Source organism: Vanacampus margaritifer, chromosome 8 (genome assembly GCF_051991255.1).
Source record: "Vanacampus margaritifer isolate UIUO_Vmar chromosome 8, RoL_Vmar_1.0, whole genome shotgun sequence".
NCBI classification, from domain to species: domain Eukaryota; kingdom Metazoa; phylum Chordata; class Actinopteri; order Syngnathiformes; family Syngnathidae; genus Vanacampus; species Vanacampus margaritifer.
Window position 1 is genome coordinate 17,405,582 of NC_135439.1, and position 288,358 is coordinate 17,693,939.

At 38.8% G+C, this 288,358-nt stretch overlaps 2 protein-coding genes across 8 annotated transcripts; both read left to right on the forward strand.

The window, feature by feature from the left end:
• The first annotated feature begins 2,333 nt into the window (after positions 1–2,333).
• On the forward strand, positions 2,334–11,197 carry eif4e3 (eukaryotic translation initiation factor 4E family member 3). Its single transcript, XM_077574075.1, has 7 exons — positions 2,334–2,671; positions 3,720–3,792; positions 4,364–4,458; positions 4,970–5,030; positions 6,232–6,298; positions 6,434–6,589; positions 9,019–11,197. The coding sequence occupies exons 1-7, from the start codon at positions 2,484–2,486 to the stop codon at positions 9,063–9,065; spliced, it is 687 nt and encodes a 228-aa protein (XP_077430201.1). The 5' UTR covers positions 2,334–2,483; the 3' UTR covers positions 9,066–11,197.
• A 4,116-nt stretch (positions 11,198–15,313) lies between these two features.
• foxp1b (forkhead box P1b) lies at positions 15,314–205,434 on the forward strand. Of its 7 annotated transcripts, none has more exons than XM_077574037.1 (20): positions 15,319–15,554; positions 18,383–18,433; positions 28,125–28,210; positions 67,086–67,157; positions 98,004–98,163; positions 135,939–136,037; positions 155,431–155,568; positions 157,780–157,866; positions 161,326–161,488; positions 171,122–171,308; positions 179,180–179,287; positions 185,388–185,475; positions 186,510–186,593; positions 191,341–191,548; positions 191,668–191,744; positions 192,887–192,988; positions 194,658–194,827; positions 195,145–195,214; positions 195,407–195,573; positions 201,874–205,434. In XM_077574037.1, the coding sequence occupies exons 5-20, from the start codon at positions 98,014–98,016 to the stop codon at positions 202,016–202,018; spliced, it is 2,043 nt and encodes a 680-aa protein (XP_077430163.1). In that variant the 5' UTR covers positions 15,319–15,554; positions 18,383–18,433; positions 28,125–28,210; positions 67,086–67,157; positions 98,004–98,013; the 3' UTR covers positions 202,019–205,434. The 7 variants fall into 7 exon arrangements, with proteins under 7 accessions (XP_077430165.1, XP_077430163.1, XP_077430159.1 ...); XM_077574033.1 differs by having other exon boundaries at positions 15,320–15,554; positions 157,777–157,866; XM_077574040.1 differs by lacking the exon at positions 194,658–194,827 and adding an exon at positions 194,229–194,350 and having other exon boundaries at positions 15,324–15,554.
• The last annotated feature ends 82,924 nt before the right edge of the window (positions 205,435–288,358 follow it).

Genomic DNA, 288,358 nt, shown 5'->3' on the forward strand with positions numbered 1-288,358 from the left:
TTTTCCGTCAAAAAATATTCTGAAAAACCGGCTGAAAAAAAAAATTCTGAAAAACAGGAGGAAAAATTAATTAGAATAAAAAGGGGAAATTATTCAGAAAAACAGGGAAAATTATTGAAAAAAAAAAGGAAAAAAAGATTTTAAAAAAATATATATATTTTTTTATTATATATTAAAAAAAACTCAGAAAAACAACACCAGCTCTGTTTTGGGGAGTTTTTTTTTTTAAATTTTTTTACCCCTGAACTCCAAGTGACTTGTTGCAGACTTGCTAATAGCGGAAGCGGACACTTTCCCGCATACCTTCATATGCAATAAGATGGTCATGTTTACTTACTGGCTCTCAATAAAGGAATGAATGTGTATACTGTATTGTGGTTTGTTTTTTAATCTCTGAGGGAAAACCCCTTTGAAAAAAATATTCAGGAAAAACAGGGGGGGAAATATTCAGAAAAACAGAAAAATAATTATTTTATGAACAGGGAAACATTACTCAGAAAAACATATTCAGGAAAAACAGAGGAAATATATATATATATTTTAAAACAGGAAAAAAAACTCAAAAAACAGGGAAAAAACATTCAATAAAACAGAAAAAAAAATAAAAAAATAAAGCTCCCCCCAAAAATTTGTCAGAAAAAAATGACTTTTTGTTTCAATGAATGCAATACGCTTCCGTACTTCCGTAATCTGATGACATTGTTTTTAAAAAATAAATCAAACTTTATGTTCAAGCAGTTACTCAGAACTTGAGCATTCTTTTCAACAAATACTTGTTTTACTTGTGCTTGAGTGATTTTTTAAATAACTACTTTTTACTTTTACTTGAGTAATATTATTTTAAAGTAACGCTACTCTTACTTGAGTAAATTTTTTGGCTACTCTACCCACCTCTGCCCCTATGGCACATAAGAATTGTGCCACTTGAGAGCCAAATATGGAATTGTGCTGCCTGAACCAACTGAAAATAAGCATAGATTCAAAATGTGTAATGCATTTTTTGACTTAGTTAAATCAAACATTAAAAGTCATTTCATTGCGGAGGGTGTCATTGAGCACATTCATTATTGGACCTTAAGTAGGCATTGGGTGTGTGATGTGTCTTCCTCGGTGTCTCTTTTGCCAGGCAACAACACCCCTAACGAATGGAGTAGATGCCACGGACTTCTGACTTTTACACATCAGCGCTGTTTCTTGCCAACACTCGCACCCCCACCTCTGCACCCCCCAACCGCACGCTCCTGCTCATCGGTGGGAGGGCGTCTCGGCTATCTGAAATGCTTCAGACACAGAGACAGACACTACACACTCGCAGCCTCGCACCCGTCGACAGGAATGCGCAACCAAGGGGCACAAAGGCTGAAACGCAAGTACTGAGACGTGGCCCACACGTCGCAAACCGGAAACAAAGTTGATGGGCGAAAACACAGAAGTCGGAAGTCCCGCCTCCTCCGTGGCATAAAGTCCATATCATGTAGCACAGGGGTGGCCAAGTTCTGTCCTCGAGAGCCACTATCCAGCCTGTTTTCCATGTTTCTCTCCACTATCACACCTGATTCATGATCGGATCGTTATCATGCTTCTGCAAAGCGTCTTGATGAGCTGATCATTAGATTCAGCTGGGCTGAAGAAGGGAGACATGGAAAACAGGCTGGACAGTGGCTCTCGAGGACCGAACTTGGCCACCCCTGATGTAGCAGGTGCCTAAACAATGAAAAAGGTCAACGTGATCATGTAGTACATCTTCCCGATCCGCTCCTCCATCTTAAACTCATAGAGGGCCAGCAGCCGCAACATAATTATTCACCCGTTGTTTTAGGTTATATCGTAAAATAACAGGTGAATCCTATTACGCTCTAAAATTTAGAACTTGTCAGCATGTAACCAACTGTTTTCGCAGTTCAAAAGTACAGTTACAAATAATGTACATTTGACAACTTCGGGATTTGTTTCTGCGAATTCCTTCAAACGGAAAGCTGGTCCCAGACGTCTCTAGTATGCTTCAGCGTATCATGAGCTTCTGACTTGTTGCGGCTTGTAAAGAAGGCTGTTAAAAAAAAAAAACCCAAAAGTGGCTATCCAGAGGTAACCAAAGATTAATGTACAAGAAGATGCTCAACTCAAGAGAAATAAAATGGAATTGCATTTCAACTCTGTGTATGATACGTGACTTGTTAGTACCGGAAACCTGCACAGTTCTTATGACGTCACAGAATCATACATGCACTTTATCCTCCAAGTGATAGCGCATTTGTCCATACACGCAGTTTCAGCAGACAAGAATCTATCAGAGTAAAGCGTCGTCTTCCTTAGTCGTGCTCTCTTCAACCGACCAACAAGCGTCTGGCCAGTGACGCACTGACGTCATCGTCGGTGTGCGGAAAGAGCGTTTCTCTCGCAGCAGACAAAACCAAACCGGGTGGTTTTTAATAAAACGATTCATACACGAGACAAAATACATTTTTCTCACTTGACCTGCTCTCATGGCGGTTTCTGCGGGCAATGCGGACCTCCAAATGGACAGAGGAGCCCTGAGCGCCGCGAGCGTTTCGTCCGAAAACAGCATCGATATCGACGAGAAAGAGTTGGACAATATCACAAAGAAACACCGAGCAGGAGAAGACAACTCCACGCTGCCGTTGCACTCACCCTGGACGTTTTGGTTGGACAGGTAGTGAATTTATCGCCGTCTTCCGCGTTGTCACTAAAAGTTTAGGCCCCGGGAAGAACACGGATGAAATGTGTAAGGCTACAAGCTATCGAGCAGGCCTGCGGGGCTGGGAGCAAATGTTGCGGGATGTTATGTGAGTTGACCTTGTCCTATTTTCTCTGTAACGGTAGACTAGACAAGCAGACGCGTTCCCGGTCTTCGAGGTGGCCTCCAAAGCGAAAGTACGGCGTCAAGAGTTTTCATCGTCTATAATAAAGTTTGCATGTTAATTTAATACCATCTCCAGTGTCGTAAGTCGAATGACATCACATGAAATTTCGTTGTGATGCCAACTTTATTTAAGATTTCCACTGGAGCCAAAATGGATATTTTACCATGACCGGCAACTCGCCACCTATTATGCCGTGAATCGCGAGAGAACTACAAATACAGATTTTACACCAGTGAATGTGTACCATCTCATAATGGATAAGGTGGTCACCCCAAAAATGTCAGGTCACAGGTTCGAATCCAGCTCTGTATATTTTTTTCAGCCAGGAATATACTGTGTGGTCCAGAAAGCAGTTTCAAGCACAGTATTTGGACAAACTTATCTTCATTTGTGAAAAGGTCGACTCCTACAAATGAGTGGAGCTGAATAATGCAGTTGCAGAAGTATCACATTTCCTCATATTTGGGTACTTATCCTCTGTAAATTCCATAACTGACCCCGACCCCAGGACTTAAGCTCTATGCCATTTTCAGTTTATACTAAGTGTCAAAATCATCGTCGAGTCCAGATGACGTTAGGAGAGAAAGTGTTGCAATTTTTCCCCAGTCAGTATCGTCCCATCAAGGGTAGCAACTGACTCCAATGAAGCAAATGGTATTTTAGTTCTTTCACCTTTCTCTTTCCCAGCTCTCGGGGAAGACAGACACTCAATGTATCCCTTTTTGGGAATAGCAGACTTGCAGGGAAGACAAATGCACTCCAAAAATGAGAGTGTGGGGGAAAATCTTTAATTTTGCATTCAGCTATGTTTAATTGTTGTTTAATTTGTTGCTGTAGGTCATTGCCAGGCACAACTGCAGCTGAATGTGAATCCAATCTAAAGAAGATCTACACTGTGCAAAGTGTTCAGGTAAGCATTAGGGTCAGCTTTCAACACACACGCACGCACGCACGCACGCACAAGTTCACATTTGTCTTAATATAAAATCTTTGACATTATTTAGTCTAAATAAAGGATAACACATTTCACCACATTACCACTTGAAATGGCTTTGTTTTGGTGGGGCAGATTAGCAACAGATAATAATAATTAAAAAAAACAATTTATTTTGGCAGTCTGTTTCCACAGCAGTGTTTTGGAGCCTGTAAATGCAAACATTTGAAATCAGGTCAAGTTGGCACCTTTGGAAATGGCAAAGTAACTTTCTGTTTAAATCTGACAACAAGTGGGCTTGCATGTTATGTCTGGATTTGCACAAGAATGTCACCACCAACTTAGTGTTGGTTAGGGAACATAGATTCACCAGCAAAGTGTACTTTGTACCTTTAAAATCTATTTCCTGTGAAGCACACAAAAATAAACAAACCACCCCCTGCACACACACAAAAAGCCATACACGTTCTACATTTCGCACGTGCACAATATTCACATTATAATAAAGAAAGAGTTTTCAAAGGTTGCTTTATTTTGTTGTCTGCAGCTCTTCTGGAGCGTGTACAATAACATCCCACCAGTCACAGCCCTTCCTTTGAGATGTAGCTATCACCTCATGCGTGGAGAACGGAGACCACTCTGGTATGTCTGTCCAACTGTCCAATTTCTTTTCTTGACGTCTTGTTTATATTTATAGCAGCACACTCTCGGTTAAGCTTCACGTCACATATTGGAAGGAGCGGCTATTACATGAGACTACATAATCTGTAGTCCCAAAACTCATTGGACGATTTATTAGGTACACCTGCACTGCATATCTAAGACCCTGTGAACGTGTTTGTTTGTTTGTTTGTTTTTTTCACTCCCATGCATAAATGTTCAGTGTTGAAAGACATTGCCAAAAATGTTTGTGGTTGTAAACGACACTGAATACTCAGAAAAAAGATTTTGTTGATGTTATAGGGTAACAATAGTACAACAGATGAATTGACAAAGCTCATTAGATACAAGTATCGATAGTACACTGTTGTGGTAGCTGAGTGTATATTAGTATCAAGCTTGAATAGACCAGTGTTCTACAACCAACTTTTTATTTATTTCAATATTAAATGTACCTGCTATCATTTTATTTTTGTCTTTTCCCCTCCAACAGGGAAGAGGAGAGCAATGCAAAAGGAGGTGTATGGAAGATGAAAGTACCCAAAGAAAGCACTGTGGGTGTTGCCGCAAGAGTCGCTTGATCTTTGTTGTCGTAACGCATTATACACGTAGTCCTCAACTTACGAACACAATGGGCACCGAGAGGCTCTTTGTAAGTCTAATTGTTTGTACATATTAAATTTGGTTTTAAAATGACATTTTATTCAATTAAAAAAAATTAATAATGTAAATTAGGGGCGTTAGAAAAAATCAATTCCGCAATATATCGCGATATTACAGCGCGCAATTCTCAAATCAATTCGATATGCTGCCGAATCGATTGTTAAACATCAATTATTTATGGGAATATTCAACAAAATGTCTTTCTTAGGGTTATGATTTACACATTAAGCATGGAAGAATGTTATATTAATGGAACATTAAGCCTTAATATTTTTATTTCAGTGCTGTTGAAACATGAAACAGACGGCAACCTGTTTGTTAAATGCAGTGGCTCAGTTATAAGCCTGAAGTTTCAGATAAATGAATAGATTTTCATACAAATCTTATAGTTTGCATGTACAAGTTTACTGATTAGTATTTTCTAAATTTGAGGGGGGAAAAAAATCGCAATAATCAATTTATAGATTTGTATCTGGATTAATCGGTATCGAATCGTGATTTATGAATCGTGATACAAATTCAATGGCCAGGTACTAGGCAATTCACACCCCTAATGTAAATATATATATTTTTTATTTAATAATCTCTATCTCTCTATCTATTTATCTATCTATCTATCTATCTATCTATCTATCTATCTATCTATATATATATATATATATATTTATTTATAGAGAGAAACATTAAATATATATTTTTTTTTTTAAACAAATAAATATAATTAAATTATATATAGTTCATACTATATAGTCACATAGTGTCTATACATAAGCATAAAAGAATGCAAATTAAAAAAAATGTAAACAATGTGGGACAATATTATTGCGGTCTTTAATCTCTGGAAAAAAACACGAAATAGTGAGTTACAACCATAGATAAACCCCATAATGTATGAATTTTGTCCCCAAATACAAATCCACGATATAGTGAATCAGCGATAAGCACTGTTACTGCATTGTAGTCCAATAGAAGTTGGGCTGCATTTACAATTACTGTATGTAGTGTCCGCATTTTATTTGTTAGATCAGTGGCTTTGTATCCATTTGAGATATTGACAAGAAAAATATTTGTATACTCTGCCTCTTGTTTCAGTCTGCAGTTTGGAAAGAATTGTTACTTGCTACAGTTGGGGAGCAGTTTGCAGATTACTGTGCCTCAGGTACCGTACACTACTTTTTCCATCTTATAATGCTGAAGTCGGTTCTTATTTACTTACTGGCGCAATGGCTCACTTGTCTGTCTGCATTTTCTCTCTCTCTCTCTCTCTCTCTCTTTTTTTTTTTTAAAACTGTAGATGACGAGGTTGTTGGCGTCAGTGTAAGTGTTAGAGATCGGGAGGACGTTGTACAAGTTTGGAATAAAGATGCATCTCTTGCTAATGAAGCGAGTATCTTGGGAAAAATCAACGAGCTTCTCCCAAGCATATCTTTTAAAGCAGTTTTTTATAAATGTAAGTATGCCATTTATTTATTTATTTTTTTTCCCGAATTTTTATTTCGAACATGCATAAAAAAAAAATAAAAAATAATAATGAAATAAAAATTGTGAAGCCAAAACTTGTAAACAGAAAAAAACAATAAGAAAAAAACAAACAATAGAAGCAAATAAAAAACTTAACTTTTAAAAACAAAATATTAAAGTTGCATTGTGCTGTTTAAAAAAGGTAATGTTAAATTTACTACATCATACATGCTAAACCAGAGGTGGGCATCGAGGGCCGGAGTCCTGCAGGTTTTGCATGTTGCCCTTCTTCAACACAGCTGATATATGATCAGCTCATCAGCAAGCTCTGCATAAGCCTGATAACGATCCTGCTGATTGGAATCAGCTTGTGTTGGAAGTGAGAAACCTCTAAAACCTGCAGGACTCCGGCCCTCGAGGACCGAGATTGCCCACCTCTGTGCTAAACCAATGCCCAGATGAGTCCTGACTGTTTTACTCTGACTGCACGTATCAGCTTTTATCTTCACTTTATAGTAGAGTGTGCGGACCCTCACACTCCACAGTTTCTTTGGGGAGGGGAGGGGCAGAGTTTTTCTTCCCTCATTTGAAGTCATGTCTTAGTTTGTCAACTGTGGCTGTCGCTTTAAGATCGTGCCTGACACAGATGCTGCAGTTACGCTTTGGGCCAGAGGTGGCAGTTGCGAGTAAAAAAAGTGACAAACTGCACAAAGATCCTTTCAAGTAGCACTAAGGAACTTCTCAACCGTAATACAATATTTTCATAACTCTTCTGATGAAACATTGACTTAAAACTATTTGAATGGTACCTTTGCCATGGCCTGAGGGGGTCTGTATTATTTTTACTGGCACTTAGCAACTTTGAGGAGGATGGTAGGAACACTGCCACACAAAAAACCTACAAATTTGCTGGCTGCTTTCTGGCATACGTCACTTCCCTCTTTCCTCATTCGTTACAAAGACGGAAGTCAATTTGAATGTTGACACACGAGCACTGCTTTCATGGCAGAAGCTGCAGAACAGCTGAAAAGTATTGTCTGTGGAGACAAAAAAGGAAAAGGGAAGTTACCCGAATAAAAGGACAGTCAAGGATCAACATTAGCCTGAATTTTACTCCCTGGCGTGAGCTAAAAAAAAAACAACGAAATGTGGTACCGCTTTTGTCTTTTTGGCGTTTAAGATAAAACTATAAATGTTAAGTTTATGTCAAAACTAATTTAGAATCAGTACACATGATTGTTGTTTGAACACTTTGCACAGGAATTCTTTTTGAATAAATGAAACCTTTAAATAAATATTTGTTGGGTTTATTAGATTAAAATCGTGATCGTCCTGAATGTCTGTAAAAATCAAGATTTTATTTTTTGGCCATATCGTCCAGGTTAAGCCATTAAGGTCTGAAGCGCCCGGCAGAACACGCCTCTGCAAAAAAATGACGGCTGATTTTGAGAATCACCCCCGGAAACCCGAAGTTTTCCTGGAAATTCAACATGCCTATTAAATAATTGCTATCTCACCCCCTAAAACATTTGAGAGCTTACACCTGTGGCTTTAACGCAAACCTTTTTATTTGATTACTTATTTTATATTTTTCCAGATCAACAAACTGCACACAAAGAAATCCAATAAAACAAACAAAATAATGTGGGAATAATGCACTTTCCACACATCATTTTTTGTTGGAATTATGTTTTTTTTTGGTTGTTGTTGTATTTCCTTGTGTGAAGTTTTACGATTAAAAAAACAAACAAAACAATTATCATGTGTGAGAGCCATACTGATAAATCTTCATACTGATAAAAATGATAAATCAAGTTTTCACCTCTTGCATAGTCACATAAAACCACTGACATTTTTGTCCTAGCCGGAGTGTGTTTGCGCGGTTCAAGGCAAATATTGCTTTCAATAACGAGCACCGTCCAGAGTTCTTCAGTAACAAAAGTGTCGCATCTGTAGGTATATTTACATTCAACATTGGGATGCCGTCGTCATAACACCGGGGAATCGAGTGATAATTATTCATCCATTCTCTTTCAAACATCGTCATTGTCCACAAACATATGTCTTAACAATATATCACTTTCGACTGGTTCGAAGTCCTCCAGCACTGTCGTCCATCATTGTCATTTACTGTATTTCATAACTCTTGCAAATCTGTGTCAGCCACGAATGCTTAAAAAAAATACAATAAAAATCCAGGAAATGCTACGAGGCCCACGTCACCCTCACGTGTATATTATGAGGTATTTCATCGGCCAAGAATTGGTAAAATAAAAAAAAATTGGGGGTGTGCACTGTGCAGCTTATATACTGGTATGCTGAGTAGATTGTGCTTTAAAGTACATGTACAGATCAAATTTGAAGGTCTTGCATTTTTACTGCAATGTTATTCACCTTGAATCATTTTTCATTTTACAGCTCACATGGAACATCATGCCTTTGAAGGAGGACGTTCAAGACATTAGATAGTGCACTTTTCTTTTTCTTCCCTATCTGAACTGCACCTGCCTTGACTAATTGACGCTGTCCACAAGAGAATCAAGGGTATTTTCTAGGGATGCACCGAAATGACATTTTTGGGCCGAATCCGAAAATGAGAAATGCTTGGCTGAAAACCGAAATGCAATGATAATAACTTTTTATTATCATTGCATTTATTATAATTAATTAAAATTATAATATTATTATCAAATATTTAGGCCTATTTAGCACAGGCATTTTAACAAAGCACAATCTAAATTGAAATGCGTCCACACCGCAGACATCAGAGACATGTTGGCGAATGGTACATTAAACACCAAACGCGGTGTGAGCAACTAAGCATGGTCTGGCGGTGCAATTGCACTTCATAGTCAATGTACAGTACTTCGTACCGGCGGACACAGAAGCGTGTGGTGCGGATGACGCATGTGCAGGCTATTTGGAGCGGGACACGGCGCGGCGCACTTAAAATCGGCACCAGCCAATCGGCTTTGGGAACGCACTGCAAACTCACACACGGCCTCCTGTACAGATCTGTCGTCACCCGGACATAGCGGTAAGTGTTCACTTGTTTAAAACTGTTGATAGCAATAGTGCTAACATTAGCTAAAGTATTTAGCACGGCCATCAGAATGCAAGTGAAAAAGTGGAAGCGCTTGAGGGGCTCTCATCAAAGAAAAAAAGGAAGGAGCTGCAGGAGAAAGAGTGGCTCACCTGTAGTGCCCTCTCCTTCTCCGGTGTGCACAATCAAAATTTTTGCTTGCGTCACCACAACATCCTCTTTCGGCCATATTCTTTCAGCTTAAATTTGATTTCGGCTAAATGGCAAAATGCACATTTTTGCAATTTTCGGTGGCCGAATATTCGGTGCATCACTAGTATTGTCAATATATTTTTATAACTGGTTAAAAAAAATCATCTTGTCTACAAATCTATATTGTCCTGTGTTTTTTCTTTTTTAAGACAAAAAAAGGTTGTGCTTTACCTTGACTAGTTTCGGCAACGACTGCCGCTTTCCTCAGAAGCTGTCAAACTGACAGTTATGGTGACGCCCAGGAACATCAGCTGATAAGTACCGATCACAATTTTCTGGCCAATCTCCGACCTCTTAAAAAGTCAATCCCGATTTTTCCGATCTTGATTTTTTTTTTCATAACAAGCAGCATATACACCTTCAGAGTTCCAATCTTATTTGATTGGAAAACATTGAACAATATCCGTGAAATAATACAAACGGGTTGTTTTAACTGCAAATTAAGTAGTTCTCTGAAATAAAAATGAAAAGCCTATTAGTCATATCAGCAGAAGAGGACAGTGACGGACTTTTTCAGACCTCTGAGGAGGGAGATGAGGTCGGTGGAAAAGATCGGTTTATATTTAAGGAATTGGCCAATTACCGATCACCCAAAACTAGGGAAATCGGGGGCCGATCGATCGGTGCACCCCCACTGATCAGTCGCATCACAACTGTCAGTCGTCGCCAAAACTAGTCAAAGTAAAGATAACTATCAAATGACTGATGCCGTGTTTTACTTGGACTGTTGAAAGAATGTACATCTTTACATTCAGCGTTGACTGATTTCCAGCGATTTTTGTCATTTCACTGTCCCACAGACCACAGCTCACACAGTTGTTTCCTTGTATAATGTTAGCTGCTATGTTATTTTATATAAACGTTCGCTTTTATCCACTCATGAAATGTTTTTATTCAATAGGATTTTTACCAAAGCAGTTTAGGAAGTTTGTCGTCGCAATTGATAGAAATGTTAAAATGTCAAGGTGTGAAATGAATGTCACAATGTGTTTCTTGCATCTTCGTCAATGGTGTGTACGTAATCAGGGTAACACTTGGATGAGAATCAGCCCACTCGCAGTGTCCCACTCTTACAAAGCCATATGCAGCAGTAAAATCGATATTCCCCAGTGGAACGTCTGTTGGAATGTTCCGGCCGCAGCACATTTGACATTTGTTTTAATGCTAAGTGGTAAAAGTAGAACTCCATTTTCACAAATGGAGTCATAGATCATTTGATATATTAAAGTGAACAGAAATTGCACATTTTCTGGCATTGATTTGTACTTGTCTTTCCTGTACCAATAAATCTTTCAACTTGTACAGCTGTGTAGTATTTCTTGAGTAGCACTTCTTTAAAACGATGCACTCTTGTTGAAGTGACAACAGCTTTCTAAATTTAAATGTCAATCACATTTTAGCAAGAACATATTTTGTTCAAGATCAAAGGGCATTTCATTGCCGTGAGTCGACATCACTACTTGACAAACTCAACATACTATTACATTGCAGTGTTAACTCCTTGACAACCAGCCATTTTGACTGAAGCAACCCCCTTTGCTCCCAGCTGTTTTACTAGATTTTGAATGATTTTGCAAGGCCCACAGAATATTGTGTTCTTATTGCTATAAAAACAGCCTATAACCTAACAAAAGAAAGATTGGAGTCTCTTCTTTCATCAGGATAAAAAAAAAAAGTCTACTTCGACCAGCTTCCGTTTTGCAGCAATAAGCATTAGAATATAGCTAAGTTTCATCATCATTCACAAACCTGTTAAAAACACTAGCAAAATGAGTGTGTTGCACCATGGTTGATCTCTTATACTCTGCTGCCACCTGCTGGCTGTTTTTTGTCATATCTACCGTTGCTTTAAGCGATCTCTTCAGGTCAGAGGCTGCATCAAAGCCTTCTGTATGCTCTAGCACAGGGGTGGTCGAGTTCGATCCTCGAGAGCCACTAACCAGTCTGTTTTCCATGTTTCTCTCCACTAACACACCTGGATCGTTATCAGGCTTCTGCAAAGCTTGCTGACTATCTGATTATCAGATTCAGCTGCACTGAAGGAGGGAGACATGGAAAACAGGCTGGATAGTGGCTCTTGAGGACCGAACTTGGCCACCCCTGCTCTGGCATAAAAAAAAAAACAACAACCCATAAAAAACATAAATACGTTTTTGGGACCATGGCAATTTTTAAAATAGAACGTTTTTATACGTTTTTGGGAACAAATGAGTTAATATTTCTGGTGTATTTTCATAGTTCATCTTTGGCTAGCCTGTTTATGCATTTCACACTAAACTAAATTCATGGACTTCAAAGTATATAGGCTATATAAAACTATGAATGTCACCACTAGCCTTTTTTCTTTTATGTATCCTTTTCATAGCATTTTGACATGCAGTATAATCCAGTAAAGTTGGACAGGTACATTTATCATGATTTCTTAAAATTAAGAAGATTATGTATTTCAGCCTTTGGAAGATTTTTTTTTTTTTTTTAATTTAAGGAAAAAAATGTTTAGAAAGAGTTTTGAACTCATTGTGATTACAATAGCTGGAGGATCTTCCCATACATTAGTGTTTGACAAATACAAGATGAATATTAGACAAATGTAAAACATTTTTAGCTTCTTCTTCCAGGTAGGTGGATCCAGAGCTGGACTGGCCATTTGGCATAGAGGGGCAAATGCCCATTGGGCTGATGCGATGCTATTTATTAGTTACCTCTGTTTCTCCCCAAATGACCGAACCACAACAACAACAAAGAAAATTGCATTACATAATAAATGAAATCCAGTAAAACGATGCTGTTTTACTTCGACCTTGTCAACCTTGTCTTTTGAATGCTTCTGTCTACAGTGAGAGGAAAGCCCTGGATGCAAAAGCCATTCAGACCCTTTCAGAAATCATACCAGCTCCTATTCATTAGCTTAATTACCTAATTAACAGAACGCTAATTACTTGTTGTCTGCATGCTTGTGGTAGAGAGGCTATCACATAACAGATAGCGATCCTCAATTAATTTACAACTCCACCCAATCAAGTCGTGCCCTTAATCCACACAACACAGCTGCATGGTGACACAGAGGAACATGCTAATAAATTGAGACCAACACGTGCTTGTTGGCTCCACTGAGCTGAATGATCCCATATTGACATGCAGATCAGGCCACGGAAGTATTCCAGATTACGTGCAAGATTGACTTCATACAATAGCGCACACGCATCCAAGTACATCAAAGTTGTTTTAATTACGCCAGACAATCATGTTTGTAACGTATGACAAGAAACCCCAGAAATAAAACACTGAGTTTATTATTCAAACACAGCTACTCATATGTGGCATACTTAAGTAGAAGAACACATACTTTTTGTTTAAAAATAATAATAAAATTACAAGTACATTTTCAACTCCTGAACTATATCAAATAAAAATAAATAAATTAATAAATAATTACATCTTGACTTGTACTAAAGTACAAAAGTAACAATGAATTTTAGTGTCAATTGTATACAATGCCCATTTTGGTAACTTGGTACAATAAGGGGAACGCACACAAAATAGTGTTTATTTTTTATTAACTTGAAAAGTTTTTGCATTGAGAAGAAAAAGAAAAAACATATTTAAAATGTTAAAAAGATGTTTTTTTTTCTTTAATAAAGAGCCTGCTTGCATTGGCTTGACTTTTATGCTATCAAAATCTGTTCCTTTACATTAAGACTGTTAAAATGACAAAAATAATACAATTACATAACATATATATTAAATAACAACCCAAAAAATAACCTTACTTATTATTATATATATTTTTTTATTTTAGATTAGAAGGTGAATTATTGAATGCCAGAAGATGGTACAAGACTGGCACAAGAATTCATGACCTAAAACATTTTGTAAATATTAATATGTTGTAAAAGTCCTTTACTGATAATTTAAGAACAGGGCGGCGTGGCCCACTGACGCTGCTGTTGTTGGTTCGATTCCAGGCCATTGTGACTGTCAAAATATCCATGAGCAAGATATTAAACCCCCAGTTGCTCCTCATGTTGCATCATCAGTAGGGGAATGAGTAGTTGTACATTGAATCCCAGTTAAGAGTTAGAAGCAGTTACCTTTTATTATATATTTAATACCAATAAAAGTCACATTTATGTATTGTTTATTGTACATTAACGTTGTTGACTCCATTTATCATCATCATGTTCCAGTAGATATCATATAACGATCAAATCAGGGAGGATTTTTTTTGTGGCGATCCATTACATGGTAATTTTAGCATTACTCAGACAACAAACCTAATGACGACTTTTGCACAGATCTGGACTTTCTGATTTAATCTAATTTATGTTAAAAAAATAAATAAATTATAAGCCAAGGTGGCAAACATTTCATCTGAGGTTTATATCCAAGGTTTTAATAGTGCAGAATTTAAAGATTGTATTTATTATTTTACAAAACTACAAGTTTATTCAATTCTAGGTAAACAGTCCGTTTCGTATGAAACAGGTAAACATATTATTCCAACTGGGCTATTACCGCCCACAATCAAAGGGTGGCGCTGTCTACTAAGAAACACACAGCGAGGGTTCTGCAGCGGCAGCGTGGTCTCAGCTGCAGCCCCGAGGGGGGGGGGGGGGGGGGGCAGTACAGTACTGTATGTAATGTCTTTCATAATGAAAAGGGCTGTGCTTCTCAGACCTTGATCAAGGACAAAAAATAACTTCAAGTAGTTTCTCGTGAAATCAAATCAATGTTGCTTTACAATTAGTGTTGACTGGACTGTTAAACTGGCCTAGTAATTTCTTTATGAGGCAAGCAAAATACATTTTCATCACTGTAACATCAGTCATGGCAAAATATGGTTAGCAGTAAGCAAAATCTTTCAACCAATTATTTGCAACAACTAGCCTTTTTCGATCATTTTATAAATGAGGCAAATATTGGACATTCACCAAAGAAAATACTGTATGCATCTGAGCCATGTAGTCAGAAGTAATGTGAAATTATTTAATACTTAAACTCCTCCCAACTCATTTGGTAATTATGTCAAAGTCTATTATAAAAAGTTGTGGCATTTCTGAAATATATGTTATTCATTGGCTCCCCGTTGTAATTAGTTTAGGTTGTAGTATTTCCTGACAACCTCCCTTGTCGCACTTTCCGCTAAAACTAATGCATATCATTATATTCCCCCATAGAAAAAAAACCTACTTAGTGCTTCTTAGTGCTCTTTTCATCTGAATAGCACTTGTGATTGCGACCGCTGCAATGCAATGAACGTTGTTTACGCAGCAGGTGGATATGACGTCACAGACCTGGAAGATCAAAACAACAACATCCAAATCGGCGCTTCTTCCCCTTTTTCTTCCTCTTTTGTTTGCCTTTTTATACCTTTAAACAATACTGAGGAAGGAACACGTCTATTTTTCAACGACAACGACCTGGACGACAAAGTATTTGCTTCCCCCCTCCCGACACACGCTAAGTTAGGTGTCAAGTTAGTTAGTGCCCCTCGCCACCGTAACCAAAAAGGATGGCGGAGTAATCTTGTTGGTGTTTACTGTGTGATTTGTGTCGCACGCGGTCTCCGTACACAAGCTGGCGCGCAGCCCTTTATCTCAGCCTAGCAAGTTGTGTTCATCCGCGTGCGTCTAGCTGCTCTTTAGCGACTCGCATCATGGTAAGTTTACGTTATAGCTAATAACGTTCTCATGTATATTTGTTGTGTCCTATTGAGACGCCAGTTGCTACGGCGCGCACACGTGCATGCGCGCACACAAATATTCTTTTGTACATGGCTGTCGCTTAGAAGTTTGCACGGCGAACACACGCGCACACAAACACGCACACACCTGTATGCTCATACTAGCGCATAAATGCAAATGGCATAAATAGATATGTCGGTGTGATGTGTGATCAGTCACCTTGCAACTTTACCAACGTTGTGCTCTTGCTGTGTTGTGAAAAAGTTCTGGCAAACTTCTTAAGCCGCGGTAAATGCAGCAATCAACAACGCATTACGGTGTTTTTACAACCAAGGTAAACCGCATGCAGTTAGTTACGACATTAAGACATCCAATTGAAAGTGGAAGCACCCTCTTCGGATAAATTGGCACCTTTCATCGCATGCCACACAGTAGGTTTGCAGTGATTTATTTGGAGGAAGAGCAAAGTAGCAGCAGCAGCCTTTGTCCACGTGTTTACTGTCTCTCAAACTCAAGACGCAACTGGCAAACATAGAAAGTTTTTTTGGGGGTTAAATAAGCATTTAAATAATTCTTGGTATACTATACTATGCAGAGTTTCCTTTTATTCGATATTTATTATATCTTAAAACTGTTTCTGTATTTACATATCTATGATAACATGTTAAATAGGTTTAATTAGCACAAGTAATTGTTGGTGTGTTTTGCATGAACCTCTTTAAACACGTGTACTGAGCTGTTTTTTTAATTTTTTTTTTATTGTTTTAAAATGGCAAATGCATAAGTTGCTGACCACTAATAATAAGGCACTTGTTATAATTTTATCCCACTTCTCGGGGAATTCGTAATCGCCTGATAATTTGTCAATGCCACTGTTATTAATGTCACTTCCTGAGTTTCAAACCAAGTAGCTCACTAAATACATTATTTACTTTCAAATCTCTTTTGTAGCAAGCGCATTACAAACTGACACTAAACTTGGATTTTACTTTTCAGTGATTTCAGCCATGTAAGTTTTTTTTTTTAATGTAATGAATCTACACAGGAGAATGAAAGATTACCATTGCATTCTTTTGTTGTTGTAAAAATACACTTCTCTGTGTGCTAAAGAGAAACTGCCGCTTTAAGACGGTTTGCTGGCAGTGCTGCCTCCTCCTTCGTCTTTGGATTAGTCATTGTCTCAGAGTGGGGGGAAAACACTTTTTGGTAGAAGAAGGAAAGTAAATATACTCCAAACCTTGGCAACCCAGATTAAGGAAAACATCAGATATCAAATAGTGTCGCTGCTGGGCTGTTGTCATGATCTTCCTGAGGGCGGGAGTGAGGGAGGGGCTGTACACTATTTGAACAGCCACTGGGGTCAGTATGCTTGCTCACTTATGCAGAAATGGACCTTTACAAATTCAGACCCCCTTTTTATGCTACAGTACATGGACTTTTTTACGCAACTTTTTCAGCCTTTGTGTTTGGACATTTGGGTTTGGTGGATGTCTTGCTTTTTTTTTTTAATCCATTTTTTTGTCTGCACACAGTCCATGACGTCTTCTTCATGGGTCATTTATTCTGTCTAAATTATTATGAGGGTGCCACCCAGTGTTCAGATTGAGTCACCGCAGTTGAAATAAACGTTTGCCTACATGACAAATTTGTGCTGCTGGCTAAACAGTAGTGGTTAAATCATATTTTCATAAATGTTAATTGAAGCACTTTTGTATTCAGTTTGATTCTTTTCACGTGACTGTATTCCTTGAAAAGTTGTTGAACAACCACATATTTTGATTGAGAAGTTTTCTGTGTATCATTATGTATTTATTTAAATTGATTTTATTGCGTGTTCTATACAAAATTTGTTTTTTTTAACCAATGAAAAAAAAAAGAGCTGAGTACTGGTATTGGTCTGAAAAAAAAAAGGTTTAAAATACACAAATGAAGCAAGAGGATGTTTTCATTATGACAGGAATCAGTGTATCAAGAATGAGTGTTCTTACAAATGCTATTATGTTAGCCACGGTGGGTAACAGTCAGTTAAACCAAAGGCTTGAATGTGTGGAACGATGGGTAAAGGGTTCACATATTTGAATCCACTCTTGTGGGGCTCAACCATATGCTTGAAGCTGTGCACTGCTTTCAAGCGCAACCTTAGCACCTGTCTCCATCAGCTGTCCAGTCTGGATTTCAATTATGCATGTGTAAAATGGATGTGTGATGTGGGAAAAGTCCATCACAAATGATGTGTTGTTGTTGCAACTATATCATTTGTTTTGTCAGATATTCTATATTATAAACGTCTTTTGTTAAAAAACACATTTTTATTCCATACTATGAGGGCGGACGTGATATATTGGGGCTGATTCAAGTTTAACATTAAAACCTTCTTGAAAGTGCCACCGTGAGCCAAGTTGTCATGGCCCTGTCAGAGTGCGAGTGTTGGAAACAACGCTGATGTGTAAAACCCGGAAGTCGGAAGTCCGTGGCATCTATTCCATACTTTACACTAACCTCACTAAAATCAAGACATTGCAATTGCACTTTAGCAGCAGTTTTTATGTGAAGATATATTGTGAAGTGCTGGCATTATAGAAACAAAAACAAATGATTTGAAAATATCACTCATTAGCTTTGGCATATGCCATATTCTTCAGTAATGATGAATACAGTTCTTGTCGGCGCAAAATCTTCATTTTCAAAACTAGCCTACTACATCAAATCTTGTGTACTCCTCTTGTTTGTATGCAACCCCCTTGTGTGGTTTTCATCTTTTAATTTCTAATTCATGTTTTCTCCGTGTCACTCTACTGTTTAGGGCAGCAAGGATATGAAGTGAAGTATGCTGCTTTGGGACCAGTTTGAGGCTGTAAGTGAATTATATTAAATTGCAGAAGCCTTTGTATCACTGCCTTTTACTTTTCATGCATGTCAAAACTCCAACTCAGATGTCATGAAACAAACCCAACTGGAAGTACACAATGGTTTGGAAAACGTGTCCATTGACTGAGGCCTCTGTGTAGTAGATCAGAAATAGTATTAGGCTGACTTACAAATGATGCTTTTGTGAAAAGATAAGTGGAATCATGACTCACTTACTATAGATTTCCCCTATATGAAAAAACTAGATTTGTGCAGAAATGAGTGGTAATTTGGTAAGTTCTTCAAGTGGGCGTGGCGAGTTAATAATGAAATCATAATTTGCAGACTTGGATCAAATGGTGTGACGTCACCGGAACAGACATTTTGTTTACATGCGGTAATTGTTTAGTGCGAGTGCACAGTTACGGACTTAAACCATGTGGAAACACAACTTGATGCAATTTACATACACATGAAATCATACCCGATGCTCTTTTGACAATGCTCTGAATCTTTTTATGGCACGCCTGCAAATCTCCAGTGATTTGAGGTACAGCAAACACTAATGCGCATGTTGATCGCATGGCTTTTTTATTATTTCAAAAACGGCAACAAGTTGCCAAGCTGCGTGAGACGTTTTGAAGTGCTACGCGATCATTTCGAAAAAGGAAGCAAATTACGGATATTGGTGTTAAAGCCCCGATTATAAAATAACACGTGGCTGCTTTGTAACATAGTTGCATGTCTGACGTTTGTAACAAACCAATCTGTGTCAAAATCGCTAAAGAATTCAATGAGTTGTAATGAACTTATTGGAACCAAATATCTGGCTTGCTAGTGTACCAATTAGCATGCAGGCTAACCCATATAGCATTCAGGATGTTTCCCGCGAGCTTTTTTTTTTTTTTTTACAATGGTTATACAACTAACTGCCTTAGCAACAGAAATATTTGGCTAATTTATTGTCTCGTTTTTGGACTCTCACACCGTCCTAGCAACGGAGTTTGCAAATGTGTATGCTGGCTGGGACGAGGCTACAGACTAGTATAGGGTGACCATATTTTCATTTCCACAAAAAAGAAGACGTTCGACCTTGAGATATTTAAATGATACGCAAAGTTTATTCAAAGATGTCATACATTAGAATTATTTTAACATATGCCTCCTCTGTATAGGTACAAAATACAACAAAAAAACATAACTCTCTTTTGAAGTCTTACTTCATAAATGAATAAATAATGACACACCGTTGTAAGCCCAAACGTTTTTCATGGTGCGACTTGAGCGAAAGTTCTGGGCCGCCGTCATAGCTCAAGACAGTATTTGAACGCGAAGGAAGTGAGGCACGTAAAATGCTGACCTACTTTTTTCTTTTAAAAAGATAAAATACTTACAAAAAATATATAACAATGAGAACACACAAATCCCGTCTTTCTTTTCCCCCTGCTAGAGATGGGTACCTTTCACATTTGAACCGGTTTTGTTTCAATTTTCGGTAACTGGGAATCGATACTGGTACTTAACGGTACCAAAACGGTTCTTTTATACTCTCTCTCTAATTTTTTAAATGTTATTTAATCATTTGGGTGGTAATTAATATCCATCATTGTTTATTTAACAGTAAAATCTTTTGTTTAAAAAAATCGATTTAACAATTACTTTTCAATAAATAAAACTAGGGCTGACAGTTTAACGCGTTAATTAGATTAATTTATTACGATGCAAATTAGTGCGTAAAAACCCCGCAATGGATCGTGAGTGGCAGGTCAATGTGCAAGCATTTGAAATTTGGCCCACTGAGGGACCCATAGATTGCTGTTGCGCGCCGCTATGAGCAGAGTGACAACAGCTCACGATGAGTTTATGGACAGCTGTCCGCTCTTGTTCGCAAAAACCTCGCTACTCCTGCGCTAGTGTTGTGTGATTCGGACAAAATCTAGTCTCTCGGATGTATAAATCATTCATAAATCAGTTGCAAAGTAGAGAGCCTTGCAAAGTACTAATTCCTCGTTACCATAGACATCACTGAAGCCTCATGAAATGAAATGGCAGCACCTTTTAAAGTATCTCGTCCTTGACTTCTTGTCTGCCTACCGAGTCGGCAGTGCCAGGCTTATGAGAAGCATAACATGGCAGGGCCATTCCGTTGCCATCGCCGGTTGGAAAGTTGGATTTCTTTGATCACGTCTTGTGGACGCATCACTCTGGCTAAGCCTGCTACTCGCTGTGTGATAAACCATCAGCGTACTCAAATTTGAGCCGGCAACTCCGTGGCTGGAGGAGGGATGAGCGAAGCAATGCTAATTTTGTTGACAGGCTGCTACTGCTGTTTTTTTTTTGTGTGCGTTACTCTTCCCTTGTCTTTGAAGATCAAACCAGGGAGTGTAAGTGTGCCTCAATCACATATTTGAGATGTATTCTAAACTACAACAGTTAGAAGTTCACGGTGGAGTTGTGTGATTACTGTTAGTGCCCCAATCACTACATAAAACATCAATGTGAACCCCCGTTATGAAAGGGAGCTGCTAATTGACTGGTTGTTGCTTGTTTATTTGATATATTTACCAGCTGGGCAGTAATTGGAAGGTAGTAATTACCCAAGATGCAATGCTGTGCAACGCTGCCACACTCATGAGACCGGAGCACAGATAAAAGTTTGCAGGTTCTTATTATAATCTAGCATGCTGCTTGATAGCGGAAGGGAAGGTTGCTAATTGGCCCATTGTCCCTCATGCAATGTCATTGTTTACTATTATGGTGTCGAATATGAGGATCAAACACAGGCTACTTTTATTGTTGCACTTTTAACGGCGTTGCTCGGAACTGAGCTGAATCATTAAAATGACAATTGAACGCATTTAGGTGGTTGTTACTCCTTCATTGGAAATGACCTAAACTTTGAAACCTTGACGCCGAGGTGCTAGAATAATAAATAAATAGTGGGGTTGCCCTCTTGGGTTTACTACTGTGAAGTCATACTTGTTGTGGTTGTGTGAGCTATTCATGGAAGATGACGGTATCATCCTGACCTTTAATGATTCAGTTGACCTGAGACTGGGAAGATAGTGGTGCCATCTGATTTATTTTGTCTCTTAGTTTCATGTTCAAACAAACTGTCTGTTTTCCAAGAGACACCGTCTCCTGCCTTCCAATCCCGTCTCTCCAAAAGAGCTATACTGTGTACCGTGTTTATGCTCTGACTGTTGTTATTTGGTAGCTTGCTGTCCCAGTAGAGCTTCCGACATTGTTTGCCTCGAACGCCAGATCTCCTTAGAGGGAGTTTGTTTTTGCTCTCTGGGTTGTAAATGGGGCGTGGTGCCGTTCCCAAACAGCTATGGTCAGAGTTAATTTTGTTTTAAATGTTTCGGTTCGTTGAGCATATGCAGTTGCATTACATAAATGCACATTTTGTAAATGGTGTAAATACAAATCATGTACATACGAATATGTATATGTGTCAGACAGAAACCTTGCAACAACTGAGATAGCATGGTTGCAGATGTGCACCCCCCTTATAAATGGGGGTATGTGTGTGTGGGTTCAGAATAAAGCTGAATAAAGCAATCACATTCAAATTGCTATTTACATAGGGATGTGATTTATTTCCACTATAGTAAAAAAAAAAAAAGAAGCCATACAGTGGAAGATGAAGGAACATTAACCCCTAATTTGACCAAAATGTGCCAAGTATTTTGTCCACAATTACAATGATTATATCTTCATATCATAAAAATCAATATACAAACATGCCTTATATATGAATTATTTCAAAACATATGCATACATACAGTATTGGAAACAATTTTGTAAACAGATACCAGAATAATAAACTTGAGGTTGCCAAAACATCTGCAACATAAAATAAACATGTTGTCAAGACCAGTTATTCTTATAAATAGCTATATCAAATCAGCATATGAAAAAATATAACTTTAACAAAAACACATTGGAACCATTTAAATTTCCAAAATATTGCCAAAATCGTAACATGACCCTCCCTCTCTTAACAACTCTTGAACTGTTGCACAAGTTTTATGTATTTATTTAATTAAACAGGTTGCAATCCGTTTCATGTTTGAACAGCACTGAAATAAAATATTAAGGCTTAATGTTCCATTAATATAACATTCTTATATGCTTAATGTGTGAACCCCTAGTGGACAGCCTCTCCCCCCGCTAAATGTCTCCAAAACAAGCATTTCTATGTTTGCTCCAAGGTAAGACTATAATGGGCCACGCTAATGCTAACTAGCAACCGAACGAGCTAAAAGATGTCAGTTGTCAAAATCACTTTAGTTCTAGAGGTAAGATCATCCACAAAACTGGGCATCATATAGCATATACTTACGATGATTTAATATTGTATATTATCAGGAAATCATTCACCACACGGTTTATCTTAATCATTGTTATTTAATAATAGTCGGGGAACTTTATTTTACACAAAGTAAACATAGCATCGTAACAAGTAGGGGTGTGAATTGCCTAGTACCTGGCGATACGATTCGTATCACGATTCAAAGGTCACGATTCGATTCAATACCGATACAAATCTATAAATTGATTATTGCGATTTTAACTCAAATTTAGAAAATACTAATCAGTAAACTTGTACATGTACACTGTAAGATTTGTATGAAAATGTATGTATTTATCTGAAAATTCAAGTTGCATTCTGTTTCATGTTTGAACAGCACTGAAATACAAATATTAAGGCTTAATGTTCCATTAATATAACATTCTTCCATGCTTAATGTGTAAATCCTAACCCTTAGTAAGACGTTTTGTTGAATTTGAAAATCGATTCGGCCGCATATTGAATCGATTCGAGAATTGCGCGCTGTAATATCGCGATATATTGCCGAATCGATTTTTTCTAACACTCCTAGTAAGAAGCACTTTGAACTTATTTTTTTCATCTTTCAAGTAGCATTTTGTGTTACCTTAGCGTAAACAATTGTTACAAAGGGGGGGGGGGAAGCACGCAGTTTACAGCTAGGTCCTACATTTATTCAAAATGGGAATTATTTTGTGTGATTACAATTTCCTCAATTTGAGAGAGAAATTGTACTTTTCTTGAGACCTGTATGTTTTAGCTTTGATAGTTGTCTGCTTTTCTGCACATTTTAATATTATGAATATATCCTTCCACTGCATACTGTAGACCCTTTTGCTTCAAAGCGGCCGTGGCTCAGGATTTAGAGACGGTCGTTCAGTAACCAGAAGGTCGTTTGATCCCCGCGCTCACCAAGTCATGTGTCGTTGTATCCTTGGGCAAGGCACTTCACACACTTTGCCTCCAGTGCTACTCACACTGGTGTATGGAAGCTGCGAATGTTTGGTGGTGGTCGGAGGGGCCGTAGGTGCACACTGGCAGCCACGCTTCCGTCAGCCTGCCACAGGGCGTCTTTGAGTATCTGATTAGATAGAAAAGCGCTACATAAATCCAATGCATTATTATTATTATTATTAAGGGAGGGGCGGGGCTTTTGCGAAAACTCCATTCTCCTATTAACTTCTCCCTCCTCTAGATACAAAGACAGCAACACACCATGAAAAGAAAAGATATACACCCTAAAGCCTCTGTAGCTAGCAGAAGTCAGTGTTTCACTTCTCTCTTCACTGATATGCCATAGAATTAATATGAGAATTTTGAAACCAAAGTACCTCAATATTTACAATACCGTTGCACCCCTAATATATAGGCTATAGAATTTTTTGATTTTTCAATGTTCATTCATTTTAAAAACCCAATAATAATTTCAATAATAGCCACAAAGTATTTTCTATTATACAAATAAACATTTAAAAAAATCTGAGCTGTAGTAATCGCTAATTATATTACATAGGTTGCGCTTACAGGAGGCTGACATCTTTTTTGCTACACACTGTCTCTTTAAACTTTAATGAAGATTGAGGAGGAATTAACTGACTTTGTAATGCACAAAATAAATGATCTTTTCAGAAAAAATACTTCAATTGCTATGCAGTTTATGTAAATTGGAACTAAATGTTTTCATTGATAATCAGTAAAGCAATATATTATATGCGTTCATAGCAACTATACTAGGAGCACATTTTGTGACTTCCAAATTTTATTTGCAGTATTTATGCCTGTTACACATCTATTTATTCCCTCCTTTTGCATACTCATCCCGCACACAAAACTCAAATGTTTTATGAAATAAAATAAGCTCAAAGCCCCCCCCTGTGATAGCCTACCAATTGCAGATGTTAACGTTAGGAAGAGGGAGCAAAATAAGAACATTTGTAAGTTGTTTTTGTATTTTGTTGCTGCTGTTTGTGTTTACATTTTGCTACCAGTAGTTCATACAAAAGGAGGGTTAGGATTCAGGTTGAAAATTGAAGTTGATCAGCTCATAACGCTGTTTGGCTTTTTTTCCCCCTGTCACCTTGTAATCGTTTCTGTGTCATCACTATAGCTGCAAAATGGAAATGCTTTGAGTCATCTATTTGGAGGATGGCTCTCTATCACGCTCTCACATTCTTTTAAAAGGGAAAAGGAAGATGAATTTTGCCCATAAAGGCTGTATCACAAGGGCTTTTTATCCTAAATGGCTTGGGGAATTGTTATCTGTGGGAAGTGTGTCCTGCCTCTATCGTGTTCAATCAAGTGTCCACTTAGCTGTGACTAGGAGTAATTGTTCCCAAGTGGGCCACACACTGACCTGTTAATGTCTGCTTTGACCCTCTAACCTTGTCAGCACGTCTTGGGGAGGAGTTTAAATCATGTGGATTTCTGTGGCGTCTTTACCCCACCGGGTCAAGTGGGCATCGGCCCTGAAAGACCACTCTCTTGTAATTGTTCCCAGCACCGCGGGTCAGCTCAGGGTGTTCCCAAAGATCAACACTTATTAGATGTGTTACTGACGGCGGCGTTACTTAACAGGTCACGCCATTGATCCGGTGCAACACCAGTGTCCTTCAATTCAGTCACATCAACTGATGATTTTTGAGGATAACTTTTTTGCCTCCCACTTATCGAAGTATGACACTGAAAGGGGAGGCTTGGATATACTCAGTGGCTACACAGATAAAGTATGTGAATATTTATCTTTTTATTTTTTATTTTTCTCTGGAGAGCTCAGTATTGTTCATTCGGTAATTTTACCGATTTGACATGTCATCATCATTGCTCTCTCTTTTTTCTTTATTTTATTTTATTTTATAATTAAAAAAATATATATTTTTATTTTGTATGTGTATGTGTATGTGTATGTATATGTGCATGTGCGTGTGTGTGTGTGCGTGCGTGTGAGTGTGTATTCATTAGTTCACCTAAAACCTATTAAGAAATCCCATACCGTTCACCTAAACCGAACACAATATTTATCTTTTAATGTCAGTCTAATGTGAGTAAGGCTGTCATCGCTCATGATTGATCACAAATTTCATATCTGTTTTAAATGTACAATAAAATGTACAATAAAATACAAATATGACTGCATCTTTTTGTGGTACAGTAATTTCATAATAATTCAAAAAATATTGTTATTAAAAAGATGTACTGTACTATAAAAACAAGTGTGATATTGATTTGTGTTGAGATCCTTTTTCTGCCACTAGATGGCATAATTGCATTTGTAAGACGTTGGTGACAACATTGTGCATTTTTCTTTTCATATTAAGAGCTATCTAATCTTTACCATGAAGTAACTTGTGATATTCTGCACATTTTTAAAACTGTAAAATACAACTTGACCCCGGTCTCCAGAAGCTCCACAAATATATGCATTATTATTACATTTATTACTGTTAAATTTTGACATGGACGTGTCTGCTACTGGCTTTCCAACTAAGGGACGGTCATTAATCACGCATTAAAAATATTTGTGGCGTTAAAGGAACTTTAAAATAACTCAAAATGAACGCACTAATTTTGACACCCCTAGTTTGTAGCAAAAATAAAGGAAACGGAATCCCGTTTACAATACTTTTGGAGCGAATGTATCACAAACTGGAGTTGTACTACACATAGCATCTATTCCGATTTTTTTTTTTCAATCTTTGTGTTTTTTTTTCCTCTTACCCAATCCCCCCTATTTTCATGGAAAACTTCTAGGCAGGACAAACCTTACTGCAATATGATTGGCTGCTGCATCCAGGCAATCATAGTAAGCATGAGGTATGCCTTGCCCTTTATTTTGACCTCAAGTGTCCAGGGTGCACACACAGAGTGAGCAGCATCATGAGCATGTGACAAAAACTTTGAAATTCTCTTAAATTCTATTTAATTATGTCATTACTGGGGTGGCGAGGCTCAGTGGTAGAGTGGTCTTCTCTCAACCCAGAGGTTGTGGGTTTGATCGCATGCCATTGTGATTGCATTGTCCTTGAGCAAGATACTGAACCCCAAGTTGCTTCTGATGCTGCGTTATCAGTAGATGAATGAGTAATGCCATTACTGTATTATTATTATATATACAGGTATATATTTTTTACAATATTAGAGTGCTATTTTCCTATTAAAAACACATTGCATTTTTTTTTGTTGCTGTTTTTTGGGAGCCTTGAAGGGATTAATGGCATTTCCATTTGTTTCAATGAGCAGCAATTGGCAAGCTTTCACTTATTTGCTAGTTTTAAATGTACTGTAATTGCTCTCTGACAGATGTTGCAGGGAGCCCACTTTGCTATTGATCCAAGGTGACGGGACCTCGCTAACGAAGGGCATGCTAATGGGCTGATGTGATGGACATGTGAATACAGTCGTGTAGCCATAAATCCACGGGGATGGCCGGGATCAACATATTTTTGGAAATCATGACAAGCATGCAGCCGAGTGTTATCTTGGGCCAATAGCAAGCCCAAGAACGTTGGCAGGCTGTCGAAAACACAGCTACAAGTGGGGATGCTTGAATTCTTCTCTGGTGAATTATGATGAGTTGGGACATTGGACTTTGCTTTGTTGTTTGTTTGATTGAAGACCGCTACCTGTTAAAACGAAGACGTGTTTGCTACAGAACATGCCAATTAAATTGTGATGTTTTGAGACACAAGTGGCACAACTAGCTGGCCACTATAGACTGTCCTGATAACTTTTTAAATAATTAGTAAAAGAAAAAAATCCAACTTGTCCCCTTTTTGTGGTACATTAAATCAATAATAGTCTAATATTACGCAGGTAAGTGAATTGTTGGAGCACATAATTCATAGTCCTCACTTATATTTTGATATATATGTATATATTTTTTTTTACATGTAATATGATCAAAGCAAATGTATTTTCAATTATCTTCAATGGTTACGTATATTGCCAATCTGAAAAAGCATGACACTGTCAAGTGACATTTGACTCAACATTTGATCACACAGCTGCATGCAAAGCAGTGTGTAGTCTAAATAATTGGTATGAGTCACTTTGTGGCATTCCATTGTGTTAAGGTGAGGAATGAATCAGTTTTTGTGATTAAAAACACAACCCTTGTGGCTAAAATTGACTCGATATGTTGGTTTCCGATATGACACAAAAATTATGCATATAGGCCAGGAATTGATGTGTCATAATTGTAGTTACAAAAATCATACATTTGCCCTTTTTTATGTAATTTCTAGGCTCACTTGATACTGTTTCCCCCACCTTTTTTTTTTTATTTCCTGTTTGTAATTGTTGTCGCTTCCTTCCCTCCCTTCTCTTCTCTCTCTCTCTCTCTCTCTCTCTCTCTCTCTCTCTCTAGACATGGCAATGTTCTTGCACTCAGACAGCAAAGTAAATTCTGATTGGAGGAATGGAGTGCCTGGAAATTTAGAACGCGTGAGTTGGGTATGTAAGATCTAGCCCACTCTTTCTTCTTTACATATCATTTGACTGATTATTGATGTTTTTATGTTAACCAGGTATCTACCCCCCCCCCTTATTTTCCATAAACCTCTAACTTTATACCTATGGCTCATATTTTTATTTCTATTATACATTTTTGGCCATTTACGTGAAACTGGACATTAAAAATCTGGTTAAGCTTAGCAACCCTTCCCACAGCAAGCGAGCAGGAGTCATTTGCTCTGTGGGGCTGTGTTTGATAGGTGTGTGCGAAATATTAAAATTTTCACGATATTGTCGTTGTCATGTTACATTAAAAGCAGCACATCTGTTAAAAAGGCCAGGTTGTTTTCCATTTGTGCAGGTCCAGCACCCTCTGGTGGTGAGTTTATTACTGCAGCCTGATTTTAATTAGGCATGTTTTGGCTACCAACATTTCAGACCCACGCTAATTGCCAGATGCCACAGATGGACTTGATTCATAATGTGTGTGTGCATTATAGCAAGTGTCTCAATATTTAGTGTTATTAGTCATTGTAGGTTGTTTAAGTATATTGAGGTTAATGTTACCTGTGCTATTTGAAATAGATGTAATTGTGATCTCAGCTAATTAGCATTGTATAGGCAAGACATTTACATGCATTTGCGCACGTTTTTTTTTTATTTGTATATTTTTTTTTATTCTACAGAAAACACCCTCCCCACGCCCACACACGCAAATTAAACAGTCCAAAGAAAAAACGTGGTCTGATACAAAATTATGTTGGAACCGGACATACTGCAGCGTTTATCACTCCAATAAATCAGTTATACCAGCAAATATTTTTTCAACATCTCCAACAAAAAACATGAAATTTCGCCTGCTTCTGCCGAACACAGCATTGTGAACTACGTAGACCATGATACTTTATGAATTTCTTTGTCACTACTGTTATGTTGAAAAATACAATATTGTTTTTTACATTACTGTGAGTTTTATAAAGTATCATGAGCTTTTTTTTTACAATAGCTAACCGCCCCACACTATCGTGATAATTATTGTATTGTGACATTTGCATATTGTTACATCCCTAGTGTGAAAGTTGTATTTTTTTCAAACTTGGAGGCATTACACAGTAGTGACCAAGACTAGCCATTCTCACGCATCTCCCCTAGTTACCATGAGTGCCACATTCAGCAGTTAGTCACTAGTCGGTGCATTGCCCAGAATTGCCGCCATGCACATTTGTACTCTGCTGCGAAGAAATAAAGACATTTTGACCACAAGAAGTAGAACTTTCAGTCAAGATTGTAGACATATTTTCTTTTGACATAATGCATTAATTAAGACCCATATACGGTCCCAGTGGACATGACATATTTGTGTGTCTAAACCAATAAAATGCATAATTTGGATGATGTCAACACTTTTGGTTCATGATTGGATCTTAACTAACCAATCACAATCGCAAGTTGAAAAAAAAAAGTTACATATAAGCTTGGCAAGTTTACATACTATATTACCTTAACTAAAAACATGAAATAACCCCAAAACAAAATTTCCATGTTGTTCTTACAGTATGTGGGAAGAGTCAACATCAGCAAAAAATAAATAAGTTTTGCCCAGCAGAAAAAATGCGGGTCTGAAAGGGTTAAGCATTGAAAAATGATTTGGGTCACCGCTACACTGCATTCAGTTTGTAGCAATTTTATTTAGCATGGATGGGAATAACAACATTTACACAAATACTGTGGCTCCAAATTGTTCGGGTTTGACAGACATTTTCATTCCCCCGAGTGGCTTTCCAGTTTCGAATAAGATGTGGGGAATATTTTCCTCTTGTTACCTCCATATGACCCGTGAACACGTTCTGCATCTGGCTGCTTGCCAGTTTGTGCTGTAGTGCTGATCAGAAGAGAATGTGACATTTGTGCAAAGTAATGGAATCTGCAATTAAATATGTGACTGTGAAGATGAATCTATCTGCTCCCTTCCCGCCCGTGCACGACCTCCCCATCGGCAGGGGTGCATGTTGGCTGGACGATAAATCCGGCACAGCAGGGCTTTCACTGTGCTCAATGTCCCGCCCGGTCCCCATTGTCAGGGTGTTTTTGTTTTGTACTTATGCTTCACTAAACTAGACTTGTATCTGGCCTTTACAGAAAACGTCTCACAAATCTCTCCATAAAACGAACGTTCATGTATTTATTTGCAATTAGAGGTTACAACTTTGAGAGGCAGTCTAAGTGAGAAAGCGGCATCGTGCAGATTCATGCATGGATGAGAAGAGGGTCGTATCTTTCTGCTCCTTTTGCACGGCTGCCCCACCATGACACTTAACGCCTCATTTGTGGGCTCTGTGGTCAATGGCTTGAGTCTGTGATCTGTTACCATAAAAGGCAGCTTTTCTCTCTCTGCTGATGGGGCACTTATTTGTGGGTACTACCACCCCCCACCCCACCCCGCCTGTATGGAGTACCTATATGCTGTAGGACGACTTGCATCTAATGGATAGTTCGAGATCATAAACACAAAAAGCCCTTGTGGCTATGTGCTTGGTAGAGGTAGTTGAAAAGGACATCTAGAGTGTGAAAGCACTTCCCTTGAACTTGGGTAGGAGTGTTTCTTGTCAACACTGGGTGGACAGAGATGCAGGATATCCAGGTCAAGGTTTGGGCATGTCTCGTTTCTTCCCACTTCGTTCACACCCTATGTGTGTCTGCAGCACCACTTCTGAGTCCTTGACAGTCAAGCCGATGTTGACTTAGCTCTAGTGTTAATTTCGTCAACCAAAATTAAAGTAAAAATCATTTCGTCAACGCACGTTTTTCACTGGGCTAAAACTAGACTAGACTAGATTAAAACCCTTATTAACTGGGCTTAGTATACATTTTCGTCGATGAATGAAAATGAGACGAAAATGTACTTCACTTGATAAAAACTGGACTAAGCTCTATCGACATTTTAGTTCATGAACAAAAACGAGATGAAAATTATATGAGTTTGTAAAATCTTGTCTCTGCTAATCTGTCATGTGACACACTCCCTTTCAAATCTGTGTGTGAACGTGACGTTGTTTTTCATCAAAAAGATGAGAGCAAATTGAATGTGAAATAGTTTTATATCCGAAATGTTCAACATAATCTGATGCCCCAAAAATATACAGGGGTAAAATGATTGTCCTGATTTAAAACTAGACTAAAACGTTGACAGTTAAAAAAACAACTCTTGTGTTCTTGGACTAAAATAAAGACTAAAATGCTAAATTTAAAGTCAACTAAAAATGGACTAAATAAAAACGGGATGCGGTTGACTAAAGCAAGCGTGATTGAAACTGGAATAAAACTGAGACAAAATGTAAAAATGGCGGATAAAATTAACATTACTTGGCTCCACATGCTTTAGTTTACAATCACTAAAACATATTATTATATTGTTCCATATTGTTGTGGAATTCTGCGCCAGTGGTTCAGAATTGTTGCAGTGTTTTCTACAATAAGCTTCATTAGTATTTTGTCATGATGAAACATTGATGCTAAATGGCTACTTGGAGTTGTCTTGTTTATTTTGAACAAGCACCCAAATGACTTCCTTGCTCCGCCACACCTCATAAAGAAAACGGCAGAGTCTTACCAACATCCTGCTAAACCAACCTACTGTCATTCTATTCCTCTTGGCTCTCTTTGTTTTCCACTGATGCAGATGGTTTGCCGTCATTGTGTCATAAAGGGGAAAAATACTTTGCTCGAGGAAGGATAGAGAAAGAGGCTTACTCCATTAGTGTCATTTGAATGGCTTATTAGATCAGTCTGACTGATAGATGCGGAAAATTGTTTTAATTGTATAATTTCTGCGGTTAACCGCTTGTGCGTAAACGAGCTGTGATGTGGGCGAAGCATTTGGTCTGTGTATTCTAATGTCGCCTTTGCACAGGAAAAGAACAACAATCGGGGGTCTTTTGGATCAAGCGTAAACACACCCACAGTCACAGGGACTCACACCCCCCTTGGGCAGGTTCAGATGAGCTCAGTGAGATGCTGCCCTTTAAGTAATGTGTCTGACCAGCGAGATTCCTCAGGCAAAGAGAACAGCGCCTTTTACTGTTTGATCAAGATGGCACAACTTTGCACACGTTTAACAGCCTTGGAGGGCACGGCTCAGTAAGCAGCGCAACCACAAGAGATGGAGACGCAATATAGTCAGTCCATGTCCAATTTCTTATAAATACGGTACACAATCCAATACAATAAACAAATGGCATCAAACCCTTTTTATACTAAAATGTCGGTGCAAATCATACATATCGTCTGTAATATTGCAGACTTGACATTTTTTATTGTTACTGCATGGGCGTTCCGAGACAATTTTTGAGATGCTCTACTAACCTAATTTGAATCCGAGCCCCCACTAAAATTTAAAAGATTTGTTTTGTTTTCAATGTGTCCTTTTGAAACAAACTAGAAATTTGTATTAGAATACAGTACTTTGTTGAAAGGTAATATTTTACCAACAAAATTACAGCAATGCGCCCTCGCCTCAAAAATGTTTTGTCTGCCCAAGACCCCTCACCTCTCCCTGACTGAATATAACAATGAATATGGTAACGTTCAATGATATACTTACAGTAAAGTCGTGTTAAATAATAGGGGTGTGCCCAAAAAATCTATTCTCGTAAGAATCACAATTCTTATTTAGTACGATTCAGAATCGATTTTAAATGTCCCAAATTACATTTTATTTGAATTATTTTATACTATCTTGCCTTTGTCTATGTGTGCCTTTATTTGGAGCGCTGCTCATGTTGTACCCGGTTTGACCACTGAGGGGCAGTGTGGTTGCACACGGTCGAATACACTGCTAAGCTGTAGCCACATTTGAGAGTAGAAGGAAAAAGTCACGGTCAAGTTATTTCAATAAAAGTGTGTTTTTTTTTCAGCGTGGAGCCGTTCTTTTGAGTGATAAAAGTGCCGCGAGTAGCACGCTAATTAGCATTAGCGAGTCAGACTGGAGTAGATCATTACAATTCCTTGCACATCTATAGATTGAAGCAAAAATCATTGTCGCAGACCCAAAAATCTAAATCGAATCAAATCGTGAGACATTCAAAGATTCCCACCCTTAGTAAATAATACCTGGCTTATACTTGGCTTGTGTGGAACATTTCTTAACTTTTACCACTCAGTACCTTACCAATATTCTACTATCATTACCAGTCCTCATTGTTGCTGATATTTAATTTTAGCTCACTGTTTATATTACTAGGTTGGACTTAGTTCAACATTTTTCTTCTAGCTAGGAAAAGTTTCAGGTGGTCTTGAATTGGAATGGGAGAAGCTAGCTGCCAAGATGCTACTGACAAAATAACTTTTAATGCCCATGAACAAAGGTGTTGTGCTTCTCTTTCATATAAGTGGGAATGAAATTGCTTTTAAATTAGGCGTGCGCGGTAGAGACGGTATATTCAATACAAGGAATGAATTTGGCCACAGGTAGAGATTTGGACCCTACCGTCCAACTGCGCTAATGAATGTTTGCGTTGATGTCTTTATATCCCTACAATGTGCGCTGGTCAGTGTTACAGAAATGCCATAAATGTATGGCCAGCCCCAAGAGAAGTGGGAAAAGCCCTCCGTGAAAAAGTACGTTGAAGTCGTTCTGCCCGTCCATCGTCTCGCTTTGTTTTGGGGAATGTTTGTTGTTGCGCACTCGATGCTGCGGAGCCTTGCTCAGCTAACCTACGAGCTGCGGCTGCAAAGCTAACGTGGCTAACACGATGCAGAGGCACAAGTTCACAATGCATCAGGTGTCTACATTAGTCACTTAAAGGGAGCGAAAAAGCTTCACTTCTGTGAGTATCATAATAACGAAGGGAGGGCGAGTGGGAAAGAAAGTCAAAACTATGCTAATTGCTAAGCCCCCAAATAAGTGCTTGTGTGATACCGTACACTTGTCACATTAGTCTGGCTGGAATCGTGTTGAAGTGGAGAGTAAGCAACTTTGAACAGCAATGTATCAGGCAACTTAATAAGTAACTGAAGTGAAAATAAGCGTAATGAATGTGTGAACGAATTAATATGCAGCCACCGGAAACAGGAAATAAAGTCGGAACGCCACCGCATACGTAAGCTGAGAGAAGGAGTATATTGCAGTAATATAATCAATATTTAAATTAATAAGAACCTTTATTACAGGTCAAACCTCTGAGAAATTACTTTCATTGTTTCAGAAGCAATATTGGATACAAGGAAAAAAAAAAGATGTGTTAATTTTGATCTGATTAATCCAATTGAATAGACCTGCTTTATGGGGTAGATGCCACGGACTTCAGATTTCCAACACTCGCACCCGCAACTCTCTGAAATGCTGTGGACAACTGAGACATACACACTAACACTGTAGACGGGAACGCGCAAACCGAGGGGCACAAAGGCGGAAGTGCAAGAACTGGGACGCGGCCCACACGTCGCTAACAGGAAACGGAAACATAGCAGATGTGTGGAAGTCGGAAGTCCCGCCTCCTCCGCGGCATATACCCCATAAAGGCTAATTAACCCATGTACATAGTTTTCCATAATTAATCCAAATATCTCAAATGAAAGCCCGTTGTAGTGTTTTCTTTTAAAATACTGTATACCCATGCATTTTTTTGATTGCACTGTTTTGCACCATGGAGTGCAAACTTTTAATTTTGACTTGAGAATTGCATAATAAATGCTATCTTAATCAATATTTGTTTGATCATTATTATTCATTTTATGAATTTAGCTTAAATAGTGGACTATATAATTAAGAACTATCCAGAAATGAATAATTTATGAAATTATTCTGATTTAAAAATATTTTTGATCTTAATTTTATATCATGATATATACTGTTACCAGATCCAATTGATACCGTGATATGAATTTTGGGCTATATCGCCCAGTCCTAGTTTAAATGTACAGTGTTTCAAATGAACTTGCTTGGCAGAGAGATCAGCATCCTCTAAACCTCCCTAGAATTGCCCCTGATGAAAATCATGGAACGTATTAAAAGGTGGTGTATTGTAATATGGATAGATGTGGTTTGTCAGATCACTTGTAGGACTTTTCAAGTTTAGTGGTTAAAGCCAAGCCCGGACCAAAACCTGACGTGCTGTAGAGAACGATGCTATAATCAAAGTTGAAATGAAAGAGGTAGGAAGGTTGTGGAATTAATTCTGGGCGAGAACCCGTCCGTAGCTGTGTTCTTCTTTGCTAAACTGTGTTGAAGTAAATTAAAAAACCTCCAACTGCCACCTCCTTTGCCTTTCTGCGTTTTCCTGTTTGGACTTGAGGTGATTCAGAGGCATGGCGGTGACAGTTAACGGAAGCTACGCAGAGGAGAGAGTATTTATTTACAGTGGGGCGCAGTGATGCTTGTTCAGGATGCGGTTTTACGCAGGATGCGCCCCCCCCCCCCCATAAAAAAACAAAACAAAACAAACATCCAAGCCCAAAGCTCATCTTATCTTTCTAATCTCCACCCTTACACTACAAACTCCAGGTTTGATTATGAATGTGAATTGTGTTAGTGGGGAGAGGAGGAGGGGTTTGCCCGCCGTATTGTGTAACAGTCCAAGGTCTGGACACGGCCAGGAGAGGGCTCACTCAAATGACCTTCCTGCTTGGCCCAACAAGTGGTGCCAATGTCACCACAGGTCACAGGAACAAATTCAAGTGCGAAACATGAAGAAACATTGTTTTTTTGGGGTATGCTGAGAAACTGTAGGATTTTGTATATGCATGAAAGTGTATGCTAGTAAAGTAACGATAACAAGTAAGAGTCACAATAAAAACTGCAGTCTCATGAAATTCTTGTTAGGATGAGAGTTCCTTTTAATAGTGTGACCATTATGTCACACTGTCATAAGAAAAAATGTTTTTAACATTTTTGATATTTTTAAACAGATGTAGTGCAAATCAAAAATCTCTATTATTGAATAATACATGCCAATTGGTAGAGGTGTGAATTGCCTAATACCTGGTGATTCGATTCGTATCACGATTTATAGGTCGCGATTCGATTCGATACCGATTAATCCCGATACGAATCTGTAAATTGATTATTGCCATTTTTTTTAACTCAAATTTAGAAAATACTAATTAGTAAACTTCTACGTGTGATACTGTAAGATTTGAAAATGTATTTATTTATGTGAAAATTCAGGCTTATAACCGATCCACTGCATTTAACAAACAGGTTGCAGTCTGCACTGAAATAAAATATTAAGTCTTAATGTTCCATTAATATAACATTCTTCCATGCTTAAAGTGTGAATCCTAACCCTAAGTAAGACGCTTTTGTTGAATATTCCAATAAAAAATTGATGTTTAAAAATTGATTCGGCCGCTTATCGAATCGATTCGAGAATTGCGCTGTAATATCGCGATATATTGCCGAATCTATTTTTTCTAACACCCCTACCTATTGGCAAAAAACAAACTATGCTGAGCTTTTCTCCCTTTCTGTCATGTTGACCATCTTTTCCATGTTTCAACGGCAGCTTTTATGATCTGCCTTACGGCCTCATCTATGTGGACGGGGCCATTTAAACTCCGGAGAACCTGCCACATAAAAAGCACATCTGTTTAAGCCCAAATCGTAAAACAGCCCCACAAGTCTGTCAAGGCATCCTTGAGTTAACAATGCACTTAGCAGCACAGGTCAATATGATTTTTAGTTCTGAATGTTTTCAACTTTCAAAAAACACTGGCATTGCAGCAGGAGAATTAAACAGTTTTGACTTCAACCTAACAGGAACGTTTGGATTTGTGACTCAGTTAAACTATACTTTAAACTAGAAGTTAACACCATACAGTAATTATAATGTGGTATTGCTCCATTCATTGAATTAAGTGTCATTTGGTCTTTATGTTGTTGATGTATTATCTCCCCTAATGTGTACAGCCCACCTCAGAAATAGCTATGTTTCACAATTTACGTATTTTTTTTTCCCAGGACAAATATTTGATCTCTGATTAAAGGCAACTTGATCACCCAAAATGTAGCTTTGAGTTTTAAAGTAATATTGATGCATCGGCCTTTAATATAGATGAATATAGTGTATAACTTATCAGGTTGTGTGAATATTGGAATTATTTTGCAGCTCTTTTATAATATACTGCAAAGTAAATTGTGCTTTGGTGGACGGCTTAAATAGTTATCAGTGATTTCTTTTTAGAGACCACATGCACTGTCGGCCTATGATTTTCTAGTTACTTATAGGGTTAATGTTGTTGCGCATGCACACACATGATTACAAAAGAATCCACTTTGAACAATATTTTAGTGAGATAGCACCACCCGCTTATGTTGAGTGTAATTTGTAAAAGCACATGATGTACTCATACACAAAGACAATCTTGCTTGTCATTTTGCATAGACAGATAATGTGGAGGCCTGTTTCCTGTGGTTTGTTGTGGAGAACTTTAGTGTTTCTGCATGATGCAGTCTAAACGTACACATAAAATACAATATGAATTTACGGAATGTTGTGAACTTACATATTGTCATTGTATTTGTAAAATCGGCTATGTATTTATTAGGTTTATTATACAAATCATATTTGAAGCTGTGTTTAAAACAATATTTAAAATTAACCCCTGGGCGTTATTTGTCCATTTTCTGGCTTTTTTACGCTTTTCCATTTTTCATCAGAGAAAAAGCATTTGCAAAAAATACACTAGGGACCTGACATTTTACCAGGATTGTTTAAAAATGTAGAAGTTCAAATTGGCGCCATGCTGTAATTTATAATTATTACATAACAGGAGGGAGAGATTCACACGAAGTTGTTGTAATAATGCCCGATTTTGGCTCATTGACTCCCATTATAAATTACAGTTTTTGATATGCTGTAAACCTGATGTGTTATAATGCATTTTACGTGATTACTGATGCAATCGCTTCTTTGACGAGTCATAAACATGAAAATAGAGGAATTTGTGTGTTTAGAGTGTTAACACAAAGATCCACTAGGTGGCGCCAAAGGCTAATAAATGAATAAAAATGCATGCATAAAAAAATTATATTGTTATGACTTATGGACTTGTTTGAGCCTCTAACTATGTCATATGAAATATTCAAATTATTATTTTATTTTATATATATATATATATACAGCATAGTTAGACTTGCTATTAGCATAATACTGCTATTGTTGTCCATAGGGGGCATTAAAAAATAAATAAAAGTAAAAACTATATATGTGTAGATAGGTCTGATGCCACTGAACATTTTGAGCGGTTGAAAGTGAAAAAAATATTCATAAATGACTAAGTTATCTCACTTCAAAGGAAATGCCTGATTTTGGCAAAAATACAAGAGTTTTGTTTTATTCAGAAAACTGCCATTGTGTGAAAACTGGGCATGCATAAAAAAATCTATTGTTATGACTTATGGACTTATTCAAGCCTCTAAATATGTCATATGAAATATTCAAATTAGAACTTTATTTTACATATATATATATATATATATATATATATATATATATATATATATATATACAGCATAGTTCATTTTGCTGTTAGCATAATACTGCTATTATTGTGCATAGAGGGCATTACAAAAAACTTTTTTTTTAAAACTATACTTCTTTTGAGTGATAAAAGTGCCGCGAGTAGCGTGCTAATTAGCATTAGCGAGTCAGACTGAAGTAGATCATAACAATTCCTTGCACATCTATAGATTGACGAAAAAATCATTGTCAATCAAATCATTTTGAATCATCTCCAAACTTGTGTTTGCTAGGTGACCTAACAACAACTGACTTACCACATAAACAATTTCAATCTACACTTGTAGCCCTTACTATCGCAAAAAAAAACAATTCTTGTTAACTGGAAAAATAAACAAACTCTGAATATCGACCAATGGTCTAACCTCCTCATAAATCACATTTTAATGGAAAAAATATCTACCTTAAATAAAAACCAAATATCAAAATTTATAGAAACATGGTCTACGTATATAGAATATTTTAACCTAATTCTGGTTACTTAATTCTGCCTGTTAGCGAGAGCCACCACATCGTGATAACTTACATTGATGTTTCTGCATTTGGCAATTTATTATTATATTATATTATTAGAATGGGATTTTTTTAAATAGGTTTTAGGTGAACTGATGAATACACACACGCTCGCTCGCACGCACGCACGCACGCACGCACGCACGCACACACACACGCACATACACATACTCACCCACATACAAAAAAAAAAAAAATTATATATATATATATATATATATATATATATATATATATATATATAATTTTTTTTAATAAAAAATAAAAAATAAAAAAGGAGAGCAATGATGACATGTCAAATCGAATGAACAATACTGAGCTCTCCATAAAAGAAACAAAAATAAAAAATAATTTTGAATAAAAAATCGTTCCTAATCGAAAATCGGTTCTGAATCGAATCGCAGACCCAAAAATCGGAATCGAATCGAAACATGAGACATTCAAAGATTTCCACCTCTAATATACAGTACATTACAAAAATTGCATTGTACAAATGGTGTTGTTGTTGTTTTTTTAATGGTGATGAATGCTTTTGCAGTAAGAGGATATATGACCTCTGTCAGTTCCTCTTCTCTTAAATGTCAGAAAATGCTTAGAAACTTTGAGGGGTGCTCCCAATGTTGCATTGCAGATGTCACCTGCAAGAATATTCCTGCTACATATTTTGATGACATTTTGTATTTCACTTTTGTCTTGCCTCATTTTCTTTGCAGTGAAATTACGTTGTGGTAATAGAGCCTTATCTGTGTTTGAGGTCTTCACTTTAATGGGCTTTATTGATCTAAACAACATCAGGGGTTGTGGTCATGTTCTTCAGGCTGAGATAACTTGTGTGTAATTCCACTTCAACAATGTATTAGCCTTTTATCGGTCTAAATAACGTTGCCTTTTAGATTGCAATGCAGCAGTAAGTCACTGTAGCTCTTCATGTCGGCAGGATCTTAATAAAGCATATCCTGTGGACATCTTCCTGTGGAGAGAGTGAAAAACCAAAAGGTTAAAAGGCATGCTGGGGAGCTTCCACACCATCACTGTGAATCATCTCCTTTGAATTTTTTAATTCATGCAACAACTGTAGAAGAAAAATCCTAACTGTAAAAGATCTGGGTGCTTGATAAATCAGATCAATTACGATTGAACATGCATATTTTTTTCCACAAAGATGAATTAGAGACATTATATATACAAAAAATGGTGACATTTGTTATTGATTAAAAATACTGTACATGTTTCGTCAGTGTATTTGAAATCATGAAAAACATTCTAATGAAATGACATTGGGTGTTAACTGTCTGTGCAGGAAGCAAACACTGCCCAATTTCAATATTTTCATTTGCTTTTATTTTCTTTTTGATGCTGGAATATGTGAGAAAACCACATGATTTAATTTACAGTCAACTTTACACAATCAGGATTTTGGGGGCTGATCACCGATCAACACGTTTTTTTGGGGACTCTTGACGGATTATCAACAACAATATTCTCAAGCATTTTTGCCTATGATTAATAATCTTTGCCACTACTGTAAATACTTTTGTTGGAACATTTTAAAAATGATTTCAATTATTTTTTATGAGCTTAAGCTGCTCAGCAATATGAAGTGAAATGGGAAGTTGACTTAACAGATCATTTACACAGCTTTAAATAGTTTTAATTGAGGACAATGTTGTTCACTTTCTAAAATGTGTGTCTCTGTTGTGCATAGTCTTACAGTATTTTTTTTCCCAACTGCCTTTAATTACCTTTCGTTAATGATTTTAGGCCCAGTGTTGCCGCCAATTATTGATTAACATTGGATGGAATCGGTGTAATGTTGATATTTGACTAAGGAGGGATTTTGCTTTCATGTAAACTGTTTTAAGAGGTCTTCAATAGTGATATTTAACATTGATTGAACAAAAAAATCTGCATATTTCTGGAGTTCTGGAGTTTTATTAAAATCTTGCACCCTTTCCTTTCTTTTCTTTGGTCCTTCCTCGGGTCTCCTGACGGCCTCACGACTCACGGTTTAGGTGAACGGTATGGGATTTTTTAATAGGTTTTAGGTGAACTAATGAATACACACACACACTCGCACGCACGCACACACGCACATACACATACTCACCCACATACACACAAAAAAAAAAGAGAGCAATGATGACGACATGTCAAATCGGTAAAATTACCAAATGAACAATACTGAGCTCCAGGAAAAATAATAATAATAATAATCTCGCACCCAATAAATCCAATGTATAAAACAACAACCTAAATCTAATACTGAAACTAATAAAAAATTAACTAAAACAAAATGTTTTCCTACCAAAAAACTAATAAAATCGAACAAACCCACTCTAAAAATTTGCAAAACCAAAGTCAAAACAAAATAAAGAGTAACTATAATAAACAATTTAAAACTATTATAATCCTGCTTTTGTGCTGACAAAGAAATGAGTTAACTGCAACCCCCCCCCCACCCCCCAGCAAAAGACAGAAGTGAAATTATTGAGTTTGGTAATGATTTATTCTTGTGCATGCTGGGAGTAATCAGTTCCTTAAAGGCTCCTTCAAGTCAAGTGCATTTTGCCTCTCTTTCCCTCTCCTTTAATAATTGACTACAGATTAAGATGTACAGTTTGTGCAACATTTTAAATCATCCCTAAAAATGTGTCGAGCAATCTTTGAATATTTACTTTTTTCAACCTTGGAGCATGCCTTCACATTGTCTCATAATATTGACAAATGTACAAGGAGTACATGTGACCAACTCTTCAGCGTAAAATCCTCGATACTCAAAAATTACTTTTTCTTCTTATAAATTAGCGTTAGTTTATTTTCTAAATGCTAAATAAGAGAGACACATCACTTCTACATTTTTTCATTTCAAGGACAAATGGTGTTGGAGAAGGCAGAGCTAGTGCGGTGTCCCCGAGCTCCGGTTGAGCAGGAGATCCCTTTTCGGTGCCAGCTGTTCTCTCAGATCCACCAGGCTGTGCTGAAATTCTCTTAATATAATTCAGCGGGCTCAAGAGAATAGTCCAAAACAAGCGTGCCAGTGAGGAGAATGTTGAATTTTTTATCAGTGAGCCTCAACTTTGCTGAGCTCGTGGGCAGCTCTCTCATTCATGAGCAGATGTTCGGTGCAGTTACACTCTGCAGCTAATGTGAACTTACTGGCCTCTCCGCCATTGGCTGCAAGGACGTTGGCAGTGACCTGGCATCTGAGAATTGTTCCCAGTAAAAGGCACAGGTTTGAAATCGTAGCCCCCACCTTTTTTTTTAGCCGCATCTTAGCCCAGAAGCTGTGTCCTGGACAGCCTATCTGTCTTCCGTTTGACAGTGATTAAACACTCACTTCTGTTTACTAGAGCGTAGCAAGCACATTGTACAGATTTTCTTTTCATTTCTAATTACAAGTAGGAACCAAAAAACTTCATCATCAGGACATCAAATTAACTCTTTGACTGCCAGACGTTTTCAGAAACAGGATGTCGCCAGTGCCAGACGATTTAAGCATTTTGAGTGATCTTTCAAGGTCCACAGAAAATGTTGTGTTTGGACTATGGAAACACACATACTACCAAATGAAAGATTGAACTCTCATCTTTCATCAGAAAAAAAAGTTTGTTTCTACCTTATTCCGTTCTTCAGTAATCAACAATAGAAAATGGTTAGTTTCAGCGACATGCTCTGTTTTGAAACAAAAAAACGGAGAAAAAGAGCTTTTTGTGAAACGATGTTATTTCATGCACTCTAGTGAATTCTACACTTCGTTTTGTCCATGAATGATGCCACAAACACCTAAATAGTGCTTTACTTCTGTAAAACGCTATCACCAACAATGAAAAAGTGTTTTTTGGTTGCAAAATACGTTTATTTCCATTCAACAGTGTAACAATTTGACAAAACAATTTCGCTAACTATTTACAAATGTGTGCAACTGTGGTACTATTTACAATTATGTTTCAAATACAGTTTTTCTTTTTGTAACGCTCCCATGAGTGCAAGGAGACGCAGCAGGATTTGCACAACAGATTAGTTTCACTTGCGATGGCTCCTTTCGCGTGCAGACGTTACACTTTCTTGACGGCCTTTTTGACGGGAATAGCAAGTAGCAGACTGTACCCACTCCTCCGATGAATATGCATTGGACTCGGGGCACTCTTCGTCGTCCGATTGAACGTCCGCCTGAGCGTGCTCGGTTGTGCTCCGCGTTTTCCGGTGTTAGCATCGCTAGCCGGTTAACCTTTATGACGTCGTCATAGCCGCCGCATCAGCGCTTCCAACTTCGGCGTCAACCTCGGAGTCACCATCATCATCATCGATGATGATCATCGTCGTCATCAATGTGCTCTTTAGCGTTGGTCGATGCTTTTCATCTTTGAAAAAAACTGCTCAAGCGTGAGCCGCTTGCAACCGGTCACCATGTTCTCTTCCCTTCCCCAGCCATTGTCCCCTCTAGCTCCGCCTCACGTCTTCTACTGACGCCTACCCAATCTTGTCCAAAGAGAGTCATCGCTGCCCTCTAGGGGCCAAAAATAGTCATTAGGCTCAATAGACCTGCTTGAAACTTTCACCACAGCTGGGCAAGGCTTTATTTACTCCACCCGTTTAAAAAAAAAAAATAAAAATGGGTGGACGTCTTTGGCGCTCCTCCGTAGGTTTTTGCAGAACGTCATTTAACGTCTTTGGCAGTAAAAGAGTTAAGAATAAAATACATTTTATGGACTACATCGTGCTTTATGACAATATTTGTCAAGAGGGCAGTTACAGGTTAAGCCAACATACAGAAAGTTTGCTTGTTTTATGTTTTTCCTTTTCCACTTCATTATTGAGGTTTTAGTTTTCGGTGTTGGTGGTGCTGTTAGTCATACTGAGAGCTTCTCAGAAGATTTTGTCTCGCATGTAGATTAAAGGGATACTCGACTCATTTAGCCATTTTTAGTAATAAAAAGTTCATATTTTGTCTAGAATTAATTTGATACCATCATAATTTTGCACGTACAGCTTTAAAAACACATTTTACCACTTGCTGTCGACTGAAAATTGACATCACTGGTGCTTAGAACTCAGCTCAGGTAATGACCAATCTCGGATCGCCTGTTTTCTGGGTTCGGTCATGTGACGTTCGCAAACTGAGCCATGATTGGTCGTTACTTGAGCTCTGAGTACACGTGATGGCATCTTCCGTTGAGAGACAGAGGCAAAATGTGTTTTTAAAGGTAGACATGAAAAGTAATGACGTTTTCAAAAATAATTATACAAAGTAGACGGCATGTTAACTTCTTACTGCTGAAAATGGCTTAATGAGTCAAATTTCCTTTTAAGGAGGTAATGCATTTTTAACTCATTTACTCCCAGCCATTTTCACTGAAGCAACCCCCTTTGCCCTGGCTGTTTTACTGGATTTTGAATAATTTTGCAAGGCCCACAGAAAGTTGTGTTCTATTGCTATAAAAACATGGAATCTACCAAAAGAAAGTAAAAAAAAAAGTACATTTGTATCTGTTTCCATTTTGCAGCAATTAGCATTAGAATATAGCTAAGTTTCATCATCATTCACATTTCTGGTGAAAACACTGACAAAAAGAGCTTGTTGCAACATGGCCCTGGCTAATCTCTTATACTCTGCTGCCACCTGCTGCATCAAAGCCTTCTGTATGCTCTTTCATTAACAAACACAAAAAAACATGTAAATACGTTTTTGGAAGCGAAGGACAAAGTATTAAATAATGGCTTTACACGTTTTTGGGTTCGAATGAATTACAGGCCAAATTTGGATAAATCTTTTGTATTTGTTTTCATTACATTTTTCAAGTGGTCATAAGCAGGGTTGCACACAACAATGTTGGTGTCATTCTCAAATGAGCACAAGATGTTGTAGTTTGGTTCTCATTTTTTTCCCCAATCCACCGACCTCATGAAGGAACTCAAAAACTTACAAAGTAGGCCTTTGGGCAACATCCAGCCTGTCCAAAGTCTCTGACCGACGCCTTTATGAAATCAAAATAAAACATCAAGTATGCACTGCTTTTATCTTGAAGTGCATGCGTGTCAGCAGTGCAAGTGAACAAGAGCAGCAACTTGCCTTCAGTGTTGCCATCTTAAAGATATTGTCACTGTATTTAGTAGCAATGTGATAAGGAGCCGCCATCTTTGTCGAATTTTGTAAAAAAAGAATCAGCACTTCAAATGCCTTTAAATTCCTCCATGATGGATACATTCATAAGAAAACAAATGATGACTTTAGTACAAAGCCTAAACTGCTCTTCTTGTGTCTTGTGTATAATTTGAACTGTTTGAGTTGAGTTTTTTGGGCAAGTAGCACATTTTGAAAAGTCACTGTAAATTTAAGGAGTCCACTTGGATAACACCTCGAAATTTCAGCCCTTAGGAGCACATTTGCGGATATTTTTAGATGAAACTTGTCCGGTACTTGAAGAAGGGGTTCTGAAGTAGTGGACACAAAATGGTGCCTTTCTTGGTGAGTACTGACAACAACATAATACATAGATAAACAAACAACATCTTATTCTTCGGATTAAATCCAAAGAATCCGACTGTCCTGACTTGCAATGCGAGACTGTATGATCAGCTAGCTGGTTTAGCGCGGCTCTCGAGGGCAGCCGTCTGTTCCCTAACTTTTTTTGAACCACGGACCATCAAAGTCGCGATGCAACAAGACCGAGATGGCTGTCTCGTCAGTGGCCTTCTGTGTTTGGCCACGACTGTGGCAGTTGTGGGGGAGCCAGCCAATTAAATCAAGCCACCTCAACGGTTAGCCGTGCTATGCAACGCATCTCAGTGCCAACTTGAATATAAAAGTCTTACAAGTAATAATGTACATGGACATCATTGCCTTTATAGGATTTTATTTTCAAGTTGGTGCTTAAAAGCAGGGCCGACTGATTAATCGATTATAATCGGTCGATTTTTGCCCTTCAAAACAATCAGCCAAATGGGCCAAATGGCCGATTAACGTTGTAATCAAAGAAAACCAAAATTTCCGACACTGAAAGTTTTGCTTGCGTAGCATTAGCAACGAACAAGTGTGCAGCTTATGTTATTCTAGTTAAGCATCCTTTAAGCTGTTTAATGACATCCCAGTTGGAGTTAACTGTAAAACTAAACACACGACAATAAGAATAACATCCACTGTATATTTAAATGCAAAACATGCTTCGTTTTTAAAACATCGCTAGCCTAGCGCTAATCCTAAAAGCGAAGGGAGGATCCTATTCAAATGCTAACCGGAAGTTAGCATCGACTTGGGAGTGTTTACACATACGAATATTCACACAAATGCTGTGGGAACACATACCCACGGGTAAGATAACACTACACAAAGGCACAAATTCTTCCCAATGTGTGAAAAATTAGTTATTTTAATATCATAACATTCTTCTGTACTCACTTTAAGTGTGTACACCATGGATGCACAGCACCACACTGCCCCCAAGAGGCCAAAAATCACAGGAATAATCAGTATTTTTCTTCTTCTGTTACTTGAAAGTGATCGTTTTGGCTTGAGTTTTGACTTTTTGACTGGAGGCTGATTGAGCTGAAATATGCTTACAGTGTGAATCTGGTGCACTTTGAATATTTTCAGCTAACATGCGCACCTGCGCAACACTTATGTGCCCCCATTGGTCATAGTGTTTTAGCAGGTCAATATCTTCACTTTTTTTTTGGGATTAAATAACAACCAAGCACATCTATGGTATATGTAGTGGGGCAAGCAACATGATCTCAGTCGTTTTCAAGTGCAAATTTTGTAACATCTAGTTTTGTTTAAATCAGCTTAAATCAACTTCTTGTTGGTTCGAGGCATTTAGTTGGATGGTTGTTAATTTCCTCTTCTTGTTTACTGCAGTTGGCATCTTAACATATTGGCACAGGCATACCCTGCCTCTGTTAGCTGTTGGCAGTTTTCACTTGTGTCTTGTTTAGGAAATTGTAAGTCGTAGTCGGGAGTAGTGAAATTCACTCCTAACACAGTCTCTCTCGTTGTTGATGTGACTTTGCAAGGCACGCAGTAGAATTACAGCCGAACGAGGGCATTTGTATAAATAAAGCACCTGTGAAAGGCAAGCTGCTTGGCTCTGGTTGGTCTTTAGCCAAAACCAGCTGGTGCTGCGGTCAGCCTGGTGGACGGCTTCCTCTCTCTAGACTGGCGCTTGTGAAATCTGCATGGACAAGCTGCGCAGCCTGGCTTTGATGTGGCCATATAGATCTATAACTGTTTCCTTTTAACTAAGTACTCGGCTATTTGATGCGTAGCGCCATTAACAAATTGGTTTGTATGTGACATTGAATATAGTAGGCAGCCTGCCAGTCACTTTCTGTGTGAGCGTATGAGCGAAAGTCATCACGCAGTAAAGTTGTACATAAGGGACTTGAAGATGGGAAATGACAAGCTCTTGTTTCGTCTGCATGTCTCATTTTCACTTTCCAATTGGTCGGTTTTCAGGTTGGCTTTTTGAGAGCAAAACTAATTAGCGTTACTAAATCCAGCAGAAAAAATCGCTCTCTGCTTGATTGTTCTGGTTTCCTCTCCTGTGTCAGGCACTCAACAATAAAATGTGACTGTAATAGTTTTCCAATTGCCCGTACTTCAACATCCCCGAGCTGAATGGAACTCTTGACATTTTGTTTGGCAAGATCAGGGAACAGTGGTTGCCCTCTTGCCTTGTGTCTTTGTGACTCATAGGAAGGTTCTTTTTTTTTTGCTGGTGGGACAAAACAATGTGCTGTGTTTTAGAGGGGGCATTCTCTGCTTTGATTAGACGTGTCCTGCTGACAAGAGCAGCCAAACAAGTTTACAGTAGCTGTGACATTACTGTTACCTTTATTCAAAGCGCTCCAGCTGCAGCGAGCCCTCAGGAAGCACATCATGGGCGTCCGGCGGCCACAAAGAGGAATACGAGCCGTGTTTGAGTTGGCACGCGCTCTTCTCTCAGGGAAGTTTTGCTGTCTGTGCAGAAAGTCCAGTGGCGGCGGCTCTTGTGGGGTGGCGCTGATTCGAGGGGCAGGATGGGCCTTTTCCACCTCTCCCCTCTTTCAGGAAACACATCTTGCCGTTTTTCCATCCCTGTTTGAAAGTGAGGGACGGCAACGGGGCATGAGTCAGTCGTGCTGGCTTCCTGGTAAATTGGTGCATCTCAAGCGTAACATTAGAGCTGTGATTTATTAGTTTCTTTTAGACCTGGGATGGGCAATTTAAATGCTACAGGGGGCCACGATTTTTTTTCAGTACTTCTGGAGGGGCCACATGCACTTCCTAACCAGATGCATAGCAAAAATGCTTTTTTAAATATGGACATAATACATGCAAATTACATGCTCTTAAAATACTCACTTTTTCATAATACCAGTACATGTTTCATAACATGTACATGTACATGTACACAAGATCGACTATCCCAACCCAACAACAAAGCAAGCAAACAACAAAATAACTGCATAGTGTATTTTTTTTCTCCCAGTGCAAAGGGCTCTCTCACCATTCAAGGACAGCCCAAAACTGCTGAAGATGAAACCAAAATTAAATGCACAAACTCATTTTGTTCACATTGTAGGATAGGGCCATGGTTTGCCATCTACTGGTGGTTGGTGATATTGCAACTTAAAACTACAGTCTCCCTGCAAATTTGCTATTTCAGTGGCTTTCCCCCCTTTAAAAAAACAACCCAAATATATATATATATAGTTTTTGATTTTTCCCGGTTTTCTTTTCCAAAGTTTGTAGTGAGTATATGCGTTTTTGAAGAACCTTTGGCAGTTGGTTAAATAAATAAATAAATGAATTCCCTGGAAAAAAAAGTCGTTTCTTGTTGTTTTGCTTTAAAAATGATTCAAGGGGCCACTCAGAGTGTGGTCGCAGGCCCCATGCGCCAGATGCCCAACTTGCCCATCACTGTTTTAGACAGAACATGCCTGTCCTTAAGGCTCTACATTGGCTCCCAGTCAGCTGTAGAATAGATTTCAAAATTCTGCTACTGGTCTATGAATCACTGAATGGTTTGGGTCTTGAATATATTCAAGAAATGCTGATTGAATACAAACCCAGTAGGGCTCTGAGATCTACAGACTTGGACACACTTGTGGAACCCAGAGTTCGAAGTAAACACGGTGAAGCTGCATTTAGCTGTTATGCTGCACACAAATTGAATAAGTCAGCCCCGAGTGTATATGCTTTTAAATCCAGGTTAAAAACTTTGTTTTTTCACATACCTTTAATTAAGGTATTTTAAAGATTTTTAAATCATGTGCTTTTTCCCCTTTTAATTATTATTATTATTATTGTTTTTAAACTTCCTTACGCTAAATGTTTTTAAAGTTTGCTGTCAATGTATGTTCTTTTAGGACATTTTTTAACCTACTTTTGTTTTCTTCTTTGCTTCTGAATGCTACTGTGTTTGTTGTGTAAAGCACATTGATTTGCCTTGTGTATGAAATGTGCTATACAAATAAACTTGCCTTGCCTTGTACATTCTTGTCTTATTCACACAGCCAATGTGGCTTTGTACAAGGAGGTAATTAGATGTGTGGCAGCATTGGCATGACAATAACAATTGCCAACGTCTTGAAGCCTGACACGCTTGTGGCATTCAGCTACTTCTCTTTTTACCGTCTTCTGAGGTAGTATCAGAGGCATAATCGGATAATCTCCCTCTAAATTTGCAGGTCAATTTTTGCGCCCCCATCTTGCATTGATGCCTTGCACACAGTACAGTGAGCTGGTTAAAAAAGATGGAAAAAAGCTGGCTGAGATGACCAGTGTGTTAAAACGGGGCGATTAGGATGGAATGACCCACCTTCGGTGTGAAAGGTTCACACCGAGCGTGTCATTTTTATGTCAGTTTAAACTCTTGGGGCAATTGAACTAGACCGTCGTAACCATTTTGTATTCATTTTATCAGTCCCCGCACCAACAACACAACAACTCTATTGGGAACTTGTCCTCAGAAACCCATAATTAAGAAGTGCTTGATCCAAGGTTAGCGAGGAGCGGTGTTTAAATGCAATTAGAGCAAAGCGCAAATTAATTTGGACTCGTTTACAGTTTTTGGAATGTGTCATTATTTGTTTAATCAAGGGAGGTCAAATTGCCGGGTGTTTCTGCACATACTAGACTGGGGGGTGGGGTTGTGTTGGTGGTAATGGGGACATCTATTTATTAATTCATCTTTAATGAATTGTAATTTGAAAGTGACCTGTTTTGTATCCCCACGTTATTACTGTAGTATTTCTCTCTGAAGAGCACAACCGATGTACACACATACATACACACACACACGTCTGCACCGTCTCCTGGCAGTGGGGATGCTCTTGAAAGCTTACTGCACAAAAATAAATTAGCTACAGGTTTCCTTCAGTAAATTGTATGAATGGCTTATTTCGATGTGTGAGCATAGTAATAATATATCACAACATTCACAACAATTTTCTAAAGGAACAATGAAATAAAACGCAAGGTGAGACAAGCATTCTAAGCGTAATTATTTTCACACTTTTTCTTGCACTGAATTGCGGCACAATTGTTGTATTGTAACACATTTCCAAAATATTTGTTGGCAAGAAGGTCAAAGGCTAGCTCATTAAAGGGACAGTGTGAAGACATCTTTGATTTTTCAATGTCCATTCATTTTAAAAAGCCACTATTAATTTCAATAATATACAAATAAATATGTTCACATCAAGGTAACTCTTTTTTATATAACCGCAGGTCTATTAACTAATTCACTCCCAGCCATTTTCACTGAAGCAACCCCCTTCGCTCTTGGCTGTTTTACTGGATTTTGACTGATTTTGCAAGGCCCACAGAATTTTGTATTCTATTGCTATAAAAACATGGAACCTACCAAAAGAAAGATTAGAATCTCTTCTTTCATCAGGTAAAAAAGTATATTTGTATTTGTTTCCGTTTTGCAGCAATTAGCATTTGAATATAGCTAAGTTTCATCATTATTCACAAACCTGTTGAAAACATTGGGAAAGAGTGCAACATGGCCCTGGCTGGATCTCTTATACTCTACTGCCACATACTGACTTTTTTTTTTTTTTTTTTTTAAATAACTACCATTGCTTTAAGCGACCTCTTCAGGTCAGAATATGCATCAAAGCCTTCTATATGCTCTAGCATAAAAAAACAACAACTTAAAAACCATAAATACAAAATACAAATACGTTTTTAAGAGTGAAGGACAAAGTATTTAAAAACATATTTATATATATATATATATTTTATAATAAGGCCGTAAAGTCAATATTTCAGGACAAAAAACCCCTGAGATCTCCTTAGGTATTATACCAAATCAAATGATTGTCAAATGTGTAAACGCTCTGTTGCTCTTATATAGAAATTCCGTGCAGGGATTCCACATATCAAATAGTGAATATTCATATTAATGTTACAGTATACCCATGTGAGCGCTGAGCCACGGGGACTTGAGGGCGATGCGAAGCCATACTTTTAATAAAGCTCAGCTGCTGTATGATCAAATAGTGTCCCTAATTAAGACCTAAGTGTACACCCATGTAACATTCTCTGTGGAATGCTAACAACCTGTGATATTTCCAGAGGAATTGGCTGTGCATGTCTCAGAAAGAAGCGGCGTGAATTGAGTGTTTGGATTCGGGGGGGGGGGGGGGGGGGAGCTCATGTTCATGTGGCAAGATAACATGTTGTTCACATCCATGTCAGATTGAGGCTAATGAAGGCCAGAACGATCCTTGGATGCAAGGCTTAAGCAAATGATCCCTATTTTGAATATATTAGAGCCCCATAGCGGCAATGTGCCTCCCTGCCGTGCCGGTGCTGCTGCATGTTGACTTGTGGTCTTCCGAGGCCGGTCAAAATGGCAGTCACGGTGTTCACTCATCTTGTAAACCATCCTACCTTTTTTTTCCCCAGTTTATTTTATTACAAACACGACATAATATGTAACTGCAGACACTGATCCATCAAAGGTCACTTGGTTACTTACAACAAGCGTTGATAATACATGGAACATATTTGAAAATGCAAATGAAATATGTTTAGGTTCAGTTTGCTTGATTCAGTTTACAGTAATTCTTATTCCATAAACTCAATACTAATCAGAGTATTGTGTTTTGACTGGTGTGGCACATACAATGTATTCTCGCTTTAAAATATGGGGATGAGTTCTCCTTTAACTCATTTGCTCCAAAAATTGTATAAAAACGTTCTATGTTAAATATTGCCATGGTCCCCAAAAAATATTTGTTTTTTTTTGTTGTTTTTTTATGCTCGAGCATAGCAAAGGATTTGATACAGCCTCTGACCTGAAGAGGTCGTCGCAGTCATTCTACAAGGACTGTTTCCTTTTTTTTTTTTTTTGAGAGCTCAGTATTGTTCATTCGACAGTCTTACCGATTCAACATGTCATCATCATTGCTCTCTTTGTGTATGTGTGTGTGTGTGTGCGTGTGTTCATGCGTGTGGTTTGTGCTCTTTAATTCACCTGAAACCTATTAAAAATCCCATACCCTTCACTTTAACCGGATACTTCAAAGTCCCTCCAGAGTCGTGAAGTTGTGAGGAGACCAGAGGAAGGATCAAAGATGAAACAAAGTGAAATCCAGCACCAACCAGACACCACCTACCACCCGCAGGGTTACAAAACCAGAATCTTTCACCAACCCCAGAATCCTCTAAATTCCAACAGATTAGGGAGACCTCAAGAGACCAGAGGAAAAACTAAATAAAGATAGGAAGATAGATGAGAGTGAGATCCACAGACACCAGCCTCCACTGACTCAGCGACCAGTGGGAGAAGCATATTCTATTTGAATTTCAGTAGATGCTGGTGTGGTGGATCTGGCATGCATGAGAACCCCCACCAAAGAGCGGAGCCGTCGACCTCGGCCAGACAGGGCAAGCACAGCCCTCCAGGGCCCCCCAGGCCGTGGCAGCGCTAGGGTACAGCCCTGAAAAAAAGAGACTCTAATCTTTCTTTTGGTAGGTTCCATGTTTTTATAGCAATAAAACACAATATTCTCTAGGCCTGGCAAAATCAGTCAAAATCCATTAAAACAGCCGGGAGCGAAGGGGGTTGCTTCAGTGAAAATGGCTGGGAGTGACTGAGTTAATGATAGATTGTATTTTTTACATAACGAAGCAACGGCAGCTGCTGAACTGGACAGTCTTCCACGCTGGCCCGTTTGTAAACGCATTGATGATTGTATACACAGATCGAGCACGATGAAGAGCATTTGCCAAGGTTGCGCTCAGCCAGAGCACACAAAAACACAACAAATATGACAAGCAACAGATGTGTCACACAGGCTGAAATCCAAACAGCGTCCGGCATGGAGTCGTGCACACTATCAGACATTGTTGCTATGATGAGGCGAGGAGGCAGCAAATGCTGCCTGCAGATGAGACAAGGCAGCCTCTTCGCTGCTTCAAGCTTCCTGTCTGGAAAAGGACAAGTCTGCTTTTGTATGCTGCTTTGACACTTCAAGTCACTTTGTCAACTGGAGCGCTTTATTTTTTAGCTCTGATCGCATGCACACACACTGTTTTCAGAGAGCGCCATATCAACCATGTGACAGGTAGGTTTCTAATGAGACAATGCCAAAGGCAATGTCCATTTCAGTAAACTGTGAGTGCAAACGTGTTCTGCACTTATACAAGAAAACTTCATTTGACATTATCTAGCCCGTTATTGACAGTAGGTAATTTGTTTTCTGTTATAGAAGCAAGTTTGTGCCGTCTCCGGTACCCTGCATTTGGTAGGCCTGCAAAAAGACTTGCAATGAAGCTACTGTCAAGCTACTTTTGAAATGAAAAACTTTATTGTTTTCAGCAAATAATTATTAAATTAAAATTTTATGGCTGAAACATTTTCAATGAGAGACAGGTCTGGACTGCAGGCAGGCCATTCTAGCACCCGCACTTACACTTACTACGAAGCCACACAAAATGTGGTTTGGATTGTCTTGCTGAAATAAGCAGGGTTGTCCATAAAAAAAAACATTGCTTAAATGATAGCAAATGTTTCTCCAAAACCTCTTGTGCCAATGGCATGTTACCAATGCAAACAGTCCATACCATCACAGATGCTGGCTTTTGAACTTTGCATCCCGAACAGTCCGGATGGTTCTTTTCCTCTTTGGCCTGGAAGACACACAAGGTCCACAATTTCCAAAATCAATTAAAATGTGGACTCGTCAGACCACAGGCCACTTTTCCTCTTTGTATCAGCCCAGAGAAGTCTGCGGCGTTTTTGGGTGTTGCTGATAAAAAGCTTTTGCTTTGCATAGTAGAATTTTAAGTTACACTTACGAATGTAACCCCAAACTGTATTTACTGACATTGGTTTCTGGAGTGTTCCTGAACCCATGTTTTGATATCCTTTACACATTGATGTGGGTTTTTGATGCAGTGCCACCTGAGGGATCGAAGGTTACGGGCATTCAATGTTGGTTTTCCTTTGATGATATTTTGGACCATAGATGATGAAAACCCTAAATTCTTTGCAATTGTACGTTGAGGATCATTTTTCTTAAACCGTTTGACTATTTTGTCACATACTTGTCCACAGAGGTGAACCCTGTCCCATCTTTGCTTGTGAACGATTGAGAAATTCAGGGAAGTTCCTATTATAACAAATCATTGGACCCACCTGTTCCCAATTAGCCTATTCACCTGTGAGATGTTCCAAACAGGTGTTTGATGAACACTCCGTTCTAAGCTGTTTTTGCCACCTTTCCCAGCTTTTTTGGAACACGTTGTAGTCCTAAAATTCTAAGTGAATGATTATTTGCTAAAAACATTCAAGTTTATCAGTGTGAACATTATGTATCTGGTCTTTGTAGTGTATTCAATTAAACATGGGTTGAACATGACTTGAAAATCATTGTATTCTGTTTTTAAAACGCGTCCTAACTTGTGTCCATTTTAAAGAATGCAGTCTCTCACTGAGTTAAAATACTTCTTCCTCAAACTGTTACTTGTTAATTTCGGTGCATATATGTATGTGGCACAACTTTCAAGACAGAACCCCGCCCCCAACACACACACAAACACATATTTTCCAGAGGCAGCCCACAAAATATTTTTTTTGATTATGTAATTTCACACTTGATGGGTGGGCAGGCACTCCAGAGACTCAACTATTTGTGTACAAGCAAAAAGTCAATTTTCCATAATAAGCCTTGTTGATAGCGCAGGCAAATCCAATTTGTTGATCAAATCAGATCTCACTGTCCGCACGTCATTTGCAAGTGGCCTATCCGCATTGGTTGCTCGGTACCAGAAATTCAACTTTAAATGGAACACTGTACCACAAAAGGCAATTTCTTTTAATCTCTTAATGCAGGTGGGCAGTACAAAATGAGCTGAGTTGAGTGAGTGGAATCAACGAAAGAGTCATTGGTACATCATGCACGCTTCCACACATTAATACTGTCCCATTTGCCGAAGATAGATTCAAATGTTGCATATTTCCATGCTCCTTCCTCTTTTGTCACCTTAGCTTTGAATTTGAATGGATCGCTTTTGAGTCTCTGCAACAATATCCTATTCATGAAGAGTCATATTACTGGATTTTTTGTGGCAAAGCCCTCTCACTTTGGCCGACTACAAATTGCATGACCTGATTATTATTATTATTTTTTAACCCATATGACACTTTTTCAGCCATACGCGAGTTCATCCTTTGTAGTCCTGTTGCTATGCAGGAACTCTTTTTTTGAATGAACACGAATCATTGACTGTTACCCTACATATACACTATTGACCACTTCGATAGTGAGACATTAGTGTTGATCTCCGTGGGTGTAATTGAACTATTATCCCGAGGCTTGCTGTTCTCAAAAATAACTTTCCATTAAAGCATGGATGAAGTTTTACAGATGATAATAATGCTAAGCAACACTTGTAAATGTAAATTTGGCTTCTCCGCTGTGTCATTTTTGAAGTAGCATGCATGTGGGTGATAACATATTTAGCCAAGCCACAAAGTGTCCCAGCGTGTGTGTATGCTGCAACATTTTCATGTGGAAAACAAAACGGTCTACATTTATTGTATTACATAGATGGAAATTTAAATGGTAATGTCGAGATCTGAAACACACAATTTGAATATTCAAATGTCCACACAAGTAATGTAATGCATTACGGCTTTTAGTATTTGCATACAGGTCCGTTTGTTGCTCTGAGCTCGGGAAGCAAAAACAAAAAAGCAAGCAACAATGATACTGTCAATGTGTATGAGATCAGAATATGAACGTAACAGCAAGTAGGCCTCTGCCACTTCAAATGTCCAAAAATGGTGCCACTTTTATAGTGCTTACCAAAATTGGCATGTAACAACTGCTCCGGCTGTTGTACAATAAACAGCTACCACGTTACTTACATGTCAGTGTTGTGACCTAAAACACACTGAACAAAAACAGATGATGATATTTGTTCATGTTTATTCATGAACATGACTTTTAAACATTTTACACACAATTATTACCATTTGTCACCTTTCTTGTCTCCATAAGATGTTAAGGACTTTCAAGATCAATTTTCCAGTGTTTCCAGTTTTTCCAGTACTCTTCAAAAGGCAAAAAACAGAGTGTGGGGCAATTTTAAAATTGTTTACCTTTAATAAAAAAATATCTGTTATCAGCTGGACCAAAGCCTACTGCTAAAATATTTAGGCTACAGACTTCTGTTTTTAAATGCATGTCTCTCTTTTTAGTTTCTTTTTTTAATGGTTTTAATTCCACCTACATGTTACCAATGAAACTAAAATCAGACTACTAAACATGTATATATATATATAAATATATATAAAAAAATATATATAAATGTTAACTTCTTTTCTTTACGTAGTCATTCACAACCTTGCAACGGTAGGCTAGCCATGGCACTTGTTTACTTGTGGTGTGATGGTACGCTCACGTCACATTTTGCTTCGGTATATAAACAAAAAGATTTTTAAAACTTTATTGTGAAAAGGTGACAAGTAAACAAAACATTTCTAGACAAATAAATATACTGTATAAGTGACCCATTTTGGTGATTTTCTAATAAATTACACTATAATAAATACACTAACAATAATAAAAAAAACTTCTTAATTCTGTAAGCAATTAAGGCACCAAAATCATTGAACACTCAGCAGCGACAACTCACGACACATCTAAATATTTAAATTTAAGCACTTAAGGTTTATACACTGGTAAAACATATAATGTATATATATATATTCCCTTCATTAACAATATGTCCAGTTTTTTTTTTTTACTCATCTTCGTTTATCATTCCCATGCTTAATTATTAATATAGATAATAAATTATTTAAAAACGATAATTTCTGTACAGATTAATATTACATCCTTGTCAAATATTGATGATTAATTTTTAAAGCCAAGAATTAACAGAACTACTTCTAAACTATATTCAAAAACAGAAATGAATCTGTTACTCTGTTATGAGACATGAAATTATATAGACATGGACGACTTCCAATTTAAACTGTGATAGTCAGGGAGAAGCAAAGCATTTCAAATATTTGATACAAAAATGATTTTCAAATGAACAGAGACATGAGTCGAGCAGAGGCGAGCAGTTCCCCTGGTGATCATCCGGGTTCCTTTGTTTCCTTGGTGTGTCTCCAGCTCATTAATGTTCTAAGCATGTGAGAAAGCCAGACCGTACTCCATAACCCATAAATTGGTGGCATGGCATGCCCAACACACACAAGCACGTACACTCGCACACATACCCAACAATCCCTCAGCCGTTTTAAGTCCTCTGGCTCTTTTAGGAAGTGATGGCCACTGAGCTGCCCTGATTAAAATGACAATAGTCTAATTAACTCGACCTCGGTGTCAGTGCACTAAAATGGCTGATGGCCTGTCAGTTCCTGTTTGAAAACCTTTTGTCTCCTCATTGTCCAAAAATAAGATTTTTTTCCCCCCAGAAAAATGCCTCAACCTTACTTGATGGGATTTGCTAATGGCAATTATTTCTCAAAAGCTAATTAAATCTTGACATTTGTTTCAAATGTTTTTTTTTCCCGTGTTAAAGTCTCTTGTGCTGTCATTTGAAGGTATTGAGTAACAGTAAAAAAAAAAAAACTGTAAATACCTAAAGGCAGAAGTACGACGGCGTATTAGGGCCACGTATATTTTTTAGAGGGGGTAGAGTTATTATTAAAAAAAATGTATATATTATTAAATCAAAATTATAATAAAAAACACTCTTTATAAAGTCTCAAATTTGCAAGAATTTTTTTTTGAAACCTACGACAAATACATGCAGCGTAGCTATAGTCTAATGCGAGGATTCGTTGGTGGTTAATGGGACACTATTTATAAAATGAAAAGGCTGGTTTGAGACGGATTCATTTTTAATTTAAACTTTACTCGTCATACACGGCAGCTAGAGCGACAACACTTCCTGTTCCCCTATCAGCTGACGAACACTAACCAATCAGAAGCTAGCGTACTTTAGGTAAATGCAAGTGAATGACGGAGAGCAGCAGGTTTGATACATCAACTTAGCTACTTGTAGGCAAGTGTATTGTTGAAAAATGTTTTCCCCTGCGATTGTTTAGGCAGTGGTTATTTTTAGTAACCGGCAACCCTCCTGTGAGTGTTATTTTGCCGTGAATGTCTCTGATTGGTCAATAAGAGGAGCGAGAAAATCCAGTGATTGCTTGTAGACATTAATAGCGGGTATGAATAACGCAAATGTGCATGTTTATGCCGCTGCGCAACAGCAACGCGCACGCCGTCTTGTCAAGAACATGTTAGCTTAGCGGCTGGTTAGCATCACAAAGTCACGTAAACTATGAGGCGAGTTACCGGTCACGGTAAAATAACCACCGCGGATTGTTTATCTTGGCCAAACAGTACGCGACCGCTTGAGTATTCTCCTACCACCGTCTGTTTTTTTTTTTTTCAAAACGAGTGCGTCTAATCAAGAGTGCTCCAATGAACTTTTGTTCACGCCAAACAACACGAGCTGCTTCGCATGTTCGATTCGCCAATATACCGCGATATTACAACGCGCAATTCTCGAATCGATTCAATATGCGGCAGAATCGATTTTTTATGGGAATATTCAACAAAACGTCTTACCTAGGGTTAGGATTCACACATTAAGCATGGAAAAAATTTATAGTAATGGAACATTAAGCCTTAATATTTCATTTCAGTGCTGTTCAAACATGAAACAGACTGCAACCTGTTTGCTACATGCAGTGGCTCAGTTATAAGCCTGAATTTTCAGATAAATACATTTTCATACAAATCTTACAGTGTACGTTTACAACTTTACTGATTAGTATTTTCTAAATTTGAGTAAAAAAGAAAATCGCAATAATCAATTTATAGATTCATATCGGGATTAATCGGTATCGAATCTAATCGTGACCTATGAATCGTGATACAAATCGAATCGCCAGGTACTAGGCAATTCACACCCCTAACGTATGATGTTACGCATTACATCATCACGTCAATTTCGCAATATTTCACATTTTTATCACCCCCCAAAAATACACCGGTTATATTGTAGAAGGTATGATATGGAACACTGCTACTGGAAACACAAATGTACAAATAAATATACATTTTAACAAATTAACTTAAATGCTTGATCCTCAGAGTGTGGAAAGCGTACCCAACGCTTCAAAGAACATCGTATGGTTAATCTCTGCTAAAGAAATGACTATCTCCTTATTTGAAAACCTGAAGGAAAAGTATTAGCACAAACATCCGAATACTGTAGTACGCTACATGTATTTCTTAAGTTTCTGACGTTTTTTCTCGCAAATATGCCACGTTATAAAGTCACAAATTTGTGACTTTATAAAGTGGCAAATTTACGAGTTTTTTTTGTCGGAATATTGTCCCCAGCCTCTAAATATATATATATATATATATACTGTATATATACATATACATATATATATATTTGTACGTGGCCCTAATACGCCGTTGTATAAAAGAGTCCATGCTCTGTACACAACCTTTTACTCTCTGCCACTGAAACTGACTGTGCTTGCACCCCCATACATTCTTACATTATTTGATGAACTCATCTTAACAATGTTTGAGGCAGAAAAAGAACAAAAAAGCTTTAATGACTGAAGTAGAAATATTTCCCCCCCTCCCCGATACTCCTATTGGTGATTAAGGCCTATAGGGAGATAATTATGCTTTAGACTGAAGTTAATGAAATGAAAACCTTTCTTTTCTTTTGGAAGGGAGCATATCTTTTATCGTAGTATCTGCAGACGTCTCTCCCACTTGACAAGACATAGAGAATTTATTTTGTTTTGGCTTAAAACCACCTCTTCTGCCTGTCAGTCTCGAGGTCTGCCTCCCTTTGCATCTTCCTGTCTGTGATGCCCTCGTGAAAAACTCAGTTGAATTGATGTGGCACAAGTATGGATTTGGAAAATAAAATGAATTCCAGGACAAACTTCAATGGCACTCAATTTAGCGCGTACCTGCCAAGGGCTAACAAACACCATTAAATCTATCAATGAACCATTCTTCATTACTTAATCATCATTCTACATCACTGACTCTGTGACAGCAAACCATTATGGTGACCAATAACGAAAAACCACAAACAATTGTAGATTTATTCAAGTTTTTCAAGAGTAGGGGTGTCAAAATCAGTGCGTTAATTTTGAGTGAATGTAAAGTTCCTTTAACGGCACGATTTTTTTTTTTTTAACGTGCGATTAATGACCGCCCCTTACTGGGGGAATTCCAGTCACAATGCAGCAGACTCGTCCACGTCCAAATTTTGCAGTAATAAATTTAATAGTAATGCATATATTTGTGGAGACTGGGGTCAAGTGTTATTTTGCTATTTTAAAAGTTACTTCATGTTAAAGATTAGATAGCTCTTAATATGAAAATAAAAATGCACTGAGCTGTCACCACCGTCTTACAAAGGCAATTATGCCATCTAGTGGCAGAAAAATGCCCTCAAATCAATATCACACTCGTTTTTTTACAGTACAGTACATCTTTTTACTTTTTACTCAATTTTATGATTTATTATAAAATTACTGTATCAAAGACTGAAAGATGCAGCCATATTTCTATTAGTTTTTTTTTTTTTTCCATTTCTATGTTTACAAGAGTATGAAAACTTTCAAAAAATATATTTTATTGTACATTTCATTGTACATTTAGGACAGATATAACATTTGCGATTAATCGTGAGTTAACTTTTGAAGTCATGCGATTAATTATGATAAAAAAATGTAATCGCCTGACACCCCTATTCAAGAGTAAACAAAAGTTACTAGAATGGAGGATTCAACAAAAAAAATATCCTCACAGTAATATGTTGTATGCGCAGCCCCACTAGTCTAAACACGACATTCTGATTAATATTGCATTGGTGGAATATGAATTAAGCAGTCCATATGTTTTTTATGCATCTCAGGGGGCGGCCATTTTGCTACTTTTTGTCAACTGAAAATGACATCACAGCTGCTCAGGGCTCAGGTAACGACCCATCACGGCTCACTTGTTTTCTGACTTTGTGTGCCATTTGCAAGCTTAGCTGTGATTGGTTGTTAGCTAAGCCCTGAGCAACTGTGGTCATTTTCAGTCGAAAGCTAGTGGCAAAATAGAAATAGAAAAATGAATGGATTTTGCTGTTTAACTCATATTCCGCAGACACGATATGAATCAGAATACTGTCTTAAGACGAGTTGGGCTGCAATTCTGCATAGAACATAATATTTTAAACACAATTTTGGGGTTGACTTCCTCTTTAACTATTGTAGACAATAAATTACACTTGTAGCAACAAATAAAGTACACACACAACTCAAATGTAAGGAGCTTGTTTGACTTGTACATATGTACTGTATGCCTTCATTCTTGCAGTGACCACTGACAGACACCATCTTTATGAACACAAATTGAGGCGCTAGCCATGCCATTGTCTGACACAAAAGCTGTGCGGCACAAGTGGCGGCCATAGAGCAGTGCATATATTAAACTGTCCTTGTGCAAATTCACATCTGGTGTGTGTACATGTGTGTGCGTGTGTGTTTTGTGCAACAACCCCCACTCTCACATTTCATCATCTGCGCTTCTGCACAAGTTGGCTTCTCTGGTTCCATCTGTTGTTATTATTTTCCATTGATAATTGGCTTCAACAATGGAATGCATGTTTCCCCCCTTTGAAACCAAATACCAGGTTTGTTTTCCAGAGGTCTCACTTGTACTCTCTGTTGTCTGGTACTCCCTCTGACCCCGCAATTTGTCACTCACGGTCTCCTCACCTAATGTGTCTCCACCCATAGCTCCTCCTACCTCCATTTGGCATGTTTAAAGGGATACTTAATTCATTTAGTCATTTTCAGCAATACAAAGATATTTTTAGATATTTTGCCTAGAATTAATTTGATAACTTAATAGGGCTGGGTATCGATTCTAATTTCCTCAATCGATTCGATTTCGATTCACAAGAGTCTATTTCGATTCGATTATTATTTTTCCCGATTGGCTTCACTTCAATCTGATATCAATTATGGAACAACAATTCTTCTTAAATGTCATGGACATGATAAAAACTCCACAAATATTCAATTTCAAAGTACATTTTAACACGTGTTAAAATCACTTAAGTGTTTCACCATCATTGAAATCAAGGATGAGATGGAAATATTTTCATAATTCTAATTTAATCATTGTAAATATAAATTAAAAATATTCTGAGTTGTCTAAAAGTGCAATAAGTTAGGTTTTTCATAAATGTAAGAAAAATACTTTTCAATTCATGTGAACAGTAAATTTCAAGAAAACAAAGATTTTAAAAATTTGGCCTTTAAAATTTTATTTTCATAATAATTTTTGGAAAAACAGTTAAATTAAAAGAATAATGGATTCATGGTTTTATGAAAAGGAAAATTGATTCAATTATTCTATTTTTTTTTAAACCCAGTCCTAGCAATTAATACCTTAAAAACACATTTTGCCACTTGCTGTTGACTGAAAATGACACTACAGGAGCTCAGGAAATAGGTAGCGTCCAATTATGACTCACCTGTTTTGGGGGTTTGGTCATGTGACATTAGCAAATTGAGCCATGATTGGTCGTTACCTGAGCCCTGAGTGTGCGTGATGTCAATTCCAGTCGACAGCAAGTGGCAAACTGCATATATAAAATAATGAAGTTATCAAATTAATTCTAGCCAAAATATCATCTTCTTATTGCTGAAAATTGCTAAATGGGTCAAGCTAAGAGGTTCAGATCAGCAGGAAAAAAAATATTGGCACTGTTCACATCACTTCTCATTGCTGTTTAAAGTTTCAGAAGGTTCTATGTTCCGTGCATTTAGCTGGACTTTGAATCTGATGACTTGATTCTTTTATATGGAAGCATTCAACTGCCAATGTGGATTCGACTGGGCTACGTCGTTCAAACGTACCGTAAAAATGTTCAAACATTTTGGTGAAGTCCAAATGTACTGCAAAATCCTTCGAACGTAAAAGTCATTCAGCCGTACAGTACTGTAGAAACATATTGGTAAGGTCAATTTAACATATTGATAACGTTGTTCAAACATACTGTAAAGTGGTTCTAATGTATTAACATATGGATAAAGTTGTTTGAACATGTTGGCTGAGTGCTAAAAACATTACATTTTTCCCATAATGCCACGCAGTATTGAGTTGCACATGCAAAATTGTGCTAAACCGCCACTTCACAGGTGGACAGGATGAAGTTAACCAAAAGTGAAAATGACTAAGTAAACATCCTCTATAGAAAATATGGTTTAAGGTATCAGCAGTTTCGAACCAGTTGGCAGTATGGGATTTTTTTTTTATTAAACTTATCAAGAAGTTCAAATGACTTAAAAATATCAACACGTTCGAAAGACGTAGCCCATTCAAAACTGCTTACTCTTAAAAAAATAGAAAAATAAAAAAAAAAGGAGAGAGAGCAATGATGATGACATGTCAAATCGGTAAAATTACCGAATGAACAATACTGAGCTCTCCGGAAAAAAGAAAACAAAAAAAAACTGCTTACTCCACATTGACATTTCAACACTTCTTTATTTTGATGGAAAAATCGATAGGATAATCGATTCAAAACCAACTTGATAGTGACAGCCCTAGATCAGCGTTACTTTGATTTTAACGCAATGTTCATAGATAAGCTTAACGTTGCTTTACAAATGCAGTTTAGAATTGGTGGACATCTGAACATCATAGTGTGTGTTTTCGGACATTCATACAACTCCACCTGACATTTATGTATGCAGTAACCATTAACAAAATGCCGCCCGTGTCCATGACTGTTACCGTCTTCTCTGCTGTTGCAGTTGTCCTATTTATATTCCGATCATTTCTTGACTGTTCATACAGAACAGCGAGGTGTATCACGGAGCGGCCCACTTCTGGAGCGAAATGGCCGTAAAAGGGGCTATTGATTTTAGCATGAATTAATATGATGGCGATGTGTGAAGTTCATTAACGAGCCACTGCAGACAGTATCAAGAGTGCTTAGAGAAATTAATGGAATATCTTACTTAATGTAAATATTCATGAGCTCTCATCTTTTTTTATCTCCACAGTGTGAAACGTGATGAGAGCTTGTCCATTAGAGGACCTTGAGCCCATTGTTGGGGTTGGGCACATTTCTATGGAGGGGTATCAATACATGCGAGCATATAACCTTACAACAAAGCCTTTCTCATTGATTATAAATCTGGGATGAGAGAGAGTGTACTGTATTGTGGGAGGAAAGTCCTCCACACATTTGTGGGTTTAATGGATGTGTGTGCACCTGCTGTAGTTGTGACATGGTTAACAACACATTTAGTTTCTCTTAAAAAAAAAAAGTGGCAACATAACACAAAACCACAACGGTTTAGCTCTATTATGTGAAAAATAAGCAAAACAACCTTTTGCACACACAAGTTGTATTTTATATTTTACATTTTTAATGTGCCTTAACAACATCTTAATGTGTTCCTTTGATTGATATTAGTAATGTATTTGTCTAACAGAGCATTGAGCTAAACCACCTGGGAGGATAATTATCTCAACAATAATTTGTTCCATTGCCTCCATTTTTTTGTGTCGGATCGAGCGATGTCCTGACGCCACATCCACTTGTTTATCCTCACCCCGTGCTACCTGCTCCCCTACCGATCTCAATGGTAACATTACAGCCTCTTACCGTTTGAAATGGAGGCAATTATCTTTTTGTCTTATTAGGTTTGACGCTGTTGTCGTTACAGCACAAAGAGAACAGGCTTGCCAATCAGGATCCAGTTGTTGCTCATTTGTTTGAAGCAAATACCAATTTGCTTTCAGCACAATGATGGAACACGTTTCTAAATTTATATTATGTTATTATGTAAATGCATTTAGCTCACAGGGCTCTTTCAGGTGATGGGAATTAATGGCGTTTAGTAGTTGGAAGCTTGAAATGAACTCATTTCATTTGTCACCACTTGCCATTGATTTACGATTGAGCTGATTATGTGCTAATTGAAGTATAATTCATCACAATAATAGCGGGTTTGAGTTGGAATGATCCAGGTTTTGTTATTGTTCAATCTGTCTGATGTGCTCCCATCCAACCTGTTTTGGAATTTGTGTAATAGATGCTTTGTTGGTGTGTTTTTTTTCTCAAAACGTCTATTTTAGATAAATAACACATTCTCGGTAGCAGTTTTGAATGCCAAATGGATGACAAAATGGGGAGGGCGCATGATTGTGAGTTTCTTTTCCCCATCCCTCCATATTTGGTTACGCTTTAATGCTTTTATTCAAATGCACCCGATATCTTAACCCACAGTGACTTTTAAGTTTTCCATAAAAATACAATTTTGTTTCCGTCAGTATCCCCCCCCTCTTGGGTTGAGTGCTCAGTTGGGAAAGTCTTGTGCATGCATTACCCACTACTAAGGATTGGGTATTTCTAGGAGAAATATGATGTTTGTTTATCAGATTACCAACAGTTTTTAATTTGTCAGCATCAATGCTTGCAATTGTAGTTTGGTTGAAATGCAAGGATTTTGTACAAGGTGTTGTTTTGGTTTACAGGAGGTTAAACATAAGTCAGGTTTCCATCCAGTGCGCAAAACGGACATGCGACTTATGCCCCGTTTCCATCTGTTCTTCTTTTGCGAATATTGAGAGGGGGACTCAGTGATTTAAAAGAAGAAGAAGACCAGGAAGCGACTGCGCCGTGCGATGACATTGTATGAGTTTGCTTTTGTTTTGACAACACGTTGAGAGGAACCAGTTGAGGTGGCTCGGGCATCTGGTTCGGATGCCTCCCTGGGCATGTCCTACCGGCTGTCCTGGGAACACCTTGGGGTCCCGTCGGAGGAGCTGGCTGAAGTGGCTGGGGAGAGGGAAGTCTGGGCTTCCCTGCTAAAGCTGCTGCCCCCACGACCCGACCGCGGATAAGCGGAAGAAGACGGACGGACGGAGTTTGCTTTTGTAATTCTTAATAAACTGTTTTTCCATCTAAAATTGCATTAATATTCGCTTCTTTAATTAATTCCAAAAAGATTTCTGTTTCGTCGTTCCCCCAAACATACCTTAATTTATTGTCCGACATTGCTTTGGGACTACAAACGTACGTGTGACGTGCATCCGGTCTCGCCAGCGGTTATTCGCAAAACCTGTTTCCTGTTTTGGGCCCTTTTTCGAATTTCTAGCAGTTTTATTTTCGCATTTCTTTAAAATTTGAATAAAAATGGGTGGATGGAAACCCAACTATAATGAACTAAAAAAAAAGGTGACCAATGTGACCAATCATAAATAAAGAAAACAAGTTGTTGGTTGTGTTGAAAATGATTTCTTACCTTATGTTTCCATCTTTTTAGTGGAGGGTGCGTTCAGTGTTTCGCCAACTCCGGAAGAGAACATTGCTTTGAATGAGCAAGATCTTCAATAAGGTAAGAAATGTTCTTCAATTCATTCTAAGGCAATAGTGCGCTTCTCAATTATTTTTTTTGTTACACGAAAGTAAAAAAAATCCCCGCCAAAAACTCCCCGCCGTGTCTATAAATAATTGTCTGTACAATTGTCAGAGGCCCGAGTACAACTTGCGCACTCTCTAGCAATGGGAGCGCCACTAGGTGGGCTTCCATCCATCTATTTTTATTAGAATTTTCAAGAAATGTGAAAATAACACTGAATGGAAGCGCTGGAAATTCGAAAGAGGGCCCACAATTCGCCCAAAAAGTTTTTACGCTTGAGTGGGGTGGATTTTGAAGCGTATTGAAAAAAGGGAAATGCAAGTTTGAGTTATGGTTTTGCGAATAAACGCTGGCAAGACCGGATACGCGTCGCACGTTTTGACCGGATATTACGTCACACGTACGCTTGTAGTCACAAAGCAATCTTATTCTCCCACTGGCAAGTCATTATTGGTGGAATCAGCTCTGTTATAAAAAGCTGCCTGCTCTTCTAAAACTGCTCTGTGCCAGAACCTCAACAAGTGAAGGAGAGAGGATGGGTCTAATCGTCCAGATGGGTTCCAACACTTCCTTCTTTTCTTCCTTCTCTTGGTTTGGGGCTCTTTATTCTTGCCTCATCTGCTCTCTTATAGCAGGCAACTCTGTAGTTAGCTTGCTGTACATTTGGGAGAGGCAGCTGTTCAAAGTCTACTTTTGACTTTAAGTCCAGGACCGCCACCGACCATTTTTTTTGTGTGAATCTCTCCATCTCCTGTTGAGGCTCATCTGTGACCAGCCAGTCTGCACCAAACTGCCTTAAAGCAGTGTGGAGTTTAGGATTCTGCTCCAGCTTCTTCATGGGATTCACCTTGCCTTTGCCTTGAAAAGCGCTTGCACAGTCCTTCCCAGTAAAGACGTAAAATCTCAACAGGGTGCTACAATATAGTCAGGACCAAATGATTCAGACAGTTCTGTCACATTTAGGAGTATGCAATGTTTTCCAGAGCAAATTTCAATTTGTTTCTGAATATAGACACTTAAAGGATAACAAAAAAATAGGTGGCATCAAAAAAGCCTTGGGTTGCACGTAGACCCCCGATTCCATCTAGACTTAATGTTTTTTTTTCTCATATTTTCTTTTTACCTCAATTCTTCTGTTTTAAGATGAAATACTGAGAACAAAATATTGTAAAACAATCAAAGGTTATCTTTAATTTATATATTTGTTGTAAGCTCCGGAAAAAAGTTATTGTTGTAGTACTTATTATTATTATTATTTTTTAGAATTAATCGGCCGATTAATCGGTAATCGTTTTTTCCCCCGCCAAATATTGGTATCGGCATTGGTCACAAAAAAATCCATATCGGTCGGGCCCTAATAAAAATTAGGCATGAAGTGCAAGTACAAGTGCTATAAAGAGACCACAAATCCTGGGCAGCATCTTAGTGTCTTTGCTGGTGAACGTACGCGTCCATCAGCAACACATCCGTGCGGAAACACGAAAGGTTGGTTGTGGGTGCCACAAAATATATATTTTTAAATTATTAAAATAATTTCGAGCCATGCATTTTTGTGTCAACCAAATTTTTGTGTCAACCAAATTTTTGTGTTCAAGACAACAGAGTTGGTGGACTTTTTCCCAACCCAAAAATTTGCAATGCAAGATATAGGACCAAGGTGGGGCGTGACAATACAATACCTTAATTCTGTAAGTGAGACCTCCTGAGAATTGTTTCTATGAAAAAAATATAAGAAAGATGCCAATAAAGCTATCCGTTTTAATTGTTTTGTTCATCTTATTTACAGTGTCCATTGGCCCAATACCTTGTTTTGTCTTTGCATGTCAACTCAATTCTCAACAAAATGATGCATGTATATTCCATAAAAATATGTAAACTGCAATCCAAGTTATTGCTTTTATCATGCAGTCAGTGTATACAATGCACACAACATTTAAAAAATGCTTGGTGGATTTACAGCGTTCTGATTACATTGCTAAAAAAAAATCAGTTGTTTAAAAATAAACAACATGAGTGTTGAAGCCATTCAAAGATTGTGGGCACGTTTAAGACCTCCGTTTAATTTACTTTGTTGCGTTTACTGCCTGCTTTGAAATGTAATTTCTTTATATCAGCATCAAACTGAAATTGCCATGTATTAGTATTTGGCTTGGTAAGCTTCTAATTCAGCGGCATTTACAGCCGTCTGTTTTTCAATGCATTTATAACACTTTGATTCGACAAAGCTCTTTAATCGTTTATGCCTAGGTTGGAACATAATAAACAACTGTAGCAAAAGTGCCTCGTGGGGGTGATTCTGGCAAGAAAGTGAAACGCTTCTGTCACTTGCAGTGTTGTTGCTGCACTTTAAGTACCTTAATCTATTCTCTCAGCATGGCTGCCATTGTGTAAAACCCTAACAGGCATAGCAAATGCGTGACACTTTGGAAGCTGTATGGAGTGAAAACTAAAGCAACAACTTGCTTCGGTCCTTGATTGAGACCACAAAATGTGGAAAAGCTTTTCAAACAACTCACCTAATTACTGGCCGCATTCCTTATCTGATGCTTTGTGGTGAAGGTTTGGTGTGCAAATGTTTTTTTCGTCGCGGTTCCTTCAAGGTTGCGAGAGGTCGCAAACACATTTTGAACCTGTTCAAAATGTGATGGCCAAGAAAATGTGCACACAGCAAAATCGCCAGTGTTAGATTAACACTGAAAGTGTTAAATCTAACACTGGGAAAGTGTTTATGTGTCCACACCAATTAGTGTAAATCTGACACTTTGAAAAAAATTCACGCACGACCAGTGTTACTCCAACACTTTATAGTGTTAAAAATCTTCACTGCTAAACACTGAGTAGTGTTGAAAGTACTCTACACTACTGTCAGTGTTACACTAATATTCTGCCAAACTACACTTAACTCTGGTGTTCAAACACTTATGAGTGTATAGCAAATGCGTGACACTTTGGAAGCTGTATGGAGTGAAAACTAAAGCAACAACTTGCTTCGGTCCTTGATTGAGACCACAAGATGTGGAGTAGCTTTTCAAACAACTCACCTGGCTGCATTCCTTATCAGTGTTGAAGATTTAAACTCAAACAACACTTTACTCTGGTTCTTCATTTATATAACGTTTTTCTTTCTTACAAGGCCCTTGAAGCGCTTTAGATTTGGACTACTTTTTTTTTTTTCTGGAGAGCTCAGTATTGTTCATTCGGTAATTTTACCGATTTGACATGTCATCATCATTGCTCTCTTTTAATTTAATTTTATTTTATTTTTTTATTTTTGGATGTGGGTGAGTATGTGCACGTGCGTGTGAGTGTGTGTGTATTTATCAGTTCACCTAAAACCTATTTAAAAATCCCATACCGTTCACCTAAACCGAACACTTCCAGCCAGAGTCGTGAGGTTGTCAGGAGACCCGAGGAAGGACCAAAGAAAAGAAAGGAAAGTGAAATCCAGCACCGACCAGACACCACCCACCAGGCCACCAACCCCAGAAACATCTAAATTCCAACAAATCAGGGAGACCTCAAGAGATCAAAGGAGAGACTGAGGAAAGGAAGGAAGGACAGACGAAGCAGAGTGAGATCCACAGACACCAGCCTCTACCGATTCAACGACCAGAGGAAGAAGCAGATTGTGTTTGAGTTTCGATAGATGCTGGTGTGGTGGATCTGGCCTGCATGAAAATCTCCACCAAAGAGGGGAGCCGTCGACCCCTGCCAGGACAGATTTTGACTACTCATGACACGGCATCAGGAGCAACCGGGGGTTCAGTATCTTGCTCAAGGATACTTTGACATAGTCAGACTGGCCTGGGATCAAACCCACACTCTCAGTGTCGAGAGATGACCACTCTACCAATGATCAACACCAGCCCGACAGCAATACCTGGATGTATTGCTATTGAAATGTCAACAGAGCACTGGAAAAGTTTCTCCCTTACTGGCAATGAGGGTGTGGTCAATTTAACACGCAAGGTAGTAACTTTTTTATCATAACAGTGTTAAAATAACACTGCTTACTGCATATTTGATCAAACACTGGAAATTTAACACTGATTGATTTGCTGAAATATCACCAATGTGAAATCATTGCCATGACATAGTTTAGCCAAAGATCAAAATAAACAAAATGTCAGTTAGGTATACAAATAAATATTCTGAGTTTATTAGTGACCTCAAATTATTGACTGCATTAAAATAGATTATATACGGCACATTATGATTCGGACCTTGGCGTTATTCCATCTTATCTCAATATCATATCATTAGAAGACATCGAAACTCAGACACAATCTTCCTCAGGTCTTTGAATCGGTGGAGGCTGGTGTCTGTGGATCTCACTCTGCTTCGTCTGTCCTTCCTTCCTATCCTCAGTGTCTCCTTTGGTCTCTTGAGGTCTCCCTGATTTGTTGGAATTTAGATGTTTCTGGGGTTGGTGAAGGACTCTGGTTGGTGGCCCGGTGGGTGGTGGGTGGTGTCTGGTCGGTGCTGGATTTCACTTTCCTTTCTTTGGTCCTTCCTCGGGTCTCCTGACGGCCTCACGATTCTGGCTGGAAGTGTTCGGTTTAGGTGAACGGTATGGGATTTTTTAATAGGTTTTAGGTGAACTAATGAATACACACTCATTCGCATGCACACACGCACATACACATACTCACCCACATAAAACAAACAAATAAATAAATAAATAAAAAAGAGAGAGAGAGAGCAATGATGATGACATGTCAAATCGGTAAAATTACCGAATGAACAATACTGAGCTCTCCTCGAAAAAATAAAATAAAATCATTAGAAGTACAAACACTATTAAATAAGGAAAAAGATGACTCAGGTGGTGGCCAGTGGAATTTTGAGGTCAGCTACGGTTAGTGTGCATATACTGTATTTACTGCTGCGTCTGTTTCAAATGTTCACGAAATGTACAAAGTGAAGTCTAATATGAAACTTTTGATTAATTGACATTTGTAAATTTGACTCACATAATGATGTAAAGTTGGAAATAGGCACACCATCCTACAGTGTAAATCAAGCCAAACGCAGCGCCGCTCAATACTGTGGCGGTGCAGGGTCTGCTGAACTTGCGTCATCATTAGCAGCGCAAAATAATGGCTACCCTGTTGTCTGCAATTGTTGGCTGTGCTGTCCTTGTCCTTGCCGAACCTTAACCCCCAACTGCATGTATTTTCCGTTTTTTTTTGTTTTTTGCTATTTTGTTTTTATTTTGAAACAAAGAATGATCAAATGTTGAATTGTTTCGACCTTAAAAATACATTGATGAAAATACATTTTAAGAGGAAAAAAATGTTGGTGCATAAGCATCATCTACTTTGTTTTTGTTGTTGTTGTTTTTTTTTGGTTTGCATTTTCAGTTGAACATGGTTTGTCAACACCTTATTATTTTCTCCCGCATTACTTGGCGCTCCTATATCTATTTAAAGGTTGAATCAATTGCATTTTTGTTGTATAGATGGTCATCTTGAAGAATATTTCCTTTTGGGAAGGAAAATGCATTTGGTGTGGATCAATTTATTTTCTTATCAGTATCATGAAGACCACTTTCACTTGTAGTGTCACACCTGTATTGACTCAGACATGGATAATATCAACTGGCTAGCAGCAGCTGAACATATTTGTATGAGATAGATTCAATCAGTGGAACATAGCAATGCTGCAGATCCTGTACATTGTCTTACCTGCTAAATAATGACTGATAAGAATGATTATAATGCAATAATACTAATAGTATCCTTAAAGCCACAGTATGTAATCTTTATCGCCATCTAGTGGTAAACTAATAAATTCAATTTAAAAAAACACTATTGATTTCAATAATATGCAAAAAAAACAACAACTTACCATATATATATATATATACAAGAGGCTGACATGTTTAGCCACCATCTTCCTGCTACGAATGCCCAAAGGACAACTTTACAAACATAGTTAGCCCTTGTGGTGTTTGCATCGAATGCGGACCCAATGGGTGGACCGCCGCTTACCTTCCACAGCAGGGGTCTGCAGGTGGTCGTCAGAGTCAAATCAAACCTGAGCTGGCGTGTGAAACAGAAAAGTTCCGACAAGACATAGTCAGACTTACCTCCACACACAGCTTGGGTTCTGGTACAGTCTGGGTCTGGGTTCTTTTCCACTCTGGAGTTGCCCACTGGTGTGAGGCGCAGAGCAGGTGTGAGCAGACTTATTGCCCCCCGGCTTGGCGCCTGTACGTTGGGGTTCACCCCGGTGGACGAGACGGTAGCGTCCCGCCGCCTTCGGGTCGGGGGATGGGTCCTGACTGTTGTTTGTACCTACGCACCAAACAGCAGCTCAGAGTACCCACCCTTTTTGGAGTCCTTGAAGGGTGTGTTGGAGAGCGTTCCCCCTGGGGACTCGCTACGCTCACGTGGGCAGTGACAGTGAGACCTAGAGGGGCGGGAATGGGAGGAAATGCCCCCCCGATCAAAACCCAAGTGGTGTTCTGTTACTGGACTTATGTGCTCGTCACGGATTGTCCATAACAAAAAACATGTTCAAACATAAGGGTGACCATATGTGCACCTGGCACCAGGACACTCTGGGCTACAGTTTGATGATCAACTTTGTAGTTGTGTCATTGGATTTGCGGCTGCATGTCTTGGACAAAGAAAGGGGCGTCAACTGATCACCACCTGGTGATGTGTTGGCTCCGATGGTGGGGGAAGATGCCGGTCTGACCTGGCAGACCCGAATGTATTGTGAGGGTTTACTGGGAACAACTGGCAGAATCCCCTGTCAGAAAGAGTTTCAACAACCACTTTCGGCAGAACTTCTCCATGGGAGGCAAGGGGACATTGAGTCCGAGTGGACCATGTCTCGCACCGCCATTGTTGAGGTGGCTGATCGAAGCTGTGGCCCTAAGGCGGTCTGTGCCTGCCGTGGCAGAAATCTCAAGACACGTTTGTGGACACCATCAGGAAGGGATGCCGTCAAACTGAAGAAGTCTTTTTGGCCTATGGGACTTCGGAGGCAGCTGACAGGTACCGGTTGGCCAAGCGGAATATAGCTTCGGCGGTCGCTGAGACAAAAACTTGGGTGCGGGAGGAATTCGGTGAGGCCATGGAAATCGACTTCCAGATGGCTTCGAGGAAATTCTGGTCCCCATCCGACGTCTCAGGACGAGGGAAAGCAGTGCACCATTAACAGTGTATAGTTGAGATGGGGCGCTGCTGACCTCAACTCGGGACATCATCAGTTGGAGAGAATACTTCGAAAACCTACACGCCTTCCTTTGAGGAAGCATAGTCTGGGGACTCTGAGGAGGCTCTCCTATCTCTGGAGTTGAAATCACTGAGGTGGTTAAAAAGCTCCTCTGTGGAAAAGCGCCGGGGGGATGAGATCCGGATGTTGTTGTGGGGCTGTCGGGGTTGACACGCTTCTACAACATTGCATGGACATAGGGGAGGGACAATGCCTCTGGATTGGCAGACCGGGGTGGTGGTCCCCCTCTTTAAGAAGTGGGACCAGAGGATAGGTAGTGTTGTCACGATACCAACATTTTTACTTTGATGCTATACCTGCATAAAATACCTCGATAACAGCACTGAATTGGTATCTCAACAACATTTTAATCAGCAAAAGCAGCAAAATTTTAATTGGCAAAAGAGTTCATATTATTTGTATTTTTTATTAATTCAAAATATTAGGATGTATACATGTTAATGAATTTACAATTGTACATGCTATATGTACATATACTGTATGAGCTTTCACATTGCTTGCTATGTTATTGAAGTACTATATTTGACTGCATTTGATGTCATCCGTAGATATTTACAATACAGTGGCACTCCAATGACTCAACGTAACGTTGCTTGTGTGTGCCTGCCTGTCTGCTCTTCTCTATTCCGCACCCAACTGGTTAAATGCGTAATCAAATACTACAAACTCGGAACAAACTAATTCACACTCGACTTATTTTTTTAAGGAAAGTGTCAAAAATGCATCTCAACCTATCGCTCTGTCAGTCGTCTGACCTTTTTCTATGCATACCTGATACAGTATACGTGCCTGTTAAATGAACACACCTCAAATCCACTGCAGAACGCAAGTGATTGTTGCTTTTTCTTCTGCTTCTCCACGATAAACATTTTTCTCATTACACATTTCAGGGACATTTTTCCTTCAACCCCAGACAAGGAGGTAGATGTATAGCCCTTTTTTCCTCGTTAGTGTAATGGATAGTATCTCCTCGTGTCTTGGGGATGACCAGTTTGATTACCCGACGGGGAGGTGGTGTTTGTGAAATTAACCTTTTGGCTGCTCAGTTTTCATTGCAAATACAAAGAAAATGCTTTCAGCCGGTCTCGAGCCGGGGATCTTTCGCGGTTCAAGCGAACATGATAACCACTACACTATGGAAACAGACTCTTTCCTTCAACCTGTTTGCAGGGCTGAATCAGCGTAACTTCCTCTGGTCGTTGAATCGGTGAAGGCTGGTGTCTGTGGATCTCACTCTGCTTCGTCTGTCCTTCCTTCCTTTCCTCAGTCTCTCCTTTGATCTCTTGAGGTCTCCCTAATTTGTTGGAATTTACATTTTTCTGGGGTTGGTGAAAGACTCTGGTTGGTGACCCGGTGGGTAGTAGGTAATGTCTGGTTGGTGCTGGATTTCACTTTCCTCTATTTTCTTTGATCCTTCCTCAGGTCTCCTGACAAACTCACGACTCTAGCTGGATTCTGACGTATTCGGTTTAGGTGAACGGTATGGGATTTTTAATAGGTTTTAGGTGAACTAATGAGTACACACTCACACACACGCACACATGCACACACACACACACACACACATAAATGAAGCATCTGGCTTGTCAATTCTGATCAAAAACTATCAAATGCTATCCTAAAAGTTTGGTCTCAGTCAACCAAGTCTGCTTCAAGCGCACAAAAGAGGCGGGACTACTGCTTGACCCCCCCATCACGAAAGACGTGGTTGCCGAGCACGTGGCTTCCTTCTTTGAGCCCCACCAACAAGCCCAGGATCCTTGAGTTCTGGTTAAAGGAAGTTCTTGGTTGTAAAAGTTCCGCAGGGAATTTATAATTTGTGTTTCCACGGCGTCTTAGAGTTTCAAATGAGTTTGATGACGTATGAGTTTGATGAGCGCAGCCGATGTAAATTACCTTTTTATCTTAGTTCGTTGGGTTGTAGGATGCATGTTTTCTTTTTATCTTTGATTCACATTTTAATTCTGTTTCATTAATAGGTTAGGCTGTGTGTGATTTATGTGTGTGTTTACTAAATAAATGTGTTGTCTAGAGATTCCATTTCTGCCGAATCATTTGTGTTTTCTGAGTGGATTAGTAATTCTCTTATTAAAGCACAGAACTCCATAATTAACTAAAATAGCAACTTCAGATTATGAATACTTGATAATAGGATTTTTATCATTTATTTTGCCCCTACAAACAAGCAAAGTCAACGTGGTGCCCCCAGAGGTTGCTGAGGAAATTACAACTCCCCTCAGTACTGTCTAAATTTCTCGTTCCAAATAATCGCTACACCCGTGTTAGGCGAACGTGATAACCACTACACTATGGAAACGGGCTGTTGACTTTAACCTGTCAGCCGGGTCGGCAATCCGCGTAGCTGGATAAGCGGCAGATAATGGATGCATGGATGGATTGGGCTGGAAGAGGCACCAGTTTGGGAAGACACTTACTTTTGCTTTTATCCTAAGGTTGTTTGGTATTGTAATATATTTGGCGTCAATGATCAAAAAACATCTCAGTTTTTGTTTTCTTTATTTTTTATTTTTATTATTATTATTTTTTACTTTGAACCAAAACAATGAAATACAGAATGTAGTTTGCATGTACCTCATGGGGAAATGTAATGTGAATTATTAAACACAGAAGTATGTGGCAATTTTCTCATGTTTATTTAGAAAACAGTCTCTGTGGCTGGCTAGAAAAACACAGAGCTGATGGTGCAATGAAACCTGGATTGACAAACACCATTAGCTGAAAAATTTCCATTCTTTTGCAACAATGTTATTGTTTACCTTACCATAAATATCCTAATATGGTTATCCCCTTATCAAATGTTGGCCACAGCAGAGCTGAGGGGCCCTCGAGAAGCTTTCAGCTGCCACTTAGACAATAAGAAACAAATGCCACTGCTCGGCAAAATAGCCTGACTTTGATAGTCTTACAGTACTCGGCCTTCCTTTTGTGTTTGACTGTGGCTCTGCTGTGTAACCTTTCTCTATTGTCAAATGTCCACTTCTGTGTTCCTCTTTTCTTTCTTGCCTTTTTTTTCTGTTTTTATTTGTCTGTATCTCTGTTTTGATCTACGTCTGTGGCCTGGTGTTAGCTATGTGTGGATTGACTGATGGGCCTCCGTTTGCTGTGTTATTTAGTAAAAGGGTGGTTTGCTGTGGTGTTGAAGTTGCTGTTTCTCTCACCCCACTATGAAGGCACAGCTCAGTTACAAGTCCTATAGAAAGCTGATGCTGTTCATCATGGTAGTGCTTACAGTGTGGAAATGAAGCTTCGTGTAGAAATAGAAATGTCACACTCGATTTTTTATTTTTATTTTTTTTGCTTCAGTTACATACAGATAAGAGCTTCATGAAACTCCCGTTTGTTCTGTTTTAAACATTCAGCAAGTGTTTTGCATTGTCAGTGTTAAAGATGAATCCTGATAAAATATGACCAATCATGTCCATTTGTTATCTGTCTTTAGCTGTGCAATCCATTGAGAATACTATTACTGGGTTTTTGGCAAAGAGGTCAGCAACCTTTATCTGGCAGAGAAATCGGGGTTTATCAGATGCATAGTCTTTCTTTTCCCCAGCTGGTGGAGGTAGATGGCAACCTCACTTAAATCCTAAAATCCTCACGTTTATGATATTTGCCCAGCATTATCTGTGCCTGTGGATGAATCGGAGCGCAGAACATGCGGAATGTAGAAGGTCATACAGCATGATTTACACAGTGTAGAGCCAAAGAATCGCTGGGAAAATACTTGGGCTTGGATCAAACAGACACCATGCAAGATTTTCATGACGATAACTGTATTTTTTGTCATCAGCCTTGGTTTTTAGAGTGAATCTGGCTTAACTGTCATGAGAAATGTCTGTCATCTAATAAAATAAAGCTTCCACTAAAATGGCTTGAAGCTTGTCAAAATAAAATTCGGGCCAAAAATGTTTGTGTAAAAATATGTCTTAAATGTTGCATGATATTTTGATAGCCAAAATGCCACAATGCTTAACTAAAACGTGCATCAGATGATAAACTTACTGTAAATTGTACACTAAGGCAAGTGTGTGGTTGGTTCAATGTACTGTATCAGTGTTGTCTTAATTGTTTTAGGTAAATTGCATGGGTTCCTGGTTGCATGAAAATTATTTTTGGTTGCTGCTGTTTACAATTTCTAATATGCAAAAAGTGTGCAAGGTTGCTGATTTAAAATTTTGGGTGAAAAATGTTGCAGTAGTTTTTATTATTACTGCAGTTTTTTATGTCATGAAAATACTGATAATTTGGGTTAATATAATTATGGTATGAAATTGTTTCTGTCATCATAATTTATTTTTATTTTTTTAATTCCTGGGAAAGACTGAACATGTCAAAGTATTGACCATACTCTAAACTTGAGTATCATCCTAATTGGAATACGGATTAATCACAATTGATATTGTGGGTTATTTTTGATTGTCTAATTAAGGGTATTATCGCTTTTCTTTTCTTTTCTAAAGGAAAAGGGTAAACATGGAATATGCTTATACATCCACTTGTTTGCTTAAAACTGAAAGACTAAAAATAGAGTAAGTAAGAGTTTGTTGTTACGCATGCTGTATGTGATAGGCGGGTGGCACGGACCTTTATTTGATGTTAGTGAACTTTGTGGAAGGCCTCTCGAGGTCACTTTCTGAGAAAAGCAGCTCACTCTAGTAAACATATTTTTAGCCAAAGATTTGTAAACACTGTAACGACATAGATAGATATGAAGTCCATCCAATGCTAGCAATTCGCTTTCCCTCATTTCCCTAGCTATGAAACATTGTGCTGGGTTTTAATTGGGCAAATCACACTATGCACATCTACAAATTAGTTACATAAAGCTTTGTGTCATGCCTACTGATAATATAAATGTAGGAGAGAATGAGGGCTGAAAATAAATGCAGCACAAGTGTATTTTTTGTTTAAAAAAAATGAAATAATGAAATGCTGCTTTAGCACATTTCCAGGTATATATATATATATATATATATATATATATATATATATATATATATATATATATATATATATATATATATATATATACAGTATAAAAAGAGCCCACTGTTAGCTGTGGAGGTGCATCTGAACTTCAAATCCTTTTAATTAGAAGTGAGATATTAGCATTTGGTCGGGCTTTATGTGGGGTGAGGGGATCGGCCAGCGACTGTGCCTTCATTAGCCAGCTTCTCTGTGTAATGAGTGCCGTCATTAGCTGATGGAGGGGATTTGCTCGAGCTTTACCTTGAAAGGCACATCTTTTAAATACTTGCAAGGAATAAGGCATTTTAATGGATTTCTTAATGAATAGAATAAAGATGCTATATCTTGAAAATTTGAGTGTGTGTCTGATCATGTGTATCAGCTGCTTTTTAGTTGTAGTTTATTATTATTATTATTATTTTTACCAAAGAAGGAAGACAAAATTTGGAAAAGCAATTGGGGGAAGAAAAAATAAGACACTGATAATTAATCAGTAAAGATAACATTTTAGATAACAGTTAAGTTGAGTTTTTTTGTGCAATTTGTGTGTTATTTACAATGCAGGAAGTGGTATCTAAGCTTTAGTGCTCGAATTGAAAACGCTCCACATTTATCAAAGAACCCTCACAGGATAAACCTGACGGCACAAATGTCGACACTGAAGCGCATGTGCACTTTCTGCAGTCATGACAGTTGGAGCTGTAAGAGTTTTTTTTTTTTATGCTATGGAAGTCACTCTAAGCCTTTAACGGTGACTCCATTCTCAAAATCATGCATGAAGTGATTTGTATTTTATTGATGAGTTTTTGAAGTGGCAAGTGTGGGAAATTGGATCTTTGATCTCCTAGAGTTTGGGAAATATATTCTGAGTGTGTTGAGCTCTCCAGGTAAAATACCCGCATCCAACCATACGCTCTCACAAGCGCATAGACTGAGGCAGACCTGTCATTTCGGAGGGATATTAACGCACCCCCTCCCTTTTTTTTCTTCTTCAAAACACATACAGGTATTTGTTTTGGATGTTTTCACTGAGTGTACATGGTAATTACTGCTGTTCATTAACAAAACTGGGTATTTGTTTTCAACTTCAACCGATCACTTTGATATGCTAATTACAATGTAATTTAATTTGAGCCCTGTAATGATGATGCTGTTATTATGGACATAAATGATGCAGTTAAGCTGAGAGTAATCTCATTTGCATACTGTACATGCCAGTAAATTAAGCCCTTTCCTGTGTTGCTTCAGCTTTAATTTTCCACTCCTTTTCACACAGCATCCCTCAGCCCCTGTGCCTAATAGCGGGCTAGCTTGTTTGATGTCGACAGCTGCTTACTGCACTAAATCTAGTCACAATATGTAGTCCATAAAGCCTCCTAAGTGCTCTTTTAAGAAGTTCCTATTAATAAGCTAGTAAGCTATTCATACTTTGTGCTAAAGAGAAAAGCAGGCTTCGTCGTCACCGTCTTTCATCCACAGTTGATACGATCATGTCCAGAAAATCAATAGGTTACATTGATGTGACTGTGTTATATACTTGTTACTTATGTACTGTGCACAAGAGGGAAGCAAGTACCATTTTGTATTTTTCTTTTTCTTTTTTTCTCAATAATAATTAATCTATGACACTTCGGCAAAAAGCAGGGTTAGGCATTGACCTTGATTGTAGCATTCCACTTCAGTTCACATTAAAAAAAAACATAACGAAAAAGTTCCGTTCCGTTCCGTCTTCAATTCCGCTTATCCGGGGTCGGTCGCGGGGGCAGCAGCTTTAGCAGGGAAGCCCAGACTTTCCTCTCCCCAGCCACTTCACCCAGCTCCTCCGACGGGATCCCAAGGCGTTCCCAGGCCAGCTGAGAGACGTAGTCGCTCCAGCGTTTCCTGTGTCGTCCCCGGGGCCTCCTGCCGGTAGGACATGCCCGGAACACATCCCCAGGGAGGCGTCCAGGAGGCATCCGAACCAGATGCCTGAGCCACCTCAAAAAAAAAAAAAAACGAAAAAGTGACAGATTGGATTTCATTTTAAAACGAAAAAGACTTCCCATGGGCTCACCACCTGTAGAGAGCTAGGTCGCGCTTTAAGGCGTTTGGAACCTTGGCGGTCTGGTCCCAGGCTACAGAAGCTTGGTCTAGGAACGGGGAAGGTCAGCTCTCTGGCGAGCCTTAGCTTGCGTTGGTCGAACATTCCCGACTAGACATGGTTGAACTCACCTCTGGTACTGGTACTCTTGAAAGGGGTTGGACTCTATCTCACTCTTAGTCTTCATATTGCCCTCTGGCAAGGTGCCTGTACATTGGGGTTCACCCCAGTGGATCCGTGTATCCGGAGATTGAGATTAGTTTATTTGAAAGGGGACAAAACACATGGTGAATGAAACATGGTTTAAAAAGGTTTAAAAAGCCCAAATTAGCCAGAAAGCTATTTTTCATCTGTAGTAGGGATAGATCGATTATCCTAAAAAAATCTGGGAACTAATTATTACAATTTTCATTGATGCTTCTGACCCTGGGAACTCTCTGCACCTTCTGTCTTTGTTTGAAATTAAAACTAGATAAGTTAAGTTTTAAAAGGATATTTGATATATATTTTGCCATTTTCAGCAGCAAAAAGTTAATATTTTGTCCAATATTTTGTAACTTCATTATTTTTCATAAACAATTTATAGTTTTAAAAACAAATATTTCCACTTGCTGTCGACTGAAAGATGACATCACATGTGCTGAAAAAGTGGGTAACGACCAATCAAGGTTCAGTTTGCTGACCAAACCCAGAAAACAGGTGAGCCATGACTGGTCGTTACCTACTAAAAAGAAAAAAGTTTTTAAAGTTGTTAATTGTACAAGCAAAAATAATGACGTTATCAAACTCACTCTGGACAAAATACTAACTTTTTACTGCTGAAAATGGCTCAGTGAGTCAAGTATCCCTTTAATACTTCAGATATTTTGAAATATAAATGATAATAATAATAATAAACTTTATTTATTGTAGCAAACAAAACTGCCCCCTGGAAGATTCTGAAACTTTTTGCTAGATTTGTAAAACAAAGATGATTGACTAAGATTTCTTTTTTTTTTTACTCCAATAGTTTACAAACCCTAAACGTTGCTCAATAAACATATGCTCAAAATATAAAAATAATAATAAGGGCTGGAGTTTGTATTTTTAAAACGTGCACTTGACAACAGGACTATGCCAAGTGCCACTGTGTGTTTTGTGGTCTTAAAGAATGAGTACTCCCCTGTGGAGTTCTGGTCTTTGGGAGTATGGGGTACTAAACCCCCCGGGGGTCCCTGTTTGGTCCCTGTACAACCATTGCTAGAAAAACAACAACATGCCAGCAGTCAAACATGGTAGTGGTAGTGTGGTTGTAGGATTACTTTGCTTATCCAGGACCTGATCAATTTGTTGTGATTAATTGAACAATGTATTCTTCTTTCTACCTGAAAATCTTGCTGGCAAACGATTAGCCATCAGTTTGTGCCATCAAGTTGAAATGATTTTGGGTTATGCAGCAGGACAACTACTTAAACATGTCAGCAAGTCTACCTCTCAATGGCAAAAGCAAATAATAAAAAAACAAAATGAAGGTTTTGGAGTGACCAAATCAAAGTCCGTATTTTCTGATTTCCGAGGTTCTGCGGTATGACCTTAAACAGGCTAAAAAAAACCCTCTAACATGACTGACTTAAATACATAAAAAAGAAAAGAAAAGAGTGAGACAGTAGGTCTTAAAAAGTTAAAGTAGCACTGATTGTCACACCCAACTAAACAGCAGTGTGAAAGATTCATAACCAGTTATCACAAACACGCAATTTCAGTTATTGCTGCTGAGAGAGGCACAACCAGTTATTAGGCGCCAATTTTGTTTCCACATAGGGCCAAATTATTCAATAATTTTACACAATTAATAAAATAATAATTTAGAAGAAAATAAGCTTGATGATCTGAAATATTTAAGTGTGCATAAAAAAAAAATCACTGTCTGATGGTTTATGGACTTTTACACTGGTATCACATTTGCCGTCCACTGACAACCCTCCCACGTATTTATATCATAAAGAATATTATTTTTTTGCAAGACAATTTTCTGTTAGTGTCTAATTGGCCACATAAATCTAGTCAGTTGAGGGTGAGAAATGTTTCAGTGTCACACAGTGTAATCTTCACCCTTATTTACCAATTCATTAAGATTCATTGATGCAGGCTCGGTGAGAGGAAATGACAACATAAATCAGGCCTCCAACATAATGACCCTAATCAGTTGGGAATTGCAGAAAATGTCATGATGAACTATGTCCTTGTGTTGGTGCCACTGTATATTGTCGTTTTGCTGCTTTATGAGTGGGACGCATCCTCCTGACAAGGGCTGTATTTAAACGAAAACATAAAATAAGAAAAAAGAGACAAAGTTATTAAAAACTGACACCATTAAAAGGCAGAAATCTATGTCAGGTCTTTTCATCTTTTGTCCTTCACCCTACATCTGCCCTGACTTTCTTCCATTTGTCCATTCCCTGGGAAGTTGTGGCTTTTAAAATAATAACATGCTTTATAGGCTTAAATGAGCCTGGTGTATTGTTGAAGATGATTTGTGATTTCAGAAGCCAGTGGAGGTGTCAGGGAGTATTAACTGCTCTCACACCAATGAAGTGAGCACAATTAGATGTCTAATTGAAAGTTATTGTGCTACAATGGTCTTACTACACTGTCAGTTGTCCAATCATTCTCATAAGAGAGGTATTCCCATAACCAGTTTTGTGCCTGGACATTTATGTCCAGCAAATCAATATTACTGAATGATTGTGTATTTAAGTATTTATTCTCACTTATATATTCAGAGATGCCAAGATATTGTTGTTATGAGGAAGTCGACAATGTTCCAGTAATTTACGAGATGCTCTGTCGGTTAACTTGTCAGTTTGCCAGAAAGCGAGCGAGTGGCTACCGTGGCTTGTGATTGGCTGACACAAGATTTGGAATCTACCAACTACCAATTGCAATAACGTTTGTTGATGTCATCACATCTTCTCTCATGTACAAAAGTAGCTTCAAGCCCATCTTACTAAGATACGGGAAACTCTGCGAGCGTGGTGGCTAGAGTCGCTAATAGTCGTGAATAATAGGGATGCAACGATAATGGCAATATTGTGATATTGCGTTATTAAAACTGCCACAATATATCGTCGTCATGTCACGATATTAAAAGCAGCACATCTGTTAAAAAAAAAGTCAGATTGATTTACATTTGTGCAGTTCTAGCACCCTCTGGTGGCTAGTTTTTTAGTGCAGTTCAATTTTCAAAAGGCATGTTTTGGCCCTTATATGCTTAAAATTCACGCTAATGGTCAGATGAAGGGGAACTTAATATGCTTGTGAACCGAGTCAATATGTGGAGTAACTCAACGTGTGCGCGCATTAAAGTGCCTCGATATTAAGTGTTTTAGGTTGTTTATATGCATTGCTGTTATGTACAAAAGCACAATATTGTGTTTTTTTTTAGTATGAGCAAAAACATTTTTTTTTTTACAATATTGTGACCTTTTTCTTCTTCGCCAACCTCCCCACAATGTTGTGATAATTATCATATCGTGATGTTTGGATATCGTGACATCCCTAGCGAATAAGATACAATTTGTGACAATTTCATTAATACGAAAGGAGGATCAGTAATAATTAACTAATTAACAATAGAAGACTGCTAAGCTAATGTTAAATGCAATCATGAAACACCGGAATAAATATCGATGCTACAGTACAATTTTCACGTGTCTCGCTTGAGAGTAATCGACTGCTAGTTATTAAAGTGTAACGAGAATAACAGGATAGTCCGAAACTGGAAAATAATTAATACATTACATTGCTTAATTAGCAATCGTATTTGCATGTATGCATAGTAGTGTTGTTTTGATTTTTACTTTTGAGATCTACACCATAAATGTTTACAAATTTACATTGACTTTTTCTTCTTATTATTTTTGCTTATTTTGAACATATATAAAATAACAGGAACAACATTTATTTTAAAGGGACAGTGTGTAGAATGTTTTTTTTTTTTTTAATGTTCATTGATTTTAAAAAAACACTATTCATTTCAATAATATGCAAAAAATATGTTCTATAAATAGTAATCGCTAATCATAATACACAGGTCGTGCCGCATTTTACACAGGCTGACATGTTGTTGTTGCCATCTTTCTTTCTGCTTTTGCATTTTATTAGTTCACCACTAGATGGTACTAAATTCACCACTGTCACTTTAAGTACACTTGATTGATTGATTGATTTATTGATTAAAACATCCATCCATCCCTTTTCTGAACCTCTTGTCCTCACAAGGGTCGCGGTGATTAAAACATTCAACAACAACAAACAAGAATTGCGATAAAAGAATGAAAAAACAACAACAATTCAAACAAACACTCAAACAAAACATTATTATTATTATTATTATTGGTAGTTGTAGTTGTAGTGGTAGTAGTAATTGTTATTATCATTATCTTAATTAATCAATAAATTTTAATCAATTCAACTTTGCTAAGTGCTACTGGAATAACAGCGTTGCACATCTTCAGAAGACAAAAAAGAAAAAGAAAAAAAAGAGGAGGTTACTCATTGTCAGCTCACACAGAGGACATTTGTCCCAAAAGACAACAATTCTAATAATATTGTCCCTCCTTACATGGGGACACAATATTAATTAGACAAGTTCATTAAAGCTAACCTTGGTTTTCCCAAGAAAATGTATTTGACATATTTCATCTCCACAAGTTTGCGTTCCCGCACCCTTGGGAAGACTCCTTACATGACTTCATGGAAAGATGATTAGAACTACGACACAGTTTAAGTAATGTTAAAACAATAAGTCGCTTCACACATCCCAAAGGATTGCGATGGGCTGAAGGTATGTTTTTTTTTTCTTCTTTGCTAATTGTGCTTTCAATGTCTAATTGATTCAATCAGCTTGAGGGAAGACGTTGTGCATCCGGCCTTTTGGTCAGAAAGCAGATCCTCAATTTCATGATGTCTGTCCTCTTGTTGCAGTGTTAATGGACATGAGCCATGTGCAAAGCAGGAGTGTGAAAGTCAAATGAAGGAGAGTTGCTGAGAAAACGTGTGGGGAACGTCTCCTAAAAGAGGCTCCAAATCCCAGAATTGCCATTCCATTCATGTACAACCAGATACAAACTCATTAGACTTTTCTATTTGCTTACTCTCTATCCGCCCTAGTTGTACTAAAAATACCATGGCCTGCCTTACTTTGCTACATTCTGTCATCGTCTGGGCACAGAAGGCCTTTTATGCTGAGTGGTTTGTGGGCTTCTTATCGAGACTATGCATTATGAAACCATTCTGGTTAATTTCTGATCTTGCATTAAGCTTATGTATATGATGATTGATATTCCGTCAAAACCAGGGAACTCATCTCTACCCTCTTAGTCTACTCACACCAAGATAAGTCAAGAAAATAAATCCACCATTAATGTGACATATAATTCAATTGAAAAATAACATATTTTGAGAGGGTAAGTAACAATAAGCAATTGAGATAAGTAATACAAGTGTGCACTCCCTCTTATGGGGATGTGGCAGTCACATTCAAACTCATGTTAAATGTGACCCTGCGCACACCTGCCACAATTAAAAGTGCCTCAAAATAAAGTTCCTGACTTTTTGTAGTCACATCTGACAGTACAAAGTCAGAGTCCACTGAGAGCTTGCACGGCATCAGAAGGATCTCATTGTTCAAAGGCATCAGTCAGGAAAGTATAAAGAGTACAAAAAGAATTTCCAAGGCATTAAGCAGACCGTGGAACGCAGTACAGAAAGTCATTATTAACTCTTTGACTGCCAAAAACGTTAAATGACGTTTAGTAAAAACCTACGGAGGGCCGCCAAAGACGTTAAAAGACGTTCTCCATTTTTTTTTTTTTTTTGGGGGAAACGGGTGGAGGAAAGCCTTGGCCAGCTGTGGTGAAAGTTTCAAGCAGATCTAGTTAGCCTAATGACTATTTTTGGCCCCTAGATGGCAGCAATGACTCTCTTTTGACAAGATTGGGTAGGCGTCAGTAGAAGACGTGAGGCGGAGCTAGATGGGACAATGGCTGGGGAAAGGAAGAGAACATGGCGACCGGTTGCAAGCAGCTCGCGCTCGAGCAGTTTTTTTCAAAGACGAAAAGCATCGACCAACGCTAAAGAGCACATTGATGACGACGATGATCATCATCGATGATGATGATGGTGACTCCGTGGTTGACGCCGAAGTTGGAAGCGCTGACGCGGCGGCTATGACGACGTCATAAAGGTTCATGGGCTAGCGATGCTAACACCGGAAAACGCGAAGCACAACCGAGCACGCTCAGGCGGACGCTCAGGCGGACGCTCATGCGGACGTTCAATCGGACGACGAAGAGTGCCCCAAGTCCAATGCATATTCCTCGGAGGAGTGTGTACAGTCTGCTACTTGCTATTCCCCGGAAAAAAAGGCCGTCAAGAAAGTGTAACGTCTGCGAAACAGACAATTGAAGTGAAACGTATCTGTTGTGCAAATCCTGCTCCGTCTCGAGACCTTGCACGCAGGGCAGTTACAAAAAGAAAAACTGTATTTGAAACATCCACATAATTGTAAATAGTACCACAGTTGCACACATTTGTAAATAGTTTGTGAAATTGTTTTGTCAAATTGTTACACTGTTGAATGGAAATAAACGTATTTTGCAAACTAAAAACACTTTTTCATTGTTGGTGGTGGTGTATTACAGAAGTAAAGCACTATTTAGGTGTTTGTGGCATCATTCATGGACAAAAAGAAGTGTACAATTCAGTAGAGTGCATGAAATAACATTGTTTCACAAAAAGCTCTTTTTCTCCGCTTTTTGTTTCAAAACAGAGCATTTCGGTGAAACTAACCATTTTCTATTGTTGATTACTGAAGAACGGAATAAGGTAGAAACAAACTTTTTTTTTCTGATGAAAGATGAGAGTTCAATCTTTCATTTGGTAGTATGTGTGTTTCCATAGTCCAAACACAACATTTTCTGTAGACCTTGAAAGATCAGTCAAAATGCTTAAATCGGCTGGCACTGGCGACATCCCATTTCTGAAAACGTCTGGCAGTCAAAGAGTTAAGTAGAAAAAAAAAATATGGCACAGTGACATTACCAAGAACTGGACATCCCTCCAAAAGTGATGAAAAGATGAGGAGAAAACTGGTCAGGGATGCTGCCAATAGGCCGACAGCAACTTTGGGCCTATTTGGCTGGGTTGCTACAATAACAATGTCGGCAATACACACAAAGACTCAAGTTGTTGCTGTTTTGAATCAGTACGTGTTAACTTGCCAAAATCTTTGCACTGCGGCATCTCTGTCTTCATGATGTCAGTGTCATGTGAATTGTGTTTTGCCGCAAGTCATGTGGGCTGGATCTGTCTGTACATTTAAAATGACACATATGACAAAATTGGACTTGGGACTTACAGTGCGAATAAGACTGAAAATGTTTGTTACTAAATTTCATGATTACGAAATGAGTCTCTTGTTAAAGTCTTTGTCTCCTTCGGGTATCTGTCAGCCTCCTGTAAGGCGCAACACGACCTATCTAATATACTTAAAACATATACGATGATGTGATAGAACATAGTTTTTTTGTGCATATTATTGAAATTAACTGTTTAAAAAAAAAAAATGAATGAAAATTTTAAACAAAGCACTAATGGGACCCGTGCTAAGGATGTAACAATATCCAAATGTCAGGGTACGATATTATCACGACATATACCTCGCCATATGATCATATCACAATACTGTGGGGAGGTTTGCGATACTATATAAATATATAATACTATATTAAAACTCACAATATTGTAAAAATAAAAAGCTTGGATTCCGAAACAAGCACAATATTTTGCAATAACAAAAAAATAGAAATGGCCATAGAGCTGTCAAAGTTAATTGATTAATCGACAAGTAATCGATTATCAAATTAATCAACAACTATTTTAATAATCGAGTAATCGTTTGGAGCCATTTTTGTATTTAAAATGGTCCAAATCCTCTGATTTCAGCTTATCAACAGTAAATTTTCACTGGTTTATGTAGTCCTTCATGAAAGAAGACAGATTTTCTTCTGTGTTTAATCAAAATAAGACATCATAAAACATCTGTTTTTACTTTGGAAAACAATGACCAAACCGATAATATAGTACAACATCAATCCCCCCTTTTATTTAATCCCTATACAAATACAAAGCACAAAATAAACACCAATCACTGGTTAATAAACAGTAATCAGGGAAAGAAATGCTTTTGTAATACACGTTAATGCAAAATTAAAAATAATTCGATTAGTGGATTAATCAATTGAATAATTCATGGATTAATCGAATGTTTTAATTAAATATTCAAAAGTGACAGCATTATTTGGCCAGTTATATTTTGCATTTAGCGAATATCAGCGCAAGGTACCATGGTCTATGTAGTTCACAATGCTGTGTTCAGCTGAAGTGGCAAAATGTTTTTTTGAGAAAAATATTTGCTGGTATGATGATTTGTGGAAGTGATAATTTTGTCCATATGAGCAATAATCAGACCAGCTTTCCTTTTTGGACTGTTTAATTTGCTTGTGTGGGTGTGTGTGAGTGGCTTATGTAGAACAAAAATATAAATATAAATGGGATAAACTTGAGCAATTGCACGTAAATGTTCAAATAGTACAGCTAACATTAACATCAATGTACATAAATGACCTACAATCATTAATAACACTTAAAATGCTTACTTGCTAATGTACATATACATTGTGAATTAAGTCAATTTGTGGACAATCTCAGACGTGTTGCGTTACCATATAGCCATTAAATGTAGGTGGCCAAAACATGCCAAATTAAAATTAAACTGCTCTAATAAACTAACCACCAGAGGGTGCTGGAACTGCACAAATGAAGTACAACATGGAGTACAACTTGGCCTTTGTTAATGTGCTGTTTTTAATATGTGACTTGACAATATGGCAATTTTAATATCGCAATATCACAATATTGCCGTTATCGTTAACATCCCTAACCCTTAAATTACATAAACTTGCCTTTGTGTTAAAGTTACTTGTTATTGCAATACTAGTGTGGCTTATACCAGCAGTTGTCAGGCTCTTGTGTGCATGACATATTTGTTTTCTCGGTAACTTGCAACTTGAAGGTCTTTTACAACTACTTTTATGCATTATGAACGTTGTAGGTTAATGCTGCAATATATGTTTTATTTGTGTGTGTGTTTTTTTTTTTTTTTTTTACTCAGTCATGTGATGTTGTAATCAGTATAAACTCTGGAGTATTTTGACATCCAGGATTAGTTGCTTCCTTGAACCTACTGTAGTTACTGAATAATTAAACAAAGTAAATGTTTAACATGTTTTTGCAAGTTCCTGCTGTTATGTTGGGAGGAGTCACTATAGACTCCGTCTGGCAGAAACACTTGCTTACTTTGCTTTGACAATGGTATGCTTCCATAGGAGAACACACGGTTGACTGCACACCCCACCATCTCATGGCTTTTTTTTTTTGCTAAGCAGGTGCCACACAAAAGAATCACCTTTTGTTTATCTTGACTTCTGCCCGGCTGTTTATTCTAACCAAAGCTGCATCTGCATCAACAATGATTCCCTAAAGATACGCCCCCGCATATCTGGACCTGTTTACACTCTGCCTGCCCCCAAAGCTGATCATTCTACCTGGTTAATATTAAACGATGCTTGCAAGGAGAGATGTTTGTTCATAAACACAAAACCTGATTCTCCTGTTTACTGTAGCCATAACAGCAATCACTTATTAAACACACCACTGCTTTGTGAGTGCGATTGGTCTCCTCATCCCCCTTTTCCTTCTCCTCATTTGGTCCATTGAAATGAGCTACTAGCTGAAGTCAAGTCAGTGTTCTTTTGACACAGTCGTCTTGACTTATTATTTGTGTTGGAATGGCTGGCAGGTGTAAATTTGTCGTTTGGGAAGACAAGTTGAGTTATCTTTGGGAGAATATCTTCCCGCAATGTTTGTCTTAGCAGAGAACATCCAAGGATTGGGGCCAGTGACGGATCTTTTGCAACATGACACACAGTAAATAATGTAGATGTAAATTTGACTCTAAACATAGTCTATGTAGTCCCACTCTAAACAGAGTTAAATTTACACTTGGAAGAGTAAAATATTACACAAAAACAAAAAACTCAAGGCAGTAACAAATCCACAACCTTTTGGATATAAGCGAACAGTAGGAGTGGCATAGCTCAGGTGATAGAGTTAAAGTACCTCTGATTGTCACACCCACCTAAGTGGGGCGAAATTCGTTCTACGCATTTGACCCATCCTCTCAGGGAACCCACAACCTCCCAGTCTCAGGGCAAATACTCAACCACTAGTCCACTGATCTGGAGTGCCGGTCTCCCAAGCTGAAGGTGGTGAATTTGTTCCTCAACCCTTATGTAACTTTTATTTTAATAAACTAGTAAAATTCAGTCAAAATCTCTCCATGCAAAATGTACTTAGAATTTCGGAGTGAAAAATATGTAATAGTTTTTTTTTTTCATGGAATTGACAAATTCACTCGTACACACTAAAAATACTTTCAGTAAAATTTACTCTGAATATTTTACTATCTTCCAAGTGTAAAGTTTACTCTGTTTAGAGAGGGGCCATACAGACTGTTAAGAATAAAATTTACTTTGTGTAGCCAAATCATAAAAGTACAGCTTCATTGGTCATTTCTCAAATCACAACATTTCTTAGCACAGTTTCTCATAGTGTGAGTTGTCCATAATATGTTTTGTGTAGGTCCTGTGACTTTTCCCAAGAATCTGGAGCCAAAATACAGCAAAACATAAACTTCTTCAAAAGCCTTGAGAAAGATTCTGTTGTTGCACCTTTAGTACAGTTTGTTATGTTGTCTAGACTTGCAACCAAGCTGAACCCAAAGAACTCTAAAGTGAACGACTCCCCTTTGTCCCCTCCTTTGTGTGTCCTTATCTCACTCAAGAATTGTGCTCTTGTTGTGTGCTTGTGTAAACAAGGATTGTGTGAGAACTGGCTGAATTGTAGCAGATGGCTGCCGGGGCTTGACTGTCATGAGCATTAAGGAAAAACACAACACGGAGAAGGGTCAAAGCACAGCTGTGCAAGCCAACCTTACCTTGAGTGGACTGCGGTCTTGTTTGAGCGGTAGAATTTTGAGCAGCCACAACCAGGATTAGATTTCTAGAAAAATGTTTTTGGAAAAGAAGAAGAAGAGGAAGAAGAGGAAGTAGCAGCAAGGTGAATGAGCTCTGGACACTTTCTCTTAACCTTCAGCCTGTCGTCTTAGCTGGGAGACAGGTGACACATTTGTTTGTATGATACTCATCTTAAGTGAGGTTGTAGAAAATGTGAGAGTGCCAGATCTTCATATGTGGGTTGGACCGAGCTTGCAAAAATCATTACATTTGAGTTTTCTCAGACTTGATAAAATCAGAATATATATTGGACAGACTGTGTAAACAAGGGTTTGGTACCAGATTTAAGGAATTATATAAGACTCTTCTTAAAGTCTTGTGAATGTGTTTGTCACTCCCATTTATATATATATTTTTTATGATAGACTTTATAAATCAGCAAAGAGATCAGAGGTGGCAAATCCAAGTCCAGAAAGTAAAAACCCTGCCACAATTGGACTTTAGCTCCAAGTGCTAGCGAGCAAGCTTCCTAGCTAGCTCCTCCCGGGTGCACATTTATCTGCTAGGGAGATAGCTAGCTAGCTAGCACAGGGGGCTAAAGCCAAACTGTGGCAGGGTTTTTACTCTCTGAACCTGGATTTGCCACCTCTGGATATAATTTTATCTATTCTAATCCCTCACATTGTATTAACGACTCATTGATTTAGTCATTGTTGCTCTGTCTCAATTCATCCAGTCATTTGGAAAACATAAATGCTTGACACTAAATATTATGCTTCATATGCCACATTCCACCGACCCCAGAATTGTTACTCATGAACTGGAAATTAGATCATGACACATGACATCTGCATATCGTTCCTATTGGCTGCGTGAATCAGTGATCAAACGTCATATTCAGAAGCAAGTCTTCCCTTTATGCTCTGATGCAACATTTTGACAGTGACAATACTGCTGAAGAACACAGCACAGATTTGACATTGAAATATCAATAGGAACACCTGAGCAAACTTGTGATTAGTATTTCTTTAATAGAAGCAATGTCGTTTTTTATTTGTATTTTTTTTTTACGAAAAGCTCAATGTATAAACATTGTTCACCATAATTTCAACCTTGCAAGTCTGATTTTATGATTGTTCTTCATTGTTCTGTATATACATTGTTTCTTTTTGGAGTAGGAACTCCCATGTTCTTTACCTCAGTAACTGCACAATATATTTTCTGGACACCTGACCTATAATTACAGCTGCAAAGCAATGCTTACATGCATACAAGTTTAATGGGAACATCTGAAAAGCACATAAAACATCATGGACCGTGGATGTCCCTTGAGATAAATACAGTATATAATATAAAGAAAAATACAGGGCCAATATATGACTGAGTTACTGGAGCTCCAGGAGGTGGCATCACTTTCTTTGCGTTTCTCACATTAACATCAGTGCAGCTCTCATATCAACTTGATCATTTTGACGGATGAAGTCGTTTTTCCATGTTATATTTATTTTTCTTTTTTTAGTCTTGTTATATCAACTTTTAATTATTCTTTAATAAATTAATGAAAGAGAAGATTTTTGTTTTTTTGTGTCAATTAAAATAAATACATTTTTAGCCATCCCTTCCCCCAAATATGTTGTAGCCTTTTCTCACCTTTATTAAAAATGTCCCATGGATCATTCTCTTGATTACTGTGGGAAACGCTACAGTATGCATTTGTAAACATGCCTATTATAATTAAATAACATTTGACAATTTACGTAGATGACATTGCTGTACTGCCGTGTACTGTAACCCATAAAAGATTTCCTTTCATTCATTGTGTTAATTTTGTACTCAAAAACACTTACGCATTTCCCCGTTTGTCATATGGTGGGGAAAATACCAATTTCTCAAACTAAGTGAGGCTGATTGAAGTCATCACATAGTTTTTGTCTCAAATGGCATTTAATTTGATGAGAATCCCTGATTTTATGTAACACCTCAGGAGGAGAAAAAGTGTGCAATGGCCTGTAGATGGAGTTGTTAATCGATGTGTCCCATGCCACAGTCTTCCTTTTGCTCAGTGCCTGTTTAGAAAATCCCATTATGGAAAGAGTCAATGCCAGACTGGAAAGGTTAGCTGGGTCAACATCTGTCTCGAGAGGGAGTAGTCTCAGCCCAGAGAACAGGGCCTGTAGGTTGGGCTTGGGCTTTTCTGACAGGCCTCTAAGTGTGGGGGGTGGTGTGACACGCCACTGAACCGGCACAGGCCACAGTGTCAGATGACTCTCGGCGAGGTTGGGCTTTGTAGTAGATTGAACCATACTGTACTTAATTCGTGTTGGGTTGTAAGTTCATTGTGGCTCACGATGACCGCTGAAGATACTTCCTGAAAATCATGACCTAAATAGAAACATGCTGTTTAGTTTTCTTTAAGTAATGCGACATTGAGATGACTATCTCACCTATGCTTTTCACATATTCTCTTTGACAAGTTGTCAAGCCCAATTTCCTGTCTGTCAGCCTGAGTGTCAAAGGATGTCTGTATCTTGTTTGGATCAGCATCTCTAGAGACGCTCTGTCCAAGCCACTGAGTAGGCATTAACATACGTTGGCCCTCCCATTACACGCCTTAAAAGCAACCCCATAAATCTGTATTTAGTTCCATTTTCCCTGACTTTCATGATGAGGCCCTGTGTTTTAAAGGCAATTATGCAGTTTCAAATAAATAATTAATCAGGCAAGTAAATTTGCTTCTGCCTGACTTGGTCAGCTTCATTAAACTGCAATTGGGAGGCTTGCTGAGTTGCACCAGTATGGCTTGCACCCAATGCACATTGGATGTAAACCATGTTTTTTCAGACCGATACTAATATGAGTACTCAACTTGCATGATGATACTGATGCCAAGTAGTAGGTATATGCAAGTACCGATACCAGCCTTGTAAGGTATCAGTACTCGTGAAATACAATTAGGAAGTAGAAATGAGAAATTGGAATAGAAAATTGCCATTGATTTCATTCAATTTTATGAAAAAATGTTTTGATGGGAAACATATGTGTTTCTTTGAAAATATCTGTCTTTTTTTTATGTTATGTATCAAAAGAGTTGAGTACTCGTACTGGTATTGGTCTGAATAAAAGTGGTATTGAACATCCATTAGTACTTTTGATACATAAAATTTCAGAAAAGAAATCATAAAATTTTACGAAAAAAAAAACCCCATTAAATTAATTTAACAATTTTCTATTCTTCTAATTTCTCATTTTGACTTCCTGATTGTAAAACGGCTACAAGAGGGCAGCAAATACTGGTATCGGCCATTGTTGTAAGTACCGATACCTTGAAATAAGGCTCAGTATCGGCTAATAACGATTCCTGGTATTGGTACTCATCCATTCCTAGCTGTAAATCCTTCTACTGATATAAAACATAGAGGTGAGCATCTCTGAGAAGGACCGCCTGTACTGACTAGTAGTGCAACGGATCGTCATTGATCGGATCAAGCCCCACGGTTAGCATTGTGCACAATCCGCGGATTGGTTGGAGGAAAAAACAAAACAAAGTGCGCATTCATATTCAATATCATTCTGACATGTCAAGGAAGCTGAAACATACTCGCTAAGTAAGCCCAACTTCAAAACAAAGTTGACCAAATACAATAATACAGTGACGGCAATGCAAATAGCCTTTGTACACTTTTACCTTAAAGTTGGCCCACGTCGTGGCCTGATGACTAGTTTGACTTCCCTTTTAGACGTTTCTTTATCGATTGATTTTGGAGTTGCGACCAACATCAACACAACACTATCCCGAACTCATATTCAATCGCTAATTTAGAATGCTAAGAAACGCTAATTAATTACGCCGTCATTGTATAATAAGGCAGAAGTCTCTGACGTAAGTGGCTAGCTGCTAACTGTTAGCATTACCAACGAGTGTCTGGCTGGTATCTGTAAATGAGTTTGACAGCTGGTACCTGGCTTTAATTATTTTTCAATATTATGGACCATGGCTACTTTGTAGTTAATTCTCTTTGTTTAAAGGAAGGGAATATGCCATAAATTGCACGCTGAGGCCTTTTCATAAAAAAAAAAAAAGTAAAATAGAACTTTGTCTTCATTTATTTTATAAAACACTTGCCCATTAAAAAAGAAAGACATTCAACTCAAAATGTCAAACTTAACTGTTTAGATTACAGGAACACAACTTTAAGCCATTAATACCTTGTTATTTTACACAAGGGCCATGTAAAAATTTGAATGTTTCTGCCTCATATTGCACTTGAAGTTGTGTTCCTAAATCCTAAACGGCTATATTAGACATTTTGAATAGATTTTTTTTATTTAATGGAAAAAGCATTTTACAAAATAAATGTTCTTTTTTCTTTTTGCCGATTTGAAAAACGACCCATTCAGTGACTCAAATCTGACTTTTGTTATTCGTTGGACCACTAGTATTGAACCGGATCAACAGACAAAAACCTCCTTTAGTGGTGCTCAGTCCGTGTATTTGTTTGAGGCTTTGCGTCATAAATCACTCACTGAAAATGTGGGCATCCGTCAATGATGGGAAGAGCTGGGAGAAGGAAATGCTCTCCTCTGTAAATATAGAAGCGCCGATACAGACCAGTGTCACAAAGGCTTTTCCCTTTAGAGAAATGAGTGCATCATCAATGTGACTTTTACAGTATTTATGCAGAAACAGAACATTACAGCTAAAATGTTGGCAGATAGCTGTGTATTCATTCTTTGTTTCTGATTTTTACACACGAAACAAAACATATTTGTTGGTCTTTCTTTTCAGTTGAATTTTGAACAACAACATTCTTCCCCAGCATCCCACTGTGATTATTTATATCCAAAACTGCATTTTGGTGTTAATTGAACAGCTCTGGAGAATTGCACTGTTTTCACTCAACCTTGCGCTGGATGTTTCTCATCGAGCTCTTTTGGCACGCTTCACATAGTGGCCCTGGTTCCCATTAAAAGGCCATTGAGCAGCGGTTCTTCTGGGAGCCATGCAAGTAAATATATCCATTTCCATAGAAAGTGTTTTGTTTTGGAGGGCTTGTGTTTTCTTGGGCTCCTCTGCATTAACTCAGTGCAGGCTGGGTTCCTCTCCGATATGTCCTGTACCCCAGCCCCCTCAGAGCAACCTTATTTATACTTCATGATGGAGAACACAAACAAAACCCGAGTTTGACTCCATATTTTCCATACCAGTGCAAAAAGAACAAACAAAGAGCAACAAGAAGATATGCAATAAAAGTGCAATTCTAAAGGAAGGATATGACAGATGTTTATATTTTGTCCCGGAGTTGTAACACAACCTGATTGCTGTGTTTTAACAGCTGTTTGACCTTGTCTCTCTTGCTCTCGCCCCCCCCGCCCCTGTTTTCTCTCTGCAAGTTTTTAAGTCATGATGCAAGAATCTGGGACAGCGACAACAAGTAATGGAGCGTTTCATCAAAATGGAGGCGCGAGCAGAGCGAACGATTCCAAGGAAGGACAACGCAAGAGCGCGACGCCGTCAGTGGAAGTGACTGCAGCTGATCTCCAACAGCAGCAGGTAGCGCTCGTCCCCCTTTCGCACCTGTCTTCATTTTATTAAGACATGTCATCAGCAGGCCCACACCACCTCTTTAAGTGCCAATTAATATTTCATTCATCTTCAAAGTACATCTAGTACATAAACACATTACTATTATTATTTATGTATATTGAGGCGCTTTTTGAATATTTAAATAAGGGGAAGTGCTCTCTCTGTGTGATTGTGTTTGCTTGCAAATGTGTTTACCGTAGCATGCGGCATCTGAATTTGTAAAATATTTATAGTGATGTTCGGACATATTTTAAGTGTGTAGGTGCAACAAGATTTTGTTGACAGTTGGAAAAAAAATATTACATTCAATGGAATGACAGCATTTTCTTTGGATCATTGTAAACAAACCTTGCACTCAAGGGAAATGCCACGCTCTGATGTGTTAACCAATGAGGTGCAGAGTGGCGCATCAGTGTGCTTGTCACCCAAGCCCAAAACATTTTCTCCCATCTCGCTTTGGAGGCGGAAAGACAGGCTCTTTCTGTTGGTGTCAGTGTTATGTGTGGCATACGACAGCGTGTTTAAGGAAACAACATTGAAAAGATCAGCGTGTCTTCTGCTATCTTGGTCTCGCCGACAGGGCAACTGAGGCTGTTGTCAGGAGCTGTTTGGTGATGATGCGCAGGCTCTGTGCAGCTGACTGTTGTCACAGCACATCCGTCAACTTTTGCTCCCGGAGCGCAACAATACTGGAGATCAAGAACTGAGAATAATTCAGCGTTATAATGTGATAATCTGTCGGCACAATCAATCTGACGCCAACGTGAAGGTGCTTTACGATTCCGCTTCTGAAAGTCACTTGCTAATACATTTGTCATACTTACATAAGTCTCACTATTACTTGTTTGTAATGCATCAATTCTAGAGGAATGAAATGCTGTAGTATTGAGAAATATACGAATATGGGGCGGCATGGTAGAGTGGTCGTCTCCTATTCGTGAGGTTGTGGGTTCGATCCTCACCCCTGGTGACCAGGTCGAAGTGTCCTTGAGCAAGATGTGGCCGCACCCTTCACGGCAGCAGCCGACACTGTGTGTGAATGGGTGAATGTGAGGCTTTGTGATGTCAAATGACGGTGAGGCATGTTTTGCCAAATGTTTTAATGCAAAATGTTTTAAGATTAATAGTAGGCATAGGCGAGTATGGATGCCAGGTATCGGTATCATCCCAATACCCGGCCTTATTTGAAGATATTGGTACTTGTGAGCGTGGCCAACACCAGTAACGGCCGCCCTCTTGGCGCTGTTTTATGATCAGGACATCGGAAACTTGCCATTCAATTCATGCAATTTTAAGGAATATTGCTACTATAGAATAAATAGATCTGACATTGTTGTTTTGGGGATGGTGAGATTTTATGTATCAAAGACAGTACTGGTGTATCAGTATTTGTTATCAGTATCGGTGACTGCTCAAGAGTTGAGTACTGTAATTGTAGTGGTATCGAACATATCTAAATAATAGTATCATATTGGGAAGAAATGTTATAAAAGGTTTGAGTTGGTCACAATAGAATGTGTGTCTAAAAGTGGTTAAGTCTTCAGTCTTTGGGCCACTTGAGAATGCTCCGTCTCCCCATTCTGTCAGCTCGACATCTCTGCCCTTTTTCCGTCGCAGGAGCAGTATGTCGTCAGTGAGAAATTCATAGCCATACTGAATTCATTACTGCAGTAGTCACAGACAACCATGGATGAAATTTCAATAACTGCAAGCCACAGTTGAGTAAACAGTTGCGCTGAAACCCAATTCCTGTTGACTTTTCCATCATTCTTTACCAGAGGCATTTACTTTGATTCACTGTGCAAAGACAACAGGGTTGCATGTGAGGTGGTATAGAAGAATGAGGAATTGTGTTCTTAACAATTAGGTGTTGAGAGTAAATATCCACAAAGGAGAGCACAACAAAAATTACAATCTTTATACAATTATGTCATACTTTCTGACATATTGTACTTCTTTTCTGATGTTTATTCAGTTTCACTTTTTTCCTCACCGTCTATCAAATTACCTCGCAAAAACATCCATGTTGTTTAACCTAGATTTAAAAAAGAGAAAGGTCAATCTAAAATCTTTTCCACACTCAAATACAGTTGTCATCGACTTCCTCAACTGGGTAGGCATAACAAACCTGGCAGTGACATATCATTTATTCTTATTAGGCAATATAACAATGAAAGACAGTCCTCATTAATAAAAACGGGGGGTGAAATAATTGTAATCTGTTTGATCATCTTGATTTTGACAGGGGAATTCATCTTGTCGACTAGTCAGATTTGGGGGAAGTGGACCATAAGCTTAACTCAAGCATGTCTATTAATGATATTAGATTCAAATGCAGCTTGATAAGAGTGAAAGTCGGGAAAATGGATGGCACAGTTATCTTTGAAGAAATTGAATTAAAACTTGCACACTGAGCAACATTGAACTGGGCAATCGACAACAACAAAAAATACAGTCAGCAACTTACACACCAAGGTGAGTGACCCACGCAACAACTCGCTGCAATGTTTTAAGGTGTCACATACCATGAACATTGCATGCAATTGTCAAGAAAGAATTATATTGCCCTGGCCACTTGACTGCAGTACCATGACAAGGTATTTGACTCCTTCTAAGAAAAAAAAACTTATCTCCAGAGGCTCTCCACGATATATATAAATATTTATAGTACAATTTTGATGCATTATTCTGTGTGCAGCAGGTCCTATGTTGAACTTTTTTTTTTTTAACTTCTGCTCCAATTGGGTGTGCTGCATGCTTTCACAAGATTTACTCCCTCAAAATCTGCAAAAGTTGTTTTTGCAGAAGCTGTGGTTTAGTTACTGTATACGCTCATGAGGAAGTGAAGATACTCTTGTTGACAACACAAAAACACTTTGCTAATACAGTAGTCTGTTTTGTGATTAAACAAATTTGCAACTGCAAACAGTGTTTTGAGAAGCCTGCTCTTTAAACCAGTAGAATTTTTGGGACAACAATGCTGTTGGGAAGAAAACCTTATCCAACCCAAAAATAAGACTAAAATTGTCAACCAGAGGGATTATGTCTCTATGGTCTTTTTTTTTTTTTTTTTTAACTGCTCTTAAATGCTACACGCAAACAAATTAAAACCTCAATCAGTCAGTATATTTTCTTCTGCCTCCAATTGACTGTCCAAGATGGTCATAATATTGCGTGTGTAGAGAATACAGAATGACACGCATAACAGACTGCAGAAAGTGCTGAGTGGCATAGATTTCCAGCTTGCATAATGCAAGTCATACATGATTCCCTGTGGAGGCTTGAGAAGGTGGAAATGCACTTTTCAGCCCCACTGTCATCGACTGCTTTCCTGCTGAGCTTTAGAGGACCAGATGATAAACCTTGCCGTAAGAGTATACTCTGACACGTACACACACACACACATAGTGGGGGAAACCCGTTGCAAATGTGCATGGTCTATTGTTTCTGCATTCCAGTCCAGATTATTAGAAATTACCTCTCGTAAAACCCTCTGTGGAAAATTTAGAAATGTAGCCAGATAGCACTTGTGCATTTACATACCATGTCACCTGCCACATACTGTATACTGTGGTGAACTCTTGCTATTCATGGGAGTTAGGAACAAAAGAATAATAATGTTTGTATTATAATATTAATAGTTTAAACCACATGTGGCAAACTCATTTAAATTTAGGGGCCACTTTCACCCAAATTTGATGTTGAGGGCCAGACTAGTAAATCTGTAGCCTAATCAGCTGTAAACAACACATGAAAAATATTTCCTTTTTTTTGTTGCAAATGATTACATGTGCATTCTGAAAATATTCCCAATTATTTTTTAATTTATTAGAGAGTAATCAGAAACTTCTTAACAAAAATGAGCGTACAATAGTTGCATCAAATCCTGAGTAAGAGCCAAATTTCAGAATGTCATTTAAGTGGTCGTCTGTGCGACCTCCGGTGGACAAAATTAGCAACAACACTTAATTTTAGCGAAAACTCAAGTTTGTGTTCTGTCTTCACGGGCCAGATTGGACTCCCTGACGGGTCAGCTCTAGCCCACGGGCCGTATGTTGACACCCATGGTTTAAACCCTAGCTATATATGTAAAAAAACTATGATCCAAAACGTGTTAATATCATTTCAAACATATTTTACAATATGACCCCTAAAAATAAAAAAGCTTTTGCCTTCCATATGGAATCGCTGACATGGTTTCCTTCACTTGTGGATGACGTTGCCATCCAAAAAGAGATCTTCTTCCTGCAGTTCGTAAGCCAAGACAGACTCCATCTTGAAGATGTGCTCATCTCGTACAATTGCAACTGTCTTCCTTACAGCCATTTTGTTATTGTTTATGTATCATACGGACGGTTATTGGCCATCTCTTCACTTTAGACCAAATTTTGGACATGTGCGATGAGTGCTTTTTTGGGGAAGCTGTATTTTGATTATCTCTCATTATTATCTGACACAGACATGATCACTCTGAATAATTTGTCTCCAATCTGGTTGTGAATCATTTGGGATTCTCAGGTATCTCCACCTGTTCTGTTCATATTGTTACAATATCACATGAGGCCCAGCATAGCTTCTGCATCCAGCTTATTGGAAAATCAGTGAAAGAGGATAACATCAGTGTTATGACACTGCATATTGCCTTAAATTGCTTTATTGGTAAAATGATAGTGCTCGTCCAATTTGAATAATTTCATGGAATCCCTCACAGAACAGATTAATTATGTTATCACACAACTGGCAACATCTGTCTTTATACCACAGCACATGACAGTTTTATTACAGGCTAAATTTCTTTGCTGGTTCTGGCAATTGATGTGTGATCTGATTATTAATCACAGATGCACAGCTATGGTGAAAAAGGGATGAGAATTATTTGAAAAACAAGGACATTATTATTGCAGTGGAACCTCCAAATTCAAACACTTTAAACAATGAATCATTTTGGAGCGGACCAAAATTTTCTGGAAAGTTGCACGAATAGGAGTGTTAGATGCCAGTTTATCTGGCTTTGCTTTTCGGAATTTTTTTGATTTGTGATGTCACAATCACTCCAAAATCTTAATGGCTTGCTTACAGACACATTTTCAGAAATAGGCAGCTCACAACAAAATTACTTGCTTGTGTAATTTCATACTTGATTGTTGGGCAGGCACTTCAGAGACCCACATTTTTGTATTCAAGCAAATTAAAAAGTCATTTTTCCATGATACAGTATATCCCAATGAAGGCAGGTTACCATTTTTGCCTTGTTTACCCAATGACCTGTAAGAAGTTGAAGCCAGCTTACTTTTTTTCTTTCTTCTTTTTTTTTCTTCTCCTCTTGTGTTCGCAGGACAATGCCAACAGTTAACTCTTTTTAATGGCACAGCCAAGCATCATCTACATATAACGGCTGAGAGCCGAAACTAAGATGTTGCTACATGTACTATGCAAATTTTTTTGCTTTGTTATAATCACCCATTTGACGGCAATTATTTTTGAAGCACTAAGGCAGTAAATATTGTGACACGTAGAGTACATTTACATACAGGTTCAGGTAAAAATTCCGGTTCTCTAAAACATTTGGGATAATCCGTTTTCATCTGTAAGCAGAGAGAGATACTCCCGTATATATATTCCCGTTCTAAACCATGACCTAGGAGTTAAAATGGACTCTCAGATCACATTTGACACACACATCAAACACTTCTGCAAAACCTCATCTTACCATCTCAGAAACATGGCGAAACTCCGTCGTACACTGTCCCAGGCAGATGCAGAGAAGCTTGTCCACGCCTTTATCTCCTCCAAGCTAGACTATTGCAATGCACTCCTCATCCGGATTCCTGGCAAGAACATCCAGAAACTGCAATAAATTCAGAACTGTGCTGCCAGGATCCTGAAGGGGGTGCACAAATTTGACCACATCACCCCCACCCTGAAATCACTGCATTGGCACTCGGTGTCCCTCAGAATAGAATACAAGGTTTCCCTCCTCACCCATCATTCACGGTTATGCCCCACAATACCTCAAATAACTCCTCACACCAAAGACCTCCTCACGAACCCTCCGTTCTACATCCTCAAACCTCCTTCAAGCCCCCAAAACCAAGCTCCGCACTATAGGCGATCGGGCCTTCTGGGTGGCTCTGAGGCGGTGGAATGCTCTTCCTGACCGCCTAAAAGTTTTAACTCTGGAGTCAAAGATTTAGTTAAAAGCTTTAACTTTGACAACACTAATATAAATCACTCTAGCCTAAACAGGAACTAACGTGAAAACGTCACAGAGAAATCAATGTATTTGTTAGGCTAGTTTACAAGTGGCAACGTCAAATGGCCGCCGCGCATACAAGTAGGTCGTGTACTCAAACGGCCAAGATTCCTTGTGAATAGAGCATGCGCAGAACACGAACCAAAGTTCATTCAAAGGAGATACCTAATCGGCGTCAGCTTGCTTATGCAATTCAGCCATACGGTCAGGAATTTGGTACACACATGCACTGTCTAGGCTGGTCTTAGTATGAGTCAACAATTATTCTAAAAAATGAAAATATTAATACAATATTAATAGAAGAAGAATGTTTGTTGAAGGGAGAGCACATGTTATTCTTCACACTATACATTTATGTTACTGTTGTCACATTATTTTCCAACATCTTTTATTCATTGGAGCTGTGATCAACTGTGTTCAGAAGAATAAAGCATTTGTTTGAGAGGCAAGCCAAGCCAGTCGGCTTTTGGACACATTCCACGATAGTAGCCTATGAACTGATGCTCTTTGTTGAGTCGACCATCAGTCTACAGTGAGAGGGAGAAAGTGAGGGAGTGATGAAGGGAGATAAAGGTAGACAGGGAAACAGAGACATTAGGCCATTGTTTCGTCAGGTCAATATTATTTATATAGCCCTTAATCACACAAGAGTCTCAAAGGGATTCACGTGCCCACAGTCGAACCACAAGAGGGCAAGGAAAAACTCAAAAAACACCATCAGGCGAAACATGAGAAACCTTGAGAAGGGACCGCAAATGTGGTAATCCCACTCCAGGATGATCAGGCTGCAATGGATGCAGACTTTGTGATACTTAACATTATTAACTAGAATAGTGTGAAAGTCCATTGAAGAAGTTGAAGCACAGCAAGAAGACGTAGTCAGGGAAGTGGGTCCTCAAAATCCAGCCCGGTTGGTCGGAGCAGCTATCTCCATGTCGGCAACTTCAAGATGATGGTCCTCCCCTGATCGTATCCCGGTCAACCAGCACAGAACCTGTAAAGCAGCATCCGAATCGGTCATTAACACCTAACTCCCTCTCCAAGCCGTGGAGAACGGAGGAAAAGAAAGCACCGGGAGTCACCAGTTACACATCATTTAGCCAAATGTAAGACTATAAAAATGCTTCTTAAGACGCGATTTAAACGTTTCTACAGAGGAAGCGTCTCGATCTTCGAGGGTAGGGCATTCCAGAGCACTGGAGCCCGAATCGAAAACGCTCTTGAACCTGCGGACTTCTTTTTGGCTCTTGGAATCACCAAAAGACCAGCGTGTTACGGCCTATAACTACAGAGACATATAATTGATAATAATAATTTAAAATGTCTTCCACCGAAAGCTCAAATTCTCCACCGGCCTTTCGCACAAGTTTCTCTATGATTTAGCCGCTGTGTGTGTGCATGTTTCTCTCGTGCTCCCTCCCTCAGATGTTTATCATTGGCTGGTTTCAAGTGTCAATTCTCAGCAAACATGAAATGAGAATTTTGGTTGGCTGGCCTTATTTGCACGTTTAAGGGAAAGTGTAGAATTGCTGTTTGCAACTGTCAGAGCTGTACATGCAGGCCATTTTTTTTTCTTATTGTTGAGTTTGTGACCTTAAAATTGTTCAATCTTAATATCTAGATATACATGCAATAATACTTCAGATCTACTTAGGTATACAGACGCTCCCCACCTTACGAACGAGTTACGTTCCGGACGATCGTTCGTAAGGTGAATTTGTTCGTAAGTTGCTTCAGTGCTATATTTTGTATTATAATTTATGTTTAAAGCCTATATAAGTATATTGAAGGTTTATATAAGTATGTTTAAGGCTTGTACAAGTAACCTGCATTGGTTTGTACTGAAAAAAAATTAATAAAATGGAGAGAATACGTACAGTACGGTACTGTACTACGTTTGTTAGAAAGAGAGCGAGACACACACACACAGTATGTACATGTACGTAATAAGATAAATAAAATGAAGTTTAACTTACTTTTGGAAGATGTACTCGATGCTTAAGGAGATGATGGAGGAGGAGGAAGAGGAGGATTTTATATCATGAGAGATTCTTCGTCGTCGCTGGAATCGGCTTCAAAAGTTATTTCCTGCTTCATGGGGACCGGCGTTTCTTCCTCCTCCTCCTCGCCACGTTGCTCAGCCTCCAATGAGCTCTCACAGCGCCAATCGTCGGTATTAGTGGCGGAAAAAAGCCCTACGCGCAATACAAAATCTAACTTACAGCATTTCTTTCCGAACATTTTTCGACATACTGTACGCGCAGAAATGTTCGTATGTACCGTTGTTCGCAACTCGAATGTTCGTAAGTAGGGGAGCGTCTGTACTCACTAGAACAAATTTTTTTTCAGTATTTTATTCAAGAAATGCTTGACTTCACCATGCACCATATCAAGACTCACACAGAATAATATTGCACTGTCTACAGTTGGAAATATTGCCATGGTTGGCAAAATACACAAATGCATGACTTTAACTCATTTGCTCCCAAAAATGTATAAACACGTTATTTTATTTTTTTTGTTTTTGTTTTTTTAATGCTAGAGAATACAGAAGGCTTTGATGTAGCCTCTGACCTGAAAAGGTCACTTAAAGGAACGGTAGTTATTATAAAACACGACCAGCAGGTGGCAGCAGAGTATAAGAGATTAGCCAGGGCCATGTTGCAACAAGCTCGTGTTCCCAGTCTTTTCAACAGGTTTGTGAATATTGATGAAACTTAGCTATATTCTAATGCTTATTGCTGCAAAGTGGAAAAATATACAAATACACTCTAATCTTTCTTTTAGTAGGTTTCATGTTTTTATAGCAATAGAACACAAGGATTGTGTGCACTGTGTGCCTTGCAAAATCAGTCCAAATCCAGTAAAACAGCCGGGAAATGGCTTGGAATGAATGAATTAATTGTCAAAACACTGTATAAACAAAACCTGTTTTTCCCCCCAGTTGTAAAGTTTACATTTAGTTGAGTAACAATACCATTTTTGGGGAGGTCATTCTTTAAAGAGTGCCACTTGAGAGACTAAAGAAAGCGCAGTTGCTCCTGAGAAAACAGAGGCGCAAGGCCTATTCATTTTTAATGAGAGCACTACTTTGAAAACTTCATAGAATTAATATGTATCAGTGAAGTATTTCCTATGCATAGAACTTGAGGGTAATTAATATTCATAGGCTGTGCTTGTTAACATCCCAATGCCAATGCAATGTAGATCCAATTAACATAGAATGGACCCAAAGGAATTGCCCAGATACTGTAAGCCACTGAAATTGATAGCGGGGGCTGTCTTCTTTTAAAACAGTTATTTGTTTCATTAGGCTCTAATCCTTGTCTGATTAAGGCAAAAAGCCCAAAGTGTTCTGTGTGCATGTGTGTGTGTACATGCGTGCGTATGCACGTATGTTAAGGTGGCAGTATTGTGGGAGGCTGTCGACGTATGCATAGAGGGAATCACCTTCACTGCCAGACTAATGTGAAATTCCTGTAGTAAATTGAGTTTTTTATATCTTATTCATAATCTCTTGGCACAGTGTGGATAACAGAGTTTTTCTTTTTTTGCTTTTTTATGCTTCTTTGTGTTAAACCACAAGTGTTGGAGGTCCAAGTGGAGCGAAGTGAAGAGAGAAGGGATGCCACACTCCCAATTGTTTGCACACGGCTTGCAGGTTTTGCGCCTCAACACACACGGAGGGGCCCCCACTCAGGGTGGGAATCTCTTGCTGCATCACAATTCAATGTGATTACAATTACCATCAAAGGACTTCGATTCAGCTGCCGATTTACATCGTTTTTGCATCTTGGCAATAACGGGTTTCCTTTGTATAGCGTTTTGCTACCATCAATAAAAACAAACCACGTTCAGAAATACGCTCTGAGCGCACACACAGTAGATTTTGTAGAGTACATTTTAATCCAAAAAAAAAAGACTATATTCTGTCCCAGTCTAAACAGAGTAAACTATATATTATACATATATAAAATATCACTCAAGGGTTGAGGAACAATCCCATAACCTTCAGCATGGGAGACTGCCACTCTACCACTTGAGCTATGCCACTCCTAATGCTTGTTAACATATTGCTGATGTGTCGAAAAGGAGACCAGAAATGGAGGTACGAGGATTCCACCCGACACCAGCGATATACTGACACCCATAAGAAGCAGCATGGCTCAGCGGGTAGTTTGGCTCCCAACCTGAAGGTTCTAGAATTGCTCCTCAACCCTTGAGTATGTTTTTATATATTAATATTATTTAACTTATTTTCAAGTGTAAAGTTTACTTTGTTTTGACTGGGACAAAAAAATTTACTCTAGAAAATTTACTGTCCGCTGCTTCACTCCGACTTTTCAGAAACTGAGAGTGTTGTTAAAATGTGCCATTTGGTGATTCATAGTACCCCAAAAAAAGAGTGTTGGAGCTCAGTACAAGGAATGGAAAAAAAGTTTAAGATGCTGATTACTTTATAACATAGTTCGGAAATTAATGGGATGGGAGCGCGCTCGGCCTCTCCGAACACACACACTCTCTATGGTGTTAGGACTAGAGATAGACTGATATGTTTTGTCAGGGCTGATACCAATACCGATTATTAGTAGTCAAGGACTTGATAACCAATACTTGGCGCCGGTATTTATTTTCACAAAAAGGGACACTATTGGCATCAAAATTTGAAAGCATACAAACTCCAGCTCTTAATTGTTTTGAATTTTTAAGCATATGTTTATTGATAAAATGTTAGGGTTTGTAAAATATTGGAGTAAAAAAAAAAGGTCAACAGACATCTTTGTTTTAAAAAGCTAACATACACCCCCCCGTCCCCCACCCCCCAGCGGTAGTAGCATGTTTTCAAAAGTTGAATATACGGTACACTTATAAATAGATAAATAGCTCCCTATTGTTTTGTACAGCAAATAAAGTTTTCCAAAATTTCTAGATATCTGAAGTATCAAAATATACTTATCTTAGTTTTAATTTCAAACAAAAAACGAATTTGCAGAGCATTCCCAGGTTCAGCAGCATCTCGAAAAATGTAAATAATTAGTTCCCTGAAGTTAACACTTTTTCAAATGGATCTATTATCAGCCGTATGATTCTTCAAAATGGCCGATGCCAATAATTTTCAAAATGCTGAATATCGGCGCCAAAAATCGGCCCAACCGATAATGGATCTATCTCTAGTTGGGGCATCAGAGTGAATTTCTGAACCCTACCCACACTGACGGCAGCAAACAAATTCGGGTTGCATTCAAAACTTTTACTTCTAACTACAGAAAAATATATTTTTTCTCTTAAATGGTTTACCTTAACTACTGTACAATCCCGCATCACATTTTGGCCAAAGGTTATCCTGATAGGTTATTGCTCGTTTTAATGCTGTAAATTGTAAAACCTTGTTGTGCATGGTGGATGCAGCAGCGCCAGCAGTTACATCACACATTAGTTATTAGTTGCCATGACACAATTCTTCATCGTCTTCCAATTCGTCTTCTTCTTCCATTTATTCTACTCTCATATATGGCAGTTAGCAAATATGTTTTGCACTTTACCGCCGGTGGGAAGAAGATTAGGGAAAGGGGATTTTGTGTGCCAGTCTGACCTCTAGCTTTAATGTATACAGTACAGTACAAGTCGCACATGAGTATTATTAGTCGTAGGACCACCCAATCTATGACTTACTGTATGGCCAAAAAATATGGTAATTTAAATACACTTTTTACTCTTCTATGACAAAAATAAATAGATCAATAAATATGATGAACAGTAACTGATACAGATGGTCAAAGGAGGCTTCGTTGAAGTAAATATGCATGGGCAGCCAAAATGTGAATGTCTCAAGGTATATGTGCTAGTTTGTCATTCAACCATCACAGAATGTGTAAGTGATGAATCGCATCTGCCTTGCATGTTCATCAGTGATACGCCTCTTGTTTGAGAGAGGGATGGCGCAGGTTAGTGTTTGCTGGTAAATAGCTGCCTTCCGTGTGGAGCGTGATATACCATGATGAGATAGATGCCTCATGATAAATAACATTGATGTTGCCACTGTATCATCTGAATGACAGGTGCCATAAATACCTTGCCAGAATGGAGACAATATATATCCTACTGCAACCTTACAGTATTTCTTTGTACATGAAACAAGTATGTTTTAAATGGACAAAGAGAACATCATTTTGACTCAATTTGGCAGCATAAGAAAAGGACAATGTGCGTGTGTCCTTTGCAGTGATGGCTGTTGTTATTTACTTGTTTACGAGTTTTGACATGATGTAATGGGATGGCTGGGTGAAAGTACTAGCTGGTAAATGACACAGAAAATAAGACCTTTATGTCTTTCCCCCTCCCACCCCATCTTTTTCTCCTGAGAGGAGCAGGGTATGGTCTGCGTTTAAGTGAAGAAACATGAGCCTTGAACATAAGTAACTGTTTTTTACATTAGGTGCTCCCTGGAGGTTTGAGGAAAATATCAGGGCACTGTGTGAAATGTGAATGTGAAATCTTGCAGAAAGAAATATGTATGACCATTTTCTGCTTGATTAGAGTTGGATGACAGGCCTTGGAAGCCGTTGAGTGGACAGTTTTGCTTCTGGGCTAACATTAAAGAAAGAATAGCATCAGGAAGACATAATGTCATTTTTTTGGTTGATTGCGCCATTCCTATGTTAAGGCAAAGCTATTGTTTACAGACTGGTAAATTAGGCAACACATTTGAGTTATGTATTTGTTATTAAACTAAATACAGTATAGTATGTATTTGTCCTTAAAGTCAGCAAAACATCACCACGTTACAAATCTGTAGCATTTTCCTCTTGTGTTGGCATGCTTTTCAACCTAGTAAATGTGATTGTGGAAAGACAGATGTCACAATTATCATTAATAGGATTTAAATTTAAGTAAGTACGAATGTGTGCCCTTGAGTAGTGTTATATGTGGGTGTGTGTTTCCACAGCATTTGTGTGTGAATATTTGTTATTTGAAGGAAAATAGCTCCTGAAGTCGATGCTAATTTCCTATTAGCATTTGAATGGGATCCTCTGTTCACTTTAGCATTAGCGGTAGGCCTGCGATGTTTTAAAAATGAAACATGTTTTGTATTTAAATATAAAGTGGATGCAATTATTTTTGCCTTGTGTTTAGTTTTACAGTTAACTCCAAATGGGATGTCATTAAATAGCTTTAGGATGAATAGCTAAGGATGCTTACGGACAGCAGAATCACATTGAATCGCTCCGGGCTTGCTACAAGCAACATGAGCCGCGTTTCCACCGCGGGACGTTCGGGTATGGGGAGGGACTTTCGCCCGCTTGTGGCTGGGTCTCCACTGCAGAGTACGACCCATTTCGCGACGTCACGAGTTTCGGTCGATACGCCGTAAATCACAGTTCCAGTTCTGAAACTGGAACTGTGATTTAAATAAAAAAAATGTCTGCTCCATCACAAAAGTAATTATTTTTGGACCCTAGCCATGATATCTAAAAAAAAAAAAAGCTGTCTGAATAAGCAAAAAATACTCAGCAAAGGGTTCCATTTTCACACGTCAGTTTCATCTGTTGGGAAACAACAACAAAAAAAGCCAGATTTTTATTATATAATTTTCAGTAAATACGAGGTGGCTCGGGCATATGGTTCGGATGCCTCCTGGACGCCTCCCTGGGGAGGTGTTCCGGGCATATCCTACCGGCGGGAGGCCCCGGGGACGATCCAGGACACGCTGGAGAGACTTTGTCTCTCGGCTGTCCTGGGAACGCCTTGGGGGCCCGTCGGAGGAGCTGGCTGAAGTGGCTGGGGAGAAGGAAGTCTGGGCTTCCCAGCTAAAGCTGCTGCCCCCGCTACCCGACCCCGGAAAAGCGGGAGAAGACGGACGGACATTTTCAGTAAATGTTTATTTAGCATTACTTTTGGAAGTTTCAAGCTATTTCAGTGATTATTGTGGACCTCTCTTCCTTTTATAGAGGAGTACTAACAAGTTAGCCTTCATATGTACAAACAGTGCATTCACCTAACGCAAAGTGTTGCTGAAGGTTCTATAATGTCAAGACTGGACTGAAATTTGAAGCTTCCAATGTGGACAAGACAAATGCTTTCAGGACAAACATGTTGTGGTTGGGCAACACAAATATCGAAATATTTGGCTGCACTGACAACAAGTCTTGTGCCAAAGCTGTTTTGCTGCCGTTGGTACTGATGCACAGCACGAAGTAGGTAGAACAATGACGAAAGAGAACTACCGCTAGACGGCTGAAGCGATGAAACAATTGGGAATTCCAAAATAATTTAAAACACACACATGGTTTTGGAATGGATAAAACAGGCTAACATTAAGCTTAGGGGAAGGCCTTCCAAAGCCCCGACTTTAACTGCATTGAACATTTGTGGACTATGCGGGGTGTACAGGCTGACCACGGGGTGGGAGGTTGCAGTCTTAGTAGCAGAGCACAGCACCGGTTGGCCTTAGAGCTTTCTAAAGCCTCATGCTGGTTTCACACTGGCTGGGAGTTGTTAGGGGGCGCTACATTGATGATGCTTCTTAAAAACAGGTGCCCTATAGAAATGTATTTTCAATTTGCGGTATTGACATGGAGGGGCCCAATTGAGGTTTTATTCACAGTACACAACTCTCCATCTAAATAGTTGATGACATGCAGTTGCCTGCAGAATGAATTTTTAATTGATGTGTTGCTCGTTACACATCCTACTTTTCCAAGTCGATACATGGCTAACCTGCTTAAATTTTAGGCATGCAAAGGTGGCATTCTTTCTTTGATCTGCTATGCATGATTTATTTTGATCACACACCTACACTTAAATGAACACTAATGCAGGGTAGGTGTCGATTCTGGTCTTATTGGATCGGCATCGTTTGATACAGTTGATTATAAGATAATGTTGAACACGCTGGATGAGTGAGTAGATTTAAATGGTACCTTCCTAAAATGGTGCATGTCCTGCTTGGACGTTATTTTGATTGAAAGTTTCGAATCTGATCGAATGGCCAAGACGTGGGGTCCCTCAAGTGACCCTCCTTGGACTCCTTTTTTTCCTTTTGTACAAATGCTTTCGAACGGCAATGTTGGTCATCATGCAGAAGACACGCTGCTATATTTATGAATTTCCCCCAAATGTTCTCTAAATAATTTCCGCAAAACACATTTTTGTTTATTTCCTTTGATTTTAAATGTGTCTATTGTTCGCAAAAGTGCTTAAATGTTGTCAATGTAAGTTATTTAATTATTTTTGAAAAGGTACATTTAATCTTTGCTTTGCATTTGAATGTCTTTAGCTGTTCCGTTTGCGAATGCTTTTAGGTGTTGTGCTTTTGTTTGTGTGGAGCACATTGAGTTGCCTTGTATATAAAATGTGCAATGTGCTAAGTCGCCTTGCCTGTTGACATTTTTCAAGAGCAATCCACCCGAATGACGGCATTTAGATGGAGAATGACAGGAAAGAACCCTTAACTCTGAAAGACATTTCCAATGGATCTCACAAGTGCAAAATGGAGAATATGATTAATTTTTCAATTTCTCTCTGTGGATATCTAATGATTGTGCCCATGGATAGCCACAGGCTCCAATTAAACATTAACATGCAAAAGAAAAGTTCGAACCAGAAAGATGGTATTTTGGATTGAATAGTGTAAAATATCTGGAGGGCAATATGGAAAGAATCAAACTAGTCCAAGTTTATTCTTCAAATTATTTCCACCACTGAAATACCTACTCTTAATTACTAAGCTGTTATCTGTGCACTCAGTGTAACTCTTAATATTCTTAATACTCTAATATTTAGTTCAACTCACTGAAAAGTAGGTTTTGTTAAACCTTTTAATGCTATGTCGTTTGTCAAAATGTTTTTTAATTGTTGGTTTGAGGGTTAGTTTAAAAAAAATAAAAAATAAAATAAATAAATAAATATATATATATATATATATATATATATATAGGGATAGACCTGAGACAGATTTGGCACTAATATAGGCATCGGTCTTTTCACAAAGCTGAAGGCTGATAAGGCTGGTATCTCACTGAGTGGTGAATGCTTGTGAACGTAGCAAATTTAAGGTTTTCATCAGGATTTGTAAGATGTTCACAGACAGTTTTTACTTGTCGCAAAGTCACTTCGAAAATTTTCTGAAAATTTTTGACTGTCTGCAAATATGTTTACGAACCCTGACGAAAACCCCACATTAGCTACGTTCACATGCATTTGTCGCTAAGTGAGATACAGGGAAGTTTTCATTTATGGATCTATTTAAATTTCCACTTCATAAAAAATGATGCTGACACTGGGAACTCAATACTTAATATTGACTTGAAACATCGGTTATCGGCCTCCTTGGCTACTAATAATCAGTATTGGTATCGGCCTTGAAAAAACCTTATCGGTCTATCACTAGTTTTTTTGTTTATTGTAGATTTCACTAGATGTCACTGTAGATTTCACTTGTAGATTATATTTATGTTTAAGGCCTCTTCAATAACATTGGATTGACCTATTTGATTAAACCTGCATGTCACCAGACAAGAAAACATGCTCAGTATATTCCCACCACTAACGCCAGTGCCACAATCTATGACCTGACACATCAACAATTTACTGCTCGCTGTGAAAGTGAATTCAGGTGCATAAAACACCAGTTTTTTTGTTTTGGTTGGATTTGGTCTGTAGCTGGCATCACATCTCCAGACACTGCTTTGACACAGTGATCTTTTGATAATCTTCTCTTCAAAAATAAAACTGGCATTGAGGAGTGATTGAATTAGTGATTTGTGGCAAATTTATCTCAATCCACAAGTAATTTGGTGCTCACTGTCTTAACACTCATGCTCAATGAAAACAATAAATTGTGTCCTTATCTTCAGGAGAGGAATCAAGATAGGAGCTTGAGGCTGTGGATTAAATGGGATTGATTTGGTGAGGAAGTTGACACAGGAAATTGATGTCTACCTCACATTGCATCTGGAGAGGAAAGAGAGAAAACGTTTTCTTTGTAATCATCAGAAAGCTTTGCCTCAAAAGTGTCACGGACGCATCTTTGCCCTGCAATGAGTGAGACCTGGTTATGTCCAGTTTTAAATTGAAAAAAGAGCTGTTGGGATTTGGAAGTCATGACACAAGAGAGGTAGTGCTCACAGAAACTTGATCAATTATCACAGTTTCCAGAGCTCTTGAGGCCTCTCTTCAAACTGCCCCACTACACAACAAGAAAGCCACAAGGAAACACACAGGCACTATCATGAGTGGATTTAGAAGGTGTCGAAATGAGACAGTCATCCAATAAATACCATATAGGTCGTTTTGAAAAGGTGCCAACTTACGACCAAGTGTTACATATTTTAATTTAGCGACCTTTATCGGCCATGTTAAATAGCGCAAAAATCCAAAAGTGAGCCTCAAACCCGGTCTGTCTGGTCGGTAGACAAGTGTTTATCTGACTGAGCTATTTGGCCAGTGATTGTGGTAGTGTTGACTACATGTATTCTTAGTGTTGACTACATGTTTTAGTGTGCATGTTTTCGGTCTACAACCTCACTGTGCCTTTTACTAACCTCAACCATTCGTAGCCCATATAAAGACGTAATGTGTACTGTACAACCTCACTGAAAACTTCATCCAACGGCGAATTGACATGCATGTCAACACTAAAAATGAACACCAAGATCATTACTGGATTGTTAGCACAGTAAGATAGACATTACTCTTTTGACAAGATGATCCGGGTTCGAGTTTCAGTTTTGTATTTTTTCGCTATTTAACATGGCCGATAGAGGTCGCTAAACTACAACATGCAACACTTCGTCGTATTTTGGCGCATGGTAACAAGACTATTATGGTCGTTATTGTTGGAGGACTTGTTGGTCGAAATTGTTAAAGTACCAAAATTCACGTATGACATGTGTATCTCCTGATACCTTGTTGATGGGTCAACTTTAAAGCTTACACTTCAGCCACATGTCCTGGGGTTTACGCAAAACATGTATAGCTTGGAAAGAAAAGTTCTTTCTAGCAGGTGCATCCTTTTTGCTGATTTCCGACCACACTATTCTATTTGTGTGTGTTTTGGTGACGACTATTTTAAACATCTGACCAGGAGCCGGGAGGAAAGTGTGTTATTTTCAACATCTGTTCGAGGAAGGAAAGAAAACACTCAAAATCAAAATAATTGCACTGTGTTGTGTGAATGTTTACAAAGCATTAATGTGAGGTGGATTTTGTGTGACACAAGATAGACTGCTTTTAAAATGATTTATTTCCCCTTAAAACGCCGACTGATTCACTATAAACACCTTTCAACATCTCTGTTCAGGAGCAGCTGTTAATTGTCCTGTAGTTCTGCATTTGAACCACTGCAGCCAAGACGTATGTATTGTGCACAGGCACTCGTCTTTATTCACATTTTATTTGCTTTTGCATTTTCTATTCACCTGAAGCCAATTCATTTATTAATTAATTGAGCAAGTCATGCTGAAATTGACAGTGTGTAGACTGAATGTCTAATAGAATCCCTCATTTACCTTCAGGGGAGTTTGTTTTTGGAGGGCATTAGCTTTGCTGCAATGTGGTCTGTCAGACATTTTCTCTAAGGAATCTGCGTTTAATTTGAATAATTACACAAAATGTGTTCTTTTGGTTTGCAGGGACATCAGTGCCCCAGATGAATAAAGAAGTAAATTACTATAAAGGGGGAAAAAAACAGGTAATTATGGTGAACTAGTAAATGAATGACCCATTGACGCCCAGTGTTAATTGATTTTGTAGATGAAAATCATTCTATATCCCATTTTGATGTGTTTTTGTCTACTGTGTAGGAGGCTTTTAGATATCATAACCGTTTATTTTAACGTTAAAAAACTATAGGTTTGCTTCCATTGGCGGAAACCAAAGGGCTAGTGTTGATCATCGGTCCTCCACAGAATACATATTTATTTACTTCTTTACGTCAGAGCTTAGAACCTCATGATGGACCAAACTAAAAAACAAAAAAAACAATCTGACATTTGTTTTCTTATAGGTGTCAATGAAAAGTCAGTTTGAAACTTTAATTTACAATTACAAATACAATTTAAACTGTTTATGCTCTGTTGTTGTTTTTTTGTATCAACACCATTCAGTGTATTTGTTCTGTGTAGTATTTGTGCATTTGAGGCCATCCTTACCTTTTACTTAAAAGGAACCCTGACTATAATGACAAGTTTGCTCTATATGATTTATTTGGTTATTACTAACATAACTATGATATTCATTTTTCAAAAATCATTTCCAGTTCAATACATTTTGTAGAAACTTTATTTGTACGTACACCGCCATTGTTATTTACGTCGCAAGGCATTCGGTGCGTAAAGACAGGCATAAAGCAAGCGAGGTAAGCCTAAAGAAACAACATGCGATCGGAAGAGTCACCCTCGTCCACGCCGTGCTCTTGTCATTCACCAGACGCATTCAAGAGTTTTGATCGTCCCTTTAGTTAGGCCACGGAGGCCTACCTCGCTTCCTTTATACTCTATTCGCATTGCTCGGCAGAGAGCCAGCCGCCATTCAAACAACAATGGCGGCGTACGTCCAAATGAAATTTCTACAAAATGTATTAAACTGGAAATGATTTTTGAAAAACAAATCTCATCAATATGTTAGTAACAACCAAATAAATCATATAGAGCAAACTTGTCATTACAGTCAAGGTTTTTTTTTTTAACATACACAGTGAGCGTTACCTGGAATAGCAGGGAACTCATTTTATACCACCAAAGTGTTATATAACTTATGTTATCTACTATAAAAAATAAATACAAATGCAGATCTTTTATACAGTATATTTGACAGTTTTGTGGAATAAATATGCATTGCAAATGAGTATATGAGAGAGCACTTTTCAGCAAAGTCTGTGGCTGTGCTGGGTGAACATACAGTATTAGTGAAGTTAAAGTGTGCATTTTCTTGGTGATGACATGTGCCACTTAGCATGTAAATTCTTTAGTGATTCACCTCAAAGTGAACCCACCGAGAGCGATTCCGGTACGAGCTTAAAGACAGGGGTATGTTTTTTATGGCCAGGCGAGGCATGTCCTTACCAAGGCCCTCGAGCACCGTATCCCGCTACCCTCCCCTTTAATCACTGTATCAACTCCTCTCGTAAACTCCATGAGCTGTGTATTTGAGTGTGTGTCCACACACGCACACACACATTTGTATGGCCCTGTTCTAAGGTGCTCCTTCCTCGTTCGCCATTTTTAAACGTAATCAGCAAAAATAAAGCTGTTGTAAGCTACCTCATATTAAATAGGTGATTATTGGTAATAAATACTTTTTTATACATACTTATTATAGAGGCCGTTTTCTTCCTGTGCTTAATGAGAGTAATTTGATGTGCTTGAGAGATTACAGTCCTCGAATTAATGCGGCAATCCCCATTCCAAGATAGAGCGAGATCTAAGATTCTTCACAGGTCGTGTGCTGCTGGATGCGCCCCTCTCACACAGCAGCTAATGGAGTTGAACAGCAGTCTGTCATCCGCCCTCCCACCACACAAGCATCTCTATAGCCCACATGTCCTTGGTATCTGCAATGTTTGTTGTTGGGACAACTTCTGCCCACCTGTATTTTATTTAAAGCTGACATCTTTAGTCTTGCTACTAAGAACCTCGTACTAGAAAATGGTTAGAATTTTATTGTACAATGAGGTACAATCGCCACACATGTCATTTTAATTTTAACAGTTGACAAAAAAAAATATTTTGATTTTTTTCAATTATGTACAGAAAACATTTTCAGGGGAAAAAACACATAAAAAAATATATATCCACTGAAAATTACTGTAAAGTAGGTCGGAGCAATTATTCTGTTATATCGATTAATTTGAGTTTTGGGGTAAAGATACTTCTTTTTTACCCTTAAAATTGTATTTATTTACTCATTGATTTATTTATATTTATTGTCTTCTATGCTTAAAGTGTGTCCCTCCCCGATGACTTGACTGCTTACACTGAACTATTTAAAAGCATGTGCTTGGTTTAAGGGGCAGTTACTGCTTTTATGTTAGTACAGACGCTCCCCAACTTACGAACGAGTTACGTTCCGAGCGAGCGTTCGTAAGGTGAATTTGTTCGTAAGTTGCTTCAGTGCTATATTTTGTATTATAATTTATGTTTAAAGAGAATAAGTACAGTACTGTACTACGTATGTTAGAGAGAGAGAGCGAGAGACACACACAGTATGCACATGTACGTAATAAGATAAATAAAATGAAGTTTAACTTACTTTTGGAAGATGTACTCGATGCTTAAGGATTTGATGGAGGAGGAGGAAGAGGAGGATTTTATATCATGAGAGGTTCTTCGTCGTCGCTGGAATGGGCTTCAAAAGTTACTTCCTCCTCCGTAACTTCAATGTAGGAAGAAGTTGAGGGTCGCGGAGAAGAAGATGAGGGTTGATGAGTATCTTCCTTGGAGGATTTACTAGAAACTGGCCGAAAGAAGGGATCTAACTACGATTGCACAGTTTTCTTCTTTTTTCATCATAAATGATGCGGTAGCACTGTATGGCATCATTCAATTGGTTTGCAACCTTTGTGCAACGTTCAATATTTGGGTCTTGCTGCTCGAAGAGTGCGATGGCTTTATCTATGAGCGACAGGCGTTTCTTCTTCTTCCTCCTCCTCGACACGTTGCTGAGCCTCCAATGCTGGGTGAGCTCTCACAGCGCCAAGTGTCGGTATTAGCGGCGGAAAGAAGCACTACAGTACTCGGAAAAAGGTGCGCAATAAAAAATCTAACTTACAGCATCTCTTTCCGAACATTTTTTGACATGCGCGCATGCGCGCAGACATGTTCGTATGTACCGTTGTTCGTAACTCAAATGTTCGTAAGTAGGGGAGCGTCTGTAGTTTGTTGCTTCCTTATTTGTTGTCCCATATAGAACAGCTTTTTAAACTGATTTAAGCTTTATTCTTTGAGTTTATCAGCTGGTAATGTTTGACAATAAAAGATACATAGATGAAGACTGCTACATTAGCTTCTCATTCTAGCTAGCTTCAAACTAGTTAGCTACCGAATGCCCGTCACTTAATTGTGATCAAGAGGTATTGTATTGTTTGTTTAATAAGTGTTATTTATTTCAAGAGGAAGTGTTTTGAAAGCTAACCAAAGTCAATTTTGCGGATATTCACCTTGTTTTCTAAACTTAGCAGAAAAATGTCTACTGTATTGAATTCAGGTGAGTGAATATATTTATGAGTCCATATTCTTAGACCACCATTTAGAGATTCTGACCTCTTTTTCTTAAAACAAACACACACGCGCACACTCACACACACACTGTTGTAATTGGCAACCATGTCTTTTCCATACAGGTACATCAACTTGCTCATTTCTGATTCAAAAAGTCAATTAATAACGATAAACCAAAATGAGTTAAAACTTTGGGCCACCACCACAAGTCCTATCATCTGCTTGTGAGACTATAATACATTACACTTGTGCGACGATTGATATGTCTAGACTCAGTAGAAGATTGCTTCTCTATGTGGCTGAAGCAATCAGATTTCCCCCCTCCTTTTCGCTTTCTTTTATTCCTTTCGGCACAGGATCACATTTCCCATCTTGGAATGGCTTCAACAGAGACACCGCTATTCCCAGGGAGCTGCTGCCTCTGACTGCTTGCAACTCAATCCATAGCCAATTGGACGTGGCTGTGATTCATACACGGTCCTCTGCGTCTGTTCCGTAGACACGGTGGGAATTCTTACTGGCAGCTCATGATGTGTAAGGCCTCTCATCGGGAGAAGTTAAGACACTGAACATCAGATGGCGATGGGGATCAAACAGTTATTTTGCATTATATCTCAAATGTTCTTTATCTCGTAAGTTGAGTGTACGGGCACAATTATGAGCAACCTGTTTGATCGATATTTGAATAATCTACAAAGGTATCATGATTTATTGGAGGTCTCTGTGATACTGTGTATCCAAACATAATAATTGGCAATCCATGAAATACACTTGATGGTACTTTAAATCTGCATTATTTATTGTGACAGTTTGGTCACAGGTCACAATCAAGCACTTTGACGTATTGTGATTGAGCCTATTGTCTGCTTAGCCTTCCCTCTCTATGCAAACAAGCCTTCTGGTTGGACATTCTGTTTGGTTCCTCTGGCTTCACGTTGACTACATTCATTTATATTCACCACAAGTCAATTGGAAGATTTCTGGATTTTACCATTCATATCCCTCAACTCTCAAATGTATTGTAATGTTGAGTCTGCTACCGACGAGGCAACGTTAGTCTCCCATTTTAAACAATACCATTCATGCCATGCATGATAAAATCCACTCGTAGGGTCTCACGCTGGGTTTTTGGAAGTGCCCATTTTCCCAAGCACAACACTCCCCGCTATAAAGTGATGCAAGACTTCCAACAAAGATGCAATCCTGAGAAGTGCATGTTTTCTGACAGTTCAGCACAGTTGGCATCTATCGTCTTTCTCACTCACTTAAACTACTTGATTTGTATTTTTGTGTCTGCTGTGAGGTCAAGGAAAAGGTTGTAGCCCTCATCATTGATTCCATATCATCTAATAGCCTCTATTTTTGGTTTCTTATGTATTATACTGTTTTAATTTGCTTGACCAAAATATATTTTAATTGCTCAACCAGGCTAGCAGCTCATTCTCACACAGCCAGGCAAGAGACTGATGGAGCAACAGTACGATAACCACAAGCTAAGTGTCAGAGCTTGAGGGGGTTTGATGCCTTGCTTAAGGGCAACTTGACATGGCAACACAGAAGTGTCTATATGTATTTTTGCTGCAGTGGGATTTAAATCTTGGACTTCGGGTTCTGTGGTTGTTGGGTTTTTGTTTGTTTTTGGGGTGTTCTTGTTGTCTTGTCTGTGGTTACTGTTTTTGTTGTGTTCCTTGTGAACCTTCCCTTGTCTCGTCAAGCTTTATCATGTCCACCTGTGTTTGTCTGCCCTCCTTCGTGTGTCAACCAATCAGTGCAGCTTAGCCTCTTGTGTTTTGCCCAGATTTGTTTTGTTATCTCAATTAGGGTTGGTGTATTTAGTAGGGGTGTTAGAAAAAATCGATTTGGCAATATATCGCAATATTACAGCGCGCGATTCTTGAATCGATTTGATATGCGGCCGAAACAATTTTTAAACATACATTTTTTTATAGGAATATTCAACAAAACGTCTTATTTAGGATTAGGATTTACACATTAAGCATGGAAGAATGTTATATTCATGGAACATTAAGCCTTAATATTTTATTTCAGTGCTGTTCAAACATGAAACAGACTGCAACCTGTTTGTTAAATGCAGTGGCTCAGTTATAAGCCTGAATTTTCAGATAAATAAATACATTTTCATACAAATCTTACAGTGTACATGTACAAGTTTACTGATGAGTATTTTCTAAATTTAAGTTGAAAAAAATCACAATAATCAATTTATAGATTCGTATCAGGATTCATCGGTATCAAATCGAATTGTGACCTATGAATCGTGATATGAATCGAATCGCCAGGTATTAAGCAATTCACACCCCTAGTATTTAGGGAATGTACTATTGCTATCCAATCCGCTATGTCGTCACTTTGAGCCGCCGCAGCTGCGTGTGGTTGTGACGTAACAGACGCAACAATAGCGAGCGAGCATTTAGCAAAACACACAATTGTTCCAATTTCTTTCAAAGTATAAAACATTCGATAAAACCACTGTCATTACTATGACATTCAATAAATATTAACATACTTACATTTATTTGTCTCCTGCTATTTGTTATTTCCTGGTGTCGCCGTTACATCCACTTTAGTTGCCGACTGGGCGTGACTGTAGTAGGAGAGAACCAAGGAAGGTCGGCGTCTATCTTCGTGAAAAGAGACCTTCAGCCCTTGTCTGTAAACCTACCCGCACAGTTTACAAAGAATTGGGAAACTCCTTTGTCGTCTTGAACGCGCATTCCGAGGGCCGAGTGGCAAGACGAGCGGTAAGGGCCGTTATTGGGATTGAGTCTTAGTCTGCTGTCTTTGTTCAGGCCGTGTGGGTGCATTTTTGTTTGCATTATGAGTTGTATGTTGTGTGACATGTCTTGAAGACAAGCCAAGCCAAGCAAAAGTCAAGTCAAATCATGCCACAGACAGCCAAGACACTTCTGTTCAAGTCGAGTCCTGTCGAGTCAAGTCACATCTAGTCCACTCAAGTCCGGTTCTGTCACTCCATGTCTAGTCCAGTCATGCCATCTCACGTTTGCTTGCTCACCTTCTTGGCTTAGTTAACTAAAGTCACTGTGTTTACTCATTACCTCTGTCTGACCAATGTGCCTCCTCGCATTTGGGTCCAATATCCCTCAGACGGCCACAAAACCATGACATTTGGTCCTTTTGGACTGAGGTACTGGCCGATATACCCCATGCCTATAATCATATATTACTCTAGTAGGATCCCCTTTGGTCTTTACCTGAAATAAGTTATGTTTCTTTAAATATGATCTAAATCCCCAAATATCTGGAAATTGGAGTTGTGCTGATAAAATCACATGAATGAAAAGTGGGGCCGATCATCAGGTGAAATGTATCAGGTGAAAAAAAAGATTTTTTCCCCTTAGTTTTTAAATGTCACAAAGTGACAAATCCGTTTGTCAGCTATGCGCCGTTGTGGGAGAGAACACAGCTAACTCCCAGCCAATCGAAGGAGCTCCCCTCATTCCCTTTAAATTCAGTACAGAGAGAACTGTGTCTACATGGCATGGAAATGCAGGAACTGCAAAAACACCTCCACTTGTGCATGACGTTAAAGTTGGCCACTCTTGGAGACCAACTAGCACTCCCAATCGTGCGGCCATGTGTTTTGCACTGCAACACTTCAAAGCTTGCCCATCGTTTGTGAGTGCATTGACACTTTGATACAGCATTTGTCCCTTTCTGGTCATTCGCCTGCTGTCACCATATACCAAAATTGCACAGCTGTCTGATTTTTCTGTGTGACCTCACTCCCTAACTATAGTCATTCACAGCCAAATCTCGAGCTAAAATTTAAATACAGTACTTGGCTCAAGGTGGATAGACATAAGAGACACGCGACCGAGCACTGATAGACTTTCCACTGGAGTGGATTAAATCAGCATCAAGAGCCTATAAGCTCTACTGGAGCCAATAAGAAAATGCGGTATCTTAATGGTACATATTTTCATGAGGCAGCCCAGTTGCCTAATATGTCTATTCTTATGAGTCATTTACTTCTTTAATTACCTTTAGCAGCAGATGCACAATGGTGTATTAATGTGAATGATTTTTACTGCCACTTTATCATACTGAGCCTCTGAAGTTGAAAGGCGTAATTGAGGCGGAAGAGCGACTCACAAGAGAAACAATATATAGTTGCTGGTTGCTCATGTACTCCGGGAGCGTGTTTATGGGTTTACGCCGCACTGACGTTGTAATAAACACAGGGTCTATTTAATAATGGCGACGAAAAGAAGGAAATGCTTTTAGCGAGATCTGCGCCGTTATTGAATCATCCTCATTGTTTGGCATAATCAGACAACACCATCCGTGTGTTCACTCCCATGTGTCTCTTCAAGTGTCTCATCGCAGTTTGGCATGCTTCTTTTTGATGGCAACAAAAAGTTACTGATGAAGCATGGAAAAGCTTATTTACTCTTCCCATATTTGCTGCCTGTGCAACTCCCAACAATCCATGTCATTTGCATATGCTGGCTTTTGGTGTGTCTGTGTGTTTTGTCTGCAGCTTGTGTACTTTCCTTGGTGTGATTTTCGCATGCAGGCCATTCTGAATGGAGGCCTTCTTTAGCCATCTGTTGTTAAGCTGCTGGCTAAGCAAGGCTGGGGAATCCAAACAAATGCAGAATACACAGCAAACGGAAGCTGTCAGGCCCGCGTAACTGGGCTGACCTCGCCGGGTAAGCGAGGTGTGCAAGAACAAGGGTGACCTCGCAAGTACCAGGCTCCACCCGCCTGAACTGCCTCGTTTGGACACTGCTTTCCCCTCCCCTCGTCGCTACTTTCATCTGCGTCCGTGCTCGAATGACAGTTTTGTGATATAAGACTATTTACGTGACCTTTAACCTGTACAACTCAATTAAACATAAATAAATGTTTGAGTCTTTTAGAGAGGGCAAAAAACAAACAACCGAAATAATATGGTGACACTTTCTGGAGATGCAGCTGTTTTCAGAATTAGCCAATCACATTTAAACTGGTGTTAAATGGGATTTAACAATCAGCCATTACCATTAAAAATCCCTCTGATTAACCAAACCAAAAGTTCTGATGTTCTAGTAGGCCCTCCCCTGAGATTTGTTTTCTTTGTAGCAAAAGCCTGAAGGTTTTGTACAGTAAAACAGCACATTTAAATGCACATTTTACATAATGAAACTTTTAGTAGCCCTACACTACACACAGTCAAATGTGATAATAAAAAAAAAAAATGCTAATTTATTCTTACTTTGATCTAATGTTAATTCATTTGAACTGAAATAGCAATTCAGATGATGAATGGATGGAAGTAGAGAACATTGCAACTCGCAATAAGCGATTGCCAATAATGAAATCTCATTTACTGGATAGCTTGTGTTTTTAATTAAGCTCATGATAAAGAAAGAATATACTCAAGCGGCCACGACACTCACTCACTTTCTACCAACAACAAGCTAATCTTTGCTCCTCCCCCAAATATTGGCATTTTTGAAGCGCAAAGTTTAGCTGACTCCAATTTAATATGAGTTTAAATGTTATTTGATAATTTTGAACACATTAACATCCCGTTTGAAGAGGGTGTGCACATGTTTCCGAGTTTTTACTTCCTCTCTCAAGTTTGTTTACAATTTAGTTGTACACGTTAGAGGTTACGTATACATAAATGGTGGAACAAAGTTTTGAAATTATTTATCTTGGTGTATTAAAAAAAAAAAGCTTTAGAACAGGGGTTTGTAGACTTTTCATTTCCACTGTATATGATATTAAAGTTGTAAGTACAACAAAGTAGACAGCTATTTTACATATGTTTGGAAATATAATGCCTAGATATAGACCGATTATTGGCCCTATCCGTTTATCGGCCTGGCCGATATTATTAACGGTGCATTCAGATTCGTAAAAAAAAGCCAATGCCGATATTTGTCAAATTGCCAAATATCGGCATTGGCTTTTTTACTAATCTGAATGCCGATAAAGCTGGCATCTCACTGAGCGGTGAATGCTTGAGAACATAGCACATATAGGGTTTTCATCAGGATTTGTAAGATGTTCACAGACAGTTTTTACTTGTCGCAAAGACATTTCGAACATATTTAGACAGATAGTCTGTGAAGATCTTCTGAAACCTTTTACAAACCCTGAGTAAAACCCCAAATTGGCTACATTTGCATGCATTTATCGCTCAGTGAGATACAGGGACTTTTTTATTTATGGGTTTATTCAAACTTCCCCTTCAGAAAAATGATGCTGACACAACTCCTTACACTTTTTATTTTGAAAAATTAAAAATATTATAATAAACTAAAAAATTATGCTGAAATTTTAGAAAACTTTATTTACCGTAGAAAAATGTAGGGAACTATTTATTTGATTAGTTTTTGATTTAGCTTAACACTTGCGGATGACTCTGGAAGATCCCTGCACTTTTTATAATTATAAACAAAGCTGTCAATTATTTAAATGTTTAAAATAAAAAATCATTTTAAAATGTTTAAGTTTTGATGGTAATATTTTCCCTTTTACTGTAAATGAATATCGGCTTGAAATATCGGTTATCGGTCTCCTTGACTACTAATTATCGTTATCGTATCGGCCTTGAAAAACCCATATCGGTCTATCACTAATAATGCCTGTCTGTGAGTGATGTGGCAAGTGCTCCATGATGCAAATGCTTCTACCAAGTGACTTATTCTCCATGTGGAGTGCCAGGTTTAATTGTTATTAACTACACAGTGCTTCAGGCGAACTTTATGTTCTGCTTTACCTTGAAGACAAATATTGTGTATTTGGAAGTGTTCATCATTTTAATGCGTTTTTATTAATAGTGACTACAAATGAATCACTTAAGCATATTATTGAACAAATTTTGATGGTGAAATGTACTGTTTTATTTTGTTATATACTTGTAACACACTAAAATATGGGGGCAAAAAAAAGTACGTAAATAATAGGCACTCATTTTTTTTGTTTTAATTGACTGCTTGCCATCTTTCATAATAGCCTAACGTGAGCAAATATCTGAGCTTGTTCAATTCGGGCTGGACATTGTGATTTAAAGTACGAATGAGGAGCAAAGTGTCTTGTCTTTGAAGGAAATAGCAGCAGTGAAGAATGGCAGGTGAGTGTAGAATCAGGATCAGTGGGAAAGTCAAACACATAACCTTGACATTTAGGCCCATGCTGCCGAAAACCCCGCCGAGGCCACAGACGGAAGCCAGAGGGCCTGATATCTTGTGAGACGGACTACATTAAGGGCTAACCTATTACTCGTGTTGTTGCTGGCTGTCTCTGAGCTGCCATCCCCTGCCTAATAATGTCTTCTGATACGTGTCTGTTAAGTAAATACGCCACCCATCTCCACACGAGTACGGAAACACGTGCACATCTCATTCCATCTCCTCCTTTCTCTGTGGCCGCAGGGATCCAGTTACACCTGCTTGCACATCGTCTAGCAATTAGGAGCAATCTGCTTCAAATCATTTCACGTTCAAGGTCTCTACCACCTGTAGCGACAGAAGACAGACATTTGTAGAACTTTAGAGATCTCTTCAATGACGCTTGAGAAAAACAAAGATGGCACAATTCTGTTTGACACCCTTAACATACACCCAACTAACTGTTTTCCCTCTACTTTTATTCATCCACACTCTTTAATCATTTTTCTGCTTGGTATTCAACAAGTGTGTGTACAGTATATCACAGTTAAATTTAAAGTGATAATGCGTAATGCATGCTATCCATGCCTGTCGGCTGTTTAGCGTTTTTGTTTGTTGGTGTTTGTGCGCAGAAGAGCTGGTTTTGTTGTGGGGTGGGATGCGGGGGGCGGGGGTGGGGGTTGATTTGTGATGTGTTGAATCCAGCTGAGAACTAACATGACTGTGTGGCAATGCTCTGAGCTGGGATTTGTAAGACACCCAGAGCTGGCTTTAGCAGCAGGAAACCCCAAAGCCTGTAAATAATCCACATGTGCAGAAAGCACATAAAGACATCCAGTACTTAGCAGTTCTCTTATCACAGCTTGATGGCTCCAGGGACAAAAGAGATGCTCCTCCCTTTAATCACTAATATAATGTGAAAAGTAGATGCGGATAATATTTTAGCATATATGAAATCGATAAAATAAAAGAGTGTGTTGCTGATAAAGCTTGTCATGTGCTGCAGGTTGTTTTCTAATGAAAAACCCCTGCAGGATTCAATCCCTAAGTTTTGTGTAAATTCATAGTTGTTTTTTTCACAATGTGTGTATTAGGGTTACAGATATTGTTTTGAATGTTAAACAGTAACACGCACACATTCCAAACAATAGCCACTCACAGGCCCGGACTGGGCCATCTGGTAGAACGGGACACATCCCGGTGGGCCAGCCCTAAATTTTGGGCCGCGAATCGGCAGGCAGGAGCTCACGCATTTGTTTCAAAATCACGCAGCCCACACATTCGTTTTGAAATCAGTCCGTAAATAAAGAATATACATCTTATGTTGACTGTCTCATTGCCAATCAACTGTAACTCTCAATGACAGGACATTAATAGCACTGTCTGCCTGCCTTTGTTACTAAGGGTGTCACCAAGCTACAATAATTTATCATCAAAAATAGCAAAACTTTAATCAATGAATAGAAACAATAAACTATATAACTAGATTAAACTTGTCTGTACAAGAAAAAACACATAAAAGAGGCAAAGCACAATCACAAAGTATAATGGGAAAGCCTCCTATGATTACCGTTACAGTAGTGTGTACCAGAAGTGGTAAGAACTTCTACTATTCCTTTCGGCTTTTCCCTTCAGGGGTCGCCACAGCGAATCATTTGCCTCCATCTAACCCTGTCCTCTGCAACCTGTGCTCTCATACCAACTACCTTCATGTCCCCTTTAACTACATTCATGAATCTCCTCTTTGGTCTTCCTCTAGACCACCTGCCTGGCATTTGGAAACTCAGCATCCTTCTGCAGATATACTGACTATCTCTCCTCTGGACATGTCCAAACCATCTCAGTCTGGCCTCTCTGACTTTATATCCAAATCCTGTAACATGTGCTGTCCCTCTGATGTACTCATTCCTGATTCTATCCATCCTGGTCACTCCCAAAGAGAACCTCAGCATCTTCATCTCTGCCACCTCCAGCTCTGCCTCCTGTCTTTTTCTCAGTGGCACTGTCTCCAGACCAAACGTCGCTGGTCTCACCACAGTTTTATAAACCTTTCTTTCACGAAACTCTTCTATCACACCTGACACTTTTCTCCACCCGTGCCAGCCTGCCTGCACACGCTTCTTCACTTCTTTTCCACACCCTCCATTGCTCTGGACTTTTAACCCTAAATACTTTAACTCCTCCACCTTCTTGGTCTCTTCTCCCCGTAACCTCACTCTCCCACTTGGGTCCTTCCCATTCACACACAGATACTCCGTCTTGCTACGGCTAACCTTCATTCCCCGCCTTTCCAGGGCAAACCTCCACGCCTCTAGCTTCTCCTCCACCGGTTCCCTGCTCTCACTACAGATCACAATGTCATCAGCAAACATCATAGTCCATGGAGATTCCTGTCTAACCTCTTCTGTCATCATGTCCATTACTGTAGCGAACAAGAAGGTGTTCAGAGCTTATCCCTGATGTAGTCCCACTTCCACTTTGAAATCTTCCGTCACACCTACAGCACACCTCACCGCTGTTTTACAGTCCTCATACATGTCCTGCACCACTTGAACATACTTCTCTGCCACTCCAGACTTTCATACAAAACCACTGTTCCTCTCTGGGTACCCTGTGATAAGCTTTCTCCAGATCTACAAAGACACAATTCAGCTCCTTCTGACCTTCTCTGTACTTCTCTATCAACATCCTCAAAGCAAATACTGCATCTGCGGTACTCTTTTTTGGGCATGAAACCATACTGCTGCTCACATATCTTCACCTCTGCCCTCAGTCTAGCTTCAGCTGCTCTTTCCCATAGCTTCATTGTGTGGCTCATCAGCTTTATTCCTCTGTAGTTGCCACGTCTCCCTTGTTCTTAAAAATGGGCACCAGCACACTTCTCCATTCCTCAGGCATCTTCTCACTATCTAAGATCCTGTTGAACAACCCAGTCAGAAATGTTACTGCTACCTCTCCGAGACACTTCCATACCTCCACAGGTATATCATCAGAACTGAGTACCATATCCACTCTTCATCCTTTTCAAGGCCTTTCTCACTTCATCCTAATCTTTGCTACTTCCTGGTCCACAACAGTCACCTCTTCTATTCTTTGTTCTCTCTCATTTTCCTCATTCATCAACTCTTCAAAGTACTCTTTCTATCTTCCCATCCCACTACTGGCATCTGTCAACACCCTTCCATCCCTATCCTTTATAACCCTAACCTGCTGCACATCCTTCCCATCTCTGTCTCTTTGCCTTGTCAACCTGTATAGATTAGTCTCTCCCTCCTTACTGTCCAACCTAGCATACTAGTCATTGTATACCCCTCGTTTGGCCATTGTCACTTCTACTTTCACCTTACACTGCATTTCCCTGTACTCCTGTCTACTTTCTTCAGTCCTCTAAGTGTCCCACGTCTTCTTAGTTAACCTCTTTCTCTGGATCCACTTCTGCACCTCCTCATTCCACCACCAAGTCTCCTTATCTCCTTTCCTTCCAGATGACGCACCAAGGACAGTCCTACCTGTCTCCCTGATCACATTTGCTTTAGTTGTCCAGTTATCTGAAAACGCCTCCTGACCATCCAGTGCCTGTCTCAACTCCTTCCTGAAAGTCATACAACACTCTTCCTTTTCAGCTTCCACCATTTCATCCTCTGCTCTGCCTTTGCTGTCTTCCTCACCACCATAGTCATCCTACACACTACCATCCTATGCTGTCTGGCTACACTCTCACCTACCACTACTTTGCAGTCGGTGATCTCTTTCAGATTACTTTGATTACAAGATGTAGTCTACCTGTGTACTCCTACCTCCACTCTTGTAGGTCACCCTATGTTACTGCCTCTTCTGGAAGAAATTATTCATGACAGCCATTTCTATTCTTTTTGCAAAGTCAACCACCTTCTGCGTTCCTCTCCTGGATACCAAACTTGCCCATCACCTCCTCATCACCTGTTTCCTGCACCAACATGTCCATTGAAGACAGCGCCAATGACAACTCTCTCACTTCTTGGGATGCTCTGCGTCATTTCATCAAGGTTCAACCAAAAGTTCTCCTTCTCCTCCAGCTCACATCCTACCTGTGGCGCATACCCACTAACAACATTCATCATCACACCTTTGATTCTTATTTTCAGACTCATCACTCTATCTGACACTCTTATTACCTCCAGGACGTTCCTAACAAACTCTCCTTCACGATAACTCCTACTCCATTTCTCTTCCTATCTACACCATGATAGAACAACTTGGACCCTGCTCCTAAACTTCTAGCTTTGCTCCCTTTCCACCTGGTCTCCTGAACACACAGTATGTCCACCTTCCTCCTCTGCAACACGTCAACCAGCGCTCTACCTTTTCCTGTCATAGTTCCAACATTCAAAGTCCCTACTCTCATTCCTAGACTTTTGGTGTTACTCTTTTCTTTTTTCCTACCAAGTGGTAAGAACACATTTTAAAATAAGAGTACTAACAATAAGCACAGTGTTAGTTGCCTTAATCTTGCTGGTTTAACTTCATTTGGTAAGTGTGTCTTATGAAGTGTAAAGTGTCTATCCCATTTAATGTACATTTACATTTTAGTTTCTTTTTGTCCTTTTTTTGTTCATATACTTGTTCAAATAAAATAAACAAAGAGCATGTAAGCTTGTAAGAGCATTCAATTGTAAATTACATTTTTGATCAAATGCAATATGAATATTGTTGGAGGGAATGCTCATCTATTTTACATTGATACACTAACTCTAAGATTGTGTATGTTCATTATAATGTGAACTAAAGTGGGCCGGTCTGAGCCCTGAAACTCCAGGGCTGAAAATTAGTCCTAGTCCGGCCCTGGCCACCTATACATTAGTAGAAATCTTTATGTGGGTCAATATTTGCCTTTTCTACTGTTCAGTTTTCAGGGGAACCTGCTTAACTGACTTGCATAGTTCTCTATTGCCCAGATGTGTTGCTTCAATCAAGCCATTATAATGTCCAGACAAGAAAGCAGCTCTACTTTTTAGGTGTGACAGATGACTTGAGCCTGTCAACACTTCACTTGATCACATTTGGCCAAAGCAGTTATCAGATTGGAGTTGCGTCTCAAGTGAGTGATATCTCTGAATGGGAGATCAAAAGAAGATAGATTCCAGAGCGCACGTAAGGAGGGGAAGTGGACTGGGTGCTATGTAAACATGTAGAGGCAGTTCACATGCAGTTATTCTAGGCCTCTGTAAGGTCTGCCTTTTTAACATACAAGCTTGACAGCAACACTCCTAAAGGTGAAAAGCACAAGTCCCAGTAAAGAAGACATTTGCTGCTTTTCTTGCCTTTTAAAAGTCACATTCTATTATAACCCAGAAGAGCTAGTCTTGTGCCGTCAGGCAGCAATTTGATTTTAATTTGCCAAAGTCGAGATGATCATGACTCTGTTTTCAATTGTGTGATCACATAATTATTGTTCTTGCTATAATTAGAAGAATTATTTCATATAACCGTTGACATGAATAGAATGAGGCTGATAATCTTTCTAACTCCCTGCAAAATTGCTTTTGCTAAATTGATATGGTCCTGAGGCAGGTCGAGGCGTTACCTTTTTTCAGAGCTGACGAATGTTATGGATCATCCGCATTTTGTTACGAAAATCACTGAACGCTAATGGAATGGGGGTCAAATTGCTCAAACAGGTTGAAAATGAGCAAACATAAATAAGTATGTTATATGTTTGACAACATGACAATTGCCGAAGCGTGCGTTGTGAAGTGAAAGCTAGCGGCTGACTGGGGGCTCAAGATAAATGGATTTTTTTGTGTGCCATTTTTTGTGCTTAGTGTTATTTTTCATCGATACATATTTTTTTTAATAGACTAGCTTTCTTTACTAAGTTAGGCAACATAATCTGCTAAGGCTAACTGATTAATTGACACAGATGCCTTTGACGATTGCTCGCCGAAATCTCATATGTATACTTTGGGTGTGTTCGGAAATACGCTTAAGCGCTCTCTGCTAAATTCCAGAGCGTTTGGAAACGCTTTAAACGTTTATTATGTTTTATAAGTATTCCATTCTCACCATCAAGGTTGATGTAATAAATACATTAGAATAACAATATTGAAGCCATAATTTACAATTACAATTGTGATTTTAATGGTATATGATGTATAATTATAATGATTTTGTGATTTGAAAAACAGTAAGCAGAATTTTTTAAAATTATATTACATATACAGTGTTTACTCGCTATAACGCGGTTCACATTTTCTGGCCTCGCTTTTTCTCTTTCTTTTTTTTTGGTGCAATTTTGCATGCATATTTTTTTTACAGTATTGTACCTATTTTATAAAATTACATGAACATTGATAATGTATAAACAAGAGTTACATTATAGAAAATACAAATGCCTCAATGAGAAAAGTGTATAAACTGTTTGGTGAGGGGTTTTAGAGCCACAAAACATTTATAATAAATGTAAAACATAAAGATAACTACTTCACAGATTTCATTTATTGCGGGTATTTTTTTGGAACCTAATCCCAGTGGAAAACAAGGGAAAACTGTACTGCGATAACTGTCCCATGTCAGTTTTCCTCGTCTCGTCAGTTTGTTTGCATTTAGTTTTCTGCTTTCTTTCAGATTCGTTCAGTTCAATCTGTTACGGTCCGGAGAGTCAATGACCCAGTTGCGGGGATGTGAGGCAGAAGTGCTCTCAAAAAGTGTTTAATTCCAGTAATATAAAACAAAATTCACTTAAATCCAAACAACAAGTTGCAAGTAACACACACGCAACCAGACTAAACTCACTGTGACATGGGGACGCCACAACTGACAGCAACAAGAAGAAACACATCATGACAATCACATCATACTTTTAAAATAGTCATCATCTTTCTGGACAGAAGGGTCAACTACATATTATGTTGTATGATTGAGCCACGGAGCAAGTTCTAAGCTATTGTCATTTTATATTTTCAAGAAGACTTCCCAGAAATGTATTTCTTTATCCATTACTGTCTGAACTTTCCATCATATCCTGTTGACTCAACTCTTTGTTCCAACACACTCAGTTGTAAACCCACACGTAGTCTCTAACACTCACACAGCGCACACAGACACACACACACACACACCAGACGCCTCACTGCATTTGTCATCACTTACAGTGGAAAAGAAAACATGTTGACATCGGAAAGAAAGCACATATTTGGCATTGGAAAAATCCCAATTATTGGCAAGTTTAATACACTTTGATACATTATATCATGTGACGTAACAAACCAGCTATTCTACTAATTTTGACAAGTAATGGTTGGCACACAGCTTTGCTTCTTTATATATTAAACATGTTAAAGTGTTGTTCGACATCACACAGTTATCTCATTTTTTTCATCGTCCATCTTCTGACGCATCACACATTTGTTCCAATATTACCCCAATAATTGAAGAGGGGACTGATAGATTTTCCATCTATGAGATGAGCGATGTGCCCCTGACTGTTTGTTTCATTGTGGGAGCAATCATCTGAGAATCGTGGAAAGAATGAAGCTGGTTATTTACCCAGATGGTTTACTGGTGGAGGTGTGAGACTGGCCAGCTCGCTGTGGGAACACAACGCTTGCTTTTCTTGGTATCGCTGACCGTTTTCAAGACCACAGTCTTTTTTTCCCCCCAGCACTCCTCAGCTTTGTTTGCTCTGGATGGCATGTTTGATTATTTATCGTAAGGGAAAAGGGAGTAGCTGGAGCAATAAACATGTGACTTCACTATATTTTGTTTTCCACTGAGAAGGCTGTGTCCCTTTAACAGATATTTGAAGCAGTCATAAAGCTGTTTATTTGCTTTCTTGATTGGAGTTTGGCAACGCTCAAGGAGAGCCAAAAGCACTGATAACCATCAAACAATATAAAACGCTGCAAATGGAACTTATCTCTCTGGATACTCTTTTGTTTGTGTTTTGTCATCCGATCAATTGTTTACGTCAACTTTACTCGCAGTAAATGATATCATGGGAGAATATCAAGCGATGTTTATTAGTTTATCAGAAGAGAGAGCATCTGCTCTAAAAATGGGCATAGGTGTGCTCTCAAGGGGCATATTACTATTTGACACTTTTCTGTTGGGCTTCATAAAAAAATCATTTAACCTATTTTCTTTTTTCAGACTCTTCAAGTAGCTGGGCAGTTACTTCTGCAGCAGCACTTTCAACAAAACACTGGCCGCGAATCCCTCAAAGCAAACGACAAGGACCAAAGCTTACAGGTACTGCCAAATATTTTATTTTTGCTACTTTTACTACTACTACTGCTCTCTAATGCAAATGTTTATTAGTGTACTCAGCCATAAAAATAAAAAGTAAAATGGTGTTTTTGCATAGGAATAAAAAATGGAAATTTTTAATTCAGCATTTTTATTACTATTTATATATATATATTACTTATTACTGTCAAAATTTAAGCGTTAACTCATGAATTAATCACAAAAAAATATTCCATTAATCATGTATTGTTGTGCAAATATAAGTAAAGTAAATAAATGTTTGCGTATGACATTCAGAATATTTGTTCATGTCAAACTATTGGGGTCATTTTCCATTTTAAGTTATGTAAGTAATTAACTGATTAGAAAAAGAGGAGGATGAGTGTGTGCAGTTGATCAAATTTTTTTGAAGACATCCTCATAACATTCAATGTCAAAAAAATTAACACATAACAGGTGCTCTTCAAAGTTGGCGAGCAAATTTTTTTGATAAAAAGCCTCTTTAATTAAGGGATTAATCGTGATAATCAAAATTCTAAAATGTGATTAATCTGATTAAAAAATGTAATCATTTGACAGCTCTAATTTTTATACACAAAACTAAAGAGTGGATATTGAATAGACAAGAGTGATATGTTTTTTTATTTAGGGCCGATACCGATTACATTGGGGAACAATTTTAAAAAATATGTGTTTGGATTTTTATGTTGATTAAAATTAAAATTGGCATGCCAATTCCAAAATTGCAGTCACTCTTTTCCTAGCACATTACGTTTTATTCACAGCTTACTCTCCAAATAGGCACATTTCCATTAGCTATAGAAAGACTATATATAATATATAATATTGTTTTAAAATGTCAACACAAAAATCAGGGAGCTCCCAGGGTCATCAGTTGTATCTTAAAAAGTTGAAAACAAACAATACCACAGCTCCCTATAGTTTTCTACAATAACCACATTTTTTCCAAATATTCAAAATAACTGAAATGTTAAACTGTCATGTATCTTTGTTTTAACTCTTTCACTGCCACTGACGTTAAAAGACGTCAAGTAAAAACCTACGGAGGGCTGCCAATGACGTTAAATGACGTCATCCAATTTATTTATTTTTAAACGGGTAGAGGGAACCCTTCCGCATCTGTGGTGAAAGTTTCCAGCAAGTCTGTTGTGCCTAATGACTATTTTTGGCCCCTAGAGGGCAGCGATGACTCTCTTTTGACAAGATTGGGTAGGCGTCAGCAGAAGACGTGAGGCGGGGCTAGAGTGTTGAGGGGACATTGGCTGAAGAAGCCATAATGGCGACCGGTTTGCAAGCAGCTCACGGTCGAGCCGTTTTTTTTCAAAGACGAAAGCATCGACCAACGCTATAAAGAGCACATTGATGACGACGATGATCATCATCGATGATGATGATGGTGACTCCGAGGTTGACGGCGAAGTTGGAAGCGTTGACGCGGCGGCTATGACGACGTCATAAAAGGTTCACGGGCGAGCGATGCCAACACCGGAAAACGCGGAGCACAACCGAGCACGCTCAGCGCGACGTTCAATCGGACGACGAAGAGTGCCCCGAGTCCAATGCATATTCATCGGAGGAGTGGGTACAGTCTGCTACTTGCTATTATTAAAAAAAGGCCGTCTGCACGCGAAACGGACAATGGAAAGTGAAAATAATCTGTTGTGCAAACCCTGCTCCCTCTCCTTGCACGCAGGAAAGCGTTACAAAAAGAAAAACTGTATTTGAAACACCCACATAATTGTAAATAGTACCACAGTTGCACACATTTGTAAATAGTTTGCGAAATTGTTTTGTCAAATTGTTACACTGTTGAATGGAAATAAACGTATTTTGCAAACTAAAAACACTTTTTCATTGTTGGTGGTGGTGTATTACAGAAGTAAAGCACTATTTAGGTGTTTGTGGCATCATTCATGGACAAAAAGAAGTGTACAATTCACTAGAGTGCATGAAATAACATAGTTTCACAAAAAGCTCTTTTTCTCCGCTTTTTTTCAAAACAGAGCATTTCGGTGAAAGTAACCATTTTCTATTGTTGATTACTGAAGAACGGAATAAGGTAGAAACAAACTTTTTTTTCTGATGAAAGATGAGAGTCCAATCTTTCATTTGGTAGTATGTGTGTTTCCGTAGTCCAAACACAACATTTTCTGTGGACCTTGAAAGATCAGTCAAAATGCTTAAATCGTCTGGCACTGGCAGTGAAAGAGTTCATTTCAAACAGACAAAAAAATGTGCGTAGAGAGTTCAGTGATTTGTTTGTCTGTCGTCAGATTGTTAAAAAGGCCTATACCGATATTTGTTGACATGCCGAATATCGGGTTGGCCGATAATCTTTCTATCCCTAATTGCACAGGTGCTAAATCAGCATGATTGAATTTCCATTCATTCTGTATGCTGCCTTAGAGGCGCATCTTTTTGACTTGGATGGAGGGAATCAGTGTGAAATTGCTAACAACTTCAGGGCATATTTGGTGATTAATTGGGAGGCCCTGTTCTTTGTGCATGTGTATATAATATTTAATGCCCCGACTGTCCCATTGGGGGCCCTTTTTAATGAGCCATTGTAGCAGCTAGGTGTAATGTCAGGTTGTGAAAAAGCTACTTTGTTGTGCAGATGTCTTCAGAGTTGCTCCCGAGGATGAAATATGACTGCGATGACCTTTCAGTTGTGCGCATATTTGTCAGGATTCAAATAAGTTAAAGGGATCAAAGCAAACGGTTTCCCCAACCTGGCAGGGAATTGTGCTTCAGAGGTCAACATAGGGGACCACAATCGCAAATTCCTGCATACAGCCAGTTGTTGGTACATAGTGAAGTACTTGGCCATCTTCTGCAGACAAAGACAAAATTAGAATTCTAATTTATTAATGTATACAGAGAGCTTGGCCAAGCTGTCACTCAGCTTTTGAAAAGAGAGTTGCCCGCCACCCCACCCCACTCATGCCCACTTGGTGTGAAAAGAGCACAGACTTGCTGTAGTATCTTTACTAACAACATAAATTGCCTGATGTCCATTGTTCTGTTTTGCTGGGTTAAATGCGCTGCAACGCAAATGCCACACGTCCAGAGGGTGTTTATCTCGGAATTACATGTTCTGTTAATTAAACAAATCCCAGTCTAGCATTCATACACAGAGGATGAACATGCGTTGTGAGGACATGTCAATTTATATGATGAGAGATTGCAGACTGACTCACTGACTCATCTACTGTGCTCTTTAAAAATAAGCAAGCTGCAATCACAGGGAACGTTCACGATCTCCATTATACACCCTGGATAATGATTCTCTGTTGGGCCAGACTAGTTCATAAAAGGCATGATCCAGCAGTTATTAGGCTGTGTAGTAAACCCCATAAAAGCACCTGATCTGTGGTAAAGGCTCTGCTCATCTCAGTGCTCTTCCCATTAGGCACAAGGAGATGCGCTTAGAGACTTTTAACTCATTTGGAGATGGAGATTTACAGGCTGGCTTTCCAATTCACTCGTATTCAAGTCAAAAATAATGAAGCTCAGTGTACACACAACATCGGAAACAAAGTGGCTTCACAGAAGTGGTAGTGGTAGTAGCAGGAGTCCTTGATGTACATGAAATAGCTCTTTTCAGGGTGCCCCCACACGCACAACCCCTCAACCCTTTGCTGCCTCTGGATAAAAGATGCCTCTTGCTTTATACTCTCTTGCCTTGAGGCACCTTAATCATCCTTGATATACAAACAGCTTCCTTGCATGCTGCATGGAGTGCAGCAAAGCATACTTGACTGGTCGAGAAGCCAGCAAATTACATTGGCAGGATGACACGTGTAATTAAAAGCAGCCATGTCACTTTTACCTTTAACATTTCACACCTACAGTGACACAACGATGAGAGCCAGCAACTCCCACCCCGCTAATTACCATTATCAGTGAAATGGTAGGGTTTGACTCATTAGTTCCATGTGCATTTAATTAGAAGCCGGCTGAAATTGGATTTAACTTATTACTTTTTCATGGATCACTTTCTTGTCATCACTTCAAATGGGATTGCAGCCCCAGGTAACTAATTATGCCAGCCGTAGGATCAGGAATAGAGAAATAGGTAATTAGGAACAACACTGTCGGACCCTTGCTGATAGTCCACCAGCATCAAAGGGGGGGGGGGGGGGGGGTACAGCTAGTTTGTGTCATTGCTCACCATTCAAGCGAACTACATTTCAATGCAAGGGATCCGAGGGAAGGCATCAACCTCCTGTAGGGGGATTAAGCAGTCTACAGTTCGGCTTGAAGATGTTATGCCAACATGATGTCTTTGCTACCGGTTTGATGGCCAGATTAGATTTCTCTGTGAGACGGGATTGGCCGGCATTATTAATGTCATTGGCGCAGTGATTGGTCGGCCAGCATCCAGCTAATGTTCCCTGTGCAGATTTTACTCCGAGGTGGATACATTTGGAATGAAATATACATAGAACGCAACAAATGAAGCATGAGCACAAGGCAGTTTGGAGTTGCATCATAGCAGAAGTAGTTTGCTTCCTTGAGAAAAGGGAACTTTATGTACTTTTGTGGACTTTCAGCTTAATGTGTTGATCATCTTATCAGGTATTTGAATCTAAATTAATATATTTTTTAAATGGGGTACTTTCTTTTACTTTGGAAGAAGGTACTATTTTGTTTTCTATCCACCCCCTTCTACACAGTAAATTCCAGAGTAAATTTGACTCTTTTTAGAGTGGGACCAAATAGACTCCGTTTTAGAGTAATATTTACACTTGGAAGAGAGTAAAATAAAGAATTGAAAAAAATAATAATAAAACATATATATATATATATATATATATATATATATATATATAATAAAAGTCACTCAAGGGTTGAGGAACAAACTCAAAACCTTCAGCTTGGAAGCCAGCCGATCTACTCCCTGAGCCATGCAGCTTCTGCTGTGTGTTAGTATATCGCTCGTGTCAGCTGGAATCTTCCTATGTCATGTTTGGGGCTCTGGTTTTTGTTGTGTGGTCCTGCCCTTCCTCGTGTTGACCAATCCGTGCCCTCAGCCACTTGTGTCTTGCCCCAGGTGTGTCTTGTTACCTCGTTAGTTTGTGTGTATTTAGTTCCCTGGGTTTGGTCAGTCCTTGTGGGATCATTGTCGCTTGTCGCTGTCACCTCTGGTGTTCTGTTTGTTACTTTGATTTTGGATCTTTTCAGATCTTTGTTTATTTAATGCTAACCAGTACCCCTGTTAGTGTTTTTTGTAAAATAAAATATGTCAGTATAACCTGCATTCCTGCCGTGGTTCTCCTGCCTCCCTGCATTTGGGTCCTCCACTCCGCACCGTGACAGATCGTAACAGAATGATCCCACCAGGACTGACCAAACCCAGGGAACTAAATACACACACAAGGACACACCTGGGGCAAGACACAAGTGGCTGAGGGCACGGATTGGTCAACACGAGGAAGGGCAGGACCACACACAAGACCAATGGAGACACACAACCAAAACCAGAGCCCCAAACATCCTAACTCCAAGAGATATTTGGTCTCCTCTTGGATATAAGCAAAAAGTAGGAGGGACATACCTCTAGTGGCAGTCTACCAAGCTGAAGGTCGTGATTTTGTTCCTCAATTCTTGAGTGACTTTTATTTATTTTTTACTCTCTTCCAAATGTAAATATTACTCTAAAACTAAGTCTATTGGTCCCAGTCAAATTTACTACAGAATGTACCGTGTATTTACTCATTTTGCTCCCTTTCTCTCTCCCTTGCTGTTTGAACACCATTGTTGCCTCACTGAGGGTATCTCCAGGTCAAAAGATAATGTCTTTTGAGTATAGTGGATGAAAGCCCCTTAAGTTGCTGTGTGGCCCTAGAACGCCCCCATTCAACTGCATGCGCTTTCTGCATCTTTCATTTGTGGTCTGTTAGGCGTAAGCGTGATGTGACACAATCCATGGGCCAATCCTCTTGCTGACAGGACGAGGAGGAGCTGCCGGCTTTCTTTCTTTTCGTCTCCTACTGTTTTTGCAATAGGCCCATGGCATTGTCCTGACACATGTATACCACAGCGCACCAATCTGTAAGTCATTAGAGCACTAGGCCAGGCCTGTCAGCTGGAGCCCTGCCAGTGCTGCAGGGTGATCTGAGACAGCATTATGAGGTGTTTCTGTAACTAAGTCAGCCAGTAGCCCAGAGTGTCAAAGTAGTTGTTGCGAAGTGGCGGCGAGCATGAGAATATATGATCACAGTTAGTTGTTGCGGTCTTTGGCCCCGTCCACCCAGAAACGGAGCCGACCTTTTACTTATTCATCTTTAAAAAGTCATCCTTAAAGATGGAATAGTTCCAAAAAACGTGTCTGCGTGAAGACACTGAAATGCTTTAGTATACTGTAAATTCCCATGAATAATACTTTTTTTTTTTTTTACAAAAAAGGACTCCAAATCAAGTATTATGCTGGGGGTTTAATAAGAAGGGATTTTTTTCACATTGTTTAAACGTTTACCATTACTTAGGCAGCATCTAGGGTTGTTTAAAAAACAAAACACTGATTCATAGCGTATTTCATACATACGTAACTCTAAATGCTTCACATACTAAAATTAAAAATAGATTTAAAAGCAGTTACAAACTGAATTGAAGTGATTTAAAACCAATACCAAGAAAAGAAAAAAATATCTTACTAAAACAACTAAAAGAACATACAGTGCAGGAACAATATTTTTGAAAACATAATTTTAAAAATACTTTGAAATACCTTAATCATTGTTATGGGAAAATAGCTTCTTCTTCTTTTAAAAGCATTTACACTTAACTTCATATTATTCAATCTAATAATATGATACAAGTAAATTGGGAGACCGTGTTATACACAAGTCCAGAGAAAAACTGCATTTTAAGGGTGTTTTTTTGGGGGGGTAGTATACACGGGTGCATATTATCAGCGGGATTTTACGGTATTTGCCAGGCCTGAAGTGCCGCTGACGCTGCCATAGAACGTCACCGAAAACAGAGAATAAGTAAGCCTGTGAAATGTAAACATACTCACAACAATGGTGGGGAATACGAAATGCACAAGAAAGGAGACATTTGTGAGCTATAAACTTCTGCTTGGGAATAAAAGCCCAGATCACCTCAACCTCTGACATGGTAATCCGCCATTGTTGTCGTAAATGTACTGGCACATGAATGTGACATAAAAATGTACGCGACATGAGCAGATTTGAGTGGAGTTTTGAGTTTGGGGCCATGTATACGGGAACGGAACAGTGGAGCATAGTTAACTTTTCCACGCTGGTAAATGGTTTCCAATTTTTGCATATTCAAGTCCCCAAAACGCCGTCACTGTCTAAACGAAAGGAACTTCTGATTAGTATTTTTGGAGGTTTTACCCGCTAGCGTCCTTGTATAAATGGGCCCTACAATTGCCTTGTCATATGTAGGGCTGGGTATTAATTCTAATTTCCTCAATCGATTCGATTTTGATTCACAAGAGTTCAGTTCAATTTGATTTAGATTTTTCCGATTTGATTCACTTCAATCCGATATTGATTAGTTATGGAACATCAAGTCTTCCTAAATCTCAAGGACATGATAAAAAATCATTAAATTCCAAATTTAATTATACGGAGGAAGTAACTGATTAAATGATTGACTTAAATGTTACACAAACATTGGCATCAGCAAGAATGAGATGAAAAAAAAATCATAATTCTAATTCAATAATTGTAAATTAAAAACATTCAGAATTATCTTAAAGAACAATAAGTCAGCTCTTTCATAAATGTAAGAAAATACTTTTAAATTCAAGAAAACAGTAAAATACAAAAAAAACACAATGGCCTTTAAAATCCTATTTTCTTATAAATTTATGGGGAAAACATCATTTAAATCAATCATAGATCAGGCTCAAAAATGAAAATCGATTCAATATGGAATATTCCTTTTTTTTTTTTTTTTACCCAGCCCTAGTCATACGGGAGGCCTTTCCCAGAAAAGTTACCAGAATTTTTAATACAATCATTGGACTTTGCCATTGTAATTGCTTCACAATGCGATGCGTCAAAAATTCATGCATTAGCCAAATATGTGGTATATTTATTTTAAGAAAACAGTGTTCCTTCACTTTTCGCAGGTGTTAGTTACGTTACACGCCCACCCGCGATAGGACGTTTTTTTGTTGTTTTGTTTTTTGGGGGCGAGTTGCACTTCTACTGAGCCATAATGAAGCCACCAAACAGTCCCCACTCTTTTAATCACTTGTTAACTTTGTAAATATAATAAGAAAAATAGCAGCATGAATAAAGAATACAGTAAATCCGGGAGGGGTGGGCCGGGGGGTGGGCCGTGGGGGCTAATAATCTCTGAAAAATATGCGATATAGTCAGGTACAACCCAAGATTAACCCCGTAATATAGGAATTTTGGATCTTAATAAAAATCTGCGATATAGTGAATACGTGATAAGTGAACCGCAAAGTAGTGAGGGACCACTATATTCAAATATCCACATAAATGTGGAAAACTACTTATGAAGCAATAGCTTGAAGTGAGAAAAGACATTTGTTGCTCTGTGGACACCACAGTTTTTGTAATCAATGAGCTTGTGTGCGGTTTTAATTCATATTGATACCGAAGTTGCTTTGCCTCCCCTTTCTCAAATTATTTTTTTCCCCACCAAATGATGTCGATATGTGAATGTGCTCTGAAAACGTTTTTTATTTTTATTTTTTTAATTCTCACGCAAGTGGATTATCCTCAAAAGGAGTTCATGTTGTTATGTTTCTGTCTGTTCTGTTACGTCTGGAGGTGATACTCTAATGAAATCATGTTTATGGCTTTGAGGTGCGACAGTATGTCCTTCATGATCAGCCCAAATCCAAGACTGATGCTCGCGTGAAACCCCAGGATCAAACTGTCTCTTTTGCCGTCTTTTGTCATTGTCATGTTGTAAAAATGTATTATGTGCACTGTATAGATTAAATCCAGGTTTGGGCTAATCCTGTCAGAATGAAGTCATCTGTCCCAATTCCACACAGCAAACAAGCACTTGGGGGTCTGCTGTGTTTCACGTTCTCTGCTAGCCAAGATGATGAGTGTCGAATCAGCTCCAGTCACAGCACTCGGAGCGTTTCTATCATTTCCAGGCCTTCATTTGGGCTTTAATGTTTCCCTGCAAGCAGTTTGCTCTCTCACATTTTCATCCTACTCACTCACCCCCCCGACTGACCCACTCACTCACTCACTCACTCACTCACTCACTCACTCACTCTAAAAATGTGTTGTAACTCAGTGTCTCCTGGCGCTGCATCTTGTTGTCTTGTTGTCAAGCATACCGCATTCTGTTTGAAGTGATTCACATGCCTTTTATGGATGGATTGGTCCATTTAAAACAACAACTCACAGTATTAAGAACTAATGTTGAGTAAGCATGAAGTTGCTTTGCGGATTATTTTAGGCGTTGAGGCTCACTTTGAGTAAATCTTGCCTTTATATTTACAAAAAAAAATACCTTATAGTTTGAGGAAGTGACTGCAAAACGGACAGAACTATTAGAAGTATGTTAGTATTTTATTATTGACATAAAATTCCTGCAAACTTCATTTCCTGTTAACTCATTTGCTCCCCAAAAAAATGTCTATTTTAAATATTGCCATGGTCCCATAAACGTATTCATGCGTTTTTTTTAAATAGTTTTTATATATATATATAAATGCTAGAGCATACATAAGGCTTTGATGCAGCCTCTGACCTGAAGAGGTCGCTTAAAGCAATTGTAGTTATTACAAAAACCGGCCAGTAGGTGGCAGCAGAATATAAGAGATCAACTAGGGCCATGTTGCAACAAGCTATTTTCCCCAGTGTTTTAAACAGATTTGTGAATAATGATGAACCTTAGCTATATTCAAATGCTAATTGCTGCAAAACGGAAACAAATACAAATATCTTTTTTTTTTTTGCCTGATGAAAAAAGACAATCTTATCATTCTTTTGGTAGTTTCCATGTTTTTATAACAATAGAGCACAACATTCTGTGGGCCTTACAAAATCAGTCACAATCCAGTAAAACAGCCAGGAGCGAAGGGGTTTTCTTCAGTGAAAATCGCTGGGAGTCAATGAGTTAAATAGAGGGGCAGAGGAGCGTGAAGTCACAGACCCATTTGAATCCATTCTTAACATTAAATGCTAGGTATTATTACATCACAGGTTGCGGAAAAATGAGTTGATATTGAATAGAGCAAGGATGGGCAACTTTAATGCTGGAAGAGGACATGGTTTTTCATCAGTTCTACTGGGGGCTCAAATAGGACCCCACACTTCTTAACCAGGTGTATAGCAAAAATGCTAGGGTGTTATGTTTGTCATGCATAAAATTGGGCCTACTCGCGTTGTAGTATAAGGTTGTATAAGATATAATATGTAAATGCAAGTAAGACATACATGTCTGCCATCTAGTAGTGAATGGTGATATAACAACTTAAAACTGCAGTCAACACCTAGCAGTTCGGTACCCGCAGATTTGCACATTCGTATTTTTTTTTCTTTTTTTGTGATCAAATATTTTATTTGTATTTTCTTTTTTGTGAACAATACCAACAGTGAGATATACAATGACAACAAAGAATAGTTAACACTAAACAGACATTACAACAACTTAACATATAAACATCTGACTCAATCCAAACCCAGCCCCTTTGACCTTATAAAAAGAAAAAAAAAGAAAAAACTACAAAATCAACAGCAGCAACAACAACATCATATTTTGTAGCTTATAACAATAATGTATACATAAAAAAAAGAAGAGAAGATTTTTTTTTTACATACCATAAAATTAAGTTACTGTCATAGTCATGGCAAACCGCTGAAATTAAATCCCTCTACCTAGTTTGACTTTTATTTGCTCAACTGCCTCAGTCAAAAATAATGTTTTTTGCTGTTTTGTATTATTGATTTTTTTTCTTTAGCATTTTTTTTATATTTGGGATTTTTCCTATTTTTTCCCATGACCCCCAACCTCACTGTTTTTGGTGAAAAACATCTATTGAATGTTAGTAAAAAAAAAAATGTTTTCTGTTTTTGGTGGGAAATTAATCAAAGGGCACTCAGAGTGCCAGTTGCCCATTCTTTTTATAGAGCCTCTGTTGGTTATATTGGCAAGCATTTGTCTCTCTAACTAACTCCATGAATAAACAACAATTTGTTTTCTGCACATGGTTCTCCTTCCAAACGCTGAGTATGCTTCACTGTATTTTTGTGTTTGCAATCTCCTTCAGTACAACTCCTTAAACAACACTAAGGCACCGGTTGGCACACTGGTGATCTTCTATCTTGGCTGCATTTGACTTTTGAGAAGACTTTGTAATTGGAGCTGTATCGTTTTCTTTAGCCAGAACGGCGCAGGGCTGAGCCTAACCAGGCATTACAGTACTTTCACTTTAACTCAAGCAGGAAATGGGAGTGTTTTATAATGCAATTCACTCTGTCATGGGCACAAACACTCACTACTCCCTGAAAACTATCACCAGGGATGCAGTCCAAGGTTACGGATGTTTTCTCTGTGTGCAGGGGAATAAAATCTATATACCGTGTATCACATCGACACAAAAGTGTAATTATTTTACATGGCGCTGGCACGGAGGCAATGGATTAGAAAGACTGTGTGTGAGAGGAGATGCTTGAACTGTGTGTCTGCTAAATTTATCACGAGGCCGTTGGGAGTGTTGAAATGAGAACAGTGGCCTATTACTGCTAAGAAGGTGTTTTATTGAGAATACGTCGACATGCCACCCCAGGGAGAATGCTGAGGAAGAAGAAGTGGCCTCAGCCACCGTGTGTGCGTTTGTGTGCTTTGAGAGCACGCATGCAGCTGTGCGCGCATGCCTGTCGTTTTGTGCGAGCTGTCTCGGATACAAAATAAAAGCACCTTCCCCACCGTTGAATTATTCACTATGACATATATTGGAATTGTCACTTTTAACACTTGAGGTGTCCCGGTCAATAATTGATAAAGGCCAGGCCATTTTAGCTGAGCTCATTGTTAGTTATTAGCTGATGAGAGCAGTGGCTTGCCATGCTGATGCTGTGTTTAGCTCTGTTTGTTTTACCGATGTGTTTGCGGACTGGAATACATCCCGTGAACGTTCCTTCATCCTTGGCTGAGGGTTTATAGCTTGTTGATATGTGCGTTTCAACTCATGCTTGCCCGCTTGCTGTTTATTGTCACTATAATTAACAAAGTGAGGTGTTAAATCTTTGCTCGTATTCTTTGTTGAATTGATTTATTTTTATTACTGTTAAAATCGGTTTTAATGGCAACTTGCAAGCTTTTATTAGCTTTAGATGTACTCTTGAATGAGTAATTACATGATTCAAGTCAGATTGCTCTGTTAAAAAGAAAAGTTAGACCACATCAGGCTTGCTTTCCCTCCTGCTGTCTTATCCCTTGAGTAGTTTAGCCCAATCTCCAGTAGGTGGCAGAGTTCTATTTTCTTCTCGTCTTGGCTGCTCAGTGACTGCACATGGGTGTTCTTTTTTTTTTTTTTTAATAGTGTGACGTTTTCACGACAATAATTGCTCTCATTGGGATGCCATTGAATAGATTGCCTGGTAGCAGTGCTCCTTCTTTTTAGTTTTTGAGGGACACAACTGGGAGAAATTAGCATTTTGATTCAGTTCAAATAATCCATGTTCATTTTTATACACTTGATTTTCTGCTCTGATACTCATCAGCTTTAAAAGGACGCAGAGTCATAAACAGAGCTATGAAGACGGCAAAGTCCCGCATGGGAAACTAGAAAAGTGTAAATAACGCAGTGTCAGAGTTGTTTATTCATTTGTTGTTGAGTTGTCTTTTGTTCTGGCACTATAAACATTTCCATTGAGCAGAACAATAAAGGCCTGATAGCTTGGCAAGTTTTCTTTCTTTCCGCTGGATAGCTGTGTTTACTTATCTGTTGTTTAATTAAAGAGCCTCTTGTCTATGGGCTTCCATTGTTTAAATAGCATGGCCAGAGTCCCAGCAGAGGTCAAAGGGTCAACTGTTCCTTTTTTTTTGAATGGACCCCCCACCCTAGACAAAGCCACGGGTTCACCTGCAGCTCAGCCTGCAGCTCCCTATTGTGTGGCCCCATTTGAATTGATGATGTTTAGAGGGATGCTTGCGATTGGTGGAGAAGGGTGTGGTTGATTGGATAGTTTTGTATCTTGTCAGCCTGGGAGTAACCTTGCGCGTGCAATCTGTCTGTATTCCGAAGAAGGTTGGAGACGCTACAGCACAACAGAGCTGGTTCTCAGCCTGCCTGCGTTGACGCTGCCTCACTCACTCTCTCTCTCTCGCTCTCTCTCTCCCCCACTGTGTGTGTGTGTGTGTGTGTGCGTGTGTGTGTGTGTGTTTCTCTCTCTCAGTCTCTCTCTCTCTTTCCGTGGCTGCTGTGTTCTCCGCTCTGCTTCACTCCACACCGCGTGGCCCGGCTTTCTGTTTACCCTGCCAGCTAAATGGAGTTTGTCAGGTTAGTCAATATGATTGAGTTCTTTGATGTAGCCCGCGTTCTTGCTTAGAAACTTGACGGTTTAATTGGACCTGGTGAAAATAGAAAAGGGAGCGTATTGTGTGCTTGTTGTTGATGTTGTGTCATTAGAATGGGTTAAATGTGTCACGCAATATTTGCATGAGTGATCCAGAATTGGAAACTTTGCTGTTAAGAAAACTGCGCAGGATTTTTGACAAGAGAAGCAAACACACAGGTGTTAAATGCACTTATGTTACTTTGGGTGTGTTTTGGATTTTTATGGAGATGTTTGGAGTAGTTACTTTTACTCGGTTGTGAAGTATGCTTGCTTGTCTGACGTCTACATCTTGCGTCTCATACTCAACTCATTGTAGTAATTTTGTCTCTCTTTTAGTCTTGTTTACTTTTCTGACAGACGGCTAACCAGTTAAACAAGAATTGGAGCGGTTCCGTATGATGTTTTAATTATGGAGATTTCCCACAAAAACAGGTGACTGATTTGTTGTCTCTTCTGTAAATGCTGCTGTTGTTGTTTTTAAGCAAAGTATTTTATTGGTGCTATTTTGTTTGTTGCTTTTCTGAAGATGGATATTCAAAATTTGGAAAAAATCTGCCGGCTGTCTATTTGGTCATGACTTAAATGATGATCATCCGGGCTCTGCTTGTTCTTTTTAACTGTAAATGAAATGAAATGAACACAGTTGATATTTAGCTCAATCATTACAAAATACATTTGAGTCCCGCTGTCGCTCGTATCTTCATGAATACTTTTGTCAAAGTTGCCCTTAGATGTGTGATCACTGAAACATTCTTATCCAGTAAAATTCAACTTTTGAATGAACTTCTCATTTTCAAACCATATTTGAGCTTTTACCTCAGTGGTCAGGAAGTGGGTAGGTGGAAAAGTATAGGTGGAAAAACAGTGGAGCGGATTGTCAGCTGGTTGAGCCGAATAGAACGTCAACAGGGCAACGTGCACTGTAATGCCGCGCAGCTGTGCCGAGCGAGACTCACACTTTGGGAGAGCTGGAGTGCGAGCTGATTGGCTTGACAGTTTGTAATCAAAGTTGATTTATTGTTCATTAGTTGTGCATTAGCCCTTTCATGCAGGGGCGTTATTTGTGCAGTGGCCTGTCAAGAAGAGGGGCTGCCAGCACCTGTCATTTCTTAACTACAACATGGCCAAGCAGATTCCAAGGTGTGCGCCACGAGAGGGGCACGGTCCCCTCGAGTTTACTGGGATATCTTTTACAAATGTGGCCTTTGCTTTGCAGCGGAGCAAGCGGGCAGAACAGAAGAGCGGAGGCAGGGGAATAGTTTAGCAAACGCGTGTACCAGCAGCTGCTCCGTGTTGTTCTTCCCTTGATTCCCTCACACAGAAATGTGTAACTACTACTTCCAAAAAAAAAAAAAAAAAGCTTTCATTCTGTCTTTTATTGTCATTACTGCTTAGAGAATGTGCTTCTTCTCACTTTTTGATGGGATAATTTATTCCCCTTGAGATGCTCAGTGATGTAAAGGGTAGACATAGTCGCTGAATGCTCAGGGTGCAGGTGTCAACTTTGTCACCACTCAGCTTTCAATAATTTAATAAAAATGACAATATTGGCAAGTACTGACAACTTTTTTGTGTGCAGTTTGACTTCATTTCAGAAACATACTAATGAATAAAAATCTTTCAACTGTTAAGAGTTAAGAGGCGACACAATTTGTGTTCTTCTTGTCTGCCGTCATGGAAACAAGGATTAGGTGTTCTTTGCTGGATAGTATAAACAATCAGCACCAGAAATGTCAACCATTGTCTTTTGGCTACAGTTTCATTGGAAAGGGATTTATTGGCTGTGATCTTAATTAAATTAATTGACTCAAAGAATGTGTCTCAAAGACATGGCGTTGCGCAATTGTGTCGACGCAAAACCGAACAGGAAACCCGTGCACTTCACACCCAAAGATTGTTTAGTCGGCAAAGGATAAAATAAAAGCAAACAGTGTCGTCCTCTACTATTGTACAGTAATCCCTGAATTTGTAAACCAGTTTTCATGTTTTGAATATTTTCTGGTTGTGAGGTATTAATGCGGAGGTGTGGCAAAAACTTTGATCGAGTGACTCGACATTTGCATCAAAATAGGGAGAATGAAAATAAGTATTTGTTTGTTTTTTTCAATACGTCTCAATATTTAGTTGATTATTTAGTCAATCTCCTTGTCCCTGAAATGAGCAAATACAACTTAAATGTGTGACTTAAAAAAAATGCTATGTTAGATCACTGGCATGCTATCTAGTTTTACAATTCATTCTAAAATAACATTTTCATGGTGTGTGTATGTGCGTGTGGGCGCTGTGTGCACCCCGTCATCAGCAGTGGTGAGAACCAGGGTGAGGCACACTACTCAGCTGTTGTTGGGATGAGCTCACCCGCTTTGCCGAGCAGTTTGTTTGTTTAAGTCTAACGGAGGGACCAGATAAAAAAAAAAAGAAAAAAGAAGAAGAAGTAGAACGAAGTGAGTCCAAATCCTCCACTGACTGCAAAGCTGTGAGTCCTTCTCACATATTGAAAATAATTGCATTTCAAATCATTTTTGATACTGTTGGATTTATCTATTTTTTCTTCTTCAGATTTTTGTGGTGAAAATTTATACAGTGTTAATTTTGATTAAAAAGATTCTTGAGGAATAAAATCAAATCTTCATTTCTGACATTTTAATGCAGCAGATGATAGTTAAAATTGTAAGTTGCTATGCCATGAAAGTCACATCTTGTTATTTTGAGCCAAACGGCAAGTGAAATGTATGAGCCCGGACCCGTCTCACTGCGACTATGCACCTCTCGTCTTTGATCCTTTAGTTTTCGTCTGTCGAAAAAAAAAAAGTTATCTTTTTTTTCACCTTTTCCTTTACTTGTTTCCACCAGCAGTCGTACTCTCACTTGATTGGAGGGAGGCGCTTGGTGTCTCAAGCATCTTCATTAACTTGGAATCGCTGGCTCTTGTGGATGTTAGCAGTGTGTCACTTTTTTATATTTCGTATTCGTTGTGAGGTGAAGTCCTCAAGAATCATGGCGCATACATTTTGGTGATATGAAATGTTTTGACCATAGATGTCAATCTTGCGTTACTAAATATTTTTTAGTAATTTTATTATTATTTGTTGTTATTATTTTTAATAGTAATATATTTATTCTCAATTGTTTACTATTTTATTGGTTTATTTTTTTTTAGATTTTCAGAATGTGTTATAATTTTTGGATAATTTTTGGAAGTTGGGCATGTGTATACATTGTGTAAACGTGTACTTATATGAGTGTGTGTATTTGTTCTGCAGGCCTGGGGTTACACACTAGATTGCACTGTCAGTCTGCAGCTGTGAGAGAATGTTTAAGGTTTGAATGTTTATGTATGGGATGCACCTGGAGAGTGCCACACCTTCGTGAAATTCATAAACGTCAGCTATTTCTGGCATCCTCAGAATGTCCTCTCTTTTTTAACCCCTTCATATTTGTGAGTAGATTAGAGCTGGGCTCTTTCGATCCATTTTGTTATTAGCCCAGCGCCAGCGTCTCTATTTTTAGATAATAATATATTTTTTGTAAATCATCTGGATTAATCCCTGAGACAACAGAGAGCACCATATGGGAGTACTCCAAATGGCGACTGGCGTCTTGTGTTTGCGTTAAATGGGAATGATACAGAGGCCAGGGCGATATTTTCTAGTTAAAAGAGCTCCCTCCTGCCCCTCCACTCAATAGCGGCCCGTTTGAGGGAGGTTTTCACTCCTTCAGCACACGATTAAATGGGAGTAGTTACATTGATCAATAGGTTAAGAAGCGTACAATCCCTCTTGCTGCTAATGACCTCAGTCGTATATAGGTAATAAATAGGTAATAAAATGGGAGTCTGTAATAGGCTGTTGCTCAGAGCAGGATAAAATATCTGTAGTTGCTGTGAGTCAGATGCTGGAAGTCACAGTAAGATATAAAACAAGGTGTAAAGAATTAGGGATAGACTGATCATTGGCTCTGATATTTGGCATTTAGATGAAAATCAGCATCAGCCTTTTAAAAAAAAAATATGAAGGCAAATAAGATATCAATTTAAAAGTGGGTTAATTTCAGGGAACGACTTCTTCCTTTTATTCTTTCATTATTTATTATGTATGTATTTGTTTTTACTTAGCTCTCTAAGGGATGCTGCTGACATGGAAACACTCTGCTCTTTTTGTTTTAAATCAAAACTAAAATGTTTCACATTTCAGTTACATTAAAATTTTGCAAAACCTGATTTACTGTAGAAAACTTTAGGGGACATTCTACTTGTTGAGCATTTAATATAGTTAGAATGTGTATATATATATATATATATATATATATATATATATATATATATATATGTATATGTATATACAGTATATAGTATATATAAATATCGGTGCTTGTGTGTAAAAAAAAAAGATAATTTGGTGCGTGCCCTTGCTTCCATGCTACTAAACACCTATCTAATGTCACACACACACTGTCACATTTTTGTACTGTAACAAGAATATACCGGCAGTACACATGTTCTCGAAATTACAAATCGCATTCGTGGCTAGCATGCAGAGTGGATGAATATCAATTACGTTCACATCGCATGTTTAACGTTTGCATGTCAGAAAAATTGGGCCGCCTGCTTGACCTTCAGAATAGTTCATAAAAATTAGTGATGCCAAGAGAAAAAAGACCTTGTAAGAAAATGACTGTGAAATTAGGGAATTAGAAGTGGGGGTGTCTTTGCAGATGACAGGACAAGTCATGTGCAAAACTCAAGATGAACTGCATATTAAGATACAATGGGGGGGATTAATATTGCATTTTCCTCTTCGACCCCCTGCTACTGCGGAGTAAAAAAAAAAAGAAGGTGTTAGTCCTGCATGAAGGTTATTGGCTCTCGTTTGGATAAACGGCTTATTGCATGCTACTTGCTAAAGAAAGCATAAGCATTATCATTATGCTGTATTATATAAATGGCCAAACTTTACATTTTGGAGATATGCAGGTGTTTGTCACTGAAGAAATCTGTTCCAGACAACTTCAAATCAAAATTGCCTTCACAAATGCATGAAAACATCCAAATTTGCTTAGCGTTAAGTTCCGATACCATTTTGAGTGACCTTGACTGTCAAAACGTCAGCTTGCTTGACACCTTAACCCACATTCACGCACAAACATATTAGTTGCTAAAAGGAGAAAAAAAACACTATCATGTACGTTAAAAAAGAATGTATTCTCTCATTCAGATGTCAAGGGAAGGCATTTTTAATGGTATCGCACATGGCAGCATGCATGCAGATAGATGGCGAGTTTCCCGCCACACATGAGCAATTAAAGCATCCCGACAACTGTGGGGTCTTTTTAGTGTCACAACAAATCAGTGAGTTTGAAGAGTTACGCACTCGCACCTTTCAAGAGTTTGTTCGAGGCCTGCATGTTCGTCAGCCTGGCTCCTCCTCCGGGGGCGCTCCATATTGTCACAATAATAGATCCATGTTGACAGCAACTCTAATGAAATGTTCTCACATGACATGTCCTGCGTGTGCGCTGATTTTGGCGTCCTCAGGTATGGCGGATTTGCCATATTTTATAAACGGCAAACACGGAGATGCAGATCATTCTTAATGGTGTCGGGGGTGGGGGGGCATGCGTGCTAAAGGAATTTTGCTGAAAGCAGGAGGAGGGATGACGGTTTGCCGTATACTCTGCAGGCATGAGCCATCGCTTGCTGTCATCTTCTTTCGTTTTCTCTTTGTTAGCGGGATGGAGTGGCAAAATACATATGCACTTTTGAAGGGGAGTGTTAATGGCATGCTACTGAAGTTATTGGTAGACTAAAACATCTTGTGCTTTTTTTTTCTGTCCAGGTTCCAGTGTCAGTGGCTATGATGACACCTCAAGTGATAACTCCTCAGCAGATGCAGCAGATCCTTCAGCAGCAAGTCCTGAGCCCTCAGCAGCTCCAGGTTCTTCTCCAGCAGCAGCAGGCCCTCATGTTACAGCAGGTAGGGTACCACAAAAGCAAGCATGGTGAAGCAGCATTTAGCTGCTATGCTGCATACAAATGGAATAAGCTGCCATCGGAAGTGAAGTCAGCCACAAATGTAAATGTGTTTAAATCCAGGTTAAAAACATTGCTTTTCTCTAGGGAAGTGCAATAGCATTTTTATTTTCAGACCGATACCAGTACAAGTACTCAACTCTTGAAAAGTCACTGAAACTGACACCAAGTAGTGATACCACTACACTCTAAAAGGAATTTTTTTAACCAATTTAAGATTACAAATTAAATTGAATTCATTATTTTAGATTGGAGTAATTTAGGACTAACTTAATTTAATCGTGTGTTACCACTTGAAGCGATTTTTTTTAAGTTGGTTAACAATTCCATTTATAGTGTAGTGGAGTGTAGTACTTTTGATACATCAAATAAAAACACAAAACATAATACTAATGAAAGTCCTATATATCCCAATATGCAATTTTTCCATAAAATTTCATCAAATTAATAGCAATTTTCGATTATCTTTTTGTTATTTCTTCATAAGATGCATATAGTATAGAGAACCCTCCATAACATGAGTTGTAATAAATAAATAAATAAAATGAAAGTAATATCTTGGTGGCCGGAAAAAATCCTGGCCAAAATATGGAATTGTACATCTTATTGGGCATCTGTCAGATATGTATGCCTTTCATTCTTGATTATAAAAGGGCCACAAGCGTACTCGCAACAGCAATACTGTGCCGCCGTCGCATTTCTGGTATCGGTTCTTGCCCATCCCTATTTTTCTCCCATACTCTTGATTAAAGCTGCACAATTTGCCCAAAAATTATCTTTACAAAAGCCTTTTATTTGACCATTTATGACTGAAACATTTTTAATTAGTACACAGTCAATTCTGTAGAGTTAATTTTATTCTAAACTGAGTCTATTTGGCCCCACTTTAAATAGAGTAAAATTTACACTTGGAAGAGAGTAAATTTTACTCAAAGTATTTTTATTGTGTATGAGAGAATTTGCCTATCATATGAACAAAAACTATTAAAGATGTTTCACTCAGAAATTCTAAGTAAATTTTGACAACATTTTTAGTAGTTTATATAAAAAAATTTTTTAAAAGTTACACAAGGTTTGAAGAACGAACTCTCAACCTTCAGCTTGGTAGACTGCCAGTCTAACACCTGATCTATGCCACTCCTTCGGTTTGCTTATATCCAATAGACTAAAACATCGTTGGCTATCGCCCAACCTGAAGTTCTGGGTTTGTTCCTCAACCTTTGAGTGGCTTTTATTTTTTTATTTTAAGTGTAAATTTTACTCTATTCAGAGTGGGGCCAAATAGACTCAGCTTAGAGTAACATTTTCTCTACAGAATTTACTTTGTAGATTAACACCTTCACTGTTCATAATGGGAACTCCTGGCCAATAGTTTTCAGAGGGGATTCGGGTTTGAATTTCCCGCCCTCTCTCTGCGGTTGTGACATCATATGCGCGTTGTGTACGTGAAGAAGTGAAAATGCAGTTTCATTGTCCAGAAACAGGTGGCTGTATCGATTAAAAATTTACATTTCTGCGTTCAGGAGCTTTAAGGTCTTTTAAACATTTGTATATCCTTTTTTTCGATTAGTAATTTTAGAAACCTGCTGTTATTTCTTTAGTTTTTAAAGTTTTCACATGTCTAAACCAATAAAAACGCATTGGATGATGTTAACACTTGAGGTTCATAATTGGATCTTAACTAACCAATCACAATCGCAAATTGATTTGCATGATGTTCATGTTAAAAATGTTGCGTATAAGCTTTGTAAGTTTACAACACGTTACACCCATATTATCCTGGCGTCCAGAATAACAACTAAAAACATTAGATACCAACCGCCCTCCCCCCCTAAAAATCCATGTTGTTCTTAATGTGGGAAAAGTGTCAAAATCAGCAACGAAAAAAATAAAATAAATTTTTGTCCAGGGCTACTTTGCTTTTGTTTAAATGCTTTTATGTGTTGTGTCTTTCCTTTTCTGAAGCACATTGAGTTGCCTTGTGTATGAAATGTACTACAGAAATAAAGTTGCCTTTCCTTAGGAATCCATTTCAAATGTTTGCCGTCGGTCTCCATTCGTAAGGCGAATCTGTTTCACGCCAGTGTAGATTTCCTTCCAACCTCAATTATCCAACTTCTTGCCGCTCATCTGTTTTCTGTCTCTTCTGCAGCAGCAACTCCAAGATTTCTACAAGAAGCAGCAGGAACAGCTCCACCTCCAGCTCCTCCAACAACATGGAGGCAGCAAACAGGCTAAAGAGGTAGAACCGACAACACTGTGTGAAAAGCATTGAGCAGACATGGAATACATGCGTGCTCCCTACCTCAAACCCATCTGCCTTCAGACTGTGGTTAAAGCACGGAAAGGGGGGGGGCCCATGCTTCTGATTAGTATGTCAGACTTTCTGCTTAAATGGCAATGACTAAGTAATGATGCAAAGTACCTTGAAAGTTGTATTTCCCCTACTGTCCTCCATATGATATTTTCCTTGCTTTTGATCCTTTCTAAACAAGACGCAACAAAGACATGAGCGCTCCTGAGAGTCGTGTGCAGGACATAATGAAAGGCAGAGGGGAGGTGGGGGGGAGCAAGAACACGCCGCATATAAATCTGAGAGGCTTTTCTTGGTAATTAACATGGAAATGGCAGCGGACGAGAAGGCATGTAATTGTGAGATATCAGCGCGGCGAGCGCTCCCAGCTTTGTTGTCTGTGTTGAGGTTTTTATTTCTTCCCCCATCGTTCTCGTTTGCACTCTTCTGCTCCCCCCAGTACAGCCGGGCACGCTCGTAGGCAGCAGCTTAATGCGTGCTAATGATTGGCGGATACGAGCATCACTACGGACAAAGCAAATTATTGTGCGGTCAGAAGAAGTTCAAAGACAATCAGGGAATTTTCACTCGTCCCCATCGAGTTGAGTGTTTGCCGAGGAGAGGAAAGCGTCAAAGGGAGCCGGCGTTAAAAGCAGGCGCATCCACGCATGTTGGCGCTCACGTGCCCGTGTGCTGTCAAAGCTCCCAGCTTCAAAGTCGAAGCTCCCTAATTAATGAACTGTGGGCTTCAGTTTGGACAAGTTGCGGCGTGATGCTCCCATAAATCAACATGACAGCGCAGCTCCTCGGCCTCAGATAGGGCCTGTCACTAAGTCGCATCTGATGTAAACACAAGAGGAGCAAGTGAGACAAAAAGAAAGGGGTGGAGGAGGCAAGCAGGGGCAATTGATCAGTTGAATGGAGCATGAGAATAGAAGGGGGGAAAAAAAATCACTTTTGAAGCATATTATGTATGATCACAGGAAATAGATGCAGCCCCGTGAGGCTTTCCCTCTCTGCTGTCTCTTTCTCTTTTTTTCTGTGGCATTTCTCGAAGCCATCAAAAGACAGAATAAGAATTATGCTGTGACTCCCCAGCGGCTGCCAGACAATAACCCCCTGTTGTTGCTTTGTGCCCCTTTTTTTTATTTTAAAGACATCAAAATTTCGTTTTTCAAAGATCTTTAACTTTATATTTGAAGCTCCACAATAAAGGGCTGCCAGTGCCACTCTTTATCATTTGTCAGCGACTATATTTTTCGCTCCCTTGTGCCACTTCTTGTTAACCTCTTATTTGGTCTGTTGGTTCGAATGGTTTTTATGTGTCTGCATGCTGGGAGTGCACAGAAGCCCCTTGTCATCTGACGGGCCTAGAAGATAAAACATGCACAAGGGGAGAGAGTTAAATTAATTTGCAATGCTTAGTGTTTCGTTCTTTCTCTCTCTCTCCCTTTTTTTAAGAAAAGCCAACTTCTATTTATTAAGAGTTTTGATGAAAGGCGGCGTTCCCTGTGAACTACCACCCCCGTAGCACGATTCTTTGTATCAGACTGTCAGTGAGGAAGTAGAAGAGGGCAAACCACTAAAGAAACAAGAAACTTCTCTCACACTAATGAAAATGAGAAGCCAACCACCTTTCAATTAATCAGGCAGATCATAGAAAATCACAGTCCGTCCGTATGCCAGAATCCTCCCTGGGACCCGTGTCATGTCTTTCTCGTCTCATCTTTTGGATCCGATCACACGTTTCATCTGTCGCTACTGTTCTTCAGACATGAGATCACCCTTTTTTTCCCAAATTGCCATAGTTGACCCAATGATATGCCACTTCTCTCATTTGGTCCAAACTCGTGCAAAAGTCCAAAAGGGAGTAGGTGGGGAGGGGCTTGGCAACCTTTCCACATTCATTTTATCTGGCGTTTATTTCCCGAGCTGCGTACAAGTGACCTGGCAGCCGCTTACCGCGGAGACGTTTTTGTATGCACTCACTCGTGAGAAGTAAACAAAGTGTGATGTATCCTGTGTTAGCTAACTGGGTGCGGTACACGGCTTGGCACAGCTCTTTAGTGCCCCTTTCTCTCCTCCCACTTGCTCTATCACTCGCCGTGTGTTTGTTTTGTCGATTGCAAAATAAACACGCTATTTCCTGATCCATAATGTTGTCAAAAACATTTGGTGGACAGCTCGAGAACGATTTTTGCATTTTTTCGAAGTAACAATGATATTTTCTATGTATGACGCATAAGAGATAAGACAATTTTGTTTTTTGTATTATTTGGACTTCCTCTCCATTCTATGAATGTATTTTACGTGTCAGACCGAGCAATTCATCCTTCTCAGTATATTTAAGTGCGCTTTTCGTTACACTATATTTTAGTCATATGTTGTTATCTGAATTATAAATGCCATTAATTCAATCAATGACTCCCCCGTCCAAAAAAAACTAACAAAAAACATTGCATTGTGAAAGAGAGCAAACCATGTTAGCCATTTTCAACACTTTAGATTGCAAAATGATGAAGGGTGTGCTAAAAAAAAATCGAGCCTCGTTTCAATACACGTATCGATACAAATCAATTTTGCACATTCAGGTTCCTTCCGCATTACTGAAAACTGCTCATTGCTTAGCGGTGCGCACACATTTTGACCAGGCGCGGCCAACTGCCGGTACACTAGAAGCGTAATCTAATAATAATAATAATAATAAGAATAATAAGAATAATGTTGCATCAGGATGCTTGCGTGGGTTTTCTCCTGGTGCTCCGCTTTCCTCCCACATTCCAAAGACATGCATGGCAGGTTAATTGAACACTCCAAATTGTCCATCGGTGTGATTGTTGAGTTTGGATGGTTGTTCGTCTCTGTGTGCCCTGCTATTGGCTGGCAATCAGTTCAGGGTGTACCCCGCTTACGACCTGAAGCCAGCTGGGATATGCTCCAGCGCCCCCCGAGACCCTTGAGAGGACAAGCGGTTAAGAAAATGGATGGATGGATGTTATATTATATTTTATATAATAATATATTTTAAGAATAAAATATTGGGATAGGTATTGTCTTGAAGGTCATACGTCAGGATGCAGGTACAGTACATATGTATCGCGATTTATATATCGTGACCCCCTATCGTGAAGTTGTTGGCAATACCCAGCCCTAAAAAATATCCATTTGGGGACTCACCAAATGTTTCGATTTGTGGAAAAATAGGATACAAAAGAGGATTCTGGCCAACAGTGATGATATAATTTTATTATACATGTTCCATTTACTGAAGACTGCAAATACACTAAAAGTGTTTGTTTTTTCCTTAATGTGGTGAATTTAGGCAGTGTAGTACATTAGAAACAGCTTTAAATATTAACACTGGCTTGAATGAGTGTGTTTTTCAAAAGTATGTATGTGTGTCTTCAGCCGCAGGTGTCAGCACAGCAGTTGGCCTTCCAGCAGCAGCTCCTTCAGGTCCAGCAGGTCCAGCAGCAACATCTGCTCAACCTTCAGAGGCAAGGGCTGCTCACGATTCAGCCTGGACAAACGGGCCTGCCACTACAGTCACTCACGCAGTCACTCACGCACGGTCAGTACAGTAGCCTTTTTTTTCTTCAAAATTATTGTAAGTGTCTTATGCACTTCACAGTGTGTCCCACTTGATGTGCACATAACAACATGGCTACAAACAGAGAGTGGTTACAAAAGCCAATTTAGCAATTTGGTCATTATAGTTAGTGAATTTTTCAACCACTTTGACGACTATTTTTGAAAAACTCACATTTGAATCCTTCTAAGAAATAGACATGGACATAATCATTTTCACGCTGTATTCTGTATGTCCATGACATGTTTCTCTTTTATGTTGAAAATCAGTGATTTATCGTCATATTACAAATTTTGGACCCGAGGTATGTGCTGCAAATAGACCGAGAGGGAGCTAAGCCCTGCAATAAAAAAACTAATTCATTAATTAAAAAGTTAACTGTTGATTTTATTGTTAAATTGTAGAGCAAATATAAAATTTTAATATTTACACACAGAGCTTTTTAAGGGTGATTTTTGGGGGCGTATTAGACACGAGTACGTACATGGGATTTTACGGTATACTGTATATTCTGTTGAAGCAGAACCAATCACGGCTCACTTGTTTTCTGGGTTTGGTCACCAAACTGCAAGCGTAAAAATTTGTTTTTAAAGGTATTAATTCTACATGAAAACAAAAATGAATAATGCAAATAATGAAGTTATCAAATTCATTCTGGACAAAATATTAACTTTTTAGTGTTCAAAATGGCTCAACGAGTCATCCCTTAAATGTTGATGAAAGAAAAAAAGGCTGTTTGTTTGGCATCAGGAAAATTCCAAGATGTACAAAAAAAGCAAAACTTTTTTAATTGGATTTTTGTGTGTGTAGGGGGGATCTGAGATTTTTAGTTGGACTGCATTTTGGCCATCCTTACTGATATGTAATATGAAGAGAAGTTAATCAGATATACAGTGACACCTGTCCAGCCATATCCAAACATGTCCACAAGCAGCTGCATTGCAAAGAACTTAGTCAGGGTGGAATTTATCATTCATAAAGCGTCAGTATGTTTGCTTGTCCGGGAGCCAGCGTGTCTGTTTGGCCAACAAGTTTGTGTCTTTATTTATTCTTTTATTATTTGTGAAGGAGTGGTCGCCTTGTGACAAAAGACGCTGTCGTAAGGTTTTGAGAACATGACATTCACTATTCATTCCCAGCTAAGACAAACAGTTTTGCAATAACAAGATAAGGGTGATTAAAAACAGGAGGGTTCAGAGGTGCTTAGGTAATAGGCACACACAAACACGTTTGTACAGTGGTGTTATTGTTTGGACTGGGTATGGAATCACTCATCCGCTTGCAGGCAATTGCCGTGGGCACAGGCGTGGAGCGCTGCTGTGTTGAGTGTGCTTTGCAGAATTGCTTTGTGTCAGATGTCTGGCAAACAAACACACACCCTTTGAGTAAAGCATTATACGGCTGATATGGACAGATACTGTACTTTTAGTAGCTTTTGCAACTGTCCCACTACATCCTGTTTATACTGTGTTCATCATCACAGAAATGAATGCCAGGCAGCCTCACCAGGCGTGCGTGTGCATGTGTGTAAATTTCATTTGTATTTAAAATACATTCAAATTTGGGATTTGAATAAAATGTGTTTTTCATTTCACATTTGCTTTTACCTCATTTACTGCCCGCCATTTTCACTGAACCCCCGCAACCCCCTTTGGTCGCGGCTGTTTTACTGGATTTTGAGTAATTTTGCAAGGACCACAGAATATTGCTATCTATTGCCTTAAAAACATGGAACCTAGCAAAAGAAAGATTAGAGTCTCTCTCTTCTTTCATCAGAACAAAAGGTCTGCAGCAATTAGCATTAGAATATTGCTAAGTTTCATCATTATTCACATTCCTGGTGAAAACACTGACAAAAAGAGCTTGTTGCAACATGGCCCTGGCTGATCTCTTATACTCTGCTGCCACCTGCGAGCCGCTTTATGAAATAACTACTATTGTTTAAGCCACTTCTTCATGTCAGAAGCTGCACCAAAGCCTTCTGTATGCTCTAGCATAGATAAATGTGTAAATACGTTTTGGGAAGTATTTTTTTGGAATGTGTTTACACGTTTTTGGGTTTGAATGAGTTTGAAATTGTGTTCCAGAGCACTAAAACTTATCCATTAGATTGTCAAGCCAATTTTGATTTTAATGTATATGCAAATTTTGCAAGGATGACATTAAATTTATGTTAATGACAGAAATGACAATTTTTAGCTCTCTATCAAGTTAATTAAATTACTGTAAAATCCTTTAATAAATAACACTCTTATTTTTCTTGCACAAAACTGATCCCAAATTCACATAAATCAATAGGATAATTAAAAGTAGAACATTCAAAAGTAGTTACAAACAGATTTTTAAGAGATTTAACAGAAAAGTAAACAAATAAAATATCAATTTTCTTAACCGCTTATTCCTCACAAGAGTCGCAGGGGCGTTGGAGCCGATCCCAGCTGGTTTCGGGCAGAAGGCGGGGTATACCCTGGACTGATTGCCAGCCAACCCAGGAATAAAAAAAAAAGCTTACTAAAACGTTTAAAATAGCTCACAGTGCAAGAACAACATTTAAAAATATATATATTTTAAAAATACTTTGAAAGGACTTAATAATATGTATGGGAATAGAGCATTATTTTGAACCTTAATTTCAAAGCATTTTCACTTTGATATATTTTGAATCTTTATTCATTCAAATTAGTCATGCTAATAATAAAGAATAACAGCAAATCGTACCGTATTGTACATAAGTACAGAGAAAAAAAAATGCTTGGAATTTTTGGGGTAAGTTGAATCCGTTTTCTAAGGTAGCATCTTCATTCATTTTTGTTTGGCTCAACCAGTCAAGCCTTGGTTAGTTTGTCCTCACAATCCATTGATGTTTTACTCGGTGCCTCTGACAGCTGCTACATGACTTAAGCTAGTGTTTCAGTTCCCCCGTTTATCTTCCTATTCAACACATTTTCTGCTTGACTGTTTGAAGTTATTGATGACCTTTCTGTTTTCCACATCACTTAACTCTTTCATGCATCAGCGGGCTTGGCCTATGCTGCTGTGATCTAATCTACAATATTCGCCTCGCGTTTAGCACTGCGTCGCAAGCGATGACTTGATCTGCTCTATCTGGGCTCCAGTGATCATGGATTCAAACTGAGGCGTGATAAATTGGCACGGCTATCCCACTCTTCATCTGCTCATTATAAAATGTTGCTTTTAATACAATGATTTTGTAAAGCTGTTATTGCTTGCGGCCTGCTGTATTGTATTTTTCGTAAATAAAGCTAAGTACTGTTCGTTGACCCAAATTGTTAATACCACGTCTAAATTCTGAGGCAATTGTCTCTGAAAGGTTGAGGGATTAATGTTGTTTTTTTTCTTTTTTTTTGAATGGAGAAATATTGCAGGAAATTGGCTAAAGAGTGGACATGTGTAAAATGTTACTGAAAGAGATACCAAAAACAAATGCTATCCTCTTGCTATCCTCTTCCTCATTGCAAGCATATCCAGTACTACAAATGCGGTCGTTGATTAGAATGTTTTAGTTAGCAGGGTCCTTAATAATAGGATACTGCTACTACTGATATATAAATATATGTAAATGGTTCGTTCTTGTGGCAGTTCTTTTAAATAATTCATAAAATAATAGTTCATTTTGGCCAGTCTATAAATGATTTGTTGTTGAACTTAATGTTGTTTTATATTCGCTATTTTTTAATCATCTGTTTTCAAAAAATCATTCTAAGTTGATATAATTAATGTTTTCCAATTGACTGTTGAAATTTACTGTAAGCATGTAGATAACAAGCGTCAAACACATTTCGGGTATCCTCCGTATTATCCGTTCCTGTAGCCGTAAATTCTTTTGACGTTAATGTTCAAAGTCTTGGAAGCAGTTAAACGATATCTGTTATAAATTATAACAATTTGCTTGTGAGGATAAAAGCCGACCCCCACCACTCGCCGCCACCACATGCGCACACATTTCCACACACACGTCCTCTTGACCCGATAAGAGAGTTGCCGGTTGTTTTGCTCTCGCATTGCTGAAGGGTTGAATATGTGTTTTCATTTAAATGCAAAACACACACAGCATCTGCACACTGTGGCTCAAATGGCCCAGCGCCCCTTTGAGGTTGTGCTGCAAGAGGGCCAGTTGCCGCACAACATCATTTAAGTTGTCTCCGAGAGGCCAGTGGGACGGTGACAAGACAAATTTGCCGGTAATATGAAAGCAAAGAATGTGGCCAGCCATGAAGTGGCCACAGAACAGCAGCACATCAGGAACAGCGGTGGGGAATACGGCCGACCTGTCAGTGATTGATACGTCCAGCCGTAGGTTACTGGTAATAGTTCCTGCAGCAAGAAGCAGGACATATTTCAGGCCTAGGGGTGCATATCAGCAGGCCAGTGATTACTGCAACATAAACACGGGTGCTGGAAGGTCCCAGCCTGACGGAACAATAAACTAATAGCAATGTCACTGTCCCCCCAACCCCCACCCCCCCATGACACTGGGACTGTGTGTGAGGAGTAACAGCCCGGTTTAAAGAGCCTAGAGCACTAGGGGCCATTTTTTATTTCTAGGATGATGGCCTGCAACTGATGTCATTATGAACCTTAAATCAACTTTCTGCTCGCTTGAACATGGTCACCTGGGTACAGGGGGACAAGGACAGGAAGAGGTTGAAGTGCCGGCCCATCTCAGTGCCAGAGCTACCTGCCGGGGTGAAATTGAGTTGCGAAGCCGGTGATCAATCAAGTGTCCCAACAACATACATTTTTTACATTCTTGTCTGTATTTTGCCATTGTAATGAGTGCAATAGTTGTGTTGAAAAATGGAAAGAGGAAAGATAAACCAATCCCACATTGGCAAGGCGGACAAACTGCCGGACCAAGAAAGCGGATTTGACGGATCAATGTCATTATGTCGCACTGTAATCAGATGGAGACATCTGCAAAAGCAACTCGATTGTTCAAACGTGAAAGATAATGTTCGTGAAGAAATTTGTGGAATGACATTTTGTGAAATCATGAGCCAGAGCTGAAATTTTAGAAGCCTATTTTTTGTAGATTGGTGCCTGTGTGCATTTTTGTGCCGGGGCAAGTCTAGTTTAACGTGTTTGTGGATTTGTGGCATTCTGGTGGATGTGGCTTCCGCACCCCTGGGACATCTCGCAATTTGGTGACAAAAAGAAGATGAGATTTTAGACTTGCAAAAAGCATGTCTGTGTGGTGGCGCACGTGTCATGCAATTTGGGTGGATTTGATCGCGGCACATGCATACGGATTTGGTGCGCCGCGGACATGTATTTCAATATGACAACAGCATGGGATTATAATTTTTTATATGAATATTATCATTATTACCTTAACTGATTCACTACCAGCCATTTTGACTGAAGCAACCCCCTTCGCTCCCGGCTGTTTTACTGGATTTTGACAGATTTTGCAAGGCCCACAGAATCTTGTGTTCTATTGCTATAAAAACATGGAACCTACCAAAAGAAAGATTACAGTCTCTTCTTTCATCACGAAAAGTAGTATATTTGTATATTTTTCCGTTTTTCAGCAATTAGCATTACAATATAGCTACGTTTCAACATTATTAACAAACCTGGGAAAAATAGCTTGTTGCAACATGGCCCTGTCTGATCTCTTATACTCTGCTGCACCCTGCTGGTTATTTTTTGTAATAACTACCATTGCTTTAACCAACCTCTTCAGGTCAGAAGCTGCGTCAAAGATTTCTGTATGCTCTAGCATTAAAAAAAAAAAAACATTAAAAAAAAAATATGAATACGTTTTTGAGAGTGAAGGACAAAGTATTAAAAAAATGATTTATACGTTTTGGGGTTTGAATTAGTTAATATTTTAATAGTACCCCTCTGATCGCATGTCACAACTTGGAGGGAGGGAGGGATGGAGGGAGGGGGTGGTCAGACATAGATGCAGAATCCGGGGGTGTAAGGCGGTGTCCATTTGCCCACGTCACATGGCCAACTACATCATTCGCAAGGGGAAATCTTGCAGTTTAACTGTATAAACACATTTTGCGCACACCAATCTCATGCATGGACACCTTTAAATCAATTGCTGCTTCCGCATTGTCAAGCACTGTGTGCACATCCACCGCCCTGTTTTTAATGGGAACATGGGGAGCCGCTTCAATTGGCCAGGAGTTGGCTGCGTTCCATCAACTTGAATCCGCAGTTAGACCCTTTCCGCTACATTTGCGCTGAACACGAAAATATGGCGCATAGACTAAAGGCTCCAATCAAAATGGTGAGAGACTAAAACCAAAACGAGACACCTTTGTCCCACTCTGTTACTTCTCTCATCAGCCTACTCGTTCCATTGCGCTTTCATCTGAGTAAACAGTCGTGTCGGGGGTCACCAGGACTGCTTGGTAATTGAGCCAGTGTGGGCCACCCTGTCAAGCACATCGGCTAAAAATACATTGCCCACTGTCACCGGGCACCAAGTGGGGGGAAAATGATTGTTCCTGCTGTCTAAGTGCAGACACAGCCATCAACAGTGACCTTCTCAAAAAGAATATCAAAAAAGAACTTTTGCCTCAATGTCTCTTTTATAACATGAAAAGCTCAATGGAACATTTAGTAATGTAATTGTAAATCAGCAAGCAGGGGATTTGCATGCTAAACACAGGGTGCAATATTAAGCATGTTTTGCCTGTCATGGCCGTGCACTTCGATTAGAAGTCAGCAAGGCGTTGAAGAAAATAAGGGAAAACACATGCAAGCAGAATAAGAGCGAGCGAGCGCGTGGAAATATTTGAATGAGGAAAGACACTCCTTGGAACGTGGAAAGGTTATTGATATGTCCTGCAATCATTTCCTGCTCTTTGATATGCAAACGATCTAGTGTGAATTTAGAGCAATCCTATCAGACTCATTTCACACTTCTTAGCCCTTGCGTCTCTCTGGAGTCCTCCGCCTCATTAGGCCAATGTTCTCCATTACCAGCATAATTAAAATCTTTAGTAGCTTATCAAATTAAAAATATTTTTGCTGATCGGACTGAGATCTTCACCTCACATTTATTTTCCACAACAGGAATAAATTAAGAAGAAGCATTTTGCATACAATGTATTACAATTTGGTGCTTGAAAGGAGCACTTGTGATATCTATAGAGCTGGTGATGAGAAACGGGGAGGGGGATTTGGAGACTATAAACTCAAGTAGATAAGCATGTGCAAATCATCTTTCATTTAACACTGCTCATTTTCAGAATGGCTTTAATTAATTGTAATGTTAAGTGAGTGGCGTTTTTTTTTTTTTTTTTGCCGCACACCACATCAGCAAGGACTTCTTTCACTATTGCTTTAAACATGTGGATTACTTCACTATACTGGATTTGAATACCCTCACATTTTGTCACATCTACGCCATTTCAGATTTTTCTTTTCTTTTTTTTCTTTTAATTGGCTGCACAAAAGGCCACAGAGTTCAAACGCACAGGAGGTGTGGTTTAAAATGATGATAGTGCAGTAACCAAATTTGTCACCTCCCTAAGTCATTTATTCCCCCCCCCCAAAAAAAAATGAACCAAATACCGATTATATAATATAATTATTAGAAGTGTCCAACCAATTAAAAATTTTAATAGAAAGTGGAAAAAAATATTAAACCAATAGAAATATGGCTGCTTCTTCTAATCATTGATACAGTAATTTTATAAAACAGTGTTTACCCGTTTTCTGGTGGGGTTAGGTTCCAAAAAAATACCTGCAATAAATGAAATCCGCAAAGTAGTTAGCTTTATGTTTTACATGTATTGTAAATGTTTAAAAGGCTCTCTAAAACCCCGCACCACACAGTTTATACACCTTTCTCATTGAGGCATTTACATTTTCTCACATTTCTCTTGTTTAAACATTCTCAATGTTCAAACCATGAATTTTAGGAAATAGGTTCATTACTAAAAAAAAATGCATGCCAAATTGCACGCAAAAAAATTGGGGAAACCGCGTTATAGCGAGGGAACACTGTAATTCATAAAATTTGTTAAAATTAAAAAGATGTACTGACCCGTGAAAAAACGAGTGTGATATTGATTTGTGTTGTGGTTATTTTCTGCCACTAGATGTCATAATTGCATTTGTAAGACATTGGTGACAGCTCAATGCATTTTTTTTCATATTAAAGAGCTATCTAATCTTTAACATTAAGTAAGTTGTGAATAAAATTGTAAAATACAATTTGACCCCAATCTCCAAAAATATATGCATTATTATTAATTGTATTACTGCTAAATGTTGGCATGGATGTGACTGCTGCCTTGCGACTAGAATTCCCCCAGTACAGGCTTTCCAAGTAATCGTGCATTAAAAAAAATATGTGGCGTTAAAGGAACTTTAAATAAATGCACTAATTTTGATATCCCTAATAATTATTAATAATTTAATTTCAGGCGTAGAATTGGATGGTCCTATTTAACTAAGGATTTAGCCGATTTTAGCAGAGGTGGCCAGCATCATGAGGAAATATTAAAGTCAAAACATGACTTAGGCCAGGGGTGTCAAAACTACAGCCTGGGGGCCATTTGCAGCCCACCATCCATTTTCCAGCGGCGTGTGGCATATACTGAAAATTACATTTGACATGGCCCGCATGGGTAGTTAAAAAAATAATAATAATAAAAATGGTTGAGTTGGGTAGAGTAGGAAAGGAGGCTGTCAAGATAATAGGCGCCACTACTCCTGTAGACATTTTTTTTTTAGATATGCAAAGAATTGGAATTTGCCTTCTCACCTTAAACAAAAAGCTTTTATGTAGCAGTTTTTAAATTAAATTAGGGAGAAAATATATCATTGCTTGATTGATTGATTTCAGTGTGTTCAATAAATTAACGTCAAATAATTTCAAAGTGGCCCTTGCATCCTTCAATTTTTCTGTATGTGGGCCTCAAATGAAAAAGTTAAGTAGGTGACAAAATGCTATAGATGGCCACAAAAACAATACAAAAAAAATAATTACTCAAAAACTGGATTATACCTTCTTATCTAAACTTCTGACCCCCCAGGTTTCAGATTTGCTGTCAAGCCCATGCAGAACACACACACACACGCACGCACACACACTGTAGATGTGTTGTCAACACACCAACAATGTCATCTGTCTTCAAGGGATTTATTTTTTCAAAGAGCTGGGCTAGCTGCAGTGTGCTTGACTTGTTAAATGAGGTTTAAGTCTTCTGTGTCAATTGGAGGCGGTGCAGAGCTTTAAGTATTTTGCACATTAATGCGCTTTTGAGAATATTACCCCAGGGTCCTGTTTCTCAAAGAGGCAGTGGGGGGGATGTTTTCTAGTGTCGCTGCTGTAAACTTATTGTTGTGTGCGCACGACACAAGATGATGGCCATTATTCAGATTTCATGCCTTGTCTGAATGTTAATTATTTTACTCTGGGCATGAAATTTGCGTGAGTACAAGGGATTTGTGTACACAAACATTATCCAGATGACAGGAGAATTGAGGAGGGGGTTGGATGTACTTGCTTGAGATTCTAATTAATACACGGTTTTGTTTACAGACAAATGATTTAATTAAATAGCGAAGACGAGAGTTGGATTAGCTGCTAATTGATTTTATGATCCAATTTGTTTGTTCCAGGCATGTTTCCTGCAGAGCTGCAACAGCTCTGGAAGGAGGTAACAAACGCTCATGTGAAGGAGGAGCACAACGGCAGCAACAACGGCCATCGGGGCCTCGATCTGTCCTCCCCGGCACCGCAAAAGAACCCTCTCCACAACCAGCATACCCCCCACAATGGGCAGTACATGAGTCACAAGCGAGAAGTGTAAGCCTCTACCTTTTTTGTCTGCCTTTAGGAAAATTATTTGCATGCATTTACCAAGAGCTGGTGGAAACGTTTGATTTTGACTGACATAATCAGAAAGATATTAATTGACTTTGCTTGTATTAGCGTACGACTGCAGTGCATCATACTAAGTTGTTTTTAGTGTTTTTATTACATGGGGCAATATTAGGGGTGACAGGCGATTCAGATTTTTTATAGTAATTAATCACATGACTTCAATAGTTAATTCACGATTAATCCCAGATTATATAGCTGTTCTAAATGTACAATAAAATGTACCATAAATTAAAGTTTCCATACTCTTGTTAGTATAAAAGTGGGGGGAAAACTAAGCTAATGTATCTAAGTATGGCTGTATCTTTCCGTCATTAATGGAATAATTTCATAATAATTCATAAAATTGAGTTAAGATTAAAAAGATATACTGCACTGTGAAAAACGAGCGTGTTATTGATTTGTGTTGAGGTCATTATCTGCCACTAGATGGCATCAATCCATTTGTAAGACGTTGGTGACAGCTCAGTGCATTTTTTTCTTCATATTAAGAGCTATCTAATCTTTAACATGAAGTAACTTGTGAAATTCTGCACATTTTTAAAATTGTAAAATACAACTTAGCCCCAGTCTCCACAAATATATGCATTATTATTACATTGTTTACTGCAAAATTTTGACGTGGATGTGTCTGCTGCATTGCGACTGGAATTCCCCCAGTACAGGCTTTCCAAGTAAGGGGCGGTCATTAATCACGCATAAAAAAAATGTGTGCCCTAACCCTAACCCATTAAAGGAATTTAAAATTAACTCAAAATGAACGCACTAATTTTGACACCCTAAGGCAATATATTCGGACAACCTCTTGTATCATGTACAAAAGTAGAAATGTTTGATATTGTCCTATTAGAATTTACGTATGTACGTATGTATGTGCCTAATGTATTTGTCCAATGTACATACATCATCTATTCAATTTACAAATACAGATTGTTTGATATAATCTTTACCTGACCGTGTGGTCGGTGAGTGTATATCTCACAGTGAGTCCTCATCAGTGAGGACACATTGGCAATGTCGGCGATGTCATCTAATGTACTTTCTTACATTTTTCTCATTAAGTCACATATTCCGTGGTCTCCACAAATTCCAATGTCCCCACAGGCATTGCAGTGTTTTTAATTAATTTATATTTCATTTAATATTTCAGTAGTGTTAATGAGGGGGGTCAAGCCTGCCTTTCTGTCATTCAAATTGCCTTTACTTGAAAACACTGCAACACATTAACAATGTCTTTAAAGGTGAAACACACACTGTTCTTTTGTTTTGGTATCAACCTGATTAACCAGATTGTTTTGGTCTCAAAAAACAAGCTGCTATAAACTGAAAAAAGTTAGTTTTAACATATTTTCCCATTCAAATGTGATCATCCATGTGTTTCTGTCATAAGGAAAGAAGTAATTTGGCATCTTACACATTTGCTTGTTTTCTTGCACCAACTCCTGATTTTTGAACTGCTCGCGAGAAGCCTCCAGGCACCATGAGCTCACTTCATAACATCTGACTGACTGATCAAAACCAATGTGTCATTCAGAAAACCATGTAGAAAAAAACAACAACATATTTAACACTTTGGAGGTGAGAAGCAGCATATCTGTAAGTGGGACGGGCTGCTTGTAGGGAGTGATTTTTATTTCTTTTTTTAAAGCAGCTGTCTTTTCAAGTTTGGATTTTCAGTTTAGATTTCCCCAGCCCAACCACAAGTTTTTATACTGTAGAGAATAATCCAATCCACGTCCTTCCAGTGTTTCATCGAGTGTGTTTGTGTGCACGTGTGCCTGTGTTGTTGAAGCAATGTGTCGGGGCTGATATTAGCTCACTCACTCCATCACACATGGTCACAAGTGAGCAAACAAGGTGAGCATCAGTGGCAGAAAAAAAACACAGGCCCCACGGAACATGGAAGACGTAGCATGTGAGCTGGCAAGCGCTGACTGTCAGAGATTAAAGAAGATGTCAACAGCAGTTTAGTACGAAAGCTTAGGTGAGGACAGAATTCTCAGATGGAATATTCTCAGACTAGCAATGTTGTCATAGTATCTTACATCTGTCAGAAACAGGTGACTCTCTTTGACTGAAACATATCATGGATGGCATATACAATACAAAATAGCAAATTAGCATAATTATGATTTAATTAACTCATTCACTCCCAGCCATTTTCACTGAAGCAACCCCCTTCGCTCCCGGCTGTTTTACTGCATTTTGACTGATTTTGCAAGGTCCGCAGAATATTATGTTCTATTGCTATGAAAACATGGAACCAACCAAAAGAAAGATTAGAGTCTCTTTTTTCAAAAGGGAAAAAAAAGGAAATTGCTATATTTTTCCGTTTTGCAGCAATTAGCATTTGAATATAGCTAAGTTTCATTATTTTTAATTAATTTAATTATCATTATTAATCATTATTCACAAACCTGTTGAAAATACTGGCAAAAAGAGCTTGTTGCAACATGGCCCTGGCTGCTCTCTTATACTCTGCTGCCACCTGCTGGCCATTTTTGTAATAACAACCATTGCTTTAAGCAACCTCTTCTTGTCAGAAGTTGCCTTCTGTATGCTCTACCATAAAAAAAATAAAAATAAAACATAAAAGACGTATAAACATGTTTTTGGGAGTGCAGGACAAAATATTAAAATGTATTATTATTTATATGTTTTTGGGTTTGAATGAGCTACAAAGATACTACTAAACGACAACAACTCAATTTGACAAGATTTGAAAAAGCTCATAGAGCATCTTTGAGAAAATGCTTGCCTAATATATAGACATAAGTATTTGAAAAATCACTCTTAAGAAACTGGCCTGGGAGTAGTAAACAGAGTGCATCCACTCATCTTGCCAATGCTGAACTAAATGAACTTTTAATTGATGTGGTTTTGCAAGTCCTTTTGTCAGGCTACAGAAACACGCCTCTCTTCTGATGGACCTGTTTTCCCGCCCGGCTTCAGATTGGTTTACAGCGGGCCCTAAGTACCATGTAGTTAGTTTCATGTGTCATATAAAATCTGGGCAGGCACGAGGACGCCTGCAACTAAAACCTTAAGTGCATCCACAGGAATCACTCATCGGCTTTGCACTTCCGTCTTAAGGAAGGAGGAGAAATTCAATCACTGCCGTCTTGACACACCAAAGCCGCGGCACGTGCTAATGCTGAGTTGTCTTGAAGAATTCTCCGCAAACAGGCTCTGAACAGCATCCCACATAAAATGGCTCACTCTCAACTCATTCAACCTGTGTGTCAGTGTTTGCGATGCACTGATTTAAATATCCTGGTGAGACTGATCATTTTTATTACCTGATTTGTTTATTTAAATGAAATGGCTCTGATAAATATCTGACACAAATTCCTTATAATACACTTGCAAGTGTTTTTTTGTTTTTTTTGCAAAACTGTTTAGCTAATCAATCATTTCATTTGAGGAGAAACTTTCTAATTTTGACGTGCATGTTTCACTGGTTAATTCCTGGGACCGGAAAAACGTTTTTATCAAACAAAAATACAATATAATAACTATATATAATCACCCATTTTTCATTAAATTCACATTGTGCACATTAACAAACTGCAATTTTAACCGCAAATAAGTTTTAAGTATTTCTGAGTGTCTTATATGGTCTTTTTAGCAAGCTAAATTAAAACAAATATATATATATATATATATATATATATATATATATATATATATATATATATATATATATATATGTTTTTTTTTAAGATAAGGTCTATTGTTATGTAATTTTGAGAATGTATTGTGCAGACCTTAAAAGTCAAAATCAAAACTCAGAACTGTGTTGTGAAAACAAGCAAATAACAATTCTGATATTATGAATATTGTATAATCTATTAATATACGTTTAAACTAATCGACCACTCCTGCCGGCTGACATATTTTCTGTGATTTTTTGTCTAATTGTCTCTCTAGAGTGCAGACACTTATTTGCCTGCTATTGCATGTGGTTCCAGCCAGACTTCTATGAAGTGTACTAGCAATTAGCATGGCTTCTCCGTCTTTTGTCATCATACCTTTGTGAGAACAATACATGTCAGAAGTGTAGCTTATTCACCACCATGGACGCAGTGACTCCGCAATGTGTTTAGCTTCAGCTAGCTACTGCTGCGGCATACGCAGCAGCGAGCTTGCCTTGACCTCCGACTACTTGCAGAATGTGATGTAAGCGGCGTTGCTCCGCTTTCACACGTGTGTCCAGTAGGGCTGGGTATCGATTCTAGTTTCTTCAATCGATTCGATTTCGATTCACAAGAGTGCAGTTTGATTTGATTTTGATTTTTCAGGATTCCATTCAATTCATTTCAGTTCAATCTGAAATCGATTAATTATGGAACATCAATTATTTTTAAATGCCAAACACATGATAACAACTCCACAAATATTAAGTTACAAAGTAAATTTTGCTGAGGCCGTAACTGGGCAAATGATTTAGTTTATTAATTCACGTAACACGTTATAATTATTGCAGTGTTACACAAACATTGACATCAGCAAGGATGAGATGAAAATATTTTCATAATTCTAATTTAATAATTGTAAATATAAACTTCAAATATTCTGAATTGTCTTAAAGTGCAATAAGTCAGGTCTTTCATTAATTTAAGAAAATACTTTTAAATTCATATGAACAGTAAAAAAAAAAAACTGTAAGATACAAAAAAAGTTGGCTTTTAAAATTCTATTTTCTTAATTTATGGGGGGAAAATTATATTTAAATAATCGATTCATGGTTTTATAAATTGATATTGGGCTCGAAAAGGAAAATCGTGTCAATATCAATTATTCGATTTTTTAAACCCAGCACTAGTGTCCAGCCCAGCAAAGCTTTTTTGGGACCGTCTCCACCATTCGAGAAACAGATTTTTATTTTTGCTGTTCAATGTGTTTTGATGAGTCCATATTTAAATACAATTAACCAAAAAGGGTGCTCGCAAAGAATTAAAACATCTTTTTAAATCAAAACCACAGTAACCGTCACCTAACCACAAATTTTTAAGATTAACGCTCAATATACTCAACTGAGCAAAGATCATCCTCTGAATGTATGACTCAAAATTGAACAAAACAATAACATGACTTAGACAGGGGAAAACCCCTTCTAACCACAATGATGAATCTTCCCAACCTGAAATATAGTCGTCATCAGCAAAAAATATGCAAATATTAATAATAGACAGGATCAATACAAACATACTCCAGCTATGTTAAAGATTCTTATCTGGAATAAAATATGAAGAAAGCAGCACATTCCACCAGTTTTTTATCCATCTCTTGCTGCAACCATTTTGCCTCATGCTGTCGACTTGAAACGACATCACAGTTGCTCAGCGCTCAGGTAATGACCAACCATAACTCACTAGTTTTCTAAGTTTAGTCATGTAACGTCCGCAAGCTGAGCTCAGTTAAAAGCAAGTGGCAAAATGGCCGCCCCCTGAAACGGATAAAAACGGCTGGAATTTGCTAATTTTGCTAATTAATTCATATTCCACAACAGCCATTTTTCGGTTGACTTCCCCTTTAAATACACAATTAATGTGTGGGCGAAATAGAAAAATTGCGTAATAATGACAAGTGTATTCACTATAGATGCATACTTTTATAAAGAGTAAATGGTGTCAGTAGTTACAGCACAATATTAGCGCATGGCCTGATGTCTTTGAAAGCGTCAGACTAGGTGAGAATTAGCAGCAGTGTGCACGATTGGGAAAGAAGAAGCACAGGTGGCAGCGATATAGGACAATCCACCAGGCTGTTGTAGCTGGAAGTGGTGTGTCTTGCATAGTGCTTGTCTCCATATGTCTTGTTCTCATGCTAGCTTCCCCACTTGAGCTAACATTCCTTCTACACCTCTTGACATATGGAAGATGTTGTAAAGTTACTTTTTCATAGATGTCCCTTCTATTGTGTTGCTTGCTGCTTCTGGTTGCCTGTCAGCCCCTGCTGACTTGGATTGGCGAGTACCAGATACAGTAAATTGGTACCAGGTGGGAATGTTTAGTTTGCGCTCGATCGGAAAAGTATCTTGTCGCTTTTTGCATATTCAGATTGACATGATGCAGAACACAAAAAGCCAAGGAATCCTCGTATTCACTTTGTGCGTAAATAAACACATTTTAAATCTCTCTTTTCAGTTGGATGTGATTTAGAAAAATGTACACAGTATCTGCAAACAGCTGTACTTTGTTTTTTGTTTATTGGAATGAAAGAAAAAAATTGTGACACTATATTATGCATGTTACTCTAAAAAGTAACTCAGAAGATTTGTTAACTACACTGGATGTAATACTTTAGCGTGTATAGTTAGCTTTTATTATGTTTTTACTTTTTTTATTTTTTTTATTATTCAGTTAGTCTTAATTACTTTTCAGTTTTTTTTTAAATTATTATTATTTTTTTTTTAATGCTTCATTTTAGTTTTTTTTTTAAAATAAATTTTAGTATTAGTTTTAGTTTGTTTAGTTTTTTCAAAACATTGTGTATTTCGTGTAGTAAAAAAAAGTTATAAAAATTATTTTAAAACAACCATCCACAAATCAAATACAAACACTAAGCACTTTATGTGGAATGCATAATCAGGGTTATTATTGTTTTGGAATTTTCATTTCAGTTAGTTTTTATTTCGTTTTGAGGTTGTTGTTTTTTGATGTAGTTAGTTTTAATTAGTTTTCAGTGCAGTTCTGTTATTTTTTATTAGTTTTAGTTATTTAAAAAATGCTTAGTGTTAGTTAGTATTAGTATAGTATATATTAGTATTAGTTTGCGTGCTAAAAAATGTATATTACTTGTGTGCAATATTTAATAAATAACATGGTAAAATAAAATAAAAAGTAACGCATTTCTTACCTAGCGTTTAATTTTGGCTGAATTAAATAAAAAAGCAGCTGAGCCGAGTCAGTCAAGCACGCAAAATTGTCGCTTAGGAGCGACATCTTCTGAAAGTGTTTTTCTATTGGCTGCTGCTAGATGACATCACTTCTGTGTGACACACTTTCAAATATGCTTATTCCGGTTAATATTGAAATAAATATACTTAAAATCACATTTAAAATCAACCCCAAAGGCTCATTCATTAAATCAATCACCAAAGACTAAATTGAAAGACATTTTTGCTATAATTATAGTTTTGTGAATGTAAAATTAAGTGTCAGTTATTTTTTGTTTTTTAAAAATTATTTTTGTTCTTATTTTTTTTCATTAACAAAATATTTTTTTTTGTTTGAGTTATTTTGTTAGTTTCTGTTAACTAAAATAAAATAATAAAAATAATGTGCATAATACAACTTCTGCAGTTAGATGCAACACAATCCTCTGACAAGTATTAAATCCGGTTGAACTGGTTATGATATTTTTTTATAAATGTTCAGATAATGGATGGCTATATATTTTTTTCATATATGAACCAAAAAAGGAGCACACTTGTCACCTAGCGTCACATTTTGGACTGTATCAAGTGATAACAGCAAGGAAACCATCCGAGCCATAATCAACATAAAAGTTCTTCATCTTCGCTGAGGAGCGACGTCATCTGGTGGCGCTTTTCTATTGGCCGCCGCTAGATAATGTCGCTTCTAGGCGACACACAATTAAAGCACTACAACTCCCGATCAAAGACTCATTTACTAAATTAACTTGACTGTTAGTTTTGTACATGTAAAATGTAGTTTCAGTTAGTTTTCAAATGCGTGAGCATATCACCTGCTTACAACAATGCCAATAATGACATGTTTGATCAACAAAAAAGTGAAGTTGCATATTTCCCTGTGCATTTTCTCCTTCAGATCCACAATAGAACACTGCCACCCCCACAGCCATCCTCTCTATGGTCACGGTGTTTGCAAGTGGCCCGGTTGCGAAGCGGTGTTCGATGACTTCCATTCATTCTTGAAGTAAGTCAAAGGCATCCTCCTCCATTTCCAAGTGCGTGTCCTCGCTTTGTCTCGATGACACGTTTTGTGACACCATCCACACAAACGCACGGTAACAAAAGCTAGTTGTTATTCCTGAGTGGCTGCCTGGGACAGTCCTCTCCTGACAAGGGTAGCGAGACCGAGTCTCCCTTGGAGGACGCCATGGGCCTCTAATTCCTGTGATAAGTGCAGTTCCCATGGTGATGGCAGCATTTTTCCCAAACAAACAACCGTAGGATGTTTATCCGTAGCAGGCCACACTTTGGGCGCACTGCATGTTTGTCCTTGTCATTGGACCACGGGGATTTGTTGTTTGTCTTTGACTGCCTTCCTTGCTTGGTGCTTTATTTCGCTCCTTCCATTTCTTCTTTTAAGGTTCCACAGTTTTTCTGCATTTAATTGTTGACCACGCCATGGCTGTGTTCTTTGGCCAGGTATTTAACCATGCGTGCTTGTAGCGCTTTATCTTAGACAGAAACACCTGCTTTGAAATTACAACTCGGGAACAGATTAGAGCTTGTTCAGCCAGGCGCAGGCCATTGTTGTTGTACATCACGATTCCCTGCCTGAGACCTCAGGTTTGCTTATCAACCTGGTGTGCAGTGTGCTCGTGTTAATCCAGCTCATAACAGCGCCATGGTTACGGAGAGGATGAAAACATCTGCCTTGTGGCAGCAGATCAATGGCTCACTGTCACCCCGGATTAGTCTCACGTTAAACAAGATATGACACAATTCCATTATCCAAAAACAAGCACTCGCACACTTTCCCCAACAGACGCAGGGCAAAAGGTGTCATGCGGGGCAGCCTGAGAGATGACTGGAACTTTGATGCTTTGTCAATATTTTGAATCCTCTTTTATTCGTTTGCATAAATCCACTCGTGGTGCAGCTTGCCTTTGAAGTGTTTGTGACACAAGATTGTTTGCTAATAAATACAAAGTGTGCAGATGCGGTTTGAAAAAACAAAAATATAGCTTTGTATTTTCATGTGCTGTAAAATCCCATGAAAAAGATCCCAAATCGAGGGTGGGTTTTGAGGGCTTAATAAGAAATGGAAATTTTTCACAATCTTTAGTAGGGCTAGACCGATATGCATTTTTTTAGGCCGATACCAATTTTTGACAGAATAAAATACAGATTACCGATTAATCTGCCGATTATTTAAAATATATATTATGCATAAAATTACCCCCCAGCCCCCCCAATTCCTTTGCAATGGGTGTCACTTACGTACAAACTTTACCTATTAAGATTTTCTGCTTTGAATGACCATTCCATAGCATGACCTTATCAACACATTTCATGACGGTATACAAGGTTATTGTATAGATTTATGTGTCAATAATAAAACATTCTTACTCTTACTACAACTGCTGTAAAGCATTAACCTTTTATTTTTTATATTTAATCTTGGGATTGTATTTCATGCCATGTCATGTGGAAAAAAATCCTTGGATGTTTGCATCCTTGAATTTTGAGAAAATAAATTGAAATATCAACTTTAAATATAACTTCAAAGGACAATGACAAAATAAAATGATAAGAAAGTGAAATAAGAATAGAATAAACTGAAATAATAGCAACTGAAAAAACAGCAAAAACAAATACTGACTGTTCATGTGCATTTCGCTTTTAGCATTAGCGCTAGGCTAGCGATGTTTTAAAAATGAAGTATGTTTTGTATTTAAATATATAGTAGATGCAGTAAAATTCTTAACGTCGTGTGTTTATTGCAGTTAACTCCAACGTAGGTGTCATGAAGCATCTTAAAGGACGCTTGGGGGACAACAGAATAACCAGAATAACACAAGCTACACACTTGCTAGTTGCTAACGCTACACAAGCAAAATGGTGCATTCAGGGTACTTTCACAGCGTTGGAAACTTCGGTTTTCTCCTATAACGTTTTAAGGCGAAAAATAATTTGCCATTTGGCCCAATTGGCCGATTGTTTTGGCCAATGTTTGAAGGCCAATAATTGTCCAATTATAATCAGTCAGGCCCTACTGTTAAGAAATTTTATTATGGTGTTACAAATTCATTGTGTATTTCATACACAAAGCAACGCAATATGCTTCACAGACTGTAACTTAGCACAGCATTTAAGAGTAATTACAAACAGACTTAGATATTCAAAAGCAAAGTAAAGAAATGAAAAACAGCTTACTAAAATGAGTTTAGAGTGAAAAACATGATTTTAAAAAGTACTGGAAAGACCTTAATTGTAGGTATGGAAAAATAGCTTAGTTTATAAACTGGATTGAAAAACATTTACATTGTATTGGTATTTTTATTCATTTATATTATTTACTCTGATAATGGGATAGCAGCTAATCGGGAGACTGTATTATACAGTAGAGAGAAGAAAAAACTGCTTTTTTAATGGTGATTTTGGGAAAGCGTACTAAACACGGGTGTGTGTTATTCACAGGATTTCATTGTAATTGTAATAAACACATTCTGTTAAAATGTGTATTATAGCCAAACACACCCAAACAAAGGCATATATTTTGTCTTTGGTTGGGAGGGGGTGCCTTTAAATCGTTCTCTCTTTATTGTATTCTGACATTGCCTCGCCCTTTGTTTACATAAGCGAAGGGAATAAAATCCTGGGCACACAGTAGAACTCTCCCTGACAATGTCTGTAAGTGCACTCTGCTTTGTTTTTACAAGTGTTTTTATCATGGCAACATCTTGTTTACTTTAGTTGCCTGCTCAAACTGCTTGGAACATGTTAAGAAAACATTTGGGGAGAGTCTCCACAAAGCCGCCTTTGTCTAACAGCAGGCCAGTGTGCGAGCAGCTCACCAAGGTGTTAACTCTCAAACCCTTAAGCGCTTCCACATGAAGCCGAGCAACTGATACCGCAGGCCTCTGAAAGGAATAAAAATAATAACAAAAAATGTATTCCGTGCACTAAAATGTCTCCTATGGATGGAATTGTTGAAACTTTACATGAAGACGTATCAGTGTGTGAGTGTTGAGTCAGCAGAACACACACTGCTAGGCAGACAGAAAGAAAGGTGAGGAGGACTCGAACGTCAAGCAGATTTCAGCTCCACATGCCAACAGCAACAACTAACATGGGTCTGAAATGTTGTTTTAAACTGTGTGTGTATTTATTCTGTTGAAAGAAAACATGACATGCCTACGTGTGCTATCTTGATAAACACAAAGCAGCAAATCCCAATTCCTGTTTTTGTGCTCAACACAGAGGTGTGTGTTAAGAGCTTGGTGGGCTTTTTTTTTTTTTTGGGCAGTCGAGGACGGACGTTGTCCTGCCAGAGGTCAGCGCCAGTGAAACACTGCAGTGCCCTCTAGTGCTGCACTGTCTGCAAGCCAAAAACACACCATCTCAATGCAAGAGCAAAACATTAGAAACCCCTAACACAGTGGTTCTCAAATGGGGGTACGTGATGGTAGTCCAGGGGGTACGCGAGATTTTAAAATAGATTTCAAAGGTAAATGTAAATATTTGAATTTAATATTCAGTAGGCTATTTATTTTCAGTGCCCTAAAACCCACTATCTCCCCCATTCCAGAATGGTTCGACCCAACCTGCCTTATGCCACCTAGAATTACCTGTCAATCACTTTAAAAACTTTATTTAAAATTCTGTGAATTATTTCTTTTTGAGAACAGAGCGTTAGTATCCCAAAAGATCAGACTTTATGTTTTGATCTACCTTGGGACTGGGATTCTGGCATATTTACTGAAATGTTTATTAATATGTACTGCTCCTGATACAAATAAATAGTAATAAATACAAATACTAATAATAATAATAATAATAATAATTATAGTGCACAAATCTATATTTATAATAAAATTATTTATTTATTTATTTATTCTTCTTTTAGATGCATCTTTTTATCCAAATAGTTCAAGAGACCACATAAAAGTTCCAAAGTTTAATAAATCAGACAATAATGGCAGAGGACTGTTTTAAGTGACACCCCCCCCCCCCCCCCTCAAAATCAGGAATGTTTTGCGCTGTTTAGGGGGGTACATCACTGAAAAAAGGTTAAGAACCACTGCCATAACATATAAAATATATGTACAACTGAAATATTGTAAATCAATGCTGAGAGCATTAAGTTCAATTTGGAAAAGGACATCTTAAGATCACTCAGTCTCATTTCTCTTGTCAGCAATTGCAAAGGAACCAAAATGATCTTCAAACTACAAAAACGATTGCATTGCAGGCATGACTTGAGTGACTTGTTTTATTGTTCCATTTACACAAAACATTGTCAGTCCGCTACCGAGCTTTTTAAAAGTGTCTCCATTTGAAGTCCAAAAAGTGACACATGCCAACGTTGATAGTCTTTCTCATTGTCAATTCGCCGTCCCCGCTGCTCTCGTGTCCAGACACTTCTCTCTCTCAAGGCCGCATTAGGGCCATTTGAATATTTCATTTCCTATTAATTATGCACTGTGACTCTCCATGTCATTAGGAGAAATAAAGTGGAATGTAACAAAGGATGAAAAGAAGCGGGGCATATGTCGGCTATGAACAGGGAAATTTCTAAACCGCGCACGTAGGCTGCCCTTCATTGAAAATTCAGTCTATGCCAGTTAAATTGAACTTAAAGCGTCTTTACCTATTATTTTCTTCTTTCAAAATTTTAGTGGACACAAATGTTTACCAGCTTCATTTTAAGTGAATTGAGAGAAAGCTCATAGAAATCAGAATGTTTAATATTTTGCATCAACCCAGTAATTAATTTTAAGTATTCAGTGTATTAGTGGTATTAAAAACAAAAATGCTAGCGTAGCCTCCCTATGCCGTCACTGACTATTTTTGATTTGCTGTAACCGACATTTATAAAGCCATGCCGCCACTTTCCACACCTCGCTCCCGTCTGCCGGCGCCAACGTGTGCGCTCCAAGACAAGCCTGCTGACAGTGACCTACATGGTCACTGAAGATGTGATATAATTTATGATATATATAATATATTGGATCCATTAGTGAGCATAATGAAGTAGTGAAATGAAAGGGTATTTGTGAAATCAGTTCAAACATCCTGCTCGGATTATGATTAAATGATTAATGAAATGCCCCTGCATAAGCATTTTCAAACAGTAATTCATGCGCTGGCTGATAAAATTCCTCCAATCATATTTCCTTCACTCGTGAACCTTATCTGCACCATTTTATATGAATCACTGGGAAAGAAAAAAAAGAACTTGTCTGGAGCCGAGCTACTTATTTAGATTAGTTATAAAAGTAGAGGCAAAGAGAATATATTTTCCCCTATAAAATGATCACATATAATTATATCCATAAGTCAAATTGTGACAGCTTCCATTTGCTTCTTTTGTTTTTCTGGGTTTTATTGAAAATATTTCAAATGTTTTTTAATTACACAAATAATGGAAAAAACACGGTTGTGTATGCAAATGCTAATCTGGTGTAAAATTTACAACGCTTAAGTGGCTTATGTACTTTTCGGTTATGGCTTGTTTTTGAATTTAAAAGACTTTTATTTATTTTTATTTTATTTTTAATTTCCCTTGGCTGACATGGTATAATCAAAAATATGTTATCTTTTTCTTTCTTGAAATTCAGAACATGAGCTGGGTTAGGAAACTTCAGTCTTAAACCTTTCGACTAGCTACAGCATTATAAAAGTCTTATGTATGTATATATATATATATATATATATATATATATATATATATATATATATATATATATATATATATATATATATATATATATATATATATATATATATATATATATGTATATATGTATGTGTGTGTGTGTTTGTGTATTTCTCACGATTTTGTGGTGATATTGCTGCTGTCCAAATAAATTTCAATTCAATTCAGTCATTCCACTTATCTGCTATATCAGACTGACTATCATCCTTATATGCTAAAAAGGTATTTGCTTGTTCCAGGCTCTGGATATTTGAGCCGTTCCAGCTATTCTCTCGTATTCTCTTTCCAGTTATTTGCAGCACCTTGCACTTGGTTCATTAAAATGGACTTCACAGGACTGTTTGTGACATCAAACGAGTGAAAGTGACTCACACATTTTTTGTGTCCTCTGTTTTTTGTTTTCCAGGCATCTTAACAATGAGCACGCTTTGGATGACAGGAGCACCGCCCAGTGTCGGGTGCAAATGCAGGTCGTACAACAGCTGGAGCTGCAGGTATTGTCCGGGCTTTTGTTTGGGACCAAATATTTATGTCTTCTTCTCCTGACAATGCTTTTGCGTGCCCATCCCCGCCCCCCACCACCCCCCCATCTCACATCAGCCACAGGGTCACCCGTAGAGGCCCAATGACATAAACGTGTACATCTGCAAGTAAGCAGTCATTAAAAATGTGTTATGAATGCATGACAGCTCGAAAAAGATATATGAAGAGCCTGCAGCTAAGTAGAGAAGATAATTACATTTTGTATATTACTGGGTTTAAAAGTTATTTATGACTAACTCTTTTGCACCAACAATAAAATAGGAAATCTCTCACACAGAGGTGATAGAAACTCAGCATTGAATTATAACATGTAATTGACAAAATAAGATAATTTACTTTTGTAAAATCTCTGGATTGTAATTTATTACTTGTTTCTGTTATGAGCAGTCTTTTTAGTTTAGATTTTCTGCAAGACAAAAATGTCCATAAAATGTCTACATAAAGATAAGACATCACTCACATTGTCTTTTTTAGAGGGGATTTAATCGGATTACTAAATTAGCATCTATTAGACAATGACAGGTTAAAATAGTGAACATCTCCAATAAATAATCTGTACTAATAAAAATCATATAAATTGTTCAATTTCCTGCCAGAAGTACAGATTTTGTTTACATGATGCCTGTGCCTTGTAATTTATGAATGCAAGTGTAACTGTAGTTTTTTTAAAGCTTTGTCATTTGTTTTATTTTAAGCTTTGTCATTTTGTTTCCATTCTGGTTCTAAAGTATTCACATAGATTTATCAGACACACACTTCTTATTTTGCTTGTTATTGACACTTAGAAAAAAACTGTACAGTATATGTAAGCTGCAAAAGGAAGACATAGACTGAAGACCATATTATTTATCAAGTTTCAAAATTAGTTTTCATAACAAATGATTTAACTTTGTCCAGAATGAAAAAATAACACAAATTTGTCAATGTGATGATGCTCCGTCTGTACAGAAAGAGAAAAAAAATCACGTGCTGTCCTCCTTTACAGCTCGCGAAAGACAAAGAACGTCTGCAAGCGATGATGACACACCTTCATGTCAAATCTACAGAGCCCAAAGCCGCCCTGCAACCGGTGAGCCAGACCATCATGCATCTCTTGTCCAACCCCCATTCCTTTGTTTGTCTTAATTGGCACACATGTATCCATTAATCTGTCCCTCTGTCTTCTTATTTTATCTACTAAATAAAAACAGCTGTTGTCTCCGGGGAGGCAGTATATATTGTCAGGAGCACATCTGCTGACATCCAAGATTCAATTTGGTGTCAGAGATAAAGTGCAGCCACACTGCTTCGTCTCAGTAACTGAATAGAAGCGCTGCCTGTTTGGCCTGTGAGATTATTGTTGTCGTTATTGTTATTGTTTACTAAAGCCAAATAATAGACATCCATATCACAGCCATTATTGGAGATCTTAAGGAACTTGTATGGTGTTAAATACATGGTGTCCTGTACATGACAATTAATTCAAACGGTTAAAGATCAATTTGAAATTGAATTTGAAACTAAAATTGATTTATGAACAAATAAATGAAATAATAAATGATTAAAAAAAAAACAATAATATAAAATAAATATAAATCAAAAAATAATTTAACTTTCAAACCTTAATTTTTTTAGTGATTTAGTGAATTTTGATTAATCTTGATTAATCACTTAATTAAACAGGCTTTTTATCAACATTTTTTAGAAGAGCACCTGTTATGTGTTTATTCTTTCTACATTTTATGTAATGAGGACGTCTTCAACATTTTTTTGATTCCCTACGCACTCTCATCCTCCTCTCTTTAATCAGTTAATTACTTGCATAATTTAAATGGGGAAAAAATGACCCCCATATTTTGACATGAACAAATATTCTGAATGTTATACGCAAACATTTATTAAATGCTTTACTTTAATGCATGTAGTTATGTTTATTCCTTAAACCCAATATGTGCTACCATTAATGTAACAATCTGCTTTCAAGCTGAAAGATCATCTGCGGTCAAAATTAATAGTGTGATTAATTTGCATTAATACATGATTGATGCAATAATTTTTTGTGATTAATCAATGAGTTTTTTTTTACTTTTACAGCACTAATATATTAGGGGTGTCAAAATTTGTGTTAATTTTGAGTTAATTTAAAGTTCCTTCAACGCTACAAATTTTTTTAACGCACGATTAATAACCGTTTCATTTTTGGAAAGCCTGTACTGGGGGAATTCCAGTCGCAACGCAGCAGACACGTCCACGTCAAAATTTTGCAGTAATACATTTAATAATAATGTATATATTTGTGGCAACTAAGGGTCAAGTTGTATTTTTAAAAAATTAAAAATGTGCAGAATTTCACAAGTTCAAGTTAAAAATTAGATAGCTCTTAATATGAAAAGAAAGATGCACTTACAAATGCAATTATGCCCTCTAGTGGCAGAATAATGACCTCAACATAAATCAATATCACACTTGTTTTTTACAGTACATCTTTTTAATTTTAACTCAATTTTATGAATTATTATGAAATTACTGTATCTATGACTAGAAGATGCGGCCTTATTTCTATTACTTTAACATTTTTTTCATTTTTATTTTAACAAGAGTATGACAACAAAAAAAAACAAACATTTTATTGTACATTTAGAACAGATGTAAATTTTGTGATTAATGTTGTGTATATATATATATTTATATACCATAAAGTGTCATCCTTATTCTATGGAGTGCATAACATGTGTCATTTTAAGGGGATGGGCTTTCTGTCATGTTTTTAACTGAATGACAGTTCTTTTATCACAGCAAGAGCCAAAAATCATTGTATTGGAGTGCCACACACACACACACACACACAGGAATCCTGTCTGTCATCACGCTGTGCGGCTTAGATCATTTATTTACAGTTGCCTATTGATGTGCACAGGCTACATGTCTCTACAGTAACAGTCAACATAACGTGCCCTATTCATCCAAAGACTGTCTGTTAAAGCTGTCCCTGTGATGGTGTAGATTAGAGTGCAAAAAGTGGGCTGATGACACCAGGACATTTGTATATGAAAAGTGGTTGAGGGAGGCTGCAGATAGCATCTTGAGTTTGTCTCTCCTTTGAGTCCATGAGAATGGCTGTGTCAGAAAGCAACTAGAACGCTCTCCGAGGGAGCCAGGATTTTTATGCAAATGAATGGACTTTCATAAAAGTTGTGACGTCAACCTCTTTAATCTGCTATCGGGTGCTATAAAGTATGATACACACCTGGGTGTCTGGCTCGGCTGGGTGGCTGGTGGTTTTACACAGGTCATGGAAGGTGACCCCAATGCGTTAGCGATATGGCGACCCCCCCCCCCCCCCAGAAAACCTCCTGAGTCGAATCTGAATGAATGCAAACACACTTCCCAGCAATTGCTTGTTACTATGGTTATAATAGTTTTAGTTTTAGTAGAAAAGCAGCAAATTGTAGGTTTGCATTTGGTTATAATTAATGCTAACAGCTAGCGTGCATGCAAAACATCAAATGAACAGGATTCATTTTATTCTCATAAGATGGATGAGGTAGGGGCTTAAAAACAAATGTGTCGCATTACCAATGTGCGTGTGCGCTTGCACTCGGTGTCACTAAGCATTCTTGTCAGAAATCTGACCTTTTACGCCATACATAATTGAGGAGGGACTTTTTGTTTATTTTCTTTAGCGGCTTGCCGAGTCAAAGCCAGTATAATTAGATCACCAATTACCATTTAATTAATTTCAGTCTGAAGTCTCATTTTGTCTGTACGCTGGAGTGAGTCCAAATGCTGAGGCAAACAAAGGCCAGGCTATTACCAGCCTGTCTGGCCTATTGTTGCAACCTCTCTGTGTTTATGGCCGGGGAATATGGATGAAAAAAGAAACAAAGCCGGCTAATCCTCACGAAGAGAAGTCAACATGGTATTGATAGCATTGTGCAAGTGTGATTTATTTGCTTCATCATTCGCACTGCTGTAGCTGTTCTCTTGCTGCTGTTGGTGAGGGTGGTTAAATGTTCATTTTCAATTGATTTGCTCTTATGTTCAAAATTCTAATATTGTTGGATGATATTGTTTTGCCATTTTTATTGTCAATTAAATAGCAGATTTGTCGCTCATTGCACCTTTGCTTGAACTTATGTTTTTTGGGCTAACCATCAACACAAAATAAAACAGGGTTTATGTTTAATTTCATTTTTAATGGCCAATGTATATGTGTCATAAGTCTTCCTGCCAATTAATAGCTGGAGCAAGGGTCAGACTCAAATTTTCCACTTGACTGCTGCTACAGACAGGATGGACGCCTGGCACATGGCTCCCAGCTGCCTCAAGCTATGCTATACCTTCTGAGCACTTGCCGTAATTAGTTTACCTTGTAGCCATTATTAGTTAGCCCCACCATGGACACAGGCCTCAGACGACTACTCACTAATATTACCGGGCCGTCTTCCTTGGGTCAAATGATAGTGGTCAGTCTGAAGCAGAAGCCGTTCATCATCAGATTATCCCCATAAGCAGCTTTAAGATCTTATAATATCATTTTGCCGTGTAATCAGCCACACCGGAATCTTCCTCTCTTCAACATCTGCATTTGTCTTTACACTTCAAGTCACATTCATTTACGGTGAGCATTCCGGTGTAGTCCTAGTGAAAGGATGAGATGGGGGTGTTTTCAAAAGATACAAAAGATTAAACTAACAGGCCGAAACAGGAAGGTGGAGCTGGATGAGTACTTAGAAGAAGGGGGTGCTGTTGTGATATTCCTGTCAATTTTTCCAAGCATTTAATGCTTACACAGTAAATTCCGTAGAGTAAATTTTACTCAATTTAGATTGGGACTAAATAGACTCAGTTTAGAGTAAAATTTATACTTGGAAGAGAGAAACAAATTCAGAGTAAATTTTACTAAAAATATTATTAGTGTGTTCGTACGGAAGAGGATTAGGACTAGTGAAAAAAGGTTGTCAGGATTCTGACTTTATTCTTTATTAATCACAGAATTCTAACTTTAAAGTGAGAATTCTGACTTAAGCCTTAGAATTCTGACTTTATGTCACGGAGTCAAAATTCTCACTTTAAAGGAGAATTCTGAAATTAAAGTATGAATTCTCACATGCACTGAAAATAAAGTCGGAATTCTTACTTTATAGTCAGAATTCTGAGAACAAAGTCAGAATTCTCACTTAAAAGTCAGAATTCTGAGATTAAAGTCAGAATTCTCACTTCAAAGTCAGAATTCTGAGAATAAAGTCAGAATGCTGCCAACCGTTTTTTTTCTTTTCACTTGCCCTAATCCTTTTCCGTATGTACGAGAGAATTTGCAGAATTCAGAAATTTGAAGTAAATTTAGCAAGAAGAGCTTTTGACAAAATTTTTTACTCGTTTATATATATATATTTTTTTTAAGTTACACAAGGCTTCAGGAACAAACTCACAACCTTCATCTTGGGAGACTGCCAGTGATCTGTGCCGCTCCACCTGTTTGCTTATATCCAAGAGACCAAAAACATCAGGGGGGTTTTGTCTTAGAGTTAACGAAGATTCCAGCTAACATGATCGATACACAGTAGGATCTGTGTGGCTCAGGAAGTAGATTGGCTGTCTCCTAACCTGAAGTTGTGGGTTTGTTCCTCAACCCTTGAGTGGCTTTTATTTTTCATTTTACTCTCTTCCAAGTGTAAAATTTACTCTATTTATAGTGGAGCCAAATAGACTCAGTTGAGTAAAATTTACTCTACAGAATTGACTGTGTAGGGTTCATCTTTGTTGGTAACAAGGGAAGTGTTGACCAAAGGACTAACTGAGCTCATATGTTTTTGTTTTCTGGCTGTCTCCTGCAGCTTAACTTGGTGTCCAACATTACATTGTCGAAGTCCATCCCTCCTGAAGCCTCTCCTCCTCTGAGCCTGCCCCAGACCCCCACCACCCCCACAGCGCCCCTCACACCCCTGTCACAGACTCACTCTGTCATCACAGCCAACAACCTCCACAGCATGGGCCCCATGCGACGGCGTTACTCTGAAAAATACAACATGCCCATCTCTCCAGGTACCCAAACATGTTTTTGTTTTTTTTAAATATAAAGGTTTAAAGGTTTTCATAAAAAAAAAAAAAAAAGTGTAATCAAGGTCAGTGTTTAATGTATGCTGCTCTTTTTGTCATTGCAGATCTCAGTCAGAACAAAGAATTTTACATGAATGCAGATGTTAGACCACCATTCACATACGCCTCATTAATAAGACAGGTAATGTTCTACTTGTGGCGCAGTATTTTCTGTTCAGGAACCACTTAGGGCCTCATTGGCTTTAGGTTTACACAAAATGGGTGCAAAAATTGATTGGTTATGCAATTGGATATGGAAGCTGATCTAAAGCTGATTAACTAGATGCACCCAGGATGGTGTCTGTCAATTGCACTAAATTGCCACAGTTCATTTTGCACATTACAAAGAAATTCATTTAGCACGCATAATAGGATTTTGTAGAAATTAAATCAAACAAAACTTGACTTTTATACATTTTCACCGTAATTATCTAGGTAATTATCTCTATATTTTTTCTGTAACTTAGTAATATGTTCGTTTGTCTTCCACTGATACTTCCAATCCCATCACTTGAAACTTGTGCTTGCGGTGCTGTCCGCCATTTTTTACATGTTGCCAACGTCAAATGTATTCAAGTGAGTGAAACACTCAATTTAACACCCGCTGTTTGGAATATTTGTAAAAGGTCGCAATCTGAATCATGTTCCACTGAGAGCGTGTACCATCTTAATTTAGCGCCCGCTATTTGGGCTCTTACTGTAGAAAATTGGGGCCTTAATGTCTCCAGTAATTTCAATTCAGCTATTTAGGGAACATTTTCATTTCTGTGTTTCTTGTACAATTTGATTGGATGTAGACTTAACTGATTATCCATCCTCCAATGATTGCATGCATATGCGATTAATAAAACATGCAGATGAAAATTTCATGTGATTAAGCATTTCAGTGATTATAACCAAATTCATTTCACACAACAGTGGGGATGAACCTGTTTTAAGAATGCCAGTCAATTATCGCTTGGTCCCAGTAATCTGGGATCTCAGGAATTAATCTGAGCTGGCCATAATTGCTGCCCTGTAATCTGCCTGAGAAATGTTTTTGCCTGCCCTTCATGTACAGCCACAAAAGAAAATGTATTCAAATCTGCCATTTGAATGAAAAGTGCAGCCTGCCTACAAAAAACAGTCCGTCCTGTTGTCTGCTTTTTTTTCTTTTCTTTTTTTGTGAACACACACACACACACACGTGCGTGCAAAACCTGCCCGTTTCTTGTAATTTATTTATCACTTTGTGAAGGAAACAACATTTTGAAATATTTGTTTCTGTCACTGTTCCTCATCCAGGCCATCCTCGAATCTCCAGAAAAGCAGCTAACACTAAACGAAATCTACAACTGGTTCACACGAATGTTTGCATATTTCAGACGCAATGCAGCTACGTGGAAGGTAATGTTTCTTTTTATCCTTCCCTCATTCAACATAACATTTTCCGACAATTAAATAGTGTCCAAGAATTGTTATTTTTTTTAAACAAATGATCTTTTGCAAGATGCATGTTAATAACCTCCTTATTCTGTTTAAATGAACTGTAAATAACCTCGGTGTAATTTGTTGGGATGTTTAGTTGGTGGGTGGCTTCACTCCACTTTCCACCATACCACAAATGAGCTCAGAGACTAAACAAAACAAACAATTTAAAAAGAAGACATGACCAAAAAAATAAAAACAAAATATGAATGGAAAAGGCAAATTACGAACCGAAAACCTCTTCTAAACCTTTGGTGACCCGTCACGTGCCGCTGGATCCAAGTTAAACACTCGATTTTCTCTTGTTCTCTCTCTCTCTGTCTCTGTCTTTGTCTCTCTCTATGTCTGTCTTTCTCTCTCATTCTCTCACTCTCTTTCTCCCTCCCAGCCTCCATCTATCTCTCCTTCTCTCTCTAACACTTTCTCCCTCTCTCTCACTCTCACACTCTCTCTCTCCCTCTATCTCTCACCCTCACCCCCTCTCTTGATCTTCCTCTCTCTCTCTTGCACTCTCATTCTTTCTTTCTTTCTCCTCTCTCATCTCCCTCTCTCTCTTTATCTCTCTCTCTTGTTCTCTCTCCCTCTCTCATTCTCTCTCTCTTGCTCTCTCATTCTCTTTCTCTCTCTCTCGCTCACGCTGTCTCCCAATGACCTAATTTATTGTAAGATCACTATACTGTATTCCACTACTCTCACGCTAAAGTCCCATAGCAAAATTATCTTTCTGACACTGGTACATATTTATGGGTCATATTTTCATTAATTTCTATTGAAAAACGCCATTTTAAATATTACAATATGAATAGTGAATAATAAAAGTTGGGGTGGGCAATGCAGTACATAAGAACAATTTGAAAACACTGAAAAGGAAAACATAAAGGACTGTGTGTTGGAGTTAGGCTGTAGTACTACTCTAGTATGTAATGTAAATAATGTGCTAAATGTGGATATTATTTAAGCACTTTGTTGTTAATTTCTTTCTTCTTTTTTTTACTTTCAACAATCCATCTGATTTTGATCTGTGAAAGATGTGTGGAATGTCCCTTTTGCTCGGACTTTCAGAAAGACAGTCTTGATATTGACATTGATGAATGTAATCATTTAGGCACTAATCTTCTAATTACAATCTTTGTTTCTCTTTGTTTTTACACAACTGCAGAATGCAGTCCGGCATAATCTTAGTCTACACAAGTGTTTTGTGCGGGTAGAAAACGTAAAAGGGGCTGTGTGGACAGTGGACGAAATAGAGTTCCAAAAGAGACGGCCTCAAAAGATCAGTGGGTACGTTTGCTCCTTTGAGTTGACTGATGGGAAGAGGCTGCTGCTGTTCCATCTCATTGTCTGTGTGCCATATTGTCCAAAGTCCCTGCTTGCTTTGGCGTGCCTCCCTCACATGCTCTCCGAAGGCTTTTGGTGATGCCCCATAACCCACAATTGCTTTGGCTTATTTTCATTGTGATCCTCACCCTCTCCCCTCCTCCCTGTGTTTGTTTATTTGTGTGTGTGTGTGTTTGTGTGTGTGTCCGTCGTCCGTCTCGTCACACACTGCATCTGCATCTGGCTGTCCCCCGCGGGTTCGTTTTCCCAGGGTGCCATTCGCACCAACCTTTCCCTGCATAAGTGCTTTGTGAGAGTAGAGGATGAGTTTGGGTCCTATTGGACCGTTGATGAGGAGGAGTTTAAGCACGGCCGGCACATACAGCGAGGCCGCCCTCGGAAACACGCCGTTGATGAGAACTTTGACGAGCTGCTTGTACAGTAAGCCCTTCCGCCTGCAAACACCAGAGCCGAACGCCCTGCCACCCCCCCCCCCATCCCCCATGCATGCTTCCCCCCTCAGTGTTGCATTGATCCATCATGCTTTTGTCTTCAACTTATTCTTGCTTCCAATGCACTTGAAAGATACTTTGTCATACTGTAAAGCCTTCATATTGTCATTACTAGACCAGTAAATGTATTTTGTGCTCATGCCAAGTGCATTGATTTCTTGTTAGCAAATATGATACTGCAGCTGAGAAAAAGCATGCGAGGTGAGATGTAAGCAAGTGGCTGTAATTCAATTTTTCTCTCTGCAGAAGTCCAGCATTGGTAAAGAATATTCAGACAAGCTTGGGCTACGGGGCGACCCTCTCCGCTGCATTCCAGGTGAAAATAAGAATCTGAAGCTACCTCTGGGAAGTAATGCAAACAAAAAACATCCCTCTGCACTTGATTTTTTCCATTCACCTAAAGTCACGGCTGGATGTATTTGTCTAAAAAGAGTGATGGGCAACTGAGTATGTGCTGACAAGTCTCTTCCGTTCCCCATTTAATGCTTTGGGCCTGCCTGCATTTCAGGCTTCAATGGCAGAGAACAACATACCTCTATACACAACTGCTTCCATTGGAAGTCCCACCCTCAACTCCTTGGCAAACGCCATCCGTGAAGAGATGAATGGAGCAATGGACCATGGAAACAGCAACGGCAGTGACAGCAGCCCAGGACGCTCGCCGCTGCCAGCTATGTGAGTGGCATATACTATCTCCCTGACAGACTGAGGGGGGGAACGTGTCTTCCATTTCATGCCGGCTATATGAACAGAAACTGGGGATGGGCCAGTTTCAATACCAGGTATCGATATCGGTGCCGATACCAGTACCGACCGCCCTCTTGTGGACACAAGAAACAAAAATTCGATTTTTCAATTTATCATTTGGCTATGGAAACATGTTTTTCGATTAAACAATGACAGGAATACTACATCACACGAACATACCGTCGTCACAAAAATGGAGGCGGACGGTAACGAAAGGTATGTTTTTTGAACGAAGAAATTGAAATATGTCTGGAATTAATCAAAGAAGTGAGCATTCATCTTTTGTTGATAGTCAGCAGTGTCTTGTGGCAGAGGGACGCTCTCATCTCATGGCTCAGTCACCTCCCTCAATATTTGCTAAATAATACCGACTGGAATTGGGGATAGGTCGCATGTTGTTTTTACGCATTTTCACTAAATTTGCTTCAAAAACATTTGGATGGAACCCCTTTTTGTCTCATAGGACAACAAGTGTAGGAATGATACCACATTGTGGGTGGGGTCATAGCCTATATTGTGGCTGGCCTCCCAGTAGAAAAGGAAACTCCACCTTCGACAAGACCAACAAGGAAGAAAAGTCCAGACCCGCTCTGTTATTTTAACAGTTTATAAATGATTATTTCTGAACAAAATTCAGAATTGTGTAAACACTTTCCAAATTACAGTGCGCCAAGTGAGTTCACTGTTGGCTCAGACATAGTGAAACATGAGCTGCAGCACATTAAACAGTGTGGAGGAGCTGCCTAAAGAAAAACAACACGAAAGCAAAATTAGTCTGGAGGACATGATTCAAAGCTCTTGTGTTGGAAAGTTGCGGTTGGCCTGCAAACCGCAGTTCCCAATTCACTTGTTGAGTGGGAGTGTCTGCTAAGTTGTTTGAAGCTTAAAATAATATGGCGCAATGCATGCTTTCCAGATGTGGGGGCAGACCACTCGTGTGCTCCGCGGGAAGACTCGAGGATGGCCTCCCGAAATTTTGCCTGCAAACAAAAAAGAAAAGCGTAGCAACAAAGCTCAGGGCCAACTAGAGGAAAGTGCCATCCCTTATCACTGCGAACATACTGTAGCTGTGAGCATGGCTGTGGAACAGGAAAGGCAGAGACAGGATGGGTGTGCTGGCCTAAAGGCAGCCTGCTTCTCCCTTCTGCCCCTCTGCGTCTCGCTTTAGGCTCAACACTCTCACTCTAACCCCCCCCCCCCCCATAATTAAGTGTATATGCTTTGTGCCAGGACAAAACCAGTTTAAGCAGTTTTCTTTAGCTTTTTATCAGATACACATAAAACTTTGTTTTGGCATTAGCTATTGTACTCAAACCGAGTCTGCTAAATATAAATTTGTAGCTTTTTTCATTTATTTGCTAATTATAGGAAAGGCAACTTTATGTAGCACATTTCATGTATATATATATATATATATATATGTGCACCTAAAAGGATTTACAAACAGCTGAAGGCATTCAAAGGCAAAGCAAAGCAATAAATAAATAAATAAAATACAAACAAAAGATTTAAGTCATTTTAGCAAAGGAAAAATAAAAGGTAACTTTCTAAAATTGCTTAAAGATCATATAACAAAATTGATTTTAAATAATAGCTGGCGTCAAGCCAAAGCCCTCCAAAATGGTCATTTTTCAGGGAAGCCCAAAAACAGCATGATTGCTCAACCATTAACATTGCATCATCAAAGAGAGGAAGCCATTTTCAACACTTGAGATTGGTCAATAATTTGTACGTGTGACCAATAGCATAGATTTTTGAAGAAATATGAATTTTGCCAAATTGGGACTTGTGAGGTTTTGGCCCAACACCAGCGAAATGCTTAAAAATTCTTAATCAAAATATAATATTTAACCTGAATTTAAAAGCATTCATACTTGGGGCTCATTTCACATCTGTGATTTGCGTGCAGCGTAACAACTATATGCGACTTCACCATGTTTGCTTTGAAATCTGAGTCCACTAATTGATCCATGGCTGCAAACACCTAAGGGCCCTATTGGATTTATATTCTGTTAGCATTTCCTTAATAAATTCAGGGCCCAAACTATTCAGTGACCAGTAGCAGAATTTCAAAATCTATTATTAACAAACTTCTGGGGAAATGTTGGCCCTATCTAATCTTCTTCTAGCCAATTTATATTTATTATCCCAGTTGATGGCAAAAACAGGAACAACAACAAAAGTTCCATGACCGAAACGTATGTGTTAATAATGGTTATGGCTTGTCCCGATATTTACATTCATGTGTAGGCCAAGCAATGAAATATCACCCGAGCATTTTTCTTAACTGGCCAAATGAGCATCAGGTATGCAGAGAAGGCTAATTATTTGCAAAGTGTTGAATCAGCATGCTGTTCAATAGCATAGTAATAACAATTTCATGTCTGCCTCGCAGCCACAGACTCGCGCCTCGGGCAACAACACTTGTGGGGGTTACTTTGATGTGAAAATGATCGAAAAGCTGACTTTACTTTCCCCCCTTTTTTTTTTACATTAATAACAAAATATGTCAGCTCGTTAGCATACGGTGTGATTGTCTAAGTGTGGTTGGATCAAATGTGGGTTTGAGGAAAGAAGCACGTGCCAGCAAGTCCCCCCTGTCAGTGTGGGTAATTGAGCCCGGTGCTGGGCGGTGACGCCGCCGCGCCTCCTCAACAGCAACCTGGCACGGCAGGTTAGCGCGGCGAGTTCCCCCCGCAGCTGCTCCTAATGTTTTTTTTCCTGCTTTCTGCCACAGCTCACCATCTCCCCATGCGCTTTATTCCTGCTCTGTTTGTGTAATGAGAAATTTGGCACATCTCATCTCTTTAGTGGCTCTTTTGCCCAGACTGTGAGCTGGAGGGGGTGCTCATGTTTTTGCCTTGTTTACAAGTGACAGCGTTATTATTCTCAGAAGGGCCGCGTTTCTTATCACAGAGTTGCGCCGCTGCTCTCTTCGCACGCCTTCCCTGCCAGCACTTTTCTTCCCTTATTGACACTTGCTTGAAAATATGCATTAATTGCGGGGTTTAAAGCGCGCGCGGTGGTGTCTGAGCGCCGTGTTTGCTTGAAGTTGATTAATGATAGAAGCCGGCTCGGGGTCATCCTCTGGAGACCCGTCTCGCAGGTTGTGCATGTTAACGAGCAGGAAGGAGGAACACACGGCGCACGGCTGATCCGCCGCCACCAGAAGGCTGACAACAGCAGCCCGCTCACTCCGCGCAGTCCATTCTCTCGCGGTTAATCTTCCTCATTTATCAATTGTAAGTGAATACCTTTTTCTCAGTTGCCATGAAAATAAAAAGCATGGAGCCGTGCCCGCATTGGAATATCTCAAAAGAAAGCCGGAATTATCATTGGCTCCAGTGGGGTCCCCGATGATGCCAGACATTTGTTTTTGTTCCCGTTTGCTTCTTTACAGTCAATGTGAAAGGTATATTCACATTTTCGAACCCCTCCGCTGTTCCACACAGAAAAATCGCCAGTGTTAGATTTACACTGAGAGTGTTAAATATAACACTACAAAAGTGTTCATATGTGTCCACACCAGGGTTATTATAGTTTTGTTTTTTAGTTTTCAAGGTTAGATTTTTATTCGTTTTAGTTATTTAAAAAAATGCTTGATTTTAGTTTAGCTTCAGTTAGTTTCCAAAGGTGGGCATTATCATTGACTGGCCTTGATGATTGATGGAAGTGCCCACCTTTTGGCGTGTGCTTCAACCACTTTCAGCGAATGCTTGATAATGCGAAGCCTTGAAAAAATGACTGAGCAAAGAGTGAAGCAGGATTACTTCTGCCGATCGCGGTGAGTGCACACGGTCCTTCTCAATCCGTGTATTTTTGTGAAGCTTTGCATTATCAAGCATTCGCTGAAAGTGCTGAAGAACACAAGAAAAGGTGGGCACTTCCATCAATCATCAATGCCCACCTCTCTTAGTTTCAGCATTAGTTTTCGAGTTTTTTTTTTTGTTTTTGCGTGTATTGTGTGTAATATTTAATAAACACTATGGTAAAATAAAAAAAGTAACACATTTCTTACGTAGCGTTGCATTTTGGCTGAGTTAAATGAACAAGCAGGCGAGCCGAGTCATTGGAGCCAAAAGTCAAGCACGCAAAATTGTTGCCGTGCAGCGATGTCATCTGAAAGTGCTTTTCTATTGGCTGCTACTAGATGACGACACTTCTGTGTGACACACTTTCAAACATCTTTAAAATCATCCCCAAAGGCTCATGTTTTAAATTATTACCAATGGCTAAAACGAAGGACATTTTCGCTATAATTCTTGTTAGTTTTGTAAACATAAAATGTACTTTCAGTTAGTTTTCGTTTTTTTAAAAGCATTTTCATTTTTTTTTTCGTTAACAAAGTGTGGGGTTTTTTTAGCTTTAATTTTTTCATTAGTTTTTGTTAACTAAAATAACCTTTGTCCAAATCAATGAGTGTAAATCTGACACGTCAAAGTGTTACTTTTTTCACACTTAACCAGTGTTACTCCAGCACTGAATAGTGAAAAATCTACATTGGTAAACACTGAGTAGTGTTGAAAGTACTCTACACTTGTGTCAGTGTTAAAAATACAATTCAAATTAAACTTAACTCCGGCAAATGGTACTTAATTTACATAGCAAGTTTCCTCCTTACAAGGCCCTCAAAGCACTTTACATTTTGATTACTGATGACACGGCATTAGGAACAACTGGCGGTTCAGTATCTTAGCTACTTGTGTCCTGTCCAGGTGTCCCTTGTTGTGTAATTAGTTGATGTGTATTTAGGCCCCGTCCACACGAAAGACAGTTTCAATGTATCCTCACAAGTAAGTTTCTTACTGTTTAAGCAGTTCGTCCACACGATGGCGCGATTTCGGAGCTTGAGACCGATCACTTTTGAAACCGGGCCAGAGTGGAAAGATTTCAAAATGCGCCTCGTACGCGTCTGGACACCATATGCAGGATACTCCTCCAGTGATGACGTAATGGTCGCAGCACGATAACGACGCATTGTCGCAGATTGATGACGTATGCGCCAAATCTCGCGTGACTGCGCGCAAAGTCAGTCTGTCAACAACAATGGCGGATAGCCGGGTCTTAGTGGTTTTGCGCAGCCTCCTTAGCTTGCTTATGCTTTTGCAACAAAATATTTAGCTTCTTTATTCCCACGTTTAACAAGCGATGTTGTACTTGAAACACCCGCCATTGTCACTTCTCCTGTGTTCATCTTTTTCATGTTGTTTCGATACATGCAAAGCCATGTTTGTTCTGTAGATTGCAATAAAGTTAGACAAAAAAATTGTTCGTCTTCTTTGCTGATTCTTCTTCTACGCTTTCCGTTAACCCCCTGTGGCTGCGCTACAGCGCCACTCCAGACTTGGCATATACATTACAGCCGTTAAACGTCCTCAGCGTCTTCTTTGGATACACGCAAGTCTTGAAATTTGTTTGAGGAACGAAGCCGGCTTTGCTTCCGTATGGACGGGGCGGGGCCTAAGTCTCCTTTTTTGGTTTGAGTCTTTGTTGGTCCAATGTCATTTCCACGTTTTGTCGTTTCCACCCCATGTCTTGCCAATTCCTCGTCATGCCATTTGAGTTTGCTTCGATTTAGGACTTTGTTGTTTTTGTTGTTTCCTGTCGGCATGCTTTGCACCACCTTGTTTTTGTTTAATTAATAAAACCTTTTTTTTTTTTTTACTTTACCTTGGCCTCCTTGCTCTGCCTCCCACAACCACAGCCAACCTAACATCGGTCTTGTAGTCGTTTATTCGCAAAAGCTGTTTCCATAGCCAAAATGCGCGTTTTTCCTTTTTTTGATACACTTCAAAATCCAGCCCCTCCAAGCGTAAAAACGTTTTTGCGAATTTCGGGCCTTTTTTTTTTTCGAATTTCAGGCTCTTCCATTCAGTTTCTTTTTTGTAATTCCTGAAAATTCAAATAAAAATAGATGGATGGAAACCCCGCTATAGTTTGACTGGTCTGGGATCGAACCTGCACTCAGGCCATTCTGCCACTGAACCACACCACCCTGACATCAACAACGCCATGTACCACTATTGAAATATCAAAAGTGCTCTGGAAATTTGGAAAGTTTTTCCTTCACCGCAAATGAGGGTGTGGTCAATTTAACACTCAAGTTAGTGCTATTCAGGTTACTACCCCCAACATCTACACCAACACTCAAAGAAATTTACTCTGACAGTGTTACTGCATATTTGATCAAAGACTGAAAATGTAACACTGACTGATTTGCTGTTCCAGGCATCACATCAGCGTCAAGGAGGAACCACTGGACGCCGAGGACCAAGAAGGACCTCTCTCCCTGGTAACAACTGTCAATCACAGTCCCATTTTTGACCACCACAGAGATTACGACGACGAGCGGGGCCACGACGACATGCTGTGAAGTTTGAGACACAACATGAACAGCAGTCTCAGACGCTGACGGCCAAGGTCGCCGAGTATCTTTTGAGTAGTGCCATACAAACACATCGCAAACATCCCGATCTCTTTTGACTTTTGATTGAAGTCAAAACAACTTTGATTTCTACTATGCGACGGACGGATGAGTGTGGTACGCGGCGACGAGCTCGCCTCACAGATGAGAGACCAGAAGGGGAGCGAGACCCTCGTCACGCAGCCGGGACGGCGGGCGGACTGTGACAGGGTTGCATCCGGAGCCCCTCCCCTCCCACTATATGCCCTCTTCCCACATCATGCCTGTCTGAGGACATATTGACAGAGAGCAAGTGACTGACGTGTCATTTACGGGGATGTGCTTTCACTGCCTTCAATTCTTTGCATCGCAATGAGTCCATCTACTGTGAGAGGGGTGTTTTTGTTTTTTGTCTGTTTTTGTTTTTTTTGCTTTGTTTTTTTCTCGGTTGTGGGACAGTTATAGATTATCAAAACAATGTCCTTCCATCAGCCATTGCTGTTATTGATGTCTTTTCTTTTTTTTTGTCTACTCTTTAAACTCATCTGACCTCATGTCCATGCTGTGGAGATTGTGTATGTGTGTGTTGTGCACTCGATGACGAATGTTTATGATTTTCTCTCATGTTAAAAAAAACACACACATGCAAGAAGCAGAATGTCTGACACGGTGTATCATTTTTCTGTCATTTCCTCTACAACCCCCAAAAAAAACATGAAGCCTAACTATTCAGCACCACATCGCCCCCCCTTTCATGAAATCCACCGGCGATGCAGCATTCCTATGATGGAGGCGCCTTCCATGCATCAATAAAGTTTCATTTAAGATGTGAATAAATGACAGAGAAATTATACAGGTTCTGATTTATCCTTATGACAATTACACTTTAAAACTGCCTCTCACGGTCGAGCACGTTGAGCTGCAACACAATTTCTGATCACTTACAAGCAGCGAGCGGTTCAGTGAGGAAAAATGAAAATGTCAGGTGTGCACCAGCGAGATAATAATTTTGAGTAATTCCTGAGCATAGCTGCCATTGTTGATCAGATGTGTGGATTTCTCCACTCTTATTTCCTTCAGTGCAGCTTGAAGATCAACTGGCATTTCATTTAGTTTTGTATGAAATGCTTGTTTTCTTTCATAAAGGGAAAAGGTACAAGACTTTGGTATGAACATTGCCGGATAGAAAGGTCTGAAGATATACTGAAATACAGACATTTCAGTGGTGACACACTTTACATTCACGGACTTATCCCAACCACTTTTAATTGTTTATTTTTTCTTATTATGAGTTGTTTTATTTGGCTTTTGGGGAATAGTTGAGTGCTAAACTTGTGTTCTGTCACGACCAAAGAGATGCAGTACAACAAAATCAACAACAACCATGCAGCGAGCTGATCAGGCCAAATAAGGCCCCGCCTCCAGTTTTCTCTCCCATCGGTCTGTCTGCTGCGATCGAGCTGGGAGATGGAAATTAAGCGAACCAAATGAGGCGTCACAAAAAGGGCAACTGCAGTGACCAAAAAATCAACGGGAGGCTCTGACCATCCATTCCGACCAAATTAGGAAAACTTTTTGTCTTTGTAAGTGAGCAGAAGAAGAGCTAAATGTAGTCATGAAAAAAAAAGTATTGTAGGGAATGGAGCGCAAATAAAAAAAAATCTTTGCTGAGACCAATATGGAAAGGGACCACATGAGCCTACATTTTGTTTATGTATTCCCTATACATGTCTATCATTTTGAATGTCTGTATGCCTGTTTTGAGATGTTTTTTCATCCTGACTGGGTTCCAATGTACCCCAACATTGACAATGACTTTATGATTGTTTTGTTTCTGTGTGACTTTTTATACATATAAAAAAAAAGCACTCCTGTTAACTATTAAGCTGGGTACAAGGTACTTTGTGGCAATTATATGTTTAATCTTCATTACCCCAAAAGAAGCAAGAGATCTCCAAATGAGGCATCCCAATGTCAGTGGGAGGGGTCAGTACCAGTCTGACTAGATCGTGAGAACAGGGTCAGACTTGCCCACCAAGCTTCAGTCTCAGCCTAGCTTGTTTGCTATTGAAAAAGGAAACACATGTCAACTAGAACATTCCAAGCATGTGTAGCTTGACATTTCTAATGACGACAGCATTAGAAAATAAATCAACAGCAATGATTCATTGAAATCAAAATTGTATCCACTTCTCTCATCTTACCAACAACCCGTTGAAACAAGATGGTAAAAATCATCGGAAACATTTATTCAAGCAAAAGCACGAGTTTAAGGGTTCTAAATTAGGTTTGTTGATATGAGTCAGTTACAATTTCATCTTTCCCCTCAATGCTCTCAAAAGAGACATTTGTGCTCTTGCTTTATCACAAATTGTATCAACAGTGAGGAAAAATTGATGTATGCATTGGAATATCAAGCTGTGCTGCACATGTATTCAACTTAGTAATTCTTGCTTTCAAAAAATAGAAAGTCACCCATGCAGATGTGGGGAGCAGGTGGGAGCTGGCTGGGTGGGATCCGTCCCCTAATTTTGGATTTTCAACTGTAATATAGGAGCAGAATTTTCTCTGTTTTCATTGACTCAAGAATTTTTGTACAGACTTTTTTCCCTTTTTGTGTTTTTGATACTTCCTTTAAATGGTGCAACCACTGCCTTCTGTGGCCATCTGTGAAACATGACTGCGCAAGCGAAGGCCACACAGATGTACTTCCTCTTTAAGATGGAGATGTGTTGCATGACAAAGTCCTGGCTCGCAAAGAAGGACCTTATGAAGTGGTCCGTAATAATATAAGGGTGTATCAAGCTAATGATATTTTATATGGAGTTAATAGGAAAATGACAAATATGCAGTGCCAAGATGTAAAAGATGTAAAGACTATTGTTAAATACTGTCTTCTTTGTTTTATTTTGAAAGGAAAATTATCAGTGGTGCATCAGAGTTGCCCTCCTCATCAGCCTTTTTTTTTTCTCATTTAAAATCAGTTTCATTGTATGTGGGCAGAGGTGAAAGATTATAAACTCCGCTTTTCTTGTTGCATCACATCTAAGAAGCCATCGTTGCATCGGCCGTCAACCATTCAGCCAATTGCAATTGCCTTGGATTTCAACCTCTCTTACCATGCACTTTTATGCAGATGGTGGGTGGGGGGAGCCTGGGGAGGCCGCGTTCTCATCTTTCAGCAGCTCGTCTTTCTTTTCTTTTATTTATTGAAGGATGAACGGTGTAGTTTCTTTTTTTTATAATAGAGTGATATTTTTGCTCCTCTCTTCCATGAGTGTGTCACCTCCTCATTCCGTGTCGAATTGATGCAGACCACTCTGTTGTAGTCAGTTCCAACTACTGACATGAGCATTCTAAACATGCAATAAAATGCTGGTTGTTAAGTTTGTCTTCTTGCTTTATATGTTTGTCTGCACCAAGCTTTCACTTATGGCCCACTGGACACTAACTTACTGTACAGTATTGAATAGACCAGGGATGGGCAATTTATGTTAGCGGGAGCAACAATATTTTGCTACTAGGGGACCAAATAGGATTTTAAATATGTTCAGAATACATGCCTCTTATTATATTTCATTTTTAATAATACGTCTTTCAATGCATATATAAAAGATCCACTAAACCAACAAAAAAGGGTTTGAAAAGCAAACCATTCAAGGATAGCACAAAAGTACCAAACAGCAAATCAACATTAACTACAAGACCTAATTTTGTATATTTTCCCCACACACACATAAACCAATTCACGGAAAATCTTTATTTTCATTGAGGTACTATTTTAATCATTCCTAATCCGCAAAAAAAATATCAGGCCTGCACACATTGTAGTAGTCCAATAGCACAGTATACGACGCAGAGGAAGCGCAACTTTGCCATGTCTGCCATCTACTGGTGAATGGTGTTATTACAACTTATAACTATAGTCGACTCCTGCATGTTTGTAGTTTGGCACCTGCAGATATGTATACTCATGGATATCCCCCCTCCTCCTTTTTTTAAATGTATATTTTGGATGTTTTCCATTTTTTTCTAGATTTTTTAAATTTACATTTCCCCCACTTTTTCATGGAAAATATAGTGCTGGCGTTGGGCTAAAACGGCATAAGTCACAATTGGTAATTTTTTTGTGTTTTTCAAAAATCTATATTGTTGGTTAGTCTACACATGTGTGTGTTATTTATTTACAAAGTATTGACCCGTCTGAAGTATTGAAAATAGCTCACTCTCTTTGATGATGTATTGTTAATGGTTGAACAAACCATACTTTTTGTGGTCTCCTGAAAAGCGATATACAGTATACAGGGTTAGGGAAACCAGGTCTAGAAAGTATAAACACTGAAAAAGTGTTTAGCCACAGGAACTTCTACTCAACAGGTGGAGATGAACTCGTTAACCTGCCAGTTGGGAAAAAATGTTTTGTTTTAAATAGTCCTGTCAGGGTGATCTTTATCTGTCAAATGAACTGCCAGGGGCAAACTAAAACAAGCATGAATTTATTCCAACAAATGTGTGCCTGCTAAAATCTCACTGTGACATAGTAAAAAAAATTAACCCATGGCCCAATTTGGGGCCCAACTATAAGTAACTATAAGTTGATCTGCACCAACATGCATCTGTAGTATCTCATGCAGTTGAATGCAGGTCGACAGGTGAACGCTTTTCTTTAACGTGAAGGTTTTAAAGTCACCAATGCACCAGTAGTTACAGGAAGGCAGAAATATCACTTTGATTTAAGTTTCCCATTATTTTTGTCTCCGGAATAATCTAACACCGACTTGTGTTTGTCATCAAGACTCACAATCTCGGCCTCAACATTACATTATATCGTAATTAAAAAGAGACAGTTATACTGTCTTTTCCCAATAGCAATTTACGTAGTTGCATTTGATACGTTGTAAATTATCGTTAAAAAGTGCAGGAATAACCGCATGTTCGTTTTGGTGAGCTCTAATGCTGATGACCAAGACTTGCGTTTTTACGACCGAGGCGCAGGTCACGCTGGCCACTAAACAGGAGGCAAAGATCAAGCCTAAGCACTTTTAATCTTGTGAAACAAGCAATTACAAATACCTGCATTGATTTGTTAAAAAGCTTTAGGTGACATAAATTGTTTCTTGCTTAGCTTACAGCTGGAACATAAATGTCAAGGGATGATTAATTGGGGCTTTTGAGCAAGATGATTTAATGGAAACAATATAAAATCCCAAGCAACCTTGCTGTAGGGGCTCTGTCACGGAGCATTCAGCGCTATCGTATGTCCATGTTGTTTTCATGACAAAGACCAGAGTCCGTAACATTCTTCTTTTTGAATGACACCACACATTGGTAGAGAAGAAAGCTAGATACATCATTTAAGCCATTTCCGTTTTCTCAAGCTCTCTGCCCTGTTCAAACGACATGAATTTGTTTATTAGCAGTACTGTTAGCCGGAAGCATGTGATGTCATGATGAAAAGATCTACACACAGGCGTGTACATAAAAATGTGGCCATGCTTCTCAAATTAGCACTAGATGTTGTTTGGTGCTCATTTTTTTCCAACCCACTGACCTCATGGATAAACTTAGATTTACGACACAACCACCAGATTGACTACCAATTTAATTTGTTATAAATAGCTCCTGGTGAGAATTTATTGTATATCTGATTTTTTGTGATATTGTAGTGTCACGGTTTTTAATTTTGAAAATCTGGTCACAACGACACATCGCAGCAACACGGAAATAACCTTCTCACCGGTGGCCCTCCTGCGAACTGTTCGGCCACCATCTCATGGCGAATGTAGCCGTTAGTTAGCCACATCAAGCTAGCTGTTCATGAGCTACTATGCAATCAGCCGCTAACATCACAATACGGTAATTATCAGGTTGTTGTGGGGAGGTTGGCGATATAAAAAAAAGGTCCCAATATTGTAAAAAAAAAAGAGCAAATACTAAAAAAAAAAAAAAAGCACAATATTGTGCTTTTGTACCAAACAGCAATGCATATAAACAACCTTCAATCTCTAATAACACTTAATATTGAGGCACTTACTTGCTAATGCACACACACACATTGAGTTCCCCACTGCCGGACCTTTTGGAAAAAATTTCAATTTACCTTGGTAAAATTAAATTTGCGTGTTTTTCCACCAACAACAATTTCTGGGGTAATTAAATTCCCCAGTGGGCATCCGAGTGCTATCTCAGCAGCAGAGTCTTGCGGAGCCAGGCTGGAACTTTGACTGGTTGGTCAAATTTGTGTGTGTGTGTGGGGGGGGGTTTGTATTGTCTGGGCTCATCAAACTCATTTGAATTAATTGCTGAGAACTCTAAGACGCTGTGGAAACTTAATTAAAAATTCCCTGCAGAACTTTTACAACCACGAACTTCCTTTATCCAGAACTCAAAGATCCTGGGCTTGTTGATGGTAAAACAGCTGACTCGCTTCACAAGCATATTACGTTCCTCTTCATCTGACAATTAGCGTGGAAATTTAAACATAGAAGGGCCAAAACATGTCTTGTGAAAATTAAACTGCACAAAAAAAACTAGACACCAGAGGGTGCTAGAACTGCACAAATGGAAGCTGACTTTTTGAACAGATATGCTGCTTTTAATATTGTGACATGACAACGACGATATTGTGGCAGTTTTAAATTATCGTTACGTTACATCCCTACGAGCCGCTAATGTCAACTTCAAAATAAAAGTAGACTGTGCATGCATATCATCAATACCTAGCTATTAAGTTGGCCCTTGAAAGCAATCGTTGTAGCTTGCTTGACTTTGAATTGAGGCAGGCCTGACCTATTCGAGAGCTCAAAAGTTTGGTGGCAGACTTGAACTGCAACGGTGCTTAACAACCGACATTAACTGCAATAAGATATATGGTGCAATGTTGTGTACATACTCATGTGTGTGTATATATATATATATATATATAGAAGTGTGTATATGTACATGGGCGTGTGCAATGTACTTCTCTACACATGTACACTCCTGTGAAGACTTCTAGGAAGTCTTCTACTTATTTCTGCACTTCTTATTTATTTAATTTTAATTTTATCTCTTTCTATTCTGTTGTTTTCTCTTTACTATAAACTGCAGCTGGACGGAGTCCAGGAAAAAGTTCCCCACGGGGAAAATAAAAGTAGATCGTATTGTATCGTATCGTATCGTATCGTATCGTATCGTTATTTCCCATGCTCAGGCGCACCGGCGCACCGGCGCACCGCTTAGGCGCTCCCCTGCCTATACAAGCAATTAAAAAGTACTTTTCCAATAATACTGTATATCCCTATTTACACAATTTAAATAGAAACGCAGTCTCCTCCATTCATTCTCGCAGCGAACACTGGCCAAGTCCAAACATTGTAGTGTGGCAATTAGCGGTCCTGCAGTGTTTGCTTTTCACAGTTTGATGTAAAAATGTGTTTATTAAGATGGGCTGCAGGCTCTGCTGTGCAATAGACCTGCATGTAATTAGATTCCAATTATTTGTCTGTCTCATATTGTAAACTGGTACTTAGCACATCAGTTAAATTGACACAGTGCACGGCTTGGTTTACTCTGTAATTAAAATGTGTTCTGTTAATTAGATGATGACCACTTTATTCCAGGGCTCTTGTGTTTGGGCTCCTCTGCGGCTTGCTGTTTGGATCATGAGTTGCCAGACGCTTCCCTAATCAGCCCTTGTTTTCTTTCAATTACCACCTGCTGTTCAAAAGGCATGCATCGCTGCCCCCGCCCCTGCACACACCCAAACGCACACACAAACAGTACGCCGGGGCCAACACAACATTCAGTAATTCACAGCCGGCCAAGTCTTTGCATTATGAGAAGGCGCAGGCAACTCTCAAAGCGAGTTCAGGCAATTAAAAAAGGGAACCAAAAGAAGAGGAAAGTATAAAGGTGCTTATCACATCAGTTAGCAGAGATGGTGTGTGTAAGCAGGGATAATTACTCTCATTGGGTAAATAGGCTACACGCTCACACGTCTCTTCTCTCGCGAAGTGCGGGTTAACAATTGGCAGCTGTTGTTTCCGATGATGACACTACAAAATGAAGATGACAGATTCTTAAGTGATTACAGTGAAGAACCCTCGGAACACAATCCTTTCCACAAGGATATCTAGTTTGGGTTTCGAATAAAAACATCAACATTTGGAATGCTATGTTGAATTGGGGGACACTTCTGGTAAAATTAAGGTGCGGAATTTTGGAAATATGACAATGGATCATACTTAACTCGTTCACTCCCAGCCATTTTCACTGAAGCAATCCCCTTCACTCCCGGCTGTTTTACTGGAATTTGACTGGTTTGGCAAGGTCTCCAGAATATTGTGTTCTATTACTATAAAAACATGGAACCTACCAAAAGAAAGATTCTTTTATCAGGAAAAAAAAGTATATATGTATCTGTTTCTGTCTTGCAGCAATTAGCATAAGAATATAGCTAAGTTTCATAATTATTCACAAATCTATTTAGACTTGTGAGTAAATGAGCTTTTTTTCAACATGGCCCTGATTGATCTCTTTTGCTCTGCTGCAGCCTGCTGGCCGTTTGTGTAATAACTACCATTTCTTCAACCGTTCTTTGCAGTTGAGAGGCTGCATCAAAGCCTGAAAAAACATAAAAATATGTCTTTGTGTCACTTAATTTTTTTTTTTAAACAACGGATTTATACAGTTTTTGAGCGCAAATGAGTTAACGTCCAGAGCTGTTTTCATCTATTTTACGTCTTCAGAACACTGTCAAAAATCCCAACTCATTTTCAAGTTCAAAATTTGCAAACAGCCTCCCTGTCACATCATCACATGACAAAGAATTGCATATTTGAATTGACAATATTTGTATATCATTTAAACTCAACACTCGTGTTTTTGATAGTTGATAGTTTTACATTCAACAACAATTAAAAAGGGGGATAATAGTCTAGCTCTTGGCTGTGTGGTGTGTGTGTGTGTGTGTGTGTGTTTGTATATGTATGCTGGAGTTCAGGTAGCCCCCCGCTGTGTGACTCGTCTCCACGAGTACTGCCCTGTCAGACCTGCACTCATGTACCAGCAGCCAGCATTACGGTAAGAAATGTTTGGCTTGAATATTTGATGAGATGCAAAACAACATGAATAATAACATCTCCGTCTTGCACTTTGTGTCATTGTGTATTAACATAATGTTGACCTAGTGGTTCCTGCCAGGAGGGACCTGAACAACAATGATAATATATGGAACTAAAGTGAGCAAAAGGCATATTAAAAGACAAGCTGCTGATTGTATGTTTGTTTTTGTTTTTGCGTCACAGCTTGCACCTCCCAGGATAAAGAAATAATTCCTCCCCACTCAAGTTTATCAGTAGTATGGAGCTGTACTGCATCATTCTGAGAAGACTTAAGAATATATTTTACTCTCTCATGCTACTTGCAAACTATATGTCACTTTAGCCATGCGATCTGAAATAGTTTCCAATAAAAAAATATATCAACAAAAACATGTGTTGACATGTACAATGCTGCAGACTACATACACATCTTAAGAGGGAAATATTATAGAAAATTGACTTTTTAATTGCTTGTATACAAATAGTGGAGTCCCCGGAGTGCCTACTCACCCATCAAGTGTGAAATTACACAACCAAGTAAATGTTTTGCAGGCTGCCTATTTCTAAAAATGTGCCTGTCTGCTCCCACACGGAATCTCCTTTCACATCAAAGCTCCATTATTAAGACTATCATGTCAAAGAAAAAAGATGAGCAGAACTTCAGTTAGCACTAAATAAACGTTAGGTAACATCAAACATTACATATGTATTTAAAAAATATAGATAATAACGCTCAAAATAAGCGGTCTCGCGTCGCAGTTTTCATGTCAAAATGTGGATTTTGCAAGCCAAATGGACACACTGACTACGTTTACATGCAGTCAATATTCGGGTTAAGGTCAGAATTCCGGTTTCCGAAACAATCGAGGTAACACGTTTACATGCGTGGCAGAAAGAGTTACTCCCGTTTACATGCTCATTTGTGCTGGATTGGAATACCCCATTCGGACCACGACACACGGACAACGTAATTACATAAATCACGTCATTTCCACTTTTAACTCAATAAAACACATTATATTTATGTTACTCACCACGCTAAATAAAATAGTCGGTTTCTTCCTCGCTCCACAAGTGTAGTTCTTTGCAGGGATTGTTTACACCGGCTTGAGTATTTTCGGGGGGTTGCACGTCAGAAGCACGGACTTATATACTTGTATATACGGTATGTGTATATAGGCACAAACTGTGGCGTTTTCGCCGTAGAGACACAAAATAATGTGACACAGCAGCGGATAAATCAATGCATTCAAGGGAGGTGCGCATACAAGTCTTGACTACATAGACCAAGATTCCGTGCAAATCAAATAAGCGAAGAAGAAAAGGAGATGTGAGCATGCGCGCAACGGAAATCAATGCCCCGTTCGTTCGAGGTATTCTGATTGCGTTTGTATTAACCAGTATTCCAGTTATGAAAGGGATAACCCAAGGGGTTTATTCGGGTTTTTGAAAACCCAAGTATTGCCAATATTCCGGTTTTAAAAGGGTTATTGCCTGCAAGTAGACGTAGTCACTGACTAGCAAAACTGTGAGCGGGCACACCGCATTTATGCAGGGATTCAATAACTACACTCTAAAAAGTTGGGTCAAAAGTAACCCAATTATGGAAAAAAAATGGACCGATCCACTTTATGGGTCAATTTGACCCAACTTTCTGGATTGTTTTATACAAAATGACCCAATTTTTTTGACCCAAAGTTGGGTCAAATTGACCCAAGTAGAGAAGCGGTCCAACCCAACTGTTTTTTAGAGTGTACAAAGGAATTATGTAATTTAAAAAAAAAAAAAGATGTGTGCGCTTTTACAAAGAAGCTTTTAGTTTCGCGAAAATGTCGTATGTTAAATGCACTGTTGTTGTTCCACCTCATCACAATAATAATAAGAATATATATATATATATATATATATATATATATATATATACAGTATACATACAGTGCTCAGCATAAATAAGTAGAGGTTGGTAAGAACACCTTTAGTTTCTTTTCAGAATATTTTTTTTTACTATACTACAAAATACTCGCACAAATGGGGGCCATTGATTGCAAACACTTAATTAATTTGTTAATTAGTACACACACAGAAGTAGTCTTCTTAACAAATTTATTAAAACATTTTGCGTAAATAAGTAGACCCAGAGAAAAAGATTGACATCTTGTTAATTCCAGGCCTAGCAGACATGTTACTATCCATAAAAGTCATGGAGGTCATAGAAAATACAAGATGTAGTTGTTTTTGTTGTTGGATACATTATTTTTTTTTGCATTGATTAATTTGAATAAACTGAAGATTTTGTAATCTATGCATTATATCATCAACCTTGCTTTCATGTTGTGGGATAAGCGCATAGCATATTCTACAGAAAACAATTGTTCTTATGTTCATTGAGATATTGAATAAAATCTTCAATTTTTTCCAAGGGGGTGTACTCATATATGCTGAGCATTATATATATATATATATATATAGTATTATACTTTTTTGTGTGGTGTTCTTTGCTTGCATTTTAATTTCTGAATCCCATGTGAGTTCATTTTCCTTTCCCTGTGAATGTAATGACATTTTTCTTTAAGAAAGAAAAAAAAAGAGCTATCTTTCCAGCTTGTCCTGAGCAGTGTTTACCTGCAGTGAAGCTTGATTAAGGAAGCTTATGCCTTTACACTGATGCCCTCCTAATCTATATGATTGGCATGCTAATTTCTCTGACGCTGCCATTCAAAACACAAACATGAAATGTTGGTTTTAGTACGGGGAGAGCTGGTAGAGTGAATTTCAAGAGCTTATTCAAATATTTCATTAAAATGTAAATTTTCTACAAGGCTGTACGGCTAGCTGTGCACAAGGCATGACTTGCCAAGTTATGAACTTCGAACAGCATTTCGCTTTCTGATGTCAATTAACTAGTGGGGGTTTGTGGAAAGTGCTTACCTTGTTTTATCACATCACAACGGAACGCCAACAAATGCATCACATGCAACAGGAACTTGATGGGGACTGATCAATTTTGTTGGCCGTTAGTCAAGTTGCTCAATCCAACATTCAGGTGAGCAATGGGAGCTTCTGTGCATTGTGAATGGCAGGGAAGAGGCAAACTTTGTTTTGTTTTTTCAAAGTGTCTCAAGGTCTTCTCACAAACGCTTGGCGATGTATTAGAGGATAGGTGGCAGAAAATAGACATTTTCTACAGTTTAAAAATGTTTGTTGCTGCACATTCGAAAAACTGTATTTGAAAATCTGTTCTTTCTACTTTCTACTCTTACTTTGTCAAAATAGGCTCATTATTCATCACTTTCAAACTGTGCGGATGATGGGCATATATAAATGAACATTTGTCTAATCCGAAAACGTACATAGGCTACATGTGAGGTGCATTTTTTTTCACTTGTTCTTATTAGCTAATTTAGCACAGGATGGGATGGAATGTTCCCCCCGACAACCCCACCACCCCATGTGCTAGTCTGTGTGTCGTGTACTAATGTATGCCTGTTTGCTGAGGTTTTTCCTCCAAATACTGTGCTCCCCTTATTTAGGAGCTCAGTAGGAGGTCGTTGTTCCCCCCCCCCCCCTTACGTTTGATTTCATCTGCAAAAGAGGGGTAATTTTAAAGGTGACCTAGCGTTCAGTACCTGCCTGTCAGTTTTTTTTTTCTATGTTTCTCAGCCAGGTTATGTCTGTTTCATTTCATTACACCCCCTGTACAATGACAATAAAGTTATTGTGATTATTTCTTAGTTCACTATTGTAGAAAATATATGGGAAAACCGTGTTTTCATAGCATAAAAGTTGAGTAAAGGGTAGCTCTTAAAAATCATTTCAGAGTCTGTCCTTTCTTACTTTTGCTTGAGGACAAACATTTAAATAGTAATTCTATACTGTCAAAAATATAAACAAAACATGTTGGGTTTTTTTTGCTTCCATTTATTACGAGATGTACTCAAAGAGCTCAAACTTTTGCCACATACACAATATCACCATTTCTCTCAAATATTGTTTACACTCAGGCTAGTCTAAATCTGTGATTGTGAGCACTTCTCCTTTGCCGAGATAATCCATCCCACCTCACAGGTGTGCCATATCAAGATGCTGATTAGACACCATGATTAGTACACAGCTGTGCCTTAGACTGCTCAAAATAAAAGGCCACTCTGAAAGGTGCAGTTTTTTTTAAAGTTTTTTATTATTATTATTATTTTTAATTTTTTTATTTTTTTATTATTTCTTTATTTTTTATTTTTTATTTTTATTTTTATTGTGGGTAGTCTACGGCACCTGTGCACTAATCATGGTGTCTAATCAGCATCTTGATATGGCACACCTGTGAGGTGGAATGGATTATCTCGGCAAAGGAAAAGTGTTCAAACAAACAAAACTGTTGTGTATATTTTGGTGGAGTGTACTTTTTGCAAGAGTCTTTGTTTTTTGTTGTTGTTTTTTTACACAAGGCACTGCTTAAATAGGCTACTGAGTAGGTGCGCTTCAGTCACCTCTCATCACAGAACAATAATTGTTTACATGCGGTATAAACTAATGACAGTTTTTTTTTCTTTTAATAATGGCAGATTTCTTTTTTTATATCATATCACTTATTCTATTCACAAGGAAGCTAGAGCCAACCCCAGCAGACTATGGGTGAGAGATGTGTTCCACTCTGCACTGATCCCCAGTCAATAACAGACCTGACATATATAAATAAACAACGGCTTCATCCTTTTTTACACACACAATGCGGAGGCTTCAGTGAAGCTACAGTAACACACAAACATGTTTTTGATCTGTGCGAAGACTTGATGATTCCTACTAGCTTGAAGATTTAAATACTTGTGGACTTGTGTTTACTTTTGTGTATTGTGCTTGACAACATGCCGGCACACACAACAAGCCCTCCAGGCTTTGTCAGCATACCTGTCTCTTATTTTTCATCTCAGTGTTTGTGCTTGCCGACAGATAAATCAACGAATAAACAGTTGTGTGTTGACTTTCAGGGTGTCTGTCTGGCATGCGTGTTTGCGCTTTCTTTGCTGTGATCAGCCAATGAAAGTTTAGCGAGAACAACCTGCGGTTATCGCATCATTCAAGCTTTTTCACTCCATCACTTTATTTCTTTATTTATCTTCTCATTTTTAACTTGTGGCGGGAAGAAGACAAAATGGTTGCAGGTGCTGATGAAAATAAGAGCCATCCATCATTATTTATTAGGCATGAAAAAGATACACAATAATGTAATTGAATCGCTCAGCAGACAATTATTTCCACATATTGATAAGATAATGTGGAAAGTGCCATGAATCCTAATATGATGTTTGCTTTTATTGGTGTATGATACAACCCGAACAAATAATGTAATTGTATCACCGAGGAAATATGATTATTTGCTCATGCTAACATTATAATACCAATCTGCTGCAGACAATGATATCATATTATTTTGCGGTGCTTAACTAGTTACAATTTGCATTAACTGATTCCGTGTGGATTGCAATAAAGGATCCTTGCTCCCTCTGTTCAGTTTCTCATTACAGCCGTGTGAGATTAAAATAATAATAATAATTCTGAGTTAGAGAAGAAAACTTTTTCGCTGAGTTTTAACACAAATTTAATGCAATCTTATGTCCCTGTAGACTTTTAATGACAGAAGCATGCATTGTGAAGTCCAAGGCTAAAGAAAGATTGCAAAGTGTTGAAAACACATTTCATTAAAGAGTCAAATGCTTCAACTATTTGCATGTAGGTGTGGTTATTTGGTTATTGGAAATTGCCTGATGATTAACATTAATGAAGCACCAACTGTCAGGCCACATCAGGCTACCTCTGTAAACATCCTGTGTGTGTGTTTGCGTGTGTGTGTGTGCGTGTGTGTGTGTGTGTGTGTGTGTGTGTGTGTGTGTGTGTGTACGTGAATGTGTACAATTAGAGCACACGAGTGTCTTTGTGACATTATGAGAATGTTTTATTGATGCCTCATTATTAGTAGTCCAGCAGTGGCATAAGTGTGATCCACTCAGAAGATGCAAAGTGTAATCATATTAAAACCTGCTTTATTATTAATACCCCAAACCTAATCCATCTCAGCAGAGAATATGTACATATTGTAGTGTCTCATTTGAATTTTGGCAACAAACACACACCTAAAAACCATTAGAAGGACACAGTAATGACAGGTTTAAATTTTAAGAATTAATGTGTTACCACCATCGTTACAGGCAGAGTTAAAAGAAGAAAAAGGACACACACAAAAGAGACTTTCTGTTTACTGTGTTTGAGGCGCGCAGCGTCCCACAGCTCGTCCCCGTCGAGAGGCGAGCAGAGAACACGCTGTGAGAAGGCGTCATTTTACACCAGCGGCTAGAAGACTGTTTGCAAGTCATTAGTGGTTTGTAAATGATATTTGTTCCCATGTGACAGCCCCTTTGAAATGGTTTTCCAAATAATAACATCACATGAAACAAGAGGGCCCTCATGCTTCATAAATCTCACAACTGGTTTGAAAACAAAAGCAGGAGCTCAGTATTCTGCTGCCGCCAGACATTTGGCAGGAATGTTCAAGATGATTAACGTAACATGCATGACGCTTATGCTCTCATCTCTGTATGACCTGTGGAAAAGACTCGTGCTGAGTTCTACATGTAATATTTTGGTTCATCATTTGCAGAATAGAGAACGCAAATATTCACAATTGAAATGGTTGACAATTACATGCATTATACAAGTCCCCCCCCCCCCCTCCCCCTTTTTCTTTCACCAGTTTTCTTCTTGATTGATTGCAGAAATCATCTGGTTTTAGTGACCCACACACCAAATAAAAGTTGTGTGAACTCAGAAAAATTCAAGACAACAAGCTTCAATACAATTTTAAGTTGGGCGATTGCTGTTTCCCGAATTTCACAACAAATAAAATAAGCAACTTTGTCCCCTACGGAAACATGGAACTGCCAATGTGGCGTAAACATTTTTGGCTAACAAATCTGTTCGACCGTATTTGCAAATATTTGCAGAACACTGGAACACACTTGCAAATATGTTTAAATGTTTTTGGCAGTGTGTTTGATGTACTTATAGGCTAAATGCTAAACTTAACATTTTTCCCCATAATGCAACGGGGCGTTCACTTGCGCAGGCTCATACCCTGTGGCATTATGGGAAAAATATGAAATGAAAATCATGCACTGCAGCCAAAATAATCCCAAAAAATACAAATAAAGAATGCTTATTTACTTAATTTTGGAACGTATTAGTATAATGTATGCCAAATGCTTAAAAAAATATTGTACTTGCGCAACGCTATGGCATTACTGGGGGAAAATGCTCTTTTTAGCATTTGGCCTACAAGTAGAGTTGTGTTTGTACACTTGTTCGAATGAGTTTGCAAATACGTTCAAACGTGTTTGTAAACTCATTCAAACTTATTTATTACTCATCCACTCACAGTCATTTTCACTGAAGCAACCCCCTTCATTCCCGGCTGTTTTACTGGATTTTGACTGATTTTGCAAGGTTTATAGAATATTCTGTTCTATTGCTATCAAAACATGGAACCTACCAAAAGAAAGATTCTTCTTTCATCAGGAAAAAAGTATGTTTGTATCTGTTTCCGTTTTGTAGCAATTAGCATTAGATTTAGCTAACTTTCATCATTATTCACAAACCTGTTGAAAACACTGGGAAAAAGAGCTTGTTGCAACATGGTCCTGGCTGATATTTTATACTCTGCTGCCACCTGCTGGCCGTTTTCTGCTTTTTTTAAGCCACCTCTTCATGTCAGAAGCTGCATCAATGTCTTCTATCATAAAAAAACAAAAAACAAAACAAACATTAAAAAAAAACATAAATATGTTTTGGGGAGTGCAGGACAAAGTATTAAAAAAAACTTTTTATAGGTTATTTATACGTTTCGGAGTTTGAATGAGTTAAATGCGTATGTTTACTCCACATTGGCAGTTCCATGTTTCCATAGTGACTTAAAGATACAAAGTCAAAAATAACTCAGCAAATTGTTTTGGAGCAAACAACTAGCTTGCTTTGTTGTGCTAACATTGTTGCCATAAATGTCAGCAATTTACAGTTATAAAGTTGTTCCAATTTAAATGGCTGTTTTAGCCCCCCGCCCCAAAGAAAACGTTTTTTACAACTGTTTTTACAGTGTGTTTGTATTAGCAATTTATCAAAAACGATATACTGAAAGCAATTTTGTCTTCACAGAGGTTTAATTTAGCCTTTGAAAATGGTCACTTATACAGATAGCAAACTACAGGTAAGAGTGTCATTTTTAAATCGTATTAAATTGAAATTCAAAGTGAATTGTCTTGGTTTTCTGTCATATCTGTTTGGCTAACCCCTGAGACATTCCTATGGTTTATAAGTCTAAATTTACCACCAAACTGCCACAGCTTACAGGTAAACGGCCATGACCTAAGCTTCACAAAATCCTTTACGCACACATTGCTACCTCGTGTAATTGCAATTTTATATTATGAACCTGATAGTTGTTAAAGCGTACAGCATTTTATTGTAAAAGCAAAAAGCATGAACTTATGCGGCTTCATCTTGCTCAGCATGCGGTGCATCCGCAGCCCTGACGCGCTTCTTATTGTGTTTGATGAAATGAACAAGCAGCAAGAAGATCAATTGGCCCCCGCGGTGAATGCAAACAGCGCTGGCGGGTGCTTATCAGGGGACGACTGCCAATCTGTGCCAAGTGAAGCCTGCACCTTCCCTGGATACACCACTGGTCTTTGAAATTAAAGTTGACGCCTGTAATCCAGGCAAATGGTCCCTCTACTCTCGCTTAGCAGCGGTTTAGTTTCACTCCAGCTAATGATAAAGCCTGACAGAAATACGGAGCACTATCTCCTTGCAGGGGTTGATAGGTGGTGCCAGCTTATCACCAAACAGCCCGCTAACCTTCTTGTGTGGGACAAAACCCGAGCGTTCACGTACTACAAAAGGGGCCATGCACTGCGCCTGGTAAATAACACCTTTCTTACCCCACACGAGGCAAGAAGTAAAATAAAAAGAAAGTCATTTCATAAGCCTCCCAAAAGTGAGTCAATGTATAATAGAGGAGGTTAAGCGCTAGTGATAGAGTGTATTCATGTAAATCCATCCTAGCACAGCTGCAGGAAATTGACAGGGATCTACTGGGGCGCGTTGCCTGTAAAGGGTGGGATTTACATGCCTAACGAGGGCTTAAGCGCCCTCCCCCGAGTTTACCTGTTACTCTTCGGCCTCGCAGCACACGTCTGCATGGGCCAAGGTTGCAGCGCTTATTCCTAATGCCTTTTCATCCCCCCTCATATCTGTCACTCTTAGAAATGAACTCATAAACTCCACTGGGGCTCGTCAGTATTGCTAAATTGGTTTGGCTTGACGGCCCGTGAGGAGTTTTGTTTGTTTCCAGCTGTGAAGACTTTTTTCAGAGCTGACACAAGATCAGCTGCTAGTTTATGTGTTTGGGAGATTGGGACCAAGAGAGAGCACAGCAGTGCTTTATGGGTAATTGAGATTAGATTTAATGCATTTGTTTCTCCTGAAGAAAAAGTGCAAATCTTTTCCTTTTGTACAGGATGTGGCTTGGGGCAACTCTGGATGGCGGGCATGGCTGGCGGCTACACAGTCAGGTCTGTCCCTCAAGGCACATTGCGCAGACTGCTTATGGCACTTTCGACTAAGCACAAAGTGATTTTCGTTCTTTTCTTTAAAGTAAAACAGAATTGTGAGCATGCAGCAGAAAGCGTCTATTAAAACAGCTCCAACAACAATACGTCATTATTTGTTGTTCCCCTGCTCAATCTTAGATCCCTGCCAGTGATTAAAAAAGACAGATAACTTGGTACCACTTCTATTAACGCCAATGCCCTATCACACAGGAACCAAGCCCGGATACAAATTGTGCCCATTTGCTTGGTGTGTTTTGTATTTTTTCCCCTTCTAAACAATGATTTTTCAAAACCGGACCTGTCGCCAATAAAATTAATGGGAGACTTGCTGAGTGCATACAGGAAGTAGCCTTTTTAAATAAACACATTGTTTCCAAACTAATCCGCACCCCTATTGTTTACAGACGGGGAACTGGGCTGGGTACACGCTGGTCGAGTCCAGACCGATTAGCCCCACCGTGCCTCCCCCCACTTCTTTTGTCAAGGCCGCTGCCTTTCTAAACAGAGGAGGAAAAAGCAACGATAAAAGTGTCAACCGGGAGTCCGCTTTGATGTTATTTCAGGTCGGCAGAAGAATCTTTTCAATACTTTCTCTGAAACAGCATGTTCAGTCCACAAAACAAAGTGATGAAAACCTGACGTTGGAAAAAGCTAACTCAACATTTGTGTATGACTACTTGAGTTGGAGTTTATTTGAACATGAAAAAGAATAAAAACACTAACAGTAATAAACATACTTTAACAACTTCAACGTATGTGGGTACATGCGTGTGTGCAAGGCTTGAAATAAGCATTTATACAAGCCAAAATTTCAATTTTGCTCCTCACAAAATAGCAAAATAGCTTTAAATAGCAAAACCAAGAACGCCAAGAAAGTCCGAAAGCTTCAGGATGCATGTGTGTCGCACTTATACAGAGGTACTTGTCTAGAGCATACACTGCAAGCTTATGACATCATCGGCAAGTACATGAGAATAATACTACACACTTGTGCCGAACCAGCTAGCTAGCAATGAGGATCTGCTGGCTACTGGTGCGGCTAATCGCATTGCAGAGTCACTCTTAGTCAGTATCGCCTCCTCCGTGGCTTCAAATATGTTATAAGCCATGCTAATTGCTAAGTTAACCAAAAATTGATACGGCTAGCACATTGGTGTACAGAAAGAAAAGCCATGGGTAACGTACACAGCCCAGATGGACTCACGTGCTGATGGTCCTTCAGTCTGAGAAAGTCTTCCTTTGCCACACGTTGTTTCCGTTCCATCAGTCAGCATATTTAGTGGCCATTCAGTTAGCAAACATAGAAAGATTAACACTAGGGCTGTGCATTGTGCACAAATCAACGGTGATTCAAATTGAGAAGCTAATTGGCCGTTCAAATTGAATGCCAATTCAGAATTATCGGTTTCAAGTGAGAATGTATCATAGCCTATTGTCATGTGTGCTAGTGTCACAGGAATGTTAGAATGGTGAAGTGTGTGATGTGGAGGGTGCAAAGCGTCTGAAGTATGTGTATGAAATGTTTGGCCGGCTAATGAGCATTGTACTTAACTGATAAGCAATCAGTTAAAAAAGAGCATCTAGGCAGTGTATCTAAGCCCACGCCATCCTAGCACAAAGAGAGTTTGTGAGCTTGGACATTGTACAGGTCACAGGAGAGACAAACCCTCTCAAGTTAGCTTAACGCTAGCTAGATGGTATGACAGAGCACGTGTGTATTTAAAACGTCAACAACTTTAAAATAAAAATTAAAAAAACAGCCAGGGTTCTCCTAGTGGCCAGTGTATGGCAAATATATTTGAGGTAAAAGTAAGTTATTTTAAACTAAAATGGAAAACCTTTCTGTAGGTTGATGCGGCTGCTTCAGCACGTCAGCCGCATTCAATTTTGGTACACAACATTTGAATGTACATTCATTTTATAATCAAATTTGATTTTTTTTTGTACTATGCCGTGTTTCTTGGCAGAACTACAATTACTATATAATATTCAAAGAGGCAGCAATGTATAACATGATATATTGCTTATGCTTTAATTTCATTTCTTTGTTCCTAAAGCATAAAAAGAACATCCCGTATTGCCAACACCCAACTAAACTACGGTAAATATTAACTTCTTCTATTAGCATGCAGGGACCTTTATGTAATGAATATACTTTGCATGATCAAATTATCATCCCTGAATTTAAAATATCTACAACCACTCTGTCAGCCACTCTCACTTATCACCTCCTGCATTGATTTTTGTTTCAAATACAACCGGTCACTTATACTTCCATTTACATAATGGCCGATGAGAAAAATTTGCGCGTTGGATTGTAATTCATAGCTCCACTCTGAGTGCTCACCACCGCTAATACTTCAGCTAGCTTCCTCACATTTACATTTCAATCAGTGATTATAGCCTCTCCGCCTCTTATCCAGCTCAAAGTAAATAAAGGACTCAACTATGTAGGACTAAAATGCATTCTCGCTGGAAACTGGAGAGATTCACATGAATATTCTGCCTGGGACATATTTGCTGCTAGTGTATCCTCTAATAGGCGTTTGCTTTTTTTATATGTACAAGCTATTGTGACTCTGCCAAGGGCCTTATGTGTGTTGAAAATGTTCCAGGTGAAAGTTTCCTACTGATGGCATGTCACATGTTAATAGCACACACCCACTATTTACAGACAACCTGATAATTTCGTGGATTGACAAACAATTATGTTAACCTAGTGCCTCGCCCACTGGCAGCATGTCTCTAGCATTAGCGAGCGGAAAATAAAACTGCAACACGCAGGCCACTTCCTGGAAGCTTTTATACAGCACAGCTGCAGTGATTAAATATACCGTGCAAAAGGTCAAAATGTGGAAAATGTGTCTATTGTGTTTACTGCAGCTGTGAAACTTTGTATATGTGGGTTAAAATAAAAAATGAACCAGCCTACTCAGTGTAGACTGGTGACAAATGTTGGGCTTGTACCAACCAGCTTCACATGGATCAGTAACTTTATTTGTAATAACTACAACAACAAAAAAGGAATAATTGAAACAAATAATAAAACATGTGGTAAACAGAGCAAATGAGAAAATCAGGAGGTAATTAGTGCATTTTTTTCCTTAAATTTACTTTTAAAGATCACATATACTGTAAGGGGGCACAGTCAATGACTGTGGTTAGCAAATCCGCCTTACAGTTCAGAGGTCAAGAGTTCGAATCTGGGTTCTGGCCTTCCTGTGTACACTTTTCCAGGTACTCAGATTTCTTCCCACATTCCCAAATAATTATCTTCATTGACTCTCCATAGGTGTGACTGTGAGCGTGATTGGTTGTTTGTCTATGTGCCCTGCGATTGGCTGGTAACCAGCTCAGGATTTACCCTACCTCTCACCCGAGTCAACTGAGAATGCCCCAGCCAACCCGTGGCCCTACAAGGAGCTCCAAGCATTTTATAATAATCTGTAAATCCTCTAATGTTATTCAAATGTAGACTAACAATAACTATAACGGCATAATTTGTCACAAGTGTATCAGTCTGCTGGTATCATTTTAAAATGCATACAGTATTGAAATCCCAAAACAAACAAAAATTCTGGTGATATCTGTACATCACTGTCTCATAAGTCTTCAGCAACTGATTATTTGTTTGCTTGCTTTGGAATACACGCCAGACCTTTATATCATGCAGGAGGCAGGGTGGGATACTCTTCGCCACAAACTGCTCTCCCTGGCCTGACATGTTCCAAGTCTTCTTACACACGTTGGTTACAGCTGAATGTTCAGTACAGATTTAAAGGAAAAAAATTAGTATATGAATGCAAACCATATGGCATTCAGAGGATTCATTTGTAAAGCCCCTGCATCAAAGCTTTTTCCAGCTCACACCATATTAGCAATGTTTTTCCAGTCCAGCAAAATCAGGAAGGTAACCACAGACTTGCCTGATGGGAAACACATGAGTGTGGTCCGTGGGGATGAGGCATGGTCAGGGAGCATCGTGAAAACAATTATTCTCTGCATGTCTGGATGGAAGATGTCACCCTGTCTTGACTCTAGAAGCATGAATGACTGAGTGACATCATAGCTCCGTTTTTAAGAACCTCAATATCGAATGGACAGACAGACAGATAGATGGATAGATAAATGTGGTGTGTGCGTGTAGATCCGTGCTTCTCAAATATTATTTGTTAAACCACCCCATGAAGAAGAAAATATTTTGCGGCCACAACTTTGCACTGCGTCTATAGTGCAAGGAGGTCTTTTCGGAGGTCAGATCATTTTCTTATGTCCTGTTTGGGCGTCCGTAGGTTTTATAAATTCATGATAATGGCCGGTTGCGTGACTAATACACTGTGTAACTACGACTGGGTAAGTACACTGCAGAAGAGCTACTACTTCTTGTGCACTCTCTGACAATGAGAGTGCCACTGCCACCTACTGTAGTGGATGTGCAATTACACATTGTTCTGGTGTAGCAAAAAGGCTTTTCTATTGATTTTTTAGGAAAAAGGTATGAATAAATTTGGATGTGCCACTTTTTGTTCAAGAGGCTGTAATGCAATTTATGTCCCTCATCACAAAACAACACAATTTAGTGGAATATTTATTATTGAGCTAGTCACACACACACACTGTAAACTACAAATAAGGCATACACTCTAAAAAACAATAAGATACAAACGCAACGTGGTAATGTGTAACTATTCCAGAAAACAAAGTCACAAACTTGGTAGGTTCTATAAAATGCCACCATGTGATACAAATGTCGATCAATATACATACCTTCTTGTTAACATTTTTTGTTCAAATTGTTTCTCTCTGCACTCTTTCGACTCACATCCCTCCCGTGAGAGGAGGACAGAAATTACTGTAACGACAACTTTTTTCTGTAAGCCGCACATGCTTAGCTTTCTGACACCATTGGAATTTTTCAGATAGCACAAATGGTGTCAGAGTTACGGTAATCTAAAGTGCATCTACGGAAATGTGCCGCCGCCGGCACGCTCGGTAACAAAGTGTTCCACAGTAGCACAGGGGACATTTTCAAACTATAAAATTTAGGAAATCAAATGATATGTTGGCATTCTTCCTAAAAAACTGAACAAATTGTGTTCGGGGAGATATTTTTAGCTGGTAGAAAAAAAAGAGAAGAATTCTGGGAAAAACGGGACAGGTGGCAACTCTAACAGACAGACAGACAGACAGACATAGATAGATAGATAGATAGATAGATAGATAGATAGATAGATAGATAGATAGATAGATAGATAGATAGATAGATAGATAGATGGATGGATGGATGGATGGATGGATGGATGGATGGATGGATGGATGGATGGATGGATGGATAGATAGATAGATAGATATAGACAGACAGACACGACACTCCCTCCTTTCCCATTTGCACGTCCATTTCACAAATTCACGCAATGACAAAACGATATTCATTTATTCTTTCTTTCTTTCTTTCTTTCTTTCTTTCATTCTTTCTTTCTTTCTTTCTTTCTTCCTTTCTTCCTTTCTTTTTCATTTAACAGTTGCACGCATTTGAGCATTAAAGGCAGCATCCTTTGTGCAAGCGACGGGCTTAACAGCAGAGAGTCTGTCAACACTCTGGGTGGTTTCTCCTTCACTGTTGATCTTGGGCTTGTGCAGCACACATGCAAAGGTCTTTGCCAATGTTGGGCCTGCTGCGCCATACCACTGAGAGTCCAGAGAAGGTATTATTTTAGCAGTAGACACACATTTGGTTGCCTTTTCATAACCTTAAAGTCAATGATCCAGCATTTGTGCTTATGACATGAAGTCAGACGCTTTCCCGTTTCTGTGCCTATAAACACACAGATAACTGCAGTACGGACAGCAGAGCGATGCGAGCCTGCTGTGTGCCATTAGGCAGTTTACCTCGGGATAGACAGTGAAGCACTTCCAGGAAAAGAAAAGCCAGGGATTCCTGCTGGGGGATAATGCATCAAAGAGCTTCACTTGAGGCTATAATTAGCTGCTGTAGTATGTTCAAATGTAAATGGATTAAAGGCGTTGAGCTGTTTATTTATTTACATTTGTAGTTTTACATTTTTCTGTGTGTGTGATCAGTTGCTGTGTTCATAAGCAGTGCTCTTGTAAGTGAGCTGACGCGAGATTACAATTGGTGACTCCTAACTGGCAATGGGACGAGGGGCCTCCTCATCTCAGAAGCATGAAGCAGCGTCTGTGTAGCGAGTCCAATCACTAATGATGTTTGAAATCCTAAACTAATACAAATGTACTACTTGCCCTCCCCACGTCTCCTGTCTGTGATTGAAGCCAAACCGGTGCCCCAGCTGGAGTGCAGCTGATGCAGCCAAGGCCTTTTAAAAGAAGTTTACTAATGTCTTCCCTTGACAGTTCTTCCTGCCAACAACACCAGTGGCTTACTGTTCTGACAGTTTTTCATCACTGAAACATTTGATAAATATTTGAAAATGAACACTTATTTTCATGTGTGCTCATAGAAAGTCTAGGTTTGTCTGTGCCATTGATTTTCTAATAAAGAAAATATTCATAAAAGCAAGTATTTGAGCAACATAGCTCCTTTATAAGGACAGTGCCAAGACTGTGTGGATTGGCCAATTGCCTGAAAATTTTGGTTCTCAAGACATAAGATATTGTGATGAGGGCTGTGATAAGAAAATAATACACAGCATATTATGTATCAATAGAAGTGCAATAGTAATTTATCTCAACTAGTTCTTCTCATTTTACTCCTTTTGCAGTATTACGACAATAAGTAGTTGATACAGCACTGGAAGTGACAGAGAAAGTCAAGTTAGTAACACATGAATAATGATAAATTGTCATTGGAGAGTTGAAGAAAAAAGTGCACCATCCCCAAGCAGTTTAAAGATGTATGACAGCATAACCAGGGAAAGATTAAAGGCAATCCCGAACCAGTCCTTTGCACATGGCTGACTATCAGCATGCAGTGCTCCAAGACGCATGCAACAACCTCCTGAAGTCTTAATAGGTCAAATGCTATTTATACTCCGTATGTATTCAGCGGGAATTCCATGAAAAAAGCTAAAGAAAAAACATGCAAGCACATGTGAAGACAACAATAAGTCTTGCTGACCTAAATTGAAACAGGTATTAATTATAATTCCCAGAGACAGGATCCTGCAAGGGTGGACGAATGGCAGTAGCATCAGCTGCCCATACAAGGACTTCCAATGAAAATGTTTTGGATGGTAATCAACTTGACAAATGACAAATTCATATTTATGGTGCCAGTTCTTATACGCAACATCCATATGGCCCTGATATACGATGAACGATACTGTATATGGTAAGAGATGGGTAACTTGCATGCAGCGTTCGACCACGCTCTGAGTGATTAATATTCAAAAACAAAACTAGTGCTGTCAAAGTTAAAGCTTTAACTAATTAATTAATCACAATTATCGCATTAGTCATGTATTAATGCAGATTAATCACACTATTAACTTTGAGCGCAGATGATACTTGAGCTGACACCGGACGGTTACCTTGTGTGTTTGAGCAATAAACATAACTACATGCATAAAGTAAAGCATTTAATAAATGTTTGCGTATGACATTCAGAATATTTGTTCATGCCAAACTATTGGGGTCATTATTTTTCCATTTTAAAGTATGCAAGTAGTTAACTGATTAGAAAAAGAGGAGGATGAGCATGTGCAGTGTATCAAATAATGTTGAAAACGTCCTCATAACATTAAATATCGGAAAAAAAAAAACACATAACAGGTGTTCTTTAAATTTGGCGGGCAAAGAATGTTGATTAAAAAAAAAGCCTTTTTAATTAAGCGACAAATCATGATTGATCAAAATTCAGTTAATCTAATTTATATATATATATATATATATATATATATATATATATATATGGAGGAAAGTCATTTTTTGTAATAATGAGAACGGACTTTAGTTGGCATTTCATTTTTGCCAGCCTGAGTTGACACCTTTTGATAAATGTTTTTTTTCTTTCTCAAAGCCAACTGGCAACTGCCCTGAAAATATTGATTTTGATGAAACTTTATCCTTAGTACACCCCTCTTGTCCTGATGTGCCTCTTGTGATGTCATAGTGAATGGAACCGCGACTGACCAAATTTTTAACGACATGGCAAGTACATTGGAGCGTTCGCTCATCATTTTTGTGGATTTGGAATGAATTGCAGGACAAACATAGTAGTAAGACAAATTAATATTAAAAAAATAATTTATATATTAGACTAACAATAATATATATATATATATATATATTAATAATATTAATAACGTTTTTAACACTAATTGGCCTTTAACATGGCTTTTATAGATACAATTGATTGAAGCCTCACAATTTGTTTTTTTATTCAATACAATACTGAGGTAAAAAGAAAAAGAAAAAAAGAAGAAGAAACAAAGTGAAGAATATATTTGCTGGTCAGCGCCTCTTTAAGTGAAATAATAACACAATATAAAAAAATGTGATAGTGGTCTGTGGTCTGCTATTGCTAAGTGTATACTTTTGTACAAACTCTCTTCCTGGCACATCTAAGGACTTACAAGGCACTAATCCTGTTTCCTTAGCATGTGCAAAGCACATATTTGCTCATCATTTATTAAACAACTGTGGCCAAGTGAATCTGTAAATCTATATTCATGTTATTGTCTTTGTCCTGAGCGCTGTGACGCTTGATTAGGCTTCGCACAGCACCCCTGTCCTTCATCACCAGCCTACTTTACTCTTTTGCAATATTGATGAGCAACAGTTCTGCCAGGAGAGCAGGACGGACTAAAAGCTCCCTCCTGGACTCAGATCCTGTTGCTCGAGTGTTTGCAACTGGCCCCCATGGGCTCTACTGGTTTCTCAATGTACTCAGTCAAGATGTTTCAGCACAGTCCCTGAAAAGTGAGTCTGTCTCAACAAAGTGACAAATAAACACATAGAAAGGTGACAGATACAGTGTTTAGATATTTTAATCCTTGAACAGTAAAATAATATAAACATGACTTCAACAAATTCATTAAAAAGATGTCTAAGTGGTGAAAGTGTTTTTTTTTAAGATACAGTTAAAATACATTTGAAGTTAAACTAAATGTACATTTGTTTTTTAAACTCGTTTATTTTGACATCCTCATACACTGGATGTTTCCAAAGTCTTTTGTAAGCATCCAAATGCCACACACCTTTTGAAAGAGCAATCAACAAAATAACCTGTTATTGTTGCAACCAGTTTCGTTATATAATTATAGTTCATGAAGTGTGTGGGCGAAGCGAGGACGTATGCAGCGCATAAACAATCCCAAACAATGCAAGCGTCAAAATTTCAAGTTACACATGACATCACAGTTTGCGGGTGAAAATTTGCATTTTGAATCAAACATTTTGAAGTTTTTCCAAACCAAAAAGCTTCACTGGGCTGGATGCACACATGCCGCGGTGACTTGCTACTCACACAAACAGCGAGCTAGCAACAAGCTTTGCTGGCTACTGGCGTGGCTAAACACCTTGCAAACTTGCTCCTGAACAAGGTTATTGTAGTTCACAAAAACGAAAAAAACTAAACTAAAACTAAAATTTAAATTAAAAAAAATAATTTTGTTAACGAAATAAGATAAAAACGAAAATTATTATTAAAAAAAAAAAAACTTACTTAAACTACATTTTATGTTTACAAAGCTAACCAAAACTAACTAACTATATATATATATATATATATATATATATATATATATATATATAGATAGATAGATAGATAGATAGATAGATAGATAGATAGATAGATAGATAGATAGATAGATAGATATTAACCGGAATAAGAATGTTTGAAAGTGTGTCACACAGAAGTGATGTCATCTAGCAGCAACCAATAGAAAAGCACCTTCAGATGACGTTGCTCCTAGGAGACAAATTTGCCAAAAGTAATTCAGATTTTTTTTAACAAAAACAAAAATGAAAACTTATACTGAAACTAGCTCAAACTAAATTGAAACTAAGTATTTTTTGATAACTAAAACTAATAAAAACTGACAGAACCACCCTGAAAACTAATCAAAACTAATTAAATAAATAAAAAAATAGAGAAAAACTCAAAAGGAAATAAAAACTAAACTAAAAGGAGAATTCCAAAACTATAATAACCTTGCTCCTGAGTCAGTAATCATCATCTCCATGGCAGTAAATAAGCTGCAAGTATCACTCTCATGAAGGGATGACGAAGAAAGACAGAGAAGCCATGCTAATTGCTAAGCTAACATAAGACTGACACGGCTAGCGTGTTTAACAACAAAATTAAGCGCTTGGGGTGATCAAGTCCAATTTTCACCGGTTTCTGGCTGTGTTAAAGTGGAGAACATCCAACTTTGAACAATAGCAGGCATTAATACATTTTGGACTCCGGCAATGGCCTGTAAAAAATGTATGTAAAAATTGTAATCAAGGGGTGAACATGTGTGTGTGCCCACACAATGCGTATTTCTTGCCACGTCAAACTGCTAACCTCCTGTCTGCCACTGCACCTCACTTCATGATTGTGTGCTTCACTATATAATAAACTCTTTTTCAAGCCCATTGACCTGCTCACAACAATAACAATGTGTACCCTGAGGAGTATGGAGCCACTTGTAGAAATACATTTTTTCTTCTCACGGCAGTTAACCGAACACGTTTTATGTTTTCAGGCAATGAACATGTTAATGATGTAAACTTTCCAACAGTTCAAGTGTATAAATAGAAGTTTACTCACTGTAGGAGAGGCAGATTGTCTTTGAGCTTAATAACACATTGCCTTGAAGTTTTGGTCAATATTTAAAATGCAAAATGTAGAGGGTAGTTTTTCTTTTAATCTCTAAATATTTTGACACATCTGACGCATTACAGCAATGCTAATGTACACCCTGAGGTGCATACCTGAACGTCTGACTTCCTCTTCTTATGCTATTATGAATGTTGAACATACAGAATAACCTACAGTATATTGACTGTTAAATACTGTATATAATGAGACAGTTTGAACTCATTGCCCTGTAGCTTTGGTCAATATTTGACATAAATTGCAGAAACTTGCAGAGATCAACTCTTTTTTTTCTACTGAAAGCTTTGCCTGATTCAGTGACTTGGAAAACCAACATTTATTTTCATACAAGTCATTTTATACAATTAAAAAGCAATAAATGTTCGTTTTTCAGGTAACTGTGGGGAGCTATCTGGCAAGGGTGAAGTATTAAGGCCAAAGACGATCCTGCAAGAGGGAGAATATAAAAAATGCAAGAAGATATTTGAATTTATAGGATTTTTGACGAAGGCAGAAAAAGATGTCTGTCTTTTTTCTTCTGTTGAGAAATGTGATGTTTGCCTTTCCTGATCAGTCAGAACAAACATTTGATTTCAAAGCAATGTGCTCATTACCAACGCAAAAATGTTAGAGGCTGTACAATAGTAGGTACCTAAACATTCTATGTAGGCTTAATTGTTCCTCCACCCTTGAAAATTGTAATATGCAAATGACATAACATTTGTTTTGGCAAAGAGTCTGTCCATTAAACTTTCAGTCATCATCATCATCACAGTTTAATTGAACCTGTCATTTAGAATCGTTTTCACTGTTACCTTTTCAAGTGGCATGTTTGAAGTTCGCTGAATTGCTGCCAATGTCGGATCACAGCCAGTCACAAACTTGGCACTTATTTTTACAACTGAAACCTGCTTATTGCTGAGTTTGCTTTTGATACATAATGATAATGATGTCAATTATTGCTTCATCAAGAACCATGAATGAATATAAAACTAATATGATCATCTATTTCGAAGTAGCTGCACTATATACAGGATAATGTATATATATGTATATGTATAGGGCGTCAGCATGCAAGTTATGCAACATTATAAACATGCTCAATTATACTGCCATCCTTACTTTTATCTATTTGATTGAACAGCCAGTGATTTAGCTCATTTACGTTTAATTATTCTATCTGTGGCTTCCAACAAAATTCCCAAAAATCATTCTCAAAAACTTTGTTTCAGTGACTCGCAAATTTCCAATACCATTTAAATTTTATTCTATGAAACAGTTGAGCTGCATACCACCAGACATCTTTTTTTTTTCATTTAATGATAACTTATTACAATCAAAAAAAAATTCCCTTATGGCAGTTTAATAAATAAATATGTATTCTCCAGGTATGAGGAAACAGACAACGCGGCAGGTTCCATCCACAAAGGTGTTTATCTAAAGCAGTCAGTCATAAGTGTGTTGACTATTGATTTTGCTGCTCAATATAATCAGGTTAACCATCATAAATCAGTCTGACATCTTCACAAAGCTCCATTTTACTCTGATTCTTCCAACTGATTATTCAAAGATTGCCTGACAGTCTCCATGACAACACTTGCCACAATTAGACGACTAATCCAACCTGCAGACATGCACATAGTTTAATATTGCTTCCAATATATGACGTGACAGGAGAGAGGGAGGATGCTTGTTGAATGCATTTCAGAATGCAATTTTGGCAATCACAGGTATAAAATCCAACATTTTAAAATTTGGACTTTTACGCTGAAATCTTGGGAAAAAAATCACGGAAGGGGTAAATTGAACAGTTACCTACAGGAGGGTGAGTCTACATTTTTACAGCAAATTTTTGACACCAAGCTAAAGATGGGAAGAATGTCAACAAAATGAGATCAAAATCACATCTCTCGGTTAGGATTCACACGCACAATGTGGCTTGGAAAGCAGTACTCGTGTTCTCGACTTCGGTCACAACTCTCCATTCATTTTAATGGAATATTTTAATGTGGTTTGGGGGAAATGCGTCACCGTGATAACACAAAATTCTGGGGGGATAATCCGATGGGCTAAATTCTGTCTGGAAGAAAAGGGAAGAATAATAAAGGACGAGATATAATAATAAGTATGTATGCAGGAGAGTAAAATGGGTCATATAAGAGGATGGAGATCAATGTCATTCACACAGAATAACATTCTGTCAACCATGCATGTCCTTTACATTCTGCCCATAATACCTACTGAACAGCATTTACTGTTTCATGAGCAGTGTTGGGAATTACGCTGTTTAAACTAACGGTGTTCCGTTAATTTTTTATAAATGGAGTAATCTAACTAATTATTCCCCCGTATTTCAAATGCCGTTATTTTACGTTAAATACATTGTGTTACAATTGATTTATTAGTTTATGTTGTGTCGTGTGCCCTTTTCCGGAAAGCTTGCTCTAGGTCCTTTCATGAAAATGTCCTTTGCTCACAGTTAGATGCACTGTTGTTGTCAAAACTCGTCACAATGAAGTGTGTGTCTTAAATGTGTACTGATTTTGTAGGTGCTGTGGGAAGCGTGTAACGACGTGTTTCCCTTCCCATTTAACTTTAGCAAGAGACCATGTCCCTAGCCTAGAACTGATTCAAGACTGACGTTGGTCAAAATAACATTGAGATCTGCCGAAAAACTGTCACAATAATAGGCACTTTCACACCAAAAAAGCCCAAGAACTTAGAATTCTTGGTACAGACAGTTCCTGGTCTTATGTTTGGCCCAGTCGTTTGCGTTCACACACGGCAACAGTGGGCAAGGTAGTTCATTCAAATGAGACTGATGACTCATCAGTCTCATTTGAATGAACTAGCTTGCCCAGCATGATGTAGTGAAGAAATAAGCTGCATTACCCCTTCTGTCCAACAGGTAGATGGTTGGTAGGTTGCAACATCACGTACAGTTGTATTTGCCACCCTGGCAAAAGTAAAGTGTACAGTATAATTTGTCTTGGTAAGGCAGTTAAAAACTTATTCTAATGTGCAATGCCATTCATGCTGCAGACAGTATTTGTGGCAGTGATATATACTAATGTGGATTTAAAAACGTTTTTACATTATACACATAATACACCCGTTTGTAGCCTGTCATGGAACTTTAATTCACCATAAAACAATTTAGCCAAATCAAGTAATAAACTGCCTGTAAAATGGATGGATGAAGTTATTGTAATCCACTGTAATATGTAGAGTTTAACTATAGACTCTGCCCTTAGGTATAAGAACATAAAATGTACTCAAATAATGATTGAAATAAAATGTATTGCACTTTTTTTTTTAAATGCACCTGAATAAATATTAAGAAGCCAACTGTTGAAGATTAAATGCAAATGTATGCAGACATCACAGACATATCATCTAATACTAATCTGTGACATTTCTTCTGCACGTATTTTAATTTACAGCTGTTGTGGATGGACATGTTGAAGTTGCGGGCACAAGTGTGAGCTCATCATCGTGCGGCGTGCATCAAACAGCAGCCCTCATTCAGTGTTCACCTGTATCGGTAAGACATTTTATTTACAACTGTTATTCATTTTGCGTTTCTATGCTAACAGGAAAGCACACAAGGGGTTAGATTTAGTCAGTGAAATGGACATTGCAAGCCAGGAACTCGCCTGGACAACAAATGATGTACGGCCAAGGCAGATGTCCTCCAGGTTGCCGACATGCACTGAAAATTCAGCCCGGCTTCTGGCTTTGCTCTTCTTTTCTTTTTCTTTTTTTTAGGTGCACAAATAAACTGTTGTAATCTACAATTGATTGATCAGTCTCATTTGAATGAACTACCTTGCCCACGTTTGCCGTGTGTGAACGCAAACGAGTGGGCCAAACATAAGACCAGGAACTGTCTGTACCAGGAATTCTAAGTTCTTGGGCTTTTTGGTGTGAAAGCGCCTATTGGTTCCTGCGGTGTGTAAGCCCCATATAAAGAGCAATTAGCTGACAATTTTGTTCCACCAAGAACCATTACGGGAGTTCGTGACTCCACAAGCACCATAACAGCTAAAGAAAAGATAGTCAAAGCAACACACTTGGCTAGTGTAATTAACAGCGTCAACAATTGTATTTCTCGTAACCGTCTGTGTTAGAACTGCCCACAAATTACTTATGTCATTAAAAAAAAAAAAAAGTATTATTGCTGTAGTAATTCAATTCAATGTTATTCCAGACTCAATTGGCAGTGGTAGAACATTCTGTATATGATATCTGTCTTTATGGAGTGAGATGTTTGTGTGACGTAAATATTCACAAAAATCAATGCAAACACCCTGGACATAATTAAAATGTCTTTTTATCAACAACAAAAAAAGATCCAAATTATTTGATACAAGCAATTTTTTTCAAGTAGTGAAAATAGTTACTTTACCTGGTAACGAGTTACTTTTGTTATGAAGTAATTCAATTACTAACTCAGTTACTTTTCAAGTAATGAGTTACTATAACTAATTACTTTGATAAAGTAACATGCCCAAGACTGTTGATGAGGGAGTAAGATTATATCGTTTTTTTTTTAATTGGCAAAACTCCGGCAGATTATTATTATTTAGAGAAGTCATTTAATCGGCCGCTATAAGCCTTACATTAAAAGCGTAAAAATGAATTGAACTGAATTGAATAAGAATGAGTCAGTTTGTGCATATAATCTTTGGTTACTTGGTCTATAGGAAAGTAAACGTATAATTGAAGTCTAATTGAGTGTGCGTGTGTTTCTGTCACTTTTACTCCGCAGTCAAAAAGCACCACAGGCTCCAATGTTGACTCCAACTGCATTCTTATTCCCAAGATGCCCTCTACATGCACATTTGCTCCTGCTCGTGCCATGTTAACAGAAAAAACTCATTTGCCATGTATTGTTAAAATTTTTATTAATGGCAATTTATGTCACTCACACAGAACCACTGCAGAAAAAAGAAAACAGTTGGGCCTTGTACAAATCTATCACTCAAGTTGTCAAAAAAATTTGTTCTCATGCAATATAAATAGGCCCCGAGTCTGCGGGTAGAGAGATGCGATCCGTTTCTGTGAGGGCGACGCACTGGCTGTTTGGAGACTGGCAGTAAAACAGGTCACGCTGTTCACATCATGGAGCCTCAATCACAAACAAATGTTTTATTTAAAGAGCTAAAGTGTTGTTTACCCCAGTCTGCTTTCTCTCCTTCCCTCCTGTTCCTCTCCCGCCTGGCTGCGCGCTGTGTGTTCAGCACATTTGAATGCTGCGAGCGTACAAAGAGGAAACTGAAAGACTCCTGACAGGAAGCTCTACCCTGTCATGTAAAGGAACAAATAAGCGGGCGTGGAGCTAAGTGTACAAATTGCGCCGACACAGTTTAATAAATGAAGCATTCAGGGAGTACAAATATGTTAACTGTGTCGGAACCGGCAATGGCTGTAAATAAGGGCTGCAGCTCCTGTTTGCTGAGTGGACGGGTTAAACATCCAAGGAGTTAAAACTTACAGTAGGTTGTATGACCATTATGGGATGTTTGATGCATCAACTGTGTCAGAATCAGTTAGATTCAAAGTGCCGTTTAATGCCTCATTAGTAAATGTAAATCACTAAGTGCACTATATTATTGCAGTTATGTTCCAATAATGATATATTTTGATCAGAGAGGCTGTATACTGAAAACTGCTTAGAATTGTTTGGTTTTTACTGCACTGTACATACTTACTTGGGCAGCATAGTGGAGCAATGGTTAACACGTCTGTGTCACAGTTGAGAGGTTCTAGGTTGGAAAGTTCAGGCCTTTTTGTGTGTAATTTGAATATGCTTCTAATCTTCCCACATTCCCAGAGAAAGTTTCTAAAAATGTAAAAGAAAAAAAAAAAGAGGAAAAAAAGTAGGGAGAACATTTTTTGAGGGGAAATTTTTTTGAAATCTTTACTTGTTCAAAGACATGACCAGTCAAGGGCGCACCCATGCCTCTTGCCCAGAAAAAAATTGGATTACGCTCCAACTTGCCTGTCATTCTAACTAGGACAAGCGCTGAACGGGCCATTGTATTTTGTGGTGTACAAATGAAGATGAATTATATTTTATAGTCTTAGTTAGTTGAGTTCAAAGCAAACATGGTGAAGCAGCATTTAGGTGTTATGCTGCACACAAAATTGAATAAGAAGCCAGAAAATGTAAAGTCAGCCCCATGTGTCAATGCTTTTTCTCCATGCCTATGATTGTGACCTTGTAAAGCATTTTTAAAACCAATTTTCTAGGGATAGAATGATTATCGGCCGAGCCGATTACCGGTGCTATGTGTACTCCTGTATATCACCACAATTCCCCCCCAAATTTTCACGCTATAGAAATATAGCTTCCTTGCCTTGCCTTACTTATGCAGCAAAATCAATGATCAGTGACTAAATAACAGAATAATGCCATACGTATATATATGTAGGAACACATTTTTGGGTGGTGTGTATGTTGTTGTTTTCAAAAATGGAAGGCTCTTGCTTGATTGGCAGATGATGACATGATTGTATGTGAGTGGGTTGGAATGAGTGGTGCTTAATGTGCGGGACAGTGATCATTCTAGCCCCCCCACTCCTCCTCTATGGACCGCAGGCCATCTCATTTGTGCTCCCCCCTCCGCCGTTTGCGGGAAGAGCCAATGCTCAACAAGCATGTTAGCTTCCACGCGTCCTGCTCAACGCAGACATCCGATTGTTTGAGTGTGTCTGCCACTGCCAAATCAGCAAAGGTGAATTTCAACCCAGATTAAAGCCTTTAAGCGAAAGTGTGATTATACTCATGACTAATTCATTACATGCTGAATTATGGTTGGAAAACAAGAGACACTTAAATATGGAATCTCGGTTGTCTTTTATACTGGACTAAAATCAGAAGCAGTTTTGGCCTTTTATAAAGGCAATGGTGTTTTGAATGTTATTGGAAGCCCAGTAAAAACATACAACATGAAAGAACACAATAACATTTCAATGATCCTTGCAAAATATAAATACAGTAAGAACAAAATAAAATGCAAACTACACAACCCAGAACTCTAACGTGAGGCAGATGTGATACTACTACACGAAGCCCCTAAAGGCTGCAATTGAACAAAATAAAATTAATAGACAATGTTTACCTCTGCACAGGGTGAGAAGCTCGGTCATCCGGGAGGGACTCAGTGTCGAGCCGCTACTCCTCCGTGTTAAGGGGAACCAGTTGAGGTAGCTCGGGCATCTGATTCGGATGTTTCCTGGACGCCTCCCTGGAGAGGTGTTCTGGGCATGTCCCACCGGCGGGAGGCCCCGGGATGACCCAGGACACGCTGGAGAGACTATGTCTCTCAGCTGGCCTGGGAACGCCTTGGGATCCCGTCGGAGTAGCTGGCTGAAGTGGCTGGGGAGAGGGAAGTCTGGGCTTCCCTGCTAAAGCTGCTGCCCCCGCGGCCCGACCCCGGATAAGCGGTAGATGATGGATGGATGGATGGTTTACCTCTGCGATTGGCTGGCAACCAGTCCAGAGTGTGGCACGCCTTTTGCCCTAAAGTCAGCTGTGAGAGATTCAAAGTTCATCAGTGACAATAAAATTGAAGTTTATACCTTCACCTGGTTATCAAGGACATTAACAGTAAGATTCAGGACTCTTTCACATAGAAGTCACATTTATTTTTGTAATGTGAACAGTCCATAAAAAGATCGGATTTAACAAAAAATCCAAATTGGGCATCACGCCCTGCAGTAAGAACGTAGCCTAAGTCTCATTTGTGGAGCAGGTGGCCGAAGGACCATTTTGTATTTTTGATTCAGGTGCAAGCAGACAGATTCCGCGCTCCGCTGATATATTTGACGGATTTCATCGTATTTCATGCATAAATACGAACCCTCTGATTCACTGTAGAAATCAATTCCTTAAATGTAATATTTTGAAATTATTAGTATTATTATTAGTATTATTAATGTATGAATTTATTTATTTATTTTAATAATAACAATAAGAACATCTTTAATATATTTTATATATCAATATAGTCATATATTCAAACCCAAAAACGTATAAATAAGTTTTTTTAATACTTTGTCCTACACTCCCAAAAACGTATTTATGTCTTTTATGTGTGTGTGTTTTTTTTTTTTTTTAAATACTAGAGCATACAAAAGGCTTTGATACAGCTTCTGACATGAAGAGGTCGCTTAAAGCAGTGGTTCTCAACCCTGGTCCTCGAGTACCCCTATTCAGCCTGTTTTCCATGTCTCCCACAAGCAACACATGTGTTTCAAACGATCAGCTAATCAGCAAGCTCTGCTTGAAGCCTGATAATGATCTTCAGCTGTGTTGGCTGGGGAGACATGGAAAACAAGCTGGATCTGGGTACTCGAGGGCCGGGGCTGAGAAACAGTGGCTTAAATCAATGGTCGTTTTTACAAAAAACGGCCAGCTGGTGGCAGCATATAAGTATAAGAGATCAGCCAGAGCCATGTTGCAACAAGCTCTTTTTCCCAGTCTTTTGGGTTTGTCAATAATGATGAAACATAGCTATATTATAATGCTGCAAAATGGAAACAGAAACAAATATACTACTTTTTGTGATGAAAGAAGATACTCTAATCTTTCTTTTGGTAGGTTCCATGTTTTTATAGCAATAGAATAGAATATTCTGTGGACCTTGCAAATCAGTCAAAATCCAGTAAAACAGCCGGGAGAAAAGTGGGTTGCTTCAGTGAAAATGGCTGGGAGTTATATTATGATATATTTGGTGTGTGTGTGAGGGTGGTGGGGGTTGTCACATACAGACACATGATCAGGGATTGAAGACGATGTCCAACTACCAACTTCACAGCGGCCAACTTTACATCAACCACAAGTGGAGTTCCTTATAAAAAGACTCTGGTTGGTAACCCAATGGGCAGTAGGTGATGTCTGGTCGGTGCTGGATTTCACTTTCCTTTCTTTTCTTTGATTCTTCCTCGGGTCTCCTGACAACCTCACGACTCTAACTGGATTCTGAAATATTCAGTTTAGATGAACGGTATGGGATTTTAAACAGGTTTTAGGTGAATTAATGAGTACACACTCACACACACGCACACATGCACACACTCACACCCGCACATGCACATACTCACGCACATACAAAATAAGAACTTTAAAAAAAAAAGAGAGAAAGCAATGATGATGACATGTCGAATCGGTAAAATTACCGAATGAACAATACTGAGCTCTCTCAAAAATTATATAAAAATAAAAATAAATAAATAAATATATTTTTTAAGTAATAATAATAAATAAATAAATAAACAGACTTGTGTGCACCAATCTCCTATACAGGCTCCAGCAAATTTGTTAGGTTTCCACTATGTAGACCACGTATCTTTCTTGCGGTGAATTTAAAGGGATTGAGGGAAGCTGCTAGGATTGGCCACAAGTCCAGTTGTGTTCAGACCCACAATAGCGCAAACGCCCAATCATAAGCGCGCCCGTCTATGAGCAAGAAAGCTCCACTCATGTGCAGTTAGACTGAAGTTAGATTTTGTAACATTGCTTTGAAAATATTTTTTTTGTCATCCAACCAACAAGCAAATGCAATTACAGTAATACACATCTTGGCTCTCAGAAGTAATATTAAGCCATATGTAAGCTCATGTAAGGGAGCCATTTTGCTGTCGTTTTCACGTATCCACCTTCACAACTCACAGCAGCAGCACACATTGTGACAAAAGGTGAAAGGTAGGCGGGTCATGCAAAACGCCTTTGTAGCCATCTCCATTCTCACCTACCTCTTTCATTTCAACACCACTTGCCTCCCACCTCACCTTAAACATCAACAAAAGTAATGTGGAGTGATGGCGGTGCTCTAGAATACTTCAAAAGACGTCGGCGTGCATGAAGGTCCGTGTCTGTTTTGATCACAAAGAGGGGTGACATGAAGGAAAATAGCACTTGAAATGATGCAACAAGACAGTGGCCACAATTGACGGCGAGCCTCTGCAAACTGTGATCACACGTGTGAAAGAGGAGCCCCTTGACATTTGAAATAGATGAAATGGGCGGTTTGTTCCCGCTCAGATCAATGCTGCTGGCAAGAAAAAAGAGGAAAGGAGGACAAAAGGAAACACACAGCAAAGTGTTCTTTTCCCCTCGTCTGATATTCACCTGCTAAGTAAACATGTCATAACTAAACTCTGCTATCACACGTCTCCTTTGGACGACTTTTGCTCAGGATCCTGCATGGGTAGAGATCTTCCCCGGGGACATGAAACATCATTAACATTATTATTGTTTGACTTCCTCCCCTTCTCCTTTTTTTCCCTTCAAAGGAGATGTATTTACATGATGGATCCACACTATTGACTGAATAATTTCTATAGAGCTGCAAATATGCAAATAGCTGTTCAAACGTTGGAAAATGCATACCCCACGTGCAATTATGTAAATTGTCTTGGTTATTCCTTCAGCTGCACACCCTTGTATTCGCTCATGCATTCATTTGCCATATTAGGGGATGGCAGTGATGCCCCGAAAGCGGCGGGCTCTCTCCGCGGGCTGTGTGCGCGCACAATGGGCAGCCAGACAATCCTCCTCTTCAGAGTTTGCCTTGCAAGTTGAACCCCGCACAGCATCTGGAGGGAGCGTTCTTTGAAGAGGCCCTGCACGCCGTCAGCACACACATTTGACCTTGTGCACTTGCATACTGTACATGAGCATTTTCTTCTTTCCTGCCAGAAGTCTCACACGCTGAGCTGCTGCCACATGTACACATTTGTCTCAGGAAATGACATCCTAAATCAAAAAAAATGTCATCAAGCCGTGCTTTTTAATAAGAGATGGTGACATTTGGATAAGCATTATTAGATTGAAACTTTATTCTCAGAAATTTCTGATATGGGGATTTTCACTTTAACTTTAGTCGTTTGGTATGTTGTTGTTGCAGTATTTTAGCCTTGACTTTTGTTTACAATATTTTCCATGTAAATGATTCTTTTTTGGGGTTATACCAGCACACAAGTAAGCTCATAAATATGTTCCCTGTTTTTAGTACATGGGTGGGACATATAGTATGGAGTGATTTCTACAAGGACTGACGTAAAAAAGCCACACTTTGTGTATATAACACATGGTTCGGATCAGACTTCTAACCTCTGCATAACCTGCAATCACTACTTTGGAGTTTACTTCCATATGGAGCGGGACTGCAGCATTAATGGTGACATCCGGTTATGTTGAGACATTTGCAATGCTGAACAGTTGGATGCACTGGAAAGAAAAAAAAAAGGAAGTTGGGTAAACTCAAAATTTCAAGGCAACAAACGTTGATATAATTTTAAGTTGGGCGATTAAACAAATTATTTTAAGTTTTGCTGTTGTGAAAATTGGCTTTCCTGCATTTCCCTAGTGTTGGGAACTTTACTTTATAAAAACAATTAGTTACTAATTCCTATTAAAAAAGAAAGAAAGAAAGAAAGAAAGAAAGAAAGAAAGAAAGAAAGAAAGAAAGAAAGAAAGAAAGAAAGAAAGAAAGAAAGAAAGAAAGAAAAGAAACTGAGTTAGTACATAAATTATTTCATAATACAAATAACTCGTTGCCAGGCAAAATCACTGTTTTCACAACTTTAAAAAATTGCTTCATATGAAATATATATATATATATATATATATATATCAGTTTTCAAAAGACATTTGAAATTAGTAGAATGACCAAGTAATTCTACATAAACTTCAATATTTATTGCACTTAAAATGACAACGGGAGGTTTATCCTGATTTGTGTAAATACACTAAATCCGATTGGCTGCCCTGGCTGCCAATCATGAAGATTATCACCTGGTGGTGATGTCATACTACAGGATCGAAGTGGGAATCTTTTATGGCCTTGGAAATAGGATTGTGGTCAATTGTTATTCGGAGGGAAAACAATGATGCATTTTATGAAGAAATATTTCACTTTAAATACATACACTAAAACTTTTTTCTTCAACATGGCCCTGGTTGATCTCTTTTGCTCTGCTGCCACCTGCTGGCCGTGCAATGCAATAATTACCATTTCCTCAACCATCTTCTGCAATTGAGAGGCTGCATCAAAGCATTCTATATGCTCTAGCATTAAAAACAAAACAAAAAAAAACATAAAAAAAAACGTATAAATACATATTTGGGACACTTAAAATATTTCAAATAGAACACATTTCATGCAATTTAAAATTTTTAAATTTTGTCACTTTTTTACCCGCAACTGCTACCTCTGGTCCAAAGTGTATCTGTGTCAGGCTCGTTCATAGTACACGTGCGAGTACATGCCCGATCTTAAAGCGACAGCCTCAGTTGACAAACGAAGACATGACTTCAAATGAGGTAAGAAAAACTCCGCCCCTCCCCTCACCAAAGAAACTGTGGAGCGTGAGGGTCCGCACACTCTACTATAAAGTGAAGATAAAAGCTGATAGGTGCAGTCAGTTAAACAGTCAGGGCTCTTCGTACTCATCTGGGCATTGGTGGAGCATGCATGATGTAGAAACAGTTTTAATATCACTTTTTTAAACCGGGAAACATGCTATATTGGGATGTATAGGTCATCCTTTAAAATTATCTGTCATTAGGAAATTGTATGCATCAAAAGTACTAGTGACATCGATACTTGTATCGATATTGGTGATGACTCAAGAGTTGAGTACTCATACTGGTATTGGTCTGGGAAAAAAAGTGGTATGGAACATCCCTAAATTTTGTAGTAGTTTAGTTGACAGGTGTAGCAAGTAAGACTGAGTAATACAGTATGTATGTTGTGTGTGTGGTCGAAAACACACAAAAAACAAGCCACATATTGATGTAATAATGTAACATTCCACATCACAGGCTGCGTCTGGTAATAAAGCATTGCTGGGGGGGTGAAAGTATATCCCGTTGCGACACCCAGTGTGACTTTAAGGCCGGTTTAGAGCAGGAACAAAGCTCAGGAAGGAAATGCAGAAGACACAGTGCAAAGAAAAAACAATTTCAAACAGCAAAACAAAAGAAAAAAAAAACGAACTTCACACATCTTTACTTTAAACTGAGCCAGTTAATGAGTTCAGCTACTGGCAAAGTTCAATTGACTTCATTAGTGCTGGTAAATGGATTATCTGCTCTGAGGTTATTGGCAACTAGTACATGATGGAACTGTCCTCAACTGTCCTCATCAATTCACCCATTTTGTTTGTAGGATCTGTCAGCTTTTTGCCATGAATGACATTAATAAGAAAATATTTGGCAAAACAGGAAGCTTCAAATAATGATATATATCAGTGGTAAAATACACAAACACATAACACAAAAAGTAAGGGCTGAAATTAAAACATCTTATTTTTCTATAAATATTTTTTTATCACAGCATATCAGATGTGTGTAAGAAAACAAATAAGCTCTTGTGACTTTCATAGCAGAAACTTTAAAGAAAATAACAATTTAACAAGCATGTACCATTTGAGATTAATCCAGCACATTTCAAGTCGTCTTTCACCCCATTAGGGAGCACATTTTTCTCACACAATAAGTGCATGTGGTCCCTCAGTGCCTCCAACACATCCCGACCTGATATGCTCCACGCTCCGTGTTTGGCTAAACTGCGTAACAAATTGGAGGAAGAAAAAAAAAAAGAAAAACAGGAGCCAAAGACACAAAGTAAACTCCCTCCTGGACAATTCCATGCTGTATTATTAATACAACAGCATAGAGCAGGTCTCGGTGCTGTAACCTGCTAAGATGGGGAACATGCTCATGGATGAGATCAAGGTGACTGAACACACACAGAGCAGCAGGCCAGATGCTGCTCAGGCGGCATGGAGCGGCTCGCGCTGCGGACTCGGTGCCTGCTGCATAATTGGGAATTATTAAACACGACTCTGGTAGCGAGGTGATCATGAAATTGTGTTTGCGGTCTTGAGGGATGAACGCAAGAATTAAAAATGGGACCATTTGTTAGGAGGCGGTGAAAAAATACCTTGTCCTAAACCTCCCTTGACTCCAATTCTTTTAAGAAACAAAGAAAATGCATTTAGACAAGAGGGAGATGGATGCTTCACAATGGTGTTATAAATTGTGGATTGTTGTAAATTGCAATGTGGATCAATATTTCAGTAGCAACGGAAGCAACATGATGCAATGCAGCTTGAGATGCTGCCTATACAGCATGTCTACAAGCTGTTTAACACTCGAACGGAAATTTTGCTGGAGTTAAGGACCTTGAACTAGCATTTAAGATAAAATATGATGACTAGCTTTTGTTTTATAATTCCAAAACTTACGTTACATATACTGTAACGTTCTTTCATACCACAGAAGTCAGTTTCAGATTCTGGACACAATGCGGCACGGTAAAAAGTTAACACTATAAATATTGTACATACCACAAATAACTAATATTCAGTATTTTAAAACAAAACCTCCCACATTTAATCCATGAGCAGTTAAGACAAGTGACAGGCCTTAAAACAAATTCATCTTAATGGCAGTGTTGCCACAGTTAGCTTGAAAAAGTAACTTAATTACTTTACTACATCGGCTTATTTAGACCAAATTGAACAATAGTTTATATATGTATTTTTTAGTGTGTGTTAGTTTTAACAAGCTACAAAGTTATACATACCGGTCTATAAAACATACAGTTTAAAAGTAATATTTAAACATTAAAAATACAGTGCACCCCTCCCCTCCATTTGATTGAAAATGGTTTGATCCACCTCATCCCTCCCACCTTTGCTGTTACTGATTACCTGTACTTGCTGTCAAAAGTAACTTAGTTACTTTACTTTATTTGTTTCAAAAATAATCTTTGTTACTTTACTGATTACTTGATTTTTTTTAAATTAACTAATTTGAATTACAATAACTTGTAACTAATTTGAATTACAATTAACTTTAATAGCTACATTGAACAGATACAGACAACCTTGCTACAAAAAATAAATAAATAAATGACACCCAGTTTTGCAAGTGCATTTTTAACATTAACATTTAAGAATATGTATTTTTTTTTTAAATATGAAATAAAGAAAACCTTTTTGACTTATTATATTTTTTTCCCCATTTTTTTTCTCAAAAGAGTCTCTCTAGACTTTACTTAACAAATTCATTTTGTAATACAATCTAAAAAAAAGGGAGTCTTTGCTAATTCACTTGATGTTTATCTATTAATATTGTATGGCAAAACTCACCATTTGTAATGTACATTGTTAATTCATTCATTTCATTTTCATTCATTTGTTCATTTATTTCAGGCAGCAATCAACATCAACAAGATACCAACTATTTCAAACAATACTCAACTAAAACCTGGCCTGAAAAGGAGTGGGAGGAAGAAAAATTTATTAAGTTATTAAGTCCCACCCCCAATCTCATTAATATTCAGCTTTGAAAACAAATGTAACTACTTTCTCGGTGTAATCAACAGCGGTTTTCATGAACACAGAAAAACAGTGTGTTTACAAATAAGACAAACAGTGTGTTAATTAACCAACATAGCATCAAAAGCTCATTCCAGCAAGGCTTGTGTGAAGGACAAGCCAGAAACTAAACAAAAGCACAAACAGCACATATCAATAATAGAAAGACACAAATATACCAACAATGGTAATGGATGGATATGCCCGCAATAATAAAAAAAAGCAGCAAGCATACACTAACAACTACATACACTAACTGGAAGAAGTAATGTTAGATTAGTAACACTCTGTTGACAGGAAAGAGTGTGCAACAAACCTTCATATTTTTGTTTTTAGCTGAGAAAAACTCCAAAAAAGCTACTGAATGTATTTCTAGCTGGGAAATGCAAATCTTTCTCCTTCCTCTTGCTGTTTATGGACACGTGAGCCGGAATGTGAATTTAAATACTTCCTCAATGCGGTTAACTACCAGAGTTTCCCATTTCCCTTTTAATGTATATTTATTTGTTTATTTTGTGCGAGTACTATAGTGTTAGGAACCGGTCTCCTCCTGTATTTTATTATTCATTAACTATTAGTTTTACAATGCAATATGTGTGTGACTGAGGAGTACGCACTGTTTGTTAAGTTAAGTCTTATCAATTCTCCGCTATCAGAAATATTTATGTCACCTGCATGTGGAAGTAAACACAGTCTACGAAGTAAAGCTTTGAGATATTACTTTGTAGAAGAGTAACTGTAATCTGATTACATGACTGGAAGAAGTGATTAGATGTGTCGTTTCTCAAAAACACGCACATTTGGAGTAACGCGTTACTGGCGTCGCTGCTTATTTGGAGCAACAAGCAGAACATTTCCCTGCTACCGCACTTTTGAATCACTATGCAATAATATTTTCCCGCATGCTGTAAAATAATGTTGGAGGAGGGGAGGAACTGCAAGTGGCTTGATATAGCAAAGCAGCTGAGGGTGTTAGTGATTGTCCTATATTGCTCATGCTCTCATGGATTACTTAATTATCAGCCAGTGCCTACGTTCTGCTCTGTTAATGGTAGGCAATATGGCCTTTGCCTCACTTAAGGAATAAATTGTATTGCTCCATCTCTTTCCATCTTGCAGTGAACACCCCCTCACACATGCACGCGTATAAACACATCTTTTTTCACCCCCCTTCCTGCTCATAAAGATCATTTAGGCTTGAATGGAAGAGTCGTGCCTAAGCAAAATTCCAATGAGGTCCAACGCTCAATTTCATTAATTGAGCTTCTTCATTTCCTCTCAACCTGTTTGTACAAATAAAATAAAGGATCCTCATTGACACATGCTGTGTTTATGATTTTGTATCAGGAGGGATGAAATTTATTTTTTGAAATTTGCAATTGTCACAGTGGGAAGCAATGCTGTGCGCAGGGTCTTAGCAGACACAATAAATTGCAATCATGAATTCAGTCAGGTGTGATATCAAGAGAACATCAGAAGAAGAAACTACAGCAATTTTTCCCCTCCATGCAAAAGTCAAGCAGTTCAGTTCCTTTAGTGAACCAATGCTGACAAATGCTGTCACTCAACCATATTAAGGCATGTTTGTTAAACCATTAACATTGCATCATCAAAGAGCACAAGCCATTTTAAACACTTTAGACGGATCAATTATTTGTTTAAAAAAAAAAATGGACAAATTATGTTTCGTGAAAAACTTGTAATGTGTTTTGACTCCTCTAGATGGCACTTTTGGTTTGAAGATGCAGTGGAAATGGATTAAATTTACATTGCACCAGCCTTTATCTTTAAACCAAGAGCACCATCTAGAGGCGTAATTTATATATATATATATATATATATATATATATATATATATATATATATATATATATATATATATTGAAAGGGCTTTATGAAGCTTCATTTCCCCATCAGTAGCAAAAAACAACACCCATATGCGTGGACTGGGGAATTGTTGAGATTTTTGAAAAAATATGAAATTTACCAAATTGATACTTATGAGGTTTCAAGCTGACATCTGCAAAATATGCAGTACAATAATCTTTATTTTTGAGCTGTAGCCTTAAATATTGTTTCCTGCTGAATAAAAGTCAAACAATTAAAGATAAAAATATGAAGTGCGCTCCAAAATTTGTTAAAAAATCTCTAAATCCATTTTGATTATCACCAAATTCCTGTTGAAAAATTCATTGACTCATTCAAAACATTTCCAGTAAGAACTGATTTTACAAAAATGTTGTTGACTCTAAAATCAGATTTTTTAAAACATTTTTTTCATATAGCTCTATGAATCCAGAATTTATTTTAAAATGAAAATAGTATCACTTATGGAGTTCACCAAACCTGAGGAAAATGCAATGCATTATGGGTATAATCAAGTATGTTATTGTAGTTCTCTTACGTATACATTGTTGAAAATATTAAGGGATGAGCGAGTACTGTCACCAAATATTGGTATTGGGCCGATACATAGCCTTATTTCAAGTTTTAGGTACAATCAGCTGTCCTCTTGTGGCCATTTTATGATCAGAAACTGAAAATTGGAAGAAAATTGTCATTAATTTTATATAATCTTAAGGAATGCTATATTGGGACATATATATATTCTTCTTTAAAATTACCAGTTTTTTTGTTGTTGAAATTGTAGTTACCAAAAGTACTAGTGGTATCGAGATTGGTGACTACTCAAGAGTTGAGTAGTGTTCATATGGTATTAGTCTGGGACAAAAAAAATGGTATCGAGCGTCCCTAATATGACTTGCTTTTCAAAACTGTCAAAAGGATCCGATATGGAAAATGATGTATTGATGTCTTGGCGCCATGATCCTGGGAGAAAACATTGATAAGATGCTGACTCGTTAAAAGGGAGATGACACATTCTGCCCCCCCTCCTCCGATTGGAATGGAACTGTAGTTAGCAACACATTTGAAAAAGGGATTTACTCCAGCTTGACACGAAACATTGACACGGCAAATAAGAAAAATATTTTTTCGCAGTGTGGCAAACATTTCATCTTATGAAAGATCAAAAATTTTACTTAAAGCTACTGAACGTAGCATATTCCATTTCGAATCGCTACTGCCACCTGCTGACGAAAAATGAAATTGCACATACCGTTCTTCACATACACACCACGCACGTGACGTCACGTCGCAGACAGGGCGCGGGAAATTCGAACCCCAATCCGGTCTGAAAACTATTGGCCAGAGGCTTGCAGGAGTACCCATTGTGAACAGCTAAAGTGTTAATCTACTAATTAGAAGGCATTTCAGTCATAAATGGTCAAACAAAAATAAAATATTTTAAAGCATTACTCGTTTTGTGTTTTGTTTGTTTTTCTGGAGCAGACAAATCTAGATACAGAGAAGAAATCTTCCTAATGTTTGTTCAAAAGGGTTTCGCCTCACACGTTTTCGCCTGTTTTGGGCTAAGCATTAACGTCCTCATGTCAGGGGATTATTGAACATTAATTACATTAGCATTTTCTCTCTTGACGGAATGGTGTCTCCTTATCTGGGATCTCCACGCGGGGACTGAGAACTATTGATCTGCGCCGTGTTGTCATTCACATGATAATTAGGAGCAGGTGAGAGGTCATCCTCCACTCCGTTTGAACATCTGGATGAGAGTACCTCAAGGACGACGGGGACCGCGGCATGCCGAGCCCCAAATGTCTTTATGTGCTTAAGTCAATTATACAAATTGTCTAATTAATTCCCACATTCCAGCAGAGAGGCTCAACAATCAATGAAGCCAAAACCTACGCAAGAGAGCCCGAAAGAACATTTATGTTGCAGGTGTAAAGAAAAGAAGAAAAAAAAATAACTCGCCAAGATGAATATGTAGAAATAGCAATAGTCACTGTAAGTCATCTGCAGTGACTGTAAAGTGTCTTTTATCTCAGTTGAAGCTTATCTATAATTAAAATTGTATTTTAAGGGCATGCAAATGGAGGCTTTAGCAGACCTAACATATATTTTCATTGTGCTGAGAGCATAGATCTTTTACAGACACTCGGCTTCATAAAAAGTAGCTGTATTCTTTTTCATGAGTAAATAAAGTGATCTCACATTAAATTCTGTCATCGCTGCAATTATGTTAGTAATAACGCAATGAATAATTCTGTTTGTACACTGCAAAAGTGCTTACAGTCTAAATGTAATGATCAAGTGAAACAATTGTGAAAGAATATCTCAAATGCCCTATTTAGGAGTATTTTGTGTGTTTTACCGCTTGGGAAAAGAATTTGCCAATGCAACAAAAACAAATAAAATGCCACTTTTAGTCTGTAAAAGAAGATTTCTGTCTGTTAACTGTAACGTGGCGGTCCAGCTTCCCAAAGTTTGTCTCATGTAGGGGAGACCGGGGCTAGTTGTCACGTTGCAATTTTCTTCTCCACCAGAGGGCGCAACGAAAAAGTAGTTTTCTTCGTATAAATGGTTTAGGGGTTGTGTACTGTCTGAGAAGAGAATAGCACATTGTGAGCTGAGATAAGGGCCAGTTATCTGTTCAACCCAAAGTAAAAAATTTCAACTTCATATATTTTGAAACAGGCGTCGTACATAGACAAATTCTAGCAGCAATTCATGTGGACTTGTTAGAGGAGAGATTCAGGCATCTTTTCAAGCCTCAGTCACTGCTCTGTTTTAAGATAACTTTAAACTAGAGCAAGTATTAGCCAACATTGTAGTTTGGGGCAACTTGTCTCAGTCATTTTAGGGTTAGTTGTCACATATGCAAAAAATGGGAGAATGAAAAATACACCTCTGGCAACTCAGTTTACGTATGCCAGAATTGTTCTTCAGAGTCTGAAGAGTGAGGAAATTAGTTTGCCAGGTTTAGTTTCATTGTTTAAAAATGGATTTTCCAGTTGTTGGAACTAATGTATGCCCACATGTCAGGACGGGTTTAAGTTTCATGATGAATCATCCATCCATCAACTGAATGCCTTATATTTGAAAGTTAATGTAATCTCAAATTTCCAGTTTAAGGGAAGCAAGACAGGCATTTGAGGCTGAAAGCTGTGACATCCATGCCTGCAGTTCCTAAGGACTTTCATAATATTTGATGTTAAAGTTTGCTCAATGGCTATGGTACATTTTCAAGATCAATGTCAATTTCTCTTTCTGCAAAAAAAAAAAAAAAAAAACAGAAGAAAAAGGATAATTTTGTTGCAAAGTTGCAAAATTCAGTGTGACATCCTACCCCATATAGTGTGACAACTTATCCATTGTTGGGGCAACATGTCACATATTCACTCCTGCTATTTGATGGCTCATAACTCTGCACTGACACAAAGTATGAAAATGACATGAATACAAAAAATATTTGGTCTTTCATCTGGTATACATTTTGTTTATATAAGCCATATTGATTCCAAGAAATATCTAAAAGTATAAAAAGTGATACAACTAGCCCCACTCTCCCAAATGAGCATCCAAACTGAACTGGATTCAAATGTGCAAATGCAAAACTTGCTTGCAAATCTGCTTGACATGCCGGCGGAGGATGCAGTCAAACAATGCAAATATTGCCCCCTTGTGGTTTCATGTGCACTCGTGGGTGTTGACTGTTGAAGGAAGGAATCTGTTACCTGTTGTCAAATGTTATTTCAGGGATGAAATGAGTTTCCAATGGGAAAAACATGTGGGAATGAAAAGTCCAAGTCAAGGTTGAAAGGGTTTCATTTTTCCAAACATAAATGTAAATAAAGTCAGCAAACCTTCAAATGAGCACTCGCCATCAATCTCTGCTTTCTCTTTTTGTCTCATTAGAGCCGAGTAGATTTCAATGTCACTTAAAGTCACGCCTGTAATTTATTGGCTCCTTAATACTGACGGCCAAAGGTCGTGAGCGGCGCTGTGAGGCATCCTATCGGGTTTATCTGCGCGGGTCATTAACCTTGACCCGGTGCAAAAGCACTCCGGCGCGTCCCGCCTGCGCACGTTTCACTGCCCCCAAGAAGTTGCTCGCCGTGATGGCCGCTCGCTCCACCCACCGCTCCTGCTGGCTCAAGTGCTTCACGCTCGCCTTAATTGTCATATGGCATCCAGCGCCACTTTCTTAATTGATCTGACCTTTCGCAGCACTTTTTCTCATTTCCAAACCCACTTTCATTGTTCCATCTGGCACTTTTAAAATGACATCTGGTTGACTGTACTATACCCGCTGATCTCTGTACAGTTATTTTTAATCTTAATTTATGTTCCGACAGATGCTGGTTTTAATAGGTGAGGGGCCAAAGTGAACTCCCAACAACAGCCTGTGTCCATAACACTTCCCTTAACAATTTAAATATTGACACGGGCCAGGTTGCCAGCCAAATCGGCTGCTAAGATGCCCTTCTTGTGTTGTTCCCAATTAACTGACCATCATATTGAGGGCTGCAAATAAAGAGGATTTTAATAATCGATTACTCTGTCACTTATTGTGTCGACTAATGATTAACATATACGTCCCTTTATTCTAAAATTATGTTAAATTGACAGTGAAGAAAATGCACAAATATTCAGTCTGTAACGTGTCGGGGAAATTGACAAATGTTTAGATCATTGTTTTATGTTCATTGTCTTATTTTAATCAAACCAAAAAGAAGCAGTCTGCTCTCATGGAGAACTGCATAAATCTGAGAATGTTTACTTTGAGAGGCTGAAATGACAAGGATTTGGACAATTTTTCACTTGAACAAGGTCTCGAAACCATTAATCAATGAATTGTTAAAAAAAAAAAATACTGAGCAATTGTTTTACTTAATTAGTTGCAGATGAATTGTTATGTCTCTAATAATATATATATATATATATATATAAAAAAAATCTTTATTAAAATGGCAATTAATTGTAAAAAATAATAAATAAAAAAATACAGATTATTTTTTTACTTAATTATTTGGCAATTAATTGTTGCACCTTTATTTATATATTTTTCTTTTTTTTAATTAAAATCTCAATAATTATTATTATTTTTTAAATACCGATAATTTTTTTAATTTGATTATTTGCCGATTAATTGTTACACCTTTAATCATATTTATTTGATTTATTTTCTTTATTAAAATATCAATTTAGCCAACAACTGACATTTTTTGCACCTTCTGCAATTTTAAAAAGTAATATTTCTTAATTCAAGTTTTGAAATGTGATCATTTGGCCCTCTTCCCCATCCCAAATTCATTTAGTACTTATATTTGTATATCACTACGATGACCATATTCTTTTTGATTATGCAGCAATCTTCCCCACTCATAACGTTGTAATCTCTTTTTCCCTAAACTGCAGCTCTCCTGCTATCTCCCAACATGAACCACATGCTGCGGACTCCCTCATCCCTCCATTGAATACCTCATTTCCCTGTGTGACATTTTCCAAAAGATAAATTTCCTATGGCTTGCATTTTCATGGGGAAGTGCTCCGAGATGGCTCTACCTGCAGGCTGTTAAATTAGCGCCATATAATTGACTGATTAAACGCTTATTGATTGCTGAGGTCTGGATGGGCAGAGGATATGATACGCTTGCATTTTACGCAGTTCTCCACTTCATGATGCGCTTCATAATACAGATATTTTGAGAAAATCCCCACCCCATAGTTTTAGAATTTCTGCTTCAGGACTGAGGGATAGAACTTTTATCAAAATCATAATTTCAACAGTAGCCCATTTTATTCTCAGCACAATCTGAATACAGACGTACAGTATGGCTTATGGTTGGCACATTGCCTACTGACTGATGTCCAACTTAGCATTTTTAAGCAAAAATAATAGGCAAACTTGCTTTTACAGTAGTGCTGTCACTATCGATTTTTTTTTTTTAGAATCGATTAATCTATTGATTATTCATTTTAATTTTGCCTTAGTGTGTATTACAAAAGCTCCCTCCCCCCGATTACTGTTGATTAACCAGGGATTGGTGTTTATTTTGTACTTTGATTAAAATTGGGCTATTTTACTGGTTCAGTCATTGTTTTCCAAAATAAGAACAGATGTTTGCAAATGTCTTATTTTGATTAAAGACGGAAGATAATCGGTCTTCTTTCATGAAGGAGAATGAAAAATCAGCGAACAACTACTGTTGATATGCTGATATCAGCGGATTTGGACAATTTTAAATTAAAAAATGGCTCCAAAAGATCACTAGATTATTAAAATAGTTGTCGATTAATTTGATAATCGATAACTTGTCGATTAATCGATTCATTTTAACAGCTCTAATTTACAGCAAACAATGATAAGTATATTTATCAAATGAAATTACTGCCCTGTAGTAAATGCAAACTGCATATCGGAAAGAATGAAAATCAAAGCCGACTGCTAAATCTGCCTCGAGTGCAGACTTGCAATTGGTGTAATTAAATGCATTGTGTTTGCACAGCGTGATTCAAATCGTTTTGATAACCAATTAGGGACATTTTTGGAAGTCTCTAAAGGCTTAAGCAGGCAGGGAATGACATGCGGACCTCAAGGTCACAACGGGCTTCCCCCTTGAAATCCTCCAACGACTGATAGACACGTCTTCCCTCCTGAGTCGTGCTCGAGCGGACACACCACAGAACATCTGTTCGCAAACGGCCCTGATGGAGTTGACACAATGCACACGCACACACGCCATCCATGCCTAACAAACCCAATTCCCCGACTGGGGCCAGATGGTGGCCCGCACTGCCGCTCCCTTCTCTCCTCATCCAGGACAAATCACGGGGAAGAGTTTTCTGCAGGTACGGCCCCAGGCACACCTGTGCCACTCACCGCTGACCACCCTCTGGTGGCTTCCAATGTTCCCACCTGTCAAAAGACAAATTGGCCAACAGACTGCACTTTTATGAATTCACCCCGCGGTCCATTTTTTTAAAAAGAGGTTAAGGAAAATCCTTGGCCTGAGCAGCTCAACATTGAGACACCTCTAGTCTTTGAAAAGTTAAGAGGCCTTGAAAGCGGCATTAGTCCCATATCCTGCTCATGGTCCACCATTGATCTGAAAAGCTACGTTTATTACTGCCGTCCCGTCATTGACATGCTCCTCCACCAGTTTGGTGCTTTACTTCATCATGAGTTGCAACACATTGGCCAGTATTTTTTTTATCATACATTTTTAGTCAGAGTTACATTTGGAAGGTTGGATACCAAACAGACACACTATGGCCCCTGATTACTCATTCATTGAATTGATTTGGAGATATTGTCCCACACTGTTGTTATATTTACAAATTAAATACGATGACATCCACTAAACACATCAGCAGAGCGCCAAATCTGTTTGCCTGCTCTTTGATCAAATCCAACAAAATCGCCACAAGTTAGACCTGCTTTTTGAAAGTCTAAAATCGAGGCATGCCAAATTCACAAATACACAAAATAGAAATTAGAAGAATAGAAAATTGACATTCATTTCACTCTATTTTAGGGAAAATGCTATATTGGAATAGTTTTTTTTTTTTGATTATCTGACATTGTGTGTGTTTTTTTAAAAAAATGTTATGTATCAAAAGTACTCGTGGTATCGGTACTTGGTAACAGTATCAAAGACTACTCAAGAATTGAGTACTCATACTATCGGTCTGGAAAAAAAAGTGGTATTGAACATTCTTCTTCTTATTATTATTAAGTGTAAATGCTAAAAGCATCATCAGAAGTTAGCTCAGTGCTTAGAGCAATTCTCTCACACCACGGACAACATGGGTTCAAACCCTGCTTGGACCACATTTTAGTACATTTGATACCAACATCATATCAGGAAATGGATTATGATTTCTCTGAAATTATTAAATCCCAATTTAGACAGATTGAAGTTCAAGTTTTCTTTTTACAATTACTACAATTATAAAAATAATAGAAATAATTTTCACATAATTTACTTTCATTTTCCTTCATAAGCATTCAGCTTCCAGCCTTCCCACGCAATTTCTGCAAAAATTTCACTTAGTCTAAATATTATTAGTATTAGTCTTCTGCCATTCCCATACAAAATTGAATGATTTCAAGTAGGGGTGGGAATCTTTGGATGCCTCACGATTCGATTCGATTCCGATTTTTGGGTGTGCGATTCGATTCAGAATCGATTTTTGATCCGGGGCGTTTTTTGATTCAAAATGATTTGATTGACAATGATTTTTGCTTCAATTTATAGATGTCACACCGCGGTGAGGGTGTCTTGTCATTTCCTGTTTTATTGTGAAAAGTCTGACTCCTCTCGTTTCAGGTCACTTGCCCTTCCTCGTGTGGTGTCTGTGTCAACCCTGATCCCTGATTGTTTCCACCTGTTCCCCATTACCCTCATGTGTTAAATAGTCTGCGTTTTCCCTGTCTTGTGCCGAAGTGTTTTCGTTTGAGCCACTGAAGCCTGCCATAGACCACAGCCTTGATACCCAATTGCCTTGTTGCCTTTATTGCCTTGTCTCGTGAGAGAACCTTTGTTTGTAATTTTGTATAGCTTAGTTTTGTTTAGTCATAGAGTGATTTTTGTTTTTGAATGTAGTTTTGAACTTCCTCCCTTTTGGAGCGCTTTCAGTTAATGTTTGTATAGTCTTTATTTTTTCCCTCTCATTGAAGAGCTTTTGTTTAGTTAATTAAAAGCTGTTTTACCCTCCACCTCTTCCTCTGCGTCTGAGTCCAAAAACAGCCTCGTTGTGTCAGAACACTTCGGCCAGCATGGACTCAGCAGAGAGAGAGCAATTGATCGCAGCTTTGCGGGCTCAGGATGCCCGTCTACGCCGACAGGAGGAGTTTCAGACCGCCATGGCAACGCAAATGACCGAGCTTTCAGCTCAGATTCCGGGTGCTCGAAGTCGCACCAATAGCCCTCTGTCCGAGCCAGAGACTCAAGCTACCTTGCCGATCCTACCCGTGCCATATACCGGATCAGGGATCAAGTTAGCCTCTCCTGAGCGATTCTCTGGAGAGCCAGGACAATGCAAGGCCTTTTTAACAGACTGTGACATTCATTTTGAGTACTCCCCCCAGGCTTTTCCCACAGATCGTTCAAGGGTGGCTTTCATGATCTCTCACCTGACTGGAAGAGCCAGAGCCTGGGCCACGGCAGAGTGGGCCCGCTGTTCCCCACTTTGCAGCTCCGCCCCGAAATTTCGAGCCGCTCTTCAGGGAGTCTTTGACCCAGCCTGTTCCGACCGGGAAAAGGCCCGGCAGCTAAGCAGTCTGATCCAAGGAAGTGACTATGCCATACGCTTCCGCACTCTTGCGGCAGAGAGTGGCTGGAACACCACGGCGCTCTACGACGTTTTTCTCAAGGGCCTGGCAACGTCCATCCAGGAGCTTCTCATCGCAGTCGATCTTCCACTGGATTTGGACTCCCTCATCGCCCTGGCCATACGGACGGATCATCGGCTGCAGGAGGTGACTCAGAGCCGCGCCCGCCGGACCAGGACAATGGAGGGCTTCCCGCGCTTCCCAACATCAGAGGGGTCAGCTCCTCTCGGATCCCTGTCAGTTCAGCGCCAACCAGCTCCCGCGCAACCAGAGGAAGAGCCCATGCAACTGGGCAGAGCGCGGATCTCGCTGGAGGAGAGACGGCGTCGACAGCGGGAAGGGCTGTGTTTCTACTGCGGGAACCGAGATCACCTCGTGGTCGCCTGCCCAGCCAAAAGGACCCAAGAGGTGAGTCAAGTCATGACTCCGGCGGCGGCTCCACGAAGACTCACGTCAGTGAGGATCAACCATCACACTACTCCCACAGACCTCTATGCCCTGATAGATTCTGGGGCCGACGAGAGCCTAATTGACTGGGGGCTGGTGAGACATTTAGGAGCCAAGACTGAGCCGTTAATCAAGCCCATTAAGGCTAGGGCCCTGAATGGAAGTGAACTATTCATTATTACGCACATCACAGAACCCATCCAGCTCCAAGTCGGCAAACATAAGGAGCACCTAGTTTTTCAGTCTCCTTCACGGACCCTGGTCCTAGGACACCCCTGGTTGTGTGAACACAATCCCCATGTAGACTGGGTAACTGGCGAAGTTCTGGGATGGGGAAAGAATTGTGTGAGCCATGGGATTGGTTCACCAAACCGAGAAGTAGACATCACCACGGTTGATCACATTTCTGTCAAATCCTTCACAGATGCAGAATACCCGAATTTGAGCACCGTGCCTCCATGCTACCATCACCTCCAGGAGATCTTCAGCAAGACCAAGGCCATGTCGCTCCCACCCCATCATGCCTATGACTGTGCCATAGAACTGATTCCTGGTTCCACCATTCCCAAGGGACGCCTATATTCTGTTTCAGGACCAGAGAAGGCGGCCCTTAGGGATTACATCGAAACTTCTCTGAAGGTTGGACTGATTCGTCCTTCCTCATCACCAGCGGGAGCAGGTTTCTTTTTTGTGGGGAAGAAAGATGGTTCCTTACGGCCATGTATAGACTATAGCCCCCTTAATGACATTACGATAAAGAACCGCTACCCTCTTCCTCTCATGTCCTTCGTCTTTCAAAATCTCCAACAAGCCACGATCTTTACGAAATTGGACTTGCGCAACGCCTACAACCTCATTAGGATCCGAGAGGGGGATGAGTGGAAGACAGGGTTCAATACACCTAGTGGCCATTATGAATACCTGGTCATGCCCTTCGGGCTCACTAACGCTCCTGCAGTTTTCCAGGCCATGATCAATGACGTGTTGAGAGACTTTCTGGACCAGTTTGTATATGTTTATTTAGACGACATACTCGACAGATCTAGCCACTCATCAGATCTATGTTTCCAAGGTTCTTCAAAGACTGCTGGAGCACAAACTGTATGTTAAGGCCGAGAAATGCGTCTTTCATGCTGAAACCGTCTCTTTTTTGGGTTTCGTCATAGCTCCGGGGAGGGTTCAGATGGACCCGGCTAAAACTAGGGCCGTGACGGAGTGGCCCACTCCTGTTAGCCGCAAGAAGGTTCAGCAGTTCCTCGGGTTCGCAAACTTCTACAGACGCTTCATCAGAGGGTTCAGCGCAATAGCTGCCCCTCTGCATGCCCTCACCTCCACTCTGGTGAGGTTCAGTTGGTCACCGGCGGCTGATGCCGCTTTTGAAGCACTCAAACGATTTGTCACAGCTCCGATCCTCATAGTACCAGATCCACAGCGGCAATTCATGGTGGAAGTGGATGCATCCAATGAGGGGATCGGAGCTGTCCTGTCTCAACGCGCAGAGAAGGATGGAAAGATGCACCCCTGCACATTCTTTTCACGACGATTATCCAAGGCCGAGCGGAACTATGACGTTGGGGACAAAGAGCTTCTGGCCGTCAAGCTTGCTCTGGAAGAGTGGAGGCACTGGCTTGAGGGGGCAAAGCATCCATTCGTGGTCTGGACCGATCACAAGAACCTGGAATATATACGCAAAGCCAAGAGACTCAACTCACGCCAGGCCAGATGGGCACTGTTCTTAAATCGGTTTTCCTTCTCTCTCACTTACAGGCCGGGGTCTCAAAACGTCAAACCCGACGCCCTGTCCCGTCTCTACGATCCTGAGCCTGTAACTAAGGAACCAGAGACCATCCTTTCGCTGGACTGTGTGATTGGAGCCGTGACATGGCCAATCGAGAGGGAAGTGAAACAAGCCAACGGGGAGGCAACCCCACCAAAAGGGTGCCCGGCGAATAGATTATTTGTTCCAGAGCAGCTGCGCCCACAGGTGATCCATTGGGGTCACACCTCGCTTCTATCCTGTCATCCGGGAGTTCGACGGACAATTTACGCCATCTCCCGGCGTTTCTGGTGGCCTTCCATGGAGCCGGAGGTCCGGGAGTACATCGAGGCCTGCTCGGTATGTGCTCGAAACAAGACATCCACCAGATCACGCATGGGTCTACTACAGCCTCTTCCCATTCCTTCTAGACCAGTGGTGTCCAAACTCGGTCCTCGAGGGCCGGTAGTCCTGCAGGTTTTTGAGGTTTCCCTGCTCCAACGCACCTGTTCCAATCAACAAGGTCGTTATCATGCTTATGCAGAGCTTGCTGATGAGCTTCAGCTGTGTTGGAGAGAAATATCCAAAACCTGCGGGACTACCGGCCCCCGAGGACCGAGTTTGGACACCACTGTTCTAGACCATGGGCAGAAATCTCCCTGGATTTTGTCACGGGACTTCCTCTCTCCAAAGGAAAGACCACCGTTCTCACAGTAGTTGACTGATTTTCTAAGATGGTCCGATTCTTATACTTGTCACAGCTTCCCTCAGCCAAGGAAACGGCTGAGGTCATGATTAAACACGTTTTTCGAGTTTACGGGTTCCCTAGAGACATTGTGTCGGATCGGGGGCCCCAGTTTGTGTCACGCTTTTGGAAGGAATTTTGCCGCCTAATAGGCGCCAAAGCCAGCCTAACCTCAGGGTACCACCCTGAGGCTAACGGTCAGTCGGAACGTCTCAACCAGCAGCTGGAAACCGGCATCGTGGAGCAAACACCTGGTCTGGGTTGAGTTTGCCCATAACTCCCTGCCCACCTCTGCCACTGGACTCACCCCCTTCAAATGCGTTTTTGGATACGACCCTCCTTTTTTTCCTAACCTAGAGTCTGAGGCCTCTGTTCCCTCAGCCCATGCCTTGGTCCGTCGTTGCCATCGCGTCTGGGCAGGTTCTGGAGCGCCAGAGGGACAGAGGCAAGCGAGCAGCGGATCGGAAAAGGAGACCTGCTCCAGTATACCAGCCAGGGAACAAAGTGTGGTTGTCAGCCAAACATCTGCATTTAAAGGTGCCATGCCAAAAGTTGGCGCCTCGGTTTGTGGGCCCATCTCCAAGGTGATCAACCCGGCCGCGGTCCGTCTTCGCCTGCCTCGGTCCCTGCGTGTTCACCCAACGTTCCACGTAAGCCAAGTCAAGCCAGTCAAGGAGAGTTCTCTGGTTCCGGCTCCTACGCCCCCGCCGCCTCCTGTGATTGTGGATGGGGGGCCCGTCTACAAAGTCAAGCAATTGCTGGCTGTCCGCAAGCGGGGCCGGGGCAGGCAGTTCTTGGTGGACTGGGAGGGGTATGGGCCCGAGGAAAGACAGTGGATACCTTCCCGCTTCGTCATGGATGACTCTCTAATTGAAGACTTTTTTAGGGATCATCCTGACCAGCCTGGGCCGTCAGGAGTCGGCCCTAGGGGGAGGGGTACTGTCACACCGCGGTGAGGGTGTCTTGTCATTTCCTGTTTTATTGTGAAAAGTCTGACTCCTCTCGTTTCAGGTCACTTGCCCTTCCTCGTGTGGTGTCTGTGTCAACCCTGATTGTTTCCACCTGTTCCCCATTACCCTCATGTGTTAAATAGTCTGCGTTTTCCCTGTCTTGTGCCGAAGTGTTTTCGTTTGAGCCACTGAAGCCTGCCATAGACCATTGCCTTGTCTCGTGAGAGAACCTTTGTTTGTAATTTTGTATAGCTTAGTTTTGTTTAGTCATAGAGTGATTTTTGTTTTTGAATGTAGTTTTGAACTTCCTCCCTTTTGGAGCGCTTTCAGTTAATGTTTGTATAGTCTTTATTTTTTCCCTCTCATTGAAGAGCTTTTGTTTTGTTAATTAAAAGCTGCTTTACCCTCCACCTCTTCCTCTGCGTCTGAGTCCAAATACAGCCTCGTTGTGTCAATAGATGTTCAAGGAATCGTAATGATCTACTCCAGTCTGACTCGCTAATGCTAATTAGCGTGCTACTTGCAGCACTTTTATCACTCAAAAGAACGGCTACGCGTTGCAAAAAAATGACTTTTATTATTATAACTTGATCCTGACTTTTTCCTTCTACTCTCCAATGTGGCTACAACTTAACTGTATCAGACTGCGTGGAACCACACTGCAACTAAGTGGCCAAATCGGGTACAACACGAATAGCACTCCTAACAAAGGCACACACAAACAAAGGGAAGACAGTATAAAATAATTTAAATAAAATCGAATTTGGGACATTCAAAATGAAAATTCTTATGAGAATCCATTTTTTTGGCACACTACTAATTTCAAGCACCTTCACCTCTCTGCATGCTCCCCAATTCCATATTACTAACTAGCTTCCATATTACTAGTATAGTATTTGTCTTGCCTCACTCACTATCCCAGCTGCTCTAACATTGTATCGAACATTCATTCGTCTTTTCCAAAGAATGCTGTCAACGTGCGCTAGAAGGATCACTTTAGCATGTGATGCGGTCTTTGGTTAAGACATGAGAGCTCCACTAAACTGCACTGATGTTATTCAATGAGATTGTACTCATTAAAGCTGTACTTTACATTGCAAAGGGAGGGGTGGGCCGCGGGCGGAGGTTGTATTTCTCCAAGCACTCCAAAGCTTAATGGCGACGAGGGCATTCCAACCAGAGGTGGTGTGCTGCCTGCCAAGCACCAATTTATCTCTCACATGCAAGTGTTTACAGGTCATTTGGCACGGTGACTTTAATATAACTCACTGTTTTTTAATATTGAGAGTGATTTTGCAACCAAAAAATGACTTTGGAAAAGTTGCAAAGGGAACCTAAGGCCTTCTGTATTCCTTTGGGCAGGCAGAGGGCGGGTTCCGGGTTCACAGCATGAGCTCGGTGTCTTTGCCGCACATGGAGGGTCTATCAGGCTAAAACGTCATCATTTGATGTCCAGGCTGGAAATCTTGAGAATTTTTCTACATCCTCCTCAGCCTTTAATGAGACCAGTACCCACAGATAATGTGGGTAAGTGGACAATGAGATTGACTCATTCAATAACTGACCGTCGAATCTGCTCAAGAGTTGATGGGCGATTCTCATTCTCATCTTCTGGCTGCTGAGTTTGGCTTTCTGCATCCTATTAATTCAAACACAACTTTCATCGGATTATAACGTTCAATGAGTGTGATCCAGCTGGCCAGAGCTGACATGAACATGCTTTTTGTGTAAGCAAAGCTGGATCTGATTATCGGGAAAAAAAAGATCAATGTGATTGAAAATGTCAGTGTGACAATGTATCTACTACTATATAGCTAACCAGCTACAATATATCGTTCTATGGGCACAACCCAACAGAGACACTAACTGTTGGTTGGAACTAGAACAGAAGGATTGTAATAACCTCAGACTTCGAGATTTTCTCTTTATTACAACATCAATTAAGCGCCATAATTGTTTTAAAAACCCAATGATTTCCGCCACCGTGACTGCCTGGTGGAAGGCACTAGAATTGCCAAAAGCCCAAGTGGAGCCCTGTGGGCTCTCTCCCCTATGGCATAACCCCGACTTTCAACTTAACAACCAACCGCTTTATTTAGGTGTGTGGGAGCAGAAAGGAATTACACATCTCCACCATCTCTTCTCAGATAATATGTTTATATCATATACATCCTTGCTCCAAAAATACAATATAGAAAACGGAATTTTTTTACATTATCTACAAGTTAAAAATATGATAAAGAAAAAAATTCCAACACTTCGGGGTACGCTCCAACCGCCTGTTTTAGCTAAAGATATTAACAAGCTTTCTCCGACAACAACAAAAAAACTTTCAAAAATATATAAGTTACTTTCATATACTGATAAAATGTCTTTACCCATCTCGAAATGGGAGACAGACTTGTCTATAGCACCGGAACCTGACTTTTGGATTCAAGTTTGTGAAAACGCATTTAAAATGACAAAACACACAAATTTACAACTTATCCAATATAAAATTATTCACAGAACATACATTACTCAATATATGATGAAGAAAATGGGACTCTCAGACTCCGACATTTGTCTCCAATGCTTACAAAACACTACAGACACTTATGTTCATGCTTTATGGTTATGTACTCCGGTTATGTATTTCTGGACTAAAGTCTTAGAAAAACTTTCCGCTATTTTGGACTGTAGGATACCTTTATCTCCAAACTTGTGTTTGCTAGGTGACCTAACAACAACTGACTTACCACATAAACAATTTCAATCTACACTTGTAGCCCTTACTATCGCTAAAAAAACAATTCTTGTTAACTGGAAAAATAAACAAACTCTGAATATCGACCAATGGTCTAACCTCCTCATAAATCACATTTTAATGGAAAAAATATCTGCCTCAAATAAAAACCAAATATCAAAATTTATAGAAACATGGTCTACGTATATAGAATTTTTTAACCTAATTCCGGTTACTTAATTCTGTCTGTTAGCGAGAGCCACTACATCGTGATAACTTACATTGATGTTTCTGCATCTGGCAATTTATTATTATATTATATTATTAGTATGGGATTTTTTTTTAATGGGCTTTAGGTGAACTGATCAATACACACACGCTCGCACGCACGCACGCACGCACGCACGCACGCACGCACGCACACAAAAAAAAGGGTATATATATATATATATATATATATATATATATATATATATATATATATATATATATATATATGTGTGTATATGTGTATATATATATATGTATATGTATTTAAAAAAAAAAAAAACATTTATTAAATTTTTTTTAATTGATTTGTTGGATTTTTAAAAATAAAAAAAAGGAGAGCAATGATGATGTCAAATCGAATGAACAATACTGAGCTCTCCTGTAAGAAAAGAAAGAAGGAAAAAAAAAAAGTCTTTTGTATAGAGATTATTAATAATCCACTGTAGTGACAAAATAAATAAGGCAAAATCATCATCATCCATCATTTCACTGTATTAAGAATCTATTACTGTGCACATATAGAAACTGAACAGTCATTATAGTGACAATATTGACTTTGATATTTGAAGTATTGATAAGAGAAAACAATAGGATGAATTGGTATTTTGTCTCATCCATAACACATACACACACACATAGGACCCTATTTTGGTGCCCAGTGAAAGGGTAGCCCAAGTTGAACAGTGCACAAAGGAGAAGTCTAGCGCAGACAGAAGAGCGCATTTGCGCTGATGTGCACCGTCATGGGAGGGAACGGAGCCGTCAAATCCACCAAAATCGTGTCACACTACCTGCACCACAACTTAGACCGACTTTAAGATAGGTTAAAATTGAGTCTACTTTTGGTTCCAAATAGCTAGATGCAGCACCTATCAAGGTGTAGCGCGGTGTACAAAATTCCCAAATATGCTAAACTAGACTTAGTTAGACTTGCCATGGCACAAAAATGAAGATAAGCCTGTTTTTTTTTGCACATTATCACCCTTCAAATTTGCACATAATTATTGTATAATGTCTGTCTGGACAAAAGATTGAGAAGACTATTATATTACACAATACTTTGCATCGGAACACATTGTGAGTGAAAAAGTTAGCGGTACGCATTGTTTACATATTTATATGCCGCCCACGTAACTAGCTTTCCGGTTGTCTCGGACAAACAACCGCCGCGGATGGTATGGAGGGCTTTTACTTTTCATGCCTGCGCAGAAGGTACTTTCGTGTCTGTTTGTTGCGGTGGACTGTATATTTCCGTCATTTTTCCGGCGTGACGTGCCGACGGTCTGGCAAACGCCACACGTGGTAGGTAGAGGCCTATATATATATATACATATATATATATATATATATGTATATATATATTGCCATGTTTAGTTTCTGTTTGCCTTGTGTGTCTTCCTTGTTCTGTCATGTTTAGTTTCTGTTTTCCTGGTCTTGTTAATTGTGATCCTGCCCTTCCTCGTGTTATCCAATCAGTGCCCTCAGCCACTTGTGTCTTGCCCAGGTGTGTCTTGTTGTGTCATTAGTCTTGGTGTATTTAGTCTGCTGTCTCCCCTCTGTCTGTGTGGGTTCATTGTATGTTTTTCCCGTTCGGGGAAGCTTGGGAACCCAAATGCGGGAAGACGAGGCGACGAGGCGAGGAGGCAGAGGTTCACTCGAAAAAAGAATTTAACTCTTTCACTGCCACTGACGTTTAAAGACGTCAAGTAAAAACCTACGCTTCACTGCCAATGACGTCAAAAGACGTCATCCAATGATTTTTTTTTTTTTTTTTGAAACAGGTAGAGGAAACCCTTCCGCATGTCTGATGAAAGTTTCAAGTCTGTCTGTTGTGCCTAATGACTATTTTTGGCCGCTAGAGGGCAGCGATGACTCTCTTTTGACAAGATCGGGTGGGCGTCAGTAGAGGCGGAGCTAGAGCGTCGAGCAGGAGATGAGAATGGAAGACAAAGGAAAAATGGCGGCCGGTCGCGAGGAGCTCACACCCGAGACGTTTTTTTTCAAAGACCAAAAGCATCGTGGAAAAAGCACATTGTTGACGACGATGATCATCATCGATGATGAAGATGAGGGTGACTCCGTGGTTGGAAAGCATTGACGCGACAGTAGAAGACGTTAGATGGAGCTAGATGGAGGAGGGAACGGGCAATGGCGAGCGTTTGCAAGCAGCTCTACACTTACAAGACGAAAGGCATCGACCAACGCTAAAATAGTACATTGATGACGACGGTGATCATCCTCGATGATGATGAAGGTGAATCCGAGCTTAACGGCGAAATTGGAACCGCTAACGCGGCGGCTATGACGGTGTCGTAACACGGAGCGCAACCGAGCACGCACAGGCGGACGTTCGATCGGACGACGGAGAGTGCCCCGAGTCCAATGCATATTCATCGGAGGAAGTGTGTACAGTCTGCTACTTGCTTTATTTCCCCGGAAAAAAAGGCCGTCAAGAAAGTGTAACGTTTGCACGCAAAACGGACCAATGTGAAAGTGAAAGTAAACTGTTGTGCGAGTCCTGGCGTCTCCTTGCACGGAGGAGAGCGTTACAAAAGGAAAAACTGTATTTGAAACATCCACATAATTGTAAGTAGTACCACAGTTGCACACATTTGTAAATAGTTTGCGAAATTGTTTTGTCAAATTGTTACACTGTTGAATGGAAATAAACGTATTTTGCAATCAAAAAACACTTTTTCATTGTTGGTGAAAGCGTTTTACAGAAGTAAAGCACTATTTAGGTGTTTGTGGCATCATTCATGGACAAAAAGAAGTGTACAATTCACTAGAGTGCATGAAATAACATCGTTTCACAAAAAGCTCTTTTTCTCCGTTTTTTGTTTCAAAAGAGAGAATTTCGGTGAAAGTAACCTTTCTATTGTTGATTACTGAAGAACGGAATAAGGTAGAAACAAACTTTTTTTTTCTGATGAAAGCTGAGAGTCCAATCTTTCATTTGGTAGTATGTGTGTTTCCATAGTCCAAACACAACATTTTCTGTGGACCTTGAAAGTTCACTCAAAATGCTTAAATCGGCTGGCACTGGCGACAACCCGTTTCTGAAAACGTCTGGCAGTGAAAGAGTTAATTTCTATAACAAAAGGATCTTCAAAGTACAAAATAAAACCAATCAAACAAAACATGAACCAAAAAATGGGAGGGGGGGGGGGAAACAAACAAACAAAAAACAAAAAACAAAAAACAAAAAAAAAAACAAGCAGCATGACGTTTGGGAAAAACATACAATGAACCCACACAGACAGAGGGGAGACAGCAGACTTAAATACACCAAGACTAATGACGCAACAAGATACACCTGGTCAAGACACAAGTGGCTGAGGGCACTGATTGGATAACACGAGGAAGGGCAGGATCACAATTAACAAGACCAGTAAAACAGAAACTAAACATGACAGAACAAGCAAGACACACTAGGCAAACAGAAACTAAACATGACATATATATATATATATATATATATATATATATATATATATATATATATATATATATGAATTATTGATATATTTGAGCTTTTCTTAATATTTCATATTCCCTCTACATTATATGTTTACTGAACTGGCTACAGGGGACAACAAGCCGCAAAAAGAGAATATTTTTCCTTGACTGAAAACAGGCAAATTCTTCCACACTCGCTCCGCCTCTCCATCTGGACTACTGCTTAAATGCGCAGGATAAAGAACTTCTGCAGTTTGAATGAATTTCAAACCTGAAGGCAAAATCTACAAACCGCTGTGAAAACCCCAGCGAGCTGAGAGAATTCCCCTACCGATCATCCAATTTGGCTGATAACAGCGTGTGAAAAAAAAAGGAAGCAGGCAGAAGGAGGGAGAGAAAAAAAACAACCTCTCTGTAATCTTCCATCACCCTGCCTTTCTTCTTTTTTTCACACAGCATCCCACTCTGATACAGCGCATTAATCATAAGCAGACAAACAGCGTGTTGTGTCTGTTGGTAATTGTCACTCTCATCCATACTTAGCCTATAGCTACTCTCAACATGAACTGATAAAGAGCTCCATTACTGCGACACAATGTAGGACACATTCCATCAATGGCAGCTTGAGAGCAACAACTCCTGTAGCAATATCACAAAAAAAAAGGCAGTTTATCTGTGCGCGGTAATGGAATAACACACTTCTACTGAGAGCGTGTTTTTTTATTATTATTTTTTGGTGGCATTACTCAATTAGGAGGAACAAAGTTTTAACTCCAGGATGGCGCTGGTGTTATTAGCCCCTCCACATCCCAACCTCTTTCATTTGTGATATTCACACCTCCAGCTAAAGACATTATCAATATCATTATAATTATCGTGATAGTTACCAAATAGCGTCACTCCCAACTTTTAATTGCTCCATCATTTATTTGCAATCAGAGTGAACGGACAATTTAATTTCCAAATTGAGATCCCAATTGGAATGATTTCATTTAAACACAAGAAGCAAAAAAAAAAAAAAACGTTTGGCAGCGAGGCAGGCAAATTGCATCAAGATAAAGTCAGAGTCACTCCGAGGCTTAAAAAACAAATATGCCCTTCAACTGACACATTATCATTGTCCAAATAAACCATGCCTTGCCTCATTGCTTCTCAATATGAAAGAGCAGTCATTTGAGCATAATGGTCAAGCAGGGCCAAAGAAATGAAATAACAAAGGCATTCATTAAATCACAAGTGCTAACTTTTCGAATAAAAGATCCCGGAAGCTTAATTAATAGCGGTCATTAGCGCTCAGTTTAAAACGTATCGATTTAAGCGTAACAATATGTTAAAATAATGTTTCCTGCAACAGTCGTCATCGTCGCTCCCGAGACGGAGCCTCGGCGTTGTAATCAACAGATTGTTAGACATGCCTTTTCTTGGCTGCTGATAAAGGCTGACGTATGGGGTCGCCGGGACGCTTCGTAATCTATCCATTGGCACAATTTATGATCTTATTTTAATTGTATACACAAACATTGAGGTGATTTAGGTGACATGGTGGAAAGATGAAATCCGTTTCTTTTAAAAGGGTTGCTCACCCCTGCAGCCTGCAGCCAGAAACACCTTTCAGTGACTGCTTTTAACAACATGGTTATTGTTTTATTGATCAGGATTTTATTACAGATTTGACACCCATGTTATGAGTTAATCGAACCACATATAATTTTTGACATATTTTACAAGACTGCAATTCATTTAATAACTATTATTTTTTTCTCCCTGCGATTTCAGTGTTAACGAGGTGTGTGGCGGCGCTCCATTCGTCACTCGTGCACTTTGGCGCGCCGAGGCCCAGCGCCTGACCCTAATGGAAGGCGCGCAAATGGTCAATCGAGCAAGCGTTTGGACTCCCTCTCTCGCCACTGAAGCGCCATCTTTTGTTCTAGGAAGTCATATCACTATTACGGAAGCCATTCATAGCCATATAATTCCTCCTTTCTGCACTTATAGCTCCGAGCTTATGGGAAAATTATACAAGTCGGCCTCGGCTTCAAAGTCTTTTGAGGATGTGTCATTTTTCAGCCAGTGTACGTTTAACCTGTGAGAGAAGGGGAGGGGCAATAACCATTTTTGCTACGTGACAAAGGATTAATATCTTTTCTTAAAACGCAAATTATGCAACATTGGCTTTAAATCAGGACTGTGTGGACGCCTGCTCATGGTATGTGGGCAGTTAAAGAGGGGCGGGGGTCCACGGGACATAACAACGTGTCAAGCTGAGATGAAGCTCACACGTATACAATACATAGAAGGACTCAATGGTCAAAATAGCCTCAATCGGTGTCAGCTCTCATCTCTAAGAGGTGCACATCTGCTGAACGCTGCACTATTTAGCCATCAGAAGAATTATTAATTAATAGCTCGGCCCATCCCGTATAATTGAGGACAGATCTGGAACGCCATTAGCTGTGATAATAAAGAGAGCAGTACCTCCCGCCCACCTGGGCACTTGGGAGAAACCTCCTTTTAACTGGCTCTTTGTGGCCTTGTCAGCAAATGTATTCTTTTGCACTGAGCAGTAGTTAACAACGTATAGTTTTGTCGAACCAATTTCACTCTCTTTAAATCTTCATAGCAATTATCTTTTTGCATAATCGGTTTCAAGACCTTGGGGGGGTCTACTGGGTCCAGTAACATCTTTAAAATAATTGTTCGGATAGTAATTTGAAGTTTTGTGGAAACTGCTTAATAATCAGATCTCAAAAGTCAATATTTGGCAAAGGAACTAAGTTGTCGATGAAGAAGACTTCATGAGGCTTTGATGTAAGTGAAGTGAAGTGATCTAAAAATAAAACCACGCTGGATGACGACTACATAAAAGCATGTACTGTACTCTGGATGTGTGCTGCCAGCATAAATGTGCAAGTCCAATTTATAGCGACGCTGGCATTTTGACTTCGACCGGCTATTTCATGCATTTGTTAGCTAACAGCCAATCAGAACCGACACCATTTTGCATACTGTTATTAATGGCCCATCCATCCATCCATCCATTTTCTTAGCCGCTTTTCCTCACAAGGGTCGCGGGGGGCGCTGGAGCCTATCTCAGCTGGCTTCGGGCAGTAGGCGGGGTACACCCTGAACTGGTTGCCAGCCAATCGCAGTTATTAATGGCCCGTTCAAATCAAATCTAAAGAGCGCAACGACACAAAAATATCTTAATTCTTCACAATTCTTAATGCTGCTTTTTGCACAACGCTCTTATTTGTGTTTTTAAAAACCCCTGGGTCCCTCCTTTTGTATCCTGAATTCTTGTTCATATAAACACATTTGGAACGCCTCGATTGACGGGAGAGTTGGATTGCCTTCTGCGCATGCTCTATTTGCAAGTAATCTTGATCTTTGTACAGGAACTACTTGTACGCGCAGCGCCGTCCCACTCGCTAAACAAGCCTATGAATACATTGATTTCTCCACCATATTTTCATGTTAAGCTTAAAGTTTAAAGGGCCACTAATTGTCACACATTTTCTATCTCCAGGGAGAAAATGCTACAGTGCATATCTATACACACATATACACGTGTATATACAACTCAACAAAAAATATAAACACAACAGACCCCAGACCCACCCCCTCCCTCCAATAAAACAAAACCACACCTTTCAGAGTGGCCTTTTATTGTGGGCATTTTAAGGCACACCTGTGTACTAATCATCGTGTCTAATCAGCATCTTGATATGGCACACCTGACCGGTGGGATGGATTATCTCGGCAAAGGAGACGTGCTCACTATCCCAGATTTAGACTGGTTTGTGAACAATAATTGAGAGAAATGCTGATATTGTGTATGTGGAAGAAGTTTTAGATATTTGAGTTCATCTCGTAAAAAAATGGGAGCAAAAACAAAAGTGTTACGTTTATATTTTTGTTGAGTATAAATTCATGCCTCTGGCTCGCAACGCACCGCAGCAAAGAAGCACACTTTTGGAGCGAGGAGGTAACCGACTACTTTATAAGCGTGGTGAGTGACATAAATATATTGTCTTTTATTGACTGGAGAAAGTTAAAAGCAGAAATGACGTCTATTTGCGTAATAACGTTGTCCGTCCGTCACGCTTTCGAACGGGGCATTCCAATTGAGCACAACGACCATTTACACGGGAGTAACTCTGTCCGCTCACTTATGTAAGCAGGTTATCCAGAATGTTTCAAAAACTGGAATTTTGACCTTAACACGAATATTGACTGCATGTAAATGTAGTCTATGTAGCTCTGACAATGATGTTGATTGGTTCAGCTTACTGTCTATATTGTAAATGGATTGATTAACTCTTTAACTGCCAACCATTTTCAGAAAAGAGAACATGTGGGTGCCAGCTGATTTAGAGCATTTTGACTGATCTTTCAAGGTCCACAGAAAATTCTGTGTTTGGACTATGGAAACACAGATACTACCAAATGAAAGATTGAACTCTCATCTTTCATCAGAAAAAAAAAATTCTACCCCATTTAGTTTTTTAGTAATCAACAATAGAATATAGGTTAGTTTCACCCAAATGCTCTGTTTTGGACCAAAATCCGTAGAAATCAAGCTTTTTGTGAAACGATATTATAGTCATCGCTGCCATCTAGTGCCCATAAATAGTCATTATACTAACTTGAGCTGCTTGATACTTTGAGCACGAGCTGGCCAAGGCTTTCCTCCACCCGTTCCCATTAAAAAACATAGTTAACATTTTTTAACGTTTTTGGCGGCACTCATTTGGATTTTACTAAACGTTATTAAACGTTTTTGGCGGTCAAAGAGTTAATGGGTAATATAGTGCCACTTTGTCCCAAAAAGATGCTGGCCGAGCAGGTATCCACCCTTCTACCAGATGGTCAGTCCAGCCTAATAGAGAAAACTTGGAATTCACAGGTTGTGTCCGTCGATAAATTCGACTGGAACTTCAATTCATTTTCCAAATTAAGACTCCATCAAATGAAGCAAAAAAACAAAGATAATCACTGTGAATTAAGCAATATTATCCTGAAGTGCTAACATCTGTTGTAGAACTTACAGGCCGGTTATTGACTTTGAGCTTTTGAAAGATATCCAACTTAAAGGGAGGGTGCATGGATTTTATGTTTGTCCCAATTACCCTTGTAATGAGATGTATCTGAGCCTGTAGTAATGACAGTAATGAGGAAGATAAAAAGACAATGTGGAAAAACAGAGCAAGCATATCAATGACTCGCAGTTCTGTGCCAGACGTCAGTCTGATGAATGTTAGGGACAAAGAAGAAGAAGAAGAAGCGCAAGATCCACGATTGCCAACAGCAAGGACAAAAAATAAGAAATAAAATGATACAGGTCGAACTCCCGTGACTGCTAAAGTATGTATAAATCATCACCCTTATTATCACTCTGACACAGCAAGAAGCATTTTGCTATAAATGCTACTTAAGGAACATTTTGTAACGTGCACCAACTCAACCCAATCATCATCCGTCTAAGCCAATAACAACAAGACAATGCTTTACCAGAGATGCCTTGGTGTCATCTCATCATTACACTAATAGCCAAAGCCCTGCAGGCAAGTCTTAGCCTCACCTAATTAGTCATCTTAAAATGCTTATTGGTGAGTAAAAGCCCATGATCAATTCAAACATTTAGCCTTTGGAGCAAGGCTTGAGTTAGCGCCAACATTGATTATCTGAATGAGCAAAATGGTCTGTAATAATGGCGATTTCTCATGGAATCAGGAAGGTTGCTTCTAGAAATGATCCAACCACAGCGACCCTATTTTATACCTCAATTAATTTCTTTCTCTTCTTTTTTTTCCAGCTTACTTTGCACATGTACAGTGAATTAAATACTCTTATCCTATATGAACATTCCTTTACAAACACAACAGCTAATGAAATTCAGAAGCAAAGCATAGAGAATAAAAATACCATACCAAAATTACTCAAAGAACATAAATTGACATTTAAACATATTAATAGAAGACTTTAAAAAGTAAAAAAACAAAACAATGAAAGCAATCAAATTTGGTTTCTTAAATTACTCCAATTACTAAAAGACCACACTGTGAAATTGATTTAAAAATGTTTAGAAGATGTGAATAAAAAGGTATGGATTTAAAAACAAAACAAAATAAAACTGGATTTAAAACCATTCAGACTTGGTGCCGATTTCACCTGTGGTGGCATCATATTTCAATTGTGTGCAGTATAACAGCTCAATGCCACTTCACTGTGTTTGCTTTGGATGCAAGGATATATGTCCTCACAATTACTACTTGACATTGTTACTTACTATAACTATTACTTACAAAATCTTTCCCATCTTGGTCGCTGCAGGAAAAGCTTTCCCCACTGCTGCCATCCTCGTCGCTTTTGTCACATGGAAGATGACATCAACTTGTTGTTTTTTTAAAAAAGCGTCCTCTCGCAAAAAATGTCTCAAAGTTTTTCGAGAGGGAACGCAAATTATTTTTTCCCCCTACCATGTCACCTTAGGTGCGCCATAAATTACTCCCTCGGTAGTTTTGAAAACACAAATTCAGCTATCTGGTTAAAGACCTCAGACAGTTTTTTGTAAAGAAATTCATATCGTTTATTGTCTCGCAAAATTGATAAAACCTCAGAAATCAGAGCAATGCAGTCAAGATGTTAATAGAAAAAAAATCTATTTAGTCTTTTAGTGGGTTGAATAACCTCAAGGCCTTTAAGAACACCCTATGGATCTTCAAGAGGTCCCATGTGGGATTGTTGCCTTAGGAAACTGACTTCCTTCACTGTGGAGAAAAGTCCCAGCTGGTTCAAGTCGTACACTGTAAGATGGCACCGAATCCAATTTACCTCATTTCCTTACTTCCTTCATTTTCATTCTTTGTAAGGGTGTTTATTTGTAATATTAATTTGGAACTGATGATTTCCCTCAGTGACATGTGAACTGTTTAGCTGCTGAAAAGTGTCCTTATAATTTATAATAAAAAATTAAAAGAAACACAATTTTTGTAGAGTCAACAAAAGACAGTATATTCCTGACAGGCCAAGTTGAAAAGATTCCCATCAAAATCCACTGGAACCCAATGAGGGAACCTACTAATGGAAGTTTGGGGTAGTCATACAAAAAACACAATTATGTTGCGTCAGATGTATAAAATTTCAAATGAGAGTACTGTAGATAAAAAACATGATTTTTGACTATTTCTCGGTTACTCATAAATTCTGAACATATTGTGACCGGGTCATCTTAGACCCACTTGAGCATTTAAGGGTTTTATGGCTGACATTTCACATGAGTCCCATGAATCTATGTGAGGGGAATGGCATCTGCTTATCTAAGAAGGTTTAAATATTTGAAAAAGGGGCGACTCAGAGTGACATCAAGTGTCATCCTTGCCTTTGTCTTGGCCAGGCTCAAGGTGACATGGGAGTGTGCGCTCATTACCACAGCTAACGATGACACGTATTCTCTGTGGAGCTAATTAAAGGGCAGAAGGGGTCTCTGCACCAGCAGCATGATCAGCAAACTAACATTTAAAGTATCTAAGAAAGTGGAAAATGGTTATTTTAGACACTGTGAAACACATGCCCGCACTTGCATTTGAGTGTACTTTCGAGGTGAAATAGATTTAGAAATCATGTCTTCATACCTGTAAACAAATCTGGCTTCTGGAAGTAGGCTAGCTACAATTCACAACAATGTCTCTGTAGAAAAAAAGAGCAAACCTATCCAAAAGTAATGATGCCAGTAAAGTAATGCAGGCGATAATAAGTAACAATTCGCAATTATCCATCCATCTGTGTCCAAACGACACTATTTTCCTCGGGCATGAATAAATGAGACTAAAGTGATTCTATTATGAAGCTCATCACCTGCCATTCGATGTACAAAATTTTACGAGGGATGGTAGAGTACCGATAACTACCGATACCCAGCCTTATTTCAAGAAGCCAGTATTGGTTGCTCTCTTGTGGCCGTTTTACGATAAGGAACTTCAAATAGGATGAACAGAAAATTGACGTTAATTTCATGCAACTTTAAGGAAAAATGCAACATTGGGATGTATAAATGTCTTTCTTTAAAATGATCTGTTATTGTTTTTTTTTTGTTTTTTTAAGTGGGGGTTTATGTATCCAAAGTTCTAGTGGTTTCACTACTTGGAATCGGTGACTACTCAAGAGTTGACAGCTCGTACTGGTATGAGTCTGGAAAAAAAAGGGGTAGCGAACATCCCTAGTACTTAGAGTAATTATTTTTTTGAAATCAGACATCAACATCACATTAGAAATGGTATAAGGTAGCACTACACACACTTATGGTATTTTCTGTGGTGAATATAATAAAAAAGGGTGATCATAGCAAATGTTAAGCCCTGGTGCAATGCAGGAATGGAAAAAAGGCACATATTTTGATGATGTTGTGCAATTAAAACTTGTGCAAATAAATAATAGTCATTCTTACTTCTGGCTCAAATATACACAATCATCTAAATATGCTCAAATTCCTTCTGTTGGTCTTTTAAATTTTTATGTGACTGTCTTGTTGCTTCTATCTCTAAACATTACATAGAAACACTTGCAATAACTACAATAGTGTAGCCTGAGATTTACCGACAGCATTATTTTGTCAAATCACACTCTGCTCCACTAAAAATTAGTTACATAAAGCATAGTGGAATGCCTACTGATAATATAAATCTAGGAGAGAACGAAGGCTTAAAGTAAATGCAGCACTATTAGAGCTGGGCTTGCATTGGCACCTGTAAATAATAGAAGAAGCTGTTCTGTAAGTGCAGAAAAAAGCGCTGTCACTTTGATGTAGTGGAATTTGTACTTGAACTTGATCTTGAGCTGTCACCTTTACTAATATTAAGTAAAGCGTTAGGGTGCAGTGTGTCTGCAGTAACTAAGTTACTTTTGAACCTCTCTGACATTATAACTGACCAATAAGAGAAAAAACAGGTCTAAAAAAAGAGTGAGAAAAACTGTGCAATGTGAATTTTTTGTCTTCTTCATAACAAGACTATATTGAACGGCAGGAAAAAAGACATTAAAAACTCTTAGTGACATCTCTCCTCAGGAATTACAGTTACACTAAGTGCAACATAGTGGGAGCTCAGCAGACAAATACTCTCACATCTTAATTTTTCAATTAGCATGGCTCTTGTTCTCTAAACATATGCACACTCAGCGGGACATCTATTAAAATGCAACTCTAGTGTTGAGCCTAATTAGACTAAATTGGTTGGCTTGTATATGCAGAAATTGGAATGCGGCTCCCTACCCATGTTTCACCGCTTGTTTCCCCCATAATAAACAAACTGCCACTTGCTGCCTCATGCATATGTTCAACCGCCTTGAAGGGGGAGAAGAATGTATTCCATGTATTTTCTATATTTACTCCTGATAAAGAGCTTCAATACCACTTTTTTTTAGTCTAAAACCAGTATGACTATTCAACTCTTCAGTAGTCACAGATACCGATACCACTAGTACTATCATGTTTGGTTTCGTGGGGTTGGGTTTTTGTTTGATTTTGGTTGTTCATGTTCTTTTTTGCATGGTGGCTGACTGGTTGGCACGTCCGCCTCCCAGTGCAGAGGACGTGAGAGCGAGTCCGGGCTTCGGCCTTCCTGGGTGGAGTTTGCATGTTCTCCCCGTGCTTGCGTGGGTTTTCTCCGGGTACTCCGGTTTCCTCCCACATTCCAAAGACATGCATGGCAGGTTAATTGAACACTTCAAATGGTCCATAGGTGTGGTTGTGAGTGTGGATGGTTGTTTGTCTCTGTGTGCCCTGTGATTGGCTGGCAACCAGTTCAGGGTGTACCCCGCCTACTGCCCGAAGCCAGCTGGGATAGGCTCCAGCACCCCCGCGACCCTTGTGAGGACAAGCAGTTAAGAAAATGGATAGATGGATGTTCTTTTTTGTCTGTGTTGAGTGTTTTGCTTTGCGTTCCTTGTCTTTCTCCTCGTCTCGTTATGTGTGACCACGTTCGCCTGTGTGTCTTCCCTTCCCCTGTGTGTCAACCTATCAGTGCCCTCAGCTGCTTGTGTCTTACCCAGGTGTGTCTTGTCAAGTAATTAGCAAAGGTGTATTTAGACCCCGTCCACACAAAAGCCGGTTTCAATGTATCCTCACAAGTTTCTTACTGTTTAGGCCGTTCGTCCACATGATGGAGCGGTTTTGGAGCTCTTTCGAAACCGGGCGTGGAAAGATTTCAAAATGCGCCCTGTACGCGTCCGTCTGGACACCATATGCAGGGTACTCCTCCAGTGATGCCGTAATGGCCGCAGGTCGATGACGACGCATTGTCGCAGATTCAGTGTGGGAGCATTGTCAATATTATGTATATTGTCACAGCCAAGCCATCGTCACAGCCAATAATTTGTCACAGCCAAGCCATCGACACAACCAAGCCTTAGTCACAGCCAAGCGAACGTCACAGCCACAGCCAACTCACAGCCACTCTACAGCTAGTCAAATCAAGTCAAGGCAAGTCAGGTCCTGTCACGTCACGTCACGTCACGTCACGTCCTGTCCAGCCATGACGACCAGTCTAGTCACGTCCTGTCCAGTCACGGCGACCAGACTAGTCACGTCCTGTCTAGTTATGGCGACCAGTCTAGTCACATCCTGTCCAGTCACGTCGACCAGTCCAGTCCTGTCCTGTCCTGTCCTGTCCTGTCACGTCACGTCCTGTCAAGTCACGACAACCTGTCCAGTTGAACTACGCTATGTCAGGCCCAGTCCAGTTACGTCCCGTCCACGCCCATCAAGTCATGGATGTCTGCTCACCTTTTTTCCTATGTTTCATTAAAGTTCCGCGTATTGCACTTGATTCCTGTCTCACTGCCTCACTTCCCTCCAATTGGGCCCACCATCCCTCAACCACTCATGTCTACCTTGACAAGTACTTTTGATACATCAAATTACCCCCCCCCCCCCCCCGAAAAAGAACGATGACATATAATGTTAAAGAAAGCCCTCTATATATATATATATATATATATATATATATATATATATATATATATATCCAAAATAAAACATTTTTCCTTAAACGCATAAAATTTATGTCAATTTTCTATTCATCTAATTTTTTTTCTCATTTTAATTCAATTCAATTCAATATTTAATTGTCATTGCAAATAACATGGATATAAACAACGAGATAACATTATGAGCCCCAAATACTGGCAGTGTGTCTATAGTAAAGTGCAAAAGTGCATAAGGAATATCTAGCGAAACCCAGCAGAAATAAAATGCATTAATGATATCAAAGTAATAACAAGCATGGCAAACACAAAAACACGCAAATAGTTTCTAGTTCTTGATCGAAAAAATGGCCACAAGGGCGGTCACAAGTACTGATTCCTTGAATTATCGGCTAATTCCTGACTGGCATCTGCCAAATATTTGCATTTGACAAAAGAACCTAATAAAAGTTCCGTTGCCACATTATAAACCTGTATACAGCGTGCGTCATGATCATGGTAGATTTTACGGCCTTTCAAATGCGTGATGCTCAGCATTTGTCCTTTGGCTTCATTATCACTTCATGGAGGAAACTACTCAAGGTAATAAAATGTTGCTGACTTTGTCTCTGTAATGTTTTGATAGGAGTGGATATTTTGCCAACGTCATTGGAACACTGAAGAAGCTAACAGCAGGCAGTGGGCCAAATGGACCCTGTGCAGTGTGAAGGATAGCTTGTCCTGGATGTTCTTTGCTTGGCTGAGCTTAACAGTTGCCTCCGTTACATGAGGAACTTAAACTTAAATCTGCTTAATGTATCAAGATACAATGCTGTGGTGAAACTAGCGTAATGCATTGTTTAGCAGTCGGCTTTTGTTTGATGAAGTTTTCGTATTTGTGGCTTAGATGTTCAAGTTTGTGATTCAAAATGTTTTGTTTTATTTGTTAATGATGCAACAGACTGAAGGTAGATGAAATGAGTCTAAGAGCCGTTGTAAAAGATGAAGAAAGAAGTCCTGCTGAGGGGAAGCCTGCATGGGAAAGAGAAGGTACAGTATGTATTAATAATACACATTAACTTTGTGCTAATTTGTGCTTATTCTTCTTTCATTATACTGAAGTGAATTATAATGCATGACAAGTAGAATACAAATGCATATATTTAAATACATTAAAAATAATCATTAGACATTTTTAGAGGTTTCATAGTCATGTAACAATTTACATTTACAATTTCTGATTAAAAACATTAATATCCAGAGCCTAAAATCAGAAAAATTCTGCTGTTTGGGGAGCGTACAACTGGAACAGATCCTATAAAAGGAACACTTATGTCATGTACTTGCCACAAGCATGTATCCACTTTGAGTCTTAATGCAGTCGACACCTTTGGAGTGTAACTTAGCCAACTACTTCCTAAATACAGATACTACAGATTTAAAGTCAGCTGTTAAAAGAGCACAGCAAAGCTTTTATTCAGTTAACCAAAGATGATCACTTGATATAAAAGTAAGTTAAAGAAGACACTGGTGTTTTTTGTTGCCCACGTGTCCTACGACATTGATTATACAATAGTCCAGAATAGATTAGAATATAACCATAGTCTGAAAAATGCAAAGTCAAAGCTTGAATTAATCAAAAAGTAAAGAGACGAGACTTTAAAAAAAAATTGTATGGAGTTTGTATGGTCTGATAAGACAAAGACAAACCTTTACCAAAGTGATGGAAAAGGCGACTCATGATCCTTAGCATACAAGCTCATCTGTGAAAATCAATGGAGGAAATGTGTTGGCCTGAGCTTGCATGCTTTTTTCTCGGGTGGCCTCACATAATGGCGGCAGCAAAATGAAGTCAGAAGTCTACAGAAAAGAAAGGGCTGTTGTGTATGGAGTACTTTACAAGTAGGTGTGACATAAACACAGGTTAAATATATATATATACAGTATATATATTTATTAGGGACGCACCAAAATTAAATTTTTGGGCCGAAACTGAAAATGAGAAATGCTTGGCCGAAAACCGAAACGCCGAAAATAAATTATGCCAATGTTTTTATTATCATTGCATTTATTATAATTAATTAAAATTATAATATTATTATAAAATATTTAGGCCTATTAAGCACGGGCATTTTAACAAAGCACAATCTAAATTGAAATGCGTCCACACCACAGACAACAGAGACATGTTGGCGAATGATACATTAAACACCAAACGCGGGGTGAGCAACTGAATGTTTTAAATTTTTTCAATGTATAGTAACACAGAATATCTCTCCTTAACTCCAATAACTATGAAATACTGTAAAATTATTGTATCAATAAACTAAAAGATACAACAATATTTGGTTAATGTAAACATTTGTCCTAATAAGAGCATTGGTCCCAAAACACCAGCCTATGGCCCTCCCCCACCACAACAACGACAATAACAACAACAAACTTCTTCTTTTTTTATTTTTGTTATATGAACCAGTCTGAGGTGGAAAGGTCGGGGACATTAAACAAGAGTATTAAAAACTTTTTTTTTTCATTGTCCAAACAAATATCAAATTTGTGCTTAATTGGGATGAATCATGAGCTAATTATGGATATCATGCAATGAATTATGATTAAACATTTTAATTGACTGACAGCACTAAAGAATTGGACGAGATTGTGGGAGCTTTCTTGAGTGTTTACGTCCTAAGACAAAAGGACACTCCTCATGTGTATGTAGATGTTGAATATGTCTGTGCTCATGGTCATTTTCATTTGATGGTCTCATGCTTCATAGCACCCGTGGGACTATCATTTGGCAAAGGCTGCTGGGAAGAGTCATCACACATTGCTTCAGTGCAACGGCATCGCTTGAAATTGCTCCTTGCAGAGGATAGCAAATACCTTTCTTAATTGATTATCTCCAAATGGCCTGCTTTCTTGGCTTACCATATAGGAACAACGCATATGCAGCTTCCTACATTTTGCATTTGCAAAGAAAGGAAATCAAGCTTTTAAGGGAGACATCCATTTATCCTTCATACAACCGCATCACCGGACTGGGAGTCAAGTGCGCTGACCGCTGCGCTAAAAGCCAGGAAAACAAACTCAGTGGCCAGCAACCACTTTTGAAGGGTTTTACTAATATACAAGCAAGAGGCATCCATTACACTTACACCCCAAAACCTCACTTACAATCCGGGTCATGGCACCACTGTAACGGTGGTGATCCTGCTTCATCCAAGCCTACTCTTTTATAAATTACGTGTTATTATTTGAATTCAGGTTGCATTGTTTTTTTTTTTTAAATGTGGCTTAATAATGAATCTTTCTCTTTTAGATGACTGTGCAGATATCATCCTCAACTGTCTCTTCTGCCACTTCTCTGATATGATCCAAATACTCTCTGATTACTGCAAGCCATCTGCCAGCCAATGCTGCCCTTACGACAAACACACAATCACTACAATGGATTCTACAGCGTGCAGTGATGGTGACCCTTACAAAGACATGGATTGGGGTCTGATGGGCTCCTGTGATGATGTCCCTGACTGTCTGGAGTTGGCTTTGGAGATATCTGCATTATGCTATCGTTAAAAGAAAAAGAAAAAAATGCTGGTTTAATTGTGACTCAGTTGTGTGCATCAAATATCAATATGCAGGGTTTTCATCTTTGTACTGAGGGGTGTCAAATGTGTTGTCATTGCAGACCACACGAAGGTTATGGTTGCATTCAAATGATCAGATAAAGCTAAAAGCTGAAATTCACTTTTGTTACAATTGTTCCATGTCCTTATTTATTTTACATGAGATGTTTGTATATTTGTTTACCTTGCATGCAAGTTTTGTATAACTCATCTCCGCAACCTGATATAAAGCAGTTGGAACAGATGAATCAACTTCTGAATTCTTTTTCATTGTTTTGATACCAAACTAGTTGTCACAAATGTACTTGAGCTCTGAATGACTGACTGAAGTGAACTTGAATCATCGAGCCCCAAATCACCGCGAGCTATGGCAGCAGTGTCATCACCAAACAAGCAGCCCTTGATGCCTGTGAATTCCAGTGCTGCACTAACAAGAAACATACCAACAAGCACTCGGGCATTGACGTGATCGTCTTTCTGAAGTATGAGGGAAAAAAATCTTGAAGCCTTTCCCCTGATGAGCGCCTATTTGAGCTGAAGTGCCACTGCAAGCACAGGAGCCGTTGGATATGTCATTTGTAGGACCCTCGTCCTTGTCGTTCCCCTCAACCCCTCTTCTCAAAGATGCTTCTCTCGAGTGGCAGATCACTGTTTGGATCACTTCAGTCTGAAATATGTCCCCATCACATAATGGGAAAGAACACTGGAGCGTGGCAGTTTTGTCCGTATGTGACTGTACACATGACAACATTGTTTCCCGGAGAGGTCAGTGTGAATGTGATAGCAAACAACACAGACTTACTAAATTGTGCTCAATTACCAAACATTTGGTTTCTGCCATTATATATCAAGACCAAGGGTGAGCTCACTCTAATAACAAACGGGTGTCAAGTTGTCAGAAGCACCAACGTCTCTTGTTGCTGCAATGTTTCGCATTACAGTCGTATTACAAATGAACAGAGGTGGGCGGTACTGACTGAGGGCCAGATCCACTAAAGGTTTGCGTAGCTTTTGCACGGCGCTAACCGGTATAAATGGAGCAATCCGGGAGTGTGTAATCCACTAAGCACACGCAAATGGGGAAATTCAGCTTTAACTGCGCTGTCAACCAGATTGTGCCCCGGTGCGCTGGTGGTTTTTGGACGTACGTAAATGAGGTCATTTGCATGCCGTTTCCACCTCTATGCAAATGAGACTCATTGATAAACCGTGTAATTCACTAATGCCAGCGCTAATAGCCGAATGCCTTTTGAGTGACGCAATTTCGCAAACAACGTATATGAATGGCTGGTGTAAACTTGGCGCTTCCTCGATCCAGTGGATCATGGCAACAATGGTTGCGACACGGAGAAGGCAGTGCCCGTCCCCCTGAGGGTGAGAGAGATGTGTGTGTGTGTGTGTGTGCGCATTTTGCTTGTTTTGTTTGTGTTGGTTTACAACACATGACGTAACCCGGGGCTGATCGGTGATCGCGGTGAGGGGGGACATTTTGCGATAATTTTCACGTGAAACATGCGTACTATATGCCCACGTCAACCTCTGAAAATATATAAACAATTGATCGCACCAATAATTTGTATTTTATGGACACTACATGAATGAATGACGTTGTTGTCGTCCTCTCCGCTCACTCCAAACTTAATGGCGAGGAAAACGCTTCTGCAACTCCTCGGTCCAAGCTCGCTTCCTGATAATTTCATTTTTCTCGCAACTGTTACTAAATTGACACGTTCTTGCCAAAAGTGATAAATCAGGTGCAAATTTGCTCCCAGCTGTCAAACTTTGTAGCCGTGTTTGCGCTGGTATATCTTTAGAGCAATATCCTTAGTGAATAGGAAGTTAGCAGGGCGCAAGCTGCGGGTGCAGATATGAAGCAAGTTTTAGCGCTGTTAGCGGACGCAGCACATTCATAGTGGATTTGGCCCTGAGTACGGACTTGCTATCCGTCAGTCCGTCACTGCCGGCTGCCCATTTTACTGACAAATGAAGAGAAACCTAAATAAAAATGAAAGGATTGACGCAAGTGGATTTTCATCGGGTCAAGTAACAACGGACCTCTCAATCCATCACTGATGGGCGGGCGCTCATTTTACTGGCAAATGATGAGTGTCGGACAGACTGTCAGTTCGTCACGTGTCGGTACTGATGGAATTCCCACCTCTGTCTGTCATTCCTAAAAATTAAAAATTACGGAAGGGTGCCCAAGGTGCTGACGAATGGCAAAATTTTGTAAATTGCCCACCTCTACAAATCTAACTGCAAATCGTCAACCTCTTAAAATAATGGCCCGTGTCATATATTGACAGAAAACATTGTTTTGCCTTAATTATCTCAGGATGCTGGCCACCACTGTTAAAATTGGCTACATTCTTAGTTAAACAAATCATTCAATTTTATATACTATAAATACTACCCCATAAATGAAATAATTTATTCATATGATATAATTATTATTACTGTATTTGGTTCAGTTTTCTGTCTTTTCTGGAAAAACTGAAGAGACAAATTTTTTCTCGCCCTTCCTTCGTTGGTGTCTGCCATCTAACACCGTTGACTTTAGGCAAATGGTGACATCCAGGTGGGTCCCAAGGCAAGGCCCTTGATGCTATACATTCATACCTCAAATCAGTGGTGAGCGGTCATAATAAGCTATTAATGCGGTGCATGCTTAAATATTTATCTGCCAGAGTCCTCTATTATACAATACCTTAGTTCTACTGCTTTGGTCTTAAAATCCTGTGTAATTTGTCCCGTTTTCCTCGCGCAGAGGTGGAAAGCTGACAGCTTGTTTTGCGCATGCGCGATGAGAAATCAAGTTGTTATTTCCGAGAGGTTGTTTCTGTACGTTCGCCTTTTGAATGGCAAAAAAAAGGTGTCAGTAAAGCAGCATTGACAACGCACATGCGCATAATTGGCTTACTTGGCTTGTTCTCCGGTAAACAGTCAGTGGTTGAGAAGAGGGCCAGTAAACGCTGGATTTTTACCAGGGATGCGAACCATTGCCGGCGGGGTAAATTTTTGAAAATCCTCTGTGTCCTGGAGGTCTTTGGGCGACCGTATCTCCCAAACCCTACGTCCTACCAGGGACATACGGGCATCCCCGGATTCGTCTCGAGACCTTTCCTTTTTCTTTCTTTTTTTTATAGAAAAAAATCTGGAGAGCTCAGTGTTGATCATTCGGTAATTTTACCAATTTGACATGTCATCATCTTTGCTCTCTTTTTTTTTTTACATTTTTTATTTATTTTTAAAATGTTTTTATTAATTTTTATTTTGTATGTGGGTGAGAATGTGTATGTGCATGTGCGTGTGTGTGCGTGTGAGTGTGTATTCATTAGTTAAAACCTATTAAAAATCCCATACCGTTCACCGAAACCGAACACTTCAGAATCCAGCCAGAGTCGTGACGCCGTCAGGAGACCTGAGGAAGGACCATAGAAAAGAAAGGAAATCATGCATGCTAGATCCACCACACCAGCATCTATCGAGACTCAGACACAATTTGTTTCTCCCTCAGGTCATTGATTCGGTGGAGGCTGGTGTCTGTGGATCTCACTCTGCTTCGTCTGTCCTTTCTACCTTTCCTCAGTTTCTCCTTTGGGCCCTTGAGGTTTCCCTGATTTGTTGGAGTTTAGATGTCTCTGGGGTTGGTGAAGGTTAGTGGCCCGGTGGGTGGTGTCTGGTCGGTGCTGGGCTTCGCTTTTCTTTCTTTTCTTTGGTCCCCCTTCGGGTCTCCTGGCGGCCCCACGACTCTGGCTGGATTTTGAAGTGTTCGGTTTAGGTGAACGGTATGGGAATTCTTTTTTTTTTTTTTTCTTTCTCACGCACGCACGCACGCACGCACGCACACACACACACACGCACGCACGCACGCACAAACACACACAAAAAAAAAAAAAGGGAGAACAATGATGATGACATTTCAAATGATCAATACTGAGATCTCCCAGAAAAAAAAAAAAAAAAATTAAAAGAAAGGAAAGTGAAATCCAGCACCGACCAGACACCACCCACCGGTGTATTGCCCGAGGGCCAGCAGATACCAGATTTCATGCTTGAGGAGGCTCTAGCAAGAATATAATTTCAAGTGGTCGTCCTACTGAAGTAGCCTCATCATCACGAAAACAATGACTGTTTTCTGACTCAAGTCAGCAGTCTTGACAAGTCAGCAGTCTTCCCCATAATTGTGTAAGTGTACTGACAAAGACTGGGAGACCATTAATTAAATAGACCGTTAATTATATACTATGCTGCATTTGTAACAATTAACACAAATATGATAAACTCAAGTTATTATTAGAAATTAGTTTAAAATTAATAGCTAGTCCTAATACCAGTACATGTTCTGGGAGCCTCTGTTCTGCTATGTTGTAAATACCTTGCAAATGTTTCCTCATAATGTATCAGATTAGTGTCTTTATAGTGGACAAAATTGTTGGGACCCCTCTGTAAATGAAAGAAAAACTCACAGTGGTCCCAGAAATAACTTGAATCTGACAAAACAAACAATGGATTAAAAAAAAAAAAGTTGCAATCCAAATCAGATATTGCTTTTGAATTGTGGTTCAACAGAATTACAGTAATTTAAAAAAACAAACTCAGAAAAGAGTACGTTCATTTTGGCATTGCACGGATTGTAGGTCAAACAATTTTCTCAGTCATTTTATATTTTGAGGAAATTAGTCCTCTGGTATGAATTGAGCTCTAAACTGTGACCATGATTGACCCCCTGAAAGCTGAAATATAGATAAAGCACATGCTGTTCAAATTGTGTGTTGTGAGTTACATCTACAGGGAGCACTGCTTGTGACCAATTTTCTCATTACCTGGTGCGGCACAATTACAAAGCTGAGTGCTCTAGCTGGTACTGCTCCATAAAACCTATGGGAGGTCCTTTGTGGTTTTACGAACATAAAGTGTGTCTGCATAAACAGATGCCAGTTTTAAAGCGAAAACATCTGCACATCTTAAATTCGCCGAGTCTCTTTCAAATTACCTGATAGCTTTGGGACTAACATGGGCTGTAGAATGCAAATGTTTTCTAATAACATCCGAATGTCCCGTCCTTTACTGGCTGGGTTCAAACACTATTCCACCCGAGCCAAGCGTATATGGACAAGGTCAGGTGCTTGTCGCTTCTCCGCAACACATCCATGTGCATAAAAGCTGTTAATCTATTAGTTTGCACGCAACTCTAGCATAATTCAAAACACTTGTGCACAAGGTCAAGGGGAAACCAACACTGAACAAAGATT

Bases quoted from the DNA above. Each gene is read 5' to 3' on its own strand.
- eif4e3 (XM_077574075.1), top strand. From the start codon at position 2,484: ATGGCGGTTTCTGCGGGCAATGCGGACCTCCAAATGGACAGAGGAGCC. The intron at 5,031-6,231 runs GTGGGTGTTGCC...CTCTTGTTTCAG, and splicing joins AAGTACCCAAAGAAAGCACT to TCTGCAGTTTGGAAAGAATT. The intron at 6,590-9,018 runs GTAAGTATGCCA...TTCATTTTACAG, and splicing joins TAAAGCAGTTTTTTATAAAT to CTCACATGGAACATCATGCC.
- foxp1b (XM_077574033.1), top strand. From the start codon at position 98,014: ATGATGCAAGAATCTGGGACAGCGACAACAAGTAATGGAGCGTTTCAT. The intron at 98,164-135,938 runs GTAGCGCTCGTC...TTCTTTTTTCAG, and splicing joins CTGATCTCCAACAGCAGCAG to ACTCTTCAAGTAGCTGGGCA. The intron at 136,038-155,430 runs GTACTGCCAAAT...TTTTCTGTCCAG, and splicing joins ACAAGGACCAAAGCTTACAG to GTTCCAGTGTCAGTGGCTAT.